This window comes from Mustela putorius, unplaced genomic scaffold (assembly GCF_011764305.1).
Source record: "Mustela putorius furo isolate JIRA1106 unplaced genomic scaffold, ASM1176430v1.1 tig00000145_pilon_pilon_pilon, whole genome shotgun sequence".
Taxonomy (NCBI): Eukaryota; Metazoa; Chordata; class Mammalia; order Carnivora; family Mustelidae; genus Mustela; species Mustela putorius.
Genome location: NW_025421294.1, coordinates 24739660 through 25028017, shown reverse-complemented (window position 1 = coordinate 25028017; position 288358 = coordinate 24739660). Strand labels below are relative to the sequence as shown.

Here is a 288358-nt window from a genome sequence, read left to right as displayed (position 1 = left end):
CCTGGTCGTGAGCCTGCCCTCACCCACTCAGCAGCTACCCAGGGAGGGTCAGGCACTCTTCTAGAACCCGAGGGGGAAGTCATGGATAAAATGGGCCTGGACCGTGCCTTCGTGGGGCTTGTCATCTCTGGAAAGAAAGAGATATTAGACACCTGGCGGCAGAAATTACAGCCAGGTGTCAAATACAGAAATTACACAGCTAACTGGGTAATTATGTTTTGTGATAAAGAAGAGCAAAGCAAAGACTAAAGTGAGAGCTGATATCAGATCTTAGATTCGCTTGCCAAAGACACAGGAAGAAGGAATACGGGCTATCCCAGCTGACTCAGGAAGAGGCAGCCAAGGGAAGGAAGGAGATGCTTTCAGCAGAAACTTGCAGGCAGGAGGGGGCAGCATGGGGAAGGGCCTGGCGTTTGGGTGACAATTTGGCATTTTTGAGGTCAGGAAAGAGAAAACATGTTGGCTGGAGTTGAGTGAACAGGGGGAGGGTGAAACGGGTGGGGGCTGGGTGGTGGGAGTGGGCCCGATTTTGTAGGAACGAGGCTCTCTGTTGAGCAAGCGTGGATGAGGATAGAGGGCATAGGGAAATTCTCCAAAGCAAAACCCTTTGCCAGAACAGACAAACCACTTGATAATAGCAAGACAAGGCTCCCAAAGCGTTCTATATTCATGAGGCAGTGGCTTTCGCAGAAATAGTTATTCTGGGCTATAATCACATCGTACTGGCTGGGGAAGGCATTCTGGATTAAAGTAGGCCCAGACAGCCCATGTCCATAAATGTGTCGTGAACTTTTAGGGGCTGACACATTGCCTTAGAATTCTTGTGGTTATCAGTGACAGAAACCAACTCAAATTAACTAGGTGAGGAAGAGGGATGTATTGATTTAGATAAAAAGGAGTCACCTGGCAGGGCAGAGAGGCTCAAACTGGTCATCTGTTGTCTCTCTCTCTCCCCGTCTTTCCAGCTCTTTCTGTTGACGCCACTGTTTCAGATAAAAGAGCTAGACTGTTATCTGAAGTCCGAGTCTCACCTTGGCTCATACGGCCCTCTCTGAGCCTATTGCCAGGAGGACAGGCCATTTGCTGGCTGGGGATCCATGACACCCTGCCATGCAGATTGGAAAGGAGGGTGTGGATTTCAGGACGGGTCATTCCCCAGACGGTAATGCACAGACCAGAATGGACCCTTAGTTCCTAAGAGGTATGAAACTTGTCCTGCCTCCACATGCAGAATTTTACTGTTGCATTATTTTTATAAATTAAAAAGGTGACTCATAAAGCTATCAGTGCACTGTTGATCTTTCACTGCATAACATGTTAATGATATGCACACACATAAACATACACATACTTTATAGGCTTTTTTGGTAGTCATTTGGTAAAAGAATTTAACTCCAATAGTATTAACTTCTAATTTTTTCCAAAGAAATGTAAGCCTCTATTCCTCTACTCAGTGATGCGCCGAGTGAAACTTTTATTGGTACTTCTTTATTTAAACTTCTCTTTGTTCTTTCCCATCTTTCCTAACATCGAACGCAGATGTCAGTATCCCTGACATGTTCTTGAATGGATTTTAGGTTCAACCATGAAAATTAAAAAGCTCCAAGTGTATCTGGAATGAAGGGATGGGGGTGAGGAGTCCTGACCCATTTCCTGCTTTTTACTTAGAGTTGTTGGACTCAAGCTCTAAGCTAAAATTCCACCCCGTGTCCCCACGCAATGTCTGTTTGGTTAAATGATGGTAAATTCCAACAACAGAACACTTAGCAGCACGCACCACCACTGCTACCCGGAGCACCTGGGGGGCTCAGTTGGTTAAGCGTCTGCCTTCGGTTCAGGTCATGATCCCGGAGTCTTAGGATTCAAGCCCCATGTCAGGGTCCCTGCTCAGCGGAAAGCCTGCTTCTCCCTCCCCCCCCCCCTCTGCCCACCACTGCCCATGCTTGCATGCACTCTTTCTCTCTCTGTCAAATAAATAAGTAAAACTAAAAAAAAAAAAAAACTTCTACCCACTTCCATAGACTCACATGGACACCACCCCAGAGGTCCTGAGAGAAAAAAAGCTGAGTTGCAAAAGAGTGTTACAGTTTGATTTCATGACCTGCTAGTTCAATAAATATTTAGTGAGTGTCCACTACCTGTCAGGCTTTCGTTGTCCTGGTGTTAAGAATTTCATCCATTGTGTTTCCCAGGTGTGTTTCACTTTGAAAAATGACTTCTGTTCCGAAAGTAATCAAAAAAGATGAGAAAAGTAGGATTCAGGTGGCTTTTGGAAACTGCTTGCAATCACTAGTTTGAAGAACTTAGAGAAGTGCTTTCTCCCCATTTCTTTTCATAAAAGAACTCATTGGAAGAGGAACATTATATATGAACATGTGCCTATGTACATATACATGGTTTTCTGACAGTTATAAAACCGGGATCACTTAGTCTCTTTGGCACTGTTTGAATTTTTACCCTGAGGGGGAATTACTTTACGAACATAAAAAAGTACTAATTCGTTAAAAATTTCAGACATACGCATACACATGTGCAACACACAACATGCGTGCAACGCACACCCACAGGTGTTCTCCTCGTCAAGTCTCTCTCATGAGTGACTGTACTCTTGGGAAGAGCTGGTCCTTGTCACTGCCAGGGACTTCTGTGACTCCCTCTGGACTCCCTTCCCTTTTGGGTCAGGGAGCCATATTCAACCATCCCATTGTGCGGTTTCCTTTTTTTCCAGTGACCCAACACTTGATCTCTTCTAAAGGTATTCAAAGAGGATGAAGAAAAGTGCAAGGGAGCCTTTTAGAACCATCAGATTATAGCTTGGATACCTTAATAAGAGCATTAAGAAGTCATTTTTCAGAGAAGAGAAGTGTGCAAAGAAAAATACAGCATATAGTATTTTCCCCGAGCCCCACCCTGTGCATAAGTGACTTAAAACGTTATTCATTGTAAAGCAATTGGTTATTCTGACTCTTTCCGCAAATTAATTTACCTCAGGAAGCCACGTCCCTCCATAAAGGGGAGGGGGGAACAATGGGGTCTTTTACGTTCTCAGTAATATGGTGCTCATTAGCTAAATGCCGACTTTGTTGGGCTCTGGAACAGAAAGAAATATCCTAAAGCAAGGTCCTAGCTGTAGCAAACTGGAAAGAAAGGGGACGTTCACACCTGTGTCTGAGCCCTGGGTAGGGAAGGAGCCTGGTGGGGGCATCTGAGGCAGGAGGCGTGCTGCCCAGGTGGCCTCCTCCCCCACCCCTGGGGTCTGGGCCCAGAGGAAAGGATGAAGGATCACCCGAGGTTGGCATTTCAACTTCTTGGGCCAGAGGTGCCAGAATATTCCCCCTCCCCGCCCCTAGTCCCACATGTTCTACATCTGTCCAGAGACTGCAAATCACAGAATGGAGGAGGGCAGAGTGTTTGGGGTGGGCAAAGATGATCCAGAGCCTTTCAAAGCACTGAGGAGCCAAGGTCAATGCTTGGACCCTAAGAGAGAAGAAATCTCTCTCTCTCTCTTTTTTTTTTTTTTTAAAGATTTTATTTATTTATTTGACAGAGAGAGAGAGCGAGATCACAAGTAAGCAGAGAGAGGCAGGCAGAGAGAGTGGGGGAAGCAGGCTTCCCACGGAGCAGAGAGCCCGATGCGGGGCTCGATCCCAGGACCCTGAGATCATGACCTGAGCCGAAGGCAGAGGCTTAACCCACTGAGCCACCCAGGCACCCAAGAAGAAATCTTTATAATGGCACCTGGTGAGGGGTTGCCTTTCTCGTTCATTCTGTCAGTTCAATGTGTCAGGAGGAGGAGAAAATCCTTCTGAGGACAAGAGTGGCATGTGACAGAGTGGTAGTCTGGGCCTCTAACCGTTGCTTCAGTCAAGCCTTTTATGATTTTCGAGGTGTTTATGTTGGAGTTCTGGGTAAGATTTTTTTTCTGAAAAAAGTTTCTGCTGAAAACCATGACAGTTACTCATACTGGACATTGGGCATTGGTCATGAGCTATCATGGCCATGAGACATGGAACTGGGCAACACACCCACAGCTGTCCTGTAGTTAATCTCCCTCTGCACAAAAGCAGATCGGGAGGGAGGAACCTGGCAAGGGGCAACTGAAGCCCTCATGAGCAATACCGGAGTACAAGTAACAGTTCACAGATTCACAGGAAGAATGTAGAACGATGGGAGTGATGTATGGCAAAGGCCAGATAAACCGGTTGAAAGCTGTGTGGTCTCGTTGATTAAAATAGCTTCCATTAATACAAGTAGAAAATCATGAGGAAAAAAAAAAAACAAGACAAGATGTAAAGGCATATCAAGAAGGCAAGGAAACTCGGGTATTAATGGTAAGATTAAAATCATCGTGATGGGAGGCTATTCAGAAGTCAGTGCCCAGAACATAAAAACACCAGCATGGACATTAAACTTTGTGAGTCTTTACAGAACACAGAGGAAATGGGAAAAGCCATGAAGATTATGAGCAAGGAAATGATCTACATGGAGGATACATAGTAGAGACGAATTCCATTGAGTAAGAATCAAAACAAGTGGGTGTAGGGAATTTTAAAAATCTTATGAGTGAGTAAATACAAAATAAAACCATCAAAAAGGAAGAAAATATAGGTGAGTCTCTGACATTAGGAAGGGCAAGAACTGTTAAGAGACAAAGATATAAAGTGTTAATGCATTTGCATATATAGTCTGAAGAGCTTCACAAAATTGAGATGAATTACAAATTCGGAAAACTGTCTATGATAACTATGACAAAGTTAATAAGCTTAATATCTAAATAGCCTTTAAAAACAAACAAAAAAATACAGTTGCCCTTCAGTAACAAAGTTAGGCAAAGATCATTAAAAAAAGACTCAAGGTCTTTTTTGAGCCTGGGTGGCTCAGTGGGTTAAGCCTCTGCCTCCTGCTCAGGTCATGATCTCAGGGTCCTGGGATTGAGCCCAGGGCTCTCTGCTCAGCTCAGCGGGGAGCCTGCTTCCTCCTCTCTCCCTGCCTGCCTCTCTGATGACCTGTAATCTCTGTCAAATAAATAAATAAAATCATAAAAAAAAAAGATTCAAATGACCAACAAATATTTGAAAACATTCCATCTCATTCATAATCAAAGATAAGCAAATAAAAAACAGTACTAACCTAGAAATGCTTTCCACATTTGTTGTCTTTGAAAGTTACCATACACACTGTAGTTGGTTTTTGAAAAGTGTGGTTGAAATAGTACTGGCTTCTCCCACTTGAAGGATTCTTCTTACCCTGTGGATTTCAGTCTTACCTTCACTTCTTTGATGTTCTCTCTGACCTCCCAAACTAGGTTACAGCCTTTCATTATCATTTCCGTTGTGCCTGAACACTTTGTGGCAACTATCTGAACCATATAGTGTGACAACTGGTGTGATTTGTTGATTGGATATTTGGCACCTCACTGAGATGTGGTAACTGAAGTCTCTATGGCGAATTTACTTTGTGCTATGAAATATTTAAGTGCTTCTACACGTTTTATTTCATTCTATCCTCCCAATAACCTTATGAGATAGATTCTCTAATTCCACTTGTGTTTTGTTTTAAGATTTTATGTATTTTGGGAGGGAGAGGGAGAGAGAGGAAGAAGTAGGCTCCCCACTGAGTAGGGAGCATCATGAGGGGCTGGATCCCAGGACCCGAAGGCAGATGCTTAACCGACTGAGCCATCAGGCACCCCTAATTGTGATTGTTTTATAGAGAAGCAAGCCAATGAAGTTGAGAGAGATTTAACACTTGGTGCTGCATCATGGGGCTGGTACCCGCCTCCACTGGCTAGCACTGTCCCTCCTCTCAGAGCCTCGGGCTTCTCTTCCAGATGCAGATCCCTAAGCCAAGCTCGCTCCCTCCCCTCCTCCCTCTCTTCCTCCCTCTGTCCTTCTCTCCAGGGAGTCTCAGGCAGCACCAGAACACCTTCTGAAAGGACATCAGCAGATCAAGGTTACATTTCAAAGCTAAAAAGCAAGTGATTTTAGTAGGAAATACTAAAGATTCACCTTCTTTTGTTTGTTTGTTTGTTTGTTTCAGTAAGCACAACTTTTTACCCATGACAAACATCTCCATATTTCAAAATGTCACAGTCCATCATGAAGATACAAAGCAAAACTGGGGCCCTTGAGGATTTCATGGCTTAAGTGTCCAAATCCTTTTTTGGATCCAGAGGAAAACATCTTTTCACTTTCATATGCCCCTTTGTAAATGTCAAATAGATAGCAAGATAAACAGCACTTTTTCAGGGCTATGGGACACATAAGTATTATTAATTCAAGAGAACCTAGGGTTATTGCCCTTTGTTCTCAAGGAGCCAGTCCCGAGTTCTTGGGCAGGGTCAGCTGGTGCTAGGGGGGTTCAGGTTTGGAGGAAGGAGGGGGTGGGCAGCTGGAAGAGAGGGAGGGTTTGCTAATTAACATCTGTAACCAGCAGGGAGCAGGGAAAGAATCGTTGAAGTCATGCTGTTTTGTAAAATGGAGACAGCTTCTCTGAACCTCTAATCTGCCACAACCCCCTTAATGTGGGATTCGCACAAAAAAAAAAAAAACAAAAAAACAAAGCAGCTCTGGTTTCAGAACCTGAGCTTTGGTGTTAGAAGGGTCTGCATCTGAGTTCGAGCTCCATAGCTTGCCTCCCTGCAAAGTTCTTAATCTTAAGAGCTCAACTCTCCCATAAATGCAGGGTAATAAAAGGGTTGTAATGAGAGCGACATGAGAGGAGTAAGCAAAATGCTTCGCATAGAGCCTGTCAAGTCACAGGCTTTCCATATTTGTCATGCATTCTTATTTCACAGTGACAACTCAGCCTGCTGGTAAACATGATCCTGTCCTTTATATCTTAATTATTTTTCTTTAGACTTAAATTATTTTTTATGGAAGCATTCTACATGGAAGAGCATGTTTTCCTGGCTTATTAAATAGAATATAGTAAAGACAATGAATTCCTTTGCCTTTGTTGGGCTTTTGCTTGACACACAAACATAAACAGTGCAGGGGTCTGTAAAGTCAAAATTGGAAATTGGCCCAGTGCGCTCCAGTTCTCCAGGTAACCACTCTTAGGGTTCATGGCGTGCCCTTCCCAACATGGAATAGCCCCGAAATTTCCTTTAAATGATGTGATGCCGCGATGCTCTCATCTAGAGCTATGACAATGTGTGGTGCATTTTGTCCTTACGCTAAGTGGCCCCAGCCAGCCAATGTGTTGGAGCTCCAGGCCTGCTCCTTGGGGTTTCTGCCTTTCCCTGGATGTCAGGATGACAGCTGGTGGCCTTCCTCCTGCTCCTTCCCCCTTTAGCTGGAGTTCCTAATCTCCTTTGTTGAGGAAACAAAACACCAAGTTGATTAGCAGAGTGAGCTCTTTAGGACTGTGAATTCAAGTATTTCAGACACGTGATAATGTATTTCATATATTTCTGAGCTTATAGTTATACCATAGAAAGAGGAGTAGAATTCAGAAAGAGCCCTAGATAAGAAATGCAAAGATCTGATTTCTTGTCCTGGCCCGACCACTCAACACCTCCGTGAACCTGGAAAAGTCACTGAAACTCACTAAGTCTCAATTGCTCCACCTCTAAAATGAGAGCCATTAATTAATTCATCAAACTCCTCATTACCAAGTGCTTCCTGTGGGCCAGGCATATTTCTAGATGCTCTGCACATAGCCGTGAACAAGACGGGTATCCTCAAGTTCACATTCTATTGGTGGGAAAAGAGGTGGGAAACGAAAGGCATTCACAGTTAATATCTTCCAGCAGATAAGAGTGCCACTAGAAAGACAAAGACAATTAAGCGGGGAGGTACGGTTCAACATGTTAGGTTGCCTGTCTCCCAGGGTTGCCAGGCCTTCAAATAAGTCTCATCAAATGGCTTTGTAAGCTCTAAAATGTGATATAAAATATATAATTTTTGGAAAACAAGAAAGCACCTGTATATTTATAACACCAACCATCCAAGTTTTCTGTGATTCTCAAAGATGTGGTGGGTGCCTCAAAGGAGAGAGGACATCTGGATGACCAAAGGTTAGGAAATATCGCTTTACAGTAAATAAGACAGTTGTCTCTATTTATTTCCATCTGCCCCCCAAGTTTTCAAAGTCTCCCAAACATGTCGCCAGGCTAAAAGAATGGGAAGTTTTTTCCTATGTGCTCAGGCCATCTTTGTATGTTACTTAGGCTAGACCCTGCCATTAGCCCTGGAACGACCAATGGGAGGGAGAAACGGTGCTGAACCGGCACTCTGCAGCATCTTATTTTGTGGTCCTAAACTCCTTAGTGTGTCTTTACAGACCATTCATTCAACACTCTAATGGCAGGAGAAAGCCAAAGCAACGTGCTCCCCTCGCCCCCCACCAAGGAAGACCCACGACGCGTTATGATGAAGCAGATCTCGTAGTATGAGAAAGACACATTTATATGTCTTGGCTTAGGATTTCCACTGTTAGGATTTTCATTGTTGTCTCAAACACCCAGTGAGGCTGGTCTCATTCCCCATACTTTACAGATGAGAAAAGAGAGGTTCCCTGTGAAAATATCCCCCTCAAACGTACTTTACGGATGAGCGGCTGCCTTCGGAGCGCCCCAGGGGCTCAGGCCATACTGGGTTTCTGCTCAAGCTCCTGGGCCCTTCCTGTTGGCCTCCCTTTGCCCATCCTACTCTCCCTTCTGGTCTTCTGCCTCCTTCCCCATCTTCAATACAGGTCCTCCTGTCCGTTTTCTCTACCATAGCCCTTCCTTTTCTTCTAGGCATGTATGCAGAGAGATCAGATTTCCAAACGTGTGAATTTGTGTATTGTCAGTCCTCCCCATCATGAAGTCAAAGTCTATGCCTGTTCAGTTCACTGCTGCATTCTCAGCGCTGGCATGGCGCTCATTAAATATCTGTGAAATAATGAAGGAGGGAAGGCAGGTGGGCCAACTCCTCATTTTGATTTGAAGGGTCAAATGGAAAATTAGAACTATTTGCCCTGATACTCTATCACGACAATGTTAAAACTGGTGAGAATTGTGTTGTACTGATTCAACAATTGATCACGTAAATTAAGAGCTACCGATTAAAGTTCGTGTGAAGGAAAACTGAATTTATTTTTTTTAAAGATTTTATTTTGCTGGGCGGGGAGAGAGAGAGGGTGGGGGGAGGAGCACAAGCAGGGGGAAGGGCAGAGGGAAAGGGAGAAGCAGGCCCCCCACTGAGCAGGGAGCTGGACATGGAGCTCCATCCCAGGACCCCAGTGGTCATGACCTGAGCTGAAGGCAGATGCTTCACCGGCCGAGCCACCCTAGGCGCCCCTGGAAAACTGGATTTAAAGTTGGGTCACTTGGTTGTGACACACTAGGCATTGAACCAGCACTCACTGCCAAATGCTCTGGGAGTTCTCAGTTCCAAGGAACCCGTCCTACACAACACAGCCCGGAAGCAGCACCTTGGACAGAAAGCTGCCAGTCCCCACACACAGGGCTGAGGCCTTCCTCCCAGTTCCTGGTGACACAGGGTGTTGGGGGGACAAGGACACGTTGTGGGGGGAGGTTAATCAAGGCCTCCTAAGACTCTGTGTTGTCGGTCAAATTATTTTCCTTTTTCATCTGATTTCTTCTTCTGTGAAATACGGATTCATATCCCAGGCCTCACCCCCTCCTTGCTCACCACGGTGGGATGATGGGAATCAGACGTAGACACTGTTCTTTGTAAAAATGCAAAGTACAAAGTGCTGTCTAAATGTCAGGGCTTATTGTAGTCAGGGGCATACACACGCAGCAGCCGGGCATCTGTTTACTTTCCTTCTTGCTCGTTTGCACTGTTAATGAAGAATTCCGGGTTACCTCCTGGCTTCTGTTATCTGGCCGGACTTTGGATCACAGCCCTGCCACTCCTCCTGAAAACCAGTCATTGAGCCAAGGGCGAACCTCTAAGGGCCTCTTAGACGCTGTTCACTCCCCGGAAGCTGGATTGCTTTGAATATTTTGCCAAACCTCCTCCCCACTTTTGGAAGAAGATTGGAGCGGCAAGAATACAGAATCAGGGGCGCTTGGGTGGCTCAAGGGGGTTAAGCCTCTGCCTTTGGCTCCAGTCATGATCTCAGGGTCCTGGGATCAAGCCCCACATCAGGCTGTTTGCTTAGCAGGGAGCCTGCTTCCCCCTCTCTCTCTCTGCCTGCCTCTCTGCCTACTTGTGATCTCTCTCTCTCTCTGTGTCAAATAAATGAATAAATAATCTTAAAAAAAAAGAATACAGAATCAGTTGTTTCCCACCCCCACCTCCCGCCCCTGCCCCCTTCCCCCTCCCCTGGCTATAGGATTTCTGTCTCACATCTACCCTCCTACCTCTTTTCTTCTCCTCCCACCCAGATCCGAACTTGTAGGGGACCTTTTGCCCTGATTTTCAGCAGGAAACACAACCAGCAACTAGATGTCTGACTTTTTCACCCCCTTGGCAAGGATTAGCCATCTTCCTTGTAAACTTCCGGCCTTTCCTCTCCCTTAGATCTTGCAGCTTCTTCACGCTCCATCTCCTCTAGCTCATACACACGAACACCCTCCAGAGGAGAAACAAAAGGTAGCCTGCACACGGCCGCAAACGTGCCAAGGATTTCTATGCTGCGTTCAGGGAGGGGAGCGGTGGTGGACGGCACGGCGGCTGGGGGGTGAGGGGGTGGCGAGGCTGTTTGGCTCTCGGATTCATTTGCTCTATGGCTCCGCTCAGGTCCCATAAATTCAGAATAGGTGTCCTTGATCAAAGACAGAGATAAATCAGCTCACAACTTAAAATAACACCTAACGGGGGATAAATGCAGAATCTGTCACCGTCCAAGTAACTGGGTGTGAAAAAATAATAAGGAAAGCAGCTTTGCCAGCTTCTGGAGTAATGAGCCCTGGATCCTCTCCGACACATAGCAGAGGACTTTGGAACTGGGAGAGCCTCAGAAGGCAGCTCATCCGTCCTTCACTTTCCAGGTGGAGAAACTGAGGCTCTGCCAAGGCAGGACAGACTTACCCAGGTCTCTTGGTGGATGGCACCATGGGGCTTCGAAGCTCAAGGGCCTACTCTGAGGTGTACTTAGACCTCCCCTGAGACATTTCTGGAAAAGCAGGGTGGCAGTCACAGGTGTGGGCTTGGCCTTCCTATTGTCTCTGCCTCCTGTCCTTCCACTCTCGGAGTGGTTGTCTGGGTCTCCTTCTTAGGGGTCACTCTGATCTTCAGATCTCAACCATGCTGCAAGAGCAGCACGGACCAATAATCACCTTGAAGGGGAGGAAAAGCCTTTTTTTCTTTCTTGCTTTTTTTTTTTTTTAAGATTTTATTTATTTATTTGACAGAGATCAAAAGTAGGCAGAGAGGCAGGCTCCCTGCTGAGCAGAAAGCCCGATGCGGGACTCAATCCCAGGACCCGGAGATCATGACTGGAGCTGAAGGCAGAGGCTTAACCCACTGAATCATCCAGGCGCCCCTCTTTTTTTTTTAACATATGGGGAAACTCCCCTAAAAAGACCCTGGTTTGCAAGTGAGCACTCTCCGTCCATCTATAAGGTGATAAAGAACAAGTGATTCCCAAATAAATGCATGAAAAGCAGGTGGGTCATCACAAGAAACATTTTAAAGGGGGTTTTCAGGAATTATCACTCATTGGCACGAGGCCTATGCCCCTTCCATCCCCCACACTCACTTTGCCTGCATTTGTCCCTGTTTACAAGTATAAATCTTCCCTCCACCATTCCTACTGGCGTGGCTTTGGTCAAGTCACCCTTCCTCTCTCTGCCCTAGTGTCTTTACCTATAGAAGGCAGATACTAGTTCCTAGTTGGGGATTATTGGGAATGAGGGCAATCACACTTTGCATATACCAGGTGTTTAATAAACTTCTGTTCTCTGCCAGTTTTCTTCCTTCTACAATGGAAGACTGAGAACGCTTTCCTGACGGAGTAGGAGGGTGCCTTCCTCAAACTCCAGAGCACTTTGCCTCCTCATCCACGTGCATCTTCGTCCTACAGTCTCAGCTACCTCTGAGAAGAAGGGCTGATCTGGGCCTTGAAGGACATGTTCAATGTGTCTCAGTGGCCAGGGCACCCTGTGCTGACCGTGCCACTGTGGGAAATGTGTGCCCCTCTGTCCTGGATCCACAACCAGGGTCTCTACCCCTGATGTTTCTAATTGTTCACTTCACAAAACCTGAATTTTTCTTCTAGGGTGAAAAAAAAAAAAGAAACCAGGGCCGCAACATTAATGTAAATGAATCCCAAGGGGGGCCGTTAGCTTGGACTCAGAACAATGAGTTAATTGAAAGTGGTAATGAGAAAAAGCAGCTGACACTCATAAACCCATGGGCCAATGAGCAGTTCAATTCCTGGGCAGCGGGTGAGAGCCAGGTTTGCTGGCCAACCACGATGTCGATGGCTTCTGAAAATAATTGCCCGAGGAATACCAGGCTACGGGCAGGAACCAAGCTTGTCTGCAGATCCTGTCACCTGGCTGGGAGCCACCTGTGCTGGCTGAGTGCCTGGTGCTTTGAGCCCTGAGAACACCCTGTGCTTTGAAGAGCTACCTGGGACCCAAGGACAGACGCTCAACTGGGGTGTCAGGTGACAGATGGCAACATCAAGGGACTTGGCTCACGTTCCAGCATGGGGACGGGGTTTGACGCAGAGCACATTTCCAAGCCTCAGTGTTTCTACCTGTCAAATGAGCACATTAATACCTTTCCCCCTAGCTTCTCAGCACTGCGTTGTTTGAACATCAGATGAAATCGGTCTGGAAGGCTCTGTAAGATAAGACATGGGTGAATAGAAAAGCTCTACATCGAGCGGAGGAGGGGCCAGGCTGCCTCGTGAACTCAGGTTAGACTCAGAAAATAATAATTCCGGCATCATAAGATCAATGAGAGAATTAAAAATATACCTTGTATATAATACTAGATAGTGTTTGGAATGGCGGCCAGTATAAGGTAAGCACTGAATGCATGTCAATGGTCCCTTCCGGTGAGTCATTATTTTCAGGGCTGCCGTGTGTCACAGTGACTGGTCCAAGCTTGTGGCCAGAAGTCCTGTTTGGGCTTGTACTTCGCTTCTTTCTCCAGACACTTCTGGTCAAAGAGCCCAAATGCCCATTCTTCCCACAGCAGTCCTGCATCAGACAAAGAGGAGCAGACTGAGTCGACAGAGCAATGGGAAATTCGAAAGAGAGAATAATTCACAACATAGATGAGATCTAACCAGTTGAAATGCCATCTCTTCCCAGAACCTGACAAGCACACTGCCCTGGGAGCTCCTTGCATGCCCGTCCACCTGCAGGGCCACGCAGGGATGAAATGGAATCTACAGTGAGCCTTGGACCATTTCTCTAGACAAGGATGGAGTCCACGGTGCAGCAAATGGGGAAACGGGATTGTGTGTGTCTATGGGTGGGAAGAGCTGCAGAACATCCTGGAAGAAAGAATGGGCTTCTCGGATGAGAATGAGGACATGGGCTTCTCCCTGGCTATCCACCTCCATTCCACCTCTGGCTCTCAGACCTTCCTGGAAGTTTCCTTGGACCGTCTTGTTACTCATGTGCAACGTCGAGTGGGACTCATGGCAGGGGCTGAGTAGAGCCGCCCGTACTATGCTGAGCACAAATCCCATGGCCAGTGCTTGAATCCACATGGCTGTGCCTTAGTACAGGCTTCGTTAGAGCCAAGGATGGCACAACCAGGTGACTCACACATTGCCAGTAGGAGTGAAAATTGGCACAACCTTTTCAGAGAGCCATTTGGCAGTATTTGTCAAAACTACCAAAACTACCCTTTCACCTAGCTTTTACTTCGAGAAATCTGTCCTATGGAAACATGCACAGACACGCACAGAGGCAGAGACACAAACCTGTTTCCTGCAGCATGCCAGTCATAGAAAGGATTGGCGTTAACCCGGGTGCCGGTCCAAATGCACAAAGATGCAAAGATGCTCACTGCACCAGGCTCGTAATTCAAGGGGCGAAAAAAGAGAGATATGGTGGAAAATCCATTTATACGAGGTGTTTAAAATATTGAGGTGACTTAGTGCATAGACTATGGTGACACGGAAAGTTTCCAAATATTTAAATAAAGGTAGATTGCAAGATAGTAAATGTAGTGAAATCCTTTTTGTTAGTCTGTGTACAGAAACAAGATTCCGATGAAGAGACAGAACTGTTGATCTAACTGTTAACTTGATGGGGCCAGCAGGAGTCAGGAGAATATAGGAGACTTATACTTTCTTTCTTTCTTTTTTTTGTTTTTTTTGTTTTTTTGAGACTTATACTTTCTATATTATTTATTTGAATAGTGCCAGACTTCATGATGGAGGTGTATCAAGTTTGAATAAAAAAGAAAGAAAGAAAGAAAAAAGAACAGTAAAGGGACGCCTGAGTAGCTCAGTCAGATAAGCCTTTGCCTTGGGCTCAGGTCATGATCTCAGTGTCCTGGGATCGAGCCCCACATCGGGCTCCCTGCTCAGTGGGGAGTCTGCTTCTCCCTCTCCTACTCCTCCTGCTTGTGTTCCCTCTCTTGCTGTGTCTCTCTCTGTCAAATAAATTAAATCTTTAAAAATATATATATATAAATTTTTTAAAAAGCAGCAAAGATGATGAGGAAAATGTACATAAACTTAAGGGTAAATAAGCCTAAGGGGCTGAGCACCACACTTGGCCTTCAGGGCATTCGGCCAGGTTAGAGTGTGCCCTCTAAAGGATCCAGCGAGCTGGTTGGATTTGGGCTCCTTTGTGGGATCTTTGGTAGGTGGTAGTCAAGTGGGACGGGGAGCACAGGAGGCTCACGAAGATCTGGTCCCTACTGAGAACGGCAAATGCTGACCAGCTTCAGAGCCAAGGAGCCGTTGGTCTGGCTGCCTGAATGGTCCTGTGGAGCTGGGCCGCAGAGAGGCCGTGGTCAGAGCTGGCTCCTCCTTGGGAACAGGTCCAGGTCTGGGTCAAACGGGGAAGAAGGATTTCCTTCAGGCCCCTGTCCGCCTCCCGTGCTGGGAACTCCACATAGCAGGTCTTCATTTCTCCCCTTCTTCCCAGAGCCCTGGAAGAACTTTCATGCTTCCTCTTAGGACCCTGAAATTCTTAAAATTTTGGTTCTGAGTGAGCTGGACAAGAAAAATCTGACTACATACATGGCACTGTCTGTGCTGGGTGCCAGAAGGCTGGGCAGCCTCTCTCTGTGTAGCTTCTCGGGACCTGGTCAGCTAATTGCTGAGGGGCCCTTCTCCCCAGGGAGGCACCATTGACAACTTCCTGGGTTGGAGGAACGGAACTTGTGCCTCTACTCATTCAGTAAAACCAGCTAGATATATTGAAGAGCAGACCTGGGATGGGAAGTCTTTGGTCCCCTTAATTCTGCCTCATCTGAAAGCTTCCACCTTTTTAATGTTATTCCTGCAGAAAGGCCAGAACCTTCATTGGAGCTTTTCTTGACACTGAGAAAGTTTACAGGGGAGTCATGTGAGCTACCTTTGAATATTTACAAAGTCCCCTCCCCATTCCTAGAAAAAGACCTTTGACCCAATCTGTGGACTTCCAGAGAATTTATTTCCCTATCAATAACGGTTGAGAATTCCAGGGAAAGAGAAGTGGGGGAAGCCCACTATGGCCCGGCATGTTCTTCCAGGGGTGTGCTGGTGTACATCAATAGGCAAGTCTATCTTCACGGACATTGCAGTCTGGTGAGGGAGGTGACCTTCAATCAAATAATGACCAGCCTGGCATGTAGTAGCAATGGGACACGATACCATGAAAAATCAAACAAGTTTCCACAGAAACCTAGAATGAAGGAACCACTGTAGACTGGGGATTCAGGGAAGGCTGTTGTAAGGGAACGGTGATGAGATCTGAGAGGTGAGACATGGACAGGGGTGGAGGGGGTGGGGAGTGATCACCCTTTTGATAGACGCTCCACACAGAGGATGGCTGTGACCTGGGGGTTGGGGGGCAGCAGGGGAGATGGAGAGAGTGGACAGGGTTGACAAGGAGGGCAGTGAAGAAGACAAAGGAAATGATGGTTTTTGTGGAGGTGGATATGATTGCAGCCACTTCTCCTTCTTCTAAACACACACACACACACACACACACACACACACAGTGCCTCAGAATATCTTACTTGGAAACAGATGGGGGCTGAACTTGCCAAGACCAAAGGATTCCTCATGGTGCTGGCTCCCTGTGTCTACTAACCATTCATTCCTTCACTGAGACAGACATGAGGAAGGAAATTGACTCAAGTACCTCCTAATTAAGAAATGATGCCAATAGAGAGGATCTGGAATGAGCTTGATAAATGCACACATTTGACTGTCTAGTTTTAATCTTTTTTTTTTTTTTTTTTTTTTTTACTGGACAGGAATCTAGAATGCCAGACCGTCTGGTTCAACACCACGCACTCCTCGTCCGGACTCCTGGGCCTTCTTCCTTCCTCAGGAAACCCAAGCCATTGCCCACAGGCGCCGACTCCCTGGCTGCTTCGCTCTCCAACCGAAAGAACTCCCAACCCAAAGCCTGGATACTTCTTTCCATGCCAGGGAACCCAGTCTTGCTCTCACCCTGTCAGAGCCAGCTCCTTTCCCTCGGGGGGAGGACTCTGACACCCCCTTCTGACCTCCAGCCTCCTCTGTGCCACACACACTCTTCCTCACACTTGTCTCATGAATCCTCACCTCCTCTCCCCTCACCCTCCTTCCTGGCCTGACACTTCCCATCATTTCCTTTTCTCTGTCCCAGATCAAACTCCAAGCCCCCTCTGACCAGAATCCTGAGGCTGGAGGCTGGGAGTAACTGAAGTGGAAGGGAAGGGCTCTCTCAAGACCCCAGGCTCTCCCCGCCTTCCCCCCCACCCCGACCTTGGCCTCTTCCTCGGTAGCCTAGCTCCCATTGAAGCCGAGGTCTAAAGGGCCACCTTTGGCAAGCAACAGTGCTGTGAGGATCTGAAGATGAACTCTTGGGACTAGAATCTTGGCACTATGTAGCCTGAGGAGAAGCAGTAGAAGGCGCCTCACAGCAAGTTCTACTTCAAAGGAGCAAACATCTCCCAGGGGGATCCAGCTTCCAGGCCCACAGGAAGTTTCCTACTCTGTCACCTACCTTCATGGATTCAGTGAGTCACTGCATGCCACCTGTCCTTGGAGGGGTTCTGAGATGATCAGACAGGAATGAGGCCATGGTCATCTGGGTTTCTGGGAGGTGAGATAAAATGTAAAACATCTTTATCTTTACAAAGATGAGAGGTTCTTAGCTTCTTAGAGATCACAAACCCTTAGAGCAGGTTAAAGAGTCTCTCACCAGAAAAATACTCATGTGCAAAAGTACAGAAAACTCTACAGACAGCACCAGGGCTCCAGACTACAGACAGCTGCAGGAGATCCTGGGCTCTCATCCAGTCAGCAGGCAGGGCACTCAAGTCCTCCTTCCCCACACCAGAGAGGATGAGGGAAATCAAACCTCACCCGGGGTTTGGTCCCTAGTCCTGGCGGCAGGAAAGAGCAAGTGAATGAGCACCTTTTTATTATTATTATTATTATTGTTTCTTTCTCTCTCTCTTAGGGATAGTCCCCATGACATTGGGCCCCTCCTCTCTACTGTCATTTAAAGTAGGGCAAGAATTCTCCAGGTCCAGAAGTAAGCAAAATACTATTCCTAGTGCTTTCATAAGGGAAAAGTCTGTCAAATTCACCCCATGACCTTGACATAATCTGCTGACTCCTGGCTGGCCAGCCAGAGGTAGGGCCTTCCTTCCTAGGTCACTGCAGAGGAGAGGACCCCTACACACACACACACACACACACACTCACATACACACGTGCACGGAAAGCCTGGGAGACCTGTCTCTAGAGTGAAAACTTGTCTGGGCTCCAACCATTGCTCGAACACTGACCTGGGCAAAAATAAATGAAGTCTCCCCAGTTAAACAAAGTCAACATCTTATGAGATAATGAGAGCAAAGTCTGCAGGAGCCCTGGTTTAGTCTAAGAGTTCTTTACCCACCTAAAATATTTGCAATGAGCTCACCCAACTCAGAGGACAAGAAATGGGATTGTTTTCCCTATTCATTTGGGGTGTCCCCGGTTTTTCCCTCAAGGTAATAAGGGGAAAATAAAATTCCCTTTTGTATGTTTTGCACTGGAATTCAGCGCACAAACATTTACTGTGGACCTTCCATGGCCCACTGTGTACCAGGCACCACAGCAAAGAACTGGAGAGATGTGTCTCTACCCTTTCCCTGCATCACAGAACTAAGTCCAGGTGTGATGAGTCTTCCTACGGGCGCTTCATCCAGGATGCTGTGTCATTCAGGAGTCATGGAAACACACCTCTCCTCTCCCCCAGGAGGATGTATCTTTTCCCACCTCCTGGAAGGGTGAAAGTAGCACGTGGCTCAGTTTTCCATGGAGCCTGTTTGCCCCAGCCATGCCTTCCCAGCTCCTCCGAATTCCCAGCTCACTCCTGTCCTCCCTCCCCAGCCGCGGTTAGGCAGCTGGGTGACCTGGTCCCTGTCATCACAGGGCCACAGCACAGCAGGAAAGCAGTACGCCTGGAGAGTGGGATATGTCTGGAGCGGTCAAGATGGTGGGCTGACCTTGGGTAGAAGTCACAGGTAAGACTAGTGGTAGTGCTCCTGAAATGCCAGCAGAGGGCTTGTCCTTTGAGTAACCCCGTCTTCCTCTACACCCCTTTCTCTACCCTGCTACCAGCAGCCTTCCTCCTCACTGGGAGGGCAGCTGTCCGAGGCCCGGCTCAGACATTCAATGCACAGTTCGGATAAGGCCAAACACTAGCCACAGCCTACAAAGCCCTGGGCTGTCCTGTCCCCATCCCAGGCCCAGCTGTCCTTGCTCTGTCTGCTGGGCATTGTTTTACCCACCCTGGGGTCTTCACACTTGCCTTGAAGACTTTCCTCACCCTCGACCCCAACCGAACTGTCACCCTCACTTAACACACAACGTGGTCACATGATTACTACTTGTCTCTCGTACTAGGTTATATACTTTGGCCAAGGACTGGGTCTGGTTCTACAGTCCATTGCATCTGGCCTATGTCACAGAGCCTGAGCAGAGCAGGCCATCAGAGGAAGGATGATAAATATTTGGATGGAGAAAACAAATCAGTGCGGGACTTGCATGGGGGAAGCCACCCAGCCTGAGCAGATGCCCCGACCTTGGCCTGTGTGCTGGGCTGACAGATAGAAAGCACAGTGTCTGCCGTGCCCACAGCAAGCTTGTCAGGAAAGCAACCTGAGCCACTTCATTCCTGGAGAAGTGGTTGTGACTTGCCCATGTGGTTTGAGTGGGAGCAGCCCTATAGCTCTGTCCACAACTGCTGAGATGAGGGGAGTGGAGTCCTTGCCAGACTGCAGATGAGCTACTATCTGTGAGAAAAACCAGTTGTTCTTGGGGAGGCTCGGTATGAATCGACCAATAGAATTCATTTTGGGTGGTGTCGAACTTGGAAGTGTCTCTTGAGAAATCTAGTGGCCGGGAATTCTGGAAAAGTAATGGAAGAGGAGAAGGGTCACTCTAGGGCTGGCTGAATCCCTCACTGCACCCAGAGTGTGGTTCTAGAAGTCTGCCGGGCAAACTACTCTTTGTAGCTCTGGGATCCACATGACTTCCTTGCCAACAAAACCACGTTTTTGGCCACATACGCTTGTCTCCTCTACCATTAGGTGGGTCCTAATGGAAGGGATGACTCTTTATTCCAATATGAAGGAGTAAGAATAACCCAAGCGTGAGAATGAGGAATGGGTTTGTTGCGTGTGTTTGTTCTTATTTTTCAAAAAAATTTTTTTAATTTTTTTTTTTAAATTGACCTTTTTGGTTCCTTCTTAAGACTGCTAAGAGTCTCTAAAGGTAGCTGCTAGAAACCACTCAGCACTAAATCTGGGTCTAATGTCTGTTTGGCCATATAGTGGTGGGGCCTTAACCTACTGATGAAATTTTTCTGGCACCCTAGCAGCTCCAGAACTGTTGGGTCCTTAAAGTGCATTCGGTGAAGACCTGGCCTGTTCATGAATCAGCATTAGTCCCCGGCAACCCAGCTCCTAACTCCCCTGAGAAGCAAAGCAGGTGTGGCTGCTTGGTGTCCGAGGGCCCTTGGTGACTCCAGTTTTTTTCGGCTCTGTCCATGTTGCAAAAACGACAAAAGCAAGTGGGGAGTGAGTATATATATCTCTTTCTGTGATGTTGCTTATGGACCTCAAAATAAATTTCCTGCCATGTACTAATGAGATAAGTAGAGGCAGGGAAAAAAGTCATGTAGCCTAAAAAGTTGAGCTCACCCAACGCTGATCAAAAGAAGAAAGCGGGGGTGTTTGGGGAACATCGTAAACATGCAGATTCTAGATGGAGGATTTACGTCTTGTCTTCCTGACTTGACTGTATTCTCTGTGAGCAGGGGTCCTGCCTGCTTTTGGATTTGCAGGCATTCCCCGTGTGGAGCTCAAGTCCTGATGCAGAGCAAGCACTCAATAAATTTTGGCTGAGTAAATAAATGAGTCAGATTTCAGTCACAAAGCCAGAGATCAGAAGAGACACCTGACTTCAGGAAGAGACCAGGAAAGAGGTTACAGGAGAGAGGTTGGGTGCTTTTGTCCATGGACATCTGTGTCTTTGAGTAAATAGAGAAAATAGAGGAATGCAAAATAAGACTGAATAAATAAAGTTTCCTTATCATTATGGTGCCTGGCTGATAAGAGAAACTCATCCAGCAATCCTAGGCAAGTAAAAGAATATGAGGTTCTTTCCTGTGGTCCTGAAAACCAGTAGCAGTCCCCAAATGGTTTTTGCTAAGACCTCTGAGACATCACAGCCAGAACACTGGAGCTCAGACCTCATATAAATTCTCATTTCTGGCAGCAGGATCTGTCAGGGGGCTCCTCCTTTCCCATCTGTGACAAGTTCAGGGCAGGCGACTCTGTGTTGACTTCTTACTTCATTTTTGAGATGTTTGAACGCTAGGTTTTGAACGTTAGGCATTGTGTGAACGTGCTCTTGGAAAATCAGGTTTGCTCTCAGTGATGAGAACAGCAGGCCAGATGGTCTCTGCAATGGGAATGTTACAACATGTGACTTGGGGAGCCCGTGTTGACTTAGAGGAACTTAACGGATTTGATTCATCAGTTCAAATCACCTTTAATATGGCGCATTAGTGATGCCATCATATTGTAAATGATACAGCCACAGAGGTATTAGTCATTACACAAATAGAACCAATAGGTTTCACTACACTTCAAGATAAACATGTTGGAACAGTACCTCCATTCATCCCTTTGGAGCTTGCTCAGGGTCCTTACCTGACTGTTAGAATAAATACCAAGTTTTACGGCGTGCTTGCTCTGGGTGACTTCACCATCACCACCGAATGGTACACATTCGCTTTAGAAATGGCGTTTGTGTGCTTTAACAAGCTCGTTCCCTCATCCTTTCTCTTGGTCAGTAATCTATTGTTTTTCCAGCTCGTTCATGGAGCTACGGTTCCTTGACTGTTAGCAGAGGATTCGTAAGAACCATTTGGTTGGGGCACAGGAGGTTAGATGACTCAATGAATGGTCTCGAGAGAGCAGGCAGTGTGCATAGTGGTTAGAGTGGGAGTTTGGGCATCAGATTCACTGGGTTTGAATTCTAGTTCCACACTGTCTGTATATACTCTGGAAGTGATTTCACTTCTTTTGAGCCTCTCCTTCCTTATCTGCCAAATTCCCCGCGAGGCCCCTTATCCTTCACCACCTGTACATGGTGTATCTCTTTTCCTTCTTAGCCCCTCCCATGATGCCATGCTCCAGGAACGATCCTCCAGGTCCAGCCTGGCTGCAGGAAGGGACACTTGTACAGAGGTTCATTGACAGCAGAGGTGTATTGATGGGAGTGTGGTGGCAGATTGGGAGGATGGGGGACAGCAAAGAAGCCAGTTCACTGACAGGGGAAAGGGGAAGAGGGGCTGGTGGGAGAAGATGGAGGAGACTGGGTTGTGGGAAGCAGAGAATGCGAGATTTCACAGAATACGTGAAATGAGGAATAAGCTTAGTGTACGCTATACACATTCTGTGATATCCTTCCATGACCAGCAAAGCAGTGACAAACACCAGTTATTTAAAAAAAAAAAAAAAAAAAAAGGTGTCCTCCAAGGTTAGAGATATTTCTGGGTGTCATAAGCCCAAGGAGGCTGTAGAAAGACGTGTTTCCACCTTTAGTTTCTTCATTTACAAAAAAGAGCATCATCCAGTTAGCAATAGGAACTCCATCGTATAGTTTGTGTGGCAGTTAATAAAATACGTAAAGCACACTGTACTTAGCACAAAGTATATCCTTAATCAATAATAGCTATTGTTATACACATGGAAAGATATCTGGCAAGATGTTAAAGGTGTGATTTCAAGTAATTTTTACATTTTTTTTTTGCTTTTTCTCTATAATTTGAATTTTGCCAATAAGCATGCATTATTTTTTAAAACTGTAAGCTATTTTTTTTTAAAATCATACTTAGGAATGAAACATCTCAGGAAATACAGTTTAAAGGGATGTAGCTCTTCCTGTAATAAGCTTTCCAATGAGAGTACCAAATCGTTTAAGCTTTAGTGCTAAGTACTCCTGTTCAGAATGTAATCTTTGTTTGACATTGGCATAATTGGCCTATTACATGTGGGAGATTTTTTATAAAATGAGGGGCTCTTCCAGGGTCAAAAGAGTGACCTTTCCTGAGAATACTTGGGCTTACACCTTTGAAATGACAGATTTTGATTTTCTAGTTCCTGACTCTTCTATCAAGTGTTCAAGGACCTTGGAGACAGAAAAGAAGCAAACATTCCGCAGAAGACTGTGAGCTTCAACAGGGCAGTCATCTCTGAAATCCAGTAGCGGGCCTACTGTCAGGCACATAGTAGGTACTACATAAATATTTGAGTTGAATATATAAGCAAATTAACAAATGTTAAATCTAAGGGCTAAGTTTCTGTTTGGGTGACAAGGGGAGTGACACCCTATTACACAATAATGTTTCATTAAGAACTTCAAAAAAATTAAGTGGAAACAACGTGCTTGTATTAGAAGCATACATAAAACCAAAATGGAAGCAGAAAATTCAGTGACCCTCTGTTGAGGTCTACAGCAGTCCAGGTACTGATGTAAGTGTTGAGGATTCTGTTGTGAAGGGCAGTGTCACTCCAGGGGGTAGATAGAATTTGATCAAATCATGATATATGAGAAGAGGGCGAGAGCTGGATGCTGGGTGTATAGTGGGGAAAACCAATCTAGATAGGGTAGTGGGGTTCAGTGGAGCAGAGGTGGCCAGGGAAGGCTTTTGTAAGAAATTGACCTTCAAGCTGAGACCCAAGGTTGATGGGGAGCAGTAGGCAAGCATTTCAGATTTCTTCAAGGTGAAGACTGAAAATAAACTGGACCTAATGTACAAAACCAGAAGCAGGACCTACATGTACAAAACCAGAAGTTAGGAAGAACTTGTGACATGTGAGGAACAGAAAGGAGGCCAGTGTATGCAAGGCACGTGTGAGAATGTTGGTGATGGCAGGGATTGTGTTGGTCAGGGCAGGGCCGTGATAGAGAGTTTGAATTTTATGCTAAATGCCATGGGCACACTTTGAAGACCTTGAAGAGCTTAAGTTCAAGAGTGACCAGAACCTGATTTGCAGTTTTACTGTGTAATACCTGTTGGGTGGTCAAGGAGCTGGAGCAAGGCTGATGGAAGTTTGGGAGAGATGGTAGTGACTGGATCCGACAGTCTGTAGATACTAGACATGGAGAGAATTGGGGAGTTTTTGGAGACAGTTTGAAGGTAGAAATGGTAAGACTTTAGACTGGATTGGAAGTGGAAGTGCAGCCCTATCTATTTAACCCTGAATATGCCATCAACACAGCAGTCATCACCCCTCCTCCTCCTGGTACCCTCTCTGTCCCCCATTTATGATTTTATTTTATTTTTTATTTGATTTTTTAAATGATTTTATTTTTTTATTTTATGATTTTATTTTATTTTTTACCAGTTATTACAAGGTGACATACCATATTTTACTTTTCCTATTAAAAAAAAAAATTCCTTTAATATTGTGTTAAAGCTGGGGTTTTTGCCTGTTTTTTTTATGCCTTTTCCTAGTGCCAAAATATGCTTGATATGTAGTTAGTGCTCCATAAATATTTGTCACATTATTGAATGAGGCAATGAATAAATGAATAAATAAATGAGGGTGAGAAGTAGGGTTAAGTGAAGAATGTTTCAGCTGTCTATTGCTGCATAACAAACAACACCAGGATCTCAGTGTTATAAAAGAGCAAACATTGATTTTTCACTCATGGGTCTGTGAATCTGCTTGGGTGGCTATGCACCAGGCTGCAGGACTGCTGAGCTAGGCTCGAGGCTATGGGTTGGGATCAGCTCTGCTCTGTCTGTATTTTCATCCCCCTTGGACCAACAGCCACCTGGGGTCTATTTTTTCAATGATAGATGGCAAAAGCACAGAAAAGCAAGTCACTACCAAACACGTCCTAAGATGATGTCCATGTCATATCTACTGGCCAAAGCCAACATCAAAGGGACAAAGAAGTAAGTATATCCCACCTTCTCTAGAGAATGTTAGTGCAAAGTCACGTGGCAAAGTGTGCAGATGTATAATTCCACAAAAGGGAAGGAAAAAACAATTAGGGCAATAATCCAATCCACCACAGATGACTGCCTGGTATGGGCAACTATGTAGATGAAGCTGCCATGTATTAATGTGGGGGAGATTAGAAGCGGACCTGTCTGGGAAGGAAGAATGACAAGTATCAGGAGTTCACATTTGCACCTGATAAATCCAGTAAGACTACCAAAGGCAGAGGTTACAAGTAATGGAAGCATAACTAGCTTAAATAAATGCAGAATGTATAGGCTCGTGTCATTGGGACTCTAAGGAAGATCTTTAGAGCCCTAGGCACAGCCCGACTGATGGATTTTTGTCATGGCTTCTCCTCTGTGTCTCAGCTCTGCTTCACTCTCTTGGCTTCATTGCCAAGCATACTCCCTCTACATGGTGGCTAGCATGTAGCTTAGCAGCAACAGTACGGTAAAGGATTTCCCTCTCAACATCCATACATCAGTCTAAGGGATAATACATGTTATTTCCTTGGATTATATGACTGTCTATGAACCAATCATGGTGGACTGGGTAGTGGGGGGGAACTATGATAACCTTCCTGGGTCATGTGCCCATTTCTGGGGTCGGGTGTCTGGGACCACGCTTAATACCAAAGAGGAATGGTACCACAAAGGAAACAGGAGAAAGCGGTTTTGAGAGTATGGCAGGCAGCCAAAATCCACAACTAGTATAGTCCAGCAGAGACAGTAGAGGGGAGTTCAAGGACCTAGGGTTCATTAGCCAAGTGCAAGACGGAAATGGAAATTTGGGAATTGTCTGCAATAGATAGTACTGTAGGCTGGTGGGGGAATGAAATCACCTATTCAAGTAAGAAGGGAAGAGGGTCTGTTGGATAAAATGCATGTGGATTTTATGCAACAAACGAGTTTGCTAAGAGTGTTGGAGAGGTTGCTGGTGTAGCGGTGAAAACACATGCCTTCTATTGTGCTTATTGTGTGCCAGGTTTGGTTCTAAATGTCTATCAAGTTTCTATTCATTTAATCCTCCTAACAGTTCTGTTATTTGGATCCTACTCTTATCCCCATTTTGCAGATGAGGAAACTAAGGGACAGATTGGCTATGGAACTTGTGCAAGGTCACACAGGGAGTAAGGGAGACCGTCGGTATTCAAACCAGGAAGTCTGGCTTCAGAGTTCAGGTGACCAAGATTTTGGGCACTTAAAAGGCATTCTAGAGAACGTGAACTTCTGTCTCCTTCCCCTCTCCCCAATTCTATAGCATTCCCAGATTTTTACCTGCTGCTCTGGATTTGGGGCAGGGGGCACATGTGGTCTGGCTCATCTGAGACCACATCTCTGAGGATGAAAAGTGAGAATGTAGAACTGGGGAGCTCAGTTGAATTAACTCGGAGGGTGTTTGCTGTCAGGAGGAACAGATGCTGTTTAAGTCAGGAAGAAATGAGCGTTCACTCCAAGCCCTGCTTTAGAAAGCCTCTTTGTTTTATGACTCTGGGTGCAAGCGACCCTTTTAATTTTGTGTTTTGGATTCCAGCCATAGGAGGCCTTCTTTAATGTAGCAGATGGCTGCAGGCAGGCAAGCCAGGTTCCTGAATTCTGCATCCAGCAGCCCTCCCTTGAGAGGAATCTCCCAATTATGTTGCTCTGAAAGAGAAGAGAAGAGGACTTAAAATGGACACATTAAATTTACACCACAGGGAAAGTTACCACTGCTTTAAGCATCTGCAAACATTTGGGGGGTCAGGCAAACCTTTGAGCAGCTGATGAAAGGTTTGGATTTTTTTGTTGTTGTTGTTGCAGAAAGTGTGTACATAGATATATACCAAAAAATGTGCATATTCATTCCAGGGGATGAGGGGGTGACAAGGTCTCTCATATCTTTCCCTTGAGCTTCAAGGGGTGCATGGCCTGGATAGTCCTGAGCCTCCAGGAGAGGCAGCTGTCATTCTTTTATCTTATGTTTCTTTCTTTCTTTCTTTCTTTCTTTCTTTCTTTCTTTTTGAATACGTTAAGATTCTCTACATCTGAGTTATGAAAATAAAGGGTCTGTGGACTATTAAGGGATAATTTTGTACCAGAACACTTGGGTTTTACCGGAGGGGGGAGGGCAGACAACCTTTCACCATTTATTTTTATTTAACTTTCAAATGTTGCATAAAATCAGTTTAGTGTACTCTGGTTTGCACAGAACCGCCAGGCTTGTTCTGTTAAATAGTAACGTGAATTTTCTTTGGAGAATTTTAACATAATGATTTTTTTTCTCTCAGATTTTTTTTTTTTAAGATTTTATTTATTTGAGAGAGAGAAGGAGCATGAGCAGAGGAGGGGCAGGAGGAAAAGGATAAGGACACTCCACACTGGGTGAAGAGCCTGACGCAGGGCTCAATCCCACAACCCATGAGATCATGAACTGAGCTGAAATAAAAAATGGATGCTTAACAGACTGAGCCACCCAGGTGCCCCTTTCTTGGATTTTTTTGTATACCATTTCTTTGGAAGCTCACTCTTCTCACACTTTTCTGCATTTAGCTCTGCCTCCTGCACTGTTTCTAATATTAAGATTGGAGGCGGAGCTAGTCTGTCAAGTTTGAGAACAAATCAGAATGTTTAGAACTTGGGAAGTTATCTTTTTTGTTTCCAGGACACTGTCCAGAGGAGTCACTCCAACTCAGACATTTCTTCCTCTCATGTCCAATTGCCCTGACAGTTTCAGGAAGTGGGAGTTTTTGAGGTGCCTACTAGATAGGACCCTTTATAGATCTCTGTGGTCACCGATGTGTCTATACTGGGTGACTTCTCCAGACATCACTGCATTCTTCCAATTTTACTGGGTGTGCACTGGTTGTTAAGGGAGAATCTTCAGAGCTAGAGCAAAGGATGGAATTGTCATATTTATTAAGGATACTGACACCAAAATCAATTTGCCTCAATTACCCTAAATCTTAAATTCAAAGTTAAGAATATGGAAAGACTGAGTTAACTATTCCAATTCTTTGTGTTCTGTAGATGGTTTCATCTTTCCTGAAAATTACCTTCTTTTTGGTTCTGGAAAATTCAAGGTGGGAGTAGGTCATGGGCTAAACATTAAGGCTGATTTGTTCCACCCAATGAACAGCTAAAACAATTATTTTTATTTAATTTTAGAAATAAAAAGAAAAGGCTCATTTTCCCCCTAAACATCAATTCAATTAAAGAAAACCTATTTGGGACTTCAAACAGGGTTTCTCATCCTCAGCACGATTGACATTTTAGGTAGATAACTCTTGGTAGAACGGGGCTGTCCTGTATATTGCGCAGGACTTAGCAGCTTCTTGGACCTCTACCTGGTAGAGGCTGTTAGCACCACTCTCCTAGATGCGACAGTCATGACTGTTTTCAAACATTGCCAAATATTCCCCATGGGAGGAGGGCACAGTCACCCCTGGTTGAGAAGCACTGGCCTATATTATCCAGAAATGGATTTCTTTACAAATAAAGTAAGAGCGAGGATTGAAGCTCCTTTTATCTGATCCTCATGGGAGAATGCGAAACTAAAAAATCAGTTTATCTATTTTGATGTCCCACAGAGACTATATCTACTTGCTCAGATTAGCCCATTCTACATTTGTTTTTAGAAATCATTCGATTGTTAAAAACAGGAACTTCCTTATTCCATTCCTAGGGCTTCAGCATGCCATCTCATTGACTGTTTGATAATCTTTTTTGACTATCTAGACCTTTAGTGATCTGTCTGATTTTCTATATCCTATGAGTCTGGGTAATTTCTTCACTCTTGGGGAGGCATCTTTTGGGCTCTTAAAGTTTCTATTCCTCCTTCTATGTTATCTCTTCCAACTTCAGACCCAAGTTGAGCCCACATAGCCACTTGGAGAGGTTGGAGTCTCTTCTTGCTGTGATCAGTACGTGAACACATAGAGCAGGAAACAAAACTGTTGGCTTTGAGATTACCGATGTGAGCGTTCATAGGAATCCTGCAATCACAAATTGTTCCTTGCATAATATGCGGTGACTGTGAGACAGCAAATGGTTTTGGGGAGGATTTTATTGGCTGTTTGAAGTGTGGAATGGCTCTAGTACACAAAATATTTAAACCAAATTGTTATGTCTTACAATGTTCAACAAAACACTCTGCAAACATTAGTTCTGGAAGAAAAAAAATAAAAGGCACCCTCCAAGGCAGGGTTATGGGCACTTCTGGGAGCTGTAAACTCATGCAGGCTCCAGAAATATGTGCCTTCCAAGGACTGGAAACTTCTGAATTACCAACAAATAATCAGTGAGCCTGACAAAGAGTTAAAGTACACAGACTTTACTTACACCAAATTTATGATGTAGTAAAGAGGTTTAAGACGTAGACCTGAGACTGCACACCAATGGTCAGTAGGGTAAATCGGGACCATGGCTTTTTCTGGCTTGGCTTGTAGAGGATCAGCCTCCTGAATGTCTGAGAAAGGGAGAAAAAGTGAGAAAGAATGAAAGAAGTGGCTAAGCATATAAAAGTGAGATTTTTTTGCATTAACATCCAGATTTCCAGCTGTTTTTGAAAAATCCGAAGATCTGCCAACACGGGCCCTTATTCCATTTCCCCATGGTGGCAGTTGGCTGGACTGGAGCAGCAGCTGCCCCTTTAATCAGAATGTGCACTGTTGGGTCCCCCAACCCTGGCCCACTGCACTTCCTCACCAGGACCCTGTCCCATTCAAGATGGCCACTTCTCTTGCAGAGACTTTTGCAACATTTACTTAGTCTTTTCACCATGAGAACAAACTGCGGAAGCCCTGGTCAAAATAGCAGCTGCCCATTTGTGCAAGAGGGCGCTGGCTCAGTCCATGGAGTTGATAATAGAAAGCAGTGAGAAATCAGATTTGGCATACATTTTGAAGGTAGAATTAATAAGATTTCATGATGGATAGAATTAGGCTATGAGGGAGAAGATTTGGAAATGACTCCAATTTTGATTTTCACTTAGATTAATTGCCTGAAAAAGGAAACCTACAGTGGAGTACTGGAAAACCCGGGTTGAACTTTTAAAATAAGAACAAAATTATTTAAAAGTTTTCCTTCACCAGTACTCTTCAAACTGGACACCCTAGGTGGTGCCACTATCATATTCTGGGAAAGGCTGACGCTTTGGCAGAATTTTGAGGAAAAGAGCAAAGAAAAGAGCCCAATTACTAAGGGAGAGACTTAGGTTCTTGCCCCAGGAGGCGGAGTGGAGGGATGCCAGCCTACAGGTGACCTTTAGGCACCTCAGTGGCCTCACCTGTCCAGAAGAGTGTGTGTATCTTGAACTATTGGGGTTGATCTCCCAATACGTGGACAGTCCTAATTTGGGGAACTCCCAAGTTCAGTCCCTGCTAGAGGGGTTGGGGGACAGCAGAGGCTCCAGGATTTCTCTATGGGAGGGGTTCTAGGGCTGCTGCTCAGAAGTTTATTTTGAAGCTAGTTTTTATAGAAAGAGGATTCTCTTCACTTAGATTTATATAGTTACTTAAAAAAATCAATAAAAGTAGCAAACTTGTGTCTTAAGATTTTTCTACAGTTTTTATATGACTGAGAAAATCTGCAATTGTCCCTATCCAGGGCAATAGTGTATTTTCTTACAGTGTGGGTTGCTTTGGTTAGTGGAGACTACTAGCGGCCATTGTGGCGGTGGGAACTCACCGACTCCCACGCCTGGGCCTGGCCATAGCCACAAGAGCCTCGGGCGGATCTGAAGCCAAGCTTGGCCTCACGGAGCCAAGAGCAGAGGCTTCCTTCTCTCTGGCCTCGCAGCGGTCACTCGGGCTCTCGCGCGCATGCGCGGACCCCAGCGGCGTCCTCCCCGGCTCCTTCCCTCCCTCATCCGGGTCCTGGGCGAGCGGGCGCCGTGCGCGTGTCCCGCGGCCGAGCTGCTAATAAAGTTGCACTGAGGGGAAGCGCGGCGACGGCGTCGGGGGAGTGCGTCCAGCCGGCGGGTGAGTGAGTGCGGGGCCCCGGGGCGGGCGGGCGAGCGGGGCCGGGGACTGCCGCTTCTTCCGGAACGCGGCTCGCCCTCAGGGCTGGAGTCAGGCCGAGGCGGGGGTGTTGGGCCGCGGGCGGAACGGAAGCCGCCCGGGCCTGCGGGGCGGGAGGTAGGCCGAGTCCCGGCCTGCAGAGGTTCGAGCGGCCGAGGATGGGGCGGCCCGTCCAGCTGCGGAGGCCTTCTTGCGGCCGGGGTGGGGGGTCCCTGGGCTGGTAGGCTGGCCTTGGTCCCCGCGTCGCCTTTGCCGCCGGGACTGTGGAGCGAGGCGCTCCGGACGCCCCCGGGGGGGTCTCCCAGGCCGCGCTTGGGTCCGGAGGAGCGGTTTGTTGTACCTCTTCTAAGCACCACCCTCAGTCACACCCCTGGTAGGATCGCCGAGCTCGGTTGAGCCGTCTGATCTGCTACCCTGCAAAGCTGTCCAGTGGCTTGATGAATCTGTGCCGCCGTCGCTTTGTGTTTCAGAGATAAGGATCCACGCTTATCGGTGGGAATTACACTCTGGGCACTTGTGACCTGCTACTGCACTCAGCTGGTAGCTAGACCTGGTTTCTGCCACTCGCCGTGCCCGTTTTCAGCACTGCAAAGAGTTCTTGTCTTTTCTTGTAAACTTTCTCATTAGTGCAAGGAGAATGCCCAGCCGGGTTACCTGTTTGCCTTCATCATACTCGGTCTCTGCCCGGTCTTTCACTTTAGTTATCAGTAGTCAAATCCATACTCTGGCCTCTCCCCCTCCCCCTCCTTTTCCCCTCTCTTCCCCTTTCAGCTGCTGTTATTACGTGGAGTTTGGAGGCTAAGCTTTTGAAAACTCCCATGTGGCGCCCGTCTTAAGTCGGAGCATGCTCAGTAGCCCCAAACAGATTTTGGTTGCAAAAAGAACTGGGGCGAGGATAGCCTGGGTATTTGGACGTGTGCCCGATTTCTAACAAAATGTTCCAATTCTGGTTTTTTGATGGCATTGGAGAATGGAGCTGTAGGCCATCCTGGAGGTGAGGAATGCCTGAACACCCTGGGCCAGATCACTATCTTGATTGCAGAGACATTGTTTCCTGACCAGCTGGAGGTCTAGAAGGGGGGTTGGGGGAAACATTCCTGGCTGCCTGTGCGTTTCAGTGGGTGTGGTGCTAAGTATATCTTGTTTACCTTATCTTTCTGTGGAAAAAGTTTTGAAGTCTGGTTGGGTTTGTCACATCATGCGTGTTGCCTAGCACTTCCAAAAGTGTTCTTATCTAGCAACAAAGGCTGGATAGGTGGAGGTTGTGGCTTGGCTGCACAGAAATTGAGAGGAAAGTGTTCTTGAGTTGCTGTTAAAAAAAAAAAAATTAGATTTAAGTTATCAAAAACTAGAGTATTTGAATTTCCATAGAGTACCCAAATTGCCCAGAGTGAGTTTTCGGATTTAATTTGAAATCTGAAAGGCTCAAAAACCCTAGCCCCAGTAGATTTAGTGACATTGCACGTAGGGTAAAATTTCTGCTAGATGTCAATGCTATAGTGGGTGTTGTAAGGAAAACAGTACTTAGAAATAATGTGACAGTTTCACATGTATTGATCAGAATACTGTTAGGAAATTAGTGTGTTCCAAATTTAGTAAGTAATGGATTATTTACACATTTGTACAAATTCCTTTTTTTTTTTTTCCCCTTTTACTCCTTTGGTGGCTATTTCTTTCCCTCTGCTGTGAACCCTGAGGTTACAAGAATACAGAACAACTGAGACAATTGAACGAAAGTTACCTTCACAAAGGTGATACATAATATGTTATAGATTTTTAAATTTAATTTTTCTTTTGATTGTTTGCATGATTACATCCTCCTTTCCCTCTATATTGCAGATCCCTCAGTCAGTGTGCCTTTCTTTTTCACATAGCTGTTTTTATTGCATAAATGTTTCTGTGTCTCTTTGTTACAAAGATTTACTCATTTATTCTTCCATTTTTGAGATCTGAAAGAGCTCAAATAGGCAGGAAAAGTTAGGTGAACCTCCTCAGCTCACTTCCTCTTAGATTTTATATGCATCCATGTGATACAGTCTGGTAAGGAGGAAAGACAGTGGTGAACTGCGGGAAAAGAGAAGAATAAAATATTTTTGTAGATTCTGTGCAGATTTGGTGGTATTATCTACTTCTCTGGTTCACATAGGTAGGCGCCACAGAAATGGGTAGATTGATATGTGTTGCATTTCTTTCCCCTCTGGCAAAGTCAGCTATTAATTTCAGTGGGAGACAGTGGCAGAATGTTGTTACTAATGAGGTTTGAATCAGATTGTTGTTTACTGTTGATTATGTAACATGTTGCTGGAAGTATTATTAAAAGTTTCCTTCTGTAGCAAGGTAGAGGCAAGTAAATTCTGCTTACTCTTCACTGGGTTTTAATTCTTGGCTGAACCTGAAGGCACATTACACTATAACCATAATTATACCTGGGCAGCCTGTCTGTTTCCTGTTTTCATCATGAACCCAAACATTATGATTTGCAGTGATGATCTTTTTTGTCCTTTGCATTAAACAGAGGCAGTATGTTTTCTCTGTTTACTGAAAACAGATTTGTAACTTGGTCAAATCAAAGATACTGGCTGCTTAGTGTTTTGAAGACTAGGCAGTAAAATATCAGTTTTTCATCTTAGTAATTTAAATTGAAATACTAATACTATCTTTAAAAAATCAGTTTCACACATACTGTTTGATAGTATTTTATGTAAATTTTAATATTACCTGTAGCTTCTAGAGTTTTTGAATTAAGAAAGCCCTTTTTGTTTATGACTTATCAGTGTTTATTATTACCAGATGTATATGTTGGTTTAGGCACTGAGCCACGCACGCACTTGGGTGAATTTAACAGCCTCCTTGAGTATATTTTAAGATATAGCCACCTTTATTCCTTTGGTTTATCATTCTTCAGTGTTTTCTTCGGGACTGTCAGTGTTCCCGTCTTGTGTGTGTGTATGTGTGTGTGTTTCATACTAACCACAAAGAAGAAGCCAAAATAGTTTATTTCTTTAGATGTTACCACTGCCTTCCATCTAGTAGGTTTGCCTGTCTACTCATAAGGTCAAAGATGTTGAAGAAATTTTCTTCTTATAAAGGACAGTCGCAGTCTGAGAGATGATTTTTGTCTCTACCAGTCTGAATATTCTGGACAAGAGAGTTATCAGGAAGAATAGGACCCAAGAAGGCTGCACAGAGATAGGGTGCTTTCCCACCAAAAAAGGTGATGCACAACCCCAGGAAGGCTGTCCATGTTTCTCACACCTTGTTTGTGTACTTCCAAAGCTAACAGAATAATAGAACTGGAATTTTTAGTGCTATATTATCCAGTTTATTGCCTTTGTCTAGAACTGTGAATCTGAGAGGTTTGTTTACTAGTTGGAAGTTGAAGATAATACAGTTCTTTTGGAAGAATTGTTAAAATTTACATTGTTGTTAGGACAACATCTCCCATTTTCATATGTCACTTTCATATTCTAAATTTTATTTTTTTAAAAGTTTGACAAGATGGGATAATTACATAGTAGGTTTTTCAGAAATAGTCATCTAGTTCCTAGCTTTTTAGTTTTGGTGGTTTTTTTTGTTTTTGTTTTTGTTTTTTTTTGCTTTTGTTTTGCTTTGGGCAGCTAAGTGGAGAAAATTTTGGCCCTGTCATAGTAGAGAGGTGGTTTCAGTGAGTTTTCTTTCTGCTTTTATTGTAGTATTCCCAAACTTGGTTGTGATAATATTTTAGAAGAAAGAATTCCTTATTAGACCATTCTGAATGGATAGTACCATAATTACAATTGACTTTGGAAGCTGGTGTTAAAATACATTTTGTAAACAGGTTTTGCTCTTGAGTTCTGTGGTGTACCAGTCTCTGTCTAAAAGGTATATATAATTTACAGACTAGTTAGTATACTCTGAAAATTTGGCAATGGTCTGATGTGTTGTGAGAGTCTAACTAGATTTTTCCTTTTGACTTCTGTGTATGTTTTGTTATTGCTGAAAATAACAGAAAGAAAGTGGTGTCACCATCCCTCCTTTCTCTGAACATAGCACCTGGAGTTCTGAGAAGTGTCTTACACTTTTCAAATTTAACTGTGATCTCAATACAGCTGGTGCTTTCAAGGCAAGTTTTGTTTTGTTCAGTTCTGTTTTCATGATGTGTTAGGATCTGTCTTGCATCCTATCTGGTAGGCTGTATAACTTCAGATCTCGTTATTCTGGTTTGTATGTTCCTAGGAAAGGGGTACTGCAGAGATACTTCAAAGCTAGCCTTCTGTTTTTCTTTCCCTTTATTTACATCTCTGTGCCCACTTAAGTGAGTGCCTGCTTAACTCACTGACCATTTCCACTCTTTGGAGGTGGAAGTGTAAATTAAATGAAAGATGACAGGAGCCGAAAAGGTACCCAGAGCCATATTTGCTCCCTTTTCTTCTATGTGACTTGAACTCTGGGGTGCACATGAGGTATCTGGAGAACATCTTCCTAAAGCATTGTGTACACAGGTTAGTGCTTTGTGCTCCTGAGACACATTTTAGAGTATAATGATTTGGTGTCTGCCTTTGACGATTTTATAATTTAAAGGAAAGCACTATAATGATTGACCAGCTCTGTGTCTATTCCTGGGTCTACAAGCCTGTACAAGTAGACTCCAACACATCTGGTAGTAATATAGGAAATCTTGCAGGCTCTGTGGGGCTGAGTATACATCTAGATCAGGCTCTGCTTAATTAGAGGACTTAGAGGAGCAGGTGAAGTTTAAAGAGTGATTAAAAACTGGGAGATAAAAAGAAATAGAGACTTGTGTGGGCACAAAGAGAGACTATGTAAGATTATTCTGTGAGAAGTGTCAGAGAATATGAGTTCAGCTCCTGAATGGCCTTGAAATCCACTATGAGAACTTTGATATTTTGGAAATTGAGAACCATGGTTGGGAAAAATGGAGATCGAAGTGTTTCTCTGCCAAAAGTTATTTCAGTGCCCATGTGATTGTAGCCCCACTTTCTTAGAGATGTTCCCATAAAGAATGGGATTTCTGAATCTAGGAAAGCTTGTAGGCAAGCTTGCTCTTGGTTTCTCTTCTCTGCCTGCTGCCATGGATGTGGCTTACATGTTTTAGTAATTGTGTGACTGGATCTGGGCTTGGTTTGATGCAAGTGGTGCTGATACTTGGTGACTGCTATTGGTATTAGAACCATAGGGAAGGATATTTTTTAAACTTTACCTCTACCAGCCACAAAAAAGTTACCTTTGGAACAAAGTGACTTTCTTCTGTCACAGATGATCCTGAGGGCCTTGGTTTTCAAACCTCCTGCAAATCTGGGACTCTTGTCAAAATAGTGGGAGGTAGGCCCCTAATCTCAGACCTCATGAATCTGAATTTTGTGGAATGGTTATGAGAAATTTCTTTCTTTAGAATCCCCATTTGTAATTCTTTTCTACAGGTTTGGCTGAGATTATGGCAGGTTGTGACCCATATGGGCATTTATTTGTGTGGGTTGATGTGCTCAGCAGGTTTCTGTTTTGGCTAACAGTGTTGGGTGAAATTTTTGGATTGGTTGCTTGCCTTTTATTTTGGATTGAAGCAGTTAGGTGTTGGAGCAGAAAGTGAGGGAGCTGTTTCTATGAATTGTTTTATCAAGTCTGGGCATGAGCCCTGTGTGTGCATGTGTGTCTGGGGATGAGTGTGGAAGGTGGTTTGTATATATCTTTATGGGAGTTGGTTAAGAGGTCCCACTCAAGTAGCTTGAGGTAAGAACAGGATCTTTGGGTGTTTGATGTTAGTATGATTTCATTGGAAATGGAAGCCTGGTAAAGTTTAATAACATTTCATTCATAAATTTAATGTATGTAAAATGTAACTCCTGATCTTCCTTTAGCTCTGCTATCAGCCTTCCCCCAGATCAGTTGATTGCAAATCCTGTTCTTCCAGTAGTCAGTACTGACACCTTGAAATCATTGTTGACTCTTCTGTTCTCACATTCCCAGTATCTCTTCCATCAGGAAACTTACTGTTCCCTAAAATGTATGTGAAGTTACCTACTTCTCACCACCCAACTGCCATCACTCCGGTCTAAGCCATTATCATCTCTCACATAGCTGACTGCAACTCCAAGCTGGTCTCCAGCTTTTATCCCTGCTATTTATTCTCAACACATCAGCCAGAGTAACTCTTTAATAATGTTGGTCAGAAACTGTCATGTCTCCATCAGAGTGCTCGCAAATGTGTTCGCATTTGACTTACAACCAGTGCCCTTAAATGCAAGTCTCTTACCTATTTAACCCCATTTCTTATTTCCCACTCCTTGTTCACTTTTTTTTTTTTAAGATTTTATTTTTTTATTTGACAGACAGAGATCACAAGTAGGCAGAGAGGCAGGCAGAGAGAGAGGAGGAAGCAGGCTCCCTGCGGAGCAGAGAGCCCGTCGATCCCAGGACCCTGGGATCATGACCTGAGCCGAAGGCAGAGGCTTTAACCCACTGAGCCACCCAGGCGCCCCCCACTCCTTGTTCACTTTATTCTCAGGCTGCACTGGTCTTGCAGTTCCCTAAGCCTGCCAGACATGCTTCTGCCTTGGAACTTTTACATTGCCTGCTGCCTTTGCCTGAAGTGATTTTCCACAAATACTTGCCTGGCTTATTCCTATTTCCTTCAAGTTTTGACTCTGTTGGTGCCCACTACAGTGAGGCCAAGCTCAGCCATCCCATTTAAAATCACACCTCTCCCATACACCATTTCCCATTTACCTTCTTCTGCTTTATTTTTCTCCATGGCACTTTTCACCTAACAAACTATAATAATCACTTGTTTATTGTCTTTTGTGTGTCTCCATCCACTAGAGTGTAACACTACATGAGGACAGAGGTTTTGGTCCCCTTTATTCACATGTGTATTCCCAGCTCCTAGAATGCTACCTCAAAAGATACTTTATTTTTTTTTTTTTAAGATTTTATTTATTTATTTCACAGAGGGAGAGAAATCACAAGTAGGCAGAGAGGCAGGTGGAGAGAGAGGAGGAAGCAAGCTCCCTGCTGAGCAGAAAGCCCACGTCGGGGCTCAATCCCAGGACCCTGAGACCATGACCTGAGCGCAAGGCAGAGGCTTTATCGCACTGAGCCACCCAGGCGCCCCAAGATACACTTTTGAATGAATTACTTGAATACATTTAGCAAGTTCTCTGAATATGCTTAGTATTGTTTCTTAAAGATTATATTCTAGTGGGGGAGGAAGAAAATCAGGTAAGTCAACAAATAATTACATATTGGTTTGTAGAGTGAAGGAAATGAACACAGTATTGGGATTGGGGGAAACTGACTTTATATAGGATTATGGGGTTGATGTCAGGGGAAGGTCTATGGGATGACAGCTGAAGCTGAAGCCTGAATGAAGAGAGAGCTTGGAAATTAGTGACTGAGGCTTGAGGAAAGCAGTTCAGGCAGAGAATGGCATTTGTAAAATCTCTGAGGTACAAAAGACATTCCGGTATAGGAAGATAAGTGCTTTTGAAAGATGAATTGGGAGCACAAGTTGTTTGCCCTAGTTTCTCATTGATTTTTCTTAAATTTCAGCCTCCAAATTTGTATAATTCTAGATACAGTGGAGAGAATTCTTTTGAAATACGAATGTCTCTTGAAATGTAAATGTAAATCCCTCTTTTTTTTTTTTAAGAGTTTATTTATTTATTTGACAGAGAGAGATCACAAGTAGGCAGAGAAGCAGGCAGAGAGAGGAGGAAGCAGGCTCCCTGCTGAGCAGAGAACCCCATGTGGGACTCCATCCTAGGACCCTCGGATCATGACCCGAGCTGAAGGCAGAGGCTTTAACCCACTGAGCCACTCAGGTGCCCCTGTAAATCCCCTCTTTAGTAAGAATTTAATATGGCTGAAGTACAGCTGGACTTTGGTTTGAAATTTGTTTTTTCCCCCTGACTGTACAAGAAGTACATTTACTTTAAGAAGTACAGAATTGGGGCGCCTGGGTGGCTCAGTGGGTTAAAGCCTCTGCCTTCAGCTCAGGTCATGATCACAGGGTCCTGGGATCGAGCCTCGCATCAGGCTCTCTGCTCAGCAGGGAGCCTCCTTCCTCCCTCTCTCTCTGCCTGCCTCTCTGCCTATTTGTGATCTCTGTCTGTCAAATAAATAAAATCTTAAAAAAAGGAGTACAGAGTTGTATGAAGCAGAAAGTGAGAAATACCCCAACCCTTCAGCTAAGGTCTTTCCAGAAGCTTTTTAGCACCTTCTCTTTCGTTCATTAAAATAAATATTTCTTGAGCATATATATCCCAGGCTTACGGTGGTAAGTGAAAATAGGTATGGTTCCTCTCATTTATAATCTTGCAGAATTTGTACTCTTTCAGAATTGGACAGTTAGATGTAAAAATACAGGTGTGTTAAGTGCTACAAAACAGAGGTATGTGATGCATGTATTAAAAGTATATAATAGGGGGGATTTTATCTACACAGCAGTGTCTGGGAAGGCTTCCCTGAAGAATGGACACTTGAGCTGAAATAGAATTAATATGTGTGTGTGTATTTTGTAATGCTTGATGTTTCTTAGTTTTACACTGTTTTAATTCTGCTGCTTTTCTTTGTATTTATTAGGTACTCTGCATTATTGTCTAATTGATAGTTTGCAGTCTCTTGGAAGAATTTCAGGGAATTTAACACACAAGAATTTCTTGGTCTTATTGTTATCCTGGTTTTCTCTATAGCTCTGAGGTCATTTCCCTAAGAAAAGACAAAGTACTTTAATTGAGAGGGTTATACAGTCATGTCTTCATAAACCAGAGGTAGACTATAAAAGGCCAAGGGGATAGCAGATAATAGGTTCATAGCTATATTCTTAAGTACCTCCAGGTTCTGACATAAGAAGTAGCCCACATTTCTGCCTGCTCAATTACTGGCCTTCCGTGCTTGCTGTATATATATTTTACTCTATTTAAATTAATTATTTTATTTTTTATTTTGAGAGAGAGCACGCATGAGCTAGTGGGGGGTGGGGCGCAAAGGGAGAGAGAATCTGAAGCAGGTTCCAGCATGGAGCCCAACATGGGGTTCGATCTCATAACTCTGAGATCATGACCTGAGCCGAAATCAAGAGTTGGACACTTAACCGACTGAGCCACCCAGGCACCCCTTTTTTCCCTCACTATTTTAATGCCCCTTCTTTGTTGGTTATCATATGGAAACAAATCTAAATTAAGTGGTATGCTAACTAGCATATGATGTTCTTTGTAGCTCCTTCTCTTTTCCCATTATTCTTTAAGATCTTTGAGATTACAGATGTGTTTTTTCAGCCCGAGTTCCTGGTCTGAAAAGACCCAGTAAATTGTGAATAAATGAAAAATCTACTGTCAAGATTCACCTCACTTCTATTCATATGATCCTCCAAATCTACATGTTCTGTCTCTCTTGAGCTTTAATTTCACATCTCCTTGGCAGTGTGTCAGTGCTTTTACTCCCTTAAAGCCAGCCCTTCACTAGCCCTTTCTTGCCTTGTCTTGGCTATAACTAGAATTGCCCTTTTTAGGTAAGTGATGTCTTTACTTTTTAGCTTTTAAACTTTGACCTTTCTTGGTTGCCCTTGTTTCTCATGTAGGTGGTCACTAAGTCCTGTTGATTATTTGTAATGCCCGTCACAGCTCTTCACTTTTTGTCTCTCCTGCCATCGCTGTCATGGTCTTCATACCCCTCAGCTGGTGTGTCTTCCCATCATAGTTGGATTTCTACTGTGTTTTCCCTCTACCTTCTCCACCCCCTGAGTTAAGTCTCTTCCACTTTTTGAAATTCCTCTTGGAACGTTTCTTTCTGCTTAGAATTCTGCACTGCACATAGCGTTTCTTCTAGCAGCCTGACTGTAGCCTCATGTTCATTCTTCCCTGTTCTGCATCCATTCTGTGGTGGCGCCTTTCCCTTTTGTTTCCCAAACTGGCTAAGTGTCTTCTTGCCTCATTTGGCTTAATGATCCTTGCTTTTCCTTATTCTTGCCCTATATTACAACTGTATTGCGAATTATAAATTGTCAAATTCCTATTTTGAGCTTGTGATAATTGTTCCCAAAGTTTGTGCTCATCCTTAAAGCTTGTCTTTACCTTAGTGCAGTGCCTGTGGTTGCAGGGGAGGAACTGTGAGCTAGGCCAAGCTCTATTTTTTTGTACACTGGCTAAGCCTTCTACTTTGTCTGTCTCTAGCCTTTTACAGCCCAGTTATTTTTTTTCCTCAGCAGTCTTATTCACAAGAGTGTAATTGTTTCACCTTTCCCCTTTTACTCCCTATTTTCCAGTTGCTTTGGGATAATTCCTCTTCTTTTCTATTTATGATCCCCTAAATCTCAGTTTGAAAGTGTTTGATCACTAGATTTAATTATATTCACTCAAACTGTAATATTGATGAGAATTAACTGGTTCACCTTACACGGGATGTCTTGTATATTTCCTAATGGGATTTTAGATTTTGGGGGATTCTCTGGTTTTCAAGATAGAAATAGAAATTCCCTGGGTGTCTTCCTTGAGTGACAATCCTGGAGTAATATTGGAGCACTCTTCAGACCTACAGTCTTGAGGCCAGAAGGATGATAACGTGAAGAAAAATTTTAAGTGATAAGAAAGCACTGTGTGATAGTATAATTTGCAGCTTGTTCTTCCTTCAAGGTTAATAGAATAGAATACCATTTAAATAGATGACTTTGTGTATTTGTTGAAATAAAGTAGCTCAGCTATATTTTTAAAATCCTTGACCTAATATCAAGATGTTCATGATTATTACAAAATAGTAACCACACCATGCCAGACACTAAGTTAAGTGTTTATCTCATTTAATTTTCAGAACTGATATTTATTATATAAAATAGAAAAAATAGAAGTTTAGGTGTAAATGTTAGATCCAAAATGTGATTAGACTCAAATCTGGTGTTTTTATGTGTTACAATGCATATATTATTATCCTTGTATAGATTAGCCTTATTGTATGTTTCTAGACAGTTCTTTAATTCTACTGCCTATGTTTTAGCAAACTGAATTTAGTATTTTCTCATTCTGGTGATTAAAAACTCAGATTTTGTGTCTTTATCAACCTTAGCTTTTATGCCTGTGATAAAGCTACTTCATCCATCTTGTCTTTCCCCCTCCTCCCTTCCCCAAAGAGCCATCCCCTGAATTTCTTTTAGCACACAGACACCCTTAAGGCCTCTGCCATTCTCCACTGTGTATTGCAAATGCGAATGGCATGTTTTAATTATCAATTTGTAATTCTTTTAAGTTTGAATCTGGACCTGATTGACTTTTTTTTTTTAACCTTTCAGCTTCTGGCTTAGTGGTTTACCCTTTTTTGGATGCATCCAATAAATGTGTGTTGTATGACTGTGAGTCCAAGATGAAGTTTAACATGGTATATGTGTGCCTCAGCAGACTCTGAAAGCATTGTAGAAAGGGAGCACAGAGGAGGTGGACCACATTTAACTGCCCAGCGATATGTAATCTCTAAAGACTGAAGTTACTTAATATAGCTTTTGGGACTTTTCTTTATTACTAGGATAAGTTCATAGATACTATGGAAAGAATCATATGAATGGTTATGTACACAGCTGACTGAACTGAGAATGGGTATTCATTTTATATAGCGAAAGGCAAAAGGGGCATGAAAAATTGAACCAACTTTTTAATAAGAGATTCAAAATGAAACCTTCAGTCACTAGAAAACCCGTTTTCAAAGGTATTGCATGTTTTCTCTGAATTCACAGAACATACACTAATATATGTGAACGGGAAAAAGTATAGTATCTTACTCTCTTTTTTTGTGTATGTGATGAGAAATTCTTCCATACAAGGACTAAAGTGAAGACAGTGAAATGAATCTATTGCTGTATCCCAAGCACTCTGATGCTTTCATTTCAATGTGGATCAAGGTGTGGTTTTGAATCTGATACATTTTACAGCAAAGTTTACAGGAGAAAATTGATCTGTCTGTCATATGGGTATAATAAAACAGTTTTAATCCCAATATAGCAATTTTATTTAGAAATCTAAATGTTAATTATTAAGGAAGTGGATGCATGAAATAGAGAGGCTGGTTAAAATCGTGTGTAATGGTGTATACATACATGTACACACACACACACACACACACACAGACATACACACACACACATGCTGTGTTCTAGTGTTTAGTGTGGCAGAAATGTCCTAATGAAAATTTAAAAAGCTTTGAAGCTGAGTAAGGCTGCCATAATAAATGTAATTTTTTTTTACAGTAGTAGTAAACCCTTAGTCTTTCATACCTATTGACTTGACTTAGCTCAATTGAGAGAAGAGCGGGTTAAAAATAGATGAAGTTAATAAGATATGTTAAGTGGCAGAAAAAATCAGTTTAAAAATGAGCATATTGAACAGGATTATCCCTGGTCTCTGAAGCTGTATGATCTTGTGATAATATAATGATTGGAATATTTTGGAGAAGTCAGAGATACGGAGAATAATGGAAGAGATCTTTAAGGGAAGACTATTCCTTGATGGGAGGCTTTCTTTTTGGGAGGAAGATACAGTGTTTCAGAGTGTGGGTGGAGCTGGACTGCCAGGGTTCAGTTCCTGGCTCTGTTTCTTATCTATTGAAATAAGCAAGTCACATTTAATTTCCCTTTGCCTGTTCTCTCATCTGTAAAATAAGAATAATGTAATTTACCTGATGTGTCTGTCTTGAGATTTTAATCATTTTTGGTCTCTCAGTGTAAGGTCCTTAACTGTGCTTGATGTGCTGTTCAGTAAATGTTAGTAGTTTATTACTATTACCATCATTATCGTCATCATCATTGAAGGAACTGATTTTCTAGAAAGGAAGCTGTTGGATTCCTTGAAATAGCTACATTCTTTTAAGAAAGCTGGATGTCCAAAAGTCTGTCTTTGTAAGTAACTTTTCAAGATCATTGATGTGGTTTTGTCTGTTTAGTTGGTAACAATGCAGACCATGTTCCCTGTTCCAGCATACCACAGTGGAGGAGAGGTTCATAAGGGTAATTTAATTCATCAAGAGCAGCTCATGCCACATGTAGATTTTCCTGAATAATTGGTTCTTAAAAAGCCTTTTTAAAATGAAACCATTTATGGGGCACCTGGGTGGCTCAGTCAGTTAAGTGTCTGCCTTCGGCTCAGGTCATGATCCCAGGGTCCTGGGATTGAGCCGGATGTGGGGCTCGGTGGGGAGTCTGCTTCTCCTTCTCTCTCTGCCTCTCTCCCTGCTTGTGCTCTCTTTCTCTTGCATGCTCTCTCTCAAATAAATAAATAAAATCTTAAAAAAAAAAAAAAGAAAAGAAACCATTTAGGGGCATCTGAGTGACTTGGGTAAGCAGATGCCTTTGGCTAAGGTCATAATCACAGGATTCTGGGATCAAGTCCCTTGTCGGGCTCTCTGTTCAGTGGAGCCTGCTTCTCCCTCTCCCCCTGCCTCTCCTCCTACTGGTTCTTTCTGTCTCTCTCTCATATGCTCACTCTCCTCTCTCAATAAATAAATAAAATCTTTTAAAAAAGGAAACCATTTGATCCGTATTTTAAACTAAATTATAAATTACAGGTCTGATTGGGACTTTATCTTCTAAAATTAAAATTTTAGAAAAATATTAGGTTATAATTGTAAACATGTATTCTTAAAATGAACAAAGAATGAATCAAGTTTGATGGATAGGCTTATTTTTAAATTTTTTTTTTTAAGAGAGAGTGCATGAGCTGGAGGTGGAGGCAGTAGGGGGGCAGTGGACAGAGAGAGAGAGTCAGTCCTAAGCAGGCAGGCTTCACGCACTGTGCGGATGCTGACACGGGATTGATCTCAGGACCCTGAGATCATGACCTGAGCCGAACTCTCTGAACCACCCAGGCGCCCCTAATAGATGTAATTTTTCTCACAATAATTTAATAGCATGATAGGGCATCCTTTGTGTTTGTCATTTGTGCTACTAACATAAAGAGCATTTTTATTTTTTTACAAATATATCCATAAAAAATAAACCTTGATTTTACTGAGGATCAAGGTTAATCCTTTGAGATTGAAGGTACTCTCTTTCCACAAAGAGAGGCCTGCTTAATGTAACTGTAAAAGGGTTGAATTCCCCAAGTTCATTTTCCTCATCAGTGCAGTCACTGTAGGAGTACCGTCCATCTTGGCTGTATTTCATCACTCCCATGCCTGTGGGTCTCTTGGAGGCAAAGGGAACTGCAAATATGAGGCTTATGCTGCTTGCTGTGCCATGAGTGAGAAAGTCCTTTGTCTCTGGCTTAGGAGTCTTGTGGCCTTTGTCAGCATCCACGAAACAGTTAACAAATTAATTTACTTGCTTGGGGGGCTGGTAGGGCAAAATTAAACCCCAGATCCTACATTGTTGGGCACTATTTGAATAAACTTTGTGAAATCTTACTGTATTTTGCAAACTTTGCACTTTCACTGGTAGTTTTTAAGTCATTATGGTGAAGGAGATGGTAGTGAATGGGAACCAGTTTTTAAGTGATCAGTTCACTAACAAGTTTTTTGAAGACTTTTTTAATAAATCTTAAGGTGTATAAAGCTCAGTGAACTTTTACTTAGGTGTACATCTGTGTCATCATCACCCAGATCAAGTTGTAGAATATTTCTTTCTCCCTGTAAGGCTCTCTTGTCCCCACTTAGTAACCTTCTTGTCTTCGATGACATAGGTTAGTTTTGCCTGTTTTTGAGTAGAAATGACATACTGTGTAATCTTTTATATCTGATTTCTGTATAATTATATCTCTCTATAGCATGTCTGTGCAATTCATCCATGTTTCTCCTATGTTAGTTTGTTCTTTGACATTGCTGTGAAGTAGTCTATTCCTTGAAGTTATTACTATGATTTATTATCCCACTCCACTGTTGATGGATATTTGGGTTATTTCCAATTTGGGCAAATAAAGTAAAAATAAAGTTGCTTTGAGCATGTACTTGTCTTTTGATGACAATAGTACCTGTTTTTGTTGGATATATACCTAGGGATGGAATTGCTGGGTCATAGAGATTTATGTGTAACGTAGAGTGATATTTCACTGTTTTCTTTAAAATTTTTTTCTTAAAAAATTTTTTTTTCTGATAACTAATAATGTTGAGCCCATTTTACCGTCTAAGGGCCACTAATATTTTCTTACATGAAATGCCTGATCAGTTCTTTTGCTTATTCATCAGTAAATTTTTATGGTGAATTTTGTTTCTCTCTTTTTTTTTTTTTTTTAAAGATTTTATTTATTTGACAGACAGAGATCACAAGTAGGCGGAGAGGCAGGCAGAGAGAGGAGGAAGCAGGCTCCTCGCTGAGCAGAGAGCCCAGTGCGGGACTCAATTGCAGGACCCTGGAGCCTGGGATCATGACCTGAGCAGAAGGCAGAGGCTTTAACCCACTGAGCCACCCAGTTGCCCCCTCTTTTTAACTTTGTGAGACTTAGATAATGAGTACTTGGATTACTTGGTCATACCACTCACATAGTTTCCAAGCTACAAAATCTTTTTGGAAAGAACACTGTGTGAGACATTTCTAAAATTTTTAATCATTTAATATTTAAAGATTTGAGTACCTGGTTTGCACCTACTCCTTTCCCAGTGCTAGTTTTAAGAAAACACTAATATTGAGTCTTAGGTTTTTGGAATCTGACACCCATTTGGTTTTCTGAAACCGGTCTTGAAGTTGAGCTAATGACATCCTCATTTACCAGTCATTCTCTCTCTTACCCTTCCCCCATTCCATGCCTCTCCCCAAAGGTAGCTGCAATGATGAATTTAGTATGTAGCCTTCTAGTCCTTGTTCTGTGTGTACACACAGAAGTAATTTTTCCTTTTTTTTTTTTTTTCAGTTAATACATAATATGGTTAGTATTTGATGATGATGATGACGATGATAGTAAGATTAGTAGTTTAAATTTATTAAGCACCTTCTAGTGGTTAACTACAATATGTTATCTGGTCTTCAAGCTTTTCTCCTCTTGTTCTCATTTTTTTTTTTTTTTTAAACTCTGCCTTGTGTATGATATTCTGCAATACCATTTTATCTAATTCTAAGCTCCTCCATTTAATGATACTTCATTGGTAACTTTTTTCTCTTCCCTACCAGTGAGTGTTCTCTAATATGCAGGTGTTAACATGCCGCTCTTTTCTTTCTGTTGAAAACCCGTTTTTTATTACTGTTTTCAGATGTTTGTAAATGCAAAATCTTAAATCTCTTTCTCATCTTTTCCTTGCCAAACCTGTATGTCTACTCATGACCCTTTTCCAGTAGAGTTAACCATTTTCTCTACTGACTAAACTACTTTCTGAGTGTCCTTAATTCTGCTAATGGAGTTCTCATTATCTTAGTCACCTGAGTTAAAATTTGAAGTTTTCGTTAATTTCAAGGTACAGTTGATAGAAAAATCAATGACCGTTCATTAAATATTCCTTTAATATGTGGTATGATGCATGGAATAGTGCCAGGTGCTGAAGACTTCCTCCTGGAAGGATTTTGTATTCCATCTGGAAAGTTAAGATCTGTTCTTATCACTGTCCTATTAATTTTATGATATTCAATAGCCTCTTTAGAATTGGGTGGTAAAGGAATTTTTCACCAAAGGGGGTGGCCCTAGGCTCATAATTAAGGATGACTGAGATTTCTCTTGGAAAACCCAGATGGACAAAAGTATAAGATTTGGGCTGGTTTATAAAGTGGTGGGTATGTTAGGTTGGTACTAGATCCAGCCTTTTTATTTTTTTATTTTTATTTTTTTAAAGAGAGGGAGTGAGGAGGGTCAGGGAGTGGGAGAGAAAGAGAAAATGTTAAACCGGCTCCATGCCTAGCATGGAGCCCAACACGGGGCTTGATTGCATAATCCTGAGATGAGGACTTGAGCCAAAAATAAGAGTTGGATGCTTAACCCACCCAGGTGCCCCAGATCCAGCCATTTTTTTGAGTCTTGATTCTTCCTTTGAAAACTCATGATCATAATTCATGTTTGAAGGGCAGTTTTTAGTGCATCTGTTGTGTTTGTGTTTATACATATGTGCCACATATTTTATTGTTTTTTAAAAAGATTTTATTTATTTTAGAGAGGATGTGCATGTGTGCAATGTTGGTGGGGCAGAGGGAGAGAGGATCTTAAGTAGGCTCCATGCTCAGTGTGGAGCCCGACATGGGTCTCCATCCCATGACCCTGAGATCATGACCTGAGCTGTGAAAGCAGGTGACCCTACATATTTTATTACTTGAACATTTCAGTCATTTAGGAACCATCATCCCATTTTACAGAAGAATTAGTAGAATTAGAAAGAGTGATACCTGGTCATGGTCTTAATATCTTGTCTGGGACAGAATCTGATAATTTTCTGTTTTTTATTACACTACTTTATAAAAATTTAAAAATTGTGAATATTTTGAGTTATGAAATATTTTAACAGAGAAGAAGAGAGAATGTAACATCTCATGATTTGCTAAACTGTTTTTTAATCTGGTTTTAAAACAGCTGAAGCTTTTCCATTCTTTGTCCTTTTTTCCTTTTAGCAGTGGCAACCAGTACTTGTTGTCCTGAGACTGCTGTGTATCATTTTTATCCATGCTTTTTTCTCTTACCATATCTTTCTATATCCATAAATACCGTGTTTTAACCTTCACACAGTTGCTCTGGTAAAGAAATGTATATTTTTCCAAGTTGCTTTTCTTCAGCTCACTCACTCACTGCTTGCTCATTCATTTAATAAATAGGCACTATTCTCAGTCTAGGAGAATTTGATGATGGATAAGGAAGATGAAGCTACCTGCCTACTAACATTTCAGTGAGGATGACATATAATAAGTAAACAAAATTAATATGTTGATTAGGTTAGGATAAATACCATGAAAAGTGAGCAGGGTCAGGAAGTAGAGAATGATGTGGGAGTGTAATATATGCTATTTTAGAAAAAGTGGCCAGGGAAGTCCTTTTTCAAGAAGTGACATTTGAACAGCTGAATTAATTGAAAGAGTAAGCATGTTAAATAAGATCAGGGAGAATTCCAGGGAAGGAAACATCAAGAGCAAAGGCCTTAAGGTAGAAATAATGTTGTAGCACTTGAGAAATGGAAAGGAATGGTAAAGTGCAAAGTTAGGTAGGAGAATGTACAACATGACTTTGGAGGAAAGGCTAAAGGCCAGATCATGTAGGCCCTATAAAGTGATGTTAAGGAGTTTGGATACCAAGTGTAATGGCAAGCCACTGAATAATCTTTGAGCAGAGAAATGATGTAGTTTGACATACTTATAAGATTACTTTTATCCTACAGTTCTGTGTAGTAGAAAAGAATGTGGAAGCACTTTCTATATTGGAATGGGAAGATCTTGAACATATATTGTTCATATGTTTCTCTGTACCTGTTTCTTTTTAGACTACCACTATGTAAAAAAAGATTTTCTGTATATATTTGTATTTGTTTGTATTTGTGTTAAATTTCTCTGTAAGGGCATGAAAGTCAGATACAAAAGGATTACCTGTAAGAAGGGAAATTGATTGATGATGGGGAGAAAAATGAGAAGGAAACTGAGCACTCTATACTTTTTTGTATGTCCAGAAAATTTTAAAAAATCATACAGAAGTGTATACACATCTTAAGTATCTCACTAGCTGGATTCTCACAAACTGAGCTCTCCCATATAATCACCCATAGGAGAACCAGAACTTCACCAGGATGGCCGAAATTCAGATTTTCTTCTAGTTAATACCCTTCCTTTCAAAGGGAAACCACCTGCTTGACCTCTAATAAAGCATGCATTAGTTATACCTCCTCATTGTACTGGCACTTGTAACTCTGTTTTCTTCACAACAATTTGTTTTAGATCATTTACTATTTTTATTTTAGTATTATGCAAGTAATGTGTTAATAGATTCCCTTTGTGTAAAGCTTTAAACGATACAGAAATACATAAAACGAATCACAAGGACCCCTTTCTCTTGCCTTTCCCCCATTCCCCCCATTACTCCATTACCCAAAGGTAACTGCAATGATGAATTTAGTATGTAGCCTTCTAGTCCTTGTTCTGTGTGTACACACAGAAGTAACTTTTCCTTTTTTTTTTCAGTTAATACATAATATGTTTAGTATTTGATGATGATGATGATGATAGTAAGATTAGTAGTTCAGATTTATTAAGCACCTTCTAGTGGTTAACTACAGTATGTTATCTGGTCTTCAAGCTTTTCTCCTCTTGTCCCTTTCATCAACTTAATCTCTACATTGTTAATATATTCTCTCCCCACACGTGTGCACTACCCCGTCTGGTCTCCATTATGTTCCGGTGTTACTGGGTAAGATCTCATTTAGCCAGACCTATCTATTGTCTACTTTAGGAAATGCTCTATTCATGTTTGCCTACAGATTTTTTGTTGTTGTTGTTTGTGTCCTTATGCCTTTGAAGTTTCTCTTGTCTTAGACAAGCTCTGTTACCTTTACTCTTGCTCTGTTACCTTTACTCTTGCTCTGTTACCTTTACTCTCTGGTCCAGATGGCTTTTATCCTGTATTCTTGATGTAGCTACAGCTGAGCTCAGCTCTTTTAGCACATAACACTTCACAGTCTGTGACTTGTTACTGACACTTTTCGTCTTTCCTTCTATTTCTTTAGTTTAATATGGTCAGTTTTGCCTCCCTGGCAAAAATTACCCCATGTAGGGTTGGGAAGTCCATCCACACAGGAGGAGTATTTACTTTACCTTTGTGCACCTTTGCACCCATTGTTCTAGGTTCTGATCATGGTTCATGACAGTCCGGATAGCCAGTGCTGGTTGATCATCTTGGCACTTACTACATCTCAGTAAGTGTATGTTGAATGAATGAATCAGTTGGCTCTTAAGATGAAACATAATTTGGTGTGTCTTTTTTTTTTTTTTTTTCTTTTTTAAGCACCATCATGGCAGTTCACAGTTTATGGCACATAGCAAGCAATTAGATATTATTTGTTGAATTCAACTCAGTTTTATTTTAATTTATGTTTGCCTGGGTTTTAACTGAACACATGTATTCTTTTCTGGGAAGATGGGTCCCAATCCAGAATGGTCTTGATGCCAGAGTTTGGTAGATATTGTCAAAGACAGAGCTGCAGCATTATTTCCAATTTTAGGCACAAGAAAAGGAGCCTCTTGGCTTCCAATTTGTTACTGACATCCTTTTTCCAAACATTACTCCTGCTGTTTCACTAGCTACTCATTGTCTGTAGTTGGCTGTATAGTGACCACAGGGAATTGTACCCATTCTTATCAGTGCAGTGCTGTTGCACATCACTTCCTCTTGTCATCATCTCCAAGAGCTTCGTAAAGGTACAGCGGGGCAGTCTGCCTAGAGCAGGTTCTTTAACTTAGCATGCCTAAAATATCACAGAAGGCAATAGGAATCACATAATTGTAAACTGTCCTCTTCTGGGTTAAACTTTGAATTTATTCTCTTTATATCTCTTCAGCATTTTTAGTTTTAAAAATAGATACTTCACATTTTTCTGAACAGTTATGTGTGTTACGATTTATCTGAGGATTTGTTATCTCTTATGACAAAACTAATTTTAGAATTTGATAAAATTTCCATTTAATAATGTGACTTAAATAGGACTATAGCTTTTGCCCAAACCTTATATAAGTCTATGAAACACTTTACGAACAATAATGACCTTAGGAAAGAGATTTCTCTGAAGACTTGTAGACATTAGGACATAATGTGTTCAAAATTGACATGGCATGACATGGGTTTCAGTGAAGGGAAGTACTTTAGAATCAGACCTTAGAAGGGTATTTGGGGGCTTATTGGCCTGAGGAAAGGAACTGAAAGTCTAGAGTTTACTTGTTTGGAAAATATATAGGAGAGAAGGTAGAGCAATCTGTTTTGCTTTTGGTTATTATCTGGCTTGCCAGTGAGTTATTTGTTCATGTTGTGAAGAAAGGAAATGAGTGGTCACAGGACTTAAGGGAAAATTTCTCTTTCTAGACTTGGGTTTTTTGTAATAATGCTTTTCTGCTCATATTTAAAAATAACATACTTTCTAATTATATTGATTTAGGTATATGTTAATTACATGCATTTAAGTTAGGGGTCTTATCCTTTTCCCTCTTTCTCTTTCAGGACTTGAACCAATGAAAGAATCTTATGGCACTTATGAAGATAAATGTCACTCCTCCCTTTTTAATTGGAACTTCTGCTTAGAACCTTTATGTGATTTTTCATCTGTGAGCTCTTCTTTGAGTAGCCACTGACTTTGAGTTGCAGGAAGGTCTCCGAAGATTTATATCAAATGACGTCAATGGCCAGCTTGTTTTCCTTTACTAGTCCAGCAGTAAAGCGATTGTTGGGCTGGAAGCAAGGTGATGAAGAGGAGAAATGGGCAGAAAAGGCAGTTGATGCTTTGGTGAAAAAGCTAAAAAAGAAAAAGGGTGCCATGGAAGAACTGGAGAAAGCCTTGAGCAGTCCAGGACAGCCAAGCAAATGTGTCACTATTCCCAGATCTTTAGATGGACGCCTGCAGGTTTCCCACAGAAAAGGCTTACCCCATGTTATATATTGTCGTGTTTGGCGCTGGCCCGATTTGCAGAGTCATCATGAGCTAAAGCCATTGGATATTTGTGAGTTTCCTTTTGGATCTAAGCAGAAAGAAGTTTGTATCAACCCATACCACTATAAGAGAGTGGAGAGTCCAGGTAGGTTTTACCTTGAGAACATTTACGAAAACTTGTCTCTTTCCAATTTATAGTTCAATGGATTTAGTAATTAAAAGGCCATATTAGCCTTGTGTTTCCTTCCTAAAGATTTTAATCTTGGAAGAAATGGTGGATTTTGAATTTAGCTTTTTGTGTATGGATAAAATAGCTCCCAAGTAGTTAATTCTAATTCATGTTCACTGTAAGCAGTCGGTCATATATACAGGAATCAATTGGAGTCAGTTATTTGCATGCCCTGCCTTTCCTGTGGATGACATGTATCTCTCTTTTTTTTTTTTTTTAAGATTTTATTTATTTATCTGACAGAGATCACAAGTAAGGAGAGAGGCAGGCAGAGAGAGAAAGGGGGAAGCAGGCTCCCTGCTAAGCAGAGAGCCCGATGCAGGGCTCGATCCCAGGACCCTGAGATCATGACCTGAGCTGTAGGCAGAGGCTTAACCCACTGAGCCATCAGGCACCCCAACATGTCTCTGTTATATCTAAAACCCAAGTTCGTATGTGTACTACATCCCATTCCTTCTTGTCTACTCAAGAACTTTGTTCATATAGTTATCACCCCTCTCCTCAGGATTACATTTTCCCTCTCTGTTACACTATTTCATGACATGCACATAAGCATGTCATGCTACTGCCCATCATAGACAGAAGTTAAAAAAGAATTTTGGTCCCAACTTCATTCACATCCCCTACCCCTAGTCTCCTGTACTGTTTCTTTGAGTCCTTTTATAGGAGTCTCCTTTTTTTTTAAATCTCTACGTTACTTTCTTCCATTCTTTCTGGACACTCCCTCTGCTTAGTCTGTCTTCCTTACCATTTGACTTGTCAAGATCACTGGTGACTGCCTTCCGGTTGGAGGGGTCTTTCTCAGACCTCATCTCACTTGCCTTTTCAGCATCATTTGAGAAGTGCCTCATCAGAGGCACTTGCTTTCCTTCTCTCCCACCCATAACTTTTTCTTTATTGGCTTCTGAAACATGACACTCTTTTAGTTCTACTTCACTGGCTCTTTTTGCTTAGTCGCATTATTGGCTTATTTTCCTATTTTCACATGACTCAGTCCTTAGACCTTTTCTACGTCCATATTTTTCCTCTGTGGGCTCTCGTGGTCACGTGTCATAAAATCATAAGCTCATTCTCACGTTTTGAACTCCAGAGTGAACTTCTCCTTTGAGTTTTAGACTTCTGTATTCAGTTGTCCACTTGATATCTCCACTTGAATGTCTCTAAACATGTCAGATTTAATATGTCTAAATAGGACTTTTGATTTTTTTCCCCCACCGAGTCCTTTTTACCTCTAGTTTTCCCAGTGGAAGTAAATGGTACCAGCATTCATGTAATTGCTACCTAGAAGTCATTTTTTTTTCTCTTCTCTGAAGTCTTCATTTAAGTTATGAACAAATGCTATTTGCTGTATCTTCAGAATATATCTTAATAATGTCCCCTTTTATACCATCTCTCAACACCACTACTCTAGGACAGACCATCATCATTTTCTACCTTAAGCAGTGTCCTAGTTGTCTCTGCCTCTATTCTTTCCCCCAACCTGTTCTGTTTTTTGCACAGCAGCCAAAGTGATCTTTAAAAAATAGCAAATCATGGGGCACCTGGGTGGCTCAGTCTGTTGTGTGCAACTTTTGATTTCGGCTCAGGTCATGAGCTCTCAGAGTCGTGAAACAGAGCCCCGTGTTGGGCTCCATGCTCAATGGGGAGTCTGCTTGAGATTCCCTCTATATGTATCTTAAGTCAGTTTTTTTAAAAAAATACCAAATCACATCTGTGCATGTTTAAAACAATTAAGACTTTTATCACATGTAGAACAGATTTCTACAAGACCCTATGTAACCTCTCTTCAAACTTCCTCTGTTCCATGGACTTGGCCTATTCCTGCATCTAGACTTTTTTTCCCTTCTCTATTTCTCCTACTTAACTCTCAGAAAACATGATCTTTTCATGATACATTTTCTCCCTCCATTCATCCTTACTCATGTACCACCATCACTACTTGATGCTGTGTTAGGTATTTATTTTATTTACCAACTGATATAAGCAGGAATTTTCTCTGTCTCATTCTCTACTGCATCACCAGTGCCTAGAATGGTCGTAGTATCTGGCACTTAGTAGGTGGTACACAGTAAATATATTTTTTAATGAATGAATTATATAAGCTGAGATACTAGTTGGGTGCATTAATTATCTTTTGCTGCATAACAGATTAAGTGGCTTAATACACATTTATTACCTCACAGTTTCTGTAGGACAGGAGTCCAGACATGGTTTACCTTGAGTCCTTTGCTAGGCTCTATTTAAGGTTATTGGATCTCAATGTACGGCTCAGCTAGGGAAAGATCTGCTTCCCAGCTCACGTGATTGTTGATGGGTTTCAGTTCCTTGTGGGCTGTTGGACTCTTCTTGCTGGTTGTTGACTAGAGGCTGCCTTCATTTGTTTGCCACCTTTTTCATAGGTAGCTTGCATTCATGGCAGCTTACTTCTTCAAAAACAGTGGGAAGAGAGAGGGTTTTCTATCGTGTTATATTGTGTCACACATAACATCCTATCCCCTTTGCCATGTTCTATTGCTGAGCAGCAATTCAGAGATAATACCTTGAAAGGGAGAGGATTTTACAAGAGTGAATACCTGCCGAGAGCCAGGACTTATGATGGCCATCTTAGAGTCTGTCTTCCATGCTGGATTTCACATGGAGATAATAAAAGTCTGGTATGGAAATAACACTGGATATGGAGATTAGCTAAAAGAATGGCAGTGATAGTGCTGTTAGTGTTAGGGTTAAAGACCCACGTATGAAATTTTAGTATATCATGGTTAAAAAAGAAGATTCTGAAAACTCCCAGAGAGAAAAGATGGGACATATAGAAAGGACTGGAAGTGAGAATGTTGGGTTTCTTAGAGCAGTTCTGGATTCCAGCAGATAGTGAAGCAGTGCCCCTAAAATTCAGAGAGAAAAAGTTGTTTATTCTGGAATCTGCAGACAAACAAAAGACAGGACATTTTCATATATGCAAGGACTAAAAATTTATCTTCTTTTTACCTTTCTAAAAAATTCTTAATTATTTGAGAGAGAGAGCGAGAGAATGAGCAGGGGGAGAGGCAGATGGAGAGGGAGAAGCAGACTCTCCATTGAGCAGAGAGCCGATGGGGTGCATCCCAGGACCTCGGGATCATGACCAGAGCCAAAGGCAGATGCTTAACGATCTGAGCCACCCAGGTGCCCCCTTCCTTTTACCTTTCTTAGGAAACTAATAGAGCATGAGGTCCAGGAAATGGGTTCCAACAAACGAGAAGGGAAGTCGAAGGACTTGAGATCTCCAGCAGACTTACGGATTTAGCAGTCTAGATTGTAGAAGGATGAAGAGTCCAGGGGAAAAATGAGTTAATAGATTACATATTTGTGGCATCTGGAAAATAGTATTGATAGGAATTTAACATATCTGCTGGACTTCTGGAAATATTAGTGGTGTGTAATTAAGATTAAGCAAATGAAGTAACAAGTCAATAATCAGCTTTACTTAAAGCACTGTTCAAGAACAAATATAATCATAGTACATACTTGGCTCAGGAATGAATAATATTTGTACAGATAATAAACACCAAGTGTTGATTTAACCAGCATTTTTAATGTAACTTTATTGAGGGGAATGGGAGTGGGGTAGAATAATGTAAGAAAGCTACTTCATTTGCCACAACAGCAAACCAGCAGATGATGTTTTGGCAAATTAACAATAGCAATATAAGCACATTGTTTAGCAGTGCACAAAATAAATGTTAGAAGAGGTAGCTAAGACTTTAAATTTGTTGTCTCTGGAAGCTGTATGGAAGGAGACTTAGAAATTGCTGTGTTTGTTATCTCTTGTAGCATCTGCCTTTTTAAAGTATGTATTTTGGAGGAAAATAGTCTTTAAAAAGTGATGTGTACAGATAATAGACAAGAGAGAAGTCCATGATTTTAGCTCTGTCTTGAAAAAAAAAAAAGTAGAAGAATCCTTACTGGGTTGAATTCCTCTTTAGTTATTTCACTTAGTCTTTCAGCTTGCTGGCCAGCTAAACATAGAAATTCTTATTGTCTAATGCCCTACTCTCCAGTGGCAGCTGTCCCATCATTCTGTAAAGGGAACAGCATTTGGTAATACACAGTAGATGAAAAAATCGTAATTAGATGTTAACCACATAATTACAACACTGATTCAGTACAAAGAAAAGAGACGAAAAACAGTATGAATACTGAGTTATAGAACCTCTCATTCCTCAGGTACATCCCTACTTCAGGAAGGGAAGTATGATCTAGTTAACTTAAAGACAGATTGATTTTGTTACTGCTGAATGACGTCAGAGTCGAAGTGAGATTTTTGGAAGTAAAATTACTTTGACAGATATGGGAAAGTTGTATAAGAGATGAGCTCATACCATAGAGTTTAAAGAAATCATGTTTGTTTAGATTTCCTACAGGGTGGGTAGTCAGACATTTCTTTGTGATTGGTCATTTGGGTCTTCAGAGATAGTGTTTGAATAAAGTTAAGCTTTTAAAAAATAGGTTTCTTAAAGTATTTAGGCTTTGTTGGCTATGTTTTCATTATGATCATGTGTAGAAAACTGATTTTGAATGGAAGGCTTCTACTTAGGAAATGTTACTATTTTCACCAGGGAAGGCTTGACTGAAGAACATAAAATGTGAAATCTCTCCAACTAAGAAAGTTGAGATATTCAAAATTGGAAACACTGAGGCTTTCAGGGCATCATAATAGCTGACCTCAACATCACACTCTAATCTCAACTCCTCATTCAATGCTTAGGCCAACTGTTAATATGCTTTCTCATTCCCCCTTCTGGAGCTCCCCATTTCCTTCTCTGCTGTCCTGCACCTGGCACCCCCTGTTCTTCAGGGTCCAATCAGATGTAATCTTTTCCAGAACGTTTTGATTATTGCTAGATGGAAGTGCTCAACTCTATTGAACTCTCATTACATTAAATTCTTTGTGTTAGGATTGTTTTAAAATATGCCTTCTCTCCTATAACAGGAGTGGTATCTTTCCTGGATTTTCCGTTTTCCAGAGCTCTTTATGCAGGCCTAAATCCTTAGAGTGCTTTTGGTTTAGTTATTATGCAAATACACATTCAAGGTTCTACAAAGCAGCCATTCCTGAAAGTAAATTGTTTTAATAGGTTTACAATTCTACCGAATCCTTTCTATCTATCCTTTAATATGTTTGGGATATTTGCTTTAGTCTTTGCTGACAGATGACTTTTGATTTTTGTCTTTCAGTCTTACCTCCAGTATTAGTGCCTCGTCATAATGAATTCAATCCACAACACAGCCTTTTGGTTCAGTTTAGAAACCTGAGCCACAACGAGCCGCACATGCCACAAAATGCAACGTTTCCAGATTCTTTCCACCAGCCCAACAACACTCCTTTCCCCTTATCTCCAAATAGCCCTTATCCCCCTTCCCCTGCTAGCAGTACATATCCCAATTCCCCAGCAAGTTCTGGACCAGGAAGTCCATTTCAGCTCCCAGGTAAGAATTTATTTTATTGATTAAAACGATGGCCCTTGAGAATCAGTGGTTGTCTTATACTGCTGGCCCTCTGGTAAATTGTTACATGCTAAGAGATGGCTATTTTTGACTCTGTGTTCTTTGGTAATTATGTGATTTCAGAAGAGTTTTGGATTTTATTTTGCTGTGTACCATATGTTTTTTAAAAAGGAAGTGGCCATATTTTTCACAGTAATAGAAAAAACAATCTTAAAATTTATATACAGCCATAAAAGACTCAAGAATAGCCAATTCAGTCTTAGGAAAGAAGAATCAAGCTGGAGGCATCACATTGCCTGATTTCAAACTATATTACAAAGCTATAGTAATTTTTCAAAGAAATTTTTAAAAAATTGAAGTATAATTAACTTACTGTTTCAAAGGTACTATGATTAAAACAGTGTGGGATTAGCATTAAAACAGACCTGTAGGTCAGTGGAGCAGAAGAGAGAGCCCAGAAATAAACCCACACTTAGATGGACAGTTAATTTATGACAAGGGAGCTAAGAATCTGCAGTGGGGAAAGTAGAGTCTTCAGTAAATGATGCTGGGAAAATTGGACAGCCACATGCAAAAGAATGAAGCTGGACTACTATCTGACACTATACACAAAATTAAGTCAGAAGAGATTAAAGACTTGAACAAAAGACCTAAAATCATAAAACTCCTAGAACAAAACAGGGAGGCAGCTCCTTGACATTGGTCTTGGTGCTGATTTTTTGAATTGACCTCAGAAGCAAAAGAAGCAAAAAATAAACAAATGGGACTACATGAAACAAAAAAATTTCTGTACTGCAAAGGAAACCATTAATAAAATGAAAAGGCAACCTACTGAATGGGAGAAAATACTTGAAAATCATATATCTGATGAGGGGATAATATGGGAAAGACATAACTCCTACAGCTCACTAGCACAAAAACAAACATTCCAGCTGAAAAACAGGCAGAGGACCTGAATAGGCCTTCTTCCCAAGAAGACATACACATGATCAACAGGTACAGGAAAAGGTGCTATGCATCACGAATCATCAGGGAAGTACAAATTGAAACCACAGTGAGTATGTATCTGTCACCTTATACCTATTAGAGAAGCTATTATTAGAGGTAACAAGCCTTGGCAAGGATGTGGAGAAGAAGAAAACCTCATGAAGTTGGTGGGAATGCAGATTGGTATAGCCACTGTGAAAAACCGTATGGAATCTCCCAAACTGCCGGTTGCTGGCGGGGAGGGGGTTGGCGGAATGGGGTAACTGGGTGATGGACATTAAGGAAGGCATCATGCTGTAACAAGCACTGGATATTATATAGGACTGATGAATCACTGACATCTTCCTCTGGAACCAATAATATATGTTGATTAATTGAATTTAAATTAAAAAGAAAACAGTATGGCATTTCCTCAGAAAATTAAAAATAGAAATGCCATGTAATCCAGTAATTCCATTTTTCGTTATTTATCTGAAGGAAACAAAAACGCTGACTTGAAAACATATGCAGTCCCAGGTTCATTGCAGCATGATTATAATAGGACACAGAAGCAACCTAAGTGTCCATTGATGGATGAATGGATAAAGAAAATTGTGGTATATTCAGCCATAAAGAAGAATGAAATCTTGTCATTAGTGACAACATGGCTGGACCTTGAGGGTATTAAGCTAATAAAGTAAGTCAGGAAAAGACAAATACCATATAATTTTTCTTATATGTCGAATCTAAAAAAAAAAAACAAAAACAAGAAACCCTGATCATAGATATTGAGAACAGGTGGGTAGTTGTCAGAGGAAAGAGGTAGGAGAAATGGATGAACTGCCTTTTTTTTTTTTTTTTTTTTTTTAAAATAAATTGAACATTGTAAAAAAAGCAAACAGTTTTGGAGAGATGATCCTTTAAGAACAATAAAAAATTCACATTCTCCTTTAATCCTGTCTTCTTTCTCTCACTGCTTGATTTTTCTTGATAGCCTATATTACAACCCAACAGATTGTCTGTATTTATATTCTGTCATTTCCTCCTCTCCCTTTCTTGACTATAAACTCCATGAAAAAGGGAATTTTAGCCTTTTTTTTTTTTTTTTAATTGCTACATCCCCAGTCCCTATATCAGAGCCTGGTATACAGCAGGCCTTCAATAATATTTGTGAAATGAATGGGTAAACTTACAGAAATATATATATATTTATAACTAGCTATGCAGACTGGCTACCCCTGCAACCTGAGAGTGAAGCCAAATGGTGCTAACTTGAAAGGCTTCATAGGGAGTCTATATACGTGGAAGCAGTGTTCTAACAGGTTATCAAAAACCTGAAGACAGAAAAAGACTATGTGTTTGATGACTATGATGTGGAGCAGGTATTCTGGAAAACTGAAAGTGTATTTTAAGTATCATTGGATCATTTATTGGCCCAAATACCCAAATTATGTATTTCCAGGCATTAAAAATTAAAGTTCTACCCCCCCCCAAAAGAAGTAACCTTGTTTGACTTAAATATTTTCATGTAATTTGTAATATGAAGTACCATTTATTGAGTGCCTTTTGTATAACTGGTACTGTGATGAAGATACTGCATTAAATTTAACCTTCAGAGCAACCATGTGAGATAGTAGTTGGATTATACAGGTGAAGAAAGAAACTGATATTCCCTTCAGGAGTTTAAGTACCTTGCCTGAGCTTTGCGGCCTAGGTTTCTCTGCTCTCAAGTCTGTGCTTTTGGCTTTTTTTTTTTTTTTTTTTGGTAAACATATAGTGTATTACTCGCTTCAGGAGTACAGGTCTGTGAATTAAACTGTGTGCTTTTTTAACTTTACTGGTTGTCATATGATTATAGACTTTGGAAAGTTAAAAAGACACCCCAGTTATCTTTAATTAGGTAACTGATAAACTGGTTTGCCTGGGGAAACTTCATAAGTAGATTTTATAAAGTGCCCAGATTTTGTTAATGGCCCGTCATATATGGATGCATCATTATGTCACTTTGTCAAAAAATATTTGAATGCCTACTGTCGCAGGTGGAGTCATAGGTAAGTATGTTGTTTCTGGTTTCTTTGTTGCATTGGTTGATGTGTTTCTAAATTTTTTTTAAGAAGAATTAAGTATCAACGGTTGGGTTTTTGCACCAGAACTAATTTTCATACTTTGCCCTAGATTCAGTTTGATTACAGTTCTGTGTCAAAATATATTTTGTACAAACCTTGGAGTGAAAGAAATAGAGCTGTAGCTTCTACAGAGATTTTTAACTACGAGGGCTGGAATTCAGATTATCTAGTTCACATTCAGATGTCCTGAGAATTACCTAATCATTTAGTAAGGCATGACAGCCATTTCAGGATATTGAAAAGAATTAACTGTCTATCTGCTGTTCATGTTGGTAGTCCGATCATACAGGTGGAGAGTATGGTTTTAGTTTTTGGTATTAATTAACAACATACAGCATGTGATTTTGGTAATTTCAAAGTGTCTCTGTAGAGGTACACTCAAACTAGGTTAATTTGTGTCCTTCAGATTGGTCTGTAGTTGTTGCAGTTCCTCCCAGCATGGGTCTAAGCACATAAAGACAAAATTCTTGACCTTGAATTCTATTTTAGTGAATTTCAGCACTGGTCTACTATCTGGGATTGAACCGAATATATATGGTCCTTTAGCAGATTTTCAGTAATTAATAAGTGTGCTGTCTTTTCTCCTTTTCTCTTGCCTCAGGTAGCAGCCTACATTTTTGTTTGTCTATAATGTTCAGTGACAAACCCTGTTGTTAATCTTATGAAAAAAATTTTTTAAAAGATTTTATTTATTTATTTGACAGAGATCACAGTAGGCAGAGAGGCAGGCAGAGAGAGAGGGGGAAGCAGGCTCCCTGCTGAGCAGAGCCTGATGCAGGGCTCTATCCCAGGACCCTCGGATCATGATGACCTGAGCCGAAGGCAGAGGCTTTAGTCCACTGAGCCACCCAGACGCCCCAATTTTAGGAAATTTTTAATGCTTTTAGAATACATTTAAGCAGGGTGAAGGTATTAACAATTCTTTTGGGACTTTAATTTTTCTCATATTCTCCTTCTTAGCTGATACTCCTCCTCCTGCCTATATGCCACCAGATGATCAAATGGGTCAAGATAATTCCCAGCCAATGGATACAAGCAATAATATGATTCCTCAGATTATGCCCAGTATATCCAGCAGAGGTAAGAGAAATTTTCATCATAATTTGTTGTTACTGCTATTTTGTTTTTAACTTCTTACCACTTTTTAAAACCTTTATTGAAGTATTGTTTATAAACCATAACATTTATCCATGTGTATGATTCAGTGACTTGTAGTAAATGTATAACGTTTTGTACCATCACCACAATCTAGTTTTAGAATATTTTCATAATCCTTTAAAAAGATAATCTTGTACGCCTTTTCAGTCTATCCCTGCTCTTGTCCTCAGCTCCAGACAGCCTCTAATCTGTTTTGTGTATATATAGATTTACCTTTTTTAAATATTTAATGGAAGTAGAATTGCATAATGTGTAGTTATTTGCATCTGGCTTCTTTCACTTAGCGTAATGTTTTCAAGGTTCTTTCATGTTGAAACATGTATTGGTAGTTTTTCCTTTTTATTGCTGAACTGTTTTCCATTGTATGGATGTACCATATTTTTTTAGCCATTCACCAGTTGGACATTTGAATTATTTCTAGTTTTTGGCTACTATGACTACTACTCTAAGGAACATTTGCATATAAGTTTTTGTGTGGGTTTTGTGTTTTTATTTTTCTTGGGAAAATACCTAAGACTGGAATTTCTGAGTCAATATGATGAATTTAACTATTTAAGAAAAACTGCCAAATTTCTCCAAAATAGCAGTGCTGTTTTATATTCTTACCACTAACATATGAGGGTTCCAGTTTCTCCACATGCTTTTAGTTATTTTTTAAAGATTAATTTATTTATTTGAGAAAGAGAAAGCACAAGCAGGGGGAGCAGCAGAGGGAGAAGGAGTCCAATGAGGTGCTCCATCCCAGGACCCTGGAGTCCTGACCTGAGCTGCATCCCAGGACCCTGGAGTCATGACCTGAGCTGAAGGCAGATGCTTAACCAACTTAGCCTCCTCCCCCCCATCTCCACATGCTCTTGATTCTTGTTACTGTCAGTATTTTGGATGTACCCATTTTAGTGGGTATGAGGTAGTGACTCATTATGGTTTTAATATGTGCTTCTGTTTAATTTGCATTTAATTTTCCATTTCTGTAATCAGTGTTGATGATGAGCATTTTTTATGTACTTATTAGCTGTTCATGTATTTTTTTTTCATGACATATTTAAATCTCTTGCCCAGTTTTAATTGGGTTGTTTGTTTTACTTTTGAGTTGTGAGAGTTCTTTATATATTTTGGTTAGAAGTCCTTCGTTAGATGTATGATTTGCAGATATTTTTGTTTACTCTGGATTGTTGTTGCATTTTCTTAATGTCTTTTGAAACACAGAAGTTTTCAACTTTTTTCTTGGCACAACTTTATTTTCTCTTCAGTAAGTTGAAATCCTTGAGGGGTACAATATCACATGGATTCTGTGGCAAATGACTTTAGCGGGAAGGTTGCTTGGGAATTTGGCACAAACCAGGCTACTGTTTCCATGAGCACGAGTTACTTTTCCCCAGATTACTCTGATTTTGTACAGATTGCCACCAGGAGTCACTGTGTTGTTCTTAGATTTGTACACAGAAGCACATCTCTTGCCTCCATAAGAGTTCAATTTCATTTTGAGCATAAACACGTTCAATTTTAAGAAGAGCTGTGCACTCCTTCTAGTTCAGAAGACCTCACTTACAGCTAGCAAAATGTCTCTGGACCACAGCCTTCCAGACATATTTGTCAGTTTAGGAGTTCTGTTCCCAGCAGGCCTCTGTAGGCTGCAAGATGGCAGAAAGAGCTGAAAGTTTTAAATTTTGACAGAGTCTAATTTATCACTTTTTTCTTCCCTTGTTCATGTTTTTGGTGTGCATCTGGGAAATCTTTGTCTATCCCAAAGTCATGAAAATTTTGTTTTGTCTTACAGAAGTTCTGTAGCCTTATCTTTTACATTTAGGTGATTTATATTGAGTTAACTTTTCTGTATGGTAGAGATCTAAATTCATCTTTGTGCATGTAGGCATCCATTTGGTTCTAGCACTGTTTTGTTGAAAAGAGTATCTACCATTTCTCCACTGAATTGCCTTAGCATGTTTTTCCAAAATCAGTGGAATAAATGTAAGAGTTTATTACAGGACTCAATTTATTCATTGATTTTTATGTCTGTACTTCATAGTCTTAAAATACATACTAAAGCTTCATAGTAAGTTTTGAAAACAAGAAGTGTTAATCCTCCAACTTTGTTCTTCTTCAAAATTGTTTAGCAGTTCTGCATTCTTTGTATTTGCCTATTATTTTAGTACCGGTTGTTAATTTCTGCCTCCCCAAAAATCCCCTCCCTGCATTGTGATAGAGATCATGTTGAATCTAAATCAGTGGGGGAGGTTTTCCATCATCTTCCAGTGCATAGATTTGGTATGTCTTGTCATTTATTTAGATCTTCCAGTGTTCAAGATAAATTTTTTTTTTTACTTTAGCGTCTCTGTATAGATATATTCTGAAGTGAATGGAATTTGGTTTCTTCTTAATTAAATATATTGAAATATAATTGGTTTTTCATATATTAATCTTGTAACCTACAACCTTGCTGAATTCATTTATAAATTCTGATAGGGATTTTTTGTGTGTGTGTGTGTGTGCTTATCTATCTGGATTCCGTAGGATCTTCTAAATAAAAGAATGTGTCAGTGACAAACAGCATATTTTTCTCCCTGCTATCCAATCTGGATGCCTTTAATTTTTTTTCTCTCTCTCATTATTAGAGGGCATGTATGAAAAACCTTATAGCTATCATCATCCTTAATGGTAAAAGACTGAATTACTATTCCCCTATAATTGGAAACAAGAGAAGGATGCCTGTTCTCACTACTTCTGTTCACTATCATTCTGGAGGGGCTAGCCATAACTATTAGTTCTGTTCCTAGTTTGCTGAGAATTTTTACCATGAGTGGATGTTGGATTTTGTTAGAAGCTTTTTCTGCATCTGTTGAGATGATCAGATGAGGTTTTTTTTCTTTTTTCTATTTAATGTATATTACATGAACTTATTTTCTGATATGAAACCAGGCTTTTAATCCTGGGATATTCTCATGTGGTCTTGGTGTATAATTCTTTTAAATACATTTCTAGATTAGATTTACTGATATTTTGTTGAATATTTTTGCTTGTGTATTCGTGAGGCAGGGATTGTGACGTCTTTATTTAGCATTGGTGTCAGGGTAATAATGATCTCATGGAATGAGTTGGGAAGTGTTCCCTCGTGTTTTTGGAAGGGCTTATTTGTATTATTTCTTTTTTAAATATTTGATAGAATTTGCCAGTGAAGCTATTTGGGTTTAGACTTTTCTTTATGGGGAAATTTTTAATTACTGTTTCAGTTTCCTTAGTTGGATCTGTCTATTCAGAGTCTCTGTTTTTTCTTGAATCAGCTTTGATAATTTGTGTCTTGCTAGGAGTTTTTGCATTTTGTCTAAATTGTCTAATTTGTTGGCATAAAGTTTTTCATAGTATATTTTATAATAGTTATAATTTCCTTAGGGGTTAGTGGTGATGTCTTCATTCCTGGTTTTGGTATTTTGTGTCTTGGTTGGTTTAGCCAAAGGATTGTTAAATTTGTTGATCTTTTGAAAGAACCAGCTTTCTTTTTTTCATTGATTTCCAAATTCATTTGCTGTTATTTTCTTTATTCTGCTCACTCTACTTTTAGTTTGCGTTTTTTTTAATAGTTTCTTAAGATGAAATCTTTGGTTATTGGCTTCAGTGGTTCTACATTTTTAGCATAGAAGTTTAAGACCACTACTTTAGTTGCATTCCATAATTTTGGTATGTTTTGTTTTCATGCTTATTTAGTTCAGAATTTTTTTCAAGTTCCCTTTTGATGTTTTACTTTGACTCTTGGATTATTTAGTAACACATTAATCAGTTTCCATATATTTTGGTATTTCCCCATTTTTTCTTTTGATTCCTAATCTGATTCCATGTGGGATTACAAAGCATTGAACATACTTTGTATGATTCCAGTTCTTTTTAAAATTTATTGAGAATTGTTTTATGTATGTTTTGTGTAGCTTGAGATCTAAGAATGGTTTTTAGATTATTAAAGAGTTGTTAAAGAAAAAGAATATGTGACAAAGATAGTATGTGACTTACGAAACCTAAAATATTTGCATCCCACTTGGTCATGTATTTAATCCTTTTTATATGTTCCTGGATTTGGTGGACAAGAAAGATTTGCCAACCCTGGGCATAGCAGTGGTCTATTTTAGAGACTATTCCATGTGCATTTGAAAAAAGAAAACAAAACAAAAAAACCCTATACATTTTGATACTGTAGGGTGTCCTAAATTCTGTGCATTTTATTTAGATCAGGTTGGTTGATAGTGTTGTTGTTCAAGTTTTCTGTATCCTTGGATTTTTTTTTTTCTAATTGTTGTATTAGTTGTTGAGAGTGTGAGATTGCAGGTTGGGATATCCCCAACTGTTATTATTGGATCATTTATTTCTGCTTTCATTCATGCTGGTTTTTGCTTCATTGCTTTGGGGGCTCTGTTGATAAAGTAAACAACTCAGAATCATTTCGTATATTCACAGAGACATGCAAAGCATCACCACTGTCCGTTTCCAGAACTTCTCATCATCTCAGACAGAACTCTATACCCATTAAACAGTAACCCCTCTCCCCTTAGCCCTTTGGTAATCACCATTCTACTTTCTGTCTCAATGAATTTGCCTAGTGGAATCTTACAATATTTGTCCTTTTGTGAGTAGCTTTTTTCAGTTAGCTTAACCTTTTCAAGGTTTATTCATGTTATAGCATGTATCAGAATTTCATTTCTTCCCAAGATTGAATGTGTTCTCTTGGATGCATATCCCACATTTTGTTAACCCATTTATCAGTTGGTGGACATTTGGGTTGTTTCTGCCTTTTGGTAGAATAGTGAATAACGCCATCATGAATATTATTGTACAGATATTTGCTGGACTGTGCTTTTTAAATCATTTGGTATCCTATGCCTGGGAGTAGAATTGCTGGATTTAATGGTAATTCTGTTTAACTTTTTGAGGAACTGCCAAACAGTTTTCCACAGCAGCTGTACTATTTACACATTAATACTAGCCGTGCTTTAGAGTTCTTTCTCTACATTCTTGCCAATATGTGTTAATTTCCATCTTTTTTTAATACAGTAGCCATCCTAATGGATGTGAATATGGTATCTTATTGTTCTAAAGTCACTTTTTAAAAAAGATTTTATTCATTTGAGAGAGAGAGCACATGCCCATGAGAGCATGTGGGGATGGGAGGGACAGAAGGAGAGGGAGAGGCAGACTCCCCACTGAGAAGGGAACCAGATTTGGGGCCAGTCCCAGGACCCCATGATCATGGAAGGCAGATGCTTAACTGAGCCACCCAGGTGCCCCTGAAGTCACTTTGTTTTGAGACTTTAATTATCTTAGTTTATAACAAGTTTGGGAGAAGTTTGGTACTGCCATTTTATACATTTCTTAAAAGAATGATGTTTTTGTGTGCTTTGTATGTGTGTGTGATGATACTGAAGGAGTGAGTGTATGTCACACTTTGTTTTTCCAGGAACCCCACATTTCTAAGAATAGTTAAATTTCAGCCCTCCCTAGTAGTCTTGTTAATGTGTGAATACTGTCTTTGCTTTTTCAAGGTGTAGGATTTATCTAGGACTTATATCACACTAATTTTCTTATAGTTTATACAGTCTACCTTCTCATAGAACAGAATGTCTCTGGAGGTGAATTCCTGTACCGCTCCTTACTCGCTTTTTAGCCTCAGGTAGCATTTAAAGTCTCTCCACTTCTCTTTCTCATTTGTACATTACACAGAATATTTACACAGGAATTATTAGTTGTTGATTGGGTTAGACACTATATATAATGGCTATAACATAGTGCATCAGGGAATGACCAGTAAATGGTGTTCTCATTCTCATTCTCTTATTTTGAGACTTTGGACTGGACTTACCTCCATTTTCATCTTCCTTCCCTTCTTTGTCCTAGCTGTCCAGAGATCAGCGTGCAGCTCTGTGGTGTTGTCTGTTGGATAATTCTTGCACTATCATTTGTCACAGCCAAACAGCTGAGTCCCCTTAGGGGGACCTGGCACTCAAGGCATCTTGCCCTCGTTGATGTCTTTTTTTCACCAAAGTTTCCTGTCATTTCAGTCCTATTTCTGGTTTTTTCTCTCTGTTTTATTTTGACAGAAGGGACATCAGAGTTAAACTGCAGGGCCTTGAATTTCCAGTTGACAATATGTCCTTTGCCTTTTTCTTTTCTCTGAACCAAAGTTGTCTTTTTAGTTTTGCTTAGCAATTTTTTCTTTGCAAGCTTCTGTTCATTTTTGGCTCTAGCTTTCCTGACACTATTCTTATAACTGCTTACAACTCATTTGTATGTATCATTGGTTGTGGGCCCCTCCCTGTTCTATCTTTTATATAAACTTCTTCATATTCTGAGCGCTTAGGACTTTTCTTTATGGGTCCACATTGGTTTATTTTTTTCTCTTCCTCCTCATCTGAATTTCTTTGCAATTCAGTAATCAAAACTGAGTCTTAAAAGTTAGCCAGTTATTTTGTATTGCTTATCTAGTCCACCTAGCCACTCTTCAGAGTTTTTTGGATATTTTTGATTTGTGCCTTTTTTGAAAGGGAATTTGAAAGTTCCTGACTTCTCTTTCTGATTTCAGCCCCAAGAAAGATAATCCACCAGCACTGGGTGAAAAATTTGCATGTGTCCCTCCCATGCATTACATCCATTATGAATTGTTGACTTCTACAGTAATAAGAGTTTGGCTGGTAATTTATTTTGTATATATATCTGTCTCCATAGGCAGTTCTGGCATTTAACATTAGATTGTATACCAGCTTTTATCCAAAGTTCATGCTCACTTAGTTGTGTTTTTTTTTCTTTAAGATTTTTTTAAAAATTTCTTTATTTAACAGAGAGAGAGATCACAAGTAGGCAGAGAGGCAGGCAGAGAGAGAGGAGGAAACAGGTTCTCTGCTGAGCAGAGAGCCTGATGTGGGACTTGATCTCAGGACCCCGAGATCATGACCTGAGCTGAAGGCAGAGGCTTAACCCAATGAGCCACCCAGGCGCCCCACTTTTAGTTTTTTTTCAAACAGACTTCATGGGGCACCTGGGTGGCTCAGTGGGTTAAAGCCTCTGCCTTTGGCTCAGGTCATGATCCCAATATCCTGGGATTGAGCCCCGCATCGGGCTCTCTGCTCAGTGGGGAGCCTGCTCCCCCCACCCCCTTCCTGCCTCTCTGCCTACTTGTGATCTCTATGTGATAAATAAATAAAATCTTTTTTTTTTTAAAAGATTTTATTTATTTATTTGACAGACAGAGATCACAGGTAGGCAGAGAGGCAAGCAGAGAGAGAGGAAAAAGCAGGCTCCCTGCTGAGCAGAGAGCCTGATGTGGGGCTCGATCCCAGGACCCTAGGATCATGACCTGAGCCGAAGGCAGAGGTTTTAACCCACTGAGCCACCCAGGCGCCCCAGATAAATAAATAAAATCTTAAAAAAAAATAAAACAGACTTTATATTTCATATGAGTTTTAGGTTCACAGCAAATAAGAGTGGAAAGTAGAGCGAGTTCCCACACACCCTCTGTCTCCACACATGCACAGCCTTGCCAGCTACCAAAACCCTATACTGGACTGGTACATTTTTTGTTTGTTTGCTTTTTTAAAGATTTTATTTATTTATTTGACAGAGATCACAGGTAGGCAGAGGCAGGCAGAGAGAGGAAGGGAAGCAGGTTCCCTGCAGAGAGCCTGATGTGGGGGCTCAATCCCAGGACCTTGGGATCACAACCTGAGCCGAAGGCAGAGACTTTAACCCACTGAGCCAACCAGGCGCCCCTGGAGTGGTACATTTTTACAGACTTAGCTATCTTCACACATCACCCGAAATCGATGGTTTATATTAGTGTTTGTTTTTGCTGTTGTATGTTTTGTGGATTGTAACAAATGAATAATGAGAGGAATGTACTACTGTCGTACTGGTAACATACAGAAATATATCTACAGTATACACAATAGTTTTACTTCTGTAACAATCCTCTGTGCTCTGCCTGTTCATTCCTCACTCCTTCTGACCTGCAACCGCTGGTGTTTTTACTGTCTCCATAGTTTTGCCTTTTCCAGAATGTCATTTCGTTAGAATCATACAGTATGTAGCCTGTCAGATTGGTTTCTTTCACTTAGTAACATGCATTTTAAGTTCCCTCATCCCTTTTCATGCCTTGCTAGCTCATTTTGTTGTAGAGCGAGTAATATTCCCATCAACTGGAAATTACCACAGTTTATCCATTCACCTGCCAAAGGACATCTTGGTTGCTTCCAAGTTTTGACAATCATGGATAAAGTGCTATAAACATCTGTTTGTAGGTTTTTATGTGGACATAAGTTTTTAGCTCCTTTGTGTAAGTACTGAGGAGCATGTTTGTGGATTGTATGGTGAGAGTGTGTTTAGTTTCGTAAGAAACCACCAAACTGTCTTCTAGAGTGGCTCTGCCATTTTATATTCCACTAGCAGTGAATGCAAATTCCTGTTGTTCCACATCCTTCCCAGCTTTTGATGTTGTCACTGTTTGGGATTTGGGCCATTCTTACGGGTGTATCATGGTACTTTATTGCTATCTTAATTTACATTTACTGATGACACATGATGTGGAGTATGTTTTTATATGCTTATTTCTTATGCATATATCTTCTTTGATGAGGTGGCTGGTTATGTCTTTGACCCATTTTTTAAATTGGGTTACTTATTTTCTTGAATTTTAAGAGTTCTTTGTATATTTTGGATAATAGTCCTTTACCAGGTATGTCTTTCGTACATATTTTCTCCCAGTCTATGGCTTGTCTTCTTATTCTGTTGATAGTGCCTTTTCCAGAGCAGAAGTTTTAATTTTTAGTAAAATCTGGCCTAGCAGTTCTGTCATGGTTCATGCCTTGGTGTTGTCATTACCATATTCCTGGGCCATCTAGATTTTCTGCTACATTACCTTCTAGAACTCTTATAGTTCTGTATTGTACATTTAGGTCTGTGACCAGCCTTTAGGTAATTTTTGTGAAGGATGTGGTGTCTGTGTGTAGATTAATTTTTTTGCATGTGAATATCTGTTGTTGTATTTGTTGAAAAGACTGTCTTTTCTCCATTATTGCTTTTTGTTGCTTCATCAGAAAACAGTTAACTGTATTTTTTTTTTTAAGATTTTATTTCTTTATCTGACAGAGAGAGAGAAATCACGAGTAGGCAGAGAGACAGACAGAGGTGGGGGGGTGGGAAGCAGGCTCCCCACTGAGCAGAGAGCCCGATGATGTGGGACTCGATCCCAGAACCCTGGGATCACGACCTGAGCTGAAGGCAGAGGCTTAACCCACTGAGCCACCCAGGTGCCCCTAGTTAACTGTATTCATATAGGTCTTTTTCTGGGCTTTCTCTCCTGTTTCTTTGATCTGTTTGTGTATTCTTTTTGCCATTACCATACTGTCTTGATAACTGTAGCTTTATGGTAAGTTAAATAGCATCAGGCTTCTGATTTTGTTCTTCTTCAGTATCATATTGGGTGTTCTGGATCTTTTGCTGCCCCAGATAAATTTTAGGATTGGTTTGTTGATATCCACAAAATGATTTGTTGAGATTTTGATTGGGATTGCATTGGTTATCTATAGATCATATTGGGAAGAACTGAATTCATGGCAATATTAAGGCTTCTTTTCCATGAATGTGAGCTGTCTATGTATTTATTTAGTTCCTCTTTGATGTCTGACTTTGGGGTTTTATAGTTTCTTCATCTAGATCTTGTACCTATTTTGATTTTTACCTAAGTATTTCTTCTTTTGAATGCTAATATAAGTGGTGATGAATTTTTAATTTCAAATTTCACATGTTCATTGTTGATGTATAGCAAAGTGATTCACTTTTGTGTATTAACCTTACATCTTGTGATCTTGCTATAATAGCTTAATTAGTTCCAGGAGGGGTTTTTTGGTTCCCCCCCCCCCCGGTTTTCTAGGTAGACAGTCATATCATCTGTGAACAAAGATGATTTTACTTATTCCTTTCCAATTTGTATACCTTTTATTACCCTTTCTCTTACTGTATAGCTAGGACTTCTAGTGCAGTGTTGGAAAAGGAGTGGTAAGAACATCCTTGTTACTGATCTTGGCAGGAAGTCTTCTAGTTCCTCACCATTAAGTATGAAGTTAGGTATAAGTTTCCTATAAATGTTCTTTATCAAATTGTAGAAGTTATCCTCTATTCCTAGATTGCTAAGAGTCTCACTTGTTTATTTTAGTTCATATTTTTTTTAGAGTAATTTTACAAATACTCATATATGTCTTTCAGGTTGCTGATGCAGACGGAGGCTTGTTTTATAAATATAAATCTTGATTAGCTTGTGCTAGAAAAACAATTTAAAATGTTAAAACACACCTGTTGAAAAACTTTGGGACTCAGCATAAGCAGTTCTAAGAGGGAAGTTTATAGTAGTGCAGGCCTACTTTAAGAAACAAAATCTGAAATAAACCGTCTAACCTTACACCTAAAAGATCTAGTAAAAGAAGAAACAAAGCTTTAAATCAACCAATGTGTTATAATACATTAGTAACATATGAAGGATAAAAACCATATAATCGTCTCAGTAGATGCAGAAGCATTTGACAGAAATCATTATCTGTTTATGATGGAAATGCAACAAAGTGGATTTAGAGGAAACATACCTCAATATAGTAAAGATGATGTATGACAAACCCACAGCTAACATCATTCTCATTGGTGAAAAGCTGGAGGTTTTAAGATGAGGAACAAGATAAGGATATCCATTCTTGCCACTTACTTGTATTCAGCATAGTGCTGGAAGACCTAACTGCCGCAGTCAGACGAGAAAAAGAAAGAAAAGCCACCCATACTGGAATGGAAGAAGTAAAACTGTCATTTGCAAATTATGTGGGGGTGTGTCTGTATAAAATCCTGAAGACTTCACCAAAAAAACTACTAGAACTAAGAAATGAAATCAGTAAAGTTGCAGGGTCAACTTTAGATCATTTGAACAGGATAGAGAGCCCAGAAATAAACTCATGCTTGTATGGTCAGTTAATCTGTGACAAAAGAGGAAAGAATATACAATAGGGAAAAGACAGTCTCTTCAGTAAGTGGTGTTGGGAAAACTGGTCAGCCACATATGAAAAATGAAACAGGACTACTTTCTTAAACCATTCACCAAATAAACTCAGACTAGGGACCTAAATGTGAGACCTGAAACCATGAAACTTCTTAAAAAAACAGGGCAGTGATCACTTAGACATCAGCCTTAGCAACATATTTATGGGATATGTCTCCTCAGGCAAACAAAATAAAGACAAAAGTTAACTATTAGGAATACACCAAAATAAAAAGCTTTGTAACAGTTACAGAAACCTTCAACTAAAGGAAAAGGCAGTCTGCTGGATGTGAGTATATATTTATAAATGATATATCTGATAAGGGGTAATATCCAAAATAAATAAAGAACTTACACAACTCAAAAAAAAAAAACAAACCCAAAATCAAACAAAAATTAGATTAGAAAAATGGGCACAGAAGCTGAATAGACCATTTTTCTGAAGAAGACGTACAGAGAGCCAACAGACACATGAAAAGATGTTCAGCATCACTAATCATCAGGGAAATGCAAATCAAATCGCAGTAAGATGCCACCTCACACCAGTCTGAATGGCTACTATCAAAGGACTTAAGTAAGTGCTGACAAGGATATGGAGAGATGAGAATCCTTGTGCACTGTTTGTGGGAGTATATATTGGTGTAGCCACCATGGAAAACAGTATGCAGATTCCTAAGAAAATTAAAAATAGAAATATTATATTATCCAGTAATTCTACTACCAGGTATTTACCCAAAGAAAGCGAAACACTAATTTTTTTTTTTTTTGAAAACACTAATTTGAAAAGATAAATGTACCCCTGTTTTGTTGTAGCATTTACAAATAGTCAAGATACGGGAGTAACCTGAGTGTCCCTCAATAGATAAGCAAATAAAGGAGATATATACACAATGGAATATTACTCAACTATAAAAATGAATGAGCTCTTGCCATTTTGCAGAAGTTGGTTGGACTTAGAGGGTATTGTGCTAAATGAAGTCAGACAAAGAAAGACAAATACCATGTGATTTCACACATATGTAGAATCTAGAAAACCAAGCAAATGAACAAATAAAAAATCAGAAACAGACTCATAAATACATAGAACAAACTGGTGGTTACTGGAGGGGGTAGAGTACAAAATAGGAAAAGAGGATTAAAAGGTACAAAATTCCAGTTAACATATGAAGTAAGTTATGGAGATGGAAAGTACAGCATAGGGAATAATAATAAAATAATATTGTATAGTGTTGTTCGGTGACAGATGGCAACTCTGTTTATCATGGTGAGCACTGAGTAAGATATAGGAATATCTAGTCACTACTGTTGTACACTTGAAACCATTATGCTATTGTATGTCAACTCTACTTCAATAATAAAAAATTAAAAAAAATAAAATAAATGTGATATTATCCATCCTTACATTTGTATTTAGATAAGTTTTAAAATCATTGTATTCAAGGCATTACTGATTTTTTCTTTCTTTCTTTCTTTCTTTCTTTCTTTCTTTTTTTTTTTTTTTAAGATCCAAACTTTTTTCCCAACACCACTTACTGAAGAGACCGTCCTCCAGAAAGGACAGCAAGACTGAAGTGAAATATGTGAAAGGATTTTTCATAGAGTGCTTGGGTTCACTTAAAGGGAAACACAAAGAATCCTGGATTTCTTATTCACTCACTAATCATTTTTTCTGTCTGGTTTGTTTACAGATGTTCAGCCTGTTGCCTATGAAGAGCCCAAACATTGGTGTTCAATTGTGTACTATGAATTAAACAATCGTGTTGGGGAGGCTTTTCATGCATCTTCTACTAGCGTGTTGGTAGATGGATTCACAGACCCTTCGAATAACAAAAGTAGATTCTGCTTGGGGTTGCTGTCAAATGTTAATCGTAATTCAACAATTGAAAACACTAGGCGACATATTGGAAAAGGTAACTTTGTCATTTCCCTGTGTTCAGTTGAAATCAGTCATTTGTTGTGCTCACTGTGTACCGTGAGTTGTGTAAAGTTGTCTATACCACGAGCCTGAGGTACGGGCTCTGCCCTCAAGTGTCAGGTGCTAGAGAGTGAATTAAGTCAAGACCTGATCAGTCCTCTTTTCCTTATCCTTATTGTCATAGTACTTAGTCTCTGAAATCATACTATTCCTATATTTATTTTTTGAGTGGCTTCTTGACTGGAATATAAGCTTTACAGAAGTTTGCTTTGTTCACAGCATTATTTTCAGCAGCTAGAAGAGTGCCTGGTTCATAGTAAGTACAGACAAATATTTGTGAAATATATGAATGCTGATGAAGGATTAGAATTTTTTAATTATGGTATTTTGAGTTGAGGTACCTTGTAACAATCCCTGTTATGTTGGAGGAGCTGGGTTATAGTTAAGAAGTCCAGTTTGAATGATAGCAAGTCTCCAGTGGCTTCACCACCACCCCTCCTACCTTTTAAATTCAGATAACTAGGTTTTATTTCCATTTCATTCCACAAGACAGTTGCCACAACAAACAGGGAACTTTTCCCACCTCTGTGAAATGTGAGTCTCGTGTATCAAGTGGTCGGGAAGGAAAGCTTTCCCAGGTAGAGCGTATTGCCTGTCTTGTAAGTTTAGTTTTTGCCACTAGCTCTATTTTGTTTCCTAGATTTGAGAAGGTCTTAGTCCAGGTTTGATAGAACAAAAGGTACACTTATACCCTTTACCTACAAACAGTAAACTTTATTTTTACCTACAGGAGGTACAGTTATAATTGTGATGTGATTTCTTAGAGAAGAGATTCAGCAAAATACTATGGCCAAAAATAAGTTGAAAAGAAATTTCTGTTCTTTTTTGACTCTGTTGCTAACTTGGCATTGATTTTGTGGGTGAAATGCCTCACTTCTATGTATTGGTTTTCCCACTACAGGAAATCTTAGAGAAATCTACCTGGTGAATAATTAAATTCTACAATCTGTTTTCCCATCTTTCCTAGTATCTAGTTTTAGGGTCCCTTCCTCCATGGGTCATTTTATTTGCTCAGAACAAAAAACAAAGCAGTTTTTTGTACCATAGTCTAATATACGTCTGACTCACATGTGTATGAGGTATGAGTGTACAGGGATCGTCTTTTTAGCGCTGTTTGTAGTGGTGAAAAGTTGGAAATAACTTCAGCTTTAGCTGTATAATTTGAAGTTTTAATATTGAAACTGTGTTCACATATTACTTACGTACATATTTCTAAAATACCCAAACCGCTCTTTTCGAGGGAGATAAAATAAATCTGCCATTTAAAGTCTTTTCCTGTGACCTGAAATTACATATATGACTTAGGGTCTTTTTTAATGCTCCTGTACTCCACTAGTAAAAAGAAAGCAGAGCATCTTGTCAGTTGACTCTTCGTGATAGTTAAATTAACTTAGCACCCAAGTGCTCCTTTGAAAAGACTGATCATAGGTGCTTTTTGGTCTTTTTGCATTCGCTTTGTCTCACAGAGATATTAAATGATTGTTGGCAAAGAGAAAATAACCTAAGAACTGATAAACCTGAGGCTTAAGTCTTATTAGTTATTTAAGGACCATTGTAGAGCTCTTGATTCTCTTTGGCGCAGTGTAAGGCCCTCTAGTGGTAGCTTCTGTCTACAGACTGCTGGGCATTTGCTGTAGGTTAGTGGGTATTCTTGGTTGCACCTTATACTACCTCTTTGGTTTCATTATACTGCTGTATTAAGGTGAATCTTGTAATGCTTGTCTTTTTAAGGTGTTCACCTGTACTATGTTGGTGGAGAGGTGTACGCAGAGTGCCTCAGTGACAGCAGCATATTTGTTCAGAGTAGGAACTGCAACTTTCATCACGGCTTTCATCCTACCACTGTCTGTAAGATTCCCAGCAGTTGCAGCCTCAAAATTTTTAACAACCAAGAGTTTGCTCAGCTTCTGGCTCAGTCTGTCAACCACGGATTTGAGGCAGTGTATGAGCTCACCAAAATGTGTACTATTCGAATGAGTTTTGTCAAGGTGAGTGAGTGGTAGCCTGTAGCTTAATTAGAGTCACTGTAAATATGTATATTTCTCTAGGTTATGATTTTAAAATGCCTTTGTGAAGTGAAAGTATTTACTTTTGACCTGACTTAATAGGTTTTTAAATGATACTTTTGATTTAAAGCTTTAAAACCACACAGTAGGTCTAAGTTTTAATTTTATAATCCAGACATTATATAATCCATGATACTGATACTGATTTTGATATGGAGTAGGGGCTGAGTTTATAAAGAGCTTCGGTTAAAGACTGAATTGCTAGAAATATTAAAATTGCTTTTGAAGTTCCTTAGCTTCAGCAGTTTCAATTATTATTAGATCCCACTGGGGTGACTTAAAAAATTCTTCAGAAGACTAAAATTATCTTCCTTGTATTTAACCTCTGTTATTAAGGATTTGCAGAGTTGAAAGAACTTTTCAAATTTATCATTTGCTCTTGGCCTGATTTTACTGGCCTTCTCAAAATGATGGTTTGTGAGTAAAATAAGGGAAGAATTTTAGTGACACATATAAGCATCTTGTACTCTATCCATTTGGTCCTTAAGGATTTAGCCAAAGAAGAACAACTGTGAAATGATGCTTTGAGTGGGCTTTTTCTTTTTGGCATTCAGAACCACAGTCCAGTGTTGCCTTGCTGCTTTGCTATAGGTCTTTTTTATGCATCAGTAGCCCCAAAGGCATTCCCCCTCCATAGAAGCATAGCTTCTTAAAAAAACATTTTATTTATTTATTTATTTGATTGAGAGTGAGAGAGAGAATGAGGGTTGGGGAGGAGCAGAGGGAGAATGAGAAGCAGATTCCTCACTGAGCCGGGAGCATGACTATGCAAAGAAGTGGGGCAGGGATGTGAGTCTCAATCCCAGGACTCTTACGAAGTGTGCCACCCAGATGCCCCAGAAACATAACTTCTATATGTTTAGTCTCTACTTGCCCATTTCCCCCTTCCCAAGCCTTATTTTTCTGGGCCAGCACTACCGTAAGCTGTAAAGCAGAGAGCACATAAATGTGAAAAAAATTCTGTTTAGAGTTTTAAGCTAAAGTGTTCCAGTTTAATTCATCCCAGCTACTTTAATTACAGTTGCATGCTATTGATCAGATCTATAGTGTCTTACCTCATACTTTAAAAAAAAAAAATCCCAAACCTGAAAACCCAAAACTTTTTCATAGCAAAATCTGATGTGAACTTATATGAGGCTCTTTGTGGGTTTTATTTATCCCATTAAGTGAGAATGTATCTCACTGCAGAAATAATAGTGTTATAATTTTGAAATATGTACTTTCTGAAGTACAAAACTTTACAAACTTCAAAAAGAGGAAGAATTCTGAAACATACCTCGCTCTAAGGGTTTCTATTAAGTGGATCCTATCTCTTTCACTACTGTAACTCTGTTGCTTTTAACTCCATGGTGAATTCTGAGATTGGTTTTGTGGTCTTTACTGTCTTTGTTAGTATGTTAAAATTGTTTTAGGCTGGTTGACAGTTTAAAGAGGGATTTGCTATGATATCTTTTCATTTTCTTAGGGCTGGGGCGCTGAATACCACCGGCAGGATGTTACCAGCACCCCATGCTGGATTGAGATTCATCTTCATGGGCCTCTTCAATGGCTGGATAAAGTCCTGACTCAGATGGGCTCCCCTCTGAACCCCATATCTTCTGTCTCATAGTGTAGAAGTAGTCTTTTCAATTATATTATTAGTGGACTTGTTTTAATTTTAGGGAAACTTTCAGTACAGATACTGTGAGCTTACATGGAAAACAGATATTATAGCTTATTTTTTTTTCTACATAATTGTGACCAATACATTTGTATTTGTGATGAATCTACATTTGTTTGTTAGTCATGTTCGTGTGATTAACTCCCAAAAGTGTTGTGAGAAATGCAAAGTAAGTGTTATACCCCAGTTCACAAGTTTGGCATTGAGCTTAAACTGGGACACAATTTTGCCTTCTTGTCCCAAATGACTTGTTATTTGTTCATTTTTTTTTTAAGTAATACATCACATTATGACAAGTTATAATAATGTAAGAAGGTATGCCATGAAAAGTCTTCCCTCCTCCTCTTAAGCCTATGGAAGCTCTACTTTTACCAGTTTCTTTGTCCTACCAATGTGAAGAAAGTGTAATTCATTGTTTCATAAAAGCATATGGTAAGGGCTGAAAAGAAACTATAAAAAAACAACACCGTTTTATTTGAAGGAACACTATGCACCGCTCTTAACAGGTAGTGTTCGGTAGAAGCAAAGTGATAGTTTTCTAGGTGATGTCATAAAATTTACATTTAATACAGCTAAATGTTTGTCAGTCTGTTGTGACTTCACTCAGTATATCTTTTGTAAAACATTTCCTTTAAAAAAAAAAAAATTGTAAACAACAGATCTCCAGTATATGTCATTTACCCAGAATCTGTCGTAAGTACTACTTTATAGCTAGTGACAGTGCACGCACGGCCTTGTTCAGTTTGCTGCTTTTGGCCAATGTTGCAAGAACTCTAATTTTGACATGCATTAATCTTTTATTTTGCACTTTGATGGGTGACAGTTTTTAGTGTAACCTTTTGTGAGACACGCTCAAGTGACTTGGACTTGGATGCTCACCCTTACTTCCTTGGTACCCCTTTTGTATTAACAAACACTGCAGTTTATAGACGACAGTTGTAGGAAGTTACACTTTTTCTAGCTCTTGGTGTATTTTCAACCTAGATTATAAGACTGTTATTCTGTAGCTCCAACTTAAGGGGCCTTTTTAATTCCCTACTGCTTTATGGGTGTTACTCATGTTGGAAAATCACACACTTAATCCCATTGCTCTGAGTGGCGTCAGTTGCCCTGAGCAAGGAAAGGACCCGTGTACTGTAGCCGAAGAGCCTCTTCAGTCTGGCCCTGAGTTGAGGCTCCTGGTCTGGTGCTTGAATGAATAAGCAGTGGTTGTGGAGATAGTTGACTTTAAAATAGACACATATGAAAGACTGCAGACTGTTCTCTTTGTTAACATGCGTGCTGGTTCTTTTCCCCCTTTTTTGGTACTTTTGTGGATGCTAGTCTCTCAGAACAGTCCTCAAGAGAGGAAAGACAGGAACACTCTAAAATACCCATTCAGTCAGTCATGCTGGAGGGCTTTGGGTAAAGAACTTTTAACCTTATTTTCTAGAGAGCAGTCAGATGGACGCTTTGTTATGGCATGAGAACAGAGACATTATTAAAAAAAAAAAAAGAAATGACCTAATGTACCTATGGGAGAAAGCTATTTTCTGGTGCCTTTTGAAAGTATATGGAGCCATGTCAGTCTTCTATTTAAAATGTTAGTTTGGTTTGACTTTCTACTTTGCCCTTTCTGCTTTTAAGAGAAGAAAAAATGCATTTTTTGAGGAGAAGAGAATGCGGTTCATTTTGTTTTCTGTGCCATTATTTATTGCTTTTACAAAGTGCGGCCAGTGGGTGGCTTTAGTGGGTGGCTCACCTTTGGGTGAGGTGCCATATGTGTTTCAATTCATGGTCCTTTGTTGGGTAAAAGGATCCTTTCTGACCCTCACCTGTGCCTTAAACGTAAGTTCTACATGGCATGCATTCTTTATCTTCCAGTTGTGTCAGCCTCAGGAAAGAGAATTACTTGTTCCGAGTTTGAACCTAGCTACCCACATTATTCTTTTACTTACCAGGCATATGACACAATCTTTGGAACAAATTTATAAGAAAAAAAAATAAACAAAGCACGCTGGTTGAATGACAGATACATGTAGTCAACTTCAGTGGGTTTGAACTGGTAGAAACTGTCGAATTGTTTATTGATGTTTTCAATTGAGTTAATTGAAATTTGTTTTTATTCATGCCACAGCCTTTAGAGTTGGCAAGGTTTCATGTGTTGGCCTTTTCTGTGTTTTCCCCAAGGAATTTTGTCTCATGAAGGACAGTACTGAAGCTCTTAACTGTTGAGAGTTTCATGGAAAAGTATAAGCTTGTTGTATTTCCTAAAAGTAACTCCACATGCCTGGATTATAAGTGAAAATTGTACTCAGTGTAACTGCTTCTCTAATTCCCAAGGGTGCCCAAAATCTATGGATGGGAAATAAAAATTGCTAGTGACCAATGAAAAGAAGACACTTCTGAAAGAAACCTTTTCAGAAAAATGCAGTTTTAAAATTTTATTTGATTTCTAGAATGGTTTATAGTCAAATTTATGGAAACATCAACACCACTGGAACAATCATGTTTTATAGTGTATAACATATTAACATATGTGAGCTGGAAAGACTGGAGTCTGGAAATAATAAAATCACAACCGGTTTGGTAAATGCAGAAAGAGACATAGAATCAAAATTAATCTGAGTAATGAATTATTGCAACGGAAAGATGGTTGGGGAAAAAAAAATTAAAAGTTGCATTTGATCAGCATCTCTTTAAAGTGTTATGGTCTTTTTGGTAATGCTTGGCTTAAGTTATGGAATGTCAACTAGTAGGCGTGTTATTGATCTACTGAAGCTAACACTTTTTCTTTAGGGATTGAAGAAGACATCAATCAAAATGTCAAGTTATGTACATCAGAATATAAATCATTTTTCACATTTTATTGTTAAATAAGGAAACTGTGGTAATAGAATTGGCTGGGTTTCTGAGTTGAAATCCACAGTAAGATTACTAGGTAGTTCAGTGAGCTGTATATCTCATTGTACAGAAAGAGGGTGTAGCTACTTTATGCTGTTCATAACATTTGACAGTGAGATATTTGTTTTAGATGTAAAATGATCAATAAGTTTTCAGATTGAAATCTCTTGTCAGGGTAAGAACTGGGGCTCACATTATAAAATCCTCAAGGGTACCTGTGGGAAACAGTCCTCCTGTAATAGTACTCTGTTGAAGGAGGAGGTTTATACAAAAAATAAAATCCTACCAGTAGCAGAGAACCTCCAAAAAGTCTGGTAGTACCTGTTTAAGTACTGTCTTTCTGTTACAGAGAGCATCTGTATGTCAGCTAAGATCCCATTTCTTTATACTCTTTTTAGTTGTTTTTTAGTATTACTTTGGATTCTTATCACTTTCCCACTTAAAATATATTAATATCTTTCATGCTTAAGAAGGAAGGCTCTTCTGATCATTTTGAACTCATCTTCCAGTGCTGATTTCAGTTTGGATCTGTTAACTTTTCAGAGGGTCTGAGCCCTTCTCTGTCTTATTAAATCCTCGCTCACTCTCTCAGCTGGGAGTATAAATATGTGTCCTCATTATGCCAGTGAGCTAGAAAAGCAAGGATATTTTAAAGTAGTAGATAGCAGGGTGGTTTCAGGCATGTTTGGTGATTTTCATGGAAGGGACTTTTCCTGAACATTGGTTTTGGGTGGTCTCTTGGGATGCTACCTAGGGCAGCTTTATGGGGGTAATCTCAGGTTTGAGGCCTGTTTCCTCTGGAGCAGAAGCCATTTTCCTCGATGGTACAGGTGGGATTTGGGGGAGGTTTTTTGCTCATAGAAGATGAATGGAAAGTGATGATTCAAAGCATTTCTTCTGTATAAGCAGTTTGCCTGCCGGACAGTTCTTTGGAATCACTGGATTACAGTTTAGCATTTCCTAATTATAAGAGGTAACAGTATTTATCAAGCCTTTATTAATTGGATTACTCATAATAGAAACTTACCTTCTAAAGTACAACTGTGTTATAACTGAAGTGTTAACCTGAAATTGGATGGTGTACAAAAACCAGTAAAAGGGATTTTTACATAGCAAAAAAGTTTTTTTTTTTTGTTTGTTTTTTTTTTGTTTTTTTTAAGGAAGAGCTTATGATACAATACTTGCTGGTTAGCATTTGCTGTAAAACAGGTGATGGGATGTTTTGGTGAAAAGATCCAAGAGCCGGATTCTTCTGTCATTCATGGCAGAGTGAAAAAGGTTGGTGTGATTCTTGTCCAGATAATTCAATTCTGAAAATTCTTGCAATCACCGTAAACCGTTGTCCTTTAAGGATTCATTTGAAGATAGTGTTCTTAAAAAGTTCAGAATTTTGAGTACAGGTAGGTTCTTTTCCCTAATTAGTAAGTAGTGCCTTGTTGCTACGAGCTGGTATTAACTGTAATAAAACTACAGTGAGGCCAGATGGTTCCACATTCCTTACTTTTATAAGGAATTTTTTAGAATCAGATTTTCCCTTCTCATGTCATTGGAGATGATATTGCTTTGATTTATTCATGAAGTATTTTATGTGTAGGGACTCTGGAAGAAAATAATTGGGCAAATGATTTTCTTGATCTGGTGGGTTAAAATTGCATTTTGAAAATCACTTATTTTAAAATTGGATAGGATTGTAATCAAGAAAACTGGATGTTTGTATGCACCTGCCCATCTTCTCTTAAAAAGATACTTCATATGCAGATGATAAAGACCAAACCAGTGGCTGCACTATAGATCTGCTTCTTATTTGTACTTGTTCTGCTTCTGTTTATGTTGTAGAAAATGAAGTTCTAGCAACATGCTTCAATTCTGTTGCCTTTTTGATACTTATAAAAATGTATTAGGTTTTTACTATATTGTGCTCTTCAAAGCCATAACTCTTAAGAACTTTGTTTTTGCATATTGTTTGCTAATACTTTATTTTAATAAATCTCAAAACCTGATAAATGTGTGTGTGTGTGGGTTTTTATTGTTTGTTTTTTTGACTCTCTTTTGACTTGACATGTTTCACTGAGTGGGGTTATAAAAAGGATGAGATGCCCAGTTGCTGTGACTGGCTGTGTTATCTGTGTGTGCTTGGGCAATAGAAAATGGAGATACCAGGCCTTTCTACTCAGCAGGAGATTTGCTCAGAATGATCAGTGTTTTTCCATTCTGTTTGTAAAGGAGTCCATGTATTTTTCTTTGTTGATTGAGTTTAATTTAGTTGTATTTTGAAGAAGTACTTAGATCTAGTGTGGGGTAATTTTGTTTAAATACTAATTTCCCTTCTCTCTGTCTTTCTGTAAATGAGTGAAGTTGACCTGATGATTAGGAGATAGAGTAGCTCTTAGCGGAAGTGGCTCTGGGTTCTGCCTTCCTCCACAGGGGTCCTGGGCTTCATAGCTCTCTCAGCTCTGTGCCCTATGGCAAGTTGCTTAACCCCTCTGTATCTCAGTTTCCTGTCTACTTCATAGGATTTTGGGGAAGATTGAATAAAGTCATACAAATGAAGTATTTAACAGCAGTGCCTGGCACACAAGAACTTGTATTTATTCTTACTGTCTCTTGCATTTCTTCTGCTGCTTTGAGAGGAATTATTTCTGATGCTGCTTGACTTTAGGATGTCCACCCTTGGTTAGTTTTATTTTCTTCTTTAAAAAAAATTTTGTTTAAGTCACAGATTAGTTTTACAGCTCCACCAAGTACATACTTCTACCGCTGTGTGAAGGAGTGGTAGAAGTAGAGGAATGCTGTGTAGAGAAGTTCAAACGCATCCTCATTAGGAAGGGATGGTATAAATCTGTGTGCTCCCCCCTTAGGAAAGGAGGAAGACCCAAACTAAACATTTTAAGCCAAAAGAATAAATATAAAAGCTCTTACTGTTCTTTTTGGAGACAAGACGTCATCCAGAGAATCCATTTCTGCAAATCAGCTCCTTCTTGCAGCTTTTTAAGTGTAGGGTATTTAGTAGTGACTTCAGTGGCTGTTTTCGAAGCATATTTTAAAAAAAAAAAAATTGTTCTGGCACAAGATTTTAGTAAACAGAGGTGTTGGCTTCTCTCTGATTTAAGGTGATTAGTTTTCAGATTGCTGTAGCCCAAACAGTTCAGGCGAGGAAGGGATCAGCTGTGACAGCTGCTTTGGTTTTCTTTCAGACAAGAGACTCAGTAGCTAACGCTCCTCCACATCACAGCAATTTTGATGTAGCTCAGTTTTTATACATATTTATAAGAAGGCTGTCGGGAGGCTGGGGCAGGCTTTTAAGAAGAGCTCTTGAGAGCTCGGTAGTATATATGGTTCAAAAAAGGAAGGATTTTTTAAAAAGTTCCTCCATTTAAAATGTTAAATATTACTGTTTCTTTGTTGAATTTGTAAGCCTTTCATTAATGAAGACTTGATTTTTTTAAAAAAAGGTTGTATGTTCTTCTAATCTAAATCACTTTGTGATTGTAGTTTAAAGAAAGGAAGATGAGACTATAGGAAAGTCTAAGGAAGAGTTGTTGGTAGCTTCCTTAAACATCCTTGTGTATGTGGGATGAATGGTGGAAGGGGCATTTTAGACTTGTATTATTCATATCATATCAAGTGGGTATGTGTAGAAATTCTGTGCGAGGCAGTTCCTGGGGCAGGGTTTTGATGTTTGGGGTTGGATTTTGAAAGTATCTTTATACTTTTGTTTTAATCTCTTACCCCTTCCCTATCTGATAAAAACCGCGCGTGTTACTTCATTTTATTTAATTAATTTTTAAATTCGCATTTATTTATTTTTATAATTTAAATGATTTATTTTTATTAACATATATGATTTATTTTAGGGGTACAGGTCTGTGATTCATCAGTCTTACACAATTCACAGTACTCACCGTAGCACCTTTTATTTATTTATTTAAAATTAAAAAAATTTTTTTTTTATTTTTTAAAGATTTTATTTATTTATTTGACAGACAGAGATCACAAGTAGTCAGAGAAGCAGGCAGAGAGAGAGGAGGAAGCAGAGAGCCTGATGCGGAACTCAATTCCAGGACCCTGGGATCATGACCTGAGCCGAAAGCAGAGGCTTTAACTCACTGAGCCACCCATGTGCCCCCCTAGCACATTTTAAATCATGCTTTTATCTGAGCTAAATGGTGAGAATTCTAACAGTACAGAAAAGGATAAACAACAACGACAACAAAAACCCCCCCAAGCCATAGCTAACCATTAAACATTTCCCTGTGTAGCGTGGTCCCTTCTAACCTGGTGGTGTAGTTGCTCTACATGAGTCCTTTTCCTTTCTCTGACAACAATTTAGCTGATTAGGAGGAGTAGAGTTATAGCTCCTTTTCTGAAAGCACTCAGAGAAATTGGTGCCAAGTGTTTCTTGAATTTTATATACCCAAGAGAACACTGTCCTCTCTTCAGGATCTTCTTTTGTTGAATGGCAGACTTTGCAAAATGTACAACATCAAGCCTTGCTATCCAGATATTTTATGAGATTGTTGGAGTGACAAAGCCAATGGGGATTAATCTGAGAAGGCTTTCAGAAAGAAGAAAAGACATTGGAAATTAAGGAGAAAAAAAGTTTTCATTCTTCATGGCATTTATCCCCCTCTGACATACTGTAGATTTTATTTCTTTACTCTGTTTACCGACTGTCTTGTCTCGTGGGGATGTAAGGTCTCTTGAGGCCAGACCCGTGTTCCCACTGCTCGGGCAGTTCTTGATAAATTGTAAGCATGCCAGTATTTGTGGAATGTATGAGGCCACAGAGTCAGATGTGATTTTTTTAATACTAGAATTCCTCTTTTGAATTACATAACATGGTAGTTCTTGGTTGAATGGTCTGTAGCTCAGCCCTTTAAATATTAGATCTGCTTATTGCATGTCTTATCAGAGAAGAATGGGAGACTCAACTAAGAAATTAGAGGAGATTAGTATCTGTTCTTTCTCTTTGAACTTTGAGATCTTTGCCCTGAGGTTATCAGGTTCCTGGAATTGTTGGTCAGAGAACCTACAAAATTGACAGTCAAGTTGGAGATTTAGCCTGTTGACTGATGTTTAATATTTTTCTCAGAGAAACTCGAAGGGCCACAGTTCTCTTGACAAATTTGACCAGAGAAATAACTGAAGAGTGCTTTCAGGGGTAGTGGTGAAGAACCCTGCATTCAGTTTGACTTCAGCACCCTGGTTTTCAATCTCCAAACAGCATACCCAGTTGTTGTGCATGAGGGACAAGACTTTAACTGCATTCAGGTAGGGCCGCACTAGTAACACCTTGGAGAGACAGAGCATAGTGGCTGCATTTGTACTTCCAAATACAAGATTAGTTTTGCTGAAGAGTGTGTATGGGATTGTTGTGGGTAAAAAAAGCATAGAGGAGTTCAAAGGGCTATCCCAACATTTGTTAAGATTAATAGTCGACATTCCCTGATTGCTTTCTTTTCACATAAAATTCTTTGTTTCACAAAATTTGCTTCAGCCTACTTAGTGATAGCGGTGAGGGTGAAGATGACGAATGCAAACACAAAATAGTTATATACAGATGGTAAAACTGGAAATGAAGAGCATTTATTGGCTATGTAATAAACGGCTAGAATTTGACCAATACCCATCCTCCCCTTCCTTAATTATAGAACACCTATGTCCAGCTGTACACACCTCCTGGCCTCCCTTTCAGCTAGATAATGGTCATGTGACTAAGGATAGGAACATAAATATGTGCCATTTGGCATAAGGCTCCAAAGGGGAATGTTTTTGCCCCTTGCCCCTTCCCAATGACTAGAATGTAAATATGGCAGCAGGAACTGGAGTAGCTACTTTGAAATGGATGTGGAAGCCCAGGGATGAGGGTGACAAAGCTGTGCTACACCAGGAAGGTTGGGTGAAAACGAAACTCGGAGTGGGGAGTGTTTTTTGTGAGGACACTTCAGACTCATTCACTTAACTCTAACCAGATCTTCCGTGAGTGCTTATCACAGGCCGAGCTTTATGCCAGGCAGGCACTAGAGCTGTAGCACAAGCGTCAGCTGTCCTTGCGGAAGGCAAAGCTGTAACAGTTGAGTATTTTTGACCCCTATCTAGTTAGGGCTATCCCGTTAGTTTGGAAGGTCGAGAAGAAGCAGAGATGAAGAACGAAGGAGACTCGCAGAAATAGACTTTGCTCTTATTTTCTTGAATGTTTTTGTTTTGTTTTGTTTTTGGTATGGAAGAGGATCCAGGTAGTTTGCTCATTCATTCAACTAATATTAGATGTCAGACTTAGCGCAAATAGCATAAAACAAAACTTCTTTCCTTTAAGGATCTTGATTCTGGTTGATGGAGACACAAAACAAGAATAAAACAGAGGTAGTGGGAAGTTTTAAGGAGAAAATGCAGGAAAGGGAGTTTTGAAACACTGAAGGTTGGAAGGGGAGAAAATGGTTGAAGTTTTAGATCAATGTCCCAGAGAAGGTCGCATTGAGAAGGAAATCTTTGATCCAGGTTCAGGAAGAGGTGAGGAAGTCCATGTGTGAAGCAGTGGTTTAACTGATTCTTAGTCAAGACAGTCTAGAAAGCATGAACGATGCTACAAAGGTCTCTGCTTCCCTGCAGGAAAAAGAGTGATTCAAGCAGAAACAGCTAAGTGTACAAACCTAAATTGCATGTTCTTTAGTCTCTGCAGGAGACCCAATAATAACTGAGGTGTTACCTAGATGGAGACAGGAAGTGTCGGTTGCTAACAACTTTGTGGATTACCACCTCCAGGAAAGTGGCCACTTGAAGGGCCAATCAGTAAGGAGAGTTCAGCTCAGTATTTTATCTGATACAAGTTTAGTTCAAGGCAGAAAATCAAAGGCAAAGAGCTTAGATGAAGAACCCACAGGCAAATTCACCTTAAACCTCTAGCTCTGTCTTTCTACTCTATTTCATTCAACAAAGAGTTAGTGTCTCTTTTGTGTTTAACACTTTGCTAGGCACTAGGAAAGCAGCAGTGAACAGGGCAGATGTCATCCCTGACCTCATACAACTTACGTGGTAGTAGGGAGAGTAGCATTAGGCTCCGAATTGCACAGTCGTTTAATAGCTTTGATAAGCGAGCTGATTGGGGGCTATGAATAAAGAGAACTGCTCTCTGAGGACTCAGCCAAGTCCTTTTGAGGAGGAGATCTGTCAGTCACACCTGAAGGATGAGAAGGCACTAGCAAGACGAGGGACGGGAGACAAATAGCTCACGCAGGAGACCTTAAGGCTTGAAAGGCCCCTGTGACTAGAGTCTGGAGTACAAAGGAGTGGGAGGAGATGAGGCTGGAGCAGTTGGTGGGGGCCACATAGTGCTAGGTCTTGAAGGCCAAGGTTAAGTCTTTGTTTTAAATCCTGAGGACAGCAAGAAACCATTGGAGTATAAGCTGGAGTTTATGCAGTGGTGGAAATGGAGGGGAGTAGATGAAGTGGAGTGGTATCCGGAAGTTGATGGATTGCATGTGGGAGGATGAAAAGTTTGGGGTCAAGAAGGACCACCGTGGCTTTCACTTGGGGCCACCGAATGCTGGGGCACCGAGCTGGAAGAGACTGGAGGAAGATGCGGTGTTTATCAAAAGGTAGTGATTCTCGGACATGTAGAGGCTGAGGTTCCCCGTGAGCTGTCCAAATGGAGATAGCAATTGGGCTCAGGGATAAGGTCTGGAGCGAGTCATTTGAAAAGCCCCTGAAGCTGTGAATGCAAAGCCCCTGAAGCTGTGAATGCAGAGAGAGAAAGGACCCAGCACAGCTGCCCTCAGACTCTGGGCAGGCCTGCCAGAAAGGGGCAGGCTTAGGGACTGCAAGTCCTTGAGGGAGAGCAGTGTTGTTAATGCTGCTGTGAACGCCTCCTGCACGTTCATCCTGGTTGACAGTAAGGGTAGCTCACATCCAGAGTACCCACTTTGTGTCACACATGAGCCGAACACCTCACCTGCAGTGTCTCGCGCCATGTTGAAAATCCTGTGAGCCATGTGCTGTTATGATTTCTATGTTATAGATAAGCAAAGTGATGCTACCAGAAATCCAGGAACACAGTCAAGGCACCAGCTAGTGATAGGACTAAGGGTCCCGGTCCCTACACTCTGCTGCTTCTCCCTGGTTCCTGGCATCTGCAACCACCTTCCCTCATTTCCACCCTAGCACCCCCCAAATCCCCATCTGGGAGGTGTGCTCGGCCCTCTTGCCTTCTCCCAGTGGCTGGTTGTGGCAGGGCAGCCCCATCACCTATGTCATGGATCCCGTTCTTATCTTTAGCTTGCCCTGTCCAGATCACCTCCAGAGGTGGGTCCAAGGTTTTGTGGGACTGTTGGAAGAGCAAAGGGCAAGAAGGACATGTGCGTATGGACCTACCTCCCTGACACCCATCTACATATCCAGTTGCCACATTATAGTCCACTCACCCTCCCTGTCAGTAGAGGGTAGACATGAACTTAGCCACATCCCCACTTTCCAGGGAAGGCTCTGGGGCTAGGTACAAAAAGAAAGGCCCGTTATGTTACTGCTCATCTAGTCTGATGGCCGAGAGAAGGGAATGGAAGTATTTGTGGAGTCACAGTCCTGGCAAAAGCAGAGCCCCGGTCTAGTTCTTCTCATGGACCCCGCCTGGTTCCTAGATTCCATCTCTGCATAGGCCTTATAACGTAAGAGTTTATTTCAAAAGGATCTGCATATCTGAAGTGGCCAAGCCTTTGGCTTAGGTGGCTGACATGGCTGCAAGCTTGCAGACACACAGAGGGATGCTCCCCGGGCTGCCTCCATCTCAGCCCTTTTCTGCTTCCAGCTCTTGAGGCCTTGGGCCAGGATTGCAGCAAGGGATCCCACGAGCCTCCTAGATCACCCCGGCTCTAGCCGATTCTGGCCCAGGAACTGCAGGTGACCTCTAAGCCAGTCATATTTCCCCTGCAGGGACCAGGCTTTGCACTGGTTTGGGGTCATAGGAAACCATGAGCCCTTGTGACAGCACGTTTTGTTTAGGGGTCAGCTTCACTTTTCTGCACTGCTGCCTCCAGCCTAAGGCTCGATTGGAGTAAGAGCTAATGCCCGGGGGCTGGCTAGCCAGCATGTTCCATGTGTTACCACGTCCCGGGGGCTGGCTAGCCAGCATGTTCCATGTGTTACCACGTCCCGGGGGCTGGCTAGCCAGCATGTTCCATGTGTTACCACGTGTCAAAACCTGTAGAGCTGGGAGATGGAATTCCCATTTCAGAGAAGGAAGCAGCCTGGACTCTAAACAGTGTGCCTAGATTGTCACCCTGCCAGTGAGCAGGGCTGCTGGGATTTAGAGTCTGTCAGACTCAAGAACTTGCGCTCTACTTCACACACCTATGCCTTCAGATCTACCCACTGGCAGATGTGTGCAAGGACGACTCTGTCTCTATAGTCTCCTACTCCTCTCAGCTCCCAGATCAAGGCCAGAAAAGGGTCCCCCTTATCAGCAGAGTGCTATCTCATTACACCAGCCAGGGGGCTTCACATTTCCTTACATTTATTTCACTTAATCTTCTCTGCAACCAAAGGTCATGCAGATTAGCTGGGTTACCATTACTATAAACTGGAGAGGTTTGGCTATGTTTCCAAAGACCTGACTAAAACGTCTGAGAGGTTGTCACAGAATTAGCACCATTAGCATGGAACGAACACCACTGGTGGTAGCTTTCCAAGACCTGGTTAATCTAGCCCAATGTGAGACCTTGTCTCCTGCTCATCTGTCCTGCTTCCTGGGATAGGGCCCAGGAGGGATTCTTGGGCACTCTCTGGCTGAGGCAAAACACAGGTGGGGAGCCCTGGCCCAAGATTCCATCCAGCCCCAGCAACTCATACCTGCACCCCCCACCCCAGCAAGGGTCCTTAGGCATTCTTTGCAAAAGGTTTGCAGAATTGTGTGGCTGTCTGCCTTTTGCCTGATGCAACATCCTAGCATTCTTCAGATTCTCAAAACCCCAGTGACCCCACAGATGGTTGGGCACTACTAAATTAGATAATCTACCAGATCTTTTTTTAGTCACACATTCTCTGAGCTCTAGTGCCCTGCTGAGCCAGGTAACTCCTGAAACTATTTTAAACCCCTGTAAAGTACAGTCGCTAGAGTTAGGTTAACTTGGGAAATGGTCAAGGTTATCACAAATCTATTTATTCCCTCTCAGATTCTCTATAATCATCCCCTCATAGCTGGCTTTATTCATGCTCTGCTTTCTTCCTCTGTGCTCCCCAGACCTGGCTTCTGCCAACTTCGGGAAGAAGTGCTGAGCCGCTGATCCCATGCCTGGACCCTCAGATGCTTCCATAGCCAGATGGGTCTGGTCCGGAACTGACTCTTGGGAGGGTTCAGGCCCAAGAGTCTCTGAGAGCAAAGGAGAGGACCAAGTGGAAGGAAGTGTCTGTAGGAAGGTCTCCATGGAGCCTTCACAGGGAATTCTTTTTAGCAGATGAGGCAGCAGTTCGTCTTTGAACAACACTTCCCAGAACAACGAACTGGCTGAGGCTGGGGAAAAGCTGGGGAGGAGGAAGTATCATTAAAACTGACCTGAGTCACGTTGAAGTAGGAGGCAGATTGATTGCCCTTGAGTGTCGCTAGCCCGGCCCTAATCCCCCTTTCCATAGTGGCGCAACCAAAGACCAAAGCGTTCTGAGCACTGGGTCGAATTCCGTGAGGTTTTATTGGAGAGTGCGGGACGCGGATCCCCGACCACAGGGTGCCGCAGGTGCGACCCGCTGCCTCTAGACCAGCTTCCCCACCGCCCGTGCCCACCGAGAAAATGGAGCCCTTGGACCCAGGCGGGACCTACTGAAACTCGGCATCCCCTCGTTTCCCCCGGGGGATACAGCCCCCCAAAGGGATCATTTCCTAGTTCGGCTGAGTTCACGCTCAGATTCTAGGTTCCCAAGCGAGGAAGAGGCAGTCACAGCCACGGGAAGACAGCCACGGGGCCAGGGAGTCCGGAGAGGCGGCTGCTGCCTAGTTGCGCGCTAGCCGAGCCGTGCCTGCCCCTTCCTTGTCCAAAGCAAAGGAGGCGGCGGGGGGCGGAGAAGGCTTGGCGTCCCGGCTGGCTCTCTGTTTTTCAGGAAGGCACCCCTGCTAGACCCGCTGTCCAGTGGTGGAGCGGGGAGCGGGGAAGCAAGACTCCGCCAGGGGATGGGAACCGTGGTGACTGCGGCCGGTAGAATCGCTCCCCCGCGCAGCCTGCGAGCGCCTCCGACTCCCTTTACGCCTGGGTGGCCGCTCGAGGTCGTAAAAGGTCTTTGGGTCAGGGCGCGGCGTTCCCAGGGGCCAGCGACCCCGGCGTCGGGCTCGCGCGGCCAGGCTCCTCCCGGCGGCCGGCGGTGAGACTGGGACACTGCGTCTGGCGGCCCTGGCTCCCCCCGCCGCTACACCGGCCGCGACTTCCAGGGAGCGCGGGCGTCGCGCAGCGAACGGTCGTGGGGCAGGGCGGCGAAGGCCGAGTGGCGCAGCTGGCAGCCGATGAAGAGGACGACGAGCGCCACGGACAGCAGCAGCAGGAAGAAGAGCAGCAGGTAGGTGGGCAGGTCGGGCTTTGTGGCCGCGCCGTCCCGCATGCCGCGCGCTGTGGCCAGCTCCAGCGGCAAAGCGCCCTCTGCCTTGACCGTGGCTGCCAGGGCCAGCGCGCCGCCTCCAGCCGCCTCGGGGCCGGCCGTGGCGTTGAACGCGTCTCCGTACATGGCCCGCGGGGCCGCCGACCCCGGCCGGACCGCCTCACTGGGTGTCGCGCCGACCAGCGCCGCCGGGCGCCCCCATGGCGCACCCCTCCCGCCCTGCTGCGCGCACCTGACCGGGAGCAGGTGCCTTCGGGTCAACCCGGGCCGCGTCGCTCCCTCGTCCCCGTGCTCAGCTGCCGTCCCTGCGGGGCGGCGGGCCCCGGGGCTCGGAGCTGGACGGCCCCGCGCGCTTAACCCTCGGTCTTTCCCTGGGTCTTGCCGTCGCCCCCCGCGCTGCCAGTCACCCGGCTCGCGGATTTGGAGCCACTCTCTGGGCTCCGGCCCCCCGCCCCGGTCAGTTCCGGGCTCGGGGCTTCCCTAGCTGCAGCGGCGGCGGCGAGAGGTGCCCGGCGAGTGCGGCCGCAGTTCGGGTGCCTGCTCAGCGCCCGGACGCCAGGTTCACCGAGGGCGGGCGGCCGGGAGTTCTTCGGCGCCGCCGCGGCCACTGCGTCTCGGAGCGGGCAGTCCTGCAGCCTCGAGTCCCTGTTCAGATGCCTAGTGTGCGGCGAGCTCTCTTTTCCTGCTGCGCTCCTGTCTTGAGCAGGAGACTGCGCTCAGAGGCGGCTCGGAGCGCGCTCAGGTCCCCGGCGGGGGGGCGGGGGGGGCGGGACTGACAGCTGCTGCCCCCAGGGAGCGGCTGCCAACCAATGGGGCGAGAGTGGACACGCTGCGACTGCCCTGGCCTGGCCTCACATCACTTAGGGCCAGAGAGACACAGAGAGAGTGGGAGGGAGGAAGAACAGGGTCACAGAAGACTGACGGACAAAGAAATGGTTACAGACCTATGATCAGAGACACAGGCAAAACAGACAGTAGTGGACAGCAGACCGACTCAGAGGCAAGGCTCAGTCTGACGTGGACACCTGCTTCCATTCCTCTCCTTGATAGTCTTCCTCCCGGTGGAGCCCCGTTGCCGAGGAGCCCCACTGGCTGCTGGGTAGTGCAGGCAGGGCGCATGGCCTCCAGAGGAGGCTGGGCCAGTGGCAGAGGCGCTCCTGGACAAGCTGGGACAGTGCCCTGGGCCCAGGCCCTTCTGTAGCTGTGCCTTGAGGGCCCATGTGCTCCCCCACTCTGTGAGCTCTCTTGCTCAGCTCCCCTTGCCTGGTCCTCTCTGGCACAGGGAGCAGAAGGAGGGTGTAAGGGTTGTGATGGCCCGCCTGACCTTGCCAGCCCTGACAAAGGCTAGTTGACCAGAACATGGGTGAGCCGTCAATGGAGCTAAGGGGTTCTCTTGGTCTGCATTCCTCCCTTCGCTGGAGAAACTGTGGAAGCTCCCACAACGAGACTAGGAACTGCTGCCTAGTCTGCTATAGCCCCTGCACCTCTCCAGAAGCACTGACCACCCATCATTGTCTGACTGGCCCCAGCTGGGGAGGTGGCAGCTGAGAAGCTCAGGGCAGGAAACCATGGAGGCCCTTACCTTTGAGGTCCTGCACATGTGTAAGCAGTGCTGAACGTACCTCCTTCCACTTTGCACCCTAGATACCTCACCCCTCACTGTTGTCTCAGTTCTGTTGCCCGGTCACTTGCCGGAGATCCCCACAGGTCAGCCACGTTCGTAGCTGTGTCTCTCATCCCATCCTGGGGTGCAGCGCATGGGGAGGGTTGGGTGAGCCCTGGCTGTGTGAACAGGGGGAGATATATAAGCTAGTTCTTCCCCTTGCCCTCACCACACTTGGCCACAAGGCTAACATGAACAACCAGGGTGGGAAGACTGATCCTAGTCAGAGCTCGTTCCCACAGACCCCATCTCAGCCTGGGAGAAACACCTCTGCAACCCCTTTGCCAGACTTTGAAGTCAGGGTCCAAGGCCTGACTCTCCACAGTGTTCGACTGCTTGCCAAGTGAGGCCTCTGGCTCTGTAGGCCCTCAGTGGGTCTCTCCTCTTGGTCACACAGATGGGCTGAGGGGGGCCTCCCTGGGAAGAACATGGCTGTGTGTGGGTGGTGTGGACAGCAGGACCTGACAGGATGGCCAGCTCATCTCCCCACCTTGGTTCTGGCGAGCTGCCCGAGGTGCTCCTGGGGCATAGGTTGCTGGGTGCCGAGGCCTGGCTGATGCTTAAGCCAACAGCCAGCACACAAGAGAGATGTGCTAGCCATGGCCAGGGGTGGGGAGGGGTGGACGGAGGGGCTGCTGCTCGAATGGGGGGAGGTGGTCCCTTTCCCTGAAGGCCTGGCCTATTTTGGACAGCATTTTTCTCAGCCAGCAGGATCCCAGGGGCCAGGATGTGAAATCAGAGCAGGCTTCCTCAGGGACATCTGGAGTCTGAGGGAGGGTCAGCACGTGGAATGATTGGAAGAGATGTTGTCCAGGTGAAGCCCTTGCTGTTTTGGTTCCCTGGCTCTTGGTGAGGCTCGAAAGGTAGTGCTTGAGTAGCTGGGTTTGGGATTTTGCCTGGGATTTCCTCTTTGCTCAGTGTGGGGAATAACATGGCCCTGCTCGCCCTTCTTCATCTCTGACTGACCCATGGGATGAGACAAGACCCTAGGTGATGGCGGGAAGCCGGGACAACTCAGCTGGGAGGTCCTCCATGCAGTCTGGGGCGAGCTCCAGCCCCTTGGGCTATAAAATGAGGGATTATGGTAAGTGATTTCTTGTTGTGCTCTGGAAACATCCAGGAAGTAGGCACAGAGCAGGGGAGTCTGCAAAGGTTTTGGTGGGGACACAGGGTCCCATTAGTGCCCTTGCTCATGAACAGGGGAGGGGAATTCTCTAAGCCTGGGGTCTGCGGCACTCTCATTCCTCCCCTGCCGTTGGAGCTCTTCCGTGTCAGAGTGACCCACGCAAGGGCTTAGAGCCTGTGAGAGGCGGAGCTGAGGCTGCAACTTAGGCAGCCAAGGCTCCAGAGGCCATGCCCTTCACCACGACCATGACCACCTCCAGGGACAGAACAGCGCAGATAGCTGCCACTCACGGGTCTCTTCCCCTGGGCCAAGCTCCAGCCTGAGCCTCAGCACATGGTCTTTCTCCTCAAAGGGGCCTGGGAGATAGGCCCTGCTGTGTCCTCCCTTTCCCCAAGGAGGAAGCTGCGGCCTCTCGAAGTGATGTCACTTGCCAAGGCCCACACGGCTGGGTCACGATGCAAGGGAACCAAGGTTGTGCAGCCTGTACTTGCCCACTCGGTCTCCAGCTGCTGCTTTTCACGAGGAGCTCAGCAAATGGCGTGTGGGCTGTCCGCCTGGCATTGTGGTTAAGTTGGAGAAGGTATCTTGCCCTTTTTTGGGGGTCTTTTGGTCTCAAAGTGGGGAGGGCACTGTTTCTTTTCTGAAAGATGTTCGGAGCTCTGGGAGGGCAGTCACGTTCCCGAAACGTCCCCGGGGAGGAAAGTAAACAAGGCCAGTGCTGAGTGAATGCAGAGATGAAGTTTACACAGCTTGTTACACAAGCCAGAGCGACCTTCCATTAAGGGAGCTTTGTGTACTCGTACACTTAAGTCTTGGAAAAGATTCTAAAGGGGCTCTGAGTTGGCTTTGACAGACAGGGGTCACAGGGCCGGGACCCCAGAGCGCCCTCTTCCCCATTACGTGGTTGCTGAGCCACGTGCCCTGCTCCCTCCCCCGGCCTGTCTGTGGAGGGGAAGGTAGGCCAGGCGAGGGGGCCTCTCCTGCCACACTCAGGCCATTTGGCAGCTGCTTAATGGAAACTGGGGAGACTAGGAGCATTAGAGCCCCAGGATTCCATAAATTGTGCTGTGCGCGGCCTGTGGAGCTGGGTAAAGCTATTTCTGTTTCTCCTGCAAGCAAGGGGAATTATTATTAAACTGCTCCCGGAGGCCGGGGACAGGTCAAGGGTGAAATGTTGCGGTCCGGGGGTTCGCCGCCCCTGGAGTGGTTTTCCGTGTGTGTTGTGTGCTGTGATTGCTGCGGCCGGCTCCTCTGTGAATGCCGTTGCTGCCCTGGCTTGCTGACCTCTTCATTTTAACCATGGTCCCTGGCAGTGGTTTAGTGGTTGGTTGTTGTTTTTGTTGTTGTCTGTTTGTTTGTTTTTACAGATGGTTTCAGCAGCCACTAGTGGCTGGTGGCTTAAGGTTGAATTTTAGAATGACCATTTTTTAAGAACTAAACGGCAAGTAGGCTAAGCCCGGCTCTGAAATGCAGTGTTTTTCCAAGAGGGAAACAGGCATCTGTGGGCTTGGGGGGTGGTCAGGCAGATCATGGGAGGGACTGCAGTGTGGTCCCTGATGCGGGGTACTTGGGGAAAGGATGAGGTGCGAGGGGGAGGCCGGCAGTAACGAGAATGCTCCGGGGCACCCTTCTCCCAGAAAGGGTGTCTCCCCCTCTGTCCTCTGATGCCACGGGCCTGCGGCTTCTCTTGCTGGATCAGAGGGTGGGATGGAGAGAGTCAGTGACAAGACTCACGGGCCTGGCAGAGGCTGGGTCTGGAGACACCTGGAAGCAGGCGCACGTACACGTGGTCTGCAGGTGGTGGGTGGCTCTGACTCTGGTGAGAGAGTCAGGGATGACCCTGCATGTATCAGTTTTTGGACAAAGTCTCACTGCTTAGCGAGACTTCTCTTTGCTTCCAACAACATGTGACCTCAGTTGCCTCTCTGAGTCCCTAGCTAAGCAGGCTCTAGAGACACAAAACTCTCAAGGCTGCTGAGAATGATGGGAGCGGTTGCCACCCCCTGAGCTGGATGACCGAGCCTTTTCTGGAAAGGACAGAGGTTTGCCTGATGGTGAAGCTTGCACTCCCCCTGCTGCCTGGACCCAACCATTGTGGGTGGTGTGGAGTCATGAGAGGGGTCGCCTAATACTAAGGATTAGGCCATCATTCTGGCCAAGAATGGGAAAGAGGCCAAAGCTGGGACAGAGCCAACATGTGCCAAAAGGAACAGCAAGTCTTGGCACAGGGCTAGTGTTGGGAGTCAGTAGTCAGGCTCAGGGCACCTGGGAGTCTGGTTGGGTCCTCTGGTCTTGCCCTTGTATTTCCAAGGGTGGGGGGGCTGGCTCATGAGGTTACACTTGGGGAGAGATCAGGCAGTGGGGAGACCGGGGGGGGTGTCTCAGGCCCAGAAGTAGAGACAGGAAGCAAAGTGAGGCAGACGGTCTGGAGCCCCCCTACCTCCCCTCTAACCTGTCCCAAGTGCAGCACTGTGGGAGAACTCCTTCACCTGAAGGTCTGGAACTTGGTGGTGATGCCAGGGCACAAGAACTCATTCGGGAAGATTCTCTCCTAGGTCTGTATTTCCTAGGACTGAGTATACTTTCAGGTGAGATGCAGTCAAATCTCAGAGAGCCTACTGGTAAAGCGTGAAGCATCACTGAATCCCACGATGCAAGAATTCTTGGCTTCTAATCTCCTTTAATTATTCTGCTTATGGCATGAAACAAAACCCAGCTGGGCTCTGTGTCAGTTCAGGTCCACCACAAAGCACAAGCCAGAGATGAACTGGCGGAAATGCCTGTGAACTAAAGACTAAAGGCACAGGAGGAGAGGCAGGCAGGAGGGCTTCCGGATACAGGGAGAGCCCTCCAGCTCAAACTGCCTTGGCCAGGCCAGGCGTCACCTGCCAGGCACGATGTGTGCGGCCACGGGCAGGTCGGGCTTGGTGGGTGGCCAAGAGTGGGGTCCCTTTTCCACAGCCTAGGCTGGGCTGGAGGCCTTTTGCAGAGAGCTGTGGGGGCCTGGAGGCAGGGGCGGTGCCAGGGCTTTGTGAGTCCCAGCAAGACTCACCTCTCCTCAGAAGCCTCCTCTGTTAGTCTTGGCTCCAGGGCTTACCCTTCCTCTTTCCTGGGTTGGTGTGACCCAGGCGGCGAACCTGTGTTGACAGCTGTTCTAGACTGCATGCCTCACGTTCAGTGTCTCCCAAGGCTGAGAAGGCTGAGAGTCAGACCCTTGGGTTTTAGTAGATGAGTGTGGGCCAAGGTCAGAGCCCAGGGTCACCCGCGCCCAACCCCCCCTCCCCGCCCCGCAATGGCCAGTGCCTTATGTCTGTGGCCCTGGGCTGTGTGTTGTGTCTGGGTCTTCTCTCTGTTCTCCCTGTTGGCATGTCCTCCATCCCGACTTCTTCTGCCCCAGGGGCAGAGCCCCACTGCCAGACTCTGACGTTACAGCAGCCCCCTGCCCTTCCTCGTCCCTCTGGGGGAGAGCGAGGTTTGGTGCGACCCTTGTGCATCCTAGGGGCCCTCTTGGAGAATAACACTACAAGATGAGGTTTTCCAGGGAGTATTTGTCTAGAAAGAGAACAGAATCAAAATAAATTACAGATTATCTTTTTTAAAGATTTTATTTATTTATCAGAGAGAGGGAGGGGGAGAGAGCAAGCACAGGCAGACAGAATGATAGGCAGAGGCAGAGGGAGAAGCAGGCTCCCTGCTGAGCAAGGAGCCCGATGTGGGACTCGATCCCAGGACGCTGGGATCATGACCTGAGCTGAAGGCAGCTGCTTAACCAACTGAGCCACCCAGGCGTCCCTAAATTACAGATTTTAAAAAGCTGACAAAAGATCCAAAACATGGGAGAACAGTCCAGACAGGCTTCTGGTGCCTCATGCTTCCTCAGTTCCCTTCCAAGTAGCCACATTGCCTGCTACCAGGGGTTCAGGAACACCTCAGCAGGGCGTCCCCCACCCCTGACCCTGTACCTCCGTGTCCTGGAACCAGGGAGCCCAGAGAGCGGGTGCTGGCATGTTCCTGCGAATGACCTTCCTGGGGGGAAGACAGTAGTTTCACCCAATAAAATGCCTTACCTTTGCAAATTATACAAAAATGCCGGACCAGGGCAGCATGAGCTGAGACCCAGAAGCTCAAGCTTGGTTGACCTTGCAGTCAACCCCCCTCCATCCTTCCTGGGTATGCTCCCTGGCCAGCATGAGCCCAGATCATCTTCAGGTCACTGCCTGAGTCAACGATTTCCAGTGGCTCCCATCCACCTTCTTAAAGTAAAACTCATTTCCTCTTCTTTTTACGCTGGTTTTAAGAATAGTATTTGGCCATTATCTGGAAAATGGAGACAAGGGTAAAGAAGGAAATGCAGGCCATCCTGGACACAAGTAGTAGCAGCTTAGAATTCTCCTCTTCTCCCATCCCCTGCTGGGAAATGTGGCATGACACCGATGGCCGAAAGGTCGGAACGTGTGACGTCAGCATCTGGGCTCACATTAGGTTCCTCCCTTCGGCCTTGTGGGTCCTTCTAGAACAGTCCTGTTTATCAGCCTCTATTACTGTTTCTACCTAGAGTCCTTTAGCGCTCAGATGAAGGCCTGGCCAGTAGAGGCAATACCTTTGAAGCCTTGATAAGTGAGACGCAGGCCCCAGCATGTTTTGAGGCAGTGGGAAGGGGTGTTTCCATGCTTGTTGTTGGAGATCCGTGAGGCTGAGCATTCCCAAGAACAGACAGACAGGGACTGCTTCTGCTTCCAACTGGGTCAGGGCTGCCTGATGTCTGGGGTATGGGAACTAGAAGAGGTGGAGGGCTGGCCCTGAAGGAAGGACTGGGAAGGGCCATTGGGCTCAGCATTCCGAGGGTTCAGGTGTGGCTGGACCTATACCTGTGGGGCTGGGGGAGTAACAGGGAATGGCCCAGGTGGCCTGCAGCCTGACCCATGGGGAGGATTGGGGAAGCTCTGTGACTGGGGTCCTACCAGCGAGAGAGGGTGTCACCAGCTCCTGCCATCACTGCATCCTTCTCTTAGCTGCCTCTATACTGAGCAGTCTGGGTTTGGGGAGCTGGGCCAGGTCAGGGAGCTGCAGCAGGCACAGGCTGGAGATCTACCTCCAAATTTCCCTCCTGAGCCCAGTCCTGGGTGGACAGTTAGAAGCCCGACTTCCATCTTAGGGGATTAGTCCTGGCCCTTCCCTACTCACCTCCCTCCCCAAAGACCAGGCTAAGCCTGCAAACCCCGACCCTGGCAGCTGGCCTGGGCTTTCCGCAGACCCTGTCTTCGTGGGCACAAATCCTCAAGTCGCTTTTCTAAGTTAACAGGAAGGTGGGTTAGGAGAGACAGCCTTCCAACAACATTAAATTGTCATGCCCCTCCCCCCACCTACACTTAAAATAGAGGGAAGGGTTTCCATCCTTGAGGAGAAGGAGCGAGAAAAATCCAAATTTATTAAATTTGGGATCCTGTACCTTCAGGGTTTGGAATTATGTTTTCTTTTTTTCCCCCAAGATTGGTTTGTTTTAAACAACTTGGTTTTTTCCTACAGAAATGTTAGGTGTCCTGATCATTTTAATTTTGGGTAGGGTCCTCTCTACAGCCAGCCACCCCTGCTCCCAAACTGCCCCTTGGCCAGTGTCTAGGGAATGGCTCTCTCTTCCCTCGCCATGGTCATTACAGCAACTCTGCTCCTGGGGGTGAGTCTGCCCCCACAGGGGAGCAGCTGGGTCCTGGTGCATCCAGAGGGGCCACGGATGTGGGGTAGGAGCAGGGAAGGCCTCCCAGCCAAAGAAGTGGCAAACTGGTTAGGGAGAGAAAAAAAAATCTGAGAAAATATCCTTTTTGCTCTGGCAGTTCCTGACAGGGAAGGAAGGACAGATATGCCCACGGCCTGATTCATGAGGAAATGTGATTATTTAAAAAAAAAGTTTTAAGTGAGAGAACTGAAATTGGCCTTTAAGTGGCATTTTAAAACCTAACTTGGAAACTACATTCGCATTGCCATTTTGTGCTGAGGCCACAGAAATCCGACCCGCTCTTCTACTGTGGTGGGTTTTCAGGTCTGAATTTCGGGCGTTTCCATCCTGGAAGGTGTCCTCTAGGGAGGCATGCGTGGGCCCCACCGCCTGTCACTACTGGGGAAGGGACTGCGCGCCACCCGCCCCCTGCAGGAGGCTGTCCGTGGGCTCGCTCTGCTGGGTAGGAGAAGTGGGCTGAATGACTCGAATTGTTTGGTCCTTCTCTATGAAAGCCTTGAAGATGCTGCTCCCCCGGAAATGGTGTTGTGAGGATTTTCTCAGCATCTCAGCTGGAACCAAATAGGGGGAGAAAGGAGAGGCTTAGGGGGGTGTCGGGAGCATTCTGAGACAGGACCTCCACCATCGCCCAGCTGGGCCCTGAATTCGCCCACCTAGGCAAGGAAGGCCCCCGCCCCAAAGGGAGCTGAGGGCTGTGGGGCAGGGGTGCTCCAGGGACTGGCTCTCAGTTTCTCCTCTTGGTACCTCTTCTCCCCCACCCCCTGCAGGCCCACCTGAGAGAGCTTTTTAAATTTACCTTCTGGCCCCAGACCCAAAGATTCAAATCCAGCCTTGAAGCTGGGAGTGCACATGTGTGTGTGTGTGTGTGTGTGAGAGAGAGAGAGAGAGAGAGAGAGAGATACCGAGAGATACAGGCATCTCCGGGTACCCATGATGCTTCCTTACAGACAGACAACAGTCGTAAAGCCCCACATTAACTCCTTCTGGGAAGGGACAGCCATGCAGGACTGATTCACACAAGAATCAGATGACTGGCTTTGGAGTCTCCAAAGTCTGGGTGTAAGGAGTGGAACAAGGCATCCTGAGTAAGGGCAGGGCTGTGCCTGACCCATACAGCACTTTTGGGGCATTAGTGCTGTCTCCTTGGCGGGGCTGGTGTTAGCTTGTTGTGTCCTCCCCACTCAGCAGGGTCTGTGATAGCCCTGTGTCCTGTGTCGGGGCAAATCTTCCCATCCCTGACATTCCAGGAGACCTTCCTGCTCTCAGGGCAGAGTGATGTGGGACGTGGCCTGGGATGCAAGGAGATCGCTCTGCCATGAGAGTGCTGGCAGAAACATGGATAGTTCTAGGGATCAGGGTGTGGGAGATAATCAATACCAGTCTTGCGTAGAGCCCCATGCAGGCAGGAGCCTCGGGAAGACGGGTGGTTCTGCCAGCCGGACCGGGTGTGAGAAGACAAGAGTGATTCCTGCAAGCCCACCCATGCAAGTGTGAAGGGCCACAACTAGCTTCCTGCAGCTCTGAAATGCTTTGGAATCAAGAAGAGCCTCTGAGCCAGAGCTCCAAGCATGCAAGTGGAGGGGAGGTGTCGGTGGGTGTCTTTTGGTTGGGAATTGGGACCCAGGCAACAGCACCCTCCAGGACTGACCTCTAGGAAGCAGATAGGATGGCAGGTGCTTGGTGGACGCCAGCAGAGAGAGGGAAGACCACTGGCAGCCCGCAGAATTTAGCATAGTACCAGGAGTGTGGGTGCGGGCAGGGGAGTAGTAGGGGCGCTCCTCACGGAGACCGGCTAATGGAGAAATAATGACTCTATCCTTGAGTTACTTGACTTTGTGGACTTACATTGAAATAAATATGCCAAGAAAACCGCAGATACCCCCAGGAGGGATCTCTGTGCAGTGGGATTAAAGACAATTTTCATTTGCTTCTGAGCGCTGAGGTGTTTGCAAATTACTCTAGTGACTACCATTTACTTTTATAATGAGAATAATATTTTTTAAAAAACAACATAAAACAGCAAAAGTAATTTGCTTTCTTATTTCTCTGCCCCTCTCTGGGCTCCTCATCTGGCATGCTTCCCTGAGCCCCTCAGAGGCCCCCCTTCTCCCCAGCCCTACAGGGGCAGGCTGGAGGTGGGGTTGGGCCCCAGAGAGAGGAAAGGAGTGGCTCCCGCCGGGATTCCTGGCCTCCAAAGCTCAGATTCACAATGACATGGACAATGATGTCACCAGAGACACTTTTCCATCCTTTCTGCACCCACTGAAGAAGACAGCCGGAGGGGAGAGACACTAGCCATTTTTGGCTTCAGGGAGAATGTCTCCTCCTCTACAGGCAGAAGGGTCCTGGCTGGGCTCTGCTTGAGCTGGAAAATGAGTAGGCTGCGCCTTTCCACTGTCCAAGTGCCCCAAATTGTGTCCTTTCTGGGAGTCTGCTTCTCTGGCCCCTCTGAGCCCCTGAGCAGAGCCTTAGTCTGAATCATGAGGAAGACAAGACCCACCTTGGGGTGTGTTAAGGCCATTCGGAAAGAAAGGGAAAAGATGGCAGACCTGCCGGACCCCTTTCTGGAGTCCCCACCTGAGAAGGCCAGGGCAAGATTAGAACAGGGGCGGGAGGGGCCTTGGTGAGCTGAGCAGGAACCACTGTGATCATTAAGGAGCAAATTCTAGCTCTGGCTAGGAGCGCACTTAAAGAGCACACGCCCTCCTCATATAGATCCAAAGTGGCTGCGGTTCCATCCCGAAGAGAAGGAATGGGTGACAGAAGTAAGAGGGGGGTCCCAAATACGAGGACCCTGGTCGTGATGGCAAGAGGAGAGGATGCCCATGCCCACTTGCTCAACCTGCTGGGAGCTTTCCTCCTGCATCTCTGTCTCCATCGCCAGAACCTGTCCACATGGGGGATGGGCGGGCCCCCACAGGAGGTCTAAGGCCAGGATGTCCAGGAAGCATGCTGTCCCACGCCGGCAGGCTGTCCGCCTGATGGCTCTGCTCTCTGACTTCCAGTGAGTCCTGAGACCCCAGGATGGAGTGGGCAGGGACCGAGCCCATGGTCCGGTGTAAGAATGACATTGCCTCACCTCCAGGAAACAGGAGACAATGTTCTAGAGAACATTATTACCCCAGACCCGTGTTCGTGTTTCCTGCCCCTTTACTGGGATCTGCTTCACAATGATGGTTGTTTACTAGTGGATACGCAGTACAGGATAGAGCGGGACTGAATTACTTTCCCACCGTTTTCTTCTCCAGTGCTTCACCCTCCATCTTCCATGCGTGCCTGGATCTTAGAGAGCCTTCCCAAAGTGGGACAGTCCCACCTCCTGGGTGAAGACCAGAGAGTTAGCTTGACCCCTGGATCATGGAGCCCCAGTCCCATTTCCGCTCTTACCAGTCAAAGTAACCTGATAACCCTACCATGTAGCCAAGGGACCTCTGGGGCAAGAGTGTTCAAATATGGTTGACTACGGGAGTCACCTGGGAGCTACTTAAATACCGATTCCGTGGCCCCAGTCCCAGTCTGGAGATCTGCATTATTACTGAACGTCCCAGGGCAGGAGGACAAGTGCCCTCCCGGGCAGGAGGTACTAGGATAACAGTGAGAAATCCTTGGCAGGCTGCCTTCCACGGTAGTGCTCCCACACCGGCATCCATCCGGAGGGCGGTCTTCCCATTCAGCTGTGTTCACCACACCCACATGGGCCTCAGCCTGTTCAAGGGACTCGGGCCCAGGGCTTGAACTTCTGGTTCATGGGGGTTCTACTGGACACCCCCCCGCCCCCAGTGCTACTTAAATTCTTTCTTTGCAAAACTGGTAATGAATGCTGCTCTGCTCGCTTCGCTGGGTTGTTGTTTCAACTCAAAGAGGTCAGGGACACGAAAGCGCTCTTGCACCTGTAAGCTTGGGGACCTACGGGCGTGTTCTCATTATCCGTGGGGGCAGTGATTCACTGACGTCTTTGTGACATCACCTCCACGCTGTCCACTGGTCTTATTAAAACCTCGCCAATCCACTTAACTGTTGCTGGGCTCGCCGCCTTTCTCTCCGGTGAGACCGCAGCCTGCCAGGGCACCGGAGTCCGCAGCCTCCTTTCCGTGCTCCATGCCCAGCCACGCACGTGCTGAGGCGATGGCTGCGTCCACCGGCAGCATCCTTCCCCCAAGAGGCCAGTGGTGCTTTGGGGCTTTCTTTCATTTCCCCCCTCTAAGATTTTATTTATTTGAGAGAGAGCAGGAGAAGGGGGAGAGACAGAAGGAGAGAGAGAAGCAGACTCCCTGCTGAGCAGAGAGCCGGACAGGGGCTTGATCCCAGGACGCTGAGATCATGACCTGAGCCCAAGGCAGATGCTTACGGGACTGAGCCATGCTGGTGCCCCTGTTTTGGGGGTTTCTGTTCGTGCATAGAGACGGGGTTTCTCTCTGGACAAAGCCAAGCTGGCCTAGGTCCCTGGGAACACTGCCTCTGGCTTGATAAACACCAGCGGAGTCGCATGGCTAAGGCACTCGTCCCACTCCTGGGGCGAATGGAGGAGAGTCCTCTCCTGTGTTCAGGCTGCACTGCATGTGCCAAGTTCCTGGACCACCCTTCAGTCCCTCTGTGACTCTACAGCTTGGGTCATATACCACCCCCAAACATTTCCTCCCACGATTCTGTGGTTGACAAGCTTCTGCTGGGTGGCTCTTCTCCCACAGGCTCCCGTGGCTGCCCTCAGCTAGGAGCTGGGCGAGTCTGCAACATTCTAGAGGCTTCCCGTGCTCCCAGGTTCCTCCCTGCATGGCCTCAAATGTTCAGTAGCCTCGCTTCCTTCGGGACACAGCCTCGGCTTCCTAGAAGACAAGACCCAGGGACCACGTGCCTATCAAGCATCTTCTGGCGCCAGGCTTGCTGATGACCCCCTGGCTCACGCTGGTCACCTGACCAAGCCAGTGTGGACGTGAGCCGGGAATAAGCAAGAGCTGGAGAACCAGGAGGCATGTTTCCTTCGTGACGCTGATGTGTTAATTCATGGAAAACTTATTTTTCTTTCTTTCTTAGGAGGTCCCCCGAACACTTTATAGTACAGGACAGTGGCTGTGCCTGGCCTTGGTCCTCCCTTGTTCTTGGTGCACTGGCCCTGCCAGGTCCTGGGCTAGAAGGCCTGCAGTGGGACTTGGGGAGCTTCCCCAGACCCCTGCTCCTCTGCTCTGTGCCGATGGAGGTTTCTACCCCTGGATGTTGGAGGAGACTCCAAGGCTTGGCAGGTAAGCGGGTTCTCTATTCATTTTTCTCTGCAGCCCTGAAGTGTCATGTAGATCCTGCCTCCTACACATCAGTTCTGGCCTCTTCTTTGTGGGGGTGGCCTCCAGAGAGCCCCGGGGAGTCCCTGCACATGGCCACGGCCAGGGTTGTCATTCTCATCTGCTCGTGTGGCAGCGTGTATGGCTCTGCCTTCTCTTGCCTCATGCCAGGGGTCTGGGGGCTTCCTGGGTCCCGTTCTCACCTTTAAGTCCCTCTCTTCCTCTCTGACCCTGTGGTGGGCACCAAGGGTGACCGGCAGCACCCTCGGGCTTGGCACACCTTGGGTCTCTTCACTGTTCTGCAGGCCCCTGCCCTGTGACCCTGCGGGTGACACACACCTGGGCTGCATGTGGAGGGACAGTCCCTGTGGTTCCTGCTCACACACCTGTGCTCCTGCCTCAGGATGTCAGTTCTGTCTTCCTGAAGAGGTCCCTTATGCTTCACCTCAGGCTGAATCTTTCCTGCTCTGTGTCTGTGGGGCAGGACGGACCAGGAGGTCTTTAAGAATCAGGAACACGGCATTTGTCCCCTCTGGGAGAAGAACAGAAAATCTATCTATAGTGACTAGAATACTGATCTCTACCGTCCTGTCCCTGCAGCCTCAGGAGGATGGAATCAGGCGCCCCAAGCCGGTGCTTGGGGACATCGGGGTTGAGGAGTCCCAGGCCTCAGCAAACAGGGCTGTGTATCTTTGGAGGAGAAATGTCACGAGAAGCAGCCAGGCCCCAGCCCCCATGGCCTTTGCTGAAGCACCAAATATACATTCTGTTCACGCTGTCGGTGACAGACAGTGATGATTTTCTGCGCGTCCTTATGTAAAGATGTGTCTAAAAAAACAGCTCGGTTCTCGGAAATGTTCACCTTCAGCCGGGCTCAACAGGCTGTGGGGGCTTCTAATTTAGTTCTGCCGACTGGGAAGGCACCAGAGGCTCTGTTCTGCCAGGTTGTCTCTCCTGTGATTGATTGGAGCTGAGCATGAAACCCCGGGGCTCTGTTCTGTCCTGTCCCTGAAATGATCCAAAGAGTCATTTCCCCTCGCAGACAGACTGACCCAGCTCAAGTCTGTTATCCGGCCCTTCCCCAGCACCACCAGCCCAAAACCATCTGAGTCAGTGGTTTCATTGCTGGGATTCATGCACAGGTCCGTGCCCCGTGCTCCTGGAAGGCACAAGAAGCCCCTCACATCCAAGATTGAGTTTCATTTATATAACTCGAACAGACTCCTTTGCTGTGTGTACCTACAAAGTAAGGCTCTTTATCTTCTGTGTGTAGTAGGAGCCTCACCTGCAGAAACTGGCCGTCCTCAGCGTGTCTCCTGGTTATTTCTAGAGTCTCTGAGTCGTGACCTCACGCCCAACAAGAATGATATGTCTAGTTACCGGCTGGCTGCCTCATCCTACCTCTCTGACTCCCCACTTCTTGCTGCCGGCCCTGCTGTTGACAGCGGGGTGCCTCGCTGGGGACCACCGCCCATCCCACAGGTGCCCAGGGAGCCGGTTCTGGAGCCTTCAGAGCTGGAGCCTGGGCAGAGCAGGGAGGAGCTCTCCTGTCCAGTGTCTTGTAGATTTGCCCTCCAACAGCTTCACTAGCTCGAGGCCATCATGCATTGTCAGGACCTCACCGAGTCTCAGTCAGAAAGGCAGAACCCTCAGTTTTGGGCCCTGTTCCTCTCACCTCCTCTTTCCACAGAAAGAGCAAACAGCCCCTGGGGAAGCGTGGGGCAAAGAAGTCCTGGTGTCATTTCTGTGTCCCTCGGGATGCCGGGAATGTACTCCACTCACCGGGGATGTAAAGGACTCGTAGAAGCCCAGGGCAGACTCGCTTCATCGACAGCGGGGTTTGTGTGCCTGCAAGGCTGAGAAGGCTCCTGGAGCAGGTCCCCACTCTAAGGAAGAGCTATAGGAAGAAGGCCTGGGAGTGAGACTGCACAGCGCTCCCTCCTCTTCCCTTCCCCCACCTCTCCTCACGACCTTCTGCCTCTCTCCTCCTATCCGCTCCCGCCTGCCGTGGCTTCTCCCCTCTCCTTTCTTCCTCTCCTCTGTCTGGCTTCCTTCCTGGACAGTCCCTGTCTGCAAAGCAAGGAGGGGGTTTCTGGCTGTCTGATGTTCACATTCTCTTGTTCAGCGACCCCCAGAGGAAAAAGGACTTCTCTTTCCCAGTGTCCACAAGGTGGGAATGTGATTGCCCTGCGTGGGGCCATGTTGGTTTCTGGGGTGCTGGGTACTCTGGTCGGTTAAGTTGGAGTCAGGGGCCAGCCCGTGCCTGGGAGGTGGTGGGGAGGTGTTTCCAGCCATGGGGCGGTACAGTACAAAGCCTGTTGTCCCCTGGCTTCCCCTCCGCTTCATCTGTGCAAACACACAGCTGGGGCTGGGGTAGAGGAGGCCAGGTTGGAAATGTCTAGTCCACCAGGGTCCGTATCTGTGCTCGGATGCCCAGAAGTTTGTGATAAACTTATATTTACATAAGTTGCCTTTTTCTGCCTCCTACTTCTAAGTATGCTGCTGGAGCAGGTGGGCCATTGGCCTGGGTGTGTGTGGAGACAACAGCACAGGACCCACGGGCCTCTTTGCTCGGTCGGCGCAGTTGACATTGCATCCCTGTCCAGACACACCAGGCTCTGTTGGACCCAGTTATTTCTGACTCACTCAGGATGTGGAATCCACACTTTTAAGCTCTCTTCCTGAGAGTGCACCTGGCTCTTGCCTGGGCTGGGGGAGCCCGTCCTGTTTTCTCCTCCTGCCTCCCTGAGTGTGGATGGGGGTGCAGCTGGGCTGGGCGAGGATGCGGCCTCCCAGTCGTGGTCCCCGTGTCTCTGGGCACAGATTGCTTTTCCTCCACAGGCAGGGCCCCGCTGCCTTGACTTTGGTTTCTCAGGCTCCCGCCTCCTTTCCTGTCCCGCCCTCCTGTTGCAGGGAAACATTTCTGGGTAGGGGAGAGCCCTGTGCTCCTCAAACACCATTTCTTTCCAACTCTGTGATTCTTCCCTCAGTCCTTGCCTTTCCTTAAAGACTCAGGCCTCAGGAGACCCCAGCCCCAGATACCTTAATTCTCCTGTGTCTTGGTCCTTCCTTCCCTGAAGCAAAGGGAGAAATCCCCAACAAAGAGATGGTAGGACTTCCTCCGGGAAGAGACTGCCCCAGTGGCCTCTGCTCCCCAGGGCTGGGCTGAGGCTGGATCATCCTGGGTCCTTGCCCCGTCTGCAGGCCATGGGCGGCAGGCGGTTTGCTGCCTGAGCTGATGTGCATTCCCTGTGTCTCTCCTGGAGGCCCTTCCCTCTAGTATGCTCATTCTCCAAGGGATGAGGCAAAGACATGGGATAAACATAGCATGGGGGCGTTGCCTCCCTGCCTCAGATGATCAAACTCCTAATTCCTGTCAGCCTCTGGGAGCCTGGAGCTCACACTTTACATAAGCCATAATGAACCCTTTGAGGAGTGACGGCCCAAGGCTGCTTATTTTTAACCAGACTCTGGGTGCTCTGAGCAGGGCAAGGTGTCTCGGCCTCTTGGGGGCAAGCGGACCTGAAGACATCCCCCACGGCCTGCCCCTCCTGGGGGAGCTTTCGCACAGGTGCCCTCGCATGAGGGAATGTCCCTGAGCCCAGGGTTTGGGGTTTGGTGGTTGGTCCCTGTTTTGTTTTCTGGTGTCTGTGGGAGGGAGGGAGATACTCTGTGACTGCTGGGCACAGGAGGCTGGCCGTGCTTTCTCAAGTGTGTGAGCACACGTCCTTTAGGAACAGCTCTGGGGTCTAATTGGGGGGTTTTGCCCAGGAAATGTCACTAGGATTTGTCAAGTCCTCTTAGGAGCCACCAGAAGGTGACAAGTCATGGGAGAACCAGCTGCTTTAACCGCTGGTTCCCTGGAGCCATGTCCAGGGCCACCATGCCTGAGTCGCCACCCCCCCACCCCCTTGGGGGCCTGCCCTGTAGTTCTGTGCTCCCGACTTTGTCCGAAGCAGCCTCATGGTGACAGAGGGGGCCAGAGTAGGGGCTCCCTCCACACCGTGGCCAGGAGCAAAACGTGTGTTTCCTGTAATCTCACCAGATTTTCAGAGCCCGAGGTGCCATCTGAAGGAATTCTAGAAAACTGGGCCCCAACCATGTTCACTCAGTGGTTACTCTGGGGTCCGGTGCCAGTGCACCGTGGTAATAAAACAGACCCAGAGCCCCTCATGGAGCTTCCGGCCTGCCAGCAGTGAAGACAGATGTTACAAGCACACAGGAGTGTTGTAGACCTACATACAAACTGTTGAGGACCTGTTCCAAGGGGACAGATGGGGTGTTTGGGGAAGCGGGAAAGCCTGTGGGTCTGGGGACTTTTCGGGGAAGACCTGGGCTCTTTCTCCTCCCCTTCTGTCTGTGAGCCCCTCTCAAACTCCCCTCTTCACACTCCTGCTTTGTTTTCTCTAAGAGTCACTTTACTCACCTGGTTAATTCAACAGGAGCCACGGAGATGGGGCCGAGGGAGGGAGACTGTCTGTGCCTGGAAAAGCACTAAGCTCTTGCCTCAGCTCTAGGGGATGGCTCTGCCACCCTCAGTTCCAAGGCCTTTGTAATGGCTTTCCACAGAAGAGGGGTCCCTCTCTGGCGGCCCTGAGTCCCCTCCTGGGCCACGAGTCCAGTCCTTCACCTCCTAGACTCGGCGTTCAAAGCCTAAGGGACGGTGCCTGGTGTCCTTTTCAGTTTTTAATTACTCAGGGGGACTCGTTTTCCTTTATCTTCCTTAGAGGGAAAATTTGAGGCTGAGGTTTGAAAGGAAAAGGGCACCCCAGGATTTGAAGTTGGGGTTGCTGCCTGCCTGTGGCCGAAGGCAGACAGGGAAATTGCGTAACGCATCTTCCCAGTGTTTATTAGCGTTCTGGTGAAGACCAGTGAGAGATCTGAGAAGAAATCTTCCGGAAGTGCTGATAATTTGTCCCCTGATCAATCAGTCACTCTTCCTACAAAGCACATCAGCTTTCTGATGCAGAGTCTGGGCTTAAAGAGGAGCTCTCTCCCACCCCCGCCCCCCCACCAAGCTGTGTCATCCCCAGCACTTGGCAAGAGATTCGGTAAATACCTGCTGAATGAATGCTGTCATCATCTGCAGGCTTTGGGGAGCCATGGATGAGAATTTGGGACAACCCAGAACACCATCAAATCATGAAGACAAGTACACGGTTTGACGGGCACCTGAGGATTTACAGGATTTTTGCAATTCATCCACAGTCCCTCACAAGGACGACAGGTGGAAAACTCCCAGCTGGTGAGCACACGGTATGCCCCCGGCACCCATTGGGCAGCTCTGGTTCCCTCTTATTGGAGCTCTGGACGGTGGTGCCAGGACAGCCCCAGGGTGAAGCCACAATTCTTGGCTGCCAGGGACCCAATGGATACGGGCTCTCCCCACCCCCTCTGGAAATTGGGAGGATTTGGTAAAGCTGGGCCTGTCTTCTTTACGGCAACAGTTGGCTGGGCCAAGGGTCTGTGGGGCACTTTGGGTAGGACTCAGCTGCCCTGTGTGCCGTGGCTCTCACCCCTGCCTCCGTGCCAGCAGCAGCTTTACAATCCATGGCCCCAGCTCACCTGCTCTTAGAGCAGCGAGAAGTACAAATGTTTGCTCTCTGAGCATGCAGTGTGTATGGTGAAACACAAGCCCCCTCATGCATACACATGTATAAGACACACACACACGCACACGTACACGTCCGTCCGTTTTGCCCTCCCAGGTATCTGCAGGGTTTCTGAATTTGTGACCCTGAGCCTCTTTCTCTTCCCAGGGTTGTTGTGAGGGCTCAGTGGACGGGTGCCGGCAGACATTTCAGCACTGTGCCTGGTATCCAGCAAGTGCTCACTCAGTACGTCCGGCTAGTGTTACTAGTAAGTGCCCCCTTGGGGCCAGGGGCTTGTCCCTGAATCCAATGGCATCTTCTCCAACCTGCTCTGAATGGGTGTTGTTTGGGCCTGGGGCTCCCTCTGGTGGCCGCTCTCCTCACTCACACGCAGGTTCCTTCTTGAGCTCCAGTACCCGTTCCCCTTCTACAGGGGAGAGAGGGGAGGGGTGGGTGGCAGGAGATGCTTTGCTTCCCTCATCTTTTTCTGGACTTCCTCCCTGACCTTGGTGAGGTGGGACTCTGAAGGTGTGGGGATAGAGGAGGGCTGGAAGGTTGGGGTCCTGGCTACAGGATCTCGGGGCGGGGGGAGGTAGGGTTGGTACCTTCCCCCTCCCCCGACCCCACACCTGCCCCATTCTCTTCCCAGAGAAGTTCTGAGGGGCTTCCGAGGCCACCTCCAGACAGGCCACGGGACAGCAGGAGGACAGCACACTGAGAGGCTCCCCAGGCTCTCATGAGGTAATTTTATTTCTTTGCGTTTTAGGTAAAAATAGTAAATACAAGATAATCATAATAAAGGTAAAAATACATCATTTGGATTTTGTTGTTGTTCTCTAAACAGTGCTACCTACAGTACAATTTTTGATTTAGCGTTTTTAAATTTTTTTTTTTTTTATAAACAAATAGAACTATTTTGCTCTTAGGCTGTCTGTGTTCTCGTCTGGCACTTAAGAATAGATCACAGGTCACCTCCCGGTTCTGTTGGGATGAGGGTGGGTGGAAGGGAGGGAGTGAGAAGGGGTGCGTGGGGTGAGGTGGTCTGTCTTCCTGGGACACAGAGTTGGATGCCGTCCGTGTGCTGTGGGAGGGCACATGTGTGCATCCAAGAAGGCCTCTTCCTGCACTGACCACAGGGACACGTGTCCCTATGACTGGACGAAAGGTCTCACACGTGTCAGAGGGACATTTCCTCCCCTCCTCCTGTGCTGGCCTTTCTTACCCAACAGCCTAGATTCACAACAGTTCTGGGTCAAGGCAGGCCATGACGCTGCCCACGTCAGCTCATCTGCTCAGGACGGAGCCAGTGGGTCCCCTTAGTGTCCTGGAGGAGAGGGTGCCGGGCCCCTTCCCTGCCAGGCCTGGTGGCTGGGAAACCCATCCTGGCCTGGGAATGCTGGTAGAAGTCACAGATGCCGAGGAGGGCTGCTAAATGTCTTTGCCCTTGTTCACCCTCAGGTGGTCTTTGTTTAAATTCTTTCCAAATTTCTCACTGAGCTGTTGGATCAGGTCTGCCAGCTCCCCAGTAGCCTGAGATTTCTCTTCCAGAAGCTCATAGCGCAGGCTGGAGATATCTTGCTTGATTTCCTTCAGTTCACCTGCAAGGACAGAGGAGCTTGTGGTGAGCACAGGCAGCAGAAGGGGCTCCTTCCACATATGTTTGGGGCGTGCCTCTTTCTAGCACAGTGTCAGGGCTGGGCCTGCCCATGGAGGGTAGAGGTGAGGGGACAAGGGTTGTGTTTTGACCTAAGTCCCACCTAACTCCTAGCCCTGAAGGACTCATCCATCCATTTATTTATTTATTTATTTATTTTAAAGATTTATTTATTTGACAGAGAGAAATCACAAGTAGGCAGAGAGGCAGCCAGAGAGAGAGAGGGAAGCAGGCTCCCTGCTGAGCAGAGAGCCCGATGCGGGACTCGATCCCAGGACCCTGAGATCATGACCTGAGCCGAAGGCAGCGGCTTAACCCACTGAGCCACCCAGGCGCCCCTCATCCATCCATTTAAAACCCTCCTCCTCCTCCTCCCATTCCTGGTCAGGCTGTTTGGGAAGGGTTTCAGACAGACAGGGAGTCGGGAGCAGGGTTATGCCTTCCTAGCGCCTATCTCATACCATGGTAGAATGTTGGCCTCGGAGCCACTAAAGGCAGATTTCAAGACTCCGGGCAACACTGTCATTAACTGGAACAGTTCTCATGACGCTCCCTGGTGTGCTCTGGGATCGTTGTCTGCAGACGAGAAACTCCCAAGTGGGAAGGGATGGGCTGGGCACGGGGCACACAGCAGCCTGATGGGAGCAGGGGTCCACCCCGAGCACCTGTCCCACGCTGTGTCGCCCAGGCCACTGCCTCCTTCTCTAGCAAGGAGCCTCCAGGAGGGAACTTGCCCTGGTTTCTACCATGAACCACATGGGTCGAATCCACCCATGGGTCAAAACCACCACATGGGTCAAAAGCCTTGGCAGTGCCCATCTTTTCATGAGCTACAAAGAGGACTCAAAAACTTTCTTTTCCGTTATCATAGATATCGGACTTGCCCTCAAATGGGAGTCCGATGTCTGGGAGCACGTTATCCTGTCTCTTTTCTCCATATGTGTTGCGGACAGAAAATGCAAAGATCTTAAAGCTACTAGCTGGTCAGTTTGGACAAACACATACACCCCCTGTTTCCTTTTCATGGGGTGTTTTTCTGCACCCCGGTTGCATTGTATAATGACCCCTGGCAACCCCACCATCTGTGATGAGCTACATTCCTGTTGATCACAAGGACGCACTGCTCAAGGTGGCTATCAGGCCACCTGGCGGTGTTACGTTTCAGACCCCACAACAGGGGCAACTAGACGACTGCCACTCAGCCCCCAGACAGTGTCAGCCCAGGAGTGAGTTCTGCCGCTGGTGATCTTCTGGATCAGGCTCCTCCTGGAACCTCCAGTAGGAAGCAGAGGGTCACTAACTGACCAGGCTCTTCCCGTAGGTCCCTGTGGCCTGAGCAAGGGGGACACCGAGTGCCTTCGTTCATGGAGAAGGCTGTTTCCAGGTAGCAAATATTTGTCCTGTGTGTCTCATGAAGATTAATGACCTGGTATAAGGTAATTTGCTTTTCGCTTAAGAGTAACTGCTTAAAATGGCCTGGAAAATCACCCAGGCAGTGAAAATGATGCTGTCTGCAAACCTCAGTGTGCATTAGAATGACCTGGGGCTTTTATCAAAATGCACAGCCTCCAGGTGCCACCCCGCAGATGCCGACACCTTGGGCCTGGGTGCCGTCTGGGATGGGCATTTTTAGCATGTGATTCCAAAGTGGGGAATGCTTCCAGAAACACTGCAGGCTGTCAGGTTTCTGACAGCCTAGAAGGGAGACAGGATGGTGGCAGGATCTGAAAGAGGGGTCCAGTCTGCCTCTGGCTCTCTGTATGTGTACCCGCGGAATGAGGAATTCTGGGTCGCCCTGCACCCGTGGGACACGGTGGGGGAATCAAGGCAGCAATCGCTGGGCTAGGCAGGAGTATCACCAGCCCCTGCCCCCAAAGGGATAACCAGGTCCTGATCCCTGGGGTCTGGTCTGAGTACGGTCACGTCACTTGGCAACTGGGAACCAGCGGCACAAATGGAATGAAGGCTGCGCATCAGCCGGTTTTGAACAGGGAGATGATTTTGGATTATCCAGTCTAATCGTGAGTCTTTACAAGCGGAAGAGGAAGGCATGAGAGGGTCAGAGGGACACAAGGACAGAACAGGAAGGACCGTGGCAGCTGGAGAAGGGTTCTGGGCCGGGGGGCTGGTTCTGACATGAGGCAGCTGTAGGCAGCCGGGGGGGATGGTGGTGGTGGCCCCAGCCCACAGTCAGCGAGGGGACAGGAGCCCCACCCCCACAGCCACATGGCACCTCCTTCTGCCCACAACCGAACCAGCAAGGGAAGCAAGTGCCCCCAGGGCCTCAGGATAGGAACAGGGCTTGGTAACCCCGGGAGCCCACTGCCCGTCCGCATGAAAAGAACCCATAGCTCACCTTCATTGACTTCGTCACTTTCTCTGTCCACCTGGGCTTTCAGGACATATCTCTTTATGAGCCGCTTCATGATTTTCTGAAATGGGAGCACAAGGAAAGGGTCAGATAAGCCTGGCCAAGGACAGAAGCAGGCGCCCGCATGGTGTATGTATGGCCACCCCACTCCCGCGGAGTGCCCGGTCAGTGGTTAGGGGTGCCCCCATGCCCGGTGCCTCTCTTCTCAGGGTGCTTCTCCTGTGGTGGGACCTGGGCCTGTGTCTGTTTAACTACTCCCCTAGAGTGACCCTACCCTGGGGACATGAGACCAGGACACTCAAGGGGGAGAGGCCAAACCAGGGAGAGTGAGGGCTGCTTGAGGGCCCTATGCCTGACTCCACCCGGACATTTTTTTGTCACCTTAGCTGGTCATGGCCTCTCCTCGGGGCTTAGCACAGAGTCAGGACCAGGCTGGACAGGTCCACTCTACCTTGGAAAATTCCTACCAGAGGCAGAAACAGTTATGGGGGGACCTCAGGAGGTTTTGCCAGGATCCCACTTCCCCGAAAGCCTGCGCGCCTGTCGTGCTGGAGGGGAAGCGCTGGGCCTGCAGCTTCCGTGTATTATGCAGATACAGGCTCTTGAAGCAAATGAGGAGGTAGGAGTAAACACTTCAGAGCCACCAAGAATAGAGCCAAGTGCGAGAAAGACGGCAGGAGGTGAACTTTGGATTTTGCCAGCTGGTCGTTGGAAGGTTCCTGGGCAGTCCCAGGATTTAGAAATACTTGCATAGTTGAGATGTCGGAATCTCACCAGGGCCGAGCAGCTGGCAGAGAGGGAGGGATTCCCTGCTCCTTGCTGACCCCTTCCTGTTGCCTGCTCATACCTGGGGACTCAGGGGACAGAGGCAGCACTTTCTACATAGGAGGGACATGCATTCTGTCCCTGGCTGTGCTGTGTGTGGTCAGGCAGGTTACTGAGTTTTCTCCGACTACGTGGGCTCAGGAAAAGCTTTTTGTAAGCCAAAGGAAGTGGCTGGCTAGATGGCAAAGAGAAGGATTGAGCCCATTCTTGTCATCAGCTGCGGGTTCTCTCAGTGCCTTTGATGGCAAAGCCCTCAGCCCGGTGTCTCCAGGCTGTGTGACTCCAGGACTCTAACCAAACTAGGCAAAGGCCATCTGGGGGGAGCCCTGTGTCACCTCTAGGCCGCTGCTGCCCAACACCCCCTCCGTCCTCGGGTACTAGTCTCCTTGGCTCTGTGCTTTGAGTCGTGATCTTATTTTGGCTGAACTGTGAGAGAGCAAGTTGTATGCTGCCCTCTGTCAGAGAGGCCTGGGTCTTGTCATGTTAGTGGTTAAACTGCGCTGCTAGATTTCTCCTGGACGTTCTCCTAGTCCCTAAGGCAGGTTACCCAAGTGGTAAGAATCGATGTCTTTCCTGGCACTCCGTAATGCTCTTTTCACTTTGAACTCCGAAACCCATACAAAACCAACTTTGTCCTGAGCCAGTTTTCAGGGAAGAAGCACAAACCCCCTAAAACCCAGACCACCAGGTATCTGGAATTCATCCTGAAGGTAACATTCAGAAGTGTTCTGCAAGTTTTCAGGCTGAAGCAAGTCAAGGGGATCTTGTTAACATTTGTTGCCATTTGAAGGAAAACCTCAAGAATTAAGGGTTGTTTAGTTTCTGGATTCATCAGTTGAAGACTCTTTAAATATATGGGGTAGAAGTATAAGCTGGAGGTTCACTGTTCTGCAATGGTGAGTTCACTGTTCCGCAATGGTGCTGAGTCAAGTTTTTCTACAGATATGGCCGTGATCACTGTCTTACCCTGTGTTGTAGCACAACATGACTCAACCCCTTATTTTAAAAGATTCCATGGTACATTTATTACTAATACACAGTGTGCCGCTCAAACTCCGTTTGTTTTGAATAGGTGAGACCCTGCTCATAAGCCCCCTTAGTGCAGAGTGGCTCTCTGGGAGGTGGGGAGAAAGGGTGGAAAAGAAACAAGAAAACACTTGTATTGAGTACTTCCTATAGACCGGGGTCCCCTTAGCCTCCTTGACAAAATGACCTCACTGCATGCTTCCAGAAACCTGGTGAGCATGGGGAGGTCGTCTCCATTCATAGATGAGGACCCTGAGGCTCGTGTTGTGAGGTGACATATCCAAGGTCACATAGCCAGGAAGTGGCAGATCTGAGATGTAACCAAAGTGGAAACCAACGCTGGGGCTTCTTCCAACCTTCAGGAAAAGGTCATACACAAGATGCTTTTGTGGGTTGGGATATAGGAACTGGTTCCCATTGGTCAGAGGGGTTCAGGCCACTCGTAGGTACCTACTTGTTCTTGAAAAAACAGTTTTCTATGCAGGCAGAAGCCTCAGCTAGATTTTGGAGGATGGATGGTTTTGTTCAGTTATTAACCCTTGGGAATATTTCAATAAAAATACTGTTTAAAAAAACTTCCTTGGGGAAGAAGGTCACAGGCTTGTCACTGTCACGAGTGCTCACGGTCCATTCTTGAAGGCTGGCATGCCTCATCTGAGCTAAGGTTTGCACATCTGTGGCTCCAAGGGGAGAGGAACAAATGTTTGTTATTAAGCCCCTCACTGTCCATCAAGATTATAGGGGCTTAATATGGAATAAGCAGAACCTCATGAGGACGGCAGATAGGCAGGGACCGGTTACCCTTCCTCCCACCCCCACTTCACTCCCAGGAGTGACAGATGTCTTAAAGGAGAGTTGTGTGACTACCTAGCATCTGCTTAGAGACTTTGTGTCCTGATGGGTACCAGGTTCCCTTCCAATGTGTATGTTTTAGACAACCTGGGGTTTGTAGTAGAAGATGCCAGTCTTGTCCCCAGAAATGCGGAAGTGGCTAGAACCTGCCCAAACGGCCCAAAGTTCTCTTTAACACAGATGCTAGAGGGGATATCTGTTTTCAGAAAAGATGGACATCAAAATCCCCCCCCCACCCCTCTTCACTGTCTTTAGGGTGAGAGAATGTTCCTTTGTGATTGGTTTGGGATGTCCCCTTGCTATCTTTCATATTTTCTTTCACTTCAAGATGATAATAAACTTTCCCCAAGTGGATGTGTCCCCATTGGTGTCGATTCTACTGACCTTGCCCTCCTGCCCTTAGCAGGTGCTGGAGATGAGCATAGCTAGTGACATCACTCAGGCCAAAGAACTAGTACTGGAGGGGATGAGGGTGAGAGGCATAAGGGATCGGAATGGTCATGACAGTGAGGTCCAGGGAAGGAGCCTCGTGGTTCCCCTGCCCACATTCCCAGGGAGGAGGCTGGTGGTGCTGGGGAGGCATAGAAAGCCTTTCTCTGGAAGAGAGGCCTCTCTCTGTGCAGCCAGGGGAGCTCAAGATGTTAACAAAGAGGACACAGATGGGATGTTGAAGATGGTCCACAAAACAGAACCTAGAGGGAGCCGTGTTGCCGCCTACGCACACAGAAATTGAGGGATGCTTGGAAGGGAGGGTACGAAATGGATCCCAGGGTTTATCAGACACCAGAAACAGAAGGAGTCACCGTTAGTGAGTTGTCTATCCTGTTTGCTTCAGTCTCTACAGAAAAGGCCACGTAGAGCATGAAAAGGAGGACTGGGTTTGGGAAGGGATTACACCCTAGATCCTGACCAGACTGTGCCTGGATTCTCTGGTGCATTTGAGGTACAGCTTGTTTGCTCTGCCTGAGAAGGAAAAGCAGCTCTCCAAGCGGGACTGGATGAGTCTGCACACACCCCAGCAGACAGGCACCTTGGATTCTGGAGCAGGTTACAGAGTAGCTTTGATGGGAATACTTTGACCCCTTCATCAGTATCTTGGTTTTGGTTCACCGTTTAGTTTCACATGAACCCAGATTGGGGGAAAAAAAAAATCAAACAAACAAACAAAAAACCCCACGACATTGCAAAAGTAAGGGGTCGGTTTTGTAAAAATAGCCATTAGACCCCTCATGGCCTAAGTTAAAGCACAGCACAGAGAGCCTCTGGTCTGAGGAAACAGCCTTCCCTTACACCAGAGAACCCCTAGATGGCAAAGCATGGACAAGCTGAAACACCCCCATGCACTGAGTGTGAGAAACCGAACAGATCTGCTGAAGAGACACAAAGGCAACGGGCTTAAAAACTCCATGCATGTGGACGACGCTGGGATGCTACAGCATTTCTCAGAAAACTGACAGTGTAAGGGACATGCGTCCAGCCATCTGTCCTCAGGGAGGTGACGGCTCCGGGTGCGGCCAGGCGCGTAAGGAAGAGGAAGTGTGCCAGGCTCCTCCTGCACATTTGGAAGTTGCTTTGGGAAGAAAGTAGTGCAACTTGGAAGGCTGCCAGTGGGCCCAAGAAAACAAGAGGCTTTGCCAGACCCTTGCCCCAGTCCTTCATTCTAGAAGCTGCTTCTATACCTTGCCCCCTCCCCTCATGTTCCACAGGTTCAGATGTTCTCAGGCAGGCTGGACAGGTTCTCCGCAAGGCTTGGGTGCCCAGGAAAGGTGATGTAGTAAGAGAGGACTATACTTGTGAGTCAGAGAAAGTTCAACCAGCTGTGGACCTTTACCACTGAGCCCCAGTTTTCTCTCTGTTTAATGGGGTTAAAGCTACTGCCTCTCCCTCTGGCGTTGGGTGAGATCACACCTGGGCTAGTATCTAGGCTGCACCCCGCGATCCTTCATGCCATCTCTTATTTCACTCCTTTCTGAGCAGATGATGGCTCAGGAAGATACCCAGACTTCACCTTGCAGGGCTGAGCCAGAGTATATGGGCAGATGCAAAAAGGGCTCTCCCTTCTTGGCTCCCTCTCAATCCTTCCCCTCTAATGTGTACTGGTCCTGTTTCCTTCCTTCTTTTCTGTGACAACTGTTCGAATAAATAGCCCAGGGGCTTTTCTTGGTGGAATCCCAAAATATGGGGTGAGCAGGCTGCCCAAGGTCATCAGTAGCCCGAAGCCCACTACCACCCATCTCTGTAATCACGGTGGGAAGCTTTTGGGGATGTTGATGGCAGCAGGGACTCAGCCAGTGGTGAGGCAAGATAGAAATGGGATCACCCCGAGGCTGCTTTTGAAAACAGTCTTGTTCATAAAGGATCCATTCTGGGTAGAGGACATTCACCACATCATCAGTCTTTCTTTATCTCGGCAGCTGATTCTTCTTGAAACCCATCAGGGACTTGACCCTAACCCATGAGGGCTTTCTATCTCTTTCGAGACACAGATAATCTATACTTTTCTCTGAGAAGCTGAGCGATAAAAATCTCTCCACTGACGGAAGGATTTGTGCTGTAACATAACTCAAAGCAGATCAAACTGGTCAGGCCCAATTTTGCACACGATTAAATACAAGATTTGCCCGTTTCTAGTTTTTAGCCCGTGTCCTCTCATCAAACTCTAAGTACTTGGAGGGATGAACCTTTTCTTAATTGTGTGCTTAAATGCTCCTACCTGTGTAACTGGCTTCTGAAATATGGGTGGAGATACTTTGAGTGACCTACGCCTGGAAGATGCTAGGTCTCATTGCTCCGTCTGGGACGGCCATGCTCAGGACAGCTTGCAGTTCACCTCTGATAAGCCCTGATCAGCATGGACAGAACTGCTGATCATCGAGAAAGGGAAGGCAGGAAACGCATGGCCTGTACTTTTATAATCAATAACCTGAAGTTGCCATTTATCACTGGCTCATGGGCTGATTCAGACGGATACAGAGGTGTGGCACTAATTTCCAAAAGCCACGCAAAGGACCGTAAGCATAAAACGTCTTCTAAGGTTTATGTACAAGAACTGACTTTGGCAGGCTGGTATCTTAGGTCAGGGACTCTGTGAAGACACCCATGTCCGCCTGGTCGCTTCAGACAGACACCTGGGAGTCATGCTGGGCACCCCGTCCCTGTGGAGAAGCATCATGCTCCATTGCCTGTCTGTCCAGAATGTATATTGAATCTGTCTTTCTCCCTCCCTCTACTCACAACCCAGTCCACGTCTCGCTCCCTTGCACCTGGATGACTGCCCCCTGACAGGCTTCTCCCCTCCTGCTTTTGTGGATACTCTTTCCATCCCTGGGAGGCCCCACAGGGCTCCCTCCTTCTTTGAGGTCTTAGCTAAGTGTCCTGTCCTTGAAGTGGCTTCCTCTGATACCCACATTGTTTTCCCCCTGTTGTTTTCTTCTTTCTCCCTTTATCAATTTGAGGTCACGAGTTTACGTGTGTGTTCCTTGTTCCTTGTCTCCATGCCTCACGGGCCTGGACGTGCTGCTGTGACGGGAACCCGTCTCCATCCCCAGGGAGTAGCGGTGCCTAGTCTATCCTTTGCACTCAGTGCACGTTTGTGGAATGAAGGAAGGAATGGAGCTGTGGGCTGGGGGCCCCCCCGACACAGCCCAGTTACTAAATCCATGTCTGGAGAGTGCCCCCTTCTGCCCATGCCTGGGGAAGGGGTGGTTACCTGATACCGGGTGGGCTTGCTGAAACTGTTATTTGCTGTCAGGTTTTCAGAATTCCTCATCCCAGCCTGGTAGCGAGTCTTCTGGAAAAACAAAAACATAAACAAAACATCCAAATATATAATAAATACTACACACACACACACACACACACACACACACGTTCGTACAACACATATGACAGCCATCTGTGAACAGCACAGATGAGACTGTCCCTGAAAAGAGGCCCCGCACGAAGCTTATATACCCACTGCTGCTAGGCTTCTTAGAACACCATTCTTAGGACCTTAGTTCTGTAGGATGACTACAGGTTATAGAATATAGTTTGGTCAACTTTGGGAAGCCCTGAGTTATAGTTCATAGGGGCTATCTTTCTTCCAGGGGCCTCAGAGATTCTCAAATGCTACTAAACCTTGACAGTCTTCGGGAGGGGGAGATGATGGGTAAGGGAACCTTTCTTCCCGGAGATCATTCTCCAGGCACTTTCTGGGAAGAGCCATTCCTCTGTGGGGGCCCACGAAGTGGTTGCCTCCATGGGGGTGTGGCTCAGCCCCCAGTAGGGCCACCCCTGCAGGGAACTGTGGGGAGAAGGGCAGCTACCCCAGGCTGCCTCTGCTGGGGCTGCAGCTTACGCTGATGTGCCCACGGATTCTGAAAAGCGGGGTCCCCTTGCTGACCTCCCTCGCATCAGCGGCACCCTCTGAATCAGGCACATCCCCCTCCCACTGTCTTCTCTGGTCCCATGAACCCCATGCCACCTACCCTGAATTTGGAATTCAGCATGCCCATTTCAAGGTCATTTTCACAGCTTTTGGCCTTGGATTTACAGAGTTTGATGAGGCACATCTTGATTCTCATTATGAGATAATAAAATGATTTAGGACTTGGCACTAGATTGAAAGGAGCAGGAAGAGTTCTTCCTTCATCAAAGTAAGACAGCCAGAGCTTTGCTCGGGCAAATTTCCACTCCACATCTGCATCCTCCTGGGGACAAAGGGAAACAAACACACCATCAAAGGCCACAGTTGAACGGCGGAGTTCGGTGTGAGGGGCCGGGATGCAGGCCGACTTGGGAACTGGACCGGCTGAGAGGCTGTGGGATGCTATTTGCTGTTCACATTGGCCCTGGATGAGGAGTTTCTCTTGCTCAGACCATACGAAATTAGTCCTCCCTGAGATTTCTGCCTGACTCCACGGGATTCATTTCTTGGAAAAGCTCAGCCTGTTCCTCCTCCCTGACTCTCCGCTGGGTGTTTTCACAAACATTTCTCCACGTGCCGCAAGCCCGAGAACTCTGCTCACTGGAACTTAATCCCATCAGCCATCGAGAGCTCTGCCGGTTCACGAATCACCACCACGGCATCAAGGGATTCATGTTCCAGAGCAGTGCTGCCCAGTAGAAATAGCAAGTAAGCTACAAAGGTGAATCACGTAAGTAAATTTAATTTTTCTAGTAGTCACAGTATAAAAGGGAAAAAGGAACAGGTGCGGGTTTTTGTTTTTGTTTTTTCGTTTTCAGGTTTTCATTTAAATTCTAGTTAGCGAATGCATAGGGTAAGTGTTTCAGGAGTAGAAGTTAGTGATTCATCAAAGTTTACATTATTTTAAAGTGTTATTTATTTACTTACTTGAAGTAATGTCTCCACCCAACGTGGGGCTCAAACTCACAGCCCTGAGATCGAGAGTCTCACGGCCCTCCTGACGGAGCCAGCCAGGTACCCCACAGAACAGGTGAAATTAATCTCAGTGATACCTATTTTTTAATGCAGGAGATCAAAAATGTGAATCATTTCAGTGTGTCATCATTATAAAAATTCTTAATGAGATAACTCACATTTTTTTTTCCCCTACTGAGTCTCTGAAATCGGTGTGTATTGTATGCTTACAGCACATTCCCATGTGGACCTGACACATGTCACGTACGTAGCAGGTACACGTGGCGAGCAGCTCCCGTGGTATATCTTATCGCTGCGTATTTCTAATTAGCAAGCGTATTTCTGATTGGTCGGAGTGCTACCACAGGGGACGTGAAGGGATTCTGCGTGTGTCGTTTGAGAGAAACAGATCTGACTGTAGTGAGCCCCAGCCAGTCCAGCCATGCTCTCTTCCCTCGTAGCAGTGCGAGATTTAAACCCCACATCCATTACTTCTGACGTGGTATCCGTGCCCCCTAAGAGATAGCAGGTGTGTGTGGCTTTTATAGGCAGGCTCTTCAGGTGTCTGTCCTAGTGGGGTGGTTTGAGAGCAGCAGAGAGGCCTGGGGCTGGGCATCAGACAGACCTGGGCTCACACGACCCCTTACTAGCTGCCTGACTTCAGCAAGGGCTTTGGGCTCGCTCACCGGGAGATGGAGACGATGCCGCCTCCCTCTCGTAGCCTTGAGATTGGCACCGAGTCTGTGCTCCAGCAGGGGGTGGGTTCCGATCCTCACAGACACTAGCATAGGTCATATGATGAGAATGACATGAATTCACTTTGTGTCAGACATTAGAAGGCCCTCGGGAAATATTATTTTCATCTCCATAACTTAACACAGTGCCTGGAGTTCAACCTGTAGTCACTCAGCAGACATGTGTCTAGTACCTACTCTGTGGCTGGCCTGGGCTGGGGGTAGGCACAGGGTTGACTGTGGACTCGTGGAGCACGCGGCCTGGCCCATGGCACAAATATGGCAAACTGTTCATCGCCTCGTCTTTCACCTGGAGTCGAGCTAAGGGCTACGGGGTCCTCTGGGTGTGGAGCTCCTGACCTGGCCTGCAGGGCCGAGGAGGCTGCCTGATGGCTGGTGTTGGAGCTGAGCTCCCCGGGGTGAGTAGTTCTCTGCCAGGTCAAGTGTGGGTGGGGTGAGAGCGGAGAAGAGTGGGAGGTAATGAGTAGAAGAGGCAGTGAGAAGTGTAAACAGCTTTTCTGAGAAAGTTGGCAGGAAAGAGCAGGAGGGAAAGAGCTGGAAAGCGGGATGGAGGGAGGATTTTTTTAGTTACTTTTTTTGTTTTTTGTTTTTTTTTAAAGATCCAGCATCTCATTTAAATGCTGACAGGAAGGGTGAAGCTAGGGGTGGAGCAGGGATGATGTGCAGTGGCAGCTCCCAAGGACGCAAGAGGACCAGGAGCACATGGGCAGGGCAGCTCAGGTGGAGGAGGCCTCTCTCCCCCAAGATGGGGGCATGGCCCATGTAGAGGCAGGTGGGTCCCTGGATTTGGAGAGTAGGTGCTCTAGATCTGTTGACTGAAGAAATGAGTGTTCTCGCGGAAGATTTCACAAATGTGTACTTCATCGAAGTCCAGCGTGAGCCGGGGTACTACCTGGCACTGTCTAGTGGCCTTGTTCCGCTTCTCAGGATCCTCGCACATGCATTGTTGGTGAGATGGGAGGGAACACGTGCTCTCCCTTGAGGAGAAGCCCAGAGTGCTGAGAGGAGGTGTGGGCTGCAGTGTGCGCTCTCCATCTCGTGGCACAAGGCCATGCTGGGGTCGCTTGACCTCACAGGCCCACGTGACGTCATGGCTGTGCCTCATCCTTCCCCAAACTAGTGGGCATCTCTCCACACTAATCCATGGTTTCCATGCCACGTTCCTTTGGACCAAAGCACAATGTGCTTGTTGGAAAGGGGCCGCACCCTGGGTGAGTGGTATGGAGACCTGCGTACTATCCAGGCACCATCTGGTTCCTCTTACATTTGGGGAAACTGAGACCCAGAAGGGCAGGGAGGGCTGCTTGGCCACAGCTCACCTGCGTAAGTGAGTAAATATGTACACCATGCCAACATATGCTCATTTGTGGACAGAGTGCTGCATTTTCCTTTGGGGGGAAAGGGGAAAGTAGGGACAAGGCTCAGGCTTCGTGCTGACTCACCTCTCCCTCTCACCTCTTGCTGCTTTTCCTGGTGCAGTCTGCCTTCTTACAGGCCAAGAATACTACATTATTTCACCCCTCCTGCCTTGGCTCATGTTGTTTTTTTGGGGGAGGTGTGTGTTATGAACCAAATGTGTCCCCTAAAATTCATATGTTGAAGCCCTAAACCCCAGCACCTTAGAATGTGACTGTGTTTGGAAATAGGGGCCTTTAAAGAGGTAAGTAACGTTAAACAACGCTGTTAGAGTGGGCCCTGGGTTGACATCAAGGATGAACTTATACCGAGCAGAAGAGATGTCAGGGACCCACCCACAGGGAGCAAAGGCCATAGGAGGATGCCACCAGAAGGCAGCCATCGGCCAGCCGAGGAGAAACACCCAGAAGAAACCAGCTCTGCCAGCACCCTGATCTGGGACGTCCAGACTCCAGAACTGTGGGGAAAACCCACTCTGTGCTGCTCTGTTTCCACAGCCCTGCAAAACAATTCTGGGAGGTCTTTAATTTCTTCTTATTGAGAAATACACTAGTGCTTGTTTCTTATAAAAGATCCAAGTACAAAGGTGTGACAGCCCCCTTCCAAAGCTCTCTCCTTTAACTCCCTTCCCCAGAGGATGCCCGGGGTCAATCCATCAAATGGTGTGGTAGCTTTTCCCTGCCTTTCTCTGCTTTTTCTTTCTGTACATGCACATTCGTATTGTTATGTAAATAAGATTTTCCTAGGTGTGCTTTTCCACAACTTGCATTTTTTCCCACTTAACGATGTCATAGAGATTGCGCGATATCAGCGCAAACAAGTTTTTCCTCATTGTAGATGCAGTGTTCTCGAGTCTCCGTCAGAGTTTATTGGAACCCTCTGAAATCGATGGGCTATTTGCACGTTTTTCCTTTAATGAGCACCTATGTAAAACCACACTTCTGCCTAGGTCTATCCTAGGATTGCAATTGTTGAGTCAATTCAAAATAGGTCAGTGCATTTTATTAATCCTTAGCTTATTTATTTTATCTTATAATAAGTAAAACAATAATAAGATTTAGAAAGCATGAAAAGGCCTAAGGAGAAAGGCATTCAGCCCCTCCCTCCCCCCCCCCCCACCATTCCCTCACCCCCCTTCTCTTCCACTCTCCCCTCCCCCGCCTCTGGACAGGTAGCCCTGCTGTGTTCCTTGTGGACCGTTTCAGAGATTTCTTCCTTTTCAAAGCTTAACCAATTAAAAGTGAGCATGTATGCCCTTTTCTTCCTTTGTTACACAAGGGAGAGCACACTATGAACACTGTTCTGCAACTTGATTTTTTTTTTCATTTAAACGCTAACTGGCAGGTCTCTCACCCAGTGTATGAAGAACATCTTTGTCCTTCCTGAAGTTGAGCACTATTCTCCTGTTCAGATGCATCATAATCTGTTTCACTAGATTCCTATGAATGCTCATTTAGTTTTTTTCTTAATTTCTTGTTCTTCCAAGCAAGGCTGTTATCAACAGCTTATGGCTTATGCATTTCAGATTTTGATAAATTGTCTCCTGAACTCCCTGAGTTATTTGACAAAGTTGTATCACTCTTTGAATGGCCTTCAGGCCTCCCCTCTGGAAACTTCTCTGCTTTTGTGGCTTGTGTACCTGGTAGGACTGCTCTAGTTGTGCTGGGCCCAGGGCAGTGGAGTTTGCTCATGGATGTATCTGTTTTTCTCAAGGAACTGAGTTGTTACAGGGCAGGGACTGTCTTAGTCATCTTTGTGTCACCAGTGCCAGGCATGGACGTTGTATACAGTAGGTATTTAATAAATAACATGCAAGAGGCAAAGGGGATGTTGGTTGAAAGATACAGTCATTCTGATTGGCCATGGGCCACTGGCATGCTGTCTCGAGGAAACACATGGAAGAGGAAAGATTTAACATCCTGATTCTCTCAGCTGAGCTTGGGCCACTTGGTGTGGGGGGCCACTCTGCCATGTGGCACGTTGACGAAAAGGGCTCCTGGGGGCAGTGTGATAAGCATGCTGGTTGTGTGCTGTTCTGACTTCACTTTTTTTTTTTTTAAAGCAATAGAGAGAATCCTGAGTGGGCTCCCTGCCCAGTGTAGAGCCTGAAGTGGGGCTCGATCTCACCATCCTGAGATCATGACCTGAGCCAAGAGTCAGATGCTTAACCCAGCGAGCCCCACAGGCACCCCCTGATTTCACAGGAGCTGCTAATGTCATTACCCTCATTGCTTCAAACAGCCATGTAGAAACCAAGGGAGGGAGGACAAGTTCAGTGAGCTGGCCTTACCTCAATCTCCTGATACGAGTTGTTGATCATGGCTATGAGCATGTTGAGCAGCACTACGACCATGGTGACATTGTAGACGCCATAGAGGACGTAGCCGATGTTCTCGATGAACTTGTGGTCGTACTTCAGCACCACCGAGATCACTTCAGACAAGCCAAAGATGGACCAGAATAAGGTTTTAAAACTTTCTTCAACCCTGTAAGGAGAGACAGTCCCTTCAGGCAGTTTGCATCTGCTGACGCTTTTCACAGGGAAGTCCCAGACTTTGATGGTTACCCTGCGGTGGGGCTGGGCTGGCTGGCAGTGTCTGTCTTCTGAAATAATATTCAGATTTCTAGGAAGACTTCAAAAAGCTAGCATAGAGGGGCACCTGGGTGGCTCAGTGGGTTAAGACTCTGCCTTCAGCCAAGGTCATGATCCCAGGGTCCTGGGATTGAGTCCCACATCGGGCTCTCTGCTCAGCAGGGAGCCTGGTTCCCTTCCTCTCTCTCTGCCTGCCTTTCTGCCTGCTTGTGATCTCTGTCTGTCAAATAAATAAATAAAATCTTAAAAAAAAAAAAAAAGCTAGCATAGAGGGAAGGCTCTTTCTTTTCCTTTCAGTCCATTTATTGGGACTCCTGGCTGTGGTGTCACTTTTATCTCATAATTAATTAAACATTTAAAATGAACCAGCAGGTCAAATGTTTGTTCTTGTACGTTATCAGCCACGCCCTTCCTAAAATAGTCTCTTGAGTATCTCAGACCACCCAGCCCCATGGGCGGTGGAGAGAGGATGGTGTCCCCGGATGGAAGCAGCATTGCTGGTCACAAGCAGGACCTCAAGCCTCATGACCATCTCCGTGCCAGCCTTGCTTATTACCTCCATTTACAGACAGAGGCATGGGTACTCAGAGCTTTATCCCCTCCAGTCACATCTGGCTGGAAAGTGGGGTGCAGACCCAGGCACGTCTAGGATCTCCAAAAGCAGCTGCTTCTAACTACTACGCTTCCCCACCCCCCCGGCTCTGGGGAGTGAGGCCAGCCACACATCTCATATCCTCTCAACGAAGAGTCGAATTATGAGCAATTCGAATTATGAATTGTGACCTTGGTGTGTCCACCTTGTTCAAATTCAGCAGGCAGTTGTCCACACTCGCCATGCAGCTCACTCAAGGTAGCTACTGCGCGTGGTGCTGGTAGGGGAGTGTGGGGGGAGATCTGACTTTTCGGACACTGCTCTTTGACTCTTTAGAGACTGTGAACTTGTCAGGATCCGCTAGCTTTAAGATGAAGACCCAAGCATGTTTGACCATCTGTACTTTGTGGCAAGGACCTCACATCAGGTTTCCAACAGAGAATTCAATCAGAAAGCTGGGTTTGGGTTGGACGGTTTAGAACACCCCCGGGCATCCGCTAATGTCTGAATGGTTACATACAGTGTTTTCGGTTTGCATCCGAATTTGGGGTACATTATGAGACAGCACTTTCTTTTTTCCTCTTTAACATTTCAGGTTTTCAGCACTCACCCACAAGTGGCCAGGTTTAGCTAGATCTCAAAAAAAAAAACAAAAAAACAAAAAAAAAAACCAGCGTTTCTTAAGGATTGGTATTTATCTGACAAGATGTAACAAAAATACTAGCACTTGTCACTTTGGCTACAAAATCCAGCTCTAACTTGCCTGAATCTTCGGCTCTTCTGTGTGTGAGTCCGTGTGGGCGTATGTGTATGTGTGTGTCTAGCCAGCTGTTTGACTCAGTCCCAATGCATCCCAGAGTCTGAAAACTGAAGTGGGTTTTTGTTGTTATTGTGTGTTTCCAGTGTCTCTGAAAACTTTGGAATATTTGGAATATTTGATTCATTTTACTTTTAATAAGGAGGAATTTCTTTTTTTTCTTTCTTTTTTATTTAAAGATTTTATTTATGTATTTGTCAGAGAGAGAGAGGGAGAGAGAGCGAGCACAGGCAGACAGAATGGCAGGCAGAGACAGAGGGAGAAGCAGGCTCCCTGCCGAGCAAGGAGCCCGATGTGGGACTCGATCCCAGAACACCGGGATCATGACCTGAGCTGAAGGCAGCTGCTTAAGCAACTGAGCCACCCAGGCATCCCAATAAGGAGGAATTTCTTTGGGAGTTTGGAAGTCATGACTGAGTATCCAGCATTCCTCTAGAGCCCCAGCTCCGGATGCCATTCTGAGAAACAGAGGAACACACTGCCTTCTTGGGCGAGATCCATTTTGTGTGAAATGGCCATCACTGGCCACGATTCTCTACAGGTATTGGCTTCTGTTAAGAAGGGAGCTTTTGGTTATCATCCTAGTGGAAGGGAACAATGGCAGAGAGACTCCAGAACCGCCCCAATCCAGGACAGCAGGATGTGATCTCTCTGACAGTTGTTCCCTTCCTAGCTGGATCAGCGGGAAACTGGAGGGCACACGATCTGAGCAAGGGACTGGGCAGGCAGGCCCTGGTCCCAGGTGACGCTCTTACCGTGGACGCTGTACGAAACAGATCACGTATGCAACTGAGTGATGCTTTACAGAAATTCATCTTCCCTTGCTTCCCTTGGAAAACCCCACAAACCTTTGGCTGACACAAATGGAGCAAGCAATTACAGAACTTTCAGGGAAAATTCTCTGAATTTTGATTAGGGAAAATGGCCTAGATTTGGAGTGTTTTTTTTTTTTTTCTTTCTCATTTGCTTCTGGCTATTCATTTTGCCACTAAGCTCTGTTTTATCCTTGATGGCTTCACTTGGGCATTTTGTGTAACAGAGTAATTTAAAGAAGGCAGAGACAGCCCACTAAGCAGTGTGTATTGTGATAAAAGAACATTCACAGATCTCTAAATGCATGGCTTAGCTCCCCCTCCTTTGGTTCCCTCCCTCCACAACCACCACCACCCCCACTTGGAATACGAATTCTTTAGGTTTGTTATCTGGCTTCTGTACAATCTTTACACCTGTTTCATTTCTATTCTATAGATCAAAGATTAGCCTCCAGACCTGAATTTGGCTATGACCTACAGGTGTAACTAATCATAAGAGGCTCAGACTCATTCTGAGCCTGGGATTTCCAGAGTCAAAGTGACCCCCTCCAGAGCAGTAACACATGCACGCAACTGGGCAGGAAGGGGTCTTAGCCAAAGTATGCATTTTTAATCTCTTGTAAGCTCTTTCAGGACTATCTATATCCCTCTGTCCTCTTATTATGGGGCAAAATGGGTCATCATAGCAAAGACCTCCTTTAAAGTAAAGCCAGGTCTACTGGCTTGAATCATCCTCAATGGCTAGACCCACTATTGATTGGGTCTTTTGTTTACCCCTCTTTCTTTTTTTAAATTAAATTTATTTATTTTCAGCATAACAGTATTCATTATTTTTTCACCACACCCAGTGCTCCATGCAATCCGTGCCCTCTATAATACCCACCACCTGGTACCCCAACCTCCCAACCCCCCGCCACTTCAAACCCCTCAAATTGTTTTTCAGAGTCCATAGTCTCTCATGATTCACCTCCCCTTCCAATTTACCCCAACTCCCTTCTCCTCTCTAGCTCCCCATGTCTTCCATGCTATTTGTTATGCTCCATAAATAAGTGAAACCATATGATAATTGACTCTCTCTGCTTGACTTATTTCACTCAGCATAATCTCTTTGAGTCCCGTCCATGTTGCTACAAAAGTTGGGTATTCGTCCTTTCTGATGGAGGCATAATACTCCATAGTGTATATGGACCACATCTTCCTTATCCATTCGTCCGTTGAAGGGCATCTTGGTTCTTTCCATAGTTTGGTGACCATGGCCATTGCTGCTATAAACATTGGGGTACAGATGGCCCTTCTTTTCACTATGTCTGTATCTTTGGGGTAAACACCCCCTCTTGATGTGATCTGGACTAACCCAATAGACTAATTTTGTTGTCATTGTCTCTCAGACGGGACCTCATGGGCTGAGTTATGCACAGTTAGCTGGGCTAAATGGGAGGCAGTACAGAATTTTATTCATAGCTCCACCTATACAACTAAATTCTGAGTAGAATTGAAGAGCTCAATGTTTAAAAATGACACAATAGAAGGCTAGACTAAAATATTGCTATTTATATAATATTTGGCTGGAAGATGTTTCAGAAGCCAGAAAGGGAAAGATGGAGGGATTTGACAACATAAAACTTCACTCATATACAACAAAGATGTAATAACTAACAATGTAGGTCAAAAGACTAAGTGAGAAAAGAATTTGTATCTCCAATACACATGACAGTGTCAGATACTGGGGGTCTTTCTTATATAAAGAGATCTTATTAATCAATATGAAAATGACAGACATCTTAGCAGGAGGAAAAAGGGGGGAAAGAAACTTCTATGAAAACGATGCTTTTTAGGGTGACAATAGCTCCATAATTAACTTGAAGTGTCATGCTAGTGGCATCCTCTGGTTTAATATGTGGTAGGAAATAAAGGAAACTTGTCCTCACTGACCTGCGTGGGAAAAGGCTGTGTTACTTTGACCTTGGAAACCTACCATAATATATTCTCAGAGAGAAGGCTGGCCTTGGAAGGGAGCCAAATAGTATGCTACTAATGCCAAGAGCTTGGGCACTAGAGCTGGCCTCAATATTTCATGAGGTCACGATGCTCCCTGAGTCATGAATTAATTATCACCCACAATTTTCAGGAGCTAGGGGACCCAGGGCATGGGGGAGAAGGCCAGTCACTGTGGAGGGTGGGTGCTATCTTTTAGGAAGAAAGTATCTTGGAACTGGCTTAGCTGATAATCACCATGAAGCTACTTGTCTCACAAAAAACCCCTACTGTCAACCAGTGGGTCTCAAGGCTAAATGTGAGGTTCTTTACTCAAAGGGATAGTGGTCACGGGCTCCACGTCCTCCTCCTAACCCCTCTGGCTACCTACAGAGTTAGTCACAGACTCCTTCAGCTGTATCAATCACGGGAAGCTTCAGGAACATAGAGGAGTGAGAATAGCACAGGTGCATGCCTGGGTTCAAATCCCAGCTCCACTATGACCTGGCTGTGGGTATCTGGCCATGTTACCAAACCTCTTTGAGTCTCTGTTTACTCACCTATGAAAGGGAATAGATGTGCCTTCCTAGGGAAGTTGCTGTCAAGATTAAATGAAGTGGAGGTCCCACCTAAAGCAAACCCAGCAGGGCAGCAGAATGCTGAAAGTCTGGAGTAGGCAAGCCTGCCTGCCTGGTCTCGCCCAGGATCACACCCAGCCCTGTGGGCCCCTCCAGGGCCGCCAGGCAGGGCTGAATGGAGCTAAATCATTCATATGCCATTGACCTCACTGAACAAGACTATCTTCCTTCCCACCTGCAAAAATCATCACAAACCCTTGATTTCACACAAATCCTCTTTCTGACTTCTCCAGCTCAGGCTGTCTTATGACATTTGACTCTTGGCTTGTACGTGGAAGGGACTGGAAAGTGGAGTCAGTAGGCCGCCCTAGCCTAAGCAGTGCTCCTAGTGAAGGGAGAGAGAGCGAGCTCCTGTGAGTGATGTTGAATAGGGCTGTGATTCACACTGCTCCCACTGTGCGGGGGTGTGTCGGGGGAGAAGGTTGGGGCTGATCTGTCAGGCAGAAGGCGGGAGCCTGGTAATCAGCGCTCTCCCAGGCCCGTCTCGCCTGGATAATGGGGCTTTAATAACACGTTGCCCGAAGAGGCGGTTGTGTATGGGTCTCAGAGAACAAACTGATCAACAAGGAGAGGGTTTGGGGGCAATTGTTAGGAAAATTGCTGCTGCTTCAGAATGCCATGATGCCCTCCCCCTGGTGTGGGAACTCTGCCTCCCCCCTTCCCCATAAAACAGTTCAGTTCGATTACCTACCCCGATCTGCACAGAGCAGGCTAAAATTAAGAGGGAGGCTAGCATCCCAGCATCCAGGCTGGGATGATGAATAACAGTGTTTGAAATATATGGAGACCCCACCAGAGCCCCGGGGTTCCCTAATGCCTGCACCCATAGATCCAGAGCACCCAGGCTGGGCTCAAAGGGCGGCACACAGAGGCAAGTGCCTGAGGAAGCCTGAGGCTTGGCCTTTGGGCCCCACAAGCTTGTGTTCCCTGAAGGACCTCTCTTGGCTTATCCCGGCTCCTAAATGAGGAGTTGGATTCAATGTCTCCAGAAGGAGAGGAGGCTTGCCCCCGGATCAGTGCCAAGGAACAGGGGTGCACAAAGCCTGTGAAGCCCAGATTTATTCCTTCAGGGATGCCTGGGGACCTGCTTGCTCCTCCGAGGGCAGGGCTGTGTTTTCTTTGCCATTAGCTCCAGACCCTGGTACAGAATGGAGCACCACTGAAAGCGCTCAGTAGACTCTGATGAATGAATGGGGGGGGGGGCTGATCCCAGGCTCGGGGCGGGGGGGGGGCTCTGGTGAGGTCCTCAGAACTCACTTTCTCTGTCAGGTTTGCCTGTAGGCTTCAGGCCATGTCCCAACCTCTCCGTGTCTTCTGTTTATCTAGCTGTACCATGGGAAAACTACAATCTCTCCTTCACAGGGGTGTTGTGACGATTCAAGGAGTTAACTGATTGCTTGGGAAGTGCATGAAAGATGACTGCCTGGCAGGTTAACCCATGTGCCATCAGTGTTATTATTAGCATAATAATAACACTTATTATTAGCATTAGTTTTTTCTTTCTTTCTGAATCGCAGGAGGCCCCCGGGTCAGGTTAAAAGGTTCTCAGCATAACCCTTTGAAAAAAGCAGTTAGACCTTGGCCCTCTCTTTGAGTGGCTTTCCCAGGGCTGACAGTCTCTCCTGTCATCTGGGAGGCCTCAAGGCCCCTCCTAGTGAGACTCCTGGCACCCCACCTCCACTCACATAGCCCTGCTGGCTCCAGACTGCCACATCTCAGCACTTCTTCAGCCTGGAGGACACTTTCCCTTTTGTCTCCGCGTGGCCGCCTACCTTAGCCTCCTCATGCAGTGGGGCTAAACTTGACTGTCACCAGCTCAGGTAGCTCCTGTCTGACATTTTGGCCGAAGGAGGCCTCCCTCGTTACTCTTCTGCTCAGTGTTTTAATATCTTTCCTAACCCTCAGCACTTAATCTATAATGACCTCTGTCTCTTTGTTTAGTCTTTAAACTATCTTCAGCCTCTTGTCTCTCTTTTACTGTTCACAGAGGAGTGTGACTTCCATGAGGGCTGGGCCTGCTGACTGGCACACGGCTTTGTCATCGGTGATGGATAGTGCCTTGCTGGTAGTAGGGACTCAGTCAACATTTTTGGTCAGTGAAGGATTGAATCCTGAGGAAATGAGGCACGAGGTGACTTGGTCTTAGCCGGCTGGCTTCAGGCCTGCCCAAGAACTATACTTGTGATAGTATTTCTGGAGCTAACCCTGCACAGCCTGGTCTCCTCATTCTGTCACTTTGAGGAAGGACAGTCTGACCCCATTTCCATCCTAGAATGGAATGTTATTGATAAAAAGGTAGGGCTTTCTCCTCATGAAGGCAGCAACAATCAATCTGAGAACAAGATGGAGGACGCGGGGCAGGGCCTGAAAGTGTGCTGTGAAGACATCATCAAAGAGAGCACATTTTCTGGGTACCATCAAGCCGTTCCCTCATGAATTGTGGGCTCTCGGCCTGTTGCAGAAGCTTAAAGGTACCAGGCTTTTAAAATTTTATGTCATGAATAACATGAGGAAAGGACATAAATACACATTATATGGTAGTGGAATGCCTGCTGTAACAGGCATAATCATTCTTCTGAACTAGTCCAGGAAAAGAGCTATATTTTTATCACTTCTTAGAGAATTATGCCAAGAAGAGGATTCAAACGCCTTTTTTGACAGACAGTGGTCATTTCCAGATGCCCGGGCTCTCTGAGCCCGAGCCGCACCCCCTTCCGTGACTACGGCTGCCTGTTCCACCACGTCTAAGGACTTTCCTGCTACTGTCTCCTCATGACAGCGGCTGTAGTAAACTCCCCATTCCCCCAAATCCTTATACCTAGCTTGCATTTAAACGATGAAAGGCAAAATTCTAACTTTCAAGATGTGGTAAACTATGTTGTAACCCTTCTGTATCAGAGATGCTCAGATTTCAGCACAGACCCAGAAGAATCTGTCCCCTCTGAAGCCCTGTAGGCTGGTTCCACTCCCAGTTCCCACTGACAGACACGGGCAGTGTGTTCTGCCCCAAGAACATGGTAGACAGCCGTGGTCTTGCCACGCCACAATGTGACCTTTCCTTGGTTTCTCTTGGTTATAATGAGTTTTACTAGGGCTGGCAGTGGGATCCAGACTCCGCAGCCCTTGCAGGGCCCTCCTCTGCAGCCAGACCCTTCTTGGCAATACGGCTCTTGGCTGTCCGGATGCCCCACTGGTCCATCACTCCCTTAGCGATACCTTGGGGCTCTTCTGGCTCATCTGTCTCACTTATTTCCTTTTTTTTTCTCTTCCACGGGCCAGGGAAATTTTAGAATCTTTTGTTTGCAAAGCACAGAATGGCATTTTTAGTTGAAGAGCCTATGTTGTTCCTTTAGCAAGTGTCTGCATGGCCCCCGGTGCTAAGTAGGGGGCCGTCCTTCTCAAGACCCTCTGGTTGCTTCAGCCTGTAGGACACGAACTTCACCCAAGACACCAAGTGTGAACCTGAATCTGAGTCTTTGCCTCTAGCTCTGCTGCGTAGGGGTCCCGCGGAAGGTTAAAGCTCCACTTTCTCCCCTGAGTCACCAAGGACCTTGGCTTTCTTTCCATCCTGTGCTCCTCCAGATGATCTCTCCCAGATCCTCCTGGGGCCTTCCCAACGTCAAAAGCCCGAAATCATCCTCCTTCCCTCTCAACCCCCACATCAGTCAGTCGCCACATCTCCACTCCAGCCTCCTCAGTGTCCCTTCTCCATGCCATTGCCACTCCTTGGGGTCCTGACCTCTCTCAGGTGGCTCCCTCTCCCAGCCACCCAACAGACCACATTCCCCACTCTTGGGAGCTGCCTTTCTCTCAAGTTCCCTTCTTGCAGAACATCCTGGTTTATAAACATGCCCCCATTCTATGATTTTTTTGATTAACATCTGTCTTCCCAACCAGTCTGCTAGTTCCATGAGGGGAGGAGCTGCGACTGGCTTCAGTCACGATAAAATCTTGAGCTGGGGCTTCCCCTCCCACTCTTTCCAGTCCATCCTTTGCACAGTTGCCCCAGCACACTCCCCAAAGGCAGATCTTCTTTCTTTTAAAAAGGTCTTAGCAGAGACTCTAACTCCTTCTCAGGACCCTAACACCCTTCAGAATCTGGATCACCTTATATAATCTTCCCTCTTTTCCCCAAAAATCCTCTGCTCTTTTACCCCCTGTGCAGGCTAGAATACCCTCCAAGTCATCCTCCAAGACCCTCCATGGCCACCTCCTCCACGAAGCCTTCCCTGACTCTGCCAGTTGGCGTTCAGTGCTTCTTTGTCACCGTGCTGCCCCAGTACCTGCTGATGATGATCACGTGGTGTAACAACTGAGGCTATGTGTTTCCGAATCCCCCACTTGTCTACGAGCTCCTCAGGGAGAAGAGGATTGTCTTATCAGTCAATCCCTGTCATCCCAGGGCAAACACAGAACGTGGCTTTGCGTAGCTGTCACTCAAATGAGCACACTTTGGGATAGAAACCTACTTTACCCAGGGGTCAAGCTCAGGCTGTGTATTTAGAGACAAGGTACGTAGGTTCTCAGTGATAACCACATCTGAATTCAGCATGCTCTTCTTTAGAATTTTGTGTTGCAAGAAAGTGACCCAACTTTTCAAGAGACCCCCGCCCCCTCCATTTTAGAGTAGAGGCTTTGCTGTAGGAGTGGGGATCCCACTCTTGGGAATTGTAGGTCAAAATGTGGAGGACAGGAGTCATGCAGATCTGGGTTCAAATCCCCTCCTTGGCTCTGGGATTTGGGCCAGTCTAGTATCTCTCTGAGTCTTAGCTTTCTGGTCATGGATATCTGTCATTCCATGGTTTGGAGGAGGAAGTGGGAGAGCAGATCATGTGTGTGTTCAAGGAGTTGTTCAACAACAGGGTGAGACAGCATTGCTGGGCCATGTGTGGGCAGGCTTGCCAGAGCTTCTCCCCCTGCCCCAGTGCACCCTTCCACCCAGATTCATGGGAAGGAGGAGCTGGCTTTTCTGTGGCTTTGCACTGCTGGGGGAGCTGAATCAGCACCTCCTGCTCCTGGTGGCCAAATGAGTCTCACCCTTTACAGAACGTGCAAATTTTCCATAACTGTCATGGAAAACGGAAGCTTCGAGTTTTGCTTAGCACTGCTGAAGCTCCTTCCATTAAAATGATTCCTAAGGAGACATAATAACCTTAGGAGAGGTATTATTTTTGATTAGAAAAGTCTCAACCCAGCTGTGCTATGAAGCTGACTCCACAACAGCCTGACAGAAAAGGCCAGCTGACTTGTTTTTGGGGAGGCAGAACCCCCATTTACTGTCCAGTCAGAATGAACTAGGGGAGCCAAGTTCACCCAAAGGGGGAGACCAGGAGCCCATTGTGAGTCGTGAGTGGTGTCAGAAAGCTCTTCACGTCCCTGCTCTGGGTCACCTCCTTGGCCCCAGTACCTCCCGTTCTCTGTGTACCTGTCCTGCCATGGTCACCCTCAGAGTAGAGGGAAGGCTACCCACTTTGTACACATTCATCCCAAGCTGCATTTCATCCACAAGCTGAGGATTTTTTTGTCTCTCTATCTCTCTCTCTCTTTTTTTTTTTTCTAAAGTAGTCTCCATGCCCAGCACAGAGCCCACCGGGGGGCCTGAACTCACGACTCTAAGATCAAGACTTGAGCTGAGATCAAGAGTCAAACGCCCAGCCGATGGAGCCAACCCTGTCTCTCTTTTTCTAACACCATAACCACAGTGCTGGGACCCCATGGTTTTCATAAGTTTCTAGGCTGAAAATCCCCAAATGACCCCCTCAAAAGGCAAATCCTCTTTGTCTACAGACTTCCACGATAAAGTCAAAAATACATTCCTAATGCGAACAAAATTCCTAACAGAATAAAAAACTTAAAGAATTTTTTCAAGATAGAGCAGTGTCTGGCTGGTGCCTTGCTCAGCTTTCTCTCCGCTTCCTGACCCCTGTCGTGGGAAACTTTGATTTTGTACTCTGAGAGCATAAAACTTGTCTGAGTGCCGTCTCTCCCTCCCCTTTGGACATTTGCAGTTTCTCACAGAAGCTACTTGGGGATAATGAGCTGCCAGCAGGTGCACAATCTGTCATGCCCAGACAGGCCCAGCTCACCAGCCAATGACCCAGGCACTTACGTCCCTGCCCTCCTTCAGCCAGCCCCCGGCACAGCGGCTGAGAAAAATAACCCAGATCTTCAAGAGCGCCCTTGGTTCTGAAGTGGACGGAGGCTGACAAGTTGGGAACCGTTCACAGACTCTGACTGTCCAGAGCTTGCTGGATGCTGGATCTGGCTACCTGTTCTGACTTGAACTTACAAAGGCAAATCCCATCTGCAGAGCCAGAAGTCTCCTAGGAAGACACTCCCTTGGGTGAACAAGCCCTTTGTCTCTGAAATGCACATAGCCGAGAGTGGCCTCTTTCTCTCCGTGTGAGTAAAGATGAGGTTGGATAGCGTCAGTCTAGGTCACTGTCTAGCTCTTCGCTGAGCTCCCCAAGTGGCTTATTCATCCAGACTTCCGGGCCCTACCCTAATTATTGCAATTAGACTCTCTAGAGGGTCAGGCCTGGGACGTCCCCAGTTTAGCCATTTTCCCAGATGAGTCTGGTGTGATTGGAGAACCCCTGATCTCAGTTAAGGCTGTTCATCCATGTGTTTGTTTATACCTGCGCAGAATTAGTTCAAGCTGTCTGTTTTCTTCTAATCCTCTCACTGGTCTGTTGGATGGAGGGAATGGGAATTTGGGTTGGGGAGGGAAGAACTAGAACATGTTGGGGGTCGGAGCTGGGCTGGGCTGAGGGCTAAGGGTCTGTTGTTGGTAGAGAGACTTTTCCTCTCTTTCCATTGGTCCCAGAATGTCCCCACCCCTCTCTTTCGGGATAACACTGTAACTTGGTGGGATTCAGGTGGGACTGGCTTCTGCGATCTGAACGGGGACTGTACTGCTCCTGGGTGAGCAGGGGTCATCAGGGACAGCAGTCTCTTAGCCTAACAGCTGACTTTCGAAGGGTCCTCTGGAACAGCCTTTAGGACCCCAGCTGCCCTTCAACATGACAAGTGTGGGGTTGAGGGGAAGATACCTGCCATGTGCTCTAGCCCAAATTTCCCTTCTGGAGGACTGAGTCTTCTGACTCTGTAGAAACAGACAGGGTACCCATCTTACCCTACAAGCTCAAAATTCCACAGGAGAGAAGCCCCCTTCCCCCGTAGGAAGGCCAGAGGGAAAATCCCAAGCTCGGCAGGGCAGCCTGGAGATGGGTTACTCTGAAGCAAATGTTCTCCTGAGGTGGGGGTGGGGGGGTCAATCGATTTTATCATCAGCGTAGCTGGCATGCAGAATAGTTCTGAGTCCCCTAGAGCATACATCTCATTTACCCTAACATGGCTTTCTGCTGATGAAAGATCTCTTAGGGGGACCTGCTCCAGGGAGCAGTCAAAAGGTAAAAGATGACATTTACAAAAATCCATTCTTTCCTCCACACCTCGCTGCTCTATTGACTGTTTCCCTGTTCAATCACACCGTCTTGCTGCTGCACGTCCCATTTTAGGAACTGCCAAGGCCATAAATATCTCATCCTTTCTCTACCGTACTCACTGCCCCCATATCTTTTCATTCCTTCCCCATCCTGGGGCACCTGGGTCCTCTTTGGTTGGGTCCCTTCTGTCTGGAAGGTCTCCATGTGGTTCCCAGGACTTGGGACAAGCCAACTGTATTGCCCCTGTCTTCCACTTTCCTCTTTCCCCCTGGCTTTTTCTTTTTCTTTCTTTCTTTCTTTTTTTTAATTTAAATACTTTATTTATTTATCTGACAGAGAGAGACAACGAGAGAGGGAACATAAGCAGGGGGAGTGGGAGAAGAAAAAGCAGGCTTCCCGCTGAGCAGGGAGGCTGATGCAGGGCTGGATCCCAGGACCTTGGGATCATGACCTGAGCTGAAGGCAGATACTTAACAACTGATACTTAACTCATATATAAGGCAGATACTTAACTGAGCCCCCCAGGTGCTCCCCCCATGGCTTTTCCTGATCCCAAAGCTACACTGTATAGGTCAGCTATATCCAGCTGAGAATTATGGCCAGGTCAGCCCTGCCCTTAAATCGTGACCCTTTTCATTCTCTCCTGTGTCCTGACACTGATGTTCTGAGCAGCTCTGGGCCTGTAGGGCAGGCTCCCTGTGAGGAGCAGGGAGAGAGAGAGCACAGAACACCCAGGCCAAGAGAGATGGAGCCCAAGTTCACATGGTCAGATTCCCAGTCCAACGCTGACCCTACCACCTTGAACCTGGCTTTGTTTCTTCTGTTCCTTCTGTCATTCACATTCCTGAAGAATTTAGTGAGCTGGGAATTGCTCAGGAAACCTGTGTAGCTGGGCTCAGCCATTTATACCTGTTAAGAAACAAATCCCAGGCCTCCTCAGGGCTCCTGGGGCCCCAGGTCAGGAGTGCTAACCCTGCAGGTCCCAGCTGGAGTCACGTGTCTGGAGATGTGACTGTCCTTCTCTCAAGATTCTGGGTGGCACCTTGAAGAAGGCAGGGAGGAGTTCTGAGCCTGGGCAGGCCGGGGAAGGACCTAGGCTGGAAATAGCACACTAGCCCTTACATAACCCCTTCTTTATTCCTAAGGGCATTTATGAACAAGGCAGGGAGTCATTTCCATTTTACAGGTGAGGACAGAGAGGCACGGATAAATCAGCTGACCTGGCATAAGGTCATCAGCCAGTAAACACCTGTGTCAGGATGGAAGCTCAGGTCTGCCTGACTCTGCTCCTAGACCACTGCTCAGTGCCACTGATGGTCCTCTAGGACACCGCGTGACATCCCCCACACCTCGGAGGAGCCCTGGGTCTGCATGGACACAGGCTCCGGGGACTCAGTACCATCTCCACGTGGGAGGCTATGGCACCTGTCTTGCTCAGCGTGTGGCAGCTACTTCTGGACCCTAAGGTCCGTTGGCTCGACAGTGCCTTGCTTCAGGCTTGTGCACGTGCCTCTTGTCTCCCTGCCCAACCCTTCCCCTCTGCGCTGAACCCCGTGACGCTGCCGGACTTGCTCAGTGCCCACGCCCTGGAGCCGGCTTGCCCAGCTGGGCATTCAGAGCTGCTGACCTGCGCACACCCGCATGCCTCCTTCTCACACTATGTGGCTCTGGCTTCCCCAGGGCTGCCCTGGAGGGGTAGGGGAGTTCATGTCCTCTGGAGCGAGTCTGATTAATGGAAGACAGCAGATGGGAAGGCTCTGGCTGATAAATTGTCTATTTCTCATTCTGATGGGCTATTTGGAGATGCGGTGTTTCTGTATAATCTCCCCAGAGAGTGTGTCATGACCAAGTTGTGCATCCTGATAGATGGTGGCTGGTCAGCACCCTCATCCGCTCGCGCTCCTCCTCCACTTCACTTTCCTTTCTCCTTCAGTCTTACTGCATTTGGATTGCAGCTGCCTTTCTCCAGTAAAGTGTCGGTGTGTGACAGTTGCTCAGGGCTCTGTTTTCTAGGTAGCACAGGTGAACGCAGTGATAATAGTAATTAATAATAATTCCTTCCGCGTATTGAAAGCGTACCATGTGGCCACTGTATCATTCCCTGCATATTCATACTATCCCCATTAAGCAGATATTATTTTTATCCCTATTTTAAAGATAAGTAAATGAAAGCTCAGAGAAGTTAAGGAACTTGCTCATGGCTGCACAGCATCTAAGTGGCAAAAGAATTGAAGATCTAATACAGCTTAAAAGTTGGATTCTTTCAAGTCCAGCACCTGAACTCTAAGCCACCCTTAAAGAAAGTTGCCTGAACTTGTAGAAATACCAAGGAAACATGAATCTCTATAAGAAGCCACCTGCCAAAGACTCCGAAGGATTCCTGGGGAGCCCAGGAAGACCCTCTGAGGAGAGCCCTGGGGGTACTCACGTTGTAAAGGCTGGGTTGTACTTTGCACCTCGGTAGTAGGAGTAGAGATTGAACATCCCAATCATGAAGGCCACAAATACCATGATGAAAATGACCATGAACTTGAAGATATCTTTCACGGTCCTCCCCAGGGAGATCTGCAGGGGTCCGAAACTTTCGTTGGCTGGCAGGATGTACGCTATTCGAGAGAAGCTGAGCACGACAGCAATTGCATACAGCCCTTCTGATATGATCTGAGGGTCTGAAGGCCACCACTTGTCCCTGGCTGAAAGAAAACAAGCTGGGTTACTCACTGGGGCGACAGTTCTGCTGTGCTGACTTGTCTCTGGCAGAGAAAGCAGTTAGACATCTTTCGAGGTGTCTGACCTCATTGTGGCCTTTCCTGCCCTTGTCTCTAAGTTGATCCCAATACACTGGGATCACCCTCCCTCTGCGAATATGTTGGCCCGTCTGCTGGGAACACCCTTCCCTCACTTCAAGGCCACTTCATTCCCACTCATGCTTTAAGACTTGGGTCAGGTGTCAGCTCTCTTAGGAAGCCTTCTGTGACTCCCACAATTGGGGACAGGCTCCCCATTCCTCTCTTTGCTCCTGCAGTATCCTGTGTGCACCCTTTGTCATGGAACTTTCCATGCTGCTCACTACTCTGTCCTCCTTGCCCATGTTTGGGCTCCACCAGCAGAGGCTGCCCCATCCCCTGCGGAAGCATCATGGGGAAGCAGTGGGGAGGAGCATGGACTCAGAGTCGGGCAGACCCGGGCTTGACAGTGGCCTTTTTACTCATTGGCTGTATGATCACAACCAAGTCAATTAACCTTTTAGAACTGGATTTTCTCCATTTGTAAACTGGGGATAATATCATTAATCTCACAGAGCTGTCGTGAGGATGAAATACGACCTTGTACGTAAGGTGCTTAGCATAGGCTCTGGCACACAGCAGGTGTTGCTAAATGTTTGTTACATGCCTGACTGAAATACCACAGGTTTGGATGGGCCACAAATCAAAACACATGAGCCCACATGGGGCCAGGAATCTGAAGGGTCTTCCCTGAGAAAATGCTCTAGGGTTTTGTTTCTCAGGCAGCGGTGTCTGAAAGTGTTGCTCTGGGTTTGAGCGAAGGTCTCCAATATGGTGACCAGTCATCCAGGTTTGCCAGCCCTGTTCCAGATGGCAAGAGTCTTGGGACCTGTCTTGGGCTGTGGAGTTTCTGCTTGGCACCTCTGGGGAGGGTCTGATCTGCCTGGAGTGTATTTCTGCAGCAGAACAAAGCTGTGAAGTAAGTGTTCCTATGGCACCAGGAATGGCATCCATCACTAGTAGGGCTCCTGCTACGTGTCAGGACACATAGGGGTTCTCTGGTGAGGGCACCATCTTTATCCTTGGGGTCTGAATGTGGGTATCTGCTGTTGTCACAGTGCCGGGGCAGGAATATTACTGAGATGCTAATACCCTGCAATGCTCCGGACAGACCCATACCATGAAAACTCCTCTGTGAAAAAGCCAAGAGTCTTCCTGTTGAGAAATGCTAAGTGAAACTTAAATTGAGAAACATCGAGAAACTGAAATTAGCCCTTACACGTACATTAGCTGTAATTCTAGCGACAGTCCTGTAGAGTAGATCTTAATATTGCCATTTTCAAGATTGGATTAGGGGTATGGGGTCCTTTTCAAAGCCAGGTAAATGCAGATAGCAAGGAGATGACATAGCAATTCTTGACACCCCTAGGGAGATGGAGGAGGGATTTTATCCTTTATTTTCAAGACTAGACTGTGTTAAACAATTATAATAATAAAGAGCAGCAAGAAACCTTTAGTAAGGGAAGCCAGGCCTCTCTTTGCTGCAAGGTTTCATGTAGTGTGTTCTAAATTACATTTGGAAATACAATAAAATTATAGACTCTATGTTCTCATCAGGATCATAACTCAGAAGTCTAGGAAAGACAAGTAAGGAGAACAAATTACGTTTTTCCAATATATCTGTCACCCTCCCAGGAGATAAATAACACATTTGGGTAATATGAAATAAGAATTGGCTTCTGCAAAGAGACACCAAAAAGGAATTTCTTTTTTCCCCCCTCCTATAACTTACCATGTTAAACCTCAGCTGTCATAATAAAACCACTTCTATTATCTAGTAAGATAGATTAGCTGTTCTTGGACCCTGGTGGCCAGGCCAGGACTTCTAGTGAAAAACTGTTCTACTTGGACTGGTTTGTCAGAGTTACGATGGGTGTAAAAGCAAAGAGCAGTATGATGATTCAGACGAAGGGATTTTCTTCTTTTTGGCGCTTTTTCCATGAGAAATATTGCCCTATCCCAACCTGGAAAACTGGAATCTGCCTGGGAGCTATAGAGGTTGGAAGGCACCACGGCCTGGATGACCACTAGGGGGCGCTCTTGTCCCGCAACTGCAACACAAGCCACAGCTCTGAGCCAAAAGATTTCCAAGGGCATAGGGTGAACCTCAAAGCAAGGGCAACAATGTGCAGTACTTTGCAGTTGGGGAGACTTTAACACAATCCTTAATAGGAACAGAAGTCACAAGTGACTGCAGGCCGAATCAGGGCATTAAGAAAATTATCCAATTTAGTATCAAGATTCTCTCATCTCTTCATTAATGAACCCTGAACCGCTCAGAGGTGAAAATACACAAATCCATTTGGCCTTTAACAAATCTGAATTTGCTAAACCAACGAAAAAAGAGTGAATGGTTTGTAATACTAGAAGATTCCTCGTTTCTCAGGAGCTGTGTCCCTACCACATTTACATGTGACATGATCTATATAGAATATGGATAGCACTCAACTACTGTGTTAAATGGCCAGTCCTCGGCAGCTCACGACTTCACCTGACCATGAACATTCTGACGTCACAGGAGCCACGTGACTCCTGGAGCCATCTAACAGGGACTTTTGACACTCAAACCCTTCACGATGGAGCAGCGGTTGTTAATAAATGCCTAGTAAGTGTCCAGCTAGTTTACTGGTAACAATAAAAGAGATCTGTATCTTCTTCCCACTTCTCTTTCCCTTTTAGAACAGAAAGTACAATGCTAGAGCAGGAAAATGAACCAATAGGCAGTATTGATGATAAATGTTACCATTTAGTGAACACTTAATATTTTCAGAGCACGGTGCAAAATTCATATGCACTATCTTATTTAATCTGTAAAAGAACCAGGGTATTATCCTGGTTTTATGTGCGAGAAAATAAAGGCTCCAAAAAGTTAGGCAAACTCAGGGTAAGCTATAGAAGTAGGGTTTGAATCCAGGTGTGACTCCAAAGCCTGGGGACATAAGCACTGTGCCATTCTGCATGGTTTTCAATTCATGTTGGGCCAGGATCCCTTGCTACCCAAGGCATTCCCATATTTCTGAGAACATTGCGAGCGCTGCCATGGAAACCCATTCATCATCTGTAAAATAGGGACAGAAAAGACCCCTTTTTGTGAGCTGTTTGTAAGGACTGGAGTTTATGGTGTATGTCTATACAGTTCCTGGCATCTAGTAAGTCCTTAATAAATGGATGCTACAACTCTTACTCTTCCTAAAATTTCAATCTACTACCTCATACTGTATGGTCTTGTGGTTTGAAAGAATTAATGTATCTCCAAAAAACTAATTTGGCCATGAGAAAAGAACTTTTGAGTGTGAGAATCAGGGCCCATCTTTGCACAAAATGCAGGAATCCAGTATAGAAGGACATTTCTTTCATCTCTACATTTCCTCCTAGTGCTCCTGGATTCACATCAGAAATGAGATCTTTGGGGATACCTGGGTGGCTCAGTCAATTAAACGTCTGCCTTCGGCTCAGGTCATGATCCCAGGGTCCTGGGATCGAGTCCCACATCAGACTCCTTGCTCAGCGGGGAGCCTATTTTACCCTCTGCCTGCCATTACCCCTGCTTGTGCCCTCTCTCTCTCTTATAAATAAATAAAATCTATTATAAAAAGAGATCTTTATTTAAAAAACAAAAAAACTCCCAGAAACGTTCTAAGAACCTTTCCAAAACAAATCCATCCTTCTTAACACATACAAAAAATTAATTTCTTAGAGTCCTTAATTCCACGCTTTATGAAGCTGTCTGTGCTGCCCAGAGCAGGACCTCTTTGGAAAGGGATCTGCAGGTGGAGTGGTGCCACGGGCCCGTGGCCACGCCCCAGGAGGGCGGAGGGCGGGGCGGGACGTGATGGAGCAGCGCCCTTCGTTTGACTCACCGTAAGTGAAGTAGGCCACTTCCGGCGGAAGTGAGACATTGTGCAGCGTGTCGTCCTGCACGTGCTGGTCCACATACAGCTGGGCCTCGCTGGCCTTCAGGAAGGCCATGAACCTGGCGGTGAAGGACGCCACGAAGATGGACAGCATCCCGAAATCCAGCAGGTTCCACAGGTGCAGCACGTACTCGCGCGGCCCCTCCTCCCAGATTTCCTTGCATTCGGACCAAATCATTCCTGCGGGAGAGTGAGAAGCTCAGGCTCGTTTACCAGTTCCCTGGGCGTTTGTGACCATAGCGCGGCACGGAGGGAACCAGGGTACGAATGGACGTGGGAGCTCCTGAGAACTGAGCGCGCTCGTAGCCAGCCGCGCGCGGACACGTGTCTTCTTCAAGGGCAGATTTAACAACGGACAGTTCTCAGGCCGCCTGAATACGTGTCACCTGCCCTCTGCTTACAGGTAAACCATCTCCAGAGGTGAGGAGAGAGTTCTCATCCTCTCTTAGGTTCTTGGAGGTAATACAGGAGAAACAGAGGGGCCTGTATTTGTGCATTTTAAGAACTGAGAGGGTTTTAAGGACTCCTCCCGTTCTAAATGAAAGGCGAGGAAACTGAGGTCCGGGGGCGGGGGCGGTGGGAAAGGGCTTTCTGCAGGTCCTACTGAAGACCTGGAACCCCGTTCTCCTAACTCCCACATTGGAGCACTTGATATGTTTCTGTGATTGTTTCAGTGAGCATTTATTTTGAGTTGTTGTTTCTTTAGTTTTTAAAGTAACTTCTTGGATTTTAGATACCTCCAGTCCTAGATGGGCCTTAATTGCTACTTATTGAATAATGTAAAGGCATGTAAACAAAATGTTGCTCGTTGCCCCACCACACCTCTAAGCCCACCATGAGAGGTGACCTAGAGTGACAGTTGGGTATGTATCCATCTGTACTTGCACTGCCAGTTTGGTGGCCACTAGTCACATGTGGACATGGAGCCCTTGAAATGTGGCCATTTGAATGAGAGGCGCTGTGTAAGTGTAACATACCAAATACTAGGTATCACGGACTTAAAAAAAAAAAAAGTAAAATATCTCAGTTTTTTTTTATATCAATCACATGTTGAAGTGACAATATTTTAGATAAATTGGGTTAAATAAAATAGTAATTTCACCATTTTTATTGTAAGGCTGCTGGAAAGTTAGATATGTGGCTTATGTAGATTTGCACTATATTGCTATTCTCTTAATTATTAAAAATGAAATGATTTAGGTTATTAAAACTTAATAACTCTATAGCATTTTGAGCCCTTCCTATGTGCTAGGCCCTCTTTGGTGTATGAATGTATTAACTCCACTGAATCTTGGCAGAAAACACAGGAAGTACATCTATTATCTCGGTTTTATGGCTTTACTGTTTCATTAGGTACAGAGAGCTGGACTGTGCCCAGGCAGAAGGCAGATCTGGAGTTTTGAATCTGGAAGGTCTGCCCCTGAAGTCTGTCCTCTTGACCACTCTTATTATTCTGTCTCTTCAGGAAATACAATTGGATTCAAGGCCAGTGATGTGTAGAAAAAACTTGAATATTTTGTAAACGATAGTAAACAGTTTCTATAGCTACTCAAACCTGGGAAAGTTTTGATGAAGAACCAGCCATGCTGTGCCTGCATACTTAGGAAGTTAATGTAGTAAGAGGTTGGCTAAGTGACTACTCAATCCCCAGAGGTTAACACTGCCTGCCTCTTTGGGCACTTCCTTGGCTCCTGTGCATCAGACATGAGGGCTTGCCTTTCCCCATCCTCTGCCTCCCTCACTGGCCCTCCTCATCCTCCTTTGTTACTCATCCTCCACCCTCAACCTTCGCCCCCCCCCCATCCCTTAAAAGCTGCTGCTTTCCAAGGCTTTGACCATTCTTGTTTTCCCTTCTGTCCTTGAGTAAGGGTGTCCACGGTTGCATCTTTGTCTTTCATTTCCTTGCAGATGTCCTTCAGGGAAATAAATTCTGATTTTTCTTAAGTGCTTGGAAACTAAATTTCCACTATACAGAGACTGCTGTAAGAGGATGTCCTGCCAGTGCCAGAAATACAGTATACCCTAAGTTGGCCTCCTCATCCCTCCCTAACTCTTAGTCCCCCCATGGCCCACTACCCCCTGTCTTGCAGTCCTGACTCCTCAGACTGTCCCCATTGGATCACTGCCATTCTGCAGATCCTCCTCTGGTGGGCTCCCAGATCCATCCTGTCCACTCAGTTTTCACTTCTTTTCTCCTTACTCCTCAAGCACACGTTGGATCATGGTCACGTCCCCCTGCAGTATACTCCTCAACCCTAAGATAAAGTCCAGACTGCAGAGCTGGGCTGTCACATATTCCTGTGATCTCTGTCTGTGTCCGTATGTCCTGGAGTTCAGCAGAGCAGCTCTCCCCAATAGTCCCCCAACAGTTCCACCCCAGCCATTTGCTGGTGCTCTTCCAGACTTCAAACACAAGCACGCTGGCAACTGACCACATTATAATACAGTGGCCTTTGAGGACTTCACTGCCTACAAAGCCTGGAGTCGAGGATGATACTGGGAGCAGACAAATGGTCATGGGCAGAGAAGCATGGCTGACTTGGTCACAGGCCCCCATTTGGCCACACTGGATTGTGTCTCCTCTGCCCTGGGACAGTTTGAATCAGAGTTTTCCCTTTTTTTGGTGAAAGTAGTTTGTTACATAGGAGGAATTGAAACAAAATGTGTCTCTAAGGAGAAAAGTAATTTGAGAGCGTCTGTTCAGAGGGGTTGTGGCTTTGTTTATTTGAAATAGCTTCTAAGATTTGCATGTCTGTATCACATCAGAGGCTGCGCAGTAGGAAATATCCCAAAACATTGCAGGTCTGTTTACAAGACACCCCCAGTACCCACCTTGCTTTTTTTTTTTTTTTTCCTTTACAAAACACCCTTCTCAAGCTTACCATTTTAAAATTTGTATGGTAATTCAGTGAAGTAATAATTTTCTTAACACTGAAATTACTTTCAATTGTGCCAGTTCGAATAGATATTTTAGGAATGTTTTTAGAAAAACCATTATGGGCTGGAAGAAGTAATGTTTATTGCTCTTGGCTACCCTCAGATTAAAATTCCTGATGTCTCAGTGGAAGTGCTTTCAGCTGGGTACTAGCACAGCTGCAGGCTATCACTTAGGGCTGTCACTGGCCTGAATTCAGGAAGCCCTGGGTTCAGGTTCTGGCTTTGGCCACTTCCTGGGTGTGTGACTTTAAAAAAAATCCCTTGATTTTCTTGGAGTTTTGGGGTTATTTCAAGTACCAAAATCTCTATGAATCTGAAATGCAAATTGTTTATAGAAAACGGACTTTTTTGACCAGGATAAGTAGCTCCTCATTGGGCATTGCAAATCATTTCCTCCATAGTCAAATGCCCTTGTCAGTTTTAGTAGATTTAAATATTAACTCAACCAAGCTAATTTAAATTATTCTAAGGCTGTGAGTAAAAGTAGCATGGGCCCAAGGGTTTGAACAGCAGGAATGCTTAATGAAAAAAAGAAACGTGAAATTAAGTACTTTAGTGAGTGAAATTAGGCCCCTTGCTTCTAACGGGGTGAGGATGGTTCAGCCATTTCTATCCATGCTGAATATGATGGTCTCTTGCCTCCAGCTTGTCAGTCAGAGGAGTGTTTCGAGCCCAGGGATTCAGGTGTAAGGATGCTTGGCACTGGAGCCTCTTTCAGGCAAAATCCCCTTCACTCTGGGATGCCCTGGAGTCCAGAGGACAAGGTCACTGATAATTAGTGCGGGTGGCTGACAGTGGAATGGGCTGGGAAGCCTTGGGGGAAAGGAGTAGCTTCTTTTGGGGGGGTTCTGAATAAGGGCTGCAGAGATGAAGTTTGTCAGCTCAAAAGGTGGCTCACGCCCATCCCAGCTTCAGATGCTGTTCTGCAGGGATCTCTCCTCAGAATCCTGTGAGCCTTAACTATGCACATTCTGTAAGTGGTCCTGACCCCAAGGCATCCTCTGCTCTGTCCCCAGGTCCTCAGCAGAGCAGACTTCAGAGACCACCTCCTGGGAGGCCTGTGGGTCCTTTCAGGTCAGCCTCTCATTATTGGGCCAAAAGGAGGTGTTCTGTGAACTTACAGGAGGGAGAATATGCCCTCAAGCTGTGACATCCAAATATTGTCTCAGTGGCAGGTCATTTGTGACAATTCTGGGCCTCATACATATTTGGGATTCAGTTGTTTTCCAGGCAGGAAAATGATATTAATAGATTAAAGCATTTCTGAACAAAGCTCTCCCTCTTTCTCTTCTTTCATTTTAGTACTTAGCAAGGCACTGTGCTGAGCACTCGAGCAACAGCAAACCTTTCTCATGGTCTGATAGCTGGTTAAACTGTAATCAGCTCCGCCTTACAGGTGAAAAGGCTTGTGTACCAAGATGGCAAGTACGTTGTTCAAAGGCACACAGGCACTGCAGGGCCCTTGCTCTCCACTGGGCTGTCACCTACCATGCCCTCTGCTGGGCACAAGCGTACTCTTCCTGGCTGGGAAATCATCCACCCACTTAATAGACACTGTTGAGTGCTGACCCAGAGCCAGCCACTGTTCTGGGGACACCACGACCAAGACCAGTCTATCTCTGGAGACAGATGCATCACAAGCCATCATGAATGTTTCTGGGTGACAGATGCTGTAATGAAAATGCCTGGGGATTGTTTGTGGAGAGGCAGCGATCAGAGCAGTCAGTGTTATAATCATGAGCGTCAGCAGAGTTCCTGGAACCACTTGTATTTGTTCACTGACGGAGTGAATTCTTGGAGGAGGGGACACTTGGTGTGAGGTAGCAGGGGCTAGCCAGGTGACGGAGGGGCTGGCCAAGTATTCCAGATAGTGGCTGCGGAAGTGTGGGAGGATGGGCTCTTCCAGGGGACTTGAAGAGGTTGAGTGTGGCTCAAGATTCAGGGTGTGGGCCTGGAGATTGTTAGCAGAGAAGGTTAGTGAAGGCCCAGTAGACCCTCAGTAGCTTTCGTACAGGCCATGAGGGGGAGACTGGGCTTCACTTGGAGCGGCTGGACAGTCCCTAAAGGTGATAAGCAGAGCAGATGCCTAGTCTCACTTGTAGGGAGAAACTTTGGAAAGTTGACTGGAATCGTCTGCTTGAAAATGGATCTGACAAAGTGAGGAAATAATCAAAAGAATGAATTAGGTGAGGAACCCAGCCCATAGGCTTTTATAAGTTTAGTCTTCCCAAACTTCATTGTGTGATCCTGGAGCTAAGACTTAGCACCTCCCTTGAAGAGTTTATAACCCTGGGTGGGTTGGGTGAGGGAGACCTTGAGCCTCACATTTTACACATGTAAAAACTGAAAATCAGGCAGGCAGGGCCACGAAGGGACCCAGGACTGGGTTTCCTGACACCCAGTCACAAGTACTCTGTAGCCTTTTAAGTGTATTTTCCTATTCCCTGGGCATTCACATCTCCACTCCACTGGCAATACCGGGAAGACCGTTTAAGAAAACACTGCCGCGTTCTAAGAGCGGTACAGAATGTGTCTTCAGATGTGAGTCTGTTTCTAGATGGAGAAATGGCATGCATTGTGCAGAGACTTCCCGCCCTCCAAGCCTGATGGCTTTCTGGGAACTACTCATGTTACATCATCCTCTGATGAGTGTCTCTGGGGCCACAGTCTCCCTATTATAAGCTCTTAAAACTACCCCAGAGTTGCTGCTGATATAGTCAAGAAAGAGGTTCCTGTGGTATGAACTGATCCTGGAGGTTCTCTAGGCTGCAAGGAGTGATGGTCCCTGGTTTCCAGAGTCCTCCCAATGCAGCTCATTTGACAGCACTTACAGAGCGTAACAAATCTACTAGCAAATTTATCCCTCCTTCCTCTTGTACTGTTCTTTTCCTTTCCTTAATACTGTGTCCTGGCTTTTCTTCTGTCTCTGGGTTTGTCTTCTCAACCTCCTTGTGCCCTGCTACCCCCATCCTTGAATCTCTTGGATTGACAATCTAGGATTTTCCATAAATTCTGTAGGTAATCAATTAAAGCATTTGGAGTAAAGGAAGAATATATTTCTAAGGAGTTTGACCTTTACACAGAACTGTACAGTAGAAGAGAAACAACCTACATGCCTAGTATGAGGAGAGGCTTGGGGAAATAAGTTAGAGTATTGTCACACGATGTGGCTGTTGGAAGTGGTCATTGGGAAAACCACATGGCTAGATGGAGAGAGGGATAACAAAATATGAAGAGTCAACTACAAATTTATATGATTACAGAAATGTTAATATTAATAGAGACAGGAAGTAACAAAAGAAAGCACATAGTTTGCTTAGCAGTGTTAGCTGTTAGGAAGAAAAGGAGCCTGGGGAATAGGACAGTCAGGGTGGAGGAACTTGTGGCTTTAAATAGGTTGGTTTAAAAACACCTCACTTTGAAGATTTTTTGAGCAGGGACCTGAGGAGGTGAGGAAATGAGCCATGCACTGTGGGAAGAACACTCAGGCAGAGGGGACAGCCCCCGCAGAGGCTCTGAGGTAGAAACAGTGTGCAGCAGGAAAGCCAGTGGGCTGTGAGGTGGGAAGTGGTGGGACTTGAAGTCACAGAGATGGTGTGGAGAGGTGGAGGGCATTGTAGGCCATTATAAGGGCATCGGTGTCACTCTGAGAGAGATGGGAAGCCACAAAAGAGTTTTGAGGCAAAGAGGGACAAACCTGATTGAATTTTTAAATGGATCACTCTAGCTCCTGGCCTGAGAATGTACTGAGGCCTGGTGATGGGGAAGACAGAAGCAGGCCACCCAGAGAAGGCCGTTCACCTTTTTGTGGCCAAGGTCATCCATGAAGGGAGCAGGTTGGACGTGCAAGGGTCCTGAGGTTCTTTTCAGCCCTAGGGCAGCTTCTGGTAGAGAGGGAGTAGTAGTGTTCTTATAATCAATCTGTCTATAGTCCCTCATTTATGAGTATGATACATTCTGGGAGAAGAGATTGTGCTACTCTGTATCCAGCTGATCAGGGTCTGCCTGGCAGAGTAGAATTTGAAAATTCTGTCAGTAGGGGCCTCATGCCACTTAAAGCCCCTCCATGTCTGAGCAGAGGGTAGATCAGACTGTAGACTTCAGGGCATGCCAGTAGCGCACACAGTGTTTGAGAGCTTTCTCTCAAAGATTAGTATTACCCTGTAGTAAGTAAAGAGCTCCAGAATGTATTCAGGGATAAGATAATGTTAATTGTATTTTACAGCTGTTTCCCCAGTATCTGGCACAGTGCCTGATGTTTAGTATAATGCCTAATAACTAGAAAATATATGTTGAGAAAAGAATTGAGAGAGTAAAAGAAATATCCAAAAACTTCCACGTTGCTCCCCCACTGTATCTGGCAAGCCCCCTGCTCTGTGGCCTCCCCTCCAGCTTTCCTCCCGGTACAGTGGGTGAGAGTCCACAGTCCTGCTAAGTCCAGGTCCTCCACCAGTGTCCTGGATCTCGTCCCCTGTGGCTACTCAGGAACTTAGCTTCCAGATTCAGTGGTGAGGTCTTAGGCCTCATGTAAGTTGATCTGTCAGCATTCGTTGGAAGTCGTCACTTCCTGGTTCTCGACCCAGTTACTTTGATTGCCTTCAACACCACTCTCTTGGCTCTTGTCTTATCTAATCTTCACTGGAGACTTCTCATCTTTCCATCCTTAAGTATCCTTGTGCTTCAGGACTTGGTCCTCAGTTTGTCTGACCATATTCGCAGTTGGGGTGATTGCACACTTAATTTACGTTAAGTACGCTGTCATTCTCATACTTGTCTTCAGCCCCAGCCTCTCCTTATGTGCTTATGGACTTCAGACATGCATATCCAAGTGCTGCTTGACATTTCCACTTGGACATCTAATAGGTGTCAAACAGAACTCTTGATTTCCTCTCCTTCCTCTCTGAACTGCTCCTCCCCGGGTCTTTTCTGTTGCTGTGAAAGACTCTAGCATACCATCACTTGAGCTAAAACACATGGAATTTTCCTTGACTGCTCTCTCTCTCTCTCTCTCTCTCTCACCCTACACCAAGTCTGATAGTAAATATTATTGATTTTACAGAATGTAAATCACGATGTACCACCTCCTCAAAGCAAACCATTTCCTATGTACATTAGTGCAGTGGCCTCCTGACGGCTCTCCTTGCTTCTGTTCTTGTTCCTGACTTCTCTGCCTTGTACATAGCAGCCAGCAAGTCATTAACAACTTCAGTCATAGGATGTCACTTCTGTGCTCAGAACCTTCCAGTGGTTTCTTATCACAGTCAGAATAAAATAAAAATTGTGTACCATGGCCTGAAAGGCCTTGTGTGATCCAGCTCTGCCTGTCCCTCTGAGTTCATCTCTGTTCTCCTCTTTCACTACACTCCAGCCTCACCAGTTTTCCTGAATCCAAGCCTTTATCACATACTGATCCTTCTGTCTGGAATGCTTTTCACCCACATGTGTACAAAGCTTTCTTCCTCTCTTCTTTTAGGTCTCTGATCAGATTTCATCTTGTCAGAGTAGGGAGATGGGAATGCATGTTCCTACTGTTGAGCTCTTTTGAGAAGGTAAACTTTGAACAGAGACCTGAAGGAAGAGAGAAAGCAAGCTACACAGGTCATTATCCAACTAGTCTCTTCAATCAGAGAAATGGAGTACTGACTAGAAATTTGGGGGTATGAAAAAAATTATTAACTTTCTTTTACGTTTGTGGTTCTGTTTTAGAAAAGAAGTTCTGGTTTCTATTACCAGCCATGATGGGTAATAAACTGAAAAAGAGAAAAAGAAAAAAAGAAACCATCCGCAGGCACTGAAAACAGATATTCCTTCAGCAAGATAAGCCACTTGAACATCAGGTCTTTCTTTATGGAGACACATTCCAGTCTGTAGTGCATGGAGTGGAATCCCAGAAGCATGAAAGGCAGTCCCACAGAGTTAAAGAGACAGAGACTGGGAGCGCCTGGGTGCCTCAGTGGGTTAAGCCTTTGCTTTCGGCTCAGGCCATGATCTCAGGGTCCTGGGATGGAGCCCTGCACCCGGCTTTCTGCTCAGCAGGGAGCCTGCTCCCCGCCTCCCACCCCCGCCTGCCTCTCTGCCCACTTGTGACCTCTATCTGTCAAATAAATAAAATCTTAAAAAAAAAAAAGACAAAGACTAGAGTTCAGGAAGGCAGAGGTGATCAGATGTTGTGTGGTCGAGTTTCAGAGAGAAGGGTACTGTGCAAACCAAAAACAGAACCACAAATAAAGTCCAGAAAATTATGTATGGGTCTTTTTGGATATTTCCCAAACACTAAGTTATAAGTACCCAGAGTAAAACTCCACAAACAGCAGCCAGAGAGCCCCAAGCTGAATATTCTCAGAGCTCACCCACAGTGGAGAGATTTGAGCTCACACCATCCAGAATTGAAATTCTTTGTTGATTATCCAGGGCATGTAGTAGAGACCACAGATGTGTGTCTCTGTACACAAGAATAACCAATCTTTATGGTTAAATTTCTCCAGATTCACTCTAAGAAACTTGAAAAGCCCTGAGCTGGGTCGCCTCAGTGGCTCAGTTGGTTAAGCATCTGCCTTTGGCTGGGGTCATGATCTCAGGGTCCTGGGATGGAGCCGCTCAGCATGGGGCTCCCTGCTCAGCGGAGAGCCTGCTTATCCCTCTCCCACTGCTCCTGCTTGTGTTCCCTCTCTTGCTGTCTCTCTCTTTCTCTGTCAGATAAAAAAAAAAAAAAAAAAAAAAAAGGAAAAAAAGAAAAGCCCTGAAATCATCTGCAGGTAATTTAACAGCTTGTCAGAGTAAAGCCAAATGTTCTTCCAAGGAAGACAACAAAGTCTGGATGTTCAACAACATAACCTAGGAAGTGCCTTTCATTCAGTCAGAAATGACTAACCCACCGAGACACATGTGATCCATGTCAGGAGAGAGATTAGGTAGAGAAAGGTAACCCAGAAATGACAGAGATGATGGAATTAGGAGTTAAGGATTTTATAACAGTTACTGTAAGTATGCACCGTATGTTTATGGATTTAAAGGAAAATGAAAGCTTCATGAAGAAGGAAATGAAAGGTAAAAAGAGGGCCAAATGGAATTTCAAGCATTGAAAAATATAATATCTGAAAGGAAAAGTTCACTGGTTAGGGATTAAAATCACAGACAATGCAGAAGAATTCTCCATGAACCTGAAGCACAGAGAGAAAAAAAATTGGAAAAAAGAAAAATAACTTATCTTAGTGATACACATAAAAATGTTTATGGGTGAAATATGATATCTGAGATTAGCTTTAGAATGCTACATGTTGGGGGAAGGGAACTGGGGAAACCATAGATGACACAAAAATTAGCCATGTCTTGCTAATTTTTGAGCATGAGAGATTGGTTCATGGGATTTATTGTACTCTTCTCTTGATTTTTTCACATTTCTTGAAATGATTCATAATAAAACGCTTGAAAATTTACCTAAATAAAAATTAATTAGAATCTTTCTTCCATCCGAAATATACCAGGAAATAGGTCAATGAGAAACCCTTCCCTCCTCCCTACTTTTCATGTAAGGGTCTTAAAAACTCAGCTGTGTTTTGATGGGCGGGAACTGGGACTAGGCTATAGACATTGGGTCCTCTGCAGCTGGAGAGAAATGTTTCCTTCTGGAACAGTGCCCTGACATCCAGGAAGAGAAATAGGGGTCAAGAGGAAGTCTGCTTCAGTAAGAGCCATGGACATGGCATAGCTCTCTCACTCAGGGCAAGTGTGGTTGCACTCACCACAGTCTCCTCCCTGGGGGCTGGGTGGGGAAATGCGGTGGGTGAGTGATGGGGCCATAAATATTCTTATGTTTTTATCCAATAAGCCTAACATGTGAGTTATGGGTGTTCTGTTTTGTTTTAATCTGTGTCGTAGTTAGTTTGGGCTGCTCTAATAAAATACCACAGGCTGAGTGGCTTGTAGACAAGAGAAATTTATTTCTCACAGTTTTGGAGGTTGGAGGTCTGACATCAGGATGCCAGCGTATTTGGGTTCTGGTGAGAGCCCTCTTATGGGTTACAGATTGCTTGTTGTACCCTCACATGGCCAAGAGAAAGAGAGAGAGAGAGAGAAAGAGAGAGCGCGCACGCGCGTGTGCATGAGTTCTCCCCAAGGCTCTTCTATAAGGGCACGTATCCCATTCATCAGCATTCTGTCCTCATGACCCCATAGGACCTACCTCCTAATACCCTCACATTGGGGTTAGCGTTTTCACATATGGATTTGGGGCTGTACAAACTTTCCATCCCCTGCAGTGTTAGGATTAGGATAGATTCTGAACTGTGAAAGTCAGGCCACCAGAAGTCACTCCGCCACAGGCTTTAATGTCTCCTTACAACTTTAGTGCCAGTGACTCTCCTAAGTGAGCCTCTGGTCAGAGACTGGCTGGTTGATGAAAAGCCTTTGGGAAGCATGCTCTCCTGCTTCTTTCCTTTGGATCAAACCATTCTTCTTATCTCCCTCTTCCTATTTAGAGACCCACCTCAGAAACCATAGGCCCCCTTGTTCTCAGCTTGGGCATCTAGGATGTTCTCACATGGTTCAACCATTGTGGCTCTCTTAGGCTCTCTCATTTAACTGCAGTGGGTCATGGGTTGGGCCATTTTCAAGTACTTGTTCTTTTGTGATTTGTTGCTTGAAGGCACAGACACTGTGGCCCTGTGTACATTTTGACTCAGTGCTCAGTGTTTATTAACATAAACCTAGTGAAAATTATACCATTATTGAATTTTTGTGAAGAAAGCAAAATCTGGGGTACGTACCATTAGGGCAGTTTAATTAGTAGCGTACATCTTGATACTCCAGAGATAACATTTTTCAGTTCTCTTTTCAGTTTTGCTTTGTTTAAAACATTCTCATCACATTCATATCTTTTTGGTGTACATGTTATAATCTATTGATCAGGTTTTAGTTATGTGCAGTGTCACCAATGTTAACTTACACAGTTTTTCATTTTTTTTCCCACCAAGTCTGATTTTTTCCCTACCAAATAGTTTTGCAGGTTTTAGTTTTAGAAAAGCCTGTATCCCATTTTGCCTGTACAGTTTTAGCTTTTACCATTTTAGTTTGTCTTTTTTGTTCCTCTTCATAATAGTTCTTATAAAGTGGATAAAAGAGAGATGTTCTTTCTTAGCTGGACAGTGGGGAAATTGGGAAAATTTCCTTGGCACTTTTAGTGGCAGACCTTCGCAGCACAGAGCATTACCACAAAAAGGAATGTCACAGCTTCATGGTGTTCATTAACACAAATAATGAGAAAGTGTAGCTCCCCTAGCTTCTTAGATTTCTGTTTATCATCTACATTCTACTGTACATTAGTATTCAGTGATAAAAAATATCATTTAAGCTATGCAATTTTATGCTCTTTTCTGGAAGTAGACCTTGATTTCCTAAGGCCTCTAGTAGACTGTAGTTAAATGATCAAAATATGTTTTCCCATGCAAGGCTGCCTTACAAACATTTTTCAGTACATGTATAATGAAAAGCACGTAGCAAATTTCCTCCAAACATCTCCTTCCAATATTGGGATTCCTGTTAAAGGCTCGTGCATCTGATACACCAGCATATATAGAAGCTGACTCTGCCTTCTCTGTTGGTCATCTGCTCACCGTTTTGACTGCCAGAGTGCGCTCAAAAGGAGATGGAGAGGTTCAGAAGTCAGAGTTTAATTATGTCCTATTATTAGTAGGGGAGGAGAGAATAAAGGACAGAGTGCTTACCTAAGACCCACTTCATGATGAGCATTTCTGTCCAGGAGAATTGTGTGGTTTTCACTCTGAAGATCTGTTTCGGGTGGTCTGTGAAGGTTTCGTTGGGCAGGTTTTTAACGCCTTCAAAGCGGTCTGATGCATTCACAACTAGCAATCCCAAAAAGATTGTAAAAGAAACTGCATGGGCAACAAATTTCATGAAGGGGCTCCTCAGGGTTCTTCCTAGCTGGAAACAAAATATTTAGAAGACATATTAAACTGGCATCTGTAGGTGGGGACAGGTCTCTCTTTAAAATGCTTTGCCAAAGTTTAACGAGAGAATCCTCCATCATGGACAGAAGCTGCTAACTGAACTCAGACAACCTGTTCTCTTGCCCTTTCATTTGAGTGGCTCCTTAACCAGATACATCTCCTGTTGAATTAAGTTATTCCCATTTAGGAATTTCGTGGGAGTGGTATAAACAAGAGTAGAATACACTGATGTATTACCATGCTTTGACCTGCATGACTTTTCCCAGCCATGTGATAGGTGTCTTAGGCCATTCACATCTGGAAAAAGAATAGTCTCAGTAGAGTTCAGAATTAAAAAAAAAACATATGTTGACTATGTTCTATTGCTCTTTGGTCCATTTTTCTGAGTTTTGTTTTTTCTATGATTTGTTTTCACTATTTCTTATATGTTGGTAAATTAAAGCTTTACAGTTCCCTCTGCTTTAGCCATATTCCAAGAAATTTTGACAGGTGGTATGTTCATTGATATTCAGTTATCAATATTTTACAGCTTCCCTTTGGATTTCATTTTTAAATCACAGGTTAATGTCCAGATGTAGAGGACTTTTTCCTCATACTTTGAAAAATTCCTTTTTCATTGCTGCATGTGTATAGATCATAGCCTCTTTGATACTACTCTAAAACTTACTGAGGTTTCCCTTGCGGCTCTGGTGCATAATTGAGTTGTGTGGTTGTTCCATGTGAGCCTGAAATGATCCAGAAGATACCCCATTAGGGAGCAAGTATTGGCCATATCTTCTTTGGCCCTGGTGTGCCATCCCAAGGCTACCTTGGTCTTTGAGGACTAAACTGTGGGCCATCCAGTGAGTCTTTTGACCCCTGTTAATGAGCTCATATGAGTCCCTTCTAGGACACAGCTATCACTTGCACCTAGGCACCAAATCCTACCCCTCACCCTGGTACACTAATCAGAAGAGAGCAAAGAGGGAAATCTTTTTTGAAGCCCAGAAAATTTCCTTCTCTAGAGCAGATGTTCACCTGTAGCTACTGTCTGGTTAATTGATGTTCACATTCGGCCTCATTCAGGAGTCCTAGAGTGAAATGTCATCTGGGAGATAGAGTATTGGTTCAGTAGGTGATCAATTTACAGGGATATTTTGCAGGTAAAAGTTCCCTAATTATGACTGTATTCAATGTAATATTTATAAGTCCAATGGCTTGATAATGTTCTTTCAATATGCTTCGGCATGGTAATCATCCACTTTAATTATACTGATTGTTAGTGTAACATGGTTTATTATGATTCTAATACCATAGAACCTATTGAAATTAAAAAAGTGATAATTTATATATATATATATATATTTTTTTTTTTTCCCAAAAACCCAATATCTCAGGTCTAGACATTAGGAATCCCTACTATGCTGGAAAAGACTTGTTTCAGTTCATTTGCATTGTTAGATGCCATATGACACTAAAGCTAGTGCCCGAAAACCTGAAATTCTAGTTACCTAAAACCATGGAGCCTACAGACATTTTACAAATGGCCCTTCTTTGTGATGTTTGACTTCATTATCTACAAAATTGGATCATAGATTAATTCTGGCCATAGGTAGATACACTAAATTCAGAATGCACAGGTCAAATGTAAGGACAAATAAAACATCTCACATAAATTAAGTAAGAAAACTGAATTCAACCATGTTTCATTTTGATTTATATATCAAACTGTTAGTTTGAATTTTTCAACATTTTAGATGACTGCGTTTGAATCTAGAAGCCCCATTTCCCAGCCAGGTTGCTGGTGTACCCAGGAGACATCCTGAAATAGTCCCTGCTTCCTGTCTTGTCACCGTGTCCTAGTTGGGGTAGTGGTGAGAGGCGAGGGAAGGTAGAACTGACCATGGGTTGGGGAGTGGGGAAGGCTGAGCAGAAGGAAAGGGATGTCAGATCTCGTGTATCCCAGCAGAGTCCCACAATTGTCAGAAAAAGCTGGGGACCATGGAGATGGACCCAAATCTTAAGGGACTAGTGGCCAGGTTTCCTGTCCTTTATCAGTGGGCTCTACGTGGTATCTTCTGATGACAACCTGGGTGAGGATACGGGGACACTGCTCCTCCTCCTCACACACAGGAGGCTCCTGATGCAGGATGCTGCACACAGTTGAACCTGAGCTGGCCTTGGGATTCCCCAGAAGATGTGTTTGAGGCATTTACTGTTCTCTTTGTTACTTCCTTCAAGTTGTTATTGTCTGGCAGAAGTGGAGTCTGTAAAAATTACTGTAGCTACTGCAAATGTACCACAAAACCCTGATAAGACCCTATGGTCCTGTGGAAAGTGACCCTGGGTTCAGTTCCCACTTGATCTGGGCCATGGGGAGGAAAGCGAGGTTAGGTAGTAGTGCACCTTTCTTCCTCTTCTTCTGGGCTTGAAGACTCCTTTTTTTTTTTTTTTTTTAATCATTATTTTTTATTATGTTAGGTTAGTCACCATGCAGTATGTCATTAGTTTTTGATGTAGTGTTCCAAGACTTCTTTTTAACTGGTCAAACTTGGACAAAGTTCATTTGAGATCAAATCATTTCAATGGATTTCTTTCTTTTATTTTCCTTTTTTTTTGGGGGGGGGTTGATATTTCCTTTTTGTCTCACAAAAATAATTTTTGAAACAAATTACACCTGGGGAAAACTTCCTTCTTTTACAAGGCTACCAGGTAAGCTAAAAGAAAGGAGAAAAGTCAGCCAATATATGCCAGCAGCTCTTAGCTGGGGAATCATTAAAGCTGGGTCAAGGAATAACGTTCAGTATAAAAAAAGACAGTAGAGCTTAGGGAGATGTAGACCTTGGCCTGCTCTGCTCTTTGCTCACCAGTGCAAAACTGATGAGTCTGGACAATGGACTAAAGCACTTCCGTCATTCCTTGGACCATATGAGCAGAGAACTGGTTATCTAGAAAGGCAGGCTTATAGTACCTCAGTGTCTAGCTCACCCCAAACCTCCTGGGAAATATGTGAATATGAGAGCAACTAAGTAGTTCTCTTGAATTAGCTGCAAACAAATAGATCAGAGGTGACCTTACACTGGTTAGCACACCTCTGTGTTCCCTGCTGCTGGGCTCTTAGCCCTTACCACAAGTGTAAGCTTCTAAATGGGGACCTGGTGGCCGCATGCCTGCGAGGTAGGTTGTTATCTGCAGGAGAGCACCCAGAGAGTGTTTCCACCCTGTCTCCACGGTCTCTTATCCCTAGATGCCACCCTCACTTGCCACCAGGTGCCAGTGGCCTCGAGGAAGGGCTCAGTGTAGAAGTTGGAAAGTGGAACGGAGGCAAACTTTGGATCAGGTGCTCCAAGAAAAAACATGCACATCATCAAGGCCAGAGTGATTCTTAAATGTTAGAGATCCTGGTTAAATTAGGGGTAGGTTTCACTGTATGCTTCCTATAAAATTCTTACTCAAAATGTCTAATGCAGGGCTCAGCGATATTCCTTTCTTTGGGTAAGGCAGGAGGATGTTCCTTGGGTGTCTAATCTGGGCGTTCTCACATTGCCATGGGAATCCATCCTTTGTCCCATGGGCTGAAGAGGTGCTAAGTGATAGTGAACACTTGAAGGTAGGGTTTCTCAGGAAAGAATACAGTTTGTCAGTCTTGTTTTTGACTCCTCCTTTCTGGAAAAGTCCTGCCACCTCTAAATTTCTGAACCAAGTCCTTTGCAAAGTGAAGTAGTCAGCAGTTAAGATGCTTAGATTCAGCATTGAAGGTTATAATGCTGCTGATGGATTAGAAAGGGTAGAAGAGCAGGTGTGCATGCATGCACACATGCTTGTACAATGGTTAAGGTCCAGTCTCTTGAGCTAGAGATCTTAGGTTTAAATCACAGCTCCATAGTTTGTGGCATTTAATCCCTTTATGTCTTAGTTTCTTCATCTGTAAAATGGGGATAAAATATAACTTTTCATGTAGGGTTGATGAAAGAAATGAATAATATGCACAAAACAGAGCAGCTCCTGGCACACAAGAAGCACTTACTATGTGGCACCAGAGAGCCTCAGGAAATACTCCTAAGGGGGAACATAAAAGAAACCCACCTGGCTCTTTTAAAGCTAATAGGCAAGACTCTGGAAAGTTGGAGCTTCACAGAGTCCTAATGCACTTCTGCTGTGAGCCTTTGGGGTGCTGTCTGTATGCACCATGATCCTGGGCCCTGGAGGGGGTAGAATAAATAAGCCAGCAGAGTTGGTCCTTCCTTTCAAAGTTACTGATTTTCTGGTGGAGAGAGATGCCGGCCATCGCCTGTGCTAGGAAATCGATGGAGAGTTGGGGAGAGAATGTCACAGGGCTTAGACTGGGCTCGGATAGAAGCAATCTCTCTTCTAGTACCTTAACTGCTGTCCCAGCAGGGTGGCAGGTGATGGACTTTCCTTTTGGATTTGAGGACAGATACTTTTGTTAACATAAGAGCAAAATATGCTCGATTTCCTGGCATGAATTTCCCCTCCATGACCATGCTTCAAAAATTATAGCATGATTGTATTTAATCTTGTGCTCTCTGGTAGAAGCAGATGAGGGGGACACACAGGCCTTTGGAGGCATTGTCTTCTCCTGGTCGGCCTTGGATCGCATGGCATGAAGACCCTTGTTTCAAACCATTTCAACTCTGACAAGGCAAAGCAGAGATCTTCCAAAGCTGCAGAGCTCCTCTACCTCCTCATGAGGTGTTTTGTTTGGCACAGGGCTTAGGGGCTGGGGTGTGGTAACTGACACTTTGGCATTCTTCATCTGAGAGTTATGTGGCAGTATATGGACTGAGGGCTTGTACCCTGCAAAGATACCAGGTAGTAGGCTGAAGCTATTTAGAGCTCTCCCTGCCTGAGTCCTGGGACTGAGTTATAAGGATAATTGAGCCATCAGGGTTAACATCATGGAGGAAATCAGTTTCACCTCTCACACCTTTACAATTAGAGTTTGTGTTGTTGCTCAATACGTTTACCATGCTGACTTCCTCCTTGATCCAACCCACTGTAGAGACCCCATTTGAGCCCATAAGGATTGCTGTTAACTCTTTCAGGTCTCAGATTTTAATAGGCAAACTACCTAAAGTATGAATCAGAATGGAATAACAAAGGGTGCAAAAGGGCATTGAGCCATAAAGGTCCTTTGACATCAGAGCTCTCCTTGAGAGGATAAGGAGCTCCATGGGTAAAGATCTACCTGATAGCAGCCATGAGGAGAGAACTCACCAGCTTCCCAGTGGGCTGCATGACCTCAGCCATGTTGAGAAATAATAGAAAAATATCACTGTTCACTTTATTGACCTTGACAGGCCTGTTCCAAGAGCCAGACCAGCCTTTGTTATCTTGTGTACACATCTATGACTTGGTTACCCTCTTCAGCCACTGTATTAGTAATCTGTCAACTTCTGTTGACATCCTTGACCTTATCCTCTCCTTATTTAGCTGTCTTTCTCAGGGACCCTCAGAAATTTAAATAAAAATAGAATTGGCAGCTATGGGGATTCAATGGAAATAAATGACATCATTTTGTCAGGCCAATCAAGTAATTTTGGTGTTTCTAGGGGTCCCTAAATCAGGAGAACAACTATTCAATAAGTGGACCATTAAGTTGGAAACAGAAACTTCAACATTTGTTAGACATTGTTGGATGTTAGCTGGTTGATGATGTTTTTATGAAAACATTAAGAAAAGAATATAAAGTTCTACTTTCTTTGAGGCAGGTGTCATAAGGGGGTTAGAATATGAAGTTCCTGGGATGACACTGGCTTTTTCATAGATGTATTACACAAGTATAAAGTGATCCCTTGGGAGAAGGGAGGCTAGCACATTAACAAATTTCTCCACTGTGCCCCTTTCCTTGGGAGGACCTTGTATTCTGGACCTCAGGAGCCTTTGGAGAGGGCTAGTTTCTTCACATGGAAGATATGACCCTTTATAATCCCCAGTATATAATATCTTTGCCAAATTTGAAAAGATTTCTTTTGTGGTGGTGAAAGGAAAGACTAAAAATATCTTGGCTGTTTTATCTGTCCTGTGACTGCTTCAGAGCAACTTTGACAACTAAAGTTTCCCTCCTTAATGAGGGAATCTTCCCTCAGAATAAGCAGTGCCACCAAGAATGATCTCATGCCATAGACTAAGACTTGTCATTCCAATGTGGACACACCCTCCAATGTGTTGAACTCAGACTTGCAGCCTAGAAAGTACCCAGAAGGCACAAGTGGCTTAATGGCCACCCCATATTTATCTGTAGTGCTCTTTTTTTAGTCTTACTGGGAGCTCCGCGAGCACCAAATGTCAAAAGACATCTATCTGAACAGAGGAGAGGAAGTCTCAGCCATTGGGCTAAATTTTCTTGAAACATTTCTTCCAGAATGTTCTAAAAGACAACTGTCAGTGTAACCCCTATGTTTCATGGTGGCATCAGTCTCTTGAATTTACTGGACCCCAAGAAAGTCCTCCCTCCCCCTCCCATGCAATTTTTGGGGGGGGGGTGCCATCACATCTGCATGATAGTGGCCAAGATGATTCTTCTTAGACCTACTGAAAATATGAAAAAATTTAGTCAACAACTGGAATAACATTTCTTCCTGAATATTTCCCTAGGCGACCAGGCAGGTGGAGGTAAACCAATTTGCTGGTATTGGCTAGTCCCACTTTTCTGGTAGCTGTCACATTTGGTTTTTAAAAACAAAAGTGAGGATTGTCATTGTTTTCTCTACCAAGTGGTTATTATTTTAATGAGTGACTGTCCTAAAAGTAGTTTGGGGCTCCTAGAGTATGGAGGTGAGTGTCCCTATCCATTGAGACTTTGGATGAAGTCAAGGATGTAATTCTAGTGTGAAAACCTGTGCCTAGAACCAATGACCTGCTCTAACCCAGCTTTAAATCTGGTTAGGCTTGTTTTACTCACTGTACTTTCTTCAGCTCATAATGAAAGACAGAAAAAATTGCCATCATTTACATGTGTATCATTTGGGGAATTCTGATTTAGAAATCCATGGCATGGCAGACTGTCAAAGAAACAAAATCTTCAGTAGATGTAAAGTTGAACACCACAAATACTCAGTTTGAGGACTTTTTAAGACCCATTTTACAGAAGGAGTCTGAGTCCTAATCTGTCTCTATGGTACACATCTTACTTGAAGGCAGTGAATTCACTGCGTATCTGGTAAGGTGGCCTCGTCAGCAGCCCTCAGGTCTTGGGCCCATCATCCTGGCATGAGTTCCCTCTTAGTGGAGTTGGCAAGAGGTTCTATTTTTGTTAACCACATTAGCTGATCAGATTCCCTGTGGAATCATTTCTCCATGTTTTTGTCCTGTAGTTGCTAACTCTTGCCTGAAGCTGGAGAGAGTGCTGTGGCTTTCTGTGGCCACAGAATTGTGGGCTGGGCTGTAGGGATGGTGGAGTGGGAAGTGGGGAGAGTTCCGTTCCCTCTGTTACCAGCAGGCAACAGACACTCCCCTTCCCTGTGAGAAAAGAGCCCAGCTCTGCGCCTTTCCAGCTCTCCCTCTCTTTCCTTTGTCTTTTCCTTCTTGCGACCCAATTAGCTGCCCATGTGGGCCAGAGCCTAATCAAGGAAGCCAGGGAAACTGGGACGATGTGGAGATGGGGCTGCAGAGCCCAGCGTGAGCTGCATTTGACTCTCAGTCTATTAGCTATTTCTCTTTTCTGAACCTACTTCATAAAGTATATGTGTCCTAATGTAATTGGGGGAGTGAAATCAGATCTTCCATGAAAAGGGGTTAGCCAAAAGAAAGTGCTCAATAATGTCGCCTATTCCTGTGATCATTATTGTGGTGATTACTGTGAGTGTAGAGGGCATGTCTAGGATATGACATAATTAGAGGAGCAAAAGTGCCCGTATTTCCTCTCTCTTCCTTTACTGATCAGATTATGCCTCATGTATCTTAAATGTCCCAGATTATCACTTCTCTCTGTCTTAGAGAAATAATGGAAAAAAGCAGGTCTGTGTGGTTTCCTACTTTTGCTAAGTATCTCAAAACTCTTTTCTCTGGACACGGGAAATGCTCAGCCATTGCTCTGAGCCAGTGGTCTCCAGGTCATGCTAAGGAGAGAGAAGCAGTCACTGCAGACGACATGCACCTTAAGCAGTCTGTACCTTGCTGCACGGAGCAATCCAATAGGCTATGGCGAGAAAAGGGAGGCCTAGGGAGACTCCAAAGACAGCCAGGAATTTCACAGCGATAGACTGTTGACGTAAGCCTGAGAGATTTTCATACCACATGGTAAGCAATTGCTGCTGACAGTTAGGATGAGCAACGAACTGTAAAAACAAAACAAAAACAAAAACAAAACGCAAACAGGAAAATGGCATTGGTAGCACTTGAACAGTAGAGGACCTCTAAGTAGCTAGGGGCCGCGCTGTTTTACCTGGGGCATGGCCTGATGCTAGGGCAGAGCAGCGCTTAGGTCCCTGGGGGGGCAGGGGGGGACCCTTCTGGCCTGAGGACGCTGGGTGTGGTGGCACTGTGCTCAGAGGCCTCCCAGGACTGGCTGCATCAGTGCTTGGCACTTATCTTGGGCAGAGTTCAGTTTCGAGGCAGCACGAGTCATGAGTGGAGCAGGAATGGGGTTCTGGAGTCCCACTTGGGTTTGAAATTTGCTCCTCTGTTTCCTAGCCATGTGACCTTGGGCCACATACGCAACTACTGTGAGCTTCGGTCTCGTTCGTGAAACAGCCTGTTGTCTTTAGGATTAAGTGAGTTTGTAGAAGTGTTTCTCTCTCTTTTCCTGTACCGGCTAAGGAAAGGGCTTGCAGTGTTTCTAGAGGGCACGTTAAAACTGAGTATTTCCCCACTGGGCTTCTGTGGGGTCGGCTTGGGTGCATAGAACTTCCTGTGGCCTGCTAGAGCACTGACACGCCGTGGCCCTCGTGTGGCAGCTTCTCCCTGCTGCCTTCCTCCCTTCAGACTGCGCTGTCCTGATGTCTCGGTTACAAGACAGACCTCGGCTGGCCGTTTGGTATTGCGTGACCTCACCCGTTCTGGATATCCTTTATGGGGCTGGGCAGAGAACCCTGACTTAAACTGGCCTATCAGTCCCCTCACCTGGGCCTTTGAGACTGATGGACAGAGGCAGTTTCTTTATTTACCAGGAGTTAACAAGTGATCTTGGGAGAGGTGGGCGGCCATGTTCCTCTGTGGACTAAGTGGCAAAACGAGCCAGGTAAAAAGAAAGAAGAATGATATTGGGCAGGAAAGAGTCTCAGATAGCATGTGCCCTCCCTGGGGCCTGGCTCCACTCCGCAGACGTGGTACGTGGTACGTGGTACATGAGACACACTTCTCTTCATGCAGGGAGTCTTCCTTGTTCTGCTCTGTCCGGCAAGTTGGCTTGGGCTGCTGCAGCCGAACAGCCTTTCCCTGCAGATATTTGCTGTCATTTGGCCACGTGTTTAGTTGATTTTGAGTCTTGGTTAGTGGAAACAGGTATTAGGCAATATTTAAGTAAAATTTATGAGAATGAAGTTGACATTTTTACTCAAACTCTATTTTCCCCCTGAGACGGGAGGAAGCCATTGAATGTTTTTGGTAGCCCTGCTCTTCGGCCCTGCTCAAGATGGCCCTGCATCCACGGACTGGAGCAGACACGCTGGGCATTCTTCATAGGGACTTTTCCTCTGATTACCCTGGAGCATAATATGCCAATTGTCATCCCATTTGCCTCATTGGTATTGTGGGGACATGTGCAGTGGCATTAAGGGGACATGAGCAATGATTATGAGGAAATGTAAAACCATTTCCTTTTCATTATAAGAATAGTGTAAAACAATATTTTTAAAACACGTTTTAAAACATTCTCAGTGCAAACTGTAGCATGTTCTTATTTCCAGTTTCTGGGAACTCAAGGCAGCAGCCAGGTCATGTGTGAAGACACTATCAAAGTTTTATGTGGCCACGCGGCAACCCCTGATGATACCAGTCCTCAGACATTTGTGACAATGAAGCCTTTTTGGTAGTATTATTGGACCCATAGCAAGCACTGTGGTCTTTCCTTCTAAGATGAGTGCTGTGGATCCTCCTCAGCCTAGGGTGAGACTCGCCAGGCCAGCAGGTGACAGGATTTGCTGTGCCCTTTTTGACTCACAGCAGAGTAGAGCAAGCTACAGAAACCCATGTGGGTGTTTTAGTAATGGCCAGCTTTCTGGGAGCCGAGGCCCATCAGAGGGATGGGGTATAGGAAAGGGAGATAGTCAGTTTTGGTTTTTGACAGCCAGCCTTCTCTGGGTGCTGAAGGGATCTGCTCTGGAGAAACTCACAGTCTGATTAGAAGGGGGGACGTCTGCTCCTGAACTAGCACAAGACCATTTGGCTCACACTGTGGCTCCTTATGCTGTAGCTGCTCTGGAAGGACTCCAGGGCTGAGCCCCTCCATTGGTCTCTCTGTATCCTGGGAGAGAGTCCGCCTAAGCTTTTACTCCTGTCTCCTACAGATAAGTCGGCACAATAGATTCAGCAGGGGGCTGGAAGGGAAGAAATGCTGAGGCAGAACACAATGGGGGCCATTTCCTCTCTCTCTTCTCTACCTCAGAGGAAGGCAGTGGTCACAACTAAAACAAGGGGGCTCTCTTGAGTCTTCTTCTGATTAGACATGTGTTAATTTTTATAGCTGTAGTTCTTCCCCCATAATAAAACAACCCAGCTTCAAACACGATATTAATTTACAGACAGACTTTATAGTGTATGGATCCCAGAAAGCTGGCAGCAACTAACAGCTGAAACTCAGATTATTTATCTTTATATGGGCACTTTTCTATCCTCATGGTAGGCTTTGGAAATTCAGTGTGTAGCAAAGGAGTTTTTCCACTGTGCTTTTGAAGCACAGAGATATCATCTGTAATCGCAGGAAGACGAGAGCACCACGAGGATGCCATCAGGACACAACAGTCTAACCAAAAGGACACGCAGCTAGGGAACAAAGACAGGAACAATTCCTGCAGGGTGAGGAGGGGGGTGAGGAGGTGAACAGGGGAAGGATTTTCAGAAGTAGGGTCAGAAAGGAATGAGCGAAAGAAAAGCCCACAGCTAGACTAGAATGGGAACACAGTAAATCAGTGTTGTCCTGAGTTTGCTTTCTGTGGCATCTGGCTCACAAGAGGACGGATGACACCAGGGGCTTTGCCCAGGCCACTCTCACCCCAAACCATCATGGTCTGAGTGTGGTACACTTTTTATGGAGGTTCTTCACAGGAAGAACTGATGAGAACACCTCAGTTTTCTCAGCAGTGTGATTCCCACTCTTCATAGCAGGGAGTTGCTGATGGCCTGGGCCTGAGAATCTGTTATGTTGGGTTTATGTGAAGCTGAGTGGCCTCTTCAGAGAAAATCATTTTAGCCACGTCCACGATCAGACATGTGTAGAAAAAAATAAATCCAGCCACCTGGTGGACTGGGCAGAGAACTGGGGCAGGAGAGGGAAGGTGAGGCAAGTAAAGCTGCAGCTCTGAGCCAGTATCCCTACCATGGACAAGGAGATGGCTGGAAAACAGGAACCTAGAGTCAGGAGGGACTAGCAATCATGTGGCTGCCGGTTTTTGAGTCCATCTCATGCCAGTTATCCTAGTGGCTCATTTGACCAGCATTCATGGTTCATATAACAAATTATACCCAAAGCTAATTTTCTGTTAAGATCTCTTAAGCGTCTTGTTCCTTCTAGCCCTGGTGACATAGTGAGACTACAGTGCTGGCATATTGGCTTAGTCTTGGCTGTTATTCTGCTTTTATTTGATCTATGGGCTGTACTTTTCCTTTTGTAGCCCAAAGGAGAACCATTCCCTTTACTGTCTCCCTGCTTTATATTCACTCACAAGGAAATAGCTCATGTTGTAAGAGTACATAGTTGTTTAAGAGATCCAAACATTCCTTAACTAACTAAACTAACTATTTTTAGGGCTGTCTCATGGCATGCTTGCGCCCTTGGACCAAGAGGCCCATTACAAGAGGGTCGAAGACTTTCCTCATGTAGGTTGGGTAAGGGCATGGACTGGTACCTGGCTTCCTGGGTTCAAGTCCTGGTCTTTCCGCTTGCTGGCCCTATGCTCTCAAGTCATTGCCTTAGCGTCCCTCTTCTGGAAATGAAGATAATCATTAGGGTTAAGTAAGTTAGTATATGTAAAGTGCTTAGAATAGTACCTGGTAAATAGTAAGCGCTGTATTAGTATGCAATAAATAAAAGTAAGCCCATGACTCTGCTTTCCTTGCCCATTTTCTCTGTCCCTCTTCCTCTGTTTCTCTCTTCCTTTCTCCTACTCTCTACAGCTCTCCCTCACTCTCCTCTTTATTCTTGTCTGCACCTGGTGTGAGCAGACAGATTCTTGAAGTGTTGGTATCTCTGCAAAGAGCCATGTCCTCTCACATGGGTGAGGCCACTCCCTCTCTAGCCAGTCCCTCCTGTCCCATCCTCCACTGAAAGCGCAGCTTGATTTGTCCATGCAATTAGCTCCAAATGGGCTGGTCTCTGCTGGGTAGATAGGGTCACTATCAAGTGTATTCTGCACCCTGATACCCATCTACCAGTTGTAGAGCTCTCCATCTCTAAGGCACTCACTCCCTCCTCTCTACTGCCTTAGTGCCCCTTCTCTCTACTGCCTTAAAAGCTTTTCCTGCATTTTGCACTTTTCACAGGGAGGAACAGGGGACTACATTTGAGCTCAGAGGCTTTGAGACTGTGTGATTTCCATATCCTTTAAGCACAGGTTTTTCCCTCGGACACCAAGTCTCATTTATAGAGTGATGAGATGTGGGAATGCATAGTTTGATAAGCTGAAGAGTAACTTAGCTAGAACAAAATTTATAAAATCCAATGCCTATAGATAAAAGGACTTTCTTTTATACAGATAAACCATCAGAGGGCCCAGGGATGGCCGATATGACTGTGTTCAAGATTTTCCACTTAGCTCAACACTGGCATTTGCTTATAGAAACCTGTTTTCCCTGGAAACTGTCTATGTACACAAAGGGAGAAAGACACTGTCTCAAGCTATAGTCACCAAGTGGCTTTTCTTAGTGTGGACCATCCATGGAAATTAGAATAATTCTGTGGTGCCATTTCTTGTTTGGAGCATCTCGTGGGATTGGGTTCAGTGGTGCTAATGTTTTTCTTTCCCATTCTGTCTAGGGAAAGCTCTCAAGTCTGGGAAGTTGAGGAGGGAAGAAGAGAAATTGAAGTGTCAGTCATTGACTGGTGGGTCATTTGTTTGTTCATTCACTTTGCAAACTTGTCCTTGGTGCTCTCTCTCACTGGGAACTGTGGCTAGCACTGGAAGTACAGAGAGAGCTTGCACTCCTTGTCCACCTAGAGCTCTCGGCCCTGTGGTTCTGAAAAACCTGTGGCCCTGTTCCACTTCCAGAACATGGAGTAACATACCCAGCTGGGTCTGGAGTAGGCCTTCCCTGACGGGTGAGTGGATAACACTGAACGATCATCCCACAAGTGGGTGTGCTTGGTGGCCTTTCTCTGTGAGACCCAATAGTGAGAGCCCCACAGCTCTGGCACAGCTAGTTGGCTTTGTCTCCATTGATGACTTTCAGCTTGCTTTTCTCTGTGCCAGCAGTTAGCAGATCGGTTGCATTCACAGGCTCTGAGGCTGGCCCAGGCAGGTTCAAATCCCAGATCTGCCATTTCCTAGCTGTGTGACTTTGGGCAAGCCACTTCTTGGCTCCTAGTTTCGTAGTCCAAGAGAGGTGTTGAGTGCCCCAAACATGGCCTGGCACTCAGTATTAAAGGTATTACTAGGGGCACTTGGGTGGCTCAGTCAGTTAATAAGCCTTTGCCTTTGGGCTCAGGTCATGATCTCAGGGTCCTGGGATTGAGCCCTGCATCAGGCTCTCTGCTCAGCAGGGAGCCTGCTTCCCACTCTCTCTGCCTGACTCTGCCTACTTGTGATCTCCCTCTCTCTCTCTGTCAAATAAATAAATAAATAAATAAATAAAATCTTTAAAAAAATAAAAGGTATTACTGCTGGTGATGTTTTTATTACTACTTCTACTCCCCACCCCCCTACCCCAGGGATGTCTGAGTAGTTCTCTTGGCTCTTTTCCTTGCTGAGTTTATGCCATCAGCAGAGGACTGAGTAGCCATGGTGTTTTTAGATTCAAAAATTCCTGAAGAATTTAGTATGCTCGACTGTAATGGAAAAAAGCAGAAATTGCCATTGTTGTATTAAGTTTTAAATCAGTGGAGCGTTCTGGTATGGAACCAACATTGTCACCATGCTCATGGGACCTGTTTATTTAGCCTTGGTGCTCCCTCGTGGCCACCATAAGAGGGTAATCCAAGATAGTTCTGTGGATGGTGGTAGGAGTGAGAAAAGAAAGATGTGGGGCTTGGAACTCTGGATGGGGGATCCAAAAAATTATACCTATTTCAAGGAGCCTGTCAGCAGCGGCACCAAAGTAAAAAATTTGGAAGTCATGGCTTGAGTGTTTCTTGCTATTAATTATCAAGGACCTACTATATGAAGGAATTTTAGTTTTGTTAGCTATAATCTTCACAGTAACCCTCCAAAGAATGGATGTTTACACATCCTTGTATACCAATAAAGATGTGCTTTCCTCCCCATCTTGCAGGTAAGGGAGCAGAGGCTGAGTCACCTCAAGTTGCCCACAGTACCACTGCTAGAAACTGGTTCCAACTTGGGTCTTTCTGACTCCAAAGCCTGAGGTCTATGTAGTGCACTAAGCTCCTTCTGGAATGCTCTGGATCTGGTCAGCTTGAACTTTAGTTCTTTCTGGTCTTAGTTCTCTGTCATAAATAAAACAATAAAAAGCTAACATTTATTGAGCACTCATAGGGATTGGGCTTTGTGGTAAGCACATTACAAACATTTTCTCCTTGAATCCTTTTAACACAGTGAGGTAGAAATTGTTATGCTCATTATAAAGCTGATGGTACTATCACTGTTCACGTCTGACTCCAGAGTCAACATTCTTAACCATTTCCTTGTATTGCCTCTGCTGGGGGACATCTCCTGCATCTATTCTAGGTCAGGTCACTGTCTCATTCTATCTGCTGAGTGGAAGGGCATCTCTGTGAGCCTCCAGATTGCATATGTGCCCCAGAGATGTGCGTATAGTTTTTCAGCCAGTTGATCTCTGACTGACTTCTTCAGAGCAGTAGAAGTTCTGTGCTAGTCCCCCGTCTGCTCCATTCGCACTGTTTGGGATGGATGGAGCCATGGAGGAGGCATAGATGGGGGGGGGATTTTAATTGGGGAGAAAGGAAGCAAGTAAAAGAGAATTAAAGGAAGAAAAGAGAAGCAGAGAAGAGGAGAGCAATGGAAAGGAGAGTCGGGGGTGAGTTTCAAGCCTGACTTCTAGCTGCTGTTCCAACTTGACTCCAGCTCTTTTCCTTTGCATTCCTAGGCTCTGGCCTGACTCTGGCAGCATTATTCCAGAGCCTGCCCCAAGCTTGACCCTCATTGAGCCTTTGCTCAAGGTGTCTCTGCTCCCTGGTGTGCTTTCCCTCTCATCACCATTGTCCAGGTTTTGTTCAGCTCACTCTCTCTTTCCTGAAAGCCCACCTAGTGAGAATCTCTCTTCCTCTCCTCTCCTCCAATTCTTGGTCTCTCCCTTTTGTCATAGTGATATGCCTGGATGATCCTCTACCAGAGAGAAAACTCCTCCTGGATGCCTCCCATGGACCTTTAGCGTGGTAGTCAGTTAATGGGTACAGAGGCGGTGCCATTAGCATGAGTAAATGGCACAGCTAGAAGTTGGGTTCAGACTGCAAATCGGGAACCATCTACAAGACCAGAGTGGCCTTCCTTACTCATTGTCCTTGTCATTTGGCAGATTCTCAGCACATCTAGCTATGTCACCACATCTGGAAGGCGCACATAGGTACAAAAGGCTGAAAGTTTCCTTGTTCTTCAAGGCAGTTAAATGACCGAATTCATGTCTTGAGTGAATTTGTTTTCACTGTACAAGTGCCAGGAGACAGGAAAACAATGACAATAACAACTTGCTTCATTACCAAAGGCAGTCAAGCTGGGCGTTTTAAGACCTTATCAGGGAAAAATTCATACCATCATCTGGAGGGGAGCTACCTGGGAAATAAGCCAATGAGGGAGATTGGTATGGGAGCTCAGGTAAAGGGGATTTATGCTTCTTTGTTTCATATGCATCGCTTCGCCACGCTGCCTCCCTGTCCTTACCTTTTTGCAGTACCACTTGGAAAATGCTCCTTTTTTTGGCTACTCGAGTGTCTTTCAGTCCTCCCCCTCACATCTGGGAAAATCCATTTGGATGCCTGTACAGATGTCTCGCACTCGATTCTGGGCCCCCTTCCTCCTCCTCCACTGTGCTCCCACAAGCTCAACCAGCCCTGGCATGCTTCTTCCTTATTCCTACAGCCAGGTGTCCCGCCAGGCAGCCAGCTCCTCCCCAAGCCATCCTGCAAGTCCACCGTGCTGCAAAAGGAGATGGCTACTTCTGAAGGTTCTTCCCTCCCATGAAGATATGTTATCATCTGTTCAGTTGAATAGCTTGCTTCATTGTTCTCTGGTCCAGTTTTCTAGGGGTAGCAGGACGTAAAAAACTCTCCCCTGCCTCAAAATAAGCAGTCCTCCAATTTTATAGACCAACTAGAATGACATAAATGGTGAATACTCTGAACTCTGAGCACTCTGAGCACTGTGCCTGAGACTTAGCAGCCTATCTCTTACTAGGGGCAGAATAGTTTTCTCATGGAGACTTCTGTTCAGGAACAGCCTGTGCTTTAGTCTGTAGGGGCAGAAACCTGAGCAAATGGTGCTGGACTTTCCCAGAGCTGTGCGTGAGCTTTTTCCCGAGTGCAGGTACAAGGCCAAGGGCCTTGGCCGCCCTTCTGGAGGCCAGTGCTAAGTGCATGATTTGCCGGTGCCCACCAGGAGTCCTCCCACAGCACCGAGCCCGCAGGTGGTGACTAAAAGTCACTGGGTTTCCAATCTGACTTCACACTCACGGTCAGAGTCCCACTGTGGGCTCCAGATGACTGCCTCTGCTCTCACCGTGCCAGACGCTGCACTCCAAACCCGGGTGGGGACTCTGGCCTCCCTAATTAGGGTTATGCCCTAGCCTGAAACCCCAGGAGAAATGGAAGCAGTGCCTAGCAGACCTTCTTGGATTGTCTTCTTGAGCCTCCCTCTCCAGCCAAGCTGCTCTACACACTGTTCCCAAACATGGCCTGTGTAGCCTACCCACCTGTGTTCATCCTGCTCCTCTGTGATTCCAGCACATTAAAAAGATTATCCACCATGATCAGGTGGGATTCATCCCTGGGCTACAAGGATGGTTCAACATTTGCAAATCAATCAATGTGATACAATAAATTAATATGAGAAGAGAGAAGAACCACATGGTCCTCTCAATTGATGCAGAAAAAGCATTTGACAAAATCCAGCATCCGTTCCTGATTAAAACACTTCAAAATATAGGGATAGAGGGAACATTCCTGAACTTCATAAAATCTATCTCTGAAAGACCCACAGCAAATATCATCTTCAATGGGAAAAAGCTGACAGCCTTCCTGTTGAGATCAAGAACATGACAAGGATGTCCACTCTCACCACTCTTGTTCAACATAGTATTAGAAGTCCTAGCAACACAATCAGACAACAAAGAGAAATAAAAGGTATCCAAATTGGCAATGAAGAAGTCAAACTCTCTATTCACAGATGACATGATTCTTTATATGGAAAACCCAAAAGACTCCACCCCCAAACTACTAGAACTCATACAGCAATTCAGTAACGTGGCAGGATACAAAGTCAATGTACAGAAATCAGTGGCTTTCTTATACACTAACAATGAAAACACAGAAAGAGAAATTAGAGAATTGATTCCATTTACTATAGCACCAAGAACCACAAGATACCTGGGAATAAACCTAACCAAAAAGGTAAAGGATCTGTACTCGAGGAACTACAGAACACTCATGAAAGAAATTGAAGAAGTCACAAAAAGATGGAAGACCATTCCATGCTCTTGGATCGGAAGAATAAACATTGTTAAAATGTCTATACTGTCTAGAGCAAGCTATACTTTCAATGCCATTCCGATCAAAATTCCACTGGTTTTCTTCAAAGAGCTGGAGCAAATAATCCAAAAATTTGTATGGAATCAGAAGAGACCTTGAATCGCTAAGGAAATGTTGAAAAACAAAAATAAAACTGGGGGCATCACGTTACCTGATTTCAAGCTTTACTACAAAGCTGTGATCACCAAGATGGCATGGTACTGGCATAAAAACAGACACATAGACCAGTGGAACAGAGTAGAGAGCCCAGATATGGACCCTCAACTCTATGGGCAAATAATCTTCGACAAAACAGGAAAAAATATACAATGGAAAAAAAGACAGTCTCTCAATAAATGGTGCTGGGAAAACTGGAAAGCTATATGTAGAAGAATGAAACTCGGCCATTCTCTTACACCATACACAAAGATAAACTCAAAATGGATAAAAGACCTCAACGTGAGACAGGAATCCATCAGAATCCTAGAGGAGAACATAGGCAGTAATCTCTTCGATACCAGCCACAGCAACTTCTTTCAAGATATGACTCCAAAGGCAAAGGAAACAAAAGCTAAAATAAACTTTTGGGACTTCATGAAAATCAAAAGCTTCTGTACAGCAAAGGGAACACTCAAGAAAACAAAGAGGCAACCCACGGAATGGGAGAAGATATTTGCAAATGACAGTACAGACAAAAGGTTGATATCCAGGGTCTATAATGAACCCCTCAAACTCAACACACACGAAACAGGCAAACATATCAAAAAATGGGCAGAAGATATGAACAGACACTTCTCCAATGAAGACATACAAATGGCTATCAGACACATGAAAAAATGTTCATCATCACTAGCCCTCAGGGAGATTCAAATTAAAACCACATTGAGATATCACCTTATACTAGTTAGAATGGCCAAAATTAACAAAACAGGAAACAACATGTGTTGGAGAGGATGTGGAGAAGTTGTACCAACTTGCATTCCCAAGTTGGCCTTGTGATTTAAGATGCTCCACTGTTGGTGGGAATGCAAGTTGGTACAGCCTCTTTGGAGAACAGTGTGGAGATTCCTCAAGAAATTAAAAATAGAACTTCCCTATGACCCTGCAATTGCACTTCTGGGTATTTACCCCAAAGATAAGGAAGATGTGATTCACTTCCTAATCAGCCTTTGGGATCCAGATTTCCACTTCCGTGTCCTATCAAGTCCCTCAGCCCCCTGAGGGGGTTTTGGACTCCCCTGGGTCTTGTTCTGTGGCCCATTCACTTGGCAGTGATGGCTGAAGGGTCAAGTTGTGAAGAGCTATTGTATTGTGTTAACATGTTCTCTCTCCTGCTGTTTTTAAGCTCTTTGAAGGAGCTTAAAACTGGGGGCATCACGTTACCTGATTTCAAGCTTTACTACAAAGCTGTGATCACCAAGATGGCATGGTACTGGCATAAAAACAGACACATAGACCAGTGGAACAGAGTAGAGAGCCCAGATATGGACCCCCAAGGATCCCCAAGGATGTGCAACCTTAAGTTTTACACACAATAGGTGCTCATAATAGTAACATCTGTTGAGTGATAAATTGCATGCTCTTCTGGAGCCTGTGAGGTTTGCTCCATGATTTTCTCTGTGACTCATCATTTCAGCATAATTTCTAAATATAACAAATTCTGTATCACTCAGGGTCTGATGAACATTTAACTGTCTTCACATCTTTGCTAGAAGGCAAACAGGGAGAGATGATGCGGACTAAACCAGGCTTCTGTTTTCTTGCACAGGAGAGGATTGAAACATGAGACTAAAGCAGGGTTTGAGGCTTATCTTCTGGATCAGATGAGGATTGTTTAATTTCTGGGTATGCTATTACCGCTGTAAGCTGGCACCAACTAAGAAATAGTCACAAAATAATAATAATTATTTTAATAAAGAACAGTTGATGTCTACTGAGCATCTGTTCTGTTTCAGGCTTTGTCCTTAACAGTCACCATATTATTTAACCCTCCCTTCACTTCCTTGAGATAGATGCCTACTGTTACATTCTTATTTTAAGTACGGAAGCATGAGACACAGAAATTCAGTAACTTGGCCGTAGCAACAACGGTGACTGTGACATGATCTTGACTTGAAGCCAGGCCAGTCTGACTCCAAAGACGGTGTTTTGTACTGTTCTCCTATCTTTCCACAAGGTAGATTTTTGATGAGGCAGGCGTGCCAAAGCGTGAGGGAGCATGGTGATTTTTCCAAGCCCACAGAGGCCCCAGGGGCCTTGTGATTTAAGATGCTGTTAGAGCTCTCATCTTTCTCTGCTGGTGTCAGTGGGCCAGCCAACTCCCAGTGGAGATAAAAATCCAGAATACACAAGGGAAAGGCTCGAAGCCAGTTTCCTCGACAACTTTATCTTCCTAAAAGGAGTAAGTCATCACACAGAAGATAAAATCCTGGGTGCTCTCTCTTGCCTACACACAGGAGCAGCGGCTGATTCAGCAGTGTCTCCCTGCCTGGTCACCAGTTGGCCAAGAACTAGGTTAATGTGAAGGATACCTAAATCCAGATTTATACCCTTGAAAAGTACAGACTCCAGTCGAAAAACCACTTTGCAGAGGACCTCATTAGTATCTTGGGTCTCTTGCCAAGTCCCACCTGTCACTGACATCTTATTAGAAGAGCTGTAGTTTCAGATAATTTTCTGAGCCCGAGTTCTGACTGAATAGTGTTCCCAAGTTGAATCCCTAACTCTGCAGACCTTTCCTGGGGCCTTTGCTGTCCCTTGGGTACAGAGATTCAGGGGGTCATGGAACGTGCACAGGTTTTGGGTCAGCCCATCTGATGCCAGTCTTTGCTCTACCACTGACGAGTGAGGGACAGAGAGGCTCACCTTCTCAGTTCTCAGTTTCTCCATCTATAAAATGACCATAATCATATATAACTCAAAGGAATTTTCAAGGTTCAGGAAATACAGTTCAATTTTTAAGTGCCAGAATTACTGTTTTTTGTTTGTTTGTTTTTTTGTTTTTTTACTGGTGCAATATTTTACTTCTGTAATAAAAGTCAGAAATATAAACTATCTCTATGTTAAATCCTGTCCAAAGAGTTTTATCAAGCATTGATTTTTTTAATGAGTTAAAGTTATGCTCACTTACAGAATATTCATCTACAGATTTCATGGTAAGAGGAAGAAATTTGATTTAACTTTTTTTTTTTTTTGCAAAAATGATTCATACTCTAGTTCAAAGACTTTATCAACAAGGAGAACATATATTTAAAGGTACTGATACTGATACAGGAAATTTGCGTCTATATTTAATTAAATAAAGGAAGACAAAGACTAGACATTCTTTGTTGAAATAGAAAACACAGCTTTTAGGGTTGCCTGGGTGGGGCAGTGGGTTAAGCCTCTGCCTTCAGCTCCGGTCATGATCTCAGGGTCCTGGGATCAAGCTCTGCGTGCTCTCTGCTCAGCAGGGAGCCTGCTTCCCTTTTACTCTCTGCCTGCCTCTCTGCTTACTTGTGATCTCTTTCTCTCTCTGTCAAATAAATAAATAAAACCTTTAAAAAAAAAGAAAACACAGCTTTTAACCAAAGCAAAAATTCTAGTCCTAGGTTGATGGAACTAGTGGTAGGTGGTAGAGTCTGGTGGTCATACATTTTTCAAAATGCTTTTTATCAAATTATCTACTAAAATATTAAGCCAGTTGCAGATGAATGAATCAGAGGGAGTTATCTGGAGTTGACTTATGACTTGACGATACCAAATCTTTCAAGTTTGAGTTTCAGAGAAGTGTGGATGCATATAATTCAGCAATGATGTATAGATATGCTTTCTGGTGATGCTTTCCTTTTTAAAATCATACTTCACATTTTATCTTTATGGAATTATTATTATATATTTTTGTTTTTTGAGAGAGAGGGCGCATGCTTGCATTAGAGTTGGGTGGGGTACAGAGGGAGACAGACTCTTAAGCAGGCTTAACACCCAGTGTGGAGCCCAATGTGGGGCTCAACCTCACGACCCTGAGATCACGACTTGAGCTGAAATCATGACTTGAGCAGAAATCAAGAGTTGAAAGTTTAACTGACTGAGCCACCCAGGTGCCCCGCTTAATGTAATTATTTTAAAATCACACTTTAAAGTTGACTTCATCTTTTATGAATTTATATTATAATGCTCATGTATGTTTAATGTATATTTTGCCCATGTTTTATTTTTACTTGATGCTTTTATTCGTATATACAGTTTACACTTAAAATATACTCAGGATTTAGTTTCTTTTAAAATTCAAACTTTCTAAAATGTTAACTTCTGAGTTTTCAACACTTATAAAATGTGACTATTACCAGTATCTGGGTATGAGACCTGAACATTGAAATACTACCAGGTAAGTGACCCGAATGTTGTGGGCCTTGTCAGCTGATGAGCACAGACAGTCCCACGGGTAGACACATATCCATCTATCTCCCCACCAGACAGATAGTAAATGCTGATTGCTGCAGGTGCCAAGCACCTCAGGCACAGAGAATACAGCAGTATGCAAGGTGGTCAAGGCCTTTGTCTTGGGGGAGCTTGTGAATTCCCAAATCCTGATGTTTCAAGGCCCTTTCAGGCTGATTGGCAAGAATTTTCTTATGATGGCCTCCCCCTCTCCTTGATTCAGATACTAAATGTCTTCTGAAATGTCCCCAGGTGGCTGAGCCAATGCACAGGCACACTTCCTGGTGCGTTTCTGTACCCTGTGCTGGCTGTCCTACCATCCGCTCCCTCTTCTGCCCTTCTGCTTGCATTGAAGCCTTCTGGGCTGCTCCATGTCTCTGTGGAGTGTGTCTAGTCCTCTGCCCTCTTCTCTGCTCTTAAGGGCTTTTTCCCCACAGCTCTGCTGCTAGTCTCTTGGGCTCCCACATGGTAGTGGGTGCTGAATTCTTCAGGACCTTGAATGCCTCTCCGGTGTGTGGGCCATCCACTTTCTCAGCACACAGGACCCCTTGCTCACCATCATGCCTATCTCCACATCTCCATCTGTCTACCCCAGAAATGCCTGTACCTTCTCATGACCATCTTTTCTGCAGGGCACTCCTCTCACTGGAACTGATGCCCAGGGTGAATTAGTGCCTTCCATTGTTCCACAGTTTCTCTGTGTAATTCTGCTTTGAGGACTCCAAGTGGAGGATTACTTATCTTACTCATTTTACCTCTATTTGACTACATGAGTTAGCCTCCCAAAAGCAGAGGTGTGAGATCCTGAGCCAGTACTCTCAGTTCCCTACATACAGCTAGCTCAGCTTGGCTTGTGGGGAGGTCAGGGAGGGTCTGAGGACTGCCTCATACTGAACTCAGAACTCCAGCTCACCCCTATGTTCAGGTTTTGGCCAGACATATCCTTACTTCTGGGAGTTTTTCTCTCTGTCTTTCCATAACAATAACCTTATTTCCTGCTCTTCTTCGTTCCAGCACCAGCCTGGTCAACAAAGTTAACCCTAGTGTAGACAGTGTTCAAGTTCCTTCTCACGGACTTCTGGGCCTTATGCAAACAATAGCGGGTATCTATGATGAATACACCCTCCCCAGTAACTACCATAATTCTCTAGAATTACTAGCACACAGGCAACTTTTAAGGGATGTTTCCTAATTCTCGATTTCATATTTCCCATTTCTGTCATCTAATACCTTAAGGGACATTGTTACTTGACAGAGATCCTGGCACATACCTTAGCCAGCTACTTAGTACAGGTTGCTTTCTTTTTCTCGTAGTATCGGTGCCTTCTCTGTCACCCAGGCTCCCAGTTGCTCCTTTCACTTCTCTGGGAAATGTGCAGATTTATCACGCCCTAAACACTGAGAAACATGCAGTGTTTATTTCTGGCAAAGGCATGTTCTGGTCATGCAGGTAACTGCGGATGTCACTCTTACATGTCAAATGATGGGTATGAATATTCAGCAACCAATGCAAAGGTCCTCTTGACACTCTGTTTAGAATTTGAAGAGGCAGTAATCCTCCTTGTCATTCAGGGGTCAACCCCCAGGACACACACACATATATATAAAGGTTCTTGTGTATATATATATATATATATATATATATATATATATACACAAGAACTTCTATATTTTATATACACAGAAGTTTATATATATATATATATAAAAGTTTATATATATAAGTATATATATAAAAGTTCTTGATGGGTTAATTTTGTTCTTACTTTGAGTGCTGGTTTTTAATCAGCCCATGGCTGTCACATTTTTTCCTTCTTTCAGAATGTTCATATTCTTCAGAAGTAGAAACTGAGTCTTATAAATGATTGTGGTATGCTTAAGGTCACATCTGTGTATGCATATATTTACATCTGTCTTTCTGTCCATCCATCCATCCAGCTGGCCAGCCATCATTCATCCATCCATCCGGAAAATACCCACTGAGCCAGATACCAGGAACACAGAAGTTAAAAATAGTGTTCTGGCTTTCATGACCCTCAAAGTCTAGTCAGGGAGACAGGTCAGCAGGCAAATTCATTGTAGCTCAGTCAATGCTATCGCAGGTGTTAGATCAGGATGCCATGAAAGAGCAGAGAAGAAGCACCCATCCCAAGAAGGGACGTGGAGGGACAGTGAGGGAAGGCTTCCTAAGGAGGAAGGTTTCTTGAGTTGAGCTGCATAGCCTATTAGCAGGCTGTCAAGAGAGTCAGGAAGGTCATGCTAAAGAGAAGGAGTTGCAAAGATTTTGGAATCAGATAGATCCTGTTTTAAATCTTGACTCTGCCTCTCAATCAGATCTTTTCACTGGACAATGGGGAATGACGATATTGAAAGTGCCGTGACTTGAGCGCAATCAAAACACTTGGTATGGTGAAGGGCACAGATTAAGCACTTAATAGATTGTTATTGTTATTCAGAGCCTGGTATGTCAGGGAAATGTGCAGATTTATCACGCCCTAAACACTGGGAAATATGCAGTGTTAATAGATTGGCCATTCATGAGGTAGGATGTCCTTTGGGGAGCAATGGAAGATAGGAGCCCCTCAGGAGTCTAGCATCACCCTAAGATGGAGACTAAGCATGCCTCAGAGGAACAGGATGCCTTAGGAGCTAGCAAGAGTTGTAACAGTCTTTCTTTTTTTTTGTAGATTTATGGGCCAGAGGCCCATGATGTAGATTGTATGTGCACACACACTTGTCCCTGCTTCTCCCTCTGCTGCACTCCCACTTACCAAAGAGCAGAACAATATCATTGAAATTACAGCATCAGACAGTCTCAAAAGGCTCCAGAGGTACCTGATTCATGGAACCTGCCCAGCAGACAATGATAATTTATTGTGATATCCAGGGTTCTGTTTGCAGCTCCTTTAAATGTTAATGATCAATAATGTAATTATAATGGGGAAAGTTTCTGGGCCAGTTGTGAGTTTAATTTAATTTATAAAGCCATCTGGAGCTTCACAGAATTTTTTAAATATTTTTTTCTGGGCCAAATTTGATAGATTCTACTTGCTATAATGTCAAACATATAGTAAAGACAGTACCCCAAGCTCTGAGAATCCTGAGGAGAAGCCTGGTGACCCAAGGATGAGTCAGAGGGCACGAGAATGATGGTGGATTCTCTAATCTCCCCTCTCCTCAACTCCCCAAGAACAGAGAAGGGGCCAGTGAAACTGGGTTTCTGCTGAGAACTGAGCCACTTTCCTCTGGACAAGAGGCCAGATCAATGACTACCCGCTATGGATAGAGAAAAAGAACATTTCTTCCCATGTCTCTGAGATTTTTGATAATCTGGTTCTTGAGTACTACCAACCTGACACTCTCCTTTTTTCTCAGCGTGATGAAGCTCCACTAGTCTCCTTACCCTTCCTGAAACATACTAAGGCTTCACTTGACTGCCCTGGTCAAAATAGAAGTCTTCTCTCTGCCTACCAAACAGTCCCTTCTCTCTCACCTGGCTTTATTTAGCTTTATATCACTTAGCAGCCGCCAGAATTTATACTATACATTTATTGTCTGTTACTGCCCTAGAATATCAGCTCCCTAGGGCAAAGGAATTTTTTTTATTGCATTGTATCCATAATACTCAGAACAGGGTCCAGTACATAGTAGGCTCTCAATATTTGTTGAGTTAGTGAATGAACGAATCTTCCAGCTCATCTCCTTAACTACCATGTACCCCCCACAAATAGGAACTCTAACTCTTTTTTCCACCTGGGGTATAATAAGACATTTTTAAAGATGGTGGCAGCAATATCTTCCATCTCACATATTCAGCAATGTGAATACTGCTGCTGGGGTTGAGCTAGTTCTCAGTGATCTGTTTGGATCAGTAGAATGTGGCAGAAGTGAGCCACAGAACTTTCCAAGAATGGACCTTGGAGATCTTCAGCATCTCCCCTCACTCCAGGGGAAGCTCCGTCTTTAAAGGCAACTGTCTTGTAAGAGACCAGTTCCCTAAGATCACTGTACTGTTAGGGAGTGCCACATAGCCCGTGGGGTGGGGCAGGGGGATGGGGAGAGAGACAGAAAGAGAAGAAGAGGGTAAGAGAGAGAGACAAACCAACCAATCAGCCAAGACTGTATAAAAGGGCATTTGGGTGTCAGACATTTAAATGAAGCCTTCTGGAGTCTTCCATTGCAACATAACCACCAATTGAATACAACTGAGCAAATGACTCCAGATGATGGCACTGTGGCCATAAGAACTTCTCCCTTGAGCCATGCCAGATTTCCTGATCCACAGAATTATAACCAGATAAAATGATTTGTTGTTTTTTTTGAGCCAGTAAGTTCTGTGCACCAGAAGATAAATTGCACGTGTCTATTCACTTTCAGGCCCCAGTACTCTGTCTTGCCTCATTTTCCCTGGGGTAGTTGGGCAGGAGCTCCCTCCACAGCTTTCACCTCTTCTCTGCTGGGATGCTATTCCTCTATTCTTCACAGAGGAAGAAGTGTCCCTCCTAATCACAGCTGACGGTCACCTGCATTCTTGACCTACCCTCCTGCCATTGGTCTATCTGAAATCTGGCCCCTGAACTCTGCTGCAATTGCTCTCTCAAAATCATGTTAATTTCCTTTGCTCATCAGACCCAAGAGTCCATTCTGTGTCTTCCTTCCTTCTGACAGCTCTGTAGCCCAGATGCCACCTCCTGCCCACTGAGCTTTAGATGCCCCTGCCTTGATCCTCTCTGCATTGCTAGATGTCTGAATAACCTGCCCTGAAGATGAGCCCATCATGTTTTCCCAGCTGAAGGGTCATCCCGGCAGAATGAGTGGTTTTTTGTCTTCTACCTTCTGAGGAGGAGGACAGGAGGGTTCTGTGAGCGAGGTAGTCCTGGCTCAGGAGGAAGTACACAATTTCTTAGGGTTTTTGCAATGGTTCCAAAGGCCACATGGTGGCTTTTTTGGGGGATCAAGGCCCAGTGAAGGGGAGGGGCTGGAGGAGGGTACTTGGTACTGGAGAGATGCTTCCTGAGATGAGAAGAAGGAAGTGGCCTCTATGAGTTTCCTGTGGGGTGTAAACATCAGACTGCATTTGAACTCTGCCCCAGAGGTAGAAGGACCACCAGATAGGGGTCATTCTAAAATACTGGGGGGATCGACCCAATGCCAAGGGGCTTCTTTGTGGAAGGGGAGGATCCCAGCAGTAGCCTGGTTCACAGATTCTGCTTCATTGGAAGCTCCTTGAGGGAAGGCAATCTTGTGTGTTTTGTTTTATCGTATTCCCAATACCTGTTACACTATTTGGGACAGAGAAAGTGCTAAAACCACCAAACAGTATGGTTCAAAACCACACTGTTGAATGAATTAGATGGAGCTACAGCTTGCACAGATGGTGATCAGTGTATACTAGGGGCAGCAGGTGTCCCCAAGGAGAAGTGAACAGGCCAAGAGCTCTCCTTTGGGTACATGGGTGAGTTTTCAGGACTGTGGTGGGACAGATGAGGATGCCCCAGAGTGACTGAGATAGGATTTCCCGGCAGCCTGGGTAGGAGATGCTGGGTCAGATTTCACATGGCTTAGAAAAAGTAATGTTAGGAGCCAACATTCACTGAACATTTATGATGCCAACCAGTTAATATGTAGCCAGTCCCTTAACTACTACCTGCTACGGGTCAGAATAATTCCTGGAAGGTAGCATTTGTAATGTGCTCGTCACCCACATTTATCAAGTACTTACTATGTCCCAGGACTTTATAAGCAAGTATTATTGCCCCCACTTTAAGAGATGAAGGAAAAACAAGGTTAAGGGATTTGCCTAAAGTGACTCCAGGCTGTCTCACCCCAGGGCTCATGATTTGAACCACTACTCCACTCAGAAAAGATTCAGCATGATTCACATCATGTTGAAAGACCTGGTTTTTAGCAGAAACGTGCATTCTTTGATTTTCTGGGAAGGATTCATTTATTTCAGGAAGAAGGCTTTAACAACTGTGTTATATGGTTGTGCATATATGTGCAATGCTTATAATAACCAATTACAATAGAATATGTATCCACGTGTGTCCCCCACCCTCATAGAACACTGTTTTCTTGGGGTAGTGGTCTATTATCAGCAAATGATCTATAACTGGTGATACATGAATCCTGGCATAAAAATAATAATTATTGACAAAACAGAATGCTAGGTGAATCACAGAGGTGATTCACCTAATGCTAGGTGAATCACACCACAGAATTATTTACCACATAGCTGCAAGTATGTAAATACAAGTCTCCGTATGGGAAATAATTGGAGGAATGTAAGCAAATGGAAACAACCGACATATGAACATATGATTGGAGATTATTCTTTTCCTTTTTAAAATTTTTCCTATTGTTAGGCTGTTTGTGTAATAAGAGTATAGAGAGAAACTGTGAAGACAGCATCATGGATTCCATTTCCATTATGGAATGAAGCCTGTATGTTTCAGCACATATCTATAGCCTAGTGCATCTGGCCCTACAACCCCAGGCTCCTGGTCCCCAGCCCCACCCCCATTTTGCCCCGTCCTCCCTAGCCTCCTCCCTTCCCAGATGCCCTCACCCTGACCATCTGCAGTTCTCCAAACATTGTCATACCTTTGTGCTTTCCCCCAATTTCCTTGTCTGGAAGATCTTCATTCCCCTTTTATTTTGAGCTCTGACATATCTTTTACAGTCTGACTCAGAAGCTACCTCCTCTTCTTCCTTACAGGCTTCCCACATCATTTTTGCCTGAGCTAATCTTTCCTTCCTTTTGGTCAAAGGACTAGATACAGGTCTCTGTAGCCCTTTAGGATGTACGCTCCTGATGGCAGGGACTGGGTCTTACTTTCTAATGTCCACAGATTCAGCTGATAATAGGTGTCACATGATTTGTCTCCTTCTTCTTCAACTTGTAATTCTGCCTGTTCAGAAAGAGCTAATACCTATCAGAAGGGAAGCAAGCACATAGTCAAATGATATATCAAATGAGTTTTTTTAAAGTAAAAAATTGACAGTTTCTTCAGGATTCAGTTTTGGAGACCAAAATATTACTAACTTTGTCAGTCAAACAGTGGTATTTTATATTTAAGTGATCTTTCTTTCTTTCTTTTTTTCTTTCTTTCTTTCTCTTTTAATAAAAGAAGGCTTTCGGTAATGATCTTTTTCCACAGACTCAGTGCAAATAGTTACAAGAGTTCAAGAATGAGACAAATAATGACTGATATCCAGTAGCGCATTGTGGGCTACTTTACTATTTATATCATTTGATAGTCAAGAGAACCCTTAGTTTTTAGGAATGCATTTCATCCACAACATGTGATTTTATTGTATTTCAGAAAAAATGAAGCTGGGAGAAAACTCAGGCATGTTTCATTAATTTATTCAGTCATTTAATGAGTAAATAATTTTGAGAATCTATTGTTTGCTTGGGTCTGCTCTAGGCTAGGGATACAGTGGTGAGCTGCTTCTGCTAAGTCTAGTGTGTTGGAGGAAATAAACAGTAAATAAGTAAACAGACATTTACTATAAAAGAGGGTACTGGGATGGAGAGTAGCCAGTGAGGGAGGGAGCAACATGGTGACCACATTCATATAGGATGATCAGGAGGGTCACTCTGAGAAGGAGATAATTGTTATAATTATATCTGAGTTTTGAACAATGAGGAAGATCTGGCCAGCAAATATTTGAGGGAGAGGGATCCATAAGTTCTCTGGGTTGGAAACTAGTGTGGAATGTTGAAGGGACAGGAACCAAGCAGTGTAGTTGGAGATCAGTGAGCAGGAGTGAGCTTGGTGCAAGGTGAATTTAGAGAGAAAGGCCAGGCCATGCATCATCTTGTAGGCCATGGTTAGTAGTTTGGATTTTAAGCACTTTACGGGCAAGAGGATGTTGTTGGTGGCCTGCCTAGATCCCTTTATGAGTTAGGCATACACAACCTCAGCTTCTGGGTATGTTGGTTGTTTAGAGCTCACTGATACATCCTTCAGAATTTTACCTCCACCAATGGGAGCTGCTTTGCCCAGAAATGCCTGGGAGGTTATGTCCCCCTTGGGGAGAGCCTGCAAGTAATGACTTACTGATACAGATGCCCCTGTCTTCAATATGGGGCATGAATGTAGTGCAACTCACACTCCAGAGCTCCCCCACGAGATGTGGCTGAAGTTAGGGTTCACTGAAGCCACTTCTTAGCATCTTCACCAACTTCTGCCCCTTCATGGCAGGATTCTTCTGAGGTCACTCACTTACACAAGAACACTTATCACAGGCTCTGCTTCTCGTAGTGCTAATTATTAGACTGTGAGTTCCCTTGGGGCAGGGGCTGCACCTGTCTTGTTCACTTTTAGATGGAAGATGTGAATGGAGCATAACATGATCTGATTACTTTAAAAATTCTGTAACTTTCGTTTGCTTGTGTGGTTTGTGTGCAGGAAGAGGAGAGAGAGAGAGAGACCAGAGGAAGAAGACCAGTTGGAGGCTACTCCAGTCTTTTAGGTACAATTTGACTATGGCTTGGATTATTTAAGTGAAACGATCTCTATTTGGCCAAGATTTTCATCCATAATTATACTTACAAAACTCCCCTTCCATCAAGGAATTTGCAAGTGACCTTAGGCAGATGAATGTTAATAAAAGAATAATGCATTATGGTACATAATGGAAGGAATATATAAAAGATCAAATGCTCATTAAGACTCTGAATCCATATATGAGCATTTAGTACAGAAATAATGAGAGTTGGTCTTTAGCGTAATTACTAGAGTTAGTCACAGGTCCTTGGGGGAACTATAATTTCTAAGATCTGTTTGACTCTGGGATAAAAGTGACAATTTGAAAATGGCTCTTGCTGTTCTTTCCACTTCAGGCTAGTAAATGCATCTGATTTGCATCTGTTTCTTGGAGGCATTGGGGATTTATGTTTCTCCCTTGAATGCTCCTCTGATTCCTCTCTTCTTGTTAACCTCCAAATCTGGACATAATAATAATCACACTCAGACTATTTTAACAAATTCAGCACATGATGAATATCAGGATAGTCAGAAAAGCTAAGGCCAGGTAGCCTAGGAAACATGATAACCAAGAAGAAGAAAATGCTTTAAAAGATTATCCTTTTGTGCAAATATTTATATAGTGAAAGAGCTGAACAAAAGGCAGCAAAATAACCAAAAGGCAGTAGCTTTCTATCCTGTTGTGACAGCCCATGCTTTGAGGATCTGAAATCCCTTTTGCAAAAGCATAATGGTATCTGCTCTTTAGAGGAAGTTGTGTCAGATGATTGACAGCAGGCCTGACGAAGGGCAGAGAGGAGGTATCACATACTCTGTTTTTTCCTCTTAAAACTGAGCCTGGCAGGGGGTGGGGGCAGGCCATCAACTCTGGCTAGTAAGAGGAGGGAGCAATCCTGAGATTCACTGTGAAACAGTCAGTGATCTGAGCTACCTTTTGGGCTGCAGGTTCTCTCTCTGACTGTCCAGGGTGTCCTGGCAGCCACCCATCTCTCTGCTCCATCACTAAGACTACCAGGCCAGAACCAGTGTTAGGGTTTTTTAAGATAGTAAGAGTTCTCTTGCAGAGTTCCAACTCTAGAGTGAGCCAGGTCAGCAATAGAAAAAAATGGGGGTGGTGGCCTCTTACTTTGAGGCCAGCATGGAATAGCAGTTGAATTCTGTTATGAGCATTTATAATCACAAGGGGAATTATAGTTAGTGGAGAAGGATTAAAGCCCATGACTTTGCACTTTTTGCCTGTCTATTCATTTGCTCAGCAGGGAGTAATACCCTGTATGTACATGTAATGTGCAGGGTGAGTACTGTTTTCTGTCTTCAGAGACCAAAATGGATGAGGATGGGTCCCACCTTCCAGGAGCTCAGTCTTTCCAAAAGCTAGAATCATGAGAGCCTTTAAAAGATACCTTCCCTGGGCTCCCACACAGAAGAATTGGATTAGAAACTCTCCGGGTGGGGCACCAACATTGGTGTTCTCTAATAAAGCTCTCAAGTAGCTTCACCATGAAGCTAAGTTTCAGAATTTAGTTTTAGAGAGATCTAACCTTGAATTTGGTCTAGAGAGATGGGATACATCCTTGAGAACTATAATCCCTGCCCTTAGGGTTTATAGGTAAGGGGTTATGGCCTAGATTCTGAAAACTATCCCAGAGATTCCCAACACAGGATGCTTGTGTCCCCACTCTTCCCCCAGGGGCAATAGAGAATATCTGGAGACATTTTTGGTTGATACAGCATGGGAGGAGAGTACTACTGGCATCTTGTGGATAGAGGCCAGAGATGGTGCTAACAACTATCCTATAAGGCACAGGATGGTGCCCCCAGCAAAATATTGACTAAATATGTCAGTAGTACTGAAGTTGAAAAATCTTGGTTTAGTCTTTTGTTTTTAATTTAAAATCAAGATAATTAATATGTAATGTAGTATTGGGTTGGGGAGTAGAATTTAGTGATTCATCACTTCCATATAATCTTCAGTGCTCATTCCATCAAGTGCCCTCCTTAATGCCCATCCCCATTTAGCCCATCCACCCCACCCACTGCCCCTCCAGCAACCCTCAGTTCATTCTCTGTTTTTAAGAGTGTCTTATTGTTTGCCTCCATCTGTTTTTATCTTATTTTAATTTTCCTTCCCTTCCCCTATGTTCACCTGTTTTGTTCCTTAAGCTCCATGTATGAGTGAAATCATATATTTGTGTTTCTCTGACTTATTTTGCTTAGCATAATACTTTCTAGTTCCATTCATGTCATTGAAGATGGCAAGATTTCATTCTTTTTGATCACTGCATAATATCTGTGTGTGTATGTGTGTGTGTGTGTGTGTGTGTGTGTGTGTGTATAATATCTTCTTTATCCATTCATTAGTTGATGGACATTTTGGCACTTTCCCTAATTTGGCTATTGTTGGTAGTGCTGCTGTGAACATTGGGGTGCATGTTCTCCTTCAAATCATCATTTTTGTATCCTTTGGGTAAATACCTAGTAGTGCAATTGCTGGGTTGTAGGGTAGTTCTACTTTTAACTTTTTGAGGAACCTCCATACTGTTCTCCAGAGTAACTGCACCAGTTTGCAATCCCACCAAAAGTGGAAAAGGGTTCCCTTTCTCCACATACTCATCAACATCTGTTATGTCTTGAGTTGTTAAATTTAGCCATTCTGACAGGTGTGAGGTGGTACCATTGTGGCTTTGATTTCTATTTCTCTGGTGCTAGTGATGCTGTGTATCTCCTCATGTGTCTGTTAGTCATTTGGGTGTCTTCTTTAGAAAAGTGTCTGTACCTGCTTTCTGCCCATTTCTTAAACTGGATTATTTGGTTTTGGAGGGTTGAGTTTGATAAGTTCTTTATAGATTTTGGATGCTAACCCTATTGAATATGTCATTTTCACGTGCATTTTCCCCTTCTCTTGGTTGCTTTTTAGTTTTGTTGAGTGTTTCCTTTGCTGTGCAGAAGCCTTTTTATCTTGATGAAATCCTAATAGTTCATTTTTGCTTTTGTTTCTTCTCTTGCCTCTGGAGGTGTGTCTAGAAAGAAGTTGCTAAGGCTGAAGTTAAAGAGGTTGCTGCTTGTGTTCTCCTCTAGGATTTTGAAGGTTTCCGTCTCTCAGTTAGATCTCTCATCCATTTTGAATTTATTTTTGTGTATGGTGAAAGAAAGTGGTCCAGTTTCATTCTTCTGCATGTCGCTGTCCAGTTTTCCCAATGCTGTTTGTTGAAGAAACTATCTTTTTTCCATTGGATAGTCTTTCCTGTTGTGTTAAAAATAGTTGACCATACAGTTGTGGGTCCATTTCTGGGTTCTGTATTCTGTTTCATTGGTCCGTGTGTCTGTTTTGCCATTATCATACTTTATTGATGATTACAGCTTTGTAAGACAGCTTAAGGATCCAGAATTGTGATGACTCCTTCTCTGCTTTTCTTTTTCAACATTATTTTTGCTATTCATGTTTTTCCTGGCTCCATACTAATTTTAGAATTGTTTCTTCTGGTTCTGTGAAAAATGCTGGTGTTATTTTTATTGGGATTGCATTGGATGTGTAGAGAGCTTTGGGTAGTATAGACATTTTAATAATATTTATTCTTCCAATTCATAAGCATGAACTGTTTTTCCATTTCTTTATGTCTTCTCTACTTTCTTTCATAAGAAATTATAGTTTTCGGTCTACAGATCTTTTATCTCTGGTTAGGTTTATTCCTAGGTATCTTAGGTGTTTTTGGTGCCATTGTAAATGGGATGGATGCCTTGATATTTGTCTTTCTTTTCCTTTTATTGTTGATATATAGAAATGCAACAGATTTCTGTACTTTGGTTTCATATCCTCTGACTTTGCTGAATTCATGTGTCAACTCTAGCAATTTTGGTGGAGTATTTCTGGTTTTCTACATAGAGTACCACGTCATCTACAAAGAGTGAAAGTTTGACTTCTTCCTTGCCTTTTTGGATGCCTTTTATTTTTTTTCCATTGTCTGATTGCTAGGCTAGGACTTCCAGTACTATGTTGAACAAAAATGGTTGGGAGTGGACATCCTGTCATGATCTTGCACTCAAGGGAAAAGCTCTAAGTTTTTCCCCATTGCGAATGATACTAGCTGTGGATCCTTTATTTATGGACTTTATGATGTTAAGGTAAGTTCCTTCTATCCCTACTTTCTTGAGGGTTTTCATCAACAAAGGATGCTATATTTTCTCAGATGCTTTTTTGTATCTATTGCGAGTTTCATATGGTTCTTATCCTTTCTTTTGTTAATGTGGTGTATCATGTTAATTGATTTGCAGATATTGAACCACCCTTGCAGCCCAGGAATGAATTCCACTTAATTGTGGTGAATAAGCCTTTTTTTTTTTTTTTTTTAAGATTTTATTCATTCATTTGACACAAAGAGAGATCACAAGTAGGCAGGGAGGCAGGCAGAGAGAGAGGAGGAAGCAGGCCCTCCGCGGAGCAGAGAGCCCGATGCAGGGTTTGATCCCAGGACCCTGGGATCATGACCCGAGCTGAAGGCAGAGGCTTTAACCTACTGAGCCACCCAGGCGCCCTGTGAATAATCCTTTTAATGTACTGTTTGACTCAATTAGCTAATATCTTGTTTAGAATTTTTGTACTCATGTTCATCAGTAATATTGGTCAATAATTCTCCATTTAGTGGGGTCTTTGTCTGGTTTTGAAATCAAGGTAATGGTGGTCTCATAGAATGCATTTGGAAGTTTTCTTCAATTTTTAATTTTTGAAAGTTTCAGAAGAACAGGTATTAATTCTTTTTTAAATGTTTGGTAGAATTCTGCTGGGAAGCCATGTGGCCCTGGACTCTTGTTTGTTGCAAGAATTTTGATTGCTGATTCAGTTTCTTTTCTGTTTGTGGGTCTGTTTAAATTTTCTACTTCTTCCTGTTTCAGTTTCTAATTTCTAAGAATTTATCCATTATTTCAAGATTGCCCAATTTGTTGGCATGTAATTACTCATAATATTCTCTTATAATTGTATTTCTCTGGTGTTGATGATCTCTTTTCTTTCATTCATGATTTTATTTATTTGAGTCATTTCTATTTTCTTCTTGAGAAATCTGGCTAAAGGTTTATCAATCTTGTTAGTTCTTTCAAAGAACCATCTCCTAGTTTCATGATTTGTACTACAGTTTTTTCGATTTCTATGTCATTTATTTCTGAAAAATCTTAATTATTTCCCTTCTTCTGCTGATTTTAGGCTTTGTTGTTCTTTTTCCAGTTCTTTTAGACTTAAGGTTAAACTGTGTATTTGAGACTTTTCTTGCTTCTTGAGGGAGACTTGTATTGCCCCATACTTCCCTCTGTGACTACCTTTAGTGCATCCCAAAGGTTTGGGACTGGACTGTTGTGTTTTAATTCTCATTTGCTTCCAGTATTTTTTTTTTTTAAATTTCCTGGTTAAGCCATTCATTCTTTAGTAGGATGTTCTGTAACCTCCATGTATTTATGGTTTTTCCAAATTTTTTCTTATGGTTGACTTCAAATTTCATAGTGTCATGACCTCAAAATATGCATGGTTATGATCTCAATCTTTTTGTACTGGTTGAGACCTATTTTTGGCTCAGTATGTGATCTATTTTGGTGAATGTTCCATGTGCATTCGGAAAGAATGTGTATTTTGCTGCTTTAGGATGAAATGCTCTGAATATATCTGTTAAGTCCGTCTGGTCCAGTGTGTCATTCAAAGTCATTGTTTCCTTGTTGCTCTTCTGATTAGATGATCTGTCCATTGTTGTGAGTGGAGTGTTACAGTCCCCTACTATTACTGTATTATTATCAATGAGTTTTTTAACTTTATTGTTAATTGCTTTATAGAATTGGCTACTCCCATATTGGGGACACATTTACAATTGTTAGATCTTGTTGGATAAAGCCACTCTTTATTATGACATAGTGCCCTTCTTCATCTCTTATTAATCTTTGGTTTAAAATCTACTTTGTCTGATATAAGGGTGGCTATTCCAACTATCTTTCGATGTTCATAAGCATGATAGATGGTTCTCCACCCCCTCACTTTCAATCTGGAGGTGTTTTTGGCTCCAAAATGAGTTTCTTGTGAGCAGGATATTGATGGGCCTCAGTTTTTTATCCATTCTGATACCCTGATTTGATTGTAGCATTTATATTCAGAATAATTATTGATAGCTATGAATTTACTGCCATTGTATTACATGTAAGGTTGCTTTTGTCTCTGTTGCTGTCTAGTCTTTGTTGCTTTTGGACTCTCTTTCCTGCTTAAAGGAAAGGAGATTCTCATTCCCCTTTGGTATTTCTTTCAGAGCTGGTTTAGTATTCATGTACTCATTTAGTTTTTGCTTGTCTTGGAAACTTTCTCTCTCCTTCTATTTTGAATGACAGCCTTGATGGATAAAGTATTCTTGGCTGCATACTTTTTACATTCAGCATGTTGAATATATCATGCCGCTCTCTTCTGGCCTGCCATATTTCTCTGAACAGGTCTGCTGCAACCTTATGTGCCCACTCCTATAGGTTAAGGACCTTTTATCCCTAGCTGTTCTCAAAACTCTCTCTTTATCTTTGTATTTTGCAAGTTTCACTGTGGTAAGACTTGACCTGTTTTTGTTGAATTTGAAGGGAGTTCTCAATGCCTCTTGGACTTGAATTCCCATTTCTTTCCTCAGGTTAGGGAAGTTCTCAGCTATAATTTGTTCAAATAACCCCCCCCCCCCCAACTTGTCTTCTTCTGGGACACCTATGTTATGGATATTATTGCTCTTTGTGGAATCACTAAACTCCCTAAGTCTTTATTCGTGATCTGTTTTTCCCTCTTCCTTTTCGCCTTCATTATGTTCCATAATTTTGTCTTCTATATCGTCTACTGGATCCTCTGCTTCTTCCACCTCATTGTGATTACATCTACTTGGTTTTGCATCTCAGTTACAGCATTTTTTATTTTGGCCTAGTTTTTAGGTCTTTTATCTTTGAAGCCAGGGTTTCTCTGGTATCTTGGATGCTTATTTCAAGTCCAGTTAGTATTCTTATGACTCTTGTTCTAAATTACTCTTCAGATATATTGCTTATATCTATTTTGAGCAAATCCCTGGCTATGATTTATTCTCCATGTTTCTTTCTGGGAGAATTCCTCCTTCTTGTCATCATGTCTAGGTTTCTGTCTTTTGTGTATCGAGAAAGCTTGTTCTGTTTCCTGGTTGTGAGAGTAATACTATATTAAGAAGGGGCCCTACACTGACCAGGGCTTGGTGCTTCAGAAGGTGTTTCTAGTGTATGCTCTGTGCACTCTGCCATTGTGTTTTGGTTGTTCTTTCCCACAGGTCAGCCCTCTGCATAGTTCCTCCTTGCTTGCCCTGGGGAGTGTTTGGAACTTAAAGTAGATGTTCTTTGATTTGTTTAAGCTAAGCCTGAGTAAAAAAACTTTTTAAACTTTTTAACCCAAGAAAAGAGAGAAGGAAAAGAAAGGAACAAAAAAACAAGCAAACAAACAAAAAATGATTAGCCTGATTCCAAAGAATAAGAAAGAAGAAAAAAGGAAAGAATGAAAAAGAAAAAGAAGTCTAATCCAAAAAATAAGAAAAGGAAACAAGCAAACCAACCAACAAAAAAGTATAAGCCTGATACCAAAGAAAAGAAAAGAGCGAGAGAGAGAAAGAGAGAGAGAGAGAGAGAGACTGGTCTTATTCCACCAGAACTGAAGCTGACTCTTTGGAGCATTCTTTGATTAGCAGACCTGGTACATGCGTTGGGTGGTGTCTTCTGGGGCAGAGGTCCTCTGGGGAAGAGGCCTGCTGAATTGGCTCACAGTCATACCTGCCCTTGTAAAGATGCCCCTGCCAGGCAGAGGGGTGGGGTTTGGTTTAAATGACTCCAGCCTTCACTGGAGGTGCTGTGTTTCTGAAATCTGATTATGGTGGTAGTGGGGGTGGAAGATGGCATCACCCCATCCTCTTATCTCCAGGGAGGGGGATCTTACAGCCACTGCTGTTCAGGAGGCCCTCACAGAAAAACAGTCTCCTCTCCTGTGTTCCAGGCTTTCATCAGATCCCTGCCATTACCCTGTCTGTACCTGGATGTTGACATGCCTGGTGTCACAGTTCTTCTGTGTTTGTCTCTGGCTGGTGGCTGGGATTCAAAACTCCAAATCTTAAAGGGCTTGGCAAGGTGTGGACCCACTCCCCTTCCCCAGAGAAGAGCCTCAAAGTGCTGTGCCTGACCCCATTCTGTCCCAGGAAATCAGTCACATGGTGTAGGGCCTAGGCATGGTGGCTGGAGTCTGTTTTGACACAGTGAAAAGCTGCGACCAGGTTATCTGCCCTCTGAGCTCCTTTCTGGCCCCTGCTGCTAAATGGCTGCTAGCTGGCTCCCAGTGGGCCTTTTGTTCTTGGAGAGGCAAAATATCCTCTTCTAAATGTACTCCAGGAAGGGGAACGATCTCTTCCAGTGCGACCCAGGAACCCCACACCGCAGTGCCTTGTGTGCGCCGCTCTGTCTCTGACTCTCTCCCTCTCTCCCTGACTTCACTCTGTGAAAACGGTTCCCTCCCCTTTGTGGTTCTGTGGCTCCGAACCTGGTTCATGGCTCCGAACCTCAGATCTACAATGTAATTTCCCTTCAATTGTGTAGATCATTTTCTTAATCCTCAGATCTATTTCCTGCTTGTTCAAAATGATTTGATGTTGATCTAGCTGTGTTTGAGGGATGAGGCAAGGTCAGGGTCCCGCTATTAGTCTGCCATCTTAACTCCTCCCTCAATACTGTTTAGTCTTGAGGATTGGTCTACTTCTAAGGTGAACATGGCAAACAGCTTCCTTTAGCTCATATTTATTATGCATATACCATATTCTAGCTGCATTACGTGTGTTAAAAAACACTGATTATTGCTTATTAGGTATTATCTGTGCTCATTATAGAGATAAGGAAACTGAGGCCCAGGAATGAATTAATTTGTCTGAAGTCACATATCTAGTAGGAAAAGGGCTTAGGACTTGAACATGCACAGTCAGGCTTCTAGATGAAATATACTGCTGCCCGACAGGTTTTCTTTTTCCTCTGAGAGTTTTTCCCCAGGCAGTTAAGTGGTCCGTACATACTTGGATTGGTCCTTCTTAAGATTTGCTGCTTGAGAAAAACAAAACTTCCTTTTCCTACATAAAACATAGCCCATCTAAGCTGAGAGTAGTGGACATTGATAATTATTGGGCTGTGTGGTCAGGCTAGGGCTACGAAGTGCTGAGAGGAATCCCCAAAGAGGTTGCTGATGGATGCTTTTGACACCAATGGATTCCAACAGCATTTGGCAGCTACTGGGTATCCTGGGGCACAGTTCTGGGTAGTGCCTGACTGGCCAGGCTGTGTTTGTGACAACTCTGATTTTCTTAACTCAGAGCATCTGGTAAAACGATACCTCAGCAGGAAAACACAGTGGGAGAACGTCTGCTTAGAGCATGTGAGTGTCTGAATGGACTCTCAGATGTCCTCTAGAAAGCCCTGATGTCCCTAGGTCCCCTTTGCTCACTGTCCCTGTGCTCTGTGCAGAGAGGAAGTGAAACAGAACCACAGCAGAGGTCATCTTCCCTCCATCCTTCTAGTGTCCCTCCCCGTGGTCACTGCATTTGGGTGAAGGGTTTCAGGCAGATGTGCATCTATTGCTGGGTCTCATTGTGTCCTTTAACACAGATTTCAGCCAGCAGGCTCTTGGGCATCAGGGTCCCCCTTATCTGGGAGTCTGCTGCAGGCCAGCAGGCTCAGCAGCTTAATGAAAGCCACATACTTAGTGACTGGAGAGTTTGAGCAGGCCGGCACTTAACTGTAACACTGTATTGAGACCCAACATGTTCTGTTTTCTTCTCCTGGGAATTTTTCCAGGTAGAAAAGTGGGTCCATTTGCAGCATGGCTGTAAAATGTGCACAAGGTGGTGATTTTTGGAAGAAAGAAGCAAAGGAACTTCTGTTGGGTTTAGAGGTCCTGGCCCAGCTTTACAGAGTGGTGATGTGAGTGGAATTGTTCCCATCCCCAGCTCACCCCACCCTACTTGGCATTATTCTCTGGGAGAAACTTATGAGTGTATTTTGTGCATTTCTGGGCCCTATGTCTATGAAAAAAATCTCAAAATGAAATTGACAGCTTGGAATTGAGGTTCATGGAGGACATTGATTTAATGTGTTATTATTATTATTTTTTTTGGTAGAGATTTTCTTTTTTTATTAAGAACACTGACTATTCACAAAGAATTTACCACCTTCCCTCTTGGCTGGGCTGTTGGATCTACTGTTCAGTTGTTTGTTCATCTCCCATGGGATTTTTCCCCAATTTTTTTTCACTTTTTTCAGGCTGCCTTCTACCTCAGAGGGTGATCCTGTTTCCTATTTATAGAAAGCTTGAGGCTGTTAGCATGAATTCTTTCAACTTTTATCATTTGGAAGTCATTAGAGCTATTTGCCCAATAGCTTCATTCTTCTCTCCTTTCAACATATGGCAGGATTATACATCCCAGGTTCCCTCATGGTATTGTGGGTGGTGTGACTAATTGTTGACCGTGAGTCGTAAGTGGAAATAATGTGTGTCACTTCTAGGTGGAAGCATTTCCTTGCTAGTGTGGGACTCTCCATCGCTGGAGTTCCCTTTGACAGGGTGGGGCCACTGGAGAGAGTAGCTGTCCTATCAGCCTGAGTTTCTGAGTGAATTCTGTTCCAAGACAGAAATAGGATGAGCAATAAATAAGACTTTTTTCACTGAAAGTCACTATAACTTTGGCTTTGCTTGTCAACGGAGCTTAATGATGCCTGTCTTTATTAATATCATGTCCCTCTTGCCCAACAGTTATGCTGCATCTATACCCATCCTGTTTGCCTTCTAGCCTTTCTCCTCATATTTACAGCTGCTTCTCATTAAAGTTTTCCAGTGGCTTCCTCTTATTCTTGAAAAAAAGAATGAGAACAAAATTCTCTAGCATGCTTAATGAGCCTCTGCATGGTCTGGTCCCTGCCTGCTTCTTGACATTCATCCCACACCCCACTCTTCCTTATGCCTTCCAACTCAGCCACATTCACCTTCTTTCAGTTTCTCTTATATGCTATGTTTTCTCTTACCACAGGGCCTTTGAATTTGCTTTGAACATGTTCTATCCTTTAGAAATGTCCTCCCCATATCTGGTTAACTTTTATTCTTTAGCTCTCAGAGCAAGTATGACTTCCTCAGAGAAACCTTCATTGACTTCCCTGATTAGGTGACATCTGACTTTAGAAGTTATAATATCATGGTCTTCTCTTTTATAATACTTACTTCAAATCCAACATCACAATTTATTGGTGTGGTATGTTGATTATAATCTGTCTCTCCCTTGATGACTGATATCCTGTCCTTTATTCAGCACCGTGTCCCTAGTAATTAGCATGGCATGCTTTGTTGGTACTCACTGAAAGATTGTTGAAGGCATGAGTGAGGATATAGGTCCATACTGTCCAGTGTGGTACCCACTGCCCATGACCGGCTTTGCTATTTGAACTAATTCATTTAAAAAATACTAAGAATTCAGTTCCATAATTACCTTAGCCACATTTCCAGTGCTGGCTAGCCATGCTAAGAAGCTAGCACCTACTGTGTTAGACAGCAGAAAATAGAACATTTGCATCATCACAGAAAATTCCCTGGGATAGTGCTGCCAGGATAAAGTCCAAGTGGCTATGTAATGAAATGCCCTCAAGAATTGTGTTCTGAGAAGCTTTTCAGTCTGCTCCTTTCCCACAGTGATACGGCCATGGGGAAGCACTTGTCGCCCTCTAAACATAGCCTCATCCATGCCACTCTCCCTCAGGTATCTGTGACTCTCAGCTTTCACCTCCCTCTGCCTAAATTGTCCTCCCTTGCTTCTCTGCTAAACTGACATCCCATCTGACACCTCTCATCCTTTTAGCCCTGTCTCAAGCATTTCTGGGCTTCTGGGAAACTTTTCCTGGGGTCCCGTGGGCTGAGCTGGTCACTGCTTCCTCTGGCCTCCACGCTGTTCGTTCCTGTTTCTGTTTGTCCTACTCAGACAAGATTGTAATGGTCGTTCACACTTCTCTCTCCTTTGTTCTCTTGTTCTCTCTCTTTTGCTAGATGAACCCCTCAAGGGTGAGGCCTGGGTCTTGATCTCTTCAGTCTCTCCCATGCTTAGCATAAAGTTGGTGGTGTGGTGGACACAGTGAATGTTTATTAAATGATGCCTAAGTAAGTGAATGAAAATCATAGGGAATATTATTTCCTTAGTACAATGGTATGGAAAAAAGGGAACTGTCTTAATAGGGTTAGTGAGCCCCCCTCCACTTTAACTCCTTGTCCCTCTCTTTGTTCTGTCCCAGGGCTTTATTTTATGTGACACTAGCTTTCTGAGCTAGGAATCACCTAGGAACTTGGCAGAGTCAGGAAAAGTGCAGCTCTCAGAGTCTGGCAGACTCAGCAAAGTGAAACTGCTCCCATAGGAGGGTAGGGAGTCTCATCAGTTGGGAGGAAAGATGGCCAGTGCCTTGCTTAGGTTCCACAAACCAAGCCACAGGCCAGGACACCAGACAGCGGGGGGCCACCTGCAAGTCTGAAAGTGACTACTGTGACCTCAACTTTGCTCAGCTAGTGAGGTGTAGAGGCTGCTGCTGCTACAGTCATAGCATCCCTGTCCCCACCTTACCTACCACCTGATGGCTCTTTAAGAACAGGACTATCATACCCACCTTGGGATGTCCAGAAGACCAGTCAGTGTCTACAGAGCTCACAGGCAGTGGCTGAAACAGCATGTCAGATTGAACTACCCCCTTACTGGTGATACTGCCTGGTAACAGACATGCTCTCTACAGTGGGACCAATGTAATTTTGGACAAAATATTCATGTGTTCTTCTTTTTTAAAAAATAATGTATCTTTGCTTAGTTATGTCCAAAGAACCTCCATTTCCTCTCTAGGTAGAGGTAAGGCTTCTGTTGTGCAAAATTGGACCTTCAGGGTCCTTTTGTCCCATTCTCTTGTGACATTTGAACTCGAATGACACATATCTACAAAGTTCTTTCAGTGAATAGGAGGTTTATATGATCCCCATCTAGGCAGACCTGGAGTCAGGAAGAAGCAAGGGATAATGCAGGGGAAAGGAAGATAATATCCCTGTGAGCCTAGAGATGAATCAAGGGATCAAGAGGAGAGAAAGGGAGGGGTGAGAGTAAAGGGTTCAGATGTGTGTCTTCAGTTAATCAAGTTGAAGAGAGCACCAATGATTGAGTCTGGATCTCTGTGACCAGCTGGTCAGCACTGAGCACGTGCTAGACACTGGGCTCCTTTTATGGCTGCAGCCTGGGTCTGGCTGAGCCTAAATGGATTTTGAGACTGGTTGGGTCTTTCCTGTTGGTGGAGCTGGAAGTTCCCTAAGCATTTATTTAGAGTTGATATGCAGAGGGAGAAGAGTGCCTTTAAGAAGATATTAGGCATGATTCTGTGGGGCCAGAGATAGCTAGAAGTGGAGAAGAACATTTGCATCATCACAGAAAATTCCCTGGGATAGTGCTTAACTCGGGATCTCCCAATTTACAACAAGATGTCTGCCAGTCCCATTGGCCCTGAAGAAGACCAAGGCCTGTATATGGCAGGCTGTGAGCCAAAGTTGGAGGGATTGGTTTCTTTATCCATGAGGCCCAAGTGGAGTTACTTCTGAGGTTATGTGTGACTCAGCCTGGGGAGAGAAGCCTCCTTGCTTCTTCATAAGGCAAGCCTGGCTTCCAAAGGGATCATAACCTGTTAAGTCTGGTATGGAGAGATGGGTGACAGAAATGTGTTAAGTAACATGAACATGGGCTCTAAGCCATTGTAGTGTACATAGTGTACACATATGTACATAGGATACATTCATACCCACAGGCTGATGGGCCCAATGCTATTTGAGGCACACTTACTTTATCCCATTTGATTCTTATCATAATCCTATGAAATAGGTATTATTATCCATACTTAATAAACCAAGTGAGACATGGAGAGGTTAAGTGTCTTGCTCAGGTGACTCCATTAATAATGGTTGGGTCAAGATTAACCACAAAGGGCACCTTCTGAGCCACTTTTCCCAAACTGTCTTCCAAACACAATGATTAACATTTCATATAACACATATATGTGGGTTTTTGGGGAGGCTGAGTTACTTTCTTAAAACGGAAGTCATGGAGAAAAACCATATCCTCACAAGACCTTTTGTCTTTTCTGGAAGAATTTTAGGCTATAATGATAATGTCCTTACCCAAGGGGAAGTTTCTAGCATTTTCTAGGGAAAAGACAAAGGACAAGATAGGGAGTATCTCTGGAAATAGAAGGACCCCCCACCTGGTTCCAAGGAAGGAGGACATCATTGAATGACAACAATGATGCTTCCCTGTGGAACTCCAGAGAACTTTACAGTTTGCAGAGCATTTACTCTCATATCATCCTATTTGAAGGTTCACAGGAAATGGGAGCAGAAGCTTATATGCCCATTTTGGAATGGAAGGAAGAAAGGATGAGACTTAGAGACCTTCAGAGACTGGTCCAAAACCATGTGGCTAGTAAGTGAAGGAATCATGCTAAAAATCTGGTTTTGTGACACCTACTTCATGATTCTTTTCTGTTTACCAGGTGGCCCCTTGTGCAATGGTGGGAAAATTGTCTTGATCTCATAGAGGCTGACATTATGACTGAGCCAGCCGGAGGATCAGACATTAGTGTGGTGCGTGAAAAGAGGCAGACATTTAGGTGAGGGACACAATCCAGGGCTCATTATCAGCCACAGGGCAGCACCCACCGCATTTAGATCTGTGCGTTTCATAGCTCAAAGAGGCTGATTTGACATTAGAGTTTCCATGGATATATCTACATGGAAAATGAGTTTCATCAGTGTTCCATGAGAAAGAGTTGTGTGGTCAAGTAATACATATTGTACTCTTTTTCTTTTAATTAGAGTAGCAAAGCATCAAAGCATATTAAAGCTCTGTAATGTCTTTAAACAAAGAAATCTTTTTGACTCTACTTAACTCAGGATCTCCCAATTTATTAACACAACACCATTTTTAAAGATCCTACTTAGTAGCAGCCCATAAAACTGCCAAGAACAATTAGTTTGCTTTAATGACTGAATTAGTGGTTTGATTTGATATCATGTGGGCAAAGGCTTAGGAATTTTTTATGGTTCTGTATTCTAGCCTTAAAGCTATTATATTTATCAGGTGCAAAGGGAATGTATTTATAAAGAGGCTTTGATGCTAGTCATTTCATAACTCAAAGACCTAGGGTTAGATTGTGCCCGTGGAAGCATGCTAAAGTTCATAAATTAAAAATTAAATCTCATTATAATATTAATGTATCTTTTTAATATTAGGTATTTTCACTATAACTCATGATAGAATAAATGTCAAGGGAAGCTCTGTGTCTGTCTGCTGTTACATAATGGTACACACGGTTTGAGAGAATTTATCCATTGGAGGTGTTTCAAATGAGCAAGGCTGACTTTTTAGGCAGGTGGTTTATCATCTTCCCACCCACAAACTGCTGTGGACACTTGACATTCATGATGCATATTTCCTGAGGCCTTTATGACTCCTAATTGGCAAATACCACTAAATAATTTCCCTCATGAAGCCTTTTTTATTGTGCCCTGAACCGTCCTGTTCATGGTATACTTCTCTTTTTCTTCTCATTCATCACCAGGGCAGTTTTGTACTCAGTAGTTGACAACAAGGGGAACACGTAGCTCTGAGGTAGTGGCCAGACTTCTGGACTAGCTGACTAATCTACCCTCCCTGATGGTGTTGCTAGAGGTTTGGATTTATGTTTCAGAAAAATGGTGACCGCTTGCATTTAATGGGTCGTTGCAATTGCTCATAAATAGCCAAATGGCAAATATAAATCTGCAGATGCCAAGCATCTCCTGTTCTTCGGGTTTTCAGGGACATCTTCACTTCCACCCTATGCTCCTCCCCTGTGCTGGGAGGCAGGGAAGGAAGGAAGGAAGCAAGCAAGCAAGCAAGCAAGCAAATGCTTGTGATTCTGGAAATTCAAGCTCATCGTTACCACGACTAATAGCTTCCATAGCAGGGTTTGTGTGAACTCCAAGGCTGTGGGTATCTTCAGCAGCTTCTGAATTAGAATGCTGTGCTTTGATGAAAAGCCTCATTGAGCTCTTGGGATTGATGAAAAAAATGAGAATTTTCCTGACCCCAGAAAATAAGGTTGTACTTGAAGCTATAGCCTGCTTCTTCTCTTTTCATAGGCCTGTGTTTTTGAATGGTAATTGAAGGCCACATTTCCTATGATTTGTCCACTTTATCTTTGGGACCCAGAGTCTTTGAACAAAGCTATTTTTCCTAGGTTTATTATTATTATTATTAAAAGTAAGAGGGACAGGAAGATTTTTTCAAACTTGGAAGCTCTAACTAGATGATTTGCACAGATGCATGTGGTTTGTTGAAAGATGGTTCCCTCCATACAAATTAACGTAAGCAAGAGAAGTGCCCAGAGGTCAGTTTGGGGACATTGAAAATACCCCAGTATTGACCCTGTGAAATAGCTGGGAAAAATAAAAACCCTTGAAGGCTGAGCACCCATTTTGCATATACGCAAAGCACAATAATTATGAAACACATTGATCTTTGGAGCGCTGCAGTTTTCATCAGGATGGATGACATCATCTAATGTCAGAGCAGATTCTAAAGAATCCAGAGTCCATCCAGAGTGGAGGCATAATTGACTTTTGCTGCTTAGGACTCAGTCTGACCACCCACTGTGGGCCTGAGGGCTGCTAGGTGCTTGTGGCCATTAAAGACACCTTGAGGTTGACTGAGGAGGTGGACAAGCTTGCTCCTGTGAAAAGTCTCCTTGAGCTTCCTACTAAGTACTTGCATAAGCCTTTGGAATGAAATTCCTCTAAGGCTCCCAGAACCCTGGCTCCCACAGAGCTTCCATGCTAAACATTTCTACTCAGCAAGCCCCTAGGCATACAGATCTCAATCAGTGCTATTGACAGACCAGTGTGATTCATTTTCTTGGGAAAACTGGGGAATTGGCGTCCTAGCTGATGTCAGGTCACATTGTCCCTGCCAGTCATTTGGAGGCTGAAAATCTCCTCTGTTGTTTTCCAGGCCAAAGCCTGCTCGTGGAATTACAGTCCTGCTGCCTTTCCCTTGGTGGGCTGGGAGTGAAGGAAGGGGGTCACTGAGAGGAGCTTTGAGCAGTCCTGCAAGGCTGGCCATTCTCTGTCTAGAGAACAGTCGGGAGATTGGTGTTTTCACAGTCTCCTCATGGGAACGTAAAATACGCTTGGGCACAAAACTAGGCCAACAGCCCCGCAAGGCGGGAAGGCCTAGAGAGGTGGGGAAGCTTACCTTCTTGACTTCGTATTTAATGGCGAGTTTGATGCGGCTCAGGCTTGGACGGTGGTGGTCAGACCAGACTTGGAAGTTCACATCTCCATTTAAAATCGCTTCCACCTCTTCCGTGTCTCGGCATAGGTCCAGCACGCCCACCACAAAATCCTTGCATTGCATAGATAACTTCCTGTAATCGTTCTGACAGAATAAAGAGAAATCAGGGGTGTGTCACACGGAGCCCCACAGAGCGGCACAGCAGAGCAGCGTGGATCAGTAACTGTCCACCAAGTGTGAGCTCATGGAGAGCACTGGAACCAGGGCTGGGCTGTGTCTAGAAGGCACAGCAGCTTAGAGGGGCCTCTTCTCTAAGCTGGGATTGGACAGGGTGGGCTCCAAGGGCTACCTGCTTCGGAGTCACGGGGGGTGCACGCTGGAACTGCAGATTCCCAGGGCCCCTCATGGACTGAGTCAGAATTCCTGCCACTGACACCCAGGATCTATCCTTTAACCTTGTTCTCTAAGGGATTCTGATGGCAGCTGATGCCCACCCTGTCTCTTTCAAAGTAGCACTTCTTTGTGCCCAGTTCTGAGAGAGGGGTGATAAAGAAATGAACTTTGGAAGCTGGAAATAACACTTCACTCATTTACTACCCAATTAGAGTGGTTAACTGTTGTACACAGAAAGTTTACTGGAAGATATGGCTGATAGGCTAAAACTGGAAAAAAATGCACATAGGTGTGCTTTCTTTTTAGGGGCTGGAAAATCTGCTTATAAATTATAAATTTAAAAATCAAATGTAATTTAAAACTAATGGGATCCTTTCTTACCACATATCCTTTTGTATGGCAAATCGTGGCTCCTTAAATTGCCAGTTGGGTAAACATCTTTAGACCTTTGTTTTGTTTTGTTTTGTTAATAACAAATGCCTATCCCTAGGCATACCTTTCAGAATTATCTTTGGGAGTCTGAGGTTCCTTCCTGAGTGACAGGCTGGCTTCTCTCCCCGCCCCGCCCCAGGCAGATTGCTTCAATTCCAAATAATGATCCAAAATGTTAGACAAAAAAATGTTTCATGTCACCCTCATACCACTACTCTCCAGAAATATTTTCCTCTAGAGGTTTCCTTGTTTATTTCTTAGTTGAAACAAGTCTATTCAGAAAGGACATGAGAGCCAAATGTCACTTTTAATGTTAATCAATGTCAATAGCCTTCAGACTGGTAAGTAGTAGTTGGTAAATAGGAATGCAAGTTTGCTTTTCCAGAATTTGGATTCCTGAGTAAATAGGTGGGAACCTGGCAAACTGTAGAAGCTTAGCTATTTTTCTGAATTAAGGATTCTTGTCTTCTTCTAGCACTGCCACATCAAAATATCACTGTGCATTACAGAAGGAGGGCGGTAAGTGTTTGTTTGCTGGGAGGAGGATCAAGAAAATGTTTTCTGACAAGAATGGCCTTCATTTTCCTATATAATTTAAGAAGAAAAAGGAAAATTCTGGGTAGAAAGAGAAGACTGCTCAGCTCAGGCAGACTGTTATGGAGAAGGATTCAGAGAGGATACTTGTAGTCTTCTAGGTTTTGGCATAGTGCTGGGTGATGAGATGAAGAGCTGTATTTTGTGCTCCTCCATCCTGAACATCTCTCCCTCCGTCCTTCCCTCCCTGTGTTCCTTCTGTCCCTCATTACTGAGGGGCTGTTATGTACTCAGCATGAAAAATTGGCAATGAGCAGGGCAGATGTGGTTTCTGAGTTAGTGTGGGGTAGAGGCGAGGCATCCACTCTCTGGGTTGTGTAACAGTAATGCTAGGTAAAACTTGCTCAGAATGTATTCCGGCTAAGATATTCTGAGAGCCCTGATGAACCAGGGGTGGGAAACTCAAGGGACTGGGCTCAGCAAAAAGGACCTGTTCAACTCTGGCTGTCCTGCTGCTGCAGCTCAGGTGTCCTGAGCATTTCTGGCCCCTACTCTGTCACCTTTCTTGTCTCTGTCTTGAGAAGGAGGAGTCTCTTAATATTGTCACCTGTTCCTGGTAAGGCAGACACTTCCATGTTAGTTAGACATGACCTCATCTCTTGGTAGAAACTCCTGCCTAGAGCTGAGTGCAGGGTTAGATACAGAAAAGAAATGGAAAGGGCTTGACCTAGCCCATGACCCAAGCTCCACCTGCTAGGGACATGAGATTGTACTGCCCTAGAGTCTCTGCACGTTTCTGCGCTCAGCACAGTTCACAATACAAGGTATCATTCCCCCCCCCCCCCAAGGTTTTAGCTTCCCTGGGCTCTTTCAGTAACCTGGCCATAAAAAGTTGGGGGGACCCACTAGACAGTGTAGCCAAACATGTACTTTGCTTTTGCTTTCTGCATTAGACAGACCGGGAGACAACAAACCTGGTGTCTGCAAATGGCTGGGAGAGTCAGAGAAAACTCAGGCCTGCCGGGAAGACAGAGGTGACATGGATAAGGACAGCTACAGATGGTGGGGGTGCTCATGGCCAGGCCCAGGCTTACTAGAGAGGACCACAGGTAAATGTCTCTGGGAAATTATGATGATTGTGATTTATTGGGCCAACCCTGAGCTCAGTAAGCCTTCCGGGTCACACTCTCCCAACTTTAGCTGGAGGTAGATGAGACACACACCCAGGAGTTCACAAGGACCCTTTTAAAAATAATTGCATTTTCTGTGCGTTAAAATCTGCCAGTCCCAATGGGTGACAGATGTTCTATCTGCAGCATCTCACTTAATCCTTAGAAAAATCTCATGATGGAAGGACTGTCAGCATTTCCAACTTAAACGTGAGGAAACTAAGACCGAGAGAGAGAGACAAACAGGTTGAATCCATTTTTCCTTCTATTTGTAACTTACTCACATCTCACAGCCATCCTCCCAACATTGCTGTTGTTATCCGTGGTGGTTTCTGGATCCAGGAAGGTGACCCTCCCATTACTCTGCCCTCTCATTTCCTTGACAGCCACTTTCTCAACTCCTAACTCAGCCATTCATTCTCTTACTTGTTCCTAGGAACCATAGCTCCTTTGGGACCCTACCTTCAGTTCTTCCCACTCTGACCACCGCCTTTTATATGTTGAGCTCACTCCCTCTGGGACCCCAATCCCAGCAATCTTCTCCCAGAGCTACAGGGCTGCTTTGATTATACCTCCCTTTCACTGGTTTTCCTTCCTTTCAGGGGCCTGGCTCCCTCCCTGCAGTGCTTATAATCAGGGGCAATCCTTATAAATCATCCCCGTCTATATCATCAACTCTCTTCTCCTCTTATTTCATCCTTCTTACTAGACAGAATTCTGACCTTAGTTGAGTCTACTTCTCCACTGCCCTGTTCCTGCCTCTGCAGAGAAAATGTGGCTGCACAAGACACAGCCGTGCTGATCAGGCATGCCATCAACCACCTCCACCTCCGGCGGTCCTCGATGTCTCTGGGGAGCTTACCCTCCCTCTCTCCTGACAAGTATTCTGTACCTTCTCCTCTCAGTCTTCTGACACCTCCCCTTCCTCCTGATTTTCAAATGAGGACCTTGTCTCCCATTTTGCTTGAAAAATAGGAATCATCAGAAGAGATGCACCGCATGCTGACGTGCTCACACTTTCTGTCTTCATGCATTTGCACCCATGGACTACTCCCTCTTCCTGCTGCAGAGGAAGTGCTCCTGCTCCTATGTAAGGCCGCCTCCTCTACTTTGGTGTTGGATATCAGCCCATTACGCCTACTCAAGCACAGGGTTCCTGCAACCTTCCTTTCTTTCTCCTGTGTTGTCAGTCTCTTCATTTTCCTACTGGCTTAGTATACAAACATGCTGCTATTCTCTCATCTTAAAAAAGAATTTCTCAAAAAAAAAAAAAAAAAAAAGAATTTCTCATGACCCCACTTTTCCCTCCAGTTACAACTACAATTTTCTCTTACTTTTTATAGCAAAACTCCTCAACTGAGTTGTCTATACTCATGGTTTCCAGTTGCCCTCCAGGCATTCTTTCTTATTCCATTCAATAAGGCTTCCACACCCACATCCACTTTCTCCCCTGCGACTGTTTTCATTAGGGTCACAAGTGACTTTTATGTTGCCAAATCCAACCTCATACTACACGACCTATCAAGAGCTTGGATATAGATGATTACTCCCTTCTCTCTGGTACACATTTTTCACTTGGTTTCCAGCCTAACATGCTCTTCTATGTGTTTTTCATCCTGGATGACTACTTTTTATATTCTTTCTGTATCTCTTTTCTCTTTGATATCTTAATTTTGGAATGCCCCAAAGATGTGCCCTGTTCTTTGAATTCTCCTTTTATCTATTTATACTTACTGCCTTAGTGATCTTATATAAGAGCATTAGATACCATCCATTTGCTGATGACTCCAAAAGTTATGTTTAGCACAACCTTCTCCTGAACTTGACTCAGATATCCACTTACCAAATTGATATCTCCATTTGAATGCCAAATTGTCATTTCACACTTAACAAAACTAGCTCTGGATCTAGTTTTCTCCACCTTAGTTTCCCCCACCCTTTCACTCGCTCAGGACCAAAAACTAAAAACTAAAAAAAAATCTGTCCCAGTCTGCTCTAGCATATTCTCCATATATCAGTTGGAGAGATACTTAGAAGAGGTAGTCAGATCATGGCACTGCCCTGTTCAAACCAGCCAACAGTGTCCCATCCACTCAAAGTAAAAGTGGGGTTGTTATGTCATTCTGCGAGGACATGCATGTGTAGCCCCTCCATTTTCCTCCTGATTTTACTTCGTCTGGTTCTCTCCTTCCCTCAGTCTACTCCAGCCACTCTGACTTCCTTGCTGTTTTTCCTTGCTTCCTTGCTGTACATTTGGCATGGACCAGACCTTTGTACTGGCTATTTTCTTTGCTTGGAATGCTCTTTGTCCAGGCTCTAAATGAATAACTTCCACAACTCATTCAAGTCTGCTCACATGTCACTTTCTCAGAAGCCTTCCTTGACTATCTCTTTAAAAACTTGTAACCCATGAGAGACTCTGGACCTGGGAAAAAAACTGAGGGTTTCAGAGGGGTGGAGGGAGGTGGAGGGAGGGGGTAACAGGGTGATGCGTATTAAAGAGGGCACATGTTGTGATGATCACTGGGTGTTATATTCAACTAATGAATCATTGAACACTACATCAAGAACTAATAATGTGCTATACAGTGGTTACCTGAACCTGGAATGTAAGCTTCTTGAGGGTAGGAAACATTGCTGTTTTATTAATAAGAGTGTAGAACATGGTTTGGAACACGATAGATGTTCCATGAATGTTGAGTCAGTCGGAGCAGTTTACTTGTCTAAGATATCATAGCTACTAAGTGGTTGAGCCAAGATTCAAAACATGTAGATCTGGCCCAAATGCTGCTATCTTTCCTTTCACTGTGTTGCCTCTTCCCTTCTCTTTAGCACACTGTGAAAACTAGAGGCTTAACTGGGGCCGACTGTCATCTAACTTGGGGAAATAAAGGATGGACTGGTATATGGAAATTTGAACACCTAACAGATTCTCCAGTATAGTTAGTGAGTATACAGGTTTTCAAGTCAGGAGGACCTACAGGGTATCATTCTAAGTGAGTTGCCTCTTTGTTTTGTTGTCTGTTTCCTTTGCTGTGCAGAAGCTTTTGATCTTGATGAAGTCCCAAAAGTTCATTCTCACTTTTGTTTCCCTTGCCTTTGGAGATGTATCTTGAAAGAAGTTGCTGTGGCTGATATCGAAGAGGTTACTGCCTATGTTCTCCTCTAGGATTCTAAGTGAAATAAGTCACACAAAAACAAATACCATATGGTTTCACTCATATGTGGATTTTAAGAATCAGATGAATCTAGGTGAAGGGAAGGAAAAATAAAACAAGATAAAAACAGAGAGGGAGACAGACTGTAAGGGACTCTTAATTATAGGAAACAAACTGAGGGTGGCTGGAGGGCGGGGAGGGGGAAGATGGGGTAACTGGGTGATGGGCATTAAGGAGGGCGCTTGATATAATTAATGATCACTGGTGTTACATACAACTGATGAATCACTAAATTCTACCTCTGAAATTAATAATACGCTATTAGTTAACTAAATTGATTTTGAATAAAAATTGTAAAGAAAAATAAAATCAGGAGGACCTGGAGTCTGAACTTCTATTTTACTACTTGTTAGTTGTGGGAAATGGAACAAACCGTGTACCTCTTCTGCACCTCAGTTTTTTTTTTTTTTAAGGTTTTATTTATTTGACAGAGATCACAAGTAGGCAGAGAGGCAGGCAGAGAGAGAGAGAGAGGAAGGGAAGCAGGCTCCCCGCTGAGCAGAGAGCCCGACTCCCCTGAGATCATGACCTGAGCCCAAGGCAGAGGCTTTAACCCACTGAGCCACCCAGGTGCCCCTGCATCTCAGTTTTAAATCTGTAATAATATACACATCATATAATCATTGGAAGAATCAGTACCAAAGCGATGTAAAATGCTTAGTATAGTTAACAAAGAATGACACAAATAACAAAATAAGTAAACACCCAAAGAAATAAAAATTTATATTTAATCCTACAAATGGCAATTTAAATCTTTTTATAATTGGCATGCAATGTTACATTAGTTTCAAGTGTACAACATAGTGATTCAACACATCTGTGGTTAAGCAATTATTCTTATTATCACTTTATTTTGACCATTGATTTCAAACTCTTGACCTTTGTTCTTTGTGGTGGTTAATTGCTGGAGTGAGAACAAGACTGGCTCATGGGAAAGGAAACATAAAATACAGGAGAAACCCGTGATTTCTTCTCTGTCTCCTTCCAAATCTAATGCACATATCAAAAATATCTCTGGATCTGAATTCACTTTTATCTCTAGTGATCATACCAATGCTGTCCTGGTTAGCACCTCCAGGCACTATTCACAGGTTACCATTCTTGAACTTGATTAAGTCTATAATCTTGCCAATTCCAAATCAATCTGAATAAATTTGTTTTTCTTGATGAGACCGGGTTTGTGGATAGTGTCGGCATCAGGAATCACCGGATAGTAAATTTCTTGTGTGCCCGCAGAGATCTTTCTCATTTTGCACAACTTACATTTGCTCTTCAGGAGTAATCTCATGAACAGTAATGCAATTCTTGGTGCCATAGATGAAGGTTGTCTCCAGCCTTGTCAGTGCTGGTGACTTCCATTAAATCAGCAATGTGGTTTATATCCGTGTGGACCTTGCCGTCCATCTCAGTGAACTGCTATCTGCAACTCTTCTCTATGTTCTATTAGGACACATTCAAGTCCGTCCTTAAGGAAAATAACAAGGGGGCTTGTGGGCACTGATCAGTGGACAGAGAGTAAGCATCCCAGTCAGTTTGTCCAGTTTCAGCTCTTGGAAGCTACATTGTGTTACAATGCTCTTTGGGACCGTGAGCTGTGGCTCTGCTGGGCAGGAACCAAGAGGCCCTAAGGTTTTGCATTTTCCAGAATGTCATATTAAGGGAATCCTATATTATGTAACCCTTTGAGACTGGCTTCTCTTACTCAGTATGATTCCTTTGAGATTCATCCATGTTGTTGCATGTATCAGTAATCCACTTATTTTTTTTCCACATTCACTGCCTGTACATGTCAGTTTGTTTATACATTCACTCAGGGAAGGACATGTGAGTGCTCCTAGTTTTTAGCAGTTAGGAATAATGTTTCTACAAACATTCATATACAAATTCTTGTGTGAAGGTAAGTTTTAAGTTTTTAAAGATAGATATCTAGGAATGGGATTGTTGGGTATATGGTAAGTGGTAACTCGGATAAGTTACTCAGTTTTTAGAATGGATACTATTTTACATTATCACCAATGAATTATGGGAGTTCCAGCTCATCCATATTCTTACCAGAACTTGGTATGGTCAATTTATTTTCTGTGTTGTAGTATCTCATTTTAGTTTTAATTTGCATCCCCTAATGTCTAATGATGTTGAACATCTTTTTATGTGCTTATTTGCCATCTTTTATCTTTTTGGTGAAGTGTCTATTCAAATCTTTTGTCCGTTTTTAAAATTGAGTTTATTTTCTTGTTACTGAGTTTTGTCAATTGATGCAGAAAAAGCATTTGACAAAATATAGCATTCTTTTCTGATTAAAAACTCTTTGGAATATAGGGATAGAGGGAACGATTCTCAATTTCATAAACTCCATCTATGAAAAACACATAACGAATATCTTTCTCAATGGGGAAAATCTGAGAACCTTTCCCTTAAGATCAGGAACACGACAAGGATGCCCACTCCAGCTACTATTGTTCAACATAGTACTAGAAGTATTAGCAACAGCCATCAGACAACAACAATAAATAAAAGGTATTCGGATTGGCAAAGAAGAAGTCAAACTCTCACTCTCCCTCTGCAGAGGACATGATACTTGATGTGAAAAACCCAAAAGATTCCATCCCCAAATTACTAGAACTCATACAAATGTGACAGGATACAAAATCAATGCACATAAGACAGTTGTTTTCTTATACACTAACCATGTAACTGTTGCATGAAAGAGAAATAGAAATTAGAGAATTGATTCCATTTACAATAGCACCCAAAACCATAAGATACCTTGGAATAAACCTAACCAAAGAGGTAAAGGATCTGTACTTGAGAAACCACAGAACACTCATAAAAGAAATTGAAGAAGACTTAAAAAGATGGAAGAATATTCCATGTTCATGGATCAGAAGAATAAACATTGTTAAAATGTCTATGCTGCCTGGAGGAATCTATTTTTCAGTGCCATCCCAATCAAAATACCAACAACATTTTTCAAAGTGCTGGAACGAACAATTCTAAAATTTGTATAGAACCAGAAAAAACCCCAAATCGCCAAGGAAATGTTGAAAAAAAAAAAAAAGCTGGAGACATCACGTTGCCTGATTTTAAGCTATATTACAAAGCTGTGCTTACCAAGAAAGCATGGTACTGGCACAAAAACAGACACATAGACTAATGGAACAAAATAGAGAGCCCAGGTATGGACCATCAATTCTATGATCAAATAATCTTCAAAAAAGCAGGAAAGAATGTCCAATGGAAAAAAGACAGTTTCTTCAATAAATGGTTCTGGGAAAATGGCAGAGCTATATACAGAAGAACAAAACTGGACCATTCCCTTACACCATACACAAAGGTAAACTCAAAATGGATAAAAAGCCTCAATATGAGACAGGAATCCTTCAAAATCCTAGAGGAGAACACAGGCAGTAACCTCAACATCGGCCACAGCAACTTCTTCCAAGACATGTCTCCAAAGGCAAAGGAAACAATAACGAAAATGAACTTTTGAGACTTCATCAATTTAAAAAGCTTCTGCACAGCAAAGGAAACAGTCAATAAAAGAAGCAACCCACAGAATGGGAAAAGATATTTTGCAAATGACACTACAGAGAAAGGACTGATACCCAAGTTCTATAAAGAACTTCTCTAACTCAACATCCAAAAAACACAATCAAGTCAAAAAATGGGCAGAAGACATGCACAGACACTTTTCCAAAGAAGACACACAAATGGCTAACAGACGTATGAAAAAATGTTCATTATCATTAGCCATAAGGGAAATTCAAATCAAAACCACATGGAGATACCATCTCACATCAGTTAGAATTGCAAAAATTGACAAGGCAAGAAATAACAAGTGTTAGAGGGGATGTGCAGAAAGGGGAACCCTCTTGCACTGTTGGTGGGAATACAAGTTGGTGCAGCCACTTTGGAAAACAATGTGGAGGTTCCTCAAAAGATTAAAAAAAAGAGCTAGCTTATAACCCAGCAATTGCCCTACTGGGTATTTACTCCAAAGATACAGAGGACCATAGGCACCCCAGTGTTCATAGCAGCAATGTCCTCAGTAACCAGACTGTGGAAAGAGCTGCAATGCCCTTCAACAGACGAATGGATAAAGAAGATGTGGTCCATATACACAATGGAATATTACTCAGTCACCAGAAAGGTTGAATACCCAACTTTTGTATCAACATGGATGGAACTAGAGGAGATTATGCTAAGTGAAGTAAATTAAGCAGAGGATGTCAATTATTATATGGTTTCACTTACTTGTGGAACATAAGGAATAGCATAGAAGACATTAGGAGAAGGAAGGGAAAAAATGAAGGGGGGAAATCAGAGGGGGAGACATACCATGGGAGACTATGGACTCTGTGAAACAAATTGAGGGTTTTAGAGGGGAGTGGGTAGGGGGATGGATTAGGACTGTGATGGGTATTAAGGAGGACATGTAATCCGTGGACCGCTGGGTGTTATATGCAAACAATGAATCATGGAACACTACATCAAAAACTAATGACATACTGTGTGGTGACTAACATAATATCATTAAAAAATTCTTATATATTTTCTAGATACAATTGTTCTATAAGAGGGTTTGTAAATATTTTCTCACAGTCTATGACTTATAGTTTCATTCTCTTACTATTATCTTTCAAAGAGCAGAAGTTTTAAATTTGTCTTTTTTTTCTTTTATGACTATGCTTCTAGTGTTAAAACTAAGGAATTTTTTTTAAGGTTTTATTTATGAGAAAGAGAGAGAGAGAGAAAGAGAGCGAAAGTTGTGGGGAGGGGCAGAGGGAGAGGGAGAAGCAGAGCAGGGAACCTGATGTGGGTCTCAATCCCAGGACCCTGAGATCATGACCTGCTTGTGCCAAAGGCAGACACTTAACCAAATGAGCCACCTTAGGTGCCTCAACTAAGCAATCTTAACACAAGGTCACAAATGTGTTTTCCTCTGTCTTACTCTAGAAGCTTTTTGTTTAGGTTTTTATATTCCAGTCTGTGAACCATATTGTGTTAACTTTTATATAAGGTGTAAGGTTTAGGTCAAGATTCCTTTTATTGCACATAGGTATTCACCCATTCTAGCTTCATCTGTTGAAACACTCTTTCTCCATTGAGTTGATTTTGTACAGCTGTCAAAAATCATTGATCATATTTGCGTGGGTTTATTTCTGTGCTCTCTGTTCTCTTTCGTGGAGTTTATATCTATTATTTCACTAGTATTTAGTATTTCTGATTTTTGGCTTAATATTATCTGAAAATGAGGTATGTTGAGTCCTTTGGGCTCTTCATTCTTTTCCAAATTGTTAGCTTTTTCTCCTTCCTTTCCTTTTCATATACATGTTTAAATAAACTTTTTCTTATCTATGAGAAGTTCTGCTGGGATTTTTGCTGGAATTGTGTTAAGTCTATGAATCAGTTTGGGGAAACTGACATTTAACTATATTGAGTCCTTTGAACTATGAACGTGTTCTGTTTCTCCATTATTTAGAACTTCCTTCACTTCTTTCCTTAGTGCTTTATAGCTTTGGACATATAGAGTCCAAATTTGTTTTCTAAGACTTTTATCTAAGTATTTTTTTAGCTATTGGAAATACTTTTTAAATGTTTAGTTTCTAATTGTTCATCGCTGTGTATAGATATATGATTGATTTTTCTGTATTGACCTTATATCCTGTGCCCTGACTGCACTTACTGGAGCTTTGTAGATTCTCTGTAGTTTTCTATATAGACAAGCATGTTGCCTGTAAATATGGATTGTTTACTCTTGAATGAACACTTAGCTTGGTCTATTAATATGACTAGTAAAACAGTTACTTGCTTTTACATTGGTTTAAAGATTTTTAAAGTATTATGTTTTAGAACAAAATGTTGGCAGCAAAGTTTTGCTGGCTTTCAACCCCAGATTACTGGCTCAGAGGTTGTTACTTGGTAAATGTATTGAACAGTTTTTACAGTATTCATCCATCATTTCTTTCTTGCATGCTCCTCAACATGGATATTAAGGGATATTCTTTGATTTTCAACTGGTCCAGAATTTCCTCCCTTTCATTTGGTCCACAGTTTTCACAAACTGACTTATTACTGAGATGACACTCAGTCTGTAACACATAATACATAGAATACAAACTCAAATCATCTAACATGGTATATTCATACCTTGAATTTTTAGTGCTGAAGCTATTGTTTTGGCAGCACCATAATTTCTACTGCACAACAATACAGATGACTTCTTTGCTTGACTTCAGTTAAAAAATCCAACTCTAAAACTTTTTCCAAGCTACTGAGAAACTTAAATGAGGAGAGAGAGAGAGAGAGAGAGAAGCTCATTACCCTGATCGGTCAAAAGTTAAATGAATTTCTCAGGCTGATGTTGTGGAGACGCCCACACAGTACAGGATAATTAACACTTACTCCTCAATGGAGACCTTAGAAATTAGATTAAAAAGGGTGTGGGCCTCAAAACTACTCCCCCTTCTCCTCCCTTTGGGGACACAGTTATTGGGCAGGAATGTTCATTGAAATCTCCCGCTCAAATACTGTTGGAGATAAATCACCATTTGTGTACATGCTGGGATAATTTCTGCCTTTAATATTTAGGCAGAATTTGATTAAGAAATAATTATAATAGTAGTTTATAGTAAAAGTGGTCTAAACATTTCAGTATTTCATTAAGTGGTAACACCCTTTAAAGCTGGTGGTAATATTATTCCCAAATAAGAGGGGGACTGAAAATTGACCATTGGATTTAATAACTTGGAGGTCACTGATCACCTTGATGGGAGCAATTTTGGGAGAATAGAGGGTGTGGCTGGTGAGGATTAAAGAGTAGGAAGAGAGAGAATTTGAGCCAATAATATAGACAGCTCTTTTGAGGAGTTTTATTGCAAAGGAGGGCAGAGAAATGGCAAAGAAGCTGAGAAGTAGGGTCAAGAGAAGCTTTCTTTTTGCCCCCTCTTGCTTCCCTCTCTCCCCTCTTCCCTCTCTCCCTTCCCTCTTCTGGTGGGACAAACAAATATTATGATATTTTGTATACTTTTGGGAATTTTTCCACAGACAATTATATGGATCATTACATTTGATCATTGTATTAATCCCATAGTTCAACAGCATATATGACAGAAGATGAGATATTTATATATAAATGAAGGAATAGGTTCAGATAGAATCACATATTGTTTATTTATAGTAGGAGGGAAAGTCAAGTGTGTGGGTAAGCATGCTAGTAGGTAGACATATTGGTGGTGAGAATCTGTAGACATTTTCTTTCTGTTGTTTCACTTTTTTTTCTTTTTAGTGAAATAGGAAGGAAAAATTATCAGCTGAGAATAAGCATGGCAGGAGAGAAGGCAGTGACAATGGAAGTTTGAGGAGAAGCGGTCAGAAATAAGTTTTAGGAAAATTTCAGAGTGAATGGATTCAGGATATAGGATATAATTGCTGGAGGACAATGAGTCCATTTGAGGTTTATGGTCAGAAATTCAAAACGAGGCCAGCTAATGTGGTTGATTTTTTCTAACCACATTCACCTCCTCGGGTTCCCGCATGGAGTAGATACAGAATTAGATGTTACAGTAGATCAGGAGAGGGGCAGAGGATTGGAGGCACGAGTGTGAGAGCAATTATAATTACAGTCCATGGGATTTCAGGGGAGAAGGAAAGCTTTGGAAAGGCTGGGAAAACAAGACACAACTACATGTCATCTACAAGAGATCTGCTTTAAATATGAAGTTGCCAGTGTCTTATAAAATAAACATAAACTTCCCGTATGATCCACCAGTTGCGCTCCTTGGTGTTTACCCAAGGGAGCTGAAAACTGTCCACACAAAAAGCTGTACATGGATGTTTATAGAGGCTTTATGCATAATTGCCAAAATGTAGAATTATCCATGCTGCCCTTCAGTGGGTGAATGGATAAATAAATGGTGATACATCCAGACAATGGAATATTATCAAACACTTAAAAGAAATGAGCTCTCAAGCCACAAAAAGACATGGAAGAACCTCAACTGCATGTTGCTAAGTGAAAAAAAGCCAATCTGAAAAAGGTACACTCTCTATGAATCCAACTAGATGACATCCTGGAAACGGCAAGACTGTGGAGACAGTAAAAAGATCGTGGTTGTCAGAGGTTTGGGATGGGGTGGTGGGGAGGGATGCAGAGGTATAGCACAGAGGACTTCTAGGGCAGTGAAGCCACTTTATATGATACTATAATGGTAGATACATGTTATTGTACATTGGCCCAAGCTCTTAGGACATACAACAGCAAGAGTGACCCCTAATACAAGATACAGACTTTGGGTGATAATAATGTGTCAGTGTAGGCTCATCCTTTGTAACCTGTGTCCCCGTGGAGCATGTAGGTAATGGGGATGCTATGCATGTGTAAGGGTGGGGATATATGGTAACTCTCTATACTGTCTGCTCAGTATCACTGGGAACCTGAAACTGCCATAAAAATAAAGTTACATTAAAAAAAAAAAAGACGGCTGGGTTTCTGAGTTGGAGGCCATGATGGAAGCAAAAGATAGACAGAGTTGGGCTACGAGAGGCAGATGGAGATGTTTGAGTGATTAGTAGTCAGAGTTGTGAACGTGATGCTGAGACTAGGGAGAGTTTGCATTTATTGGTTGTGACAGGGGTCGGCTCAGGTGGGCTCCTGCTGCCTACCATAAGACAACTGGAGGGGGTGAGTTCAAGAAACTGAGTCAGGGCCTGAAAAGGATCATCTGCGTATATAGTAAAGTGCTAGAAATTGAAGTCTAGGAACTGAAATCATGGAGAAATGACAAAGTGATCAGCTATTGCCGGCGGCAGTGATGAGGGAGAACGGGTGATCTAATTCGATGAAGTATGAAGCAAAGGTGAATGTTTGTAGGGAGGAGAGAAGGAGGAAGGTCTGGAATGGTAAGGAGTAGCAAGACAGAGACACCCACCCTCCTTTCCAGGCCCAGGGATGTGTGGACTATGGGAGCAGGAGCTGGCAAGGGCTACAGGGCAAGTGTGTCCTTAGGGAGCCCATCTTTTCTAGGAGTGAGATCGTGATGCATCTCTGCGGGGTGGGGGGCAGTGACCTGGGGTGTTTTGTTCTGGAGGAGCTATCACTTCCAGAGGGGGAAGTGGGGCAGTCTGGAGATGAAGGTTCTATGGGGTCTGAGGACAGAGTCTGGCGGCGGGCGGGGGATAGAAGGAGCCTTGCCCAGAATCAACTACAGGTTCTGAGAAGTGACCTGGGGGCAGTGATAAGGTAAGGAAGGATTACAACAGGCTGAGGATTCAGTGAGGCGAGCTCCAGCACTTGGCACGGAGCCAGGCACGAAGGTCACACTCAGTACCTTTTCGCCCGAGAAGGAAGTCAAAGCCACCTCCTGCCTCTAGCACTCCCTCCTGCACATCCCTCCACCTCCACCACCCCCTTAGCTGATGGGTGAGAAAACTGAACGTTAAGATTTAACACACATGGCTGAATCCTTATTAATTGTAGCTGGAATCACTGAAATAATTAATGGATGTGAAATGCGAGGTAAGAACCCGAGCCTGGTGCTCATTATTACAGATGAAAATTGAAAAGCTTCAATCCATGTTTTAGCTTTCATGCGTGCACTTAATTGTTTCATTAACCTTCACCATATCAATAAGCCCATGCTCCAAAGGATCATAAAAGACCAATATTCTTCAGCATTTAATCTCCATTTAGGAATGCAGAGCCAAGGAAGGTAGTTTAATTTTCGTACATGAGTCAGATAGCCAGCCTTCCTTACCTTGACTGTCCCAGGAGCATTTAGACAGCCCCTAGATCCTCACATCCAGGGTTGTGCTCTGAGGGCTGGGTGGGGTGGAGAGGGGCTGTCTCCCTACCCCAGGGACCTGCTCAAAGGCCCCATCCTGTCACTCTCCCACTGGTCACCCACTGTCTCCTTGAATTTATCATTTGCCTTTGCAGGAGGCCTTCCTTTATCTCTCCCAGACTTAATCCCTGCATTTCCCAGTGGGGTCTCATGTGCTAAGTGTTTCAGGCTGTGAGAAAGATGGTTTATATCTGAGCCACTGGTGATCTCAGAAATTTTCAGCACAGGTCTGATCAGTATTTGCATAAGGAGATTGCCTGGGCAGTCAGTACTTGTGCTCCTGAATCAGAGCATCTGGGGTCTGCTCCCAGCTCTGCTGAGTACTGTCTGCATGATTTTGAGTGTATTCTTAATATCTGTGTGCTAGTTTATTTGGTATAATGGAGATGATGATGCTCTTTACTTTTTGCTGCAAGATGTAGGTTGAATAAGGTAATTTATATAAGTTGCTTAACACAATGTGTGACAAGCATTAGCCATTATTATGATTCCTGCACCTTGTAGGTTGGCAGTGAGCATGAAAAATTTGTCTTCTTTGGGGTGTTGATCTTCAGGTGCCTTTTCTTTTCTTTTTTTAAGATTTTATTTATTTATTTGAGAGTGAGAGAGGGAGTGAGAGAGAGCGTGAGAGGGGAGAAGGTCAGAGGGAGAAGCAGACTCCCCATGGAGCTGGGAGCCCGACGTGGGACTCGATCCCGGGACTCCAGGATCATGACCCGAGCCAAAGGCAGTGGCTTAACTGACTGAGCCACCCAGGCGCCCAGGTGCCTTTTTGAATAAAGCTGACACGCCCTTCATTGGATTAAATGCCCCAGGTTCACCCTGTGTCAGTCCTCAGGTGGGAGGTGCAGGCAGTAGGACAGGGGCTTTGAACACAGGGCTGGAGCAGAGTCCTTGATAATTTACAGTGGGGGCTGAGCCTGAATCCTCCCGTGACCACAACGCCTTTCTGAGGCAGGCACTGCTGGCAGTACCTCTGTTGCTACTTTGGTTTCCAGCCTGATTTTTATGTTACTTAATTGGCAGATTCTGACATTGTAAGGGGCTCCCTAACCCATCACTGTGACATTGTGAAGTCCCAGAAGTCACGGGTAGCTCTGCTTGTTGACTTGTAACAAGTCCCCTCTGATGGATTCAGAGGCTTGCCTAAGAAGAACAGTGGCTGCTGAGTAACTCCAGGATTTGATTCACTATTTGAGCAAGTCTATTTGAGCGCCCACTGTGTGCCAGGTACTGCGGATACATAGCTAAATGGAACCCAGTTCTTGCCTTTGAGGAATGACACCTAAGCAGGCATGGACCACAAGGTGGGCTAGGTGCCTTGCTGCAGACAAGGAGGACTCTGAAGAAGAGGCAGAGTGTAAACTGACACCGGAGGCTGAGTGAAGCTTTGAATGGCAAGGCGGGTGGGGGAGGAGAGGTAACAGGGAATGGACACCCCAGCGGGAGCGACTGGCAAGTGCAGAGGTCTGGAGGGGAGAGAACATCACTCCATCATCCATCCAGTCAGTGCTTCATGGTGGGGGGTTGCTCCAAGCTATGAATCAGGACAGTAGTCAGGGTGTGTGAGTTGAAAGAGGAAGAGGGACCCTGGGGGTTCATTTATACAGAAGCAGCCCCACCTTTCCCCTGCCTTCTTGCCCTTCCCACATGGGGTTGGCCAAAGCCTGATTGGTTGGTCTTTGTGTGTAATAGAATGGAAGACAGTATTAAAGCATATGGCAGCTACAGTTATTACTGTTAGTCATCATTTATTGAGTGCTTACTGTGTACCAGGCCTCAGGCTGAATGCTTTACGTTATTTAGCTCACTGACTTCTCATGACAAATCTAGGATGTAGATGCTGTCATCAGTCTTCTTTGATAGACAGGGGAACTGAGGCCCAGAGACTTCTCTGGCACCTGGGATTTGGACCTGGATGTGGCCGACCCCAGATTCCATAATGCTCATCCTGGGTGGGAATCAATCTGATAAAAATATTAACTTCCCTGACACATGCGCTAAAACCCTGAGCACCACCCTGAAGGGGAGGGTTCAAGGTCCTTCCTGGTGAAGAGGAAGAAAGAAATGAGGGCCTGCTGGGGAAGAAGCAGAGGTGCGAAGCAGAGGTGCTGAAACTGAGTAAGGCATTATCCCACGTGAGCACATCCAGGAAGGTCAGGGAGCTGAGTTTGGCCTACAATCTAAGTTACCAGAAGGTGCGTTGACAAACAGGAAGTCAGGGTGGTAGTCCTCACTAATCAGGGTGGTAGTCCTCACTAATAGTCCTCACTAATTCCTATTGCTCCCAAGGCCCTCAGCCTCTCATCTCGTCTAGCTACAGCACCCCCCCCCCATCTTTCTGGTGTTAGGACTCTCAGCAGGATGTTGTCCTCTTCTGTTTTGTAACATGTCCCCTGCCCCATCCAGGATCACTGTGGACCCCATGAGAAGATCTGGGAATGAGTGGGAAGCTGAGGGTTTGCAAAGTTTCCCCCCTGCAGCGGCTGGGGGACCTCATCGTTCAGTCCTCAGATCAGCAGGGAAACGTGCAGCAGGGTGGGGCGGCATCGCTTGTGCTAGGTGGATTCCAGAGGGGGCTGCGCACTGCGGCTCATGGAGGTGAGCTTAGTTTTGGGGTCTGTTTGCCTTGTTGGAGCTGAAGCGTACAATATCGTTGTGGAGTGATGCTGAATTCACAACTTCCTGTTCCCGGATCCGTGCAAAGCTTTCAGCCTCAAGAGCACCTGAGTTGCTTTGCTTTGTGGATTGGCTCCTGGGAGAACTTGCAGAGTCATTCGCTTATTTGTTTATGCCACAAAAATGAACAGAGATCTCCTGCATGCAGACCACTCTACTAGGACCCCAGAGATGCTTGAAGAGCGAGGCAGGCATGGTTGCTGCCTTCATGGAGCTGCAGAGCAGAGGAAAAGGGAGACAGTGAAGGCCCTACAGTGAAGTGCGGTGAGGAGCTCACCTTTTTGTGCAAACTAGACCTGAGCTTCTGTGCATCTGATCTCACAGTAATTCCCTGGAAAATACTTCCTTACAAATAAATGCAGCTGGTAAGCAGTAGAAGCACTATGAGTCTATTAGCTCGTAAGCTTGAGTGCTTTGCAGTGATTCATCCTCACAAAGATGTTCCACCCAGTTTAGCATGTGCTTACTGAGCCTTCTCTGTTCTAGAAGCTGGGCCCAGCCTGGGAGATGCAAGAAGGAGTGAGTTGCAGTGGCTGCCCACCCATAGGAAGGACAACACATAGCCCAGTCGTTTCAGTATTAGGCTGCAGTACTAGTCTTTCACACCACAATTCTTCACTGAATACCCGCTGTGCCAGACATGGGTCTAGATCGTTGAGATACAGCTCTAAGCAAAGCAGAAGCCCTGCCCCTGAGGACCTGATGTTTTACGGGGGGCAGAGGAGCTGTAGATTGTTATTTTATACAGATGGTGTGAGGCTTACGCAAAATCGCCTCCTCGTGGAATCCCGGGAGGCCATCTGGGATAGACAGTTGAAGTTGGTGAAGGAGGGAGCTATGTGGATACACAAGGGAAGTATTCTGGACAGGGGCTCACCAGTGCCAAGAAGGAGAGTGCAGAGGCAGAAGAGGGGGGCATCTGGTGTTTTTGAGGCATAGCCGGTTGAGGCCAGTTCCTGAGGCAAAGTGGGTGAGCAGAACAACAGGAAGAGATGAAACCAGAGGAATAGCAGGGCGCATATGGCCAAAGTCCTGACTGCACTGATCAGGACTGTGGCTTGTACTCTGGTGAGGTGGGGAGTCACTGGAGGATTTCAAGAAGCAGTTTTTGTGATCTGAGGAATGCTAGGAGAGCATCACTTTGGCTGCTGGGGTGGGGTGCATTTGAAGAGGCAAGAGCAGAAGCATGAAGACCCCTGAAGAGGCTGCTGTTGTTGCTCAGGGGAGAGAAAAATGTGGCCTGGCCCATTTTGATCAAGCAGGCCGGAAGTGTCAATGGAATCCTGGATATCTTTGAAAGAGAGAGCCAAGAAGGTTTATTGAGGTGTTGCCTATGAAGAAAGAAAACCCAGACAAACAAACAGAGGAGAGATAAGGTGACTGAGGTGTTGCTGCAGAGCAACTCGAAGGGTTGTCATGGTATTTGAGCTGAGCATGGTGTGAGATAAGCTCATCTTTTAGCAGATATTTCCTCCTCTTTCCCCACCTGCCAGAGACCAGTGTGCTTCTTCCTACATGGATGTCTTCTTCCTCACAGGACTTGCTTTAGCTCAGGATCCACAGTATGTGACCTCCAAACCTAGGTCTTAAGAGGCATCACATTTTTTCCCTTGGCCCTGTGGCAGATATGAATTATGCCAAGAAAAGAATGTGCCACTCCCTATCTTCCCTGGGCCCCAGAATGAGATATGGAGAGCAGCCTCCTCCGCGTATCCTCAGACCTATAAATAGGACAGTAAACATGGACATGAAGACCACTGAGGTTTGGTGCCTTGTTACACAACAATCTTGTGGCAGTGACAGAAGGACAAAGGGACAGATGCAGGTTCACTGCTTTTGGGATGTCAACGTCAGAGACTGGCTGTTAGCGCTGTCTGGGTATTGAGGGAAGTTGCCCTGGAGGAAGGCAGTCATACCTGAATCTTAGAGGATACATTAGAGTTACCCAGTTCAGCAGGTGGAGAAAAGGCATTCCCTGTTGGAAAAGAAAGGCAAGGAGAAACGAACCCGGCTATACAAACATACAGGGAGCTATTCAAGTAGGGGTAGAGGGTGGCAGAGACATGAATCTGGAGGAAGAGACAGGAGCTGGGGCATGATGGGTTTTGTATCCCCTGATAAGGAGTTTGGACTTTCCTCCATAGGCAGTGGGCAGCCACAGACACTTTTTTAAGTGGGAGAATGGCATGGTCCGGTTTGCACCTGGGTGGGATCCTTCGGACCCTGTGTGAAGGACAGCATCAGTGTTGGGGCGTACTAGGGCCTGGAGGTAGGGTCACGGTTAGAGCTGGTAGGGTGGAGGTGGTAAAGGTGCAAGCATGGAAATGAGTTGGGGAAACATTCAAATTTTAATACCAATAGGACTTAAGGGACAGAGAGAAAATGAGGGTGATACTATGTGGCATGTTTGGGACATCCAATACTACAAGGAAATTCTCTAACATGTTACTGTCTGGTGGGATTATGGATGATTTTTGTTCTTTTTATGCACAAATTCATTTTTTATGTTAATTTTGTATTACCAGTATAATCAGAAAAGAAATGTTGAGGGCTGCCTGGGTGGCTCTGGTCATGATCTCAGGGTCATGAGATCGAGCCCCACATTGGGCTCCATGCTCAGCATGGAGTTTGCTTGGAGTTTGCTCTGTGTGTCCCCCAGCTCGTGAGTGTTCTCTCTGTCTCTCTCTTTCTAAAAATAAATAAATAAAATCCTTAGGTGGGGGGAAAAAAAAAAGAAGAAAGTTTGAGTGTGTTATGGTGTTTAAACAAGTCCCTAAACCTCAGTGTTGGAGAGGGGTCTGGGGTATCCAAGCCTGGTGCTATCTTGGCTAGGCCTGCAGTCCCCTGTACTTGATAACTCATGGCTTTGTTTCTTTGTTTAGTATCAGAGTAAAAGAAGATCCAAAAAGAAGTTCAGAGCAAACATGACCTGTGCCTCTTATTTGTACTAACTGGATATTTTGGAGACATATCAGAGAAACACGAATTTCTAAGTGGCATCATCAGATTAACATACGTTCCAGAAGCTTATGTCATAACTCACCTGATTCTGGATTCAGAATAGTACACGTACATAAGGCTCGTTTTGAAGAGTAATTAGAGCACAGTGTATGTACAGAAGTAATTTTTAAAAATTTGCTTGTGATTGCTGAAAATGCTATTGATTAAGAGAGGCTAGTAATTAGATGGCAAAGTAGCAATTTAAAAAACTGCAGAGCCCTGCTAATTATGAAACAAAAACTAAAAACCAAGTTAGCTAAGTTAGTACTTATGACTTCTCCATGTGGAGGCTCATACTTCATTCTTTTCACTTTGGTGCCTCTGTCCCTTGTGTTCCCACACCTGGACTGGGCTCCTCTTTGATTCCTCTGAGATTCCCCATCCCCCTCTTGAGACTGGCTCTCAGGGATCGCTGAGTGGTTTTCCTGACATCCCTAGGGAGCTCTACTGCCTCACACTCGGCCCCCGCTGCATTTTCTTCTTGGAGCCCAACAGCCCTGACCAAGTACTCTCTAGTTTTGACAATTTCATACTTAACATGCCAACTTCAGTCATTTGTATATTTCAGCTTAGGGCATGCTGCATTACAGGAATGAATAAATGCTGTATAAAATGACTTAATACATATGTCCAATTTGAAAAATTTATTTATAGGAACTTGAGGAGCAAGAAAGGGCTGGTGTGTGGCTACCAGGGAATTGATCTAGGAGCAGCGACGGGGGAATACTTGGCTCTTGAGATGGTCTTGGAGCCAAAGCTGACTATTATGGGGCTCATTATCTTGTGCACAGACATCTGTGGTGACTTTCTAAAAATCCCAGAAGACATGGGAAAGATGAGTAAGTGATTGCATTTAAATAAGTTCAAATCTAATCAGGAAAATCAGATTCCAGGTTTGGGTTTTTTTTTTTTTTCTTTAAACTGATTTATCCAATGAATGACTGAATTGCACTCGGAAGTAGGACCTATATCTATTTTGTAAATATGAAAAAAGAAGACTGAGGCTTTGATGTGATTCCATTTATCTCTACAGATGTTGCTGTCACCTCTGATGATTCCCAGGTTTTTACCTGCAGCCCCAACCTATATTTGAAGGAGCTGATTTACATATTCAACTGCCAGGTGTCATCTACTCTGGTAAGTTTTGCAGATATTTCATACTCTGCATGTCCCAAACTGAACATACAGGTCTTCCTTGTACAGGCAAAATTGATCTTCTGCTTTCTGCTTCAGGAAGTACAATCTCCCTCCACTCAGTTTCCTGAGCTAGAAACCCTGGGTTCATCTTGTCTTTACCAGTCACTTACCAGGATCTATGGATTATGATCCAGAGTATCTGTGTCTGACCCCCATATTCATTTCCTTATATCCATTTTCATGATCTTCATTCAAGTTCTTGTAATTTAGTGTCTGGACTTTTGAACTAGTTTCCTGATTGGTCTATTTACTGGTAGTTCCTTCTACCCAAATGCCAGCTATGCCCTTGGCTAAAAAGCTACAAGATAAATTCCAGCATTTTTATTATCAGACCTCAACATACCTCACTAACATTATACCCATTCTGTAATTCCACTCTCCTCTAACTACACCAGTCCACCAAGCAGCATACTAGGCCTTCCATGCCTCTGCACACACTCATTACTCTGCCTTTATGCTTTTCTTTTACGTCTCCATTTGCCAAACTTCCTGGGAAGCCTTGCCTCACGTTACAAAGCCATTCTCTGCACTCTGTGTGTGTGTTCTCACAACCACACTGTAATTATCCCTTAACTACTCCAGGCTGTCCTTCTGCAGTGGGAACCGAGTCTGGGTCTTATCCACACTTGTAGTCTTAGAACCTACTATAGTACCTGGCACAAAGCAGGAAGACTGCCCTTTGTTGATAAATCACTTAACTACTCTTAGTTGTTTACTCATCTGTAAAATGGGAATAACAATCTTGTTAAATCTCAACTTAGATGCTCTTTGAAAAATACAGATTCGAATATCCTCCATGCTATAACTTATGTTCCACATATGAGTGAAACCATATAATAATTGTCTTTGTCTGCTTGACTCATCATGTTCAGCATAATTCCTTCCAGTTCCATCCATGTTGATGCAGATGGTGGGTATTCCTCCTTTCTGATGGCTGAGTAATACTCCATTGTATATATGGACCACATCTTCTTTATCCATTCAACCTTTGAAGGGTATCTTGGCTCCTTTCACAGTTTGGCTATTGTGGACATTGCTGCTATGAACAATGGGGTGCCTGTGCTCTTTCAGATCACTCCATCAAAAACTAATGAAGTACTGTATGGGGACTAACATAACATAATAAAAAAAAGAAAATAACACAGATTGGAAGGGATACATGCACCATGATGTTTATAGCAGCAATATATTATATACACACATACATACATATACACACACACACATACACACACATACATATGCCACATCTTGGAAAAGAAATATACACACACACACACACATATATATATAGATACATAAATATATATATAATGGAAAGTCACACAATGGAATATTACTCAGCCATCAAAAGAGTGGAATCTTGCCATTTGCAAGACATGGGTGGAGCTACAGTGTATTATACTAAGCCAAATAAGTCAGTCAGAGAAAGACAAATAATATATGATCTCATTCATATGCAGAATTTAAGAAAGAAAACAGGTGAACATATGGAAAGAGGGAAAGAAAAAAGGAGAGAGAGAAACAAGCCATAAGAGACTCTTAACGATAGAAAACAAACGGAGGTTGCTGGAGGGAAGTGTGGGGGGGCGGTGGGCTAGTTGGGGGATGGGCATTAAGAAGGCTAATGTTGTGATGAGCACTGGGTATTGTATATAAGTGATGAATCACTGATTTCTACTCCAGAAACCAGTATTGCAGTGTATAGTCACCACCTAAAATTTAAAGAAAAGTAAAGAAAATGCTCTGTAGAAAGGAGAAACAGAAATGGCTTCATTAAGGGGTAATAAGCACCTGGCTTTGTAACTGAGGAAGATGAGTGGCACTGGAGTCGCACCTGTTAAGGCCCCATCCTAGCACCAGCCCTAAGGATCTTCTTTTAGGATGTCATATCATCTGTTGACAGATGCCATGTCCTGGGAGAATGTGACCACAAGTCTCCCAGGCTATTTGGTTCCCTTGAGCAATGTCCCAAAACCTGACTGTCCTTAGAATATGCCTCAACTATTTGCTTTAGGTGAAGAAAAGACCCAATTTTGTGTTTGAAGTCTGGTTTCTGAATTTGTAGTCTTAGAGGAGTTATTGCTTAAGGAAGTAAACTCTCGCACCTAATTTTGTCAGCCAGATTAAAGTGTTTTTCCTTTTCCTATACATTTCCTGGAGCTCATCTCTGTGTTTATGTTAAAATATCCATTTTAAATATATAAAACATCAAGTTTCTAATGTGTGTGGTGGAAGGGTTTTCGGTGATTCTTTGGAGTATGAACTTTTAGCAAAATTAATAATCACCAGGGAAGAGAAACTGTCATCAGAAAGGTTATTGGGCCACTGTTTTCAAAGACTGTGGAGGAGAAGCTGGAGAGAGCTATTGACTCAACAGGCAAAGCCTTGGTCTTCCTTATGCAAAAGGCCAACAGGTTCATGCTGTTGTTCCCAAGAATGCAAACTTGAGCTCTGAACCCTGGCTTCCAAGCGATTATATCATTAGTAAATGTGGAATGTGTTGTATTCCCAGGATACATGTGTGTATGAGAGACATACAGAGAGAGAGAGAGAGAGAGAGAGAGAAGTTGTATTTAGCATTTCACTGTGACCCTTCTTAATTTTCAGTGTTGATCCATCTGTAATTAGCAAGCCTGCTCTGGAGCCCAGAAAACCAGGCCATTATTATTAACCTCACACTGGACGTATGAGGGACAAAGTGATCATAATAAAATGAAAGATAATTTTGCTGCCAAGCATTTGGGGAGTTTTTTCTTTTTGGCAATTGATAGTATTGAGAAAATTTTAGCCTCATTCTTACATCCCTGTAATTTTAGGACTAGGTGTACAACTTGAGCTTTCTTAGTTTTCCTGAGTCTGATGCCCTCCTGCTCCTCCTATGACCAGAGCCTGTGCTCCCGAAATCCTCTAGATGTCTTGCAGGCAGCAAAGATGTGCATGTGCTTGAATGCAACTTGGTTTGTTTGACTGTCAGCTGATGGAAAACTGCATTTCCTCCATGTGCTCAGGCGGTACATGTTTTGAAAGGAAACCTTCGCTAGGATTTCAAAGAGTGTTTATTGCAGAGTTTCCTATCCCTACACTGTGTTTAAATATGTAACACTAAACAGTAGCTACTGATCACATAGTTTGTAAATGGGAAAGGAGACACTTAGTTTACCAGTGCCAAATGAGGTTTCTGAATGAGAGAGATTTTTTTCCTACTTTGCAATCAAATACAGTTCTCTCAATTTTCTTGATTGGTGTTAAATGGAGCTCTGCCTCAGATCCAGGAGCTGCAGTGGCATTTGTCACCTGCTTATAATTCACGGGCTTGAAGGGCAGTAGAATATGCAACCTCCAAATGTGCAGCTTTGGTAAGAAGGTGTCCCTCTCTTTGACTAGAAGCAGGACATACTTGAAAAGGGTTTCCCCTCTCCTCTCTCTATCAAGAAGGGCAGAAGTTCATCCCAGGAGTCAGCCCTAGACTCTCATCAGCCCAGAGACAGCACCAGAACAATCTGTGTAACACAGCTTCCTGAAACTAGCCCTCCTCCGGCATTCGTGCCCCCATCAATTTACCTTCCTGGGATTTAATGTCCACAGAAGCTCAAAGTCCTTTTCCTTTGCTCTGTCACTTCTCTAAAAATGTCATCTTCTTTGTTAAGATCCTGTCGCAGCCCAGCTCCTACCCACCCCTTTGAATGACTCATTTCCGACTTCACTCATCTGTTTGTGGGATACAGGTTTGTAAAACTTTTGTTTGTTTTTCTCTTGTCAACCTGACTTTTGTCAGTGTCATTTACAGGGCTCCAGGTGGGCAACCTGAAGGGAGAAAGAAAAGAACCATGACTTTTAAACCATTATACAGCCTAAAATCCAAACACTAAAATAATCCAAAGGCTGGAGGGAAAAAAAGCCTTTAAAAATGACTTGAATGTGGCTTTTGGCCGTTTCTTTTTAAAACTTACGGCTTAGGGGCACCTGGGTGGCTCAGTGGATTAAAGCCTCTGCCTTTGGCTCAGGTCATGATCTCAGGTCCTGGGATCCAGCCCTGCATCTGGGCTCTCTGCTCAGCGGGGAGCCTGCTTTCCTTCCTGTCTCTCTGCCTGCCTCTCTGCCTGCTTATGATCTCTCTCTGTCATATAAATAAGTAAAAACCTTAAAAAAATAAAATAAAAATAAAACTTATGGCTTAAATGTGTATATCTGGGATTTGATGAGCAAATGGGTAGTCACGTGCACTGGCAGCCACCTTCCTTCTGCTTAATTGCATGAAGTTCCCTTCATTAATATTTTCAGCTAGGGGTCTTGGGCTATGCAAATGGAATTGAACTGAATCTTTAAGGAGTGCAAGGCCATTCATTGCAGTGTTGTTCATTAAACTAAAAGCTGGAAGTAACCTAGAGGCCCATCCTCTAGGTGGTACACGAATTACAGTGGGTCTGTTCTGTGGAGCCCTTCTCTAGCTCTTGGGGAGGAATGAGGGGACTTGGAGGTGCTGATATGGACAGACTGCTCTGCAGATTTTATTATTAAGTGAAAAAAGGAAGCTGGGAGCTGAATGTGGAGTATGTCTTGGTACATTTAAAGCAAAAAGCGAATGAATACATATATATGTCAATGTGTACCAGTGTATGAACAAAAAGATATATGCCCAGATATAAAAGAAATTTTTAATAAGGCTGAGTCTGGGAATCAAGACTGGGGCAAGGGAGAGAATTAAGGAAGGGAAGACTTACTTCTCATTGTATACTGTTGGGTGCTATTTGAAATTTTTTTTTTTGTAAGATTTATTTATTTTAGAGAGTGAGAGAGAATGTGAGCATTGGGAGGGGTGCAGGGAGGGGAAGAGAATCCCAAGCAGACTCCCCACTGAGCCAGGACCCTGACAGAGTACTCGATCCCAGGACCCCAGGATCATGACCAAAGCTGAAACCAAGAGTTGAACACTGAACAGGACACCCCTGAGTTATTTTTTACATCATGTATTCCTTCGATAAAAATTTATGAAGAAAATGGGTGATTTCTCCATTTGTCCTGTGAAGGGAACCTCAAGAAGAAACCAGATTCATGACTCTTCCAGGCTGAGCTGCTACATCTGCCAAGGAGCTTTCCTTTTCTTTCTTCTTCTTTTTGTTGCAGATTTTTATTTAAACTCTAGGTAGTTAACGTATACTGTAGTATTGGTTTCAGGAGCAGAATTTAGTCATTCATCACTTACAGAGAACCCTCAGTGCTCATCAGGAACTTGTCAGCCAGTTTGGGATAGAGCAACAAGGCAAGAGGATGGTTTGGTTCTGATCCTCATTGTGGCTTAATTCAGTGGAAATAGATTAAGCCTATCTGGGGCATCTTGCTGAACCGTTTGGAAAACAAAACTGTGATCTTTGTCTTCTTAGTGGTGATTTGGAATTTTAACTTCTTGTTGATCATTAGGAAATGACAGAAACCAGCCCTCACCTTCCTTTCCTGACATTCCTTTCACTCACATTCTTGAGGCTCCCCACCCAGTTGTGCTCCAGCACTTAGTTCTTTAACCCTAAATCCCTAAATGCAACTTCCAGGGGCCTCCTAACGGTCTTTTTCACATAACTTCAACAAAAATGGTGGAAGATCCCCTAGCAGCCAGCCGTGACGCTGCCTGGGTCCCCAGAGCCTGAATTCAGGTCCCCTACTGGCTGGGTGTGAGCACACAAACCTCCTCACTAAGCCAGTTCTCTGGGACCATCTGCAGAGCATCAAGGGTTTCAATGATTTGTCTTTTGATTCTGCTCAGGGCTGCTCAGGGTATTTATAAGAAGGAGCCTCTCAAAAAACAAGGATCCCCCCTTTTCCCTTATAAATGGATTATCACCATTGTCACCATTGGAGAGAGTGGCTGAAGGTGACACTGTGGAAACCAAGTCTGGGTGCAGATATTACCAAGTAGCCAGTGAAGGATAGCAGAATATGCCACCCTAAAACATGATTGTAGAAGTTCAGGACATGGTACCCCAAAATATGCCCTTTTGGTATATTGATTATTTTGAGCATTAGGCATTTGAAGAACAGCAAATGAAGGGAGAGGGTTTCTCTGTATGCCCCTTCTATGCCTGAAAATAGATTGTCCAGAAGGAACGTGATTGCCATAAATCCTCTCTAGGGGAGCCTCATGAACCTGGGAAGATAGACTTATCATAGGAGAGGACCCCGTACCCAGACAGACTCTGTCACAAGCTATCATACTTTTCATCTCTTCTTCTAAGGACACACTCATCTTTTCTAAAAATCATTCACTCTCCTCTGGCAGGTGGACTTCCTCCTACCCTTTCAGGAAGTGTTTAATTCTGAATTCTAAGCTACCTCCGAGAGTTACTAATTTTTCCCTGGGTGTTTCCCTTGTATACATGATATAAACATGTTGCTAAACTTTTGTTTTCCCCTCGTTAATCCGCCTTTTATTACAAGGTTCTCAGCTATGAAGTCAGCAGGGTGGAGGGAAGATGGTTCTCACTCCCCTACAAAGGCCTGTCTGTCTCCTTGGCCAGGGCTGGAGGCTCTTTGTCATGGGAACTTTCCGCAGCCCCTGGGGCCCACCCTCGCCTTGTACTGGGCCTCAGGAGTTATTCCATTGTTGGGATTCAGTGAATTGTTAGAGATGGAGTTTCATTGATCAGAATGTCATGAAGATTATTTTAAGCAGAAAAGAAAATCCGAACAAAGAGCAGCTTAAACTTCTTTTACTTCTTTTAAAACTTTTTAGCAGCATGTTCCCAAAATATAGTTGCCATAAATTTTGTGGCCCCCGAGCATGGGGGAGGGTAGCAGCTAGAAGGGAGACTGTCCTCTTGCACCCAGTTGAGAACAAACAACACAAATTCTTATGCTTTCCATTTTTTCCCTGAAAGCTCACATGTTTCCTAAAAGTCCTTTTTTTCCTTAGAAACTCTTTTCTCCCCTCCTTTTCCTTACTAAATTGGTGTGTCAATTCCTGTGTTAACTGTTCAGGGGGCCATTCTTCTCTGTACTTCTGTATGCATATGAATAAACTCTCACCTTTTCTCCTACTGATCTGTCTTTTGTTAGTTAATTCACAGGCCCTGACCCTGTACAGCCTAACACCGTAGAGGAAAAGTTTTATCCCCAACACAGGACACTAAACATTTCCAGGAAGTGTTATTTATAAAGTGTTAACATTACATGGGGGCAATGACAAAGTTACAATATTCAATAAGAAAACCAGGATTCCAGACTGTGTGTACAGTCTTGTCATCATTGCACAAAACAAATAAAAGCAGAGAAATACATCAGTGGCTCTCCATATCAGGAAATGGGTCATAAAACGTCTGAAGATTGAAACTGTGGAGGAGTGGGTAGAGGAACGGGCAGATAAGTAAGACCCTGGAGTGGGACAGAAGGTCCAGAAGCAGAAACGTATGTATTTGGAAATTGGTGTGTGATTGGGGCTGCAACACAGATCAGTGGGGAAAAGTCCAATTCCTGACTAGATGATGGGAAACTAGCTTACCATGTGGAGAAAGGCAAGCAAGTGATGCAAACCTACCCTACACACAAAAGCAAACTCCAGCTGGACTCAGACCTAAACGTGAATGGTGGATCCCTGAAGGTAAAAGAAGAAAAAAAGAGATGGAATGTAGGAGAATGCGCTTTCGACCTTGGTGGGGAAGGGTTTTGTAATAAGACTAAATACACAAATCATCTCAAAAAGAAGTTTGTCTTCAAAACAAGGTGTCACAGACAAATGTAACAGACGAGTGATAGCCTGGGAGAAGATGTTTGCAATGTCTGAAATAGAAGGGTCTAATAGTTAGAATAGATGAAGAACTCCTGAACGAAGATTTCAAAATACTCCAAATGGAAATCCTGTTAAAAAGAGGATGAAGGAATGACAGGAAGAGGCAGTTCACAGAAGGGAGAAACCCACAGGGCGACACAATATAGGAAAAAAGACTCAGCCTCATTAGCAATTAGAGGGATGCAAATTTAAATCACCATATTTCTCATACCAGCAAACATGAGAATGCCGGATAATACCTAGAAGTATTGGCATAGCACAGCCCCCAGGGACAGGCCTTCTGGGGGGGCAGGCAGCTGGGCTGAGTGAAATTAACTGTAGGCGTTCCTTCCCAAGCCTGTACTGTGAGCACTTACATAGGCCTGCAGGCGGGGACAGGGATGGGTCTGGTAGCATCATTTGTATTTAGAGCAATGTAGGTGCCCATCACCGTGGGAATGAGAAAGTGAAAGGCTGCAGATGCACAGAACGCGGTACTGAGCAGGAAAGAATCAATGAAGGAGGCTCACATAGAGTGAGAGTGACATGGAGAGACCATAAAAGAACATGGTGTCGAGCAAAAGAGTGTGGAAGGTCATAATTTTGTACCACGATCCCTTTTATGTAACTTACAAACACTCAGTACTCTATTTTTCCATTGGAATCTAAGCTCGAAGAGGGCAGAGATTGTTGGGTTTTGATGGTTTCTAAATACTCCCAGCCTCTAGAACTTTGCACATGGTAGGTTCAAAAGAAATCATTCCTGAATGAATACCAAGTATATACCTATGCATATTCATACTTAATGTAAGTATATGAAATATATTATGTATAAGTACATTAAATACACTGAAGTAGGAGCTTTTTTGGGGTGAGGGAGTGTGGGAATGAGGATAAAGTATGATGGGAAATGAAAATATGATAAGGTTTCACCATCCGAGTCTCGGTTTTACTCAAATTTTTGTATGTGGCTATAGGGGGAGCACTAGGAGAAAACATACCAAAATATGAATTATTCTTAGATGGTGGAAATTAAGGATGACCTTTTGGTTCCTGCTACTTTTCTATATTTTCTAAAAATTCTGTAAGTGTGTTTTATTTTTATTATTCCCAAACCCAGCTCTTGAAAATGTCTTTGAGAGGGGCAGTGCTAAGGTACCAAGTTACCCCCATTGCTTCTGTCAACAACCTCCCATTTCCCCCAAACACCACACACACACTTTTACAGAACTGCAGTCTTGCTATCTTAGGTTGTGCCTTGGTCAATAGGCAGCATCAGCAGTCTCTCCTTTTTCTTCCAGACTGATCTCCTAGTTTTAGGGCTGTGTCTGGTTTCTCAGAATAACAGACCTCCTGCCTTCTCTCCTGCCCTGCTGTGAGGGTTTGGGTTCCTGGTCTCAGTCTTCCCCAGTTTGTCTCAGCCTGGTGCTTTCCCTCACTGTATTGGTTGAATGGCGTCTTCCCCCGAATTAACATCCTCCCTGGAATGGGGCCTTATTGGAAATAGGGTGCTGCAGGTGTAGTGAATTAAGATGAAGTCCTGGGGCACCTGGGTGGCTCAGTGGGTTAAGCCTCTGCCTTTGGCTCAGGTCACGATCTCAGGGTCCTGGGATCGAGCCCCACATTAGGCTCTCTGCTCAGCAGGGAGCCTTCTTCCCCCCACCTCTCTGCCTGCTGCTCTGCCTACTTGTGCTCTCTCTCTCTCTCTGTGTCAAATAAATAAATCTTAAAAAAAAAAAAAAAAAAAGATGAAATCCTATTGGAGTAGAGTGGCCCTTAATCCAAAATGACTGGTCCTCAGAAGAGTCAGAAACACAGAAGATCACTATATGACAACAGAGGCAGAGATACAGGAGATAAGCCTACAAGTGAAAGATCTCCCAGGAAACAGGCAGGCAGAAAGGAAGGATCTTACCCTAGAGCCTTCAGAGAAAGCAGAGCCTGAAACATCTTGATTTGGGACCTCTGGCCTCCAGCAGAGTGAGAGCATACGTTCTCTGTGTTATGTCATCACGTGACAGCAGTGCCTGGGCTAATACAGCCCCCTGTACTCAACCAGGCCTTCACCATGGAGGATTTTCAGTGCCCAAGAAAGCCTCTCCTGCCCCCACTTTCCTCTGCCTCTGGTATTCTCAACATCCAAAACCTTGGATGTTAGAAGAAGAGGAAGAAGAGGGAGATGTCGACTTCATGCCTTTGTTGATGCTAAAATGAGCTCTGGTTGAAAAAAAAATATATGAGATAAGATTTAGTCATTTTCCTCTAATGAAATGTTTGTTTACTTGGTCGCTGCAGCCAACAGAGAAAGATTCGCTCGGAATCTGGAAGATGTACTGCACAGATTAAAATCCAGTGGAATTCTCTCTGTTCTGGCGCTATCACTTCTGAAGCCCCCTTGCAGTGCATCTGTGCTGGCAATGAAGAGTTCGAGCTGTACCACACCCTCTCTACCTGCAGATGCTGGGGTGGAACCTTGGAGTCCTCACTGCTCTCCCACTGTGCTGGGGCTCCACAGGGCTTCTACTGTGGAGGGGAAGAGAAGGAGCTGGCTCTTTTCTGCCTCTTTCTCTGTGTCTCTTCATTGCGGGAGCTCCACAGGGCAGCACTGCGGGGGCCCCAGAGACCGAAGAAGCAGAATCCCCGCAGCTCACAGATGAACAAGCTGTCCTGGGAACAGCCAGGAGCTGTGGGATTGCTCCAGCCAGGCTGAGCCACCTGCAGGTTGAGATCTGCTGGTTCTTCTGCACTGGGGTGCCATTCATCTCCTTCCTTGGAGGACCCCCTCTTCCTACAGCCGCTCTCCAGCTCCTTCAATTCTTATTCCCTCCAGTGTGCTTTCTTCCGCTGGTGCAGCGGATGTTTCTAGACTGCACACATGAGTCACTCACTCATCTGCTGAGACCTTGTGGTGGCTCTTCATTTACCGAAGATGAACTCCAGCTTCTTACATGGGAAGGCCACAGCTAGGCGGTGCGCTTTCATGCCCTTATCCCCTGCTTCTCCCTATCCTGTGGCACCACTGACTGCTCTCTCCATGGGCCTCCTTCCCCTATCTGCGCTGCACAGTTCCCCTGCACTTTTTATGCCTCGCTCCATCCTTCCCATTCCCTTTTGGGTGTTTCTCTCTCCCACACTCTCAGCTTTCATTTGAACATTGTCTCCTTAAAGAAATATATATATATTTTTTAAGATTTTATTTACTTATCAGGGAGAGAGAGCTTGAGTGTGTGCGTGCACAAGCAGGGGGGAGGGGCAAAGGGAGAGGAAAAAGCAGACTCCCCAGCGATCAGGGAGCCAGACACGGGGGTTCCATCCCAGAACCTTGAGATCATGACCTGAGCCAAAGGCAGGTGCTTAACCCACCTGAGCCTCCCAGGTGCCCCTCCTTAGAGAAACCTTTAAACACAGACACACACATGCACACGCACACACACAGAGGATCAGCTGTCCCACTAAGTCAGCTGTTAAAACAGCCCTTTTACTGCATAGCCCTCAGCCTGATTTGCAAAGCCACATTTATTTGCATGATTGTATGAATAATGTCTGTCCCCTCCTCTAGACTCTCAGGTCCTGAGGAAGGAAGCTTGTTGAATCTGGTTCATTATTTCATCCCAGCACCCAGCCTGGAGTCCTGCTCTTACTAGAGGCTTGACGAGTGTTTGTCGCAGGGATGTCAGGTTTTCAGAGAGCTCTGTGAGTAGGGCCCACCCACCTGTGATCTTCTCCTGACATATATTTTCCACATTGAATCTGTGAATTTGCTGCTAGGAAAATACATGCCTGCACGGTGATGGGGTGTGCAGCTCCTTGATTAATGATACCCTATGATGACTAATTTATATAGCATTGTAACTTTTTTCAGAGAAATCCTTCATTTCCATCATTTCCATTTGAGGTAATTTGTGCTGCTACTCATCGACTAATGTTCTCTAGAATGGTCTCCAATTTCTCCATATCTCTGATACTTCATGCTGATAGTTGAACTTGTAGAGGAAATGATTTTTCCCCCATTTTTTTGTGTGTAGTGATGAATCTTTTCCATGAAGCTGTTTTTCAAAAAATAGTCTCTTTCTGTATTTGTCAGGAGGTCTGCCTGCCCAGTTCCTTGCTCCTCCTCCTGTGCTCCTCTGTCTTTCCTGCCCATGCTTTTTCTTTTCACAGCAGTGTTTTAGCAACACTCCAGGCTTATGCACTGTCAGTGGTCTGCATGTTTCCAACTGGAACTATTCCCTTGGCCTTTTTTAAACCATGGAGCTCACAAGTACAGCCTCTAGTTTTTCTAGTTCTAGAAAGATTATAGGGGGTGGGGCAGGGGCTAGGGAAGCCTAGCAGAAATCAGGAAGACTGAGTAGAGGAGGTGCTGAAAGAGGAGGTGTTGTGTTCATTGGAGGGAACATCGTGATGTTGAAAATCCAGTGGGCTCATTCCCACTGAGCTCTCGGGGGGAACATTATGTACTTACTCTGGGTCAAGTTCTCTGTAGAGACTTTTAGATCCTTCATCTAATCAGGGTGCTGTTGAGGATTCGATTAGATGAAGAATATAAAATTAGATGAAGAATATAATCCTCACCAGCACCCTGCACAAGGACATTGTTATTAATTCACTCACTGACTCATTTATTTCTTTGCTGAGCTAATATTCGCTTTGTACCTAATATGTGCCAGGATTTTCTGGAGGTTCAATGGGATGAGGCATCTGAACAAGTGGGTGAATTGTGTTGTCATTTACAAAGATTAGGGTAAGAGCCAGGATTTGAGTGGGAAAGACAGGCATTCCATATTGGACATGTTACAATTCTAACACCCCAGTTTCCAAATAAGAAAGCTAATTTCCAGTAAATGCCCAAGATTGCATGGTTGCCAGGAGATGGCAATGGACTAGAAGCCAGGTCAGTCTGAGTGCAGAGCCAAACTCTTGGCTCTCCATTCCACAGCCTTGAGGAAACGAAGCACGGCTGCCCTGGGCGCTCACTGGAACCTCTCCCCTGCCCTTGTCCTCAGAAAGCAAATGGCCTCCTTTATCCCACCTGAATTCCTGTCACCCAATGTACACTGTCTTCCTGTATTTCAGAGGTTGATGCTCTTGGCATAAACCATAGAAGAAGACAGTCACATAACTTTAGGTATTAGTTGTAACCCAATGAAAAATTGTCACTGAAGCATCGGTTAATTAGCTCATTTCCTATGATGACTCATTAATGAATGCCCTGGTGAAAGTGCTCCTCCAGATGCTTAGGGAGGAAAATAGAAAAAGATGGAGCTAGTATGGGCAGAGGTCATATCTGTCCCTTGTCCTGAGATAAGCCAGTTCCTGCATCTTGCTCTCAGACATGGAAGCCAGTGATTCTGGCCACAGTGTGGACCTGTTGACTGGCAGGTATGCTCTCACTGCACCAGACCTGCATGTGCTCCGGAGGTGGGGGCATCCCATGACAGCTCATCCCCTGATATCTGTGATCCTCTGCTTCCATTCTATCTTTTTGGATGCTCAAGCAGAGGGCTGGAGGCACACAGTCAGATCCCTGAAGGTACTGGGATTGATTGATACATAAGTGAGTGGTTTGAGGAATTTTCTGCCAAGTTCTCTTAAAAAAAACAAAACGAAACACAACAAAACACCCAACAACTTGCTTTTAAGACTTGCAGACTTCGCAGCTTAAAAAATATTTTCCCAGTGGTAAAGAAAACAATGTTCAAGTCATTTCTTGCATGTTAAGTAGGCATTTGTTTATACTACCAGCCAGCCTTTCAAACTTCAAGGAAATGTATTTTCTGACGGTGTTGGTCTGTAAAATTTGAAAAGCCTAAAAATATTTAAAGCATGAGAAACAGGTGCAAAACACAGATTCCAGTGGATGCTGGGAGCGCAGGCTTATTCAGCCTTCCAGTACTTCCTCAGGCCCAGGGTGGGCCTTTACTCAAGCTTTCTGGCTTCCTAGCACCCTGGCTCCAAATGGCCTAGTTCCTATGTGCTTTGAGCTCTCTCTACCACCATACAAAGATATTCCTTCTCCTTTTCCCCTCCTCTCTCCTCTTCCATTTTGATAAGTTTGCAAGCAGATTACAAACTGTCATCTCAACATCTTTACCTTCCACAATGGGATCTCACTAGAGATCATAGCAGGTGGCAAATTGGTCTGATTTATCATTATTTGCATTTTTAATCTGTGGTATTTTAGGCCCAGAGAATTTTTTTTGCAGGTCTTAAAATGGCAACACAAACATTGATACATAATTCATTATCTATTTTTTTCATAATACCTGGGTTCACAATCCATTAACAACCAGTAAAGTCATCAGCACTTTAAGCAGGATGAAGCTACAGCTTTAGCTTTCTTGCCCTTACTCTTCTCCTCTCTGGCTTACTGGAATCAGTTGCACCGTCAGCAGCCTCCATGCTGATGTTGTGTCAACATGAAAAACCTTCTTAGTTGGAGCTTTGTTATTACTCTGAATGACCAAGTCTTCAGTAACTAAAGGGAAGTGTTTTTAGGGCTTCCACAGTCCCTTGACTTGGGAACAGGGGGTACTTTAAATTTAAGCAAAAGGTGAGAAAGCAAGAGGGATACCTCCAGTCCCTGCCCTGTTTTCTCTTTCTTTCCAAATCCCCAAACCTCACTTCCTGTTTTCCTATTGTCCTTTGCTTCTCTACCCCTTCCTGCTCTCACTAGTGTAACTGAGTAGGAAGAAAGATCAACACCTGTAATCCCTTTGAAACAACAGCTCTATAGATAAGCAACACAGTAGACAGGATGCCCTGGAGTTTGGCAAGATGCCAGCAAAATAGAGGGGAGCCTCAGCAGTTTTATCAGAAGGCTGATCAGTAAAGAAAACCAAACGGACTCATTCAAGAAACGTGTAAAGACCTTATTGTGTTCCTGGTGGCAGGGGCTGTAACTCAACCTTATTTTTTTCCATGCTACTTCAGGTGCCTCTCTATATAGAGAGAGCCTCTGTCAGGATGAAACACCTCTGAATAACCCATTCCACGCTGATCTTCCCTTTCTTTGTCCCTGTCTCCTCCTCTTCAGATCAACCAGTTAATCAAAATGTCACTTGTAGGTCCTGCTGTCCAGGAGTTTAGTGGCCACTGGCACTGTACAATGCAGCAAATGGTTGGTCTTCTGTTATTTAACTTGTGTTTGTTTGATCCCTTTAACCGCCTCCTAACCTTCTGTAGAGCTTTCCTATCCCACCATGTCTATCAAATAGCTCTATTAGATTCATACATTTAGGAAGAGTTTAAATCATAGATAAAAGTAATCTCTTGCTTCATCAGTTGAAAGGATTATGCTTTCAGGATTTCATTCATTCCCTTCATCAAGGATTTATGGAATGCTTATTAGATTACTGAGCACTGGTCAAGGCATTAGGAAGGTCTTATGGGCCACAATGAGTTTTTCATATCTTTTTAGACCCAAGAAGATAAGAGAGGCATAAGAGGAATCTTTGAGGAGATGCATCATTTCTAAACCAAAAATACTGGCTTGCTGGCAGGCATCTGACTTCAGCCATAATTTACTGGAGGCCTGGACATTGGCTGTAGATCTTGCTAATGACTAGACTCTATTCTGGTGATATATTATAGTGACTCAAAAACAGTAGACTAGGCCACTGAATCTAGCTTTCCCTGCGTGAGCTTTTCTAGTCAGGAGCAGCCGTCCCCAGGGCAAGTGTCTTAGAGGATCTAGAGGATGACATAGGACACCTCCAGTCAGGACCAGATCTCTTTTATTTACAGCGGATGTCATGGGTCACCCACATACATGTGGCTACAGTCAGCAGCACGCAGTTCCTTTAAAGTAGGGCAGACTCCTAAAGAGTGCATTTTAGAACACACACTTGCTCTTCATTCTTTTATTACAAATTGACTTGTCTTTTGCTAAGCTGCTCTCTTCTCTGAGAAGATTTATAATGTCAGGAATGCACATACAAGGATAGTTGAATAAGTAATAAAGTTCTAAAGGAACGCTTGTGTTAATTTATAATGCGCCATTTGTCGACAATGTGAAAGACATTATTTCAAACAAAGGTAACTAGGAGATGTTAATAGCCAGCAAATGTATTTATGCTAGCTCTTATTCTGAGTAAGGCAGTGCCTTGTAGAACACATTTGTCATCATGTTAGGAGTGCTCTTAATTGTCTCTAATTGCCATAATTTACTTTTTAAATCAAAATATCATGCTTTCCACAAACTTCCAGTTTTAGATATTAGATATACTAAAATATGCCAGATTTTTGGTTTTAGTAAAGGAAACAAATGGCTCAGATATTATTCCACATGCTAGTCAAGCATCGTTTTTTCAGGAAGGCTGGACTGTTCACAGATTGTAGAGAATTGGGCAATTGGGCAATTATCCAGAAAACTGAATCCAGGAAAAAAAAAAAGTTTTGTTTTTTTTTTTTTCTGGAATTTTTCCCTCCCTCTTGGGCCAGAAATTGCTAAGTATACTGGATTAGCCACTTTTACATGGCCTGTGAAGATTCAGTCTGAAGCTGAGGGAACAAACAAAATTCTACCAACATGGGGCTTCACTGACCTTATTGCTGGTTGATGGAGTTTATTATACAGAGACAATGAAAGAACAGGCAATAGCTACATTCTTTGGGGGCCTCTTTGGGTAATCTCATCTACATCCACCAATTTTTTTAGATGAGGCTATGAACAATGCAGGATTGGGGAAGTTGTTCCAATTCAGTAGATGGGTCCAAGATAAGGGGAACAGATGGAATAATATTAGTTAATTCCAGGATTCTTCATCTATTCACATCTGTAGTGCCCCACAGCTTTTGGTAAGCTTGTCCCTTCTGTCTGTGGCTGTGGGCGATCCATTCCTTTGGAGAGGCTTCCATGGTCTCATGCATGCATATCTAAATTGTCTCTCCTTGTGTCCCAGTGCCTCACACGCCAAATCCTCTAATTCAGCTGACCTACCAGTGAAGTAAATTTCTAACACTCTAGCTTTTATCATTTTCATCACAATCACAAATCACAAATCTAATCACTATCTCAGTGGCTCTTCATGTCCTACAGGATAGCTTCCACAGTGCTCAGCCTGACACACAGAGCCCCCTGAGATCTGCCCCTGAACCGTCTCTGCAGCATTCCTCCTGCGTGCCCCTACAGGAAGCTTTTGTTCTAGTCCCATGCAGCTTCTTGGCTGTCCCTTGCCTGCTCTGGGCCATTCCGGACCTTACCTTCATTTGCCTCCTCCAAATGCCCACCTCTCTCTTCCCACTGATCCAATTCCTCTGCCTCAGCAAGACCCAGCCCCATTCTGTTTCCTCTTTTGAGATCTCCCTGAACACCATGGTTCATGGGACCTCCTTCGGCTGAATCAGTAACCATCCTTGGCCACCTAATTTTGTCCCTAACATCTTATTAGGACAATGAACTTCTCTCCTGTAGTTAACATCTTTTCCCAGCTCTGTTGTCAGCCTTGCATGTGACACATTTTTGAATGCTCCCAGGAATCCTAGGCTCTGGTTGAATAGCAGGATGAGAAATGCTGAGGCTGGTTGTAGTTTCTACCCTTCCAGGTGCACCTTCTGCAATGGGGGTATTCCATACTTTCATCATTCAGATAAAGACCAATGAACCTGAGAAGCCCAGTGCATGAACAGTTCTCCCAGAATGGCTAAGAGCTGGCTCTGGGCTCTGAGTGCCTAGTGGTTTCGCTACTTCTTAGCTATATGATATCTCTTTACCTCTGTGCCCTCATCGAAAAGGAGGATAATAATGGTACCCATATTAATGGTTGTTTTTAAACACCTCCTCCTTTAAATAGTGTCAGTTGATAGTAAAAGCACAGGATCACTCCATTATTGAATGGTGGACTTTGGAGATGGGTCTCCATTCCCCAGGCTAGTCTGGTCGTCTGGGTGTTCTCAGAGGGTGGAATTACAGGGTTTTTGCCCTGGGCCCATCTGCAGAGTTAAGAAGCCCAATGACACAAGAACAATTTTGTTTTATTTTCATTTACCTTTCCCTTATTCCCCGGGCAGAACAATAGTAATAGCTTGCTAAACCGAGAAAGGCTGCCAGCAAGCCTTTCTTGCATTGGGTAGGAGACTGGATCTAGGAGCAACACAGTCCAGGACAGGATAGAGAGCTGGATAAGATATATCAAAACCATTCAGGTGAGACAATCAAGAAATCCCAGACCTGGGCTAGGAAAAATTCACAGGTGTCCTAGACACTACTGAGCTCCGTGGGGCAGAGCCCAGTGAGGCGCTTACCTCCAAACCACAACACTATCCTGCCTATGTGCTGCTTGTCTATTACTGTGTAGATTTGTGTTTAGGTCACCTCTTGTTCACATTTAGGTGGTTTCAAATATTTCATCTAATGGACTGCTTTTCCTTCAGGCCTGCGTCTGGCAAGGTTGAGGAACTCCCCTTCCTCCCATGGGCCGGTGAGACCCCAAGGCCCTCACCTTGGGTTAGACCAGAAGACAACCCATTTGACTAATGGACACACCTGGAAGAGCCCTCTGTCTGCAGAGTGGTGAGTGGGAGAGTTACCTTGAATTCAGTCTCAATGTTGGCTAGTCTGGCCAATTCGTTGCTTAGCTCCAGCGCGGTGAGGACAGGGTCTTCACTGGACAGAGACAAGTAGGCAGCGCTGGCCAGTCCCTTGTAGGCATTCATGCGGGAGCGCGAGTGGCTGAACGAGTCCTTCCGCTGCTTCTCGGTGCACTCATTGCACTTGCAGAAGTAATCGTGTGGCCGCTCAATGCGGGCGCCCTTGAGCAGGAGGATGTGCACGATCTCATACTCCTGGCAGTGCGCTGCCAGGATGATGGGTGTGATGTCGTGGGAGAAGCGTGTGCCATCCTCGTCGTAGGCGTAGAAGTCGTCGTCGCGCAGCTCTTGCTCCAGTGGGCTGAGGGTCAGTCGCTGGCCCTGCGCGAAGGCCGGGTGGTTGAGGATGGCCTCCACGATGCGCACATAGCCCTTGCTGATGGCCAGCAGCAGCGCGTCCCCCACCCGCGCCAGGTTCTCCTTCTTGAGCAGCAGCTCCGTGACCTCCAGGTGCTCGTTGCCCACAGCCAGCTGCAGTGCGTTTTGCCCCATGTAGTCCACGCAGTTGAAGTTGAGGGTCTTGGACTCCTCCAGCATCTTCCTGACAACAGGGATGTTGCCATACTCCGCCGAGTCCAGGAAGCGCTCCTCCTCGGGCGTCAGGCTGGTGCCCTTCTCGTTGAACATGTATGCGGGACCCCGGATGGCCTGGCGGCGGCCCTTTTCCCTCAGTGTCATGTGCCGGCGCTGCATGTTTTTGAAGGTGCCGCTCCCCAGCCTATGGGAGTACAAGGCAGAGATGCTTGGTTACTCTCCCAGGGGCCTGCAGGGTGTCCAGGGGCAGAGCAGACCCAGGTTGTCAAGGTGAAAAAGAATCTCACAAGCAAGATCGTAGGAGAAATTATGAAATCTTATTAGAAACCATTCTCCGCTTGCTGAGATGAAGACTGGTTAGTGAACCTGAACTATTCCTATTCATATAGAGGGATATTGATTAGGCTATCCAGCATCTGTGCGTCTCAGGTGGAGGAATGGTGACAGACTGAAATGTGGCTTCAGGTGGAGGGTAATGGGAGATAGGGAGTGTGTGGGGTAGGAATGCAGTCCAAACAGGCCAGTGACTATGAGTTTTCTCTCAGTGTGTGCCAAGTTCAGCACCTCACTTAATTTCTCTGGGCTTTGATACCTTGCTTCTCTGTGAATTTACCTGTACAATGTGGGTCATAGGGTCCATCAGAGGGTTAAGTGAGGTGACATGTATTAGAAAGGCATGTTGGTATCTTCCTGCCTGTTGGCACACCCAGTTCCCCCAGAGCTCTGCTGCAGACCTGGCCACTGCAGATACTGCTCTCTTTGCTTCGGGTGCATTGTCCCCTTGAGCTCCCTCACTGTGACAGCCCTCCCACAACACACAGGTGTGGCCACACGCCTCTGTTTCCACATCTGGTCCTGTCCCCGGTGGCTGTGCTGTATGGGGAACCTGTTTGGGGACCGTGCTTGCTTTCTTGTTCCTGTTGAAGGCTGAGCAACACTGAAAGGGCAAGGTGTGGCAGTAAGTGGGCCTGGACACAGTGCCACTTACTGATGACCACTGAGGAAATTCAGCCCTAGCTTCCTCAGATCAAACCTGGATTTTTGTATGGGTGGAAGAGCAAGTTAGTTTAGAAGCTGGGTTTATTTTTCACTTGTTCTTTGCTATTGTGGCAGGTAGAGGTTAATACTAATACTTGGTAATAATGGTTAAACATCTATTAAGCACCTATTCTCTGCCAGGCACAATACTGAGAAGTTAATAATTTCACCTATATTACTTGTGCAATTCTGGCATCGATCCTATTACAGGTTATATTGCTGACACAAGTAGGACTGAGAGACAGGCTTTGAAGTTGGACGGCTTAGAGGAGGAGTCCCTCTTCCACCTTTGGCCACCTTGGTAACTTTGGGTAAGTAACCTAGTCTTTAGTTTGCCAGGGTTTTAAAAAGGTCAGACTAGAGAAAATAAAAGGTATTTTGTCATTTGGGACTGAGTCAGGCACCCCATCTCCAGCTAGCAGTGAGACTTCAAATGGATCCCTGGCTCAGGGATGCTTTCATTATAATATAGAGTTCTGACCACTTGTTCCCTAAATCTCTACAGACTTGAACAGCTGATTCTCCAGTGGCCCTACCCATATTTTCTATTCTTTTTTTTCTTTCTAGTCTACCCCTACTCGCATTAAATTAGAATGGCATACGTTTCGATAAGACAGTATATATTCTTTTTTTTTTTTTTTAAAGACAGTATATATTCTAAAGAGTAAGTACTTGGGGATTTATTTTGAACTATTTTCTGGGTTTCCAGTAGTCTTTTTTTTAATTGGTTATATCTCCATGCATTAAAAATACTTATTTTGCTTAAGCCATTTATAAAAAAATAAAAGTAATCCCAGAAGAAGGACTTTAAACTAAATCTATTGTTTTGAGATTTCAAAAAAGTGGCAATCTTGTGATCTTTAAAATTCTGGGCTCTATTTGGTTTTCTGCTTGTTTTACGCTTTGACCTGCTCAAACCTTTATAGTTTTAGCTCCTTTAGGGGGCCCTGTCTGGCATAAGCCAAAAGACTTGGAGCTCAGAGCTTATGCTCTAATCTTGCCTAGGGCTGAGGCCCACACTTTTGGGGGGAAGCTGCTGAACTCTTCAACAGAATGACTTCTTCATCTGCAGAAAATTAGAAGGAATAATTATGGATAACTCCGTCAAAATGTAACCGTGGGTGATAAATTCTAGCAGAGAGCTCTGCACTCCTTTAGGAAGAGATCCAAACTGCCATCCACTTTTCTAAAGTGCATTTGGATAAAAGATTTCTGGGGAAAAGGTTCTCAGGATTCAAGTCCATGAGCTTCTCTGAGCCCATTTCTCTCAACAATGCTGTCTTCCCAGGGAGAGAGGCTGCTTATTGATGCCAAAAGCAGACTGTAGATTGGGAATCCACTAGAGACCTCTATAGGAGAGGGACTCAACAAATAGGGTGCAGGCATTTTATTACAGGTTTTTCAGAGGGAAGAAAGAGACTGAGTTGAAAGCTAAACAGTCACCTCATTTGTATCCCCAAAGAGCCTTGTTTCAGAGGATGTTATGATGTCAGTTTCAAGGTCTGTCATCTGGGTACACACACACGCAGAGGGCGAATTGAGCCCATAGAAGACTTATCGTCTTTCTGATAGGATTACTTAGTGTGTCCTACGATGAGGCTGACACCCCTCTCTGGAGCACCTCTCTGGATTTAGCCATTACGACTCAACCTGAGAAAAGATGGTTTCCACTCAGGAGTACCTGAGTGGTGTTTCAGAAATGAGATGGCAGCTGTCCTAGAAGGAGCCAGGGCTTCAGCTTGTTTCCATGTCACTTTTCCATTAGAGGTGTGCTCAAGAGGGAGAATAGGTCAAACTCCAAGGTCAAGGGCATACAACTAATACATAGCAACCATCCATGGAGATATTAATTCAAAGGAAATATAGTAACTACTGAACCAAGTCAGAGCAGAGAACATTTCACCAGGAACATGCAAGTACCCAATCTAAATTCAGAATCTGTATGAATATCATAGACATCGCAGCTTAAAACCTTAAGGGATGTTAAAACATTGTTTGATAATTTCCCTCATTAGACAATGAACAAACATGAAAGCAAGGGGTTAGCATTCTTATTTTTTAAGCGAAACAGAAACACTAAACCTTAGGGCAAATAATTTCTGCACAAGAGTGGAGTGTCATATAAATCTTGATGTTTCTATAATAATTATATTTTATTTAGGAAAAAGTACATGTGTATGCCTAGTATTTGTCAGGATTTGTCAAATGTCCTCCCCATTTGACATGCATTTTTCTGAATGACCTTGAAAGCAGACACCTAGATGTAGTAAGAAACAAACAAGCCATTTTCTCCCAGCTTTTAAAATCAGCTTTGAGATACATTTGGATGCTTACAGAATTGTCAGTTCTGCTCTTTCCCTAGGAGAATTTGGCCTTAATGAAACCTTCTGGGCCCTCAAGTCATGTATACATCTTAGGGTATACTGGGGCATCCTGTGCTGTGAGGTCACTTTCATCATAAAGCACTTTACAGCAGACCGTGGAGCCACGTGAGTTCCTTCAGACATTGGTTTGGGCCTTTTACCTTACTGGGGGCTTCTTATTTGCTCTGACCCCCTCTTATCCTGATACCCCTCTAATCATGCTTTTTAAGCATTTATTTTTTCAGCTTTGTAGAGGTAAGGTTGACAAAATTCTGAAATATTTAAAATATGCATTGCGGTGTTTTGATGTAAGCACGCGTCATGGAAGGGATCCCACCATCTAGTTAATTAACACATTCATCGCCTCACATGTATGTATTTGGTGAGAACATTAAGTTCTCTCTTAGAAAATTTTGTTTATGTAATACAGTATTGTCAATCATTATAGTCACTGCGTTGTACACTAGATCTTCATCTTATGGCTAAAAATTTGTACTCTTTTACCAACCTTTCCCTGGCTGCCTAATTTCAGCATTTTTATCCTTGCAAATATATTTAGCCTTACTAATAATCTTGACATTATGAAGAGTCAGGCTTTAGCCATACATTTCAGATGGGTTGGGAAAAATCCACAAAAGGTGATATGTCAAAAAGATAAAGTCATTTGGCTCACAATAGCTGATGGCCACAACTCACACTCATGAATCAGCTGTGTTGCTCTGCTGGAGTGTGGGGATATTGTCCCAGTTTAAGGACCAATAACAAGCAAAATGAGTCTCCTTAAAATCCAATTAGTATTTGATTGCCCTTACTCTAATATTTTTCTTAAAAATGAACTTTGAATGCAAATGCCTTTTTATTTGCATATATTATTGAGATAATGAGTGATCAGACTCATCAAACATCTCCATTAAGGTACTGTGTTTTTCATCTTTCATAAATGCATACATTGACATTTGATGTCATTGAGAAGAAGGGTTTCAGTGGAAACAAAACCATATTTGAGAGGAGGACTGATTATTAAACTCCCTCTTGATCCCTTGGTTGCTATTTTTATCAAACTGCTTTTACAGATGCATCAGCCAGTCTGAAGAAAGCCAGATGTCAGTGTTCCATGAAAAGTATAAATTCTGCACCCTATATCCAGCTGCAAATAAGCATGACCATTAAGCATTTTGGAGAGGGATTGTGATTGATTACTGATGAAGAAAAGGACACTTAATCAAAATGTCTTTTTGGAGACATTTGTTGTCTTTTTCATAAAATTGCTCCATGCACCATAGGTCTCTGTGGAAATCACCCAAGCCTGAAACTAATTCAGTCTGTAACATTCCACAACTGAACGTTGAACCGAACAAAATCCAGGAGTTAGTCTAGTTACCTACGAAGACCCAGCTCTGGTCTGTGCATTCTATCCCAAGTGTACACAGTCTGAGTTTTAGTCCAGAGCAACAGTGATAAATATTCAAGTAATATAGATTTAGGAGACTAAATCTCAGTTCTCTTACCAAAATAAGAGAATAGTAAAATCCATCCTCCCTGCATCTCAGTCACAGTGAAAATGCATGTATATGACATGTCCTGGATACTGTGAGCATTATGCAAATGTCCATGACAGTAACGATCGAAATCTTATATACTAGTACACTTAAGTAAATGACTATAAATTGGCTTATGTTTTACTCTCCACTGATATAGTCAGCTTAGCTATTTTTCTAAATGACTGTATAATAGTAATAACTAACAAATATTACACATTTGCCATGTGCCAGACACTCTGATAAGTGCTTTATATGAATTATTGTTTTAGTTCACACAAATCATAGGATAAGCTTATCAGTTTTCCTCAGTGACTAATCGTAATGATTAACATTTAGTACACATTAAGCACATTGCAGACACTATGCTGAATACTTTACATATATTAATATTTTAAATTCTCATAAACTACTACATGTTGCTGGTGCTGTTGTCATTCCCATTTAACAGGTGATGAAATGAGGCTGAGAGAAATTAGCCACTTTTGTTAAAGCTACATAACTTGTTAGTGGTAGATCCACTATTAGGGGTCTCATCTGTTTGGTTTCAAAGCCAATGCTTTGGGCTGATAGGCCAATGCCATCCTCTTCTTCCTCCATTTTTTCTAAATTTCTTTAGACTGTAAATTTTTTTCATTAGAGTGCAGGATCCTTGAGGGCAGAGGAATTACTTGTTTATATGGCATATGTATCTGGCGCCCCATACTCTTGGTGCATGGTCAAATAATGTAATCAGTTCTTAAATACTTATTTGGGTTGGTCATTAAAGAAGATCAATAAAGCGGGAGGTGTTAATGTTTACAAATATTGGAGCCATATGAACCTGTAATTATTATTTCCTGTTTGTGCTGATAACTTTTAAAATAAGGCATAAGTTCCAAGGCCAAATTATTTTGCAGCTCCACTATAAATAATGGTCTATAAGTTGCTAAAGGAGACCATTAATATCAGAGGGTATATTAAGTCCCTTGGGTGACTGGGGCATTTCCACTTCTTCAGGATACTTCTGAAAAATTTTCTAGAGGCATCCAGTTAATTTTTAAGTATCATCTTCCTTATTCTGTTGAAGCTGAGGTGAGATAGTACCTATGAGTTACAGTGCCTAGTAAGTGTGCTAGTAACATTGGATTCTATTAACTCTCTTAGTTTAATATAATCATAATAATTATGGATCTATAGCATTCAGATTCTTACCTAAGTTAGTGGCAGTGATTTTCTTGTACAACACATGCATTTCGAATAAAAGGAAAGTATCCACGTGGTTATCCCGTGAATATACATGAGTTCATATACCTTACCATTCAGGTCCTATGAGAATAGCAAAAATATCCTTTTGCTACTCATTATAATACATTATATTGAGATATACTTTCCAAAGAATTCTGCTTGAGATCTGCTTTCCAAATACAATAATGTGTTATATTTTTTCCATTACATCTTGGACTGAAAATATTATCTAGATTCCTGAATGCTAATAAATGATTTTATCAACAACTTACTTTTCAACAAATGATATCATTTAGAGGTTATTCTCTATATTTTCAAAATACATTATATATTAGCCATACAAATATAACTAGTGCTTTGTATGTGCTTCTTTTATTTATTCTTTCTTTTTAATCCTTATTTGTCTTATTTGGAACTGAGGAGTTATGAACCTGAATGTCTGTATCTCACTATGTATATCTCCAGATAGAGCTGAAATGACAAGTTCTTACAGTTATATATTTTTTCCCCAAAGATTTGTCTTGGTGTAAAATATATATGTGTAACCTTTTAACTGTTAAATTAACTTTTGTAACAGGAAAGCCTGAAATGATCATCCACTACTGTGAAAATAAGAGAGGCTCTTAAATTGTGAAATGACAGTACTGAATAAAGTAACATGCTGAATATTTGTCTGGGGAGAAATGTTGATTGCCTTTCCTTGAGCAAGAAATCCTGGCAGTTCTCATCCAGGATACCACATGTATTTGAAATTAGCCTCAGTGAGGTTCCACATAGTTCTCATTTTTTCTGGGTTAATTACTGCCAGAAGGAGTTAGCTAATCTGTATGCCCCTAAGCTTAGGAGCAAGTGTTTTTGGAAATTTTTATGAAATGTAATTGTGACGTAGAACCTTGGTAAGTTGTTAAATAATTAAGCCAATGCCATTGTTTAAAAAATCTTAGAGAGTGAATTTGTATCATATTCATAATGGATATTCTGGATTTAATGTGTATTCATTCATAAATCTGATGTGTATCCAGTGGTTCAGAAACAGGACCCACCAGCAGGTGGCATTCTGAGGCAAAAATTCACTGAGTGCCACCAGACAGGGTCAATCATTATTGCCTCTTTCAAATCTACCCTGAATTCATTAAGCCTTTAAATTACAATTAATGGCAACAGCATCTTGATTAAGTCTATTCAGTCACACTTAAGTGAATTTACAACTTCACATGTATAGGAGATTCTGTGTTAAGAGTTTCAAAGCTTGTGTCAAAGCCCTGCCCAGATTACATCTTTTTTATTAAGAGCATATTCATTATGTCAAAATGGACATCTAAAGGACATATTTTCCACAAGTAAAAGGAAAGAAAAAGCAACAGCATCTTTCTTCCCACCTGTAGTTCTTTCATGGTGGCTACTTATCAGAAAACAGCCTTCCTCTTCCTATCCCCATATTTATGTTAAGATAAATAGTCACAAAAATGTCAAATTAAAAAGCTGTCAGTAGTGAAGTAAGAGGAGAACAGACAACACATATATACTCTCTTCCAGGAATAAAAGAAAAAACTGCACTCTAGTACAAAAAGAGACTGGGTTACCAGGATGAGTTGTCTATTTTAAATGGATTTTTAAACTTAGACTTCCAAGGAAAAGTGAAAAAAAAATTCCTCTGCCAACCCAACAAATAAGAAAGATTTCAGATCCAGATTTACATCTAAAAATCCAAGCAATGCACAGGAGGAAAAGAGCTAATAAATAAAAGTTTAATTCCCTATTTCAGCAAGAAAACAGCGTCTGCTGGAAAAATCAATATGAAAGAATCATCATAGTTGCTTACATTGAGGGAGAAATAAGCAGGCTGGTCCCTCCTCTCTAGATGACCGGAATCCGGTGTTGAGTCCCGGGAATCTGGCTCCCCATGGGTGGTAGCTGAGGAGACGCTGCTCTCCGTGGTGCTGAAGTGTAGAGCTGGTCAAGTGAGTGGAGTTGCGAAGATGTGAAAGCGCGCTTCTCTGTCCTTTGTGCTGCAATGGTAAAAACTCGCCTTCCGAGGCAGACTTGCCTTATGGTTCTTTTCCTAATCTGGGGGAAATTTCCCAGGGAACATGACGGAGAAGGATCTGTGTGTGAGACTGACATGTGGCGTGCTGATGGGTTGGTATAGTTCCCACCCCTTCTCCCAGACAGTAGCTTTGAAAGGGAGGTGTCGACTCTGCCTTCCACCATAGAGCCTCAGGATTTCTACCTGTCCCCTCTCATATCCCAGAGCAGTGCACCACACACACACACACACACACACACACACACAGGCATGCACACACCTCAATTATGTAAGGGAGCAGGTTCTGGCTCCTGAGGCAGAATATTCATCTGTTTAAATAAATGAAAAATGAGGAATGAATTGATCTCCTACCTGTTGTGTCTGTGAGTGGTTACACAGGGAAGGAGTTGAAAAGAAAACTAAAACCAGAAGAACCTCAAGAATGTCAGAAGTAGTTTTGTTTTTGTTTTTGTTTTTAATAAGCTTTAAGGTCACACCCCACTTTGTCTTCTATGAATGATGCATCTCCTCTAACTTTGCCCTTTTGTTTCATGACCTTTTAACATTGTCTAAGATCAGGAAAAAGTCAGTGGTATAGATCAAGTCTGATGTTAATAAGAGGACTTTAAAAGAATTAGCTTTCATTTGTAACTTTCCATTTTTTGTAAGGTAATTCCTAATGCAGAAATCCATTTCCCCCACAATCCCCACTCTCACCAATTGCCTTGTTAACAAATGGCCTGTGATTCTTACACACTAAAGTATTTTGATGGCCTCATGAGAGAGAAACCTTCTTAATTGAAATATTGCCTGTGTGCAAAAAACCAGGATTACTCCCAGGATCTACCTCTGTCACTGAACAATAAATCAGAATGCTTATTCTTTGAAACCAACTCATGGATTAACAACTCACAGTCTGTAGAGACTGTGTCTGTGTATAAATGTAATACTTAGAATACTTAGGTTTAAAGAATTGGTTTATAATATAATGTACTTTTCACAATGCCATTCTGTGTTTATATGCAAATCAGATTGCATTAGTTTATTAATCTGCCACTACCATTTTTCTCTGGAAGTGACATGGTATGTGGGGGGGAAGACCCTGGAATTTTGATTCATTTATTGACTGTGTGATTTGGGGCATAATACTGAACCTCATTGAACCTCTGTCTCCTTATATGTAAATGGTGGGTAATATTATGGGGGCCAATAATGCCTTTTTCCAAATGCATGGTGATAATTAGCTGAAATAACATATAAAAAGCTCCCAGAAGAGTCAGTTAGCATATAAGGGGTTCATAACGTTTGTGTTTTCTTCCTTTCTTTACTCAGAGAAGTTAAATTCTCTAGTTTCAACTCTCTTAAATGCTTGACAACAAACTAATTTTATTCCTGTAAGCCTCTACACAAGATTTCCAATGTAAATGATTGTGCTTTATTGGATAAAATACCTTTTTAAAATGAAATTGTCTTAAAATTAAGACTTTTTCTTTTAAAAATTTAAGTCTTGAAGAACAAGGGAATTTTATTTTTAATCAGAATCAGGAGTGAATGTATTGAACTCATTTGAATAGAATATTAATGAATTAAGAGCTATTTATCACATTAATATCACATTGAAGTGTAGAGCTGAATATGTGAAGCCAACAAAAGTGTCTTACACAGCCACAAAGTTAGCAGGTTAGCTGTGACACTGGAAATATTCTTTTGATTGGAATCCTCATCATCATGATTAGTGAAGTTTTATAGATTAAGAGATTCTTAATTATAAAATACTTTCTTAAGGATACTGAGTTGTGGCTTTTAGTATAATGCTAGAGGTGAAGTCTTTTTTTTTTTAAGATTTTATTTATTTATTTGACACAGAGAGAGAGAGAGAGAGAGAGATCACAAGTAGGCAGAGAGGCAGGCAGAGGGGGAGGGGGAAGAAGACTCCCTGCTGGGCAGAGATCAGATGTGGGGCACAATCCCAGGACCCTGAGATCATGACCTGAGCAGAAGGCAGAGGTTTAACCCACTGAGCCACCCAGGCACCCCTAGAGATGAAGTCTTATTATATTGTTTTTAATAAATAACAAAAAGGATATTTTCATGAAATTCTGACATGAACTGTGTTCTTGTTTCCACTCATCATGAGCTCATTAGAAAACAAGTCATATTTTAAAAAGTGTGACAATGACAGTGCAATAGTTACATATATAGAGGAAATGAGCTAATTATTTTATAGCTATATTAACTGAAACAGGTCAGAATTGGGCTAGATAGCTCTTCAAAAGTGACTGGTTAAGACAACATTTGTGAGGAATCCATCCTTCATTATCCACATTATTTGAGAGCTTTATAACTTCTAGAAGATATTGTATACAACTTTCATTCAATGGGTTAATACTTATAATCTAAAAAAAAGTTACATACATGTCAAAATATTTTCATTATGTAAAATACAGAAATAATAGGTCCTATCAATGGTGAAATTTCAGAAGACTATAGATGCCTAAGGTTCCTGTGTAAGGTCTTGAGCTTTGTTTTCTCCTTGGCTCACAGTAGAGTTCATACCATTCTGGTCAAACTTCTTATATTTTAAGTTCAAATCTTCCAGTCCCTCAGTTTTATCACCTGTAAAATGTAAGTAATAACAATCTCTCATGTGTGGAGTTACAGTGAGGATAAAATGAGACAACTCACATGAAGTGCTAACAGCAATGCCAGGCACATAGAGCTCAGTATACATCAATTTCCATTAGTGCTTAACAGCTCACTCTGTGACTTAGCAGTGAACACACTATTGATCTGTGGTTCTCAGACTTTGTGTGCTCTATTGTCACCTAATCAGCCTGTTGAAAATATAAAATATAAAAATATATGAAAATATATAAAATTGATATATGAAAAAATATAAAATATGAAAATATAAAAATACAATTTTTTGCTCTTCCCTGGGGAATTTGCATTTTTTTTAAAGAACTTGTGGTTATTCTGTTGCAGGAAATTCATAAATCACACTGTGAGGAAACACTGCTCTTGTCTATTGGAAGAGTAATTTGTTTTGGAAACTGCAGCCATGAGTGTGAAAGTCTACTTCAAGTGACTGAACCCCATGCTACTTTGGTTACTGGACAGACCTGGCTTTTTCTCCTAGATAGAAGTAGCAGTATAGTAGTCTGACTTCTTCGTATACTTTTCTTTAATTTAAATTCAATTATCCAATATATAGTGTATCATTAGTTTCAGACATAGTGATTTAAGAAAGTGATGTAAAAAAAAAAAGTGATATAAATAAGTCCCATAGGAAAAAGAAATCCAGTTGAAATTGCCAGAAGCCACCATGTTAAACTCATACTCAAAAAGAATAGGTGATCTACCTCATCTTGGTTGACGGAGGTGTCACTGCAAAACTTCTCCAGAGTGAACACAGATCTGATAAAAATCTTGTACTCTACACTGTTCTCAGGTCATGAAAAATTGTGTCTTAATTCAGCAGGTGAGGAGTGACTTGACATGGCATTGTGTCTTAAAGTGATGATAAGAATAAAGCTAATTTAATGCTGTTCATTTTATGGAAAATTTTTGATCTTCTTTTTTGGGCAGTAAACTTGTAGATTTCAGTGGTTGTGCCCTTAAAGCACTTAAATCCACTATAATTGGCTAGTAACCTATTAAACTTTTCTTTAAAAAGCAAGCAGGAAGTAATGCCATAAATAATTACTTATACATGGTGATTCCCTTTCAGGGAAGGTCTTGCACAGAGGTGACAGTCCCTGACAGACTCCAGATTTCATATCCTTTGGGGTTTGCCTCAGCTGCAGAGAGCCATCTTAGCTGACATCACACCATTTCTTGGGCATCCTTTATCTGGTGGCTGAGCCAGGTGGGAACAATTTAGCCATTTTTAGGGACATTCTTATAAGGAACACTTACTGCAGAGCTCATTGACACATTGGTCCAGTTATCAAAGTTTGATTTCTTCCTCTGTACAATCCTGCTTTCTCTCTCTTCCTTTAATAAATGTTGATAGTAAGTATCTTTAACCTCAAATTCTGTCTTAGTTTCTGCTTCCAGGAAATTCAATCTTCATTAATTGGTATAGGTGTGGTTTGAGAAAGTAGGTGATAATATGGGGTTTAATGCTGGATCACTATCTAGATGGCAGTGCAGATCACATCATTGGTCATATGTGGAGCATAGATAGCTCCTGAAACAAGATGATGGTCAAGTTCCTAAACTTTTACCTGTATTGAACTGGGAATTTATACTGGTGGATAGAATACATTAGCAGGTGTGATATATCATTCATTTGAAACTTTGAGGAGAAATAATAATGTTAAACATAGTGGTATTGAATTGCTATTATTTAATGCCACTGATACCCAAAGAAAGATAATGAGTAGCTAAGGTTCCAGGTGTAAAAGCCAGAGGACCTCTTGGTTGCATATAAAGAAGCTCTTATAAAGTCTAGGGGGAAGATAGAGAAGGTCAAGGTCTAAACCTAGGAATTAATATTCAGAGGATTGAATTCAGCGATGACTAAATGCCCAACCAAAGTAAGTCTATTATGCCAAGTACTTTGGTTGGGAAAGTCCAAGGTTCTGATGGGATGAGGACATCTACATGGATGTCTCTCAAGATTTTGACTTACCATATACCTTTGAACCTTTGAAACTGCAGACATGGTCCATTTATCTCTATCAAGAGTTAATACTACCCATCTCACACTGGAAGTCTTTATAAAGACCTCTCATCCATGTAGAATTGTGTGTCTGTCTCAGGACCCATACTACCTTCCTACTGCCAAAGGCCTATAACTAAGTTAGGTTGTACGTGGGCTGTGAACGGACATTAATATCTGAGACCCATAATAGAGCAGAGGATGTTCTGAGTAAGAAAGGGACAGTGCTCCAAAGGAGCTACAACCAATATTTGCTGGAAGGAGTCAGGGGAATAAGTGTGGACCTGAATTCTAAGAATGCTTGAACAAGGAGGCCCGAAATAAAATTTGCATATTGAAGAATTTATTGACTATGAACTCTAGGAAACAACCTGAGGGTTGCTGAAGGGGTCATGGGTGTGGGGATGGGGTAACTGGGTGATGGACATTAAGGAGGGCACTTGAAGTAATGAGCACTGGGTGTTGTATGCAACTGATGAATCATTGAATTCTACCTCCAAAACTAATAATACAGTATATGTTAATTAAATTGAATTTAAATAAAATAAAAAAAAATAGCTTGCAGATGTGGGGATGCTGGAATGAATATTTTTGGCTGGGAGGCCCATGAGCCAATTAGGTTCATGGGACCTAGAGGACACACCTTTTATCAAAGGCATAAGAAATACACTGGTTAGAAGAACACCAGTATTACCACAATTTACAATGTAGGTCTTTTTTGTAGGCCAGGGCTGGCAGTAGCACAGTCTGTTACAGGGCTTGGTTCAGACTGCAGTGGGCATATAATAGAACCCTGAAATGATGGAGGCCAGCTGGTGGTACTTAAACATCCTAAACCAGTCTGTTGTAGCATTGTCATGACCAGCAAGAATGATGGGGCAGTCTCTAACCTATAGAGTAATGGAAATGGTTATTAGAAAATATCATCTCAGGGGCGCCTGAGTGGCTCAGTGTGTTAAGCCTCTGCCTTTGGCTTGGGTCATGATCTCAGGGTCCTGGGATCAAGCCCCGCATTGGGCTCTCTGTTCAGTGTGGAGCCTGCTTCCCTCCTCTCTCTGTCTCTGCCTCTCTGCCTACTTGTGATCTCTCTATCTGTCAGATAAGTGGATGAAATCTTTAAAAAAAAAGAAAAGAAAAGAAAATATCATCTCAAAGGAAGAAGTAGATGGGTAACTGACCAAGGTATTATTCAGTTTGTGGCTATAGAAAAATCAAGAAAGGATAACTAGCAGCCTGTGATGTTGTACTTCAATAAAAAGTCATGATCCTAAATGCGTATTACTTAGTCCAAGAAGACTTTCTGAAAAGGCTGCATACTGTATGATTCTAACTATATGACAGTTTTGAAAAGACAAAACTATGAAGACAATAAAAGGGTCAGTGATTGCCAAGGGTTGGCAGAGAGGGAGAGATGAATAGGCAGAGCACAGAAGATTTTTAGGGCAGTGAAGCTCTTCTTAATGATATTATAATGGTGGATACATGTCATTATAAATTTGTCAAAATCCATAGAATGTACAACACCAAGAGTGAGCCCTTATATAAGCTGTGGACTTTGAGTGATAATGTGTCAGTGTGGGTTCATCATTTGTGACAAATATCCCATTCTGGTGGAGGATGCTGAGAGTAGGGGCAGGGGATATATGGGAACTCTCTACTTTCTGCTTGGTTTTGCTGTTAACCTAAAACTGCTTTTAAAAATAGAGTCTTCATAAGACAAGTCATGATCCCTAGTCCAGTTTTGGGATCTGATCCAGTTTTCAGCTCTGGAAACCATTATTGAAGTGGTGGGCAAATTCCTAGGAGAAAGAATATCTAGGTTCTTTATGTGTTAATGGTTCCTCTAGCCCTTCTCCAAAGGATCCTGCAGTCATTTACTTAAATAACTTTTCACTAGGGAAAAGGGAATGCTCAGGCATTTTGAGGTCTGTTGGAGTCCAGGTCTGAGATGATATTAATATCCAGGGACTCAGTGCTTCATCATGGTTCCCTTGTTAGAGTGGTGGCATAGAATGACTGGGCAATAAATGGAATGCTGGCCAACACTGAGCTTGCAGGAAGTCCACTGGGTCCATGAACCCATCTCATGGCCATTTCCCTGGTCCTGGGATATTAAGTGACTTTGGCATACTTGGCAGTTGGTACAGACTCCACATTGGGTCACAGTCATATGGGGTAAAAACTATAATAGCAAGGTAAACAAAGTGGAAGGCTTTTGAAACTTTCCCCCACACTCCCTACACAATTAAGGAAGTAAAGTAAAAAAACAGTATGACATCCTGGAGAAGGAAAATAGTGAAGATTAATGGTACACTTTAGGATTTAAAGGATACAGAAGTTATAGTCTCTAGGTATCTCTCTTTAATTGGTCAGTTTATGCTTGCAGAAGCCAGTGTCCGCAGGGTGGTAAGTGTAGACTCCTGCAAGTTGAAGCAAATATTAGCCCCAGTCACAGGCACTGTACTTTTTGGAGTAGATTAATAGGCCTCAGGTATGTTGTAATTATTTTAGAGAATATGTTATTTTCTATGGCAAATTAAATGAGGATCAGATATTCACATGGAATAGATAGTTTTGCTTAAAAACTTATGTTAACTGTCCTACTTATTGTAATAATATAGAATAAAGAGATCTGAACTGCCTGAGCATACTGTAGAACATCATATTAATTTATGTAAGTTGTTGATGATATTATGATGTTATGATGATTGGACCCAATGGTGGTCAAGAGGTAGTCAGCATACTGGAGGTTCTGGTAAGACACATATACTCCAGAATGATATGAGATGAAACCTGTGAAAATTTATGCTTTTTTTTATAGCTGTCAAATTTTTTAGGCACCCAGGAATTAAGAACATGCTTGTCCATCACCTAAGTGAAAGACCAGTCATTGTGTCTTGCAGTCTCCTATCCCGAGAAAGGTGTGTGTTATTTCTAAAACTAAGTAAAAAGATGTCTTGTATAGTTTGTGTCTTCTGCATCTGGATTTGATCTGAGATCATAGCTTAATTTTTATGTATTAGCCAGTTTTTCTGCACTGAGCGGGGTACTGCTGCCTTAGTCTGTACTTTTTCATTTGCCGTTCCCCTCATTCCTTCCACTCTCATTCACTCTCACCTCCACCCCCAGCCCAGCTACTTCTCCTGTAGTGTTCCTATGGTTCTTTTTACATCGGTCTTAACAAGAGCTATGCCTGTTCTCACTTGCACAGAAAACAGTGTTCCAGATTCAGTCAACTGGGTTCATGTTCCCCTGTGTAGTTTTTAAGGTTGTTTACTTAAATATATGATGTATTTTATTGTAACAGACACTGTTTTGCCAGCACTGCCTATTTCAGTGGCACTTCACAATCTAGTTTAAAAAGGAAATTGGGCATTTTAAATGGAAAAGAAAAACAAGTAAAAAAACAGAAAACAAATGTGTTATGGTTCCGGAGTCAGCAAATTTTACAGCTAAGGGTTCTGCTCCAACCTGTATTACAGGAAGTATGGAATTTGACAGCTTTGAGTGGAGCCCGAGGAGGAAAAAAGTCTACGCTGGGATCAATCTGTAGTGCAAGTGGACCTGTTTTTGGGACACACAGTCTGGCAGACCAAAGAGTATTAGGGGTTATCATTGGTGGGAAAAGATGTCATGTATAATTTGTGTTAAGCCTCAGTGAAAGCATCATAATGTGGGCCTTTGGCTTTCTGGAGTATGGTCTTAAACCATTTGCTGTGGAGAATTATATACCTTTCGAAAACAACTTTTGGTACTGGTTGAGAGCTGATTAGTGACCCAGTATATGATCTATTCTGGGAATGTTCCATGTGCACTTGTGAAGAATGTGTATTCTTTTACTTCTATTACTTCAGGATGGAATACTCTGAATATCTGTGAAGTCCATCTGGTCCAGTGTGTCATTCAGAGTCCTTGTTTCATTGTTGATCTGCTTAGATGATCTGTCCATTGCTGTGAGTAGGGTGTTACAGTCCCCTAATATTATTGTATTATTATCAATGTGTTTCTTTAATTTTGTTATTAATTGGTTTACATAATTGGCTGCTCCTAAGTTAGGGGCATAAATATTTACAATTGTTAGATATTCTTGTTGATTAGACCCTTAAATATGATATAGTATCCTCTTCATCCTGTATTACAGTCTTTGGTTTAAAATCTAATTTGTCTGATATAAGGATTGCTACCCCATCTTTCTTTTGATGTCTATCAGCCTCATAAATGGCTCTCTACCTGCTCACTTTCAGTCTGGAGGTGTCTTTGGGTATAATCAGCTAATCTTTGACAAAGCAGGGAAGACTATCCAGTGGAAAAAAGACACACTCTCTTCAACAAACAATGTTGAGAAAATTGGACAGTGACATGTAGAAGAATGAAACTGAACCATGTTCTTACACCATACACAGAGATAAACTCAAAATGGATGACAGACCTATATGTGAGACAGGAATCCATCAAAATCCTAGAGAATAATATAGGTAGCAACCTCTTTGACCTTGGCCATAGCAGCTTTTTGCTAAACATGCCTCTAAAGACAAGGGAGACAAAAATGAACTATTGGGACCCCATTAAGATCAACACTTTTTGCACAGCGAAGGAAACAGGTGACAAAACCAAAAGACAACCTACAGAATGGGAGAAGATATTCAAATGTCTTATCAGATAAAGGACTAGTTTCCAAGCTCTATAAAGAACTTGTCAAACTCAATACCTAACCCCCCCCACCCCGAAGAATCCAGTCAAGAAATTGGCAGAAAATATAAACAGACATTTCTCCAGAGAAGACATACAAATGTCCAACAGACATATGAAAAAATGTTCAATATCACTTGGCATCAGGGTAATACAAATCTAAACCACAATGAGATACCACCTCACACCTGTCAGAATGGCTAAAATTAATAATTTAGTAAACAGCACATGTGGGCAAGGATGAAGAGAAAGGGAAACCCTCCTATACTGTTGGTGGGAATACAAGCTGGTACAGCCACTCTGGAGAACAGTATGGAGGTTCCTCAAGAGGTTAAAAATACCCTATAACCCAGAAATTGCATTCTAGGCTTTTACCCAAAGGAGGCACACATTGTGATCTGACTGGGCACCTGTATTCCAGTGTTTATATAGCAATATCCACAATAGCCAAACTATGGAAGGAACCCAGATGTCCATTGACAGATGAATGGATAAAGATGTTGTGGGGGGTGTGTATATATATATATATATATATATAGAGAGAGAGAGAGAGAGAGAGGGAGAGAGAGAGTGTGTATTCCATTATATGTAATAGAATATTACTCAGCCATTAGAAAGGATGAAATCTTACCATTCAAATTGAAGTTAAGAGTCTGCCTTTGGCTTAGGTCATGATCTCGGGGTTTTGGGATTGAGCCACACATTGGGCTCCCTGCTCATTGGGTAGTCTGCTTTTCCCTCTGCTCCTTCCCCCTGACTCCTGCATGTATTCTGTCTTTCTCTCTCACATAAATAAATAAAATCTTAAAAAAAGATGGCTTTGAAAGATAAGGTAATTCCTGTTAGTCCTCAGAGGATTGGTGGGCCTTGCTCTCCCTTTTGCATGGAAGGAGAACTAACCTGGGTTAAATATATATAAACTCATGGGCAATGATGAATGCTGTGGCCAGTTGATCAGGAGCCTGGAAAAAGAAAGAATGGAAGATTATTGACAAGAAAGTCTGGGTTAGAGATGTGGCTGGACATATGGGAGTGATGTGAATGGTGAAGATAATTTTACCATGTGTTTATGTTCACAAGGTAGCATCCACCATAAAACTGATACTTAACAACCAGGTAAACAAAATTACTTTCCAGCTGATATCAGCCAGTCTCTGTCATCATCCACATAGTGCTGGCACAGGAGGCACGTGGATGATGTTGGCAAAGATTAAAGATATACAAGACCCCAAGAGACTGGACTCCCATTATGAAGACTTACTTATCTATGCTCACCACTGAATATCCAATATGCCCGCAACAGAGAACAGTGTTAATATGACACCATTACTCAAGAAGACCAAATAGCCTGTAGGTGGCAGGTGGACTACATTGGGCTCATTTCATCCCAGAAGGGTTATATTTTCTTATGTCTTACAGGAATAGACATGTATTCTGGGTGAGTTTGCCTTTCTTGTCCATATGGTCTTTGCCAACAGGACTGTCCAAGAGCTTATAGTACATTTGATTCATTGGCATAGAAAGCTGTGTAACATTATATCAGACCAGGGCACCCACTTCATTGCAAAAGAGGTTCATGAGTGAATCTACGGTGAGGTTCACTGACCATATCACATTCTATTCCACTCAAAAACTGCCAGCATGATAGATCATTGGAAGCTCAGAGGCAATGGTCTACACAGATGGGATGCTATCTTCTAGAATACTCTATATGCATTGAATCATTGACCTTCCTCAGTAAGAAGAATACACAGACACAGGGATCAAGGGGTGGAAATAGTAATGACTCTACTTACCATCACTCTCAGTGACTCATTGGGAGTTATGTGTTTCCTTTCCCCATACTTATGGGTTCCGCTGGGTTATAGGTCCTGCTCCCCATGGGGGTACATTGGCTCAAGGGGACACAGAAAAGTCCCAATGAATTATAAGCTTCATTTGCCAATTTTCACTTCAGTTGTCAACCTTGTTGTGTTTGGGAATCAAAAATAAGATGAGTCACTATCTCAGTGAGGTAGTTGATCATTTGGAGGACTTAATGGAGGAAGGAAGCAATGTAGTAGAACTCAGTTGATTCATTTGGGCCTATCTTAATACTCTCTCACACAATTGTGACTGTAAATGGGCTTGTATAGTGACTGGCCAAAAGGCATGGTGACACCAGGCTCAAATCCTCTTGGGCTGGTAACACTAACAAGTAAGTAGCCAGGCCAGCAGTAGTGCTAGCTAATGGTTAATGGAATCTAAAAAGAAGAGTGGAAGAAGAAAATAATGAGTATGAGTTGGGACTCTCAAACCCACTTCCATTTTAGGCACTGTGGTTATCTCACTAACATCTCTCTTCCAAGCTTCTTTCATGAAGAGAAGTACACCAGATATCCGGAGGAGCTTCTCATCCATTATGGAGAAGGAGATTGAAGTAGAAAAAGAGATGGATAGGCCACTCAACTTCCCATCAAGGAAGGAATTTTTGCCCAGCTGAGGGTATTCCCATCAGCAGACATATTTCAACTTCTTCAGAGGCTACATCAGTTCTAGAGAACAATTTTACCTGAGCTTACATCCTTGTTGGAGAAGCTTTTGTCTGATGACTAATTGAGGAGGTGAATAAACCAGCCAGTATGGGTTGCCAGAGGACCGTGCTCACTTCAGAGCACCCTGCTAGGTTGGCAGAGGTTTGATCAGGCCTGCATTTTCCCTCTGTCCAGTCCTACTTCCTTTCCTTCAAAAATGTTGATGACATATAAATGTATTACACCACCCAAACTCTATCTCTGATCTGTTTCTGGGGGAAGTCAGCCTGTGGCAGTGACTTACAGGAATGTAATACAAAACAGATTTAGAGATAGGCAAAAAATAATAGGACAATAATAAAGATAGGGACATAAACTACTTAAATTAAGCTATTATGCAGGTATTTCTTTTGAGTTCTATCTGCAGGACCTGGAGAAGCTCCAGATTTTCTAGAAGCCAGAGTAAAGTAAAAACAAGCCTAATAACTAGTAGAAACCATGTGTTTAGGGGAAGGACAAAAATTCCTCATCCTAAGAGCAGAGAATTTTTTTTTTTTTCTGAGAAAGGACACTGTAATGAAATGAACAACCTTAACAATTACAGTTGTGCTGCTTGGTTAACTGGATGGCACAATGCTATTTGTTACATTTATTTCAAATGGAATTACAATCAATCACATTCTCCTAAGCAGGTTTATTGTTTGTCATCCACAATCCACTGGCTCTGGATCAGTGGGCATGTATTAGTCATTGGATCAATTATCCAAGGATGTTTGGTTAAGGTGGTTTAATTGGAGATGGAGTATGCAGAACCACAATGACTAATGGTCATTATTATTGTTTATTTCATCCTCTTGTGCACCAGGATATTTGCTTGAGCTGATTTATTTTTCCTTTTGATTCTTCCCCCAAATGGTGATGCTACCCAGTGCAGAAGAGGACACTGGCAAGTAGGCTAAAGGGAAGAAAGAAGGGGGAAGGAGAAGAAATAAGTGGAACAGGAAGGGCCTAGAGAGTCTTCTGGCTGGATAATTTTTTCTTGAGTACCTGAATCACAAGTCAGTCAAGTTGTCTGATTTTTGAGCCCTTGATTTTCTAGGAAACTGAAAGAGAGATGCATTATAGGTTTCCGTATGGGAAAATGATCTTGTTTCATTTGACTAATTCAGAAAATAAATTATTTCTTTAAAAATATCAAAACATTGGTTTTATGGGAAATATTGAATCTTTAAAGCTAGGGTTATATTTGGATTTTGCTAGATTAGGATATATAAATAATAATTGTAATGGATTTCTTAAGGTATAAAATGGAGTTTTATATTTATTAAAGTTCATATTTCTAAAAACATTACATTAAAATGTAGCACCTCAAGATGAAAGGATTATTGAATATAAACTTTATGCCTTGGATCCAAGTGTTTGAATTTTAAAGCATTATTTGTTCTGTTTTTATTATTATGTTAGTCACCATACAGTACATCATTAGTTTTTGATGCAGTGTTCCGTGATTCATTGTTTGCATATAGCACCCAGTGCTCCATGCAATACATGCCCTCCTTAGTACCCATCACCGGGCTAACGCCTGCCCCCCCACCCCCAAAACCCTGTTTGTTTCCCGGAGTTCATAGTCTTCCATGGTTCATCTCTCTCTCCAAATTCCCCCCTTCATTTTCCCCTTCCTTCTTCTAATGTACTCCATGTTATTCCTTATGTTCCATAAGTGAAGTGAAACCATATGATAACTGACTTTCTCTGCTTGACTTACTTCACTTAGCATAATCTCCTCCAGTCCCATCCATGTTGATGCAAAAGTTGGTTATTCTTCCCTTCTGATGCTTAAGTAATATTCCATTGCATATATGGACCACATCTTCTTTATCCATTTGTCTGTTGAAGGGCATCTGGGATCTTTCCACAGTTTGGCTATTGTGGACATTACTGCTATGAACATTGAGGTGCACATGGCCCTTCTTTTCACTACATGTGTATCTTTGGAATATACCATAGGGCAATTGCCAGGTCATAGGGTAGCTCTATTTTTAATTTTCTGTGGAAACTCCACACTATTCTCCAAAGTGGCTGCACCAACTGCATTCCCACCAACAGTGTAAAGAGGGTTCCCCTTTCTCCACATCTTCTTCAACATTTGTTGTTCTTGCTTGTCAATTTTTACCATTCTACCTGGTTTAAGATGGTATCTCAATGTGGTTTTGATTTGAATTTCCCTGATGGTTAATGAGTCCATTTATAACAGCATCAAAAATCACAAGATACCTTGGAATAAACCTAACCAAAGAGGTAAAGGATCTATATTCTAGAAACTATAGAACACTTATGAAAGAAATTGAACAAGACACAAAAAGATGAAAACCATTCATGCTTATGGATCAGAAGAATAAACATTGTTAAAATGTTTGTGCTGTCCAAAGCAATCTATACTTTCATTGCCATTCTGACCAAAATGCCAATAGCATTTCTCAAAGTTCTGGAACAAATAATCCTAATATTTGTATGGAACCAGAAAAGGCCCTGAAAAGGAAATATTGAAAAAGAAAAACAAAGTTGGAAGCATCACATTGCCTGATTTCAAGCTGTATTTTAGAGCTATGATCAACAAGACAGCATGTTACTGGCACAAAAACAGACACATAGACCAGTGGAACAAAATAGAGAGCCCAGATATGGACCCTCAACTCTATGGTCGACAAGTCTTAGAAAAAGCAGAAAAAAGGATCCAATGGAAAAAAGTATCTTCAATAAATGGTGCTGGGAAAATTGAACAGCTATATATGGAAGAATGAAACTTGGCCATTCTATTACAGCATACACTAAGATAAACTCATAATGGATGAAAGACCTCAATGTGAGACAGGAATCCATCAAAATCTTAGAGAACAACATAAGCAGTAAACTCTTCGACATCGGCCACGGCAACTTCTTTCAAGACACATCTCCAAAGGCAAGGGAAACAAAAGCAAAAGTGAACTTTGGGGATTTTATTAATATAAAAGGCTTCTGCACAGCAAAGGAAACAGTCAACAAAACAAAGAGGCAACCCATGGAATGGGAGAAGATATTTGCAAAGTTGCCTCTTCAGGTTTTGTTTTTGTATCTAGACAGCTTTATAACTCTGAATACTTATATTAGAGTGTAAGTGACTTAAGGTACAAGTCAAACCCAGAGTAAACAGAAAGGACATAATAAACATAGAGATTAATAAAACTGAAACCAGAAAAGCAAGAGAGAAAATGTCCCTAAGTAATAATTGAATTGATAAACACCAATAATGAGAAAAAAATAAGTGAGGATACAAGTTACCAATATTATGAATAAAAGAGGTGATATTTCTAAAAATAGCTACTGATATTAGAAGGATAATTAGGGAATATTATAAAGAGTGTACACCAATAGATTTGACCACTTAGATGAAATGGACAAATGCCTCAAGAAACAAAACTTACCAAAACTGACCTAACATTTACACTGAATATTTTTGGCAAATATACTACCTAGATGATGTTTTGTACTTCTACTGCATTCCTCCAGGAGGCACATGATATAAGATTACCCCACTCTGAGATACGCCAGGTTTGATTCCTGGTTAAAGTGTAGAACATCAGACATGTCCATTATAAAAACACATATTCCTTTTACCTCCACTAATTTCTGGGGTGATACTGTGTAGGTATCCTGTCTCCCAACAATCTTTAACCCAGTGGTTTCAGCCGTCATTGATCATCCTAGCTGGGAAAATTGATAATTAATAATTGATACATAGGGCACCTGGGTGGCTCCGTCGATAAGTGGCTGACTTTGCACTTCAGCTCAGGTCATGATCTTTGAGCCATGGCATCGAGCCCTACATCAGGCTCCATGCTCAGCAAAGAGTCTGCTTGAGGATTCTGTCTCTCTGCCCTGCTTCCCACTTGCAAGTGCTTTCTCTCTCTCCCTCTCTCATGAATAAATCTTTACAAAAATAATTGATACTTAACTGATTATATGAGGTAAAATGCAGATTTTCTAATTGTGTTACCGCGTCTACATTTTTTGGCCACCATTCTTTTATTTTTTTATTTTTATTTTTTTTTTATTATTTTTTTTTTGGTGTTTTATTTTATTTTATTTTTTTAAAATTTTTAATTTTTGATAAACATATATTTTTATCCCCAGGGGTACAGGTCTGTGAATCACCAGGTTTACACACTTCACAGCACTCACCAAATCACATACCCTCCCCAATGTCCATAATCCCACCCCCTTCTCCCAAACCCCCTCCCCCCGGCAACCCTCAGTTTGTTTTGTGAGATTAAGAGTCACTTATGGTTTGTCTCCCTCCCAATCCCATCTTGTTTCATTTATTCTTCCCACTTAAGCCTCCATGTTGTATCACCACTTCCTCATATCAGGGAGATCATATGATAGTTGTCTTTCTCTGCTTGACTTATTTCGCTAAGCATGATACGCTCTAGTTCCATCCACGTTGTTGCAAATGGCAAGATTTCATTTCTTTTGATGGCTGCATAGTATTCCATTGTGTATATATACCACATCTTCTTGATCCATTCATCTGTTGATGGACATCTAGGTTCTTTCCATAGTTTGGCTATTGTGGACATTGCTGCTATAAACATTCGGGTGCATGTGCCCCTTTGGATCACTACATTTGTATCTTTAGGGTAAATACCCAATAGTGCAATTGCTGGGTCATAGGGCAGTTCTATTTTCAACATTTTGAGGAACCTCCATGCTGTTTTCCAGAGTGGCTGCACCAGCTTGCATTCCCACCAACAGTGTAGGAGGGTTCCCCTTTCTCCGCATCCTCGCCAGCATCTGTCATTTCCTGACTTGTTGATTTTAGCCATTCTGACTGGTGTGAGGTGATATCTCATTGTGGTTTTGATTTGTATTTCCCTGATGCCGAGTGATATGGAGCACTTTTTCATGTGTCTGTTCGCCATCTGGATGTCTTCTTTGCAGAAATGTCTGTTCATGTCCTCTGCCCATTTCTTGATTGGATTATTTGTTCTTTGGGTGTTGAGTTTGCTAAGTTCTTTATAGATTCTGGACACTAGTCCTTTATCTGATATGTCGTTTGCAAATATCTTCTCCCATTCTGTCAGTTGTCTTTTGATTTTGTTAATTGTTTCCTTTGCTGTGCAAAAGCTTTTGATCTTGATGAAATCCCAGTAGTTCATTTTTTCCCTTGCTTCCCTTGCCTTTTGCGTTGTTCCTAGGAAGATGTTGCTGCGGCAGAGGTCGAAGAGGTTGCTGCCCGTGTTCTCCTCAAGGATTTTGATGGATTCCTTTCGTACATTGAGGTCCTTCATCCATTTTGAGTCTATTTTTGTGTGTGGTGTAAGGGAATGGTCCAATTTCATTTTTCTGCATGTGGCTGTCCAATTTTCCCAGCACCATTTATTGAAAAGGCTGTCTTTTTTCCATTGGACATTCTTTCCTGCTTTGTCGAAGATTAGTTGACCATAGATTTGAGGGTCTATTTCTGGGCTCTCTATTCTGTTCCATTGATCTATGTGTCTGTTTTTGTGCCAGTACCATGCTGTCTTGATGATGACAGCTTTGTAATAGAGCCTGAAGTCCGGAATTGTGATGCCACCAACGTTGGCTTTCTTTTTCAATATCCCTTTGGCTATTCGAGGTCTTTTCTGGTTCCATATAAATTTTAGAATTATTTGTTCCATTTCTTTGAAAAAGATGGATGGTACTTTGATAGGAATTGCATTAAATGTGTAGATTGCTTTAGGTAGCATAGACATTTTCACAATATTTATTCTTCCAATCCAGGAACATGGAACATTTTTCCATTTCTTTGTGTCTTCCTCAATTTCTTTCATGAGTACTTTATAGTTTTCTGAGTATAGATTCTGTGTCTCTTTGGTTAGGTTTATTCCTAGGTATCTTATGGTTTTGGATGCAATTGTAAATGGGATTGACTCCTTAATATCTCTTTCTTCTGTCTTGCTGTTGGTGTAGAGAAATGCAACTGATTTCTGTGCATTGATTTTATATCCTGACACTTTACTGAATTCCTGTATAAGTTCTAGCAGTTTTGGAGTGGAGTCTTTTGGGTTTTCCACATATAGTATCATATCATCTGCGAAGAGTGATAATTTGACTTCTTCTTTGCTGATTTGGATGCCTTTAATTTCCTTTTGTTGTCTGATTGCTGAGGCTAGGACCTCTAGTACGATGTTGAATAGCAGTGGTGATAATGGACATCCCTGCCGTGTTCCTGACCTTAGCGGAAAAGCTTTCACTTTTTCTCCATTGAGAATGATATTTGCGGTGGGTTTTTCATAGATGGCTTTGATGATATTGAGGTATGTGCCCTCTATCCCTACACTTTGAAGAGTTTTGATCAGGAAGGGATGTTGTACTTTGTCAAATGCTTTTTCAGCATCTATTGAGAGTATCATATGGTTCTTGTTCTTTCTTTTATTGATGTGTTGTATCACATTGACTGATTTGCGGATGTTGAACCAACCTTGCAGCCCTGGAATAAATCCCACTTGGTCGTGGTGAATAATCCTTTTAATGTACTGTTGAATCCTATTGGCTAGTATTTTGTTGAGTATTTTCGCATCTGTGTTCATCAAGGATATCGGTCTATAGCTCTCTTTTTTGGTGGGATCCTTGTCTGGTTTTGGGATCAAGGTGATGCTGGCCTCATAAAATGAGTTTGGAAGTTTTCCTTCCATTTCTATTTTTTGGAACAGTTTCAGGAGAATAGGAATTAGTTCTTCTTTAAATGTTTGGTAGAATTCCCCCGGGAAGCCGTCTGGCCCTGGGCTTTTGTTTGTTTGGAGATTTTTAATGACTGTTTCAATCTCCTTACTGGTTATGGGTCTGTTCAGGCTTTCTATTTCTTCCTGGCTCAGTTGTGGTAGTTTATATGTTTCTAGGAATGCATCCATTTCTTCCAGATTGTCAAATTTATTGCCGTAGAGTTGCTCATAGTATGTTCTTATAATAGTTTGTATTTCTTTGGTGTTAGTTGTGATCTCTCCTCTTTCATTCATGATTTTATTTAGTTGGGTCCTTTCTCTTTTCTTTTTGATAAGTCGGGCCAGGGGTTTATCAATTTTATTAATTCTTTCAAAGAACCAGCTCCTAGTTTTGTTGATTTGTTCTATTGTTTTTTTGGTTTCTATTTCATTGATTTCTGCTCTGATCTTTATGATTTCTCTTCTCCTGCTGGGCTTAGGGTTTCTTTCTTGTTCTTTCTCCAGCTCCTTTAGGTGTAGGGTTAGGTTGTGTACCTGAGACCTTTCTTGTTTCTTGAGAAAGGCTTGTACTGCTATATATTTTCCTCTCAGGACTGCCTTTGTTGTGTCCCACAGATTTTGAACCGTTGTATTTTCATTATCATTTGTTTCCATGATTTTTTTCAATTCTTCTTTAATTTCCCGGTTGACCCATTCATTCTTTAGAAGGATACTGTTTAGTCTCCATGTATTTGGGTTCTTTCCAAACTTCCTTCTGTGGTTGAGTTCTAGCTTTAGAGCATTGTGGTCTGAAAATATGCAGGGAGTGATCCCAATCTTTTGATACCGGTTGAGTCCTGATTTAGGACCGAAGATGTGATCTATTCTGGAGAATGTTCCATGTGCACTAGAGAAGAATGTGTATTCTGTTGCTTTGGGATGAAATATTCTGAATATATCTGTGATGTCCATCTGGTCCAGTGTGTCGTTTAAGGCCTTTATTTCCTTGCTGATCTTTTGCTTGGATGACCTGTCCATTTCAGTGAGGGGAGTGTTAAAGTCCCCTACTATTATTGTATTATTGTTGATGTGTTTCTTTGATTTTGTTATTAATTGGTTTATATAGTTGGCTGCTCCCACATTGGGGGCATAGATATTTAAAATTGTTAAATCTTCTTGTTGGACAGACCCTTTGAGTATGATATAGTGTCCTTCCTCATCTCTTATTATAGTCTTTGGCTTAAAATCTAATTGATCTGATATAAGGATTGCCACTCCTGCTTTCTTCTGATGTCCATTAGCATGGTAAATTCTTTTCCACCCCCTCACTTTAAATCTGGAGGTGTCTTCAGGCTTAAAATGTGTTTCTTGGAGGCAACATATAGATGGGTTTTGTTTTTTTATCCATTCTGATACCCTGTGTCTTTTGACAGGGGCATTTAGCCCATTCACATTCAGGGTAACTATTGAGAGATATGAATTTAGTGCCATTGTATTGCCTGTAAGGTGACTGTTACTGTATATGGTCTCTGTTCCCTTCTGATCTACCACTTGTAGGCTCTCTCTTTGCTTAGAGGACCCCTTTCAATATTTCCTGTAGAGCTGGTTTGGTATTTGCAAATTCTTTCAGTTGTTGTTTGTCCTGGAAGCTTTTAATCTCTCCTTCTATTTTCAATGATAGCCTAGCTGGATATAGTATTCTTGGCTGCATGTTTTTTCTCGTTTAGTGCTCTGAAAATATCATGCCAGCTCTTTCTGGCCTGCCAGGTCTCTGTGGATAAGTCAGCTGCCAATCTAATATTTTTACCATTGTATGTTACAGACTTCTTTTCCCGGGCTGCTTTCAGGATTTTCTCTTTGTCATTGAGACTTGTAAATTTTACTATTAGGTGACGGGGTGTGGGCCTATTCTTATTGGTTTTGAGGGGCGTTCTCTGAACCTCCTGAATTTTGATGCTCGTTCCCTTTGCCATATTGGGGAAATTCTCCCCAATAATTCTCTCCAGTATACCTTCTGCTCCCCTCTCACTTTCTTCTTCTTCTGGAATCCCAATTATTCTAATGTTGTTTCGTCTTATGGTGTCACTTATCTCTCGAATTCTCCCCTCGTGGTCCAGTATCTGTTTGTCCCTCTTTTGCTCAGCTTCTTTATTCTCTGTCATTTGGTCTTCTATATCACTAATTCTTTCTTCTGCCTCATTTATCCTAGCAGTTAGAGCCTCCATTTTTGATTGCACCTCATTAATAGCTTTTTTGATTTCACCTTGGTTAGATTTTAGTTCTTTTATTTCTCCAGAAAGGGCTTTTATATCTCTCGAGAGGGTTTCTCTAATATCTTCCATGCCTTTTTCGAGCCCGGCTAGAACCTTGAGAATTGTCATTCTGAACTCTAGATCTGACATATTACCGATGTCTGTATTGATTAGGTCCCTAGCCTTCGGTACTGCCTCTTGTTCTTTTTTTTGTGTTGAATTTTTACGTCTTGTCATTTTGTCCAGATAAGAGTAAATGAAGGGGCAAGTAAAATACTAAAAGGGTGGCAACAACCCCAGGAAAATATGCTTTAACCAAATTAGAAGAGATCCAAAATCGTGAATGGGGAGAAAGGGGATAAAAAGAGGTTCAAAAAGGAAGAAAGAAAAAAAAAAAAAACAAAAAGAAAAGAAAAAAAAAGAAAAGAAAAGAAAAGAATTTTTAAAAAAAGAATACACCTAAGAAAAATGTAAAAAAGAAAAAATATATATATTAGATAAACTAGTATAAAATCGTTAAAAAAGAAAAAGGTAACAGTTAAAAAAAATTTTACCCGAAGGCGAGAAAAAAAAAAAATGAAAAAGAAAAAATTAAATTAACTGCAAGACTAAAAAAAATCACAGGAAAAAAGCCATGAGTTCCGTGCTTGGCTTTCTCCTCCTCTGGAATTCTGCTGCTCTCCTTGGTATTGAAACTGCACTCCTTGGTAGGTGAACTTGGTCTTGGCTGGATTTCTTGTTGATCTTCTGGGGGAGGGGCCTGCTGTAGTGATTCTCAAGTGTCTTTGCCCCAGGCGGAATTACACCGCCCTTACCCGGGCCGGGGTGAGTAATCCGCTCGGGTTTGCTTTCAGGAACTTTTGTTCCCTGAGCGCTTTCCGTAGAGTTCCAGAGGACGGGAATACAAATGGCGGCCTCCTGGTCTCCAGCCCGGAGGAGCTGAGAGCCCAGGGCCGCACTCCTCAGTGCGCGCTCAGAGAACCGCGCCAAGTTACTCCCGTCTGCCTGACCTCCGGCCACGCTCCGAGCTCACCGAGCCTGCGACCGGTTCAAGGTAACACGGAGCTGTGAGCTTACTGTCGGCTCTGTCTCTGTAGCCGGCTTTCCCGTTCCAATACCCGCAAGCTCTGCGACACTCAGACACCCCCGATCCTTCTGTGACCCTGCGGGACCTGAGGCCACGCTGACCCCGCGTGGGCTTCGCCCCGGTTTAGCCTCTGGAGCGATGTCCCTCAGCGGAACAGACTTTTAAAAGTCCTGATTTTGTGCACGGTTGCTCCGCCGCTTGCCGGGAGCCGGCCCCTCCCCCCGGGGTCTATCTTCCCGTCGCTTTGGATTCACTTCTCCGCCGGTCCTACCTTTCAGAAAGTGGTTGTTTTTCTGTTTCCAGAATTGCTGTTCTTCTTCTCTTCGATCTGCCGATGGATTTTCAGGTGTTTGCAATCTTTAGATAAGGTATCTAGCTCGGCCACCATTCTTTTAATAAAAAGAGCTTTCTTCTCTGTCTTGATCTCTCTTGATGCCTATCCCCCCCAACCAATCTCATCACTGTGAACTTATGAATTCAGTTTTTATTCAACATGTTGTAATCAATTATCATCATTCTTTTTAATGTGTCACTTGTACCAAGCCAGCTTTTGTACTTTGCTTTTTAATGAACCCATTAGTCTTTGTGCACCTACTAGCTTTTTGACGTGAGATTTTTTAGGCTTACCTTTTAAATTCCCTGCCCCGGGCCTAGAAATAACCATTTTTCTAGGAAGCACTTTAGTCGTGATCAGTGTTTAGAAACCAGATATGGGCGCAGATATACTCAGCGCTATTGAAGTGGATTTGCTTTAAGGTCTTTCAGGGAACAGAGCTAGGAAGTGTGTATGTGTGTTCATGGTATCTATCAATATGTATGCATACATAATGAACTTGTATTGATACCTCTCATTGAAATCCAACCCTAATATCCTTTGTCCTCACCTAGGAATGTAAAAACCCTACTTCCCGAAAACATCAACATATTTACTCATTTGTTTTATCCTATTATATACACAAAACAGTTGCATAATTGTACCACCCATACCTCCACCAAGAACAAAGCTGCTAAGCAAATGTCAATAGTTCTTTGCCACTTTTTTTTTTCCTTATAATATATTCTCTTTAGGGTGTATAGTCAAAGCCCTGTACTCAAAAGTTACTTGAATTTTTTTTTCTCTGTGTGATTGTTATCAATTTGGCATGCAGCTGGGTTATTTTTTTCTGTTTGCGTTTAAATTTAATGTCTGTATTTTTGTGTTTTTATTATATTTTTTAACATTTAAGATATTTACATGGTTCAAAATGAAAAGTACATAAAAATAGTCCACTAAAAGAAATCTCACTTTACTCCGTATACTTTCCACACTATCCCTACATACCTGGTAGTAAATATTTTCATTAATTTCTGATTGATATATCCTGTTCCATTTTGCAAAGAAAAGCAATTTCCCCTTCTTTTTCACATAATCGGTAAATATGCACACCATTGTATCCTGGACTCATGGAGAACCTCTTTATTTTTCCTTTTTAGCTACATTGTAGACGGTTTTCAATGTAGACCATCCTATGGAGCAGTCTGTTTAAGTCAACCACTCTCCTTTGAGCCATTGTTTAGAATGACTGCAGAGTTTTGTTATTATAAATTATTCCTGAATGAAAACCTTGTACCTATGCTCTTTGGTATTTGTGGAGGTGTGTCTTGGGGCAGATTTCTAGAAGTGGAGTTTTCAGTTCAAAAAGTAAATGCATATATAATTTTGATAAATATTATCAAATTCCCTCCAGAGGGATTGTTATCATTTTGCATTTCTAGCAGAAACTTATAAAAAATAACTGAATTTTCACAGCCTTGACAAAAATGTTATTTAGATTTTGGACTTTCTACCAATCTGATAGATGAGAAATGGTCAATAATGTTCTCAGTGACATCTTATTACGGATAAAGTTGAATATGTTTTCTTGTATTTAAAGGCCATTTTTATATTTTTTAGTGAACTGTTTGAGAGTTTTTTTCATTATATATAATATTTTGCAATTTTTTCTTTATTTTTAAAAATTCTTTATTTGTTATAGATGTTAGCCTTTTGACCATTATATAAGTCTCCTGATTTTTTTACTGGTCTTTTGACTTTGCATATGGTGTTCTGCCATATAAAAAATACTTTATTTTTATATGATTGATATTATAGACCTTTTCTTTCATTGTTTCTGGATTTTGGATTATAGTTTCTAACTTTCTTCATGCTCAGGTCAAGAGATAAATCAGCCATGTTCATTTTTTACATTTAGATCTCTGATCCACTTGGAATTTGATCTGGCAATTTTTATGAGATATGAAACTAATTTTTTTCTCAAATGACTATCCAGTTGTCCCCAAACCATTTATTTTTAAAGCTCCTTATTTTCCAAAACAGGAGGCGGCACAGAATTCATTTTGTGAGTAGTGGATGACTGAGAAGACAAACAATCTCAGAGACAGACAACCGCAGGAAACCACCATCAACCCTGGGCTAAAATATCTAAGAGAGAAGGGAATGTTCCTCAAGCCCAGTGTTTAGGGCCATCAGCAAATGCAGCAATCATGGCTGTCCTGTCCAATAAGATCTGAAGCCCTCTAGGAGCTGCACTTGCTGCCTAAGTATAGAAAGAGGTAGAAAAATGCTTCCTTTCTTCCTGACCTCCAGTCTCCCACCAATGGTTCCTATCGGCCAAATCCAGATGAAAGTCAATTACTGGGGCGCCTGGGACAGGCACCCTATAGAGCATAACTGTCTTGCAGAATAGAACAGAGATAGAAGGGAGCAACAATTGCTCTGGGAATAGGTGCTCCTAGGTGGCTCAGGTGGTTGAGCATCCAACTCTTGATTTTGGCTCAAGTCATGATCTCAGGGTTTTGAGATCAAGCCCTGTGTATGTCTCCGTGCTCAGTGCAGTCTGCTTCTCCCTCTCCCTCTGTTCTTCCCATGCACTCTCTCTTTCTTTCTTTCTCAAATATGTAAATAAATGAAATCTTGGGGAAAAAAAAAAAAGAGTTCCTCTGAGGACAAAGGGGGCAACTCAGTCCTCTACAAAAATTAAGAAAAATCCTTTATCTTTTCATTACAATGAATTCCTAGAAGATAACATGTAACTTATTAATACTCCAGTAGCCAAATTCCTCTAAGTAAATTTTAAAAGGTATACATGGATTTAAATATAGACTGTAACACAATCTTCTTATAGTTCAATCATCTCTCTTGAAAATAATCTAGATCAGTGAGAAATTTATTATGTATGTGTGTGGCATGAAGCAGAACTGAGGAAATTAAGAATATAGGGATGGAATTAGAAAGATTTTACTTACTTATTTTTATTATGTTATGTTAGTGCAACTTTGCCTAAAGAGGCAGAAACAGAACAGAGAAGCTTGTGAGCCTTGAAAGGATCTTGGATCAGGAAATAAAAAAACAAAAACAATAAAAGACATTTGGGGAACACTTGAAGAAATGTAAATATGAATGGAATAACCTCATTTTATTGAGTATTTTCGGGTGTGGTTAATGCCTCTCACTTATGTAAGAGAATGTCATTTTCAGGAAATGGATGCTGAAGTATTTTTAGTGTTGAAGTATTTAGGGATGATGTCTGCAACTTATTTTCAAATGGCAGAGAGACGGACAGAAAGAGACAGAGAGAGAGAGAGGTGCAAAGTGAGAACAACTGGTGAATTTAGGTAAATGGAATGGGGATATTTTTCTATTCTTTAGCATTTCTCTGGGTTTGGAATATCTCAAAATAGCAAATTGGGAGAAAAAAAAATGCTCCCTCTGGATGGATAATTAGGATAATTTTCTTGATTCCTAGTTAGACCCTAGGAATCATAGAAGCATCAGGCACATTGATTTAATTCTTAATACAGCCAGAACTATATTACCATGGGAAAAAAGTAAGGTTAAATAATGTTGCTGGTGTTGCAAGGGTTATAAGAGCAGTAAGAGGTGGATGGAGGGCAGTGATCAGTTCTACAGCCTGTGTTCTAAACCTCTATTTCTTACAGTTTGGCTACCCAGGTGCTTGAATTCCTCCTTTTTTCTGGGGGGGGGGGGAAGAGGTTGGTGATTTTATTTTCCTTTGCATAGTAAATGTTTTCTCCATAGGTAGACCAGAGTTAAATTCTGCCCTTCTGCCCATTCTGTATTAGGCTTATGACAGTCAAACAAAAATTGCACTGAATGAAGTTCTGAAGTTGAACAGGTAGCAAAGTCTTTATTCCAGACTACTACAGTAAGAGGAGAGGCTGGAACCTGATCCGGTTCTACTGTAGTGACACGTAAGGCTGGAACATTTTTAGCAGCCAGGATGGTGGGTGAGGAGGATCATAGGGTGTGTGTATTTGCTAATTAGTCTTCTCTAAAGGAAAAGTAAACTTTCTGTATCCTTGTGGCAGGAGCTAGTTTTACAACATGGAGGAGGGTGTCTGTGGGATGTTAGTCTCTTCTCTTCCCACAGAAACTAGGAGATAGGGATGCTATCTACCTTGATAATTACATTTCAAAGGGATGTCTTTCTCAAGGAGAAAGACATTACAGAATTATAAAACTAGTAAGAAGCTTTTTAACAGATTTACATCTCACAGAAGCAGAGAGAAAGGATTTACAGTGACAAGTTTTCTAAAATAAATGCTCTCAGAAAAGGCAAGCACGTCTAACATTTAGTCAAGTTAGGGTAATGATAAGGCTATTTTGTTTATGATGTTGTAGGTTTACCGAGGTCTTACTGAGAGATAAGCAACTTAGGTGTCCCACGACAGCCCTCAGTCCTGACTTGATCTTAAACTGCTCATGACTATAGACAAATCCTTCTTTTCCTTTGGAAAACAGTAGTACTTTCCCTCCTCTGCTCATATACTTTCCTTCTCCTCACCTTAGTTCTGCTGAGTGTTCCCTTTACAGATCCGTGATTCCCCTCTCTCACTTTCTTCCAGAATTTGTAGTCCTCCTTTCCCCCTTCTCCTTTGTTTCTAGGGAGGAAACATCTATTCGATCCCTTCCAGTTCTGATTCTCTGTGGGTCTCTCTCACTGTGCACCCAGGAAGAAGTAAGTAGGACTGTACCACTGCACTAAAGAGTCTGGCTCTTTTCAGAATTTCTTAAGAGGTGATGATTGGAAAGATTTCTCTAGTGCCATAAGAGTAACAGAGTGAATTGCTGATGGGCAGGAATTATGGAATCAGAGCAATGTGGTCCCAGATTTGCAATTTGCTGTGTAGCTTTGAAAAAGTCTGTTAACTTCTCTAAGCTTCAGTGCATTTGTTTGCAAACTAGAGGTAATTAATATAGTGCTAACCATAAGCATTAACTACGGTAATGGCTGTAAATCCAGTGTTGAGTACTTAGTGACTAATCACTTTTTCTGTGGGGAGAAAAACAAATGCAAAGTTTTGCCATATTTAACATCAAGAGCTGCTTTGAGAAGATTTAAGGCAACATTTTCTCAGGTAGAGCATGTGAGTCCTTTCTTTTTGTGTTAGATCTGCCCTCACAAATGGGTGTTGTAAATTTATGTTGTGTCAACTTAGGTAAAACTACATTTCCCAGAATTCCTTTCTGGGAATTCATTTAGACCATACAAGGCCTTTTGCAGGGGACATGGCAGGTAGAATTGAAGCAGCAGCCATATTCTCTATGCCCAGGAGGTCAGCATAGGGACTGGAGGTGTTGCTGCAGCCCCCTACAGGTTGTCACATGTGTTAGATGATCTGCTGGCTCACCTCCAGCTTTCTGCTGCTTTTCTGTCTCCAAGTTTCTCTGATTCTTGGATCAGACCTGTGCTTAGTTCTGTGATGAAGGGTGCCAGCTTCCCCTGCAGGATACCGCCATCAACATAGCAGGAGCTTGGAGGCAGCAAGAGCCTGCAGTGGCTACTAGTTCTTTCTATGCATTCTGATAGTTTCCAGTTTCTCCTTGCTTCTGCCATTGCCCATCTGTCTGCTCTTCCTGATGCCCTTGTCTGCAGATTCAGGCTCCAGTACCAGAAGCAGGTGGAATAGTTTCACAGAGACTCCTTAACCTGCTCCGCTGATTGTATAAAGTCAAATGCATATATGATTCATCTTTTACTGCATCTTATTTGTCTTCGCGATTTAGTTTTTGTGATTGAGCCTTGTCAGATACAATCCGTACTGAGTTTCATCAGAGAGCTGCTTAGCTCAAGCTTGATATCTCTTAGTTACTAGGAAAATTCCAGTAAAAAATAACCATTTCCTGGGGAGTGAGAAAGAAGGCTCTGTGCCTGGGTCTTCAAGCCTGGGCCTTCTCTCTCTCTCTCTCTCTCTCTTTCTCTCTCGTGTGTGTGTGTGTGTATTTCCTATTTCTAATTCCTTTGAATCAGACTAATTCTAGGGTGGTGTTTTGACTCCATCAGCGATTACAAGTTCTAATGATAGCCTTTCCTAATGTGGTGACAGAATATCACATAACTTTGCAGTTGTTACTTTGGTAATTTCTAATCCAGGCTTTGAATGACTTATGTAGTCAGTGTGTGCAAAACTGCTACTTTTCATGTTTTGAGGATAATAGGCAACAGCTACTTTTGCAAGATAAGATATGCAGTATAAAATATAATAAAAAAATATGAGTAAAAGTGTTAGTTCAGAGAGGCAGCAGATTGTAGGAGTTCGAAATGTAGAGTCGACCAGACAGCCTGGAGTTTTGATTGTTAGCTCTGAGCTGACTAATCATGTGATTCACGCTGGGAGATTACTTGGCCTCTCTGTGCTTCAGGCACCTGCTCTACTGTCCCGGATCAGAGTGGTGCTTGTGGTAATGCAGTAATAAAAGTCCCTCAGAGCCGTGCGTGGCACAATGCATGTAGAAACTGTGGGTTCATTAAAGTGGATTCTTTCATGTAAAGTAGAAACCACTTATTTCCTCATTGATTTCATATAAAGTAGAGACCACTGAGGGCAGGGACTAGGCCATCTACCTTTATATCCCCTACCTGCCCCATTGAAGGTGTATGTTGGGGTACCCCCACCCCCCACAGTTTCCCCTCCAGGATATGGGTTCCTGATTCCTGCCACTGCTGGGAATGTTACCCCCTAAGCTAGCAGCTGAGTCCCTCCCCAGGAGTTGCCTTGGGCCAAAGGGAGCTGCCAAGGTTAGGCTTCCCCCTACAGGGAAGTACACATATAGTGACTGGTAGAAATGGGGTACACAGGATAGGCTCCCTTATCTCAGTGTAAGGTGCCTTGTCTCCACATGGGCTCAGCCAGGCTGGGCCTCTGTTCTCTCTTCATTACATTTCAACCCCAG

The 288358-nt window shown here is 43.6% G+C and overlaps 3 protein-coding genes and 1 long non-coding RNA gene across 5 annotated transcripts; 1 reads left to right on the top strand and 3 right to left on the bottom strand.

Moving 5' to 3' along the window:
* Positions 1–26072: 26072 nt before the first annotated feature.
* Positions 26073–30401, bottom strand: LOC101687194. The gene is made up of 3 exons (XR_198913.2): positions 30254–30401; positions 28907–29033; positions 26073–26233 (listed from the first exon to the last, which is right to left on the bottom strand). It is a non-coding gene; the product is annotated as an uncharacterized LOC101687194 (long non-coding RNA).
* Positions 30393–83671, top strand: SMAD5 (SMAD family member 5). 2 transcript variants are annotated; one of them, XM_004744911.3, is made up of 7 exons: positions 30393–30546; positions 51651–52222; positions 57521–57772; positions 61843–61962; positions 74776–74997; positions 76794–77050; positions 78594–83671. In XM_004744911.3, exons 2-7 carry the CDS (start codon positions 51820–51822, stop codon positions 78735–78737), a joined length of 1398 nt encoding a protein of 465 aa, XP_004744968.1. In that variant the 5' UTR covers positions 30393–30546; positions 51651–51819; the 3' UTR covers positions 78738–83671. The 2 variants fall into 2 exon arrangements, with proteins under 2 accessions (XP_004744968.1, XP_004744967.1); XM_004744910.3 differs by lacking the exon at positions 30393–30546 and adding an exon at positions 32237–32336.
* An 8654-nt stretch (positions 83672–92325) lies between these two features.
* On the bottom strand, positions 92326–93982 carry SMIM32 (small integral membrane protein 32). The gene has a single exon (XM_045075473.1). It carries the CDS (start codon positions 93363–93365, stop codon positions 93054–93056), a length of 312 nt encoding a protein of 103 aa, XP_044931408.1. The 5' UTR covers positions 93366–93982; the 3' UTR covers positions 92326–93053.
* A 19478-nt stretch (positions 93983–113460) lies between these two features.
* TRPC7 (transient receptor potential cation channel subfamily C member 7) lies at positions 113461–287021 on the bottom strand. Its single transcript, XM_045075655.1, has 12 exons — positions 286816–287021; positions 250410–251187; positions 209621–209803; positions 169478–169642; positions 161121–161337; positions 148408–148641; positions 144190–144454; positions 129178–129373; positions 123824–124045; positions 123064–123144; positions 116637–116712; positions 113461–114224 (listed from the first exon to the last, which is right to left on the bottom strand). Exons 1-12 carry the CDS (start codon positions 287019–287021, stop codon positions 114055–114057), a joined length of 2793 nt encoding a protein of 930 aa, XP_044931590.1. The 3' UTR covers positions 113461–114054.
* Between the last annotated feature and the right edge of the window lie 1337 nt (positions 287022–288358).

What these genes read in the sequence shown, in the direction of transcription:
- SMAD5 (XM_004744911.3), top strand. Translation starts at nt 51,820, where the DNA reads ATGACGTCAATGGCCAGCTTGTTTTCCTTTACTAGTCCAGCAGTAAAG. An exon ending in TAGGCGACATATTGGAAAAG is followed by an intron (nt 74,998 to 76,793) that starts GTAACTTTGTCA and finishes TGTCTTTTTAAG; the next exon opens with GTGTTCACCTGTACTATGTT. An exon ending in TTCGAATGAGTTTTGTCAAG is followed by an intron (nt 77,051 to 78,593) that starts GTGAGTGAGTGG and finishes TCATTTTCTTAG; the next exon opens with GGCTGGGGCGCTGAATACCA.
- SMIM32 (XM_045075473.1), bottom strand. Translation starts at nt 93,365, where the DNA reads ATGTACGGAGACGCGTTCAACGCCACGGCCGGCCCCGAGGCGGCTGGA.
- TRPC7 (XM_045075655.1), bottom strand. Translation starts at nt 287,021, where the DNA reads ATGGCAGAAGCAAGGAGAAACTGGAAACTATCAGAATGCATAGAAAGA. An exon ending in ACATTGAGACTGAATTCAAG is followed by an intron (nt 209,804 to 250,409) that starts GTAACTCTCCCA and finishes TTATTCTGTCAG; the next exon opens with AACGATTACAGGAAGTTATC. An exon ending in GGATTGCTCCGTGCAGCAAG is followed by an intron (nt 161,338 to 169,477) that starts GTACAGACTGCT and finishes TTTTGTTTCCAG; the next exon opens with CTAGGAAGAACCCTGAGGAG.